This window comes from Bombus impatiens, unplaced genomic scaffold (assembly GCF_000188095.3).
Source record: "Bombus impatiens unplaced genomic scaffold, BIMP_2.2 scf_0102, whole genome shotgun sequence".
Lineage (NCBI taxonomy): Eukaryota > Metazoa > Arthropoda > Insecta > Hymenoptera > Apidae > Bombus > Bombus impatiens.
In genome coordinates this window covers 363,857-638,073 of record NT_176521.1, presented here as the reverse complement: position 1 = coordinate 638,073, position 274,217 = coordinate 363,857, and the positions used below count along the sequence as shown (strand labels likewise).

General features: G+C 32.5%; 24 protein-coding genes, 5 long non-coding RNA genes and 1 other non-coding gene across 63 annotated transcripts; 16 read left to right on the top strand and 14 right to left on the bottom strand.

Moving 5' to 3' along the window:
• Nucleotides 1-54,681: 54,681 nt before the first annotated feature.
• On the bottom strand, nucleotides 54,682-56,445 carry LOC117151173. 2 transcript variants are annotated; one of them, XR_004460906.1, is made up of 5 exons: nucleotides 56,307-56,445; nucleotides 56,064-56,151; nucleotides 55,915-55,986; nucleotides 55,093-55,273; nucleotides 54,682-55,006 (listed from the first exon to the last, which is right to left on the bottom strand). It is a non-coding gene; the product is annotated as an uncharacterized LOC117151173 (long non-coding RNA). The 2 variants fall into 2 exon arrangements; XR_004460905.1 differs by having other exon boundaries at nucleotides 54,682-55,273.
• Nucleotides 56,446-56,776: 331 nt separating this feature from the next.
• Nucleotides 56,777-60,378, top strand: LOC117151175. The gene is made up of 2 exons (XR_004460908.1): nucleotides 56,777-57,147; nucleotides 57,239-60,378. It is a non-coding gene; the product is annotated as an uncharacterized LOC117151175 (long non-coding RNA).
• LOC100741893 (intraflagellar transport protein 74 homolog) lies at nucleotides 60,188-63,813 on the bottom strand. 3 transcript variants are annotated; one of them, XM_012394913.3, is made up of 3 exons: nucleotides 63,696-63,813; nucleotides 62,739-63,035; nucleotides 60,188-62,591 (listed from the first exon to the last, which is right to left on the bottom strand). In XM_012394913.3, the coding sequence occupies exons 2-3, from the start codon at nucleotides 62,825-62,827 to the stop codon at nucleotides 61,067-61,069; spliced, it is 1,614 nt and encodes a 537-aa protein (XP_012250336.1). In that variant the 5' UTR covers nucleotides 62,828-63,035; nucleotides 63,696-63,813; the 3' UTR covers nucleotides 60,188-61,066. The 3 variants fall into 3 exon arrangements, with proteins under 3 accessions (XP_012250336.1, XP_024220418.1, XP_003486328.1); XM_024364650.2 differs by having other exon boundaries at nucleotides 63,631-63,775; XM_003486280.4 differs by lacking the exon at nucleotides 63,696-63,813 and having other exon boundaries at nucleotides 62,739-63,386.
• A 482-nt stretch (nucleotides 63,814-64,295) lies between these two features.
• Nucleotides 64,296-106,837, top strand: LOC100741415 (SLIT-ROBO Rho GTPase-activating protein 1). 9 transcript variants are annotated; one of them, XM_033318536.1, is made up of 14 exons: nucleotides 71,651-71,669; nucleotides 73,387-74,372; nucleotides 96,435-96,618; nucleotides 97,268-97,433; nucleotides 97,998-98,222; nucleotides 98,729-98,857; nucleotides 99,733-99,963; nucleotides 100,302-100,577; nucleotides 100,834-101,429; nucleotides 101,622-101,843; nucleotides 101,931-102,001; nucleotides 102,084-102,264; nucleotides 103,150-103,423; nucleotides 105,398-106,837. In XM_033318536.1, the coding sequence occupies exons 2-14, from the start codon at nucleotides 74,297-74,299 to the stop codon at nucleotides 106,421-106,423; spliced, it is 3,657 nt and encodes a 1,218-aa protein (XP_033174427.1). In that variant the 5' UTR covers nucleotides 71,651-71,669; nucleotides 73,387-74,296; the 3' UTR covers nucleotides 106,424-106,837. The 9 variants fall into 9 exon arrangements, with proteins under 9 accessions (XP_012250329.1, XP_012250326.1, XP_033174427.1 ...); XM_033318537.1 differs by lacking the exon at nucleotides 71,651-71,669 and adding an exon at nucleotides 71,980-72,299; XM_033318539.1 differs by lacking the exon at nucleotides 71,651-71,669 and adding an exon at nucleotides 89,964-90,579 and having other exon boundaries at nucleotides 72,602-74,372.
• A 411-nt stretch (nucleotides 106,838-107,248) lies between these two features.
• Nucleotides 107,249-113,643, top strand: LOC100741092 (E3 ubiquitin-protein ligase RNF123). 3 transcript variants are annotated; one of them, XM_024364649.2, is made up of 12 exons: nucleotides 107,249-108,183; nucleotides 108,524-108,693; nucleotides 109,066-109,205; nucleotides 109,289-109,611; nucleotides 109,680-110,648; nucleotides 110,719-110,846; nucleotides 110,944-111,047; nucleotides 111,115-112,181; nucleotides 112,256-112,584; nucleotides 112,658-112,823; nucleotides 112,901-113,047; nucleotides 113,120-113,643. In XM_024364649.2, exons 3-12 carry the CDS (start codon nucleotides 109,108-109,110, stop codon nucleotides 113,428-113,430), a joined length of 3,642 nt encoding a protein of 1,213 aa, XP_024220417.1. In that variant the 5' UTR covers nucleotides 107,249-108,183; nucleotides 108,524-108,693; nucleotides 109,066-109,107; the 3' UTR covers nucleotides 113,431-113,643. The 3 variants fall into 3 exon arrangements, with proteins under 3 accessions (XP_024220417.1, XP_033174433.1, XP_024220416.1); XM_033318542.1 differs by having other exon boundaries at nucleotides 108,524-108,803; XM_024364648.2 differs by lacking the exons at nucleotides 107,249-108,183; nucleotides 108,524-108,693 and adding exons at nucleotides 108,710-108,803; nucleotides 108,918-108,982.
• LOC117151174 lies at nucleotides 108,826-109,178 on the bottom strand. The gene is made up of 2 exons (XR_004460907.1): nucleotides 109,051-109,178; nucleotides 108,826-108,963 (listed from the first exon to the last, which is right to left on the bottom strand). It is a non-coding gene; the product is annotated as an uncharacterized LOC117151174 (long non-coding RNA).
• Nucleotides 113,644-113,835: 192 nt separating the features above from the next.
• Nucleotides 113,836-116,019, bottom strand: LOC100741293 (putative sodium-coupled neutral amino acid transporter 7). 3 transcript variants are annotated; one of them, XM_003486275.4, is made up of 5 exons: nucleotides 115,838-116,019; nucleotides 115,529-115,706; nucleotides 114,952-115,312; nucleotides 114,629-114,878; nucleotides 113,836-114,556 (listed from the first exon to the last, which is right to left on the bottom strand). In XM_003486275.4, exons 2-5 carry the CDS (start codon nucleotides 115,632-115,634, stop codon nucleotides 113,903-113,905), a joined length of 1,371 nt encoding a protein of 456 aa, XP_003486323.1. In that variant the 5' UTR covers nucleotides 115,635-115,706; nucleotides 115,838-116,019; the 3' UTR covers nucleotides 113,836-113,902. The 3 variants fall into 3 exon arrangements, with proteins under 3 accessions (XP_003486323.1, XP_033174435.1, XP_033174436.1); XM_033318544.1 differs by having other exon boundaries at nucleotides 115,529-115,744; nucleotides 115,838-115,854; XM_033318545.1 differs by lacking the exon at nucleotides 115,838-116,019 and adding an exon at nucleotides 115,794-115,812.
• Nucleotides 116,020-116,191: 172 nt separating this feature from the next.
• On the bottom strand, nucleotides 116,192-119,518 carry LOC100740696 (bolA-like protein 3). Of its 6 annotated transcripts, none has more exons than XM_003486269.3 (5): nucleotides 119,152-119,518; nucleotides 117,334-117,562; nucleotides 116,962-117,088; nucleotides 116,555-116,643; nucleotides 116,192-116,487 (listed from the first exon to the last, which is right to left on the bottom strand). In XM_003486269.3, the coding sequence occupies exons 2-5, from the start codon at nucleotides 117,373-117,375 to the stop codon at nucleotides 116,422-116,424; spliced, it is 324 nt and encodes a 107-aa protein (XP_003486317.1). In that variant the 5' UTR covers nucleotides 117,376-117,562; nucleotides 119,152-119,518; the 3' UTR covers nucleotides 116,192-116,421. The 6 variants fall into 6 exon arrangements, with proteins under 6 accessions (XP_003486317.1, XP_033174437.1, XP_012250449.1 ...); XM_033318546.1 differs by having other exon boundaries at nucleotides 117,334-117,570; nucleotides 119,152-119,240; XM_012395026.3 differs by lacking the exon at nucleotides 119,152-119,518 and adding an exon at nucleotides 118,915-119,049.
• A 35-nt stretch (nucleotides 119,519-119,553) lies between these two features.
• On the top strand, nucleotides 119,554-122,595 carry LOC100740973 (GSK-3-binding protein). The gene has a single exon (XM_012395025.3). The coding sequence runs from the start codon at nucleotides 120,100-120,102 to the stop codon at nucleotides 120,613-120,615; it is 516 nt and encodes a 171-aa protein (XP_012250448.1). The 5' UTR covers nucleotides 119,554-120,099; the 3' UTR covers nucleotides 120,616-122,595.
• Nucleotides 122,596-124,228: 1,633 nt separating this feature from the next.
• On the top strand, nucleotides 124,229-131,628 carry LOC100740575 (xaa-Pro dipeptidase). Its single transcript, XM_003486268.4, has 9 exons — nucleotides 124,229-124,606; nucleotides 126,127-126,325; nucleotides 126,393-126,632; nucleotides 126,985-127,046; nucleotides 127,116-127,160; nucleotides 130,057-130,326; nucleotides 130,399-130,843; nucleotides 130,983-131,134; nucleotides 131,316-131,628. The coding sequence occupies exons 1-9, from the start codon at nucleotides 124,587-124,589 to the stop codon at nucleotides 131,356-131,358; spliced, it is 1,476 nt and encodes a 491-aa protein (XP_003486316.1). The 5' UTR covers nucleotides 124,229-124,586; the 3' UTR covers nucleotides 131,359-131,628.
• On the top strand, nucleotides 127,167-129,945 carry LOC105682187 (FAST kinase domain-containing protein 3, mitochondrial-like). Its single transcript, XM_012395050.3, has one exon. It carries the CDS (start codon nucleotides 127,672-127,674, stop codon nucleotides 129,844-129,846), a length of 2,175 nt encoding a protein of 724 aa, XP_012250473.1. The 5' UTR covers nucleotides 127,167-127,671; the 3' UTR covers nucleotides 129,847-129,945.
• A 306-nt stretch (nucleotides 131,629-131,934) lies between the features above and the next one.
• LOC100740371 (C-Maf-inducing protein-like) lies at nucleotides 131,935-155,500 on the top strand. 4 transcript variants are annotated; one of them, XM_012394987.3, is made up of 10 exons: nucleotides 131,935-132,104; nucleotides 132,620-132,814; nucleotides 138,203-140,269; nucleotides 146,000-146,185; nucleotides 147,013-147,602; nucleotides 149,986-150,075; nucleotides 150,399-150,651; nucleotides 150,833-151,090; nucleotides 151,471-151,771; nucleotides 152,180-155,500. In XM_012394987.3, exons 3-10 carry the CDS (start codon nucleotides 138,989-138,991, stop codon nucleotides 152,302-152,304), a joined length of 3,084 nt encoding a protein of 1,027 aa, XP_012250410.1. In that variant the 5' UTR covers nucleotides 131,935-132,104; nucleotides 132,620-132,814; nucleotides 138,203-138,988; the 3' UTR covers nucleotides 152,305-155,500. The 4 variants fall into 4 exon arrangements, with proteins under 4 accessions (XP_012250410.1, XP_012250412.1, XP_033174440.1 ...); XM_012394989.3 differs by lacking the exon at nucleotides 132,620-132,814; XM_033318549.1 differs by lacking the exons at nucleotides 131,935-132,104; nucleotides 132,620-132,814 and having other exon boundaries at nucleotides 137,744-138,458; nucleotides 138,949-140,269.
• Nucleotides 155,501-158,161: 2,661 nt separating this feature from the next.
• LOC100750023 (cartilage oligomeric matrix protein) lies at nucleotides 158,162-168,914 on the bottom strand. Its single transcript, XM_003486262.4, has 15 exons — nucleotides 168,622-168,914; nucleotides 167,076-167,249; nucleotides 166,761-166,981; nucleotides 165,105-165,690; nucleotides 164,610-164,695; nucleotides 164,469-164,532; nucleotides 163,280-163,493; nucleotides 162,947-163,075; nucleotides 162,496-162,772; nucleotides 162,263-162,370; nucleotides 161,763-162,135; nucleotides 160,555-160,908; nucleotides 160,257-160,484; nucleotides 159,316-159,825; nucleotides 158,162-158,448 (listed from the first exon to the last, which is right to left on the bottom strand). Exons 1-15 carry the CDS (start codon nucleotides 168,698-168,700, stop codon nucleotides 158,372-158,374), a joined length of 3,480 nt encoding a protein of 1,159 aa, XP_003486310.1. The 5' UTR covers nucleotides 168,701-168,914; the 3' UTR covers nucleotides 158,162-158,371.
• A 2,241-nt stretch (nucleotides 168,915-171,155) lies between these two features.
• LOC100745401 (surfeit locus protein 1) lies at nucleotides 171,156-172,759 on the top strand. Its single transcript, XM_003486224.4, has 5 exons — nucleotides 171,156-171,478; nucleotides 171,565-171,686; nucleotides 171,758-171,949; nucleotides 172,020-172,193; nucleotides 172,249-172,759. The coding sequence occupies exons 1-5, from the start codon at nucleotides 171,257-171,259 to the stop codon at nucleotides 172,463-172,465; spliced, it is 927 nt and encodes a 308-aa protein (XP_003486272.1). The 5' UTR covers nucleotides 171,156-171,256; the 3' UTR covers nucleotides 172,466-172,759.
• Nucleotides 172,760-172,847: 88 nt separating this feature from the next.
• On the bottom strand, nucleotides 172,848-193,482 carry LOC100750139 (glutamine synthetase 2 cytoplasmic). Its single transcript, XM_012395005.3, has 3 exons — nucleotides 193,133-193,482; nucleotides 176,636-176,826; nucleotides 172,848-174,947 (listed from the first exon to the last, which is right to left on the bottom strand). Exons 2-3 carry the CDS (start codon nucleotides 176,817-176,819, stop codon nucleotides 174,022-174,024), a joined length of 1,110 nt encoding a protein of 369 aa, XP_012250428.1. The 5' UTR covers nucleotides 176,820-176,826; nucleotides 193,133-193,482; the 3' UTR covers nucleotides 172,848-174,021.
• A 4,616-nt stretch (nucleotides 193,483-198,098) lies between these two features.
• On the bottom strand, nucleotides 198,099-201,007 carry LOC100740161 (putative peptidyl-prolyl cis-trans isomerase dodo). Its single transcript, XM_003486265.4, has 3 exons — nucleotides 200,827-201,007; nucleotides 200,067-200,279; nucleotides 198,099-199,970 (listed from the first exon to the last, which is right to left on the bottom strand). The coding sequence occupies exons 1-3, from the start codon at nucleotides 200,879-200,881 to the stop codon at nucleotides 199,750-199,752; spliced, it is 489 nt and encodes a 162-aa protein (XP_003486313.1). The 5' UTR covers nucleotides 200,882-201,007; the 3' UTR covers nucleotides 198,099-199,749.
• An 80-nt stretch (nucleotides 201,008-201,087) lies between these two features.
• Nucleotides 201,088-205,786, top strand: LOC100749900 (coiled-coil domain-containing protein 39). The gene is made up of 11 exons (XM_012394842.3): nucleotides 201,088-201,903; nucleotides 202,194-202,619; nucleotides 202,713-202,934; nucleotides 203,085-203,276; nucleotides 203,346-203,561; nucleotides 203,624-204,007; nucleotides 204,072-204,326; nucleotides 204,431-204,913; nucleotides 204,995-205,207; nucleotides 205,285-205,573; nucleotides 205,648-205,786. Exons 1-11 carry the CDS (start codon nucleotides 201,799-201,801, stop codon nucleotides 205,743-205,745), a joined length of 2,883 nt encoding a protein of 960 aa, XP_012250265.1. The 5' UTR covers nucleotides 201,088-201,798; the 3' UTR covers nucleotides 205,746-205,786.
• A 204-nt stretch (nucleotides 205,787-205,990) lies between these two features.
• Nucleotides 205,991-208,088, top strand: LOC105680231 (S-formylglutathione hydrolase). Its single transcript, XM_012380675.3, has 5 exons — nucleotides 205,991-206,185; nucleotides 206,471-206,541; nucleotides 206,779-207,156; nucleotides 207,275-207,500; nucleotides 207,564-208,088. Exons 2-5 carry the CDS (start codon nucleotides 206,471-206,473, stop codon nucleotides 207,744-207,746), a joined length of 858 nt encoding a protein of 285 aa, XP_012236098.1. The 5' UTR covers nucleotides 205,991-206,185; the 3' UTR covers nucleotides 207,747-208,088.
• Nucleotides 208,089-208,464: 376 nt separating this feature from the next.
• LOC100745283 (presenilins-associated rhomboid-like protein, mitochondrial) lies at nucleotides 208,465-210,775 on the bottom strand. 3 transcript variants are annotated; one of them, XM_024364576.2, is made up of 10 exons: nucleotides 210,646-210,775; nucleotides 210,317-210,431; nucleotides 210,130-210,217; nucleotides 209,856-210,045; nucleotides 209,651-209,752; nucleotides 209,418-209,583; nucleotides 209,120-209,337; nucleotides 208,944-209,045; nucleotides 208,755-208,852; nucleotides 208,465-208,685 (listed from the first exon to the last, which is right to left on the bottom strand). In XM_024364576.2, the coding sequence occupies exons 3-10, from the start codon at nucleotides 210,186-210,188 to the stop codon at nucleotides 208,589-208,591; spliced, it is 1,032 nt and encodes a 343-aa protein (XP_024220344.1). In that variant the 5' UTR covers nucleotides 210,189-210,217; nucleotides 210,317-210,431; nucleotides 210,646-210,775; the 3' UTR covers nucleotides 208,465-208,588. The 3 variants fall into 3 exon arrangements, with proteins under 3 accessions (XP_024220344.1, XP_033174416.1, XP_033174415.1); XM_033318525.1 differs by having other exon boundaries at nucleotides 210,130-210,431; XM_033318524.1 differs by lacking the exon at nucleotides 210,317-210,431 and having other exon boundaries at nucleotides 210,701-210,770.
• Nucleotides 210,776-210,981: 206 nt separating this feature from the next.
• Nucleotides 210,982-216,380, top strand: LOC100749783 (chromosome-associated kinesin KIF4). The gene is made up of 14 exons (XM_003486260.4): nucleotides 210,982-211,185; nucleotides 211,925-212,150; nucleotides 212,246-212,681; nucleotides 212,769-213,034; nucleotides 213,118-213,558; nucleotides 213,627-214,014; nucleotides 214,131-214,497; nucleotides 214,568-214,856; nucleotides 214,950-215,086; nucleotides 215,211-215,396; nucleotides 215,478-215,645; nucleotides 215,739-215,921; nucleotides 215,995-216,071; nucleotides 216,147-216,380. The coding sequence occupies exons 2-14, from the start codon at nucleotides 211,925-211,927 to the stop codon at nucleotides 216,157-216,159; spliced, it is 3,177 nt and encodes a 1,058-aa protein (XP_003486308.1). The 5' UTR covers nucleotides 210,982-211,185; the 3' UTR covers nucleotides 216,160-216,380.
• Nucleotides 216,381-216,941: 561 nt separating this feature from the next.
• Nucleotides 216,942-217,810, top strand: LOC100749549 (40S ribosomal protein S23). The gene is made up of 3 exons (XM_003486258.4): nucleotides 216,942-217,040; nucleotides 217,223-217,382; nucleotides 217,494-217,810. Exons 1-3 carry the CDS (start codon nucleotides 217,037-217,039, stop codon nucleotides 217,759-217,761), a joined length of 432 nt encoding a protein of 143 aa, XP_003486306.1. The 5' UTR covers nucleotides 216,942-217,036; the 3' UTR covers nucleotides 217,762-217,810.
• On the bottom strand, nucleotides 217,642-219,601 carry LOC100749665. Its single transcript, XM_003486259.4, has 6 exons — nucleotides 219,139-219,601; nucleotides 218,996-219,054; nucleotides 218,803-218,928; nucleotides 218,559-218,732; nucleotides 218,137-218,325; nucleotides 217,642-218,061 (listed from the first exon to the last, which is right to left on the bottom strand). The coding sequence occupies exons 1-6, from the start codon at nucleotides 219,374-219,376 to the stop codon at nucleotides 217,921-217,923; spliced, it is 927 nt and encodes a 308-aa protein (XP_003486307.2). The 5' UTR covers nucleotides 219,377-219,601; the 3' UTR covers nucleotides 217,642-217,920.
• Nucleotides 219,602-220,181: 580 nt separating this feature from the next.
• Nucleotides 220,182-228,389, bottom strand: LOC100749432 (mediator of RNA polymerase II transcription subunit 12). 7 transcript variants are annotated; one of them, XM_033318605.1, is made up of 12 exons: nucleotides 227,639-228,182; nucleotides 226,846-227,561; nucleotides 225,806-226,586; nucleotides 225,405-225,730; nucleotides 224,771-225,302; nucleotides 224,091-224,684; nucleotides 222,289-224,009; nucleotides 221,769-222,194; nucleotides 221,225-221,696; nucleotides 220,851-221,134; nucleotides 220,618-220,779; nucleotides 220,280-220,552 (listed from the first exon to the last, which is right to left on the bottom strand). In XM_033318605.1, exons 1-12 carry the CDS (start codon nucleotides 228,180-228,182, stop codon nucleotides 220,340-220,342), a joined length of 6,771 nt encoding a protein of 2,256 aa, XP_033174496.1. In that variant the 3' UTR covers nucleotides 220,280-220,339. The 7 variants fall into 7 exon arrangements, with proteins under 7 accessions (XP_033174495.1, XP_033174493.1, XP_033174496.1 ...); XM_003486257.3 differs by having other exon boundaries at nucleotides 220,869-221,134; XM_012395010.2 differs by having other exon boundaries at nucleotides 220,340-220,546; nucleotides 220,869-221,134.
• A 586-nt stretch (nucleotides 228,390-228,975) lies between these two features.
• Nucleotides 228,976-232,870, top strand: LOC100745083 (protein PFC0760c). 2 transcript variants are annotated; one of them, XM_012395053.3, is made up of 5 exons: nucleotides 228,976-229,177; nucleotides 229,517-229,821; nucleotides 229,961-231,146; nucleotides 231,227-231,949; nucleotides 232,025-232,870. In XM_012395053.3, the coding sequence occupies exons 2-5, from the start codon at nucleotides 229,759-229,761 to the stop codon at nucleotides 232,678-232,680; spliced, it is 2,628 nt and encodes an 875-aa protein (XP_012250476.1). In that variant the 5' UTR covers nucleotides 228,976-229,177; nucleotides 229,517-229,758; the 3' UTR covers nucleotides 232,681-232,870. The 2 variants fall into 2 exon arrangements, with proteins under 2 accessions (XP_012250476.1, XP_033174497.1); XM_033318606.1 differs by lacking the exon at nucleotides 228,976-229,177 and adding an exon at nucleotides 229,232-229,334.
• Nucleotides 232,796-235,765, bottom strand: LOC100744961 (kynurenine formamidase). Of its 2 annotated transcripts, none has more exons than XM_024364658.2 (8): nucleotides 235,625-235,765; nucleotides 234,294-234,384; nucleotides 234,130-234,231; nucleotides 233,850-233,984; nucleotides 233,672-233,750; nucleotides 233,404-233,595; nucleotides 233,199-233,334; nucleotides 232,796-233,113 (listed from the first exon to the last, which is right to left on the bottom strand). In XM_024364658.2, exons 1-8 carry the CDS (start codon nucleotides 235,628-235,630, stop codon nucleotides 232,976-232,978), a joined length of 879 nt encoding a protein of 292 aa, XP_024220426.1. In that variant the 5' UTR covers nucleotides 235,631-235,765; the 3' UTR covers nucleotides 232,796-232,975. The 2 variants fall into 2 exon arrangements, with proteins under 2 accessions (XP_024220426.1, XP_003486270.1); XM_003486222.4 differs by lacking the exon at nucleotides 235,625-235,765 and adding an exon at nucleotides 234,463-234,839.
• A 1,300-nt stretch (nucleotides 235,766-237,065) lies between these two features.
• TRNAR-ACG lies at nucleotides 237,066-237,138 on the bottom strand. Its single transcript has one exon. It is a non-coding gene; the product is annotated as a tRNA-Arg (tRNA).
• A 1,838-nt stretch (nucleotides 237,139-238,976) lies between these two features.
• Nucleotides 238,977-242,441, top strand: LOC100749111 (innexin inx2). The gene is made up of 2 exons (XM_012395004.3): nucleotides 238,977-239,113; nucleotides 239,221-242,441. The coding sequence occupies exon 2, from the start codon at nucleotides 239,392-239,394 to the stop codon at nucleotides 240,466-240,468; it is 1,077 nt and encodes a 358-aa protein (XP_012250427.1). The 5' UTR covers nucleotides 238,977-239,113; nucleotides 239,221-239,391; the 3' UTR covers nucleotides 240,469-242,441.
• A 6,014-nt stretch (nucleotides 242,442-248,455) lies between these two features.
• Nucleotides 248,456-254,408, top strand: LOC100748990 (innexin inx7). Its single transcript, XM_003486253.3, has 7 exons — nucleotides 248,456-248,978; nucleotides 249,378-249,468; nucleotides 250,122-250,203; nucleotides 250,748-250,925; nucleotides 251,558-251,895; nucleotides 252,676-252,866; nucleotides 253,392-254,408. Exons 1-7 carry the CDS (start codon nucleotides 248,891-248,893, stop codon nucleotides 253,630-253,632), a joined length of 1,209 nt encoding a protein of 402 aa, XP_003486301.1. The 5' UTR covers nucleotides 248,456-248,890; the 3' UTR covers nucleotides 253,633-254,408.
• LOC117151177 lies at nucleotides 252,626-254,621 on the bottom strand. Its single transcript, XR_004460910.1, has 2 exons — nucleotides 254,437-254,621; nucleotides 252,626-253,568 (listed from the first exon to the last, which is right to left on the bottom strand). It is a non-coding gene; the product is annotated as an uncharacterized LOC117151177 (long non-coding RNA).
• A 15,784-nt stretch (nucleotides 254,622-270,405) lies between these two features.
• On the top strand, nucleotides 270,406-272,377 carry LOC112212066. The gene is made up of 2 exons (XR_002945860.2): nucleotides 270,406-271,090; nucleotides 272,086-272,377. It is a non-coding gene; the product is annotated as an uncharacterized LOC112212066 (long non-coding RNA).
• Nucleotides 272,378-274,217: the final 1,840 nt, after the last annotated feature.

The following is a 274,217-nucleotide window of genomic DNA, read 5'->3' as shown; positions in this document are numbered from 1 at the left end:
GAAAAAAAAAAAAAAAAAAAAAAAGAGATGAAAGATAGCGACGAATAGGGATCCTGTATGCGTGTGTGTATAAAGGCTCGTGTACTCGTGGTAACTGCACGGTAGCCACCCTATAAACAAACAATCTTGCATCGTGAATGAACGAACGTAGGAGACACGCTTTTCGTTTCGAGGTTTTGCCGAGCTGTGTTTGATCAGATTGACTGTACCGAGGACGATGTCATTGCGGAACAGGGGGTTCATTGAAAAGGGTCCAAGTCGACTAATTTTATTACGCTCTTTTGGCTCGCCCTTGCGCATTTTTAATTGGCTTGATCTGCCGCGATTTTATCGGTACAGTTAAACGACTCTGAACTGTTTAGAGGTAGTTTAGTTTAGGGAGAAGATTCTGATGGTAGAGGATGGCGGATGAAGGATGCGGTATACGGTTGGATCCAGGGACATGGAATGAACGCAGAGATCCTTTTGCTGATCATACACGTATGGGTGCGTGTAGAAGAAAGTACCGTTCGATTTCAAAGAGCGTGTCACGCTCTGTATAAATCATAGTATATCGGAAGACGTAATTCAGCTAAGCTTCGACATCGTAAAATTCGATCTTGAACTTTGCACGTGATAATCGATCTTGTTATTTCTATACTACAGGACGTCTCTATATTAGTTTTTAATATCTTGACTGCCACGGTGGTCATTGGTGACCGGAGTACTTGAACTTCTTACAATTGTAAAAATTGAATGAAGATTGACAGTTAGGGAATTTTTAATATAACCGATAAATAGAAAATACTTTGAGATAAAAAGTGCCCCATTGAACGATTAAACATTTTTATTAGAACATCGATAAAAAAAATAAGAACAAATCTTGCACCTAATGGTGCACTGTGTTTGCATCTATATCTTTGAGGGGTAATCTACGAATATTATTATAAACACACCTTAGAAAATAATCGTAAATGCTGTTTTATAATCATATAATTGAAGTTAGAAGTGTGAACATACCTTACTATTATACATAGAATGAGCAAATACTGTTTCCTAGTATCTTCTACATGTTTCAACAATATATTCTGCACGTTTTGCTTACGACGAATTAACGAATTCCAATGGTTTGTTGAAATAAACTAAACCTTGTTATAATATGTCGCTATCAAACTGTTACCAAGGCGCCACGGTGGTCACACGTGGCCACCAATAAGATAAACGGTCCATCGGGGAAGTATATTGTCTTACATCATCAATTTATTATTAGTTTGCCATTATATGCTTTGAATAATAAAAATACTCCCGTGGCATCCTCAGCGAAACATGTGATTTCGGCGTGGCAGTCAAAGTGTTAATACGCGTATAAAAGAGTAATGCAATACATTCCAGATTCAGTAAGAAGATATCAGTATCAAGTTCGTGAAAGAGATTCTGCGAATTTAGAAAATCACAAATCGAATTACGTCAAATAAGTTCTACATTTCTGTAAATACCCGATATTTCTTATAAATACTTCAGATACTCCGATAAAGACGAATAGGGCGAACAATACCGAACTAAAATACCGCAGCGAATCATACAGGAAATCTCCATGGCCAATTCTAAATCAATCAAAAGAGAACTGTTTTGCGATGCTCGATGTGGAGGCAAAGTTGTGTGTGCCTATAGACAGAGTATCGCTCCGGCAGTTACTTCGAATAACTTCGTTACTTCGAAGAGAGGAGAGGTCGCGCCGGCTCCGTTTAACCCTATTAACGCGCGTACGCCGCGTTTATTTGCTGGATATTTGCTCGACTGCACCCCCACTAGCTTCCGACTTCCGCCTCCCTTTCTCTTTCTCTCTCTCTCACTCTCTCTTTCACCCTCTATCCGGTCTTTCTCATGCTCAGTGTCCCTGCTAGGATCATGCAACGTCGATTCGAGGTGTACGCGTTAATTGCCGTATTCACGTACAATCCGAAAGGGTTGCCGTTGCACGGTTCACTTCTGAATAGTGAAGCTAATACACTGTCGTAATTCGTTTAAAGGGAAACAGCAAGTGCGCGGACTACCTGGCGAAGAAAAGTCGGCAAAGTTGCGCGACTGTGCTCGTTCCTCTATCTCTACGAATTTTCCCTGGTTAATTTGCCGGGGCCAATGGTGGAATAGAGGACTGACGAGGCGACTCTGCTTCGAAAGAAATCAAATTCTCAGGGCTGCAGCTTCTACCCTTTTTTTTCTAGCACTTTTGATAGAAAATCCAATACGGTTGCAGGCTGTAGTGGATACATATACGTATAGGTGGTGTGGGATAGGAATCTCTCGTTAGAATGTGCCTTCTTTTTTGTTATCTTGTACGTATGTGTACATACATGTATATTATTGTGTGATCACGCGGAACGTTCAATATATCTATGGATATTGTACGAATAGTTGTAATTTAAGACGCGTGCAGTTTTGAGGCAATCAGAAAAGTGTTCGTTGGTCTAAGGAAGAATCGCACGTGTCAACAAAATTTTGCATAATAAATTGCATAAGAAAAATGGGACGAAGAATTTCACACAGCTCGTAGAGATCGTATCGATTTGCTAACAGAATAGATTTCGTGATTTCGTAAATTCCATTTGGAATTATACAATGTCTTTCGACGTATCGAATACCAAAGCACCTGTTAAATCATAAAAGTAATTCGTAATTCTGACGATTCTACTGCATTTTTTGTAGAGTATCGAGATACTGCAACAGAGGTGAAATAAAATTCATCGGAGCAAATATTTCAAATTTAAACTCATCGATCGCAAAGAACATCCTATTGGTTCCGTGTAACGACCAGCTATAGTATCTTTCTTCTTTGCCGATAGAAAGATCGCGCGAGAGAAAACGACCCCATTAGAAGACATTTCGCTAGCAGATTGTAAGTTTGCCATTCAGGATACGAATCGGGGAGGTTTCTTTATTCGAGATTTTTCTTTTAGAGTTTCCATTGACACTGAACCGAGGCTCGGAGGTGGTAACAATGCCACGGTGACGACGCAACCGACTAGGCTCTAATGAGCGCGTGCCACTGACAGAAGTACACGGCCATTATGCGTGCATGCCCCCTCGTTGCTATAAACGATGCACAGAATACGAGTGCACGTGAGCATTTTCGACCAGGCACGTTCTTCTTTTAATACTACGTTCATGACTTGTACATCTGCTACCTTCGACCTTCTTTTTATTTTTCTTGAAGTTTTCCGAATGTTAGATATTCCACGAATACTACTCTTATTGTTAGATACTTCAACAATATTACGTAGCATTCTTTCCCTTTCATCAAACGTCATTGAAGAAATCTATATTTTTCTACGGTGGATAAACCTTCGTTCGATTGAACACGTTTGTCACTATGTGAAAGTGAAATGAAACAGCACGTATATATTATACAAAGGTGGATAATGTTTTGCGCAGCACAGATCATGTTCTGTTTCTTGTACTTTTGCGACTGACTGAGACTTTTTTTAACCAAGCATTCGTTTATTTCGCAGCTTGAAATGAACTCTAAATTGATCTACTCTTGGTAATAGATCTATCGAATCGGCAGCAAAGAAATTCAATTTTCTCGCTATAAGTAAATGTAGACTTCTCGTAATAATATTATTTGATTCTCGCGAATAAGTGGATTTTACTTCGTTGAAAGGAAATTTTGGAGAGTTATATTCCAAGAAGAAGAGTAATAGTATTCTTGGAAGTAGTGTAGTTTCCCAATGGTATATGCTATTATATTCAACTGTTACGGACTTGATTGCAGGGAATGTTGTTTAAAAAATAATGAGATACGTAGAGTGAAATGAAGTGCAACGTAGTAGAATGCCGTACTGTACGTTGAGGTGAAGCGTAGACCAGTGAAACTTCTTTTATTCTCAGACGGAATTTTTTAGAACTCGCAAATTTCATTTTCACCATTTTCAACGTATTACATTCTCGTTTATCTTAATTCATGTTGACATTTCACGTACTGCCAGTTGAATCTTCACTGCCTTTCTAAATATCATATTCTAATACAGTTTTGGCTGAGGATTAATATTAACAAAATTTTGTTATAAATAAAATTGGAGAATAGGACACGATAATTATGCATAATTCTCTCTCGATACATTTTTCATTAATTTAATTTAATTTTTCAAGATATCTCAAAATTGATGATCTTTGAGACTGCTATGCTATGTAATTCAGTAATTCAGTGTAATGCAATTCAATTATTGTTTCACAGCTATGCTATGTACATATTGAATTAGATTCCTTCGCTAGTGAAGAAACGCTATTTTTATTATTAATTTCGTTATTAATTTTATAACATTTCGTTCAATGTCTAATAAGCCAGACGCGTGACACGCATCTCGAAAATTCTAAACATCGTTTCGAATTTCAATCAATGTTTGATCGATCGTTGGCCACCGGTCGGAAATTACGAAAGAACACCTTTACCTGCATGAAAGAAAGGATCGTAACGAGCGCAGGTGCGTTTCTACGAGCGTTACAAATTCAATCGATGGACGCCACGCTCGTCATTAGTATGAATCACCGATCAACCGTCAACTATGTACTTGGAAGGGTTCCTTGCTACTGTTTCCACTGACAACAAAATGCTCAAAGTTTCTATACCCGCAAGCATTTTTAAATCAAAACTCGATTCTTGCCTAGAGAACCGAAATAAGTTTGAAGTTTCAATATTTACAGACTTTAGCATAAACATAAAAATATTTCAAAGATTTTAGATTAATCAACGAGATTAAGATAATTAGATTATCAAAAGGGAAATTTTGTGAAATTATAAAGAAATTATTATAGAAATAGATCAAAGTTATAAAATTCCATTTACCGACATATTTGGATATTTGTATCTCTTTCCTTTTCCTTATTTTTCGAAAATTCGACTCGTCACGTTTCCGAATCCAACAGCTGCCACTTTGTATTAGATGATCGTGCGAAGATATAATGCGTGGGAATATCAAAATTTGTCTTGAACGCGTCATTAGAGCCATTCGACTCTGTGTCCGTTAGTTCGAATTCCAAACGAGTTTCGACCCAACTGGGGATGTTACCGTAATTAACACATCGATGTTCAGTTAGGACCCCCAGCGGACAGGCAGTTACGCTCACGTGGGAACTTCACATTGGAACACATTCCTTGCAGCACTTCCAATGCAGGAAGTTTAGACTTTGTTACCAAAGATCGAACGTTCGTTCAACCGACACTGTATTATTCGTTTTAAGAGAGCAATAACGATGTGTGAGTGCTATGTGACGATTTAGGAAATATCTATAGTTCTTATCTTATGGTTCTAAATGCACCAAATTGATCGGAGTGGAACAACTTTATATTACATGAGCGTGAAAATTTGTATGAAAATTTAAAAAAGAATTCTAATCGTATTTCGACTAGACGTATAATTTTGATAGTTCCGTAATGTCAATTCCGTAACGTCGTCAACAAAATGTACTACTAATATATAACTACTATAAAATGATTAAGGATCTATCAATTTTTAACGAATGATCGTTCTGCTTATGTTATTTTTTGTCCCTTTCCAATTAGCATTTTATCTTTAATGAGCACAAGTGTCAAGAAGAATTTCTTCTATCTACTTGCTACTTTATGAACTTCGTAAGAATAAAAAAGTGACAGCAAGAAACGCAAATATTAATTTGATTTATCTACAAGTTCTAAAGAGCAGCCTACAGATAATTTCCAAATTCGCAGCAGAGAAATTTCAATCCAAAAATTTTAATCAAATTCTACGACACAGAGACCATCGAAGTCAGTTAGGTAAGGTAGCAGAGTTAGATTTTAAATAGATTAAATTTCATTAATTTCTAAATGGAGAAAAAGTCACAGAGAAGAAGATAGATTACGTGGATGATCGAACATGGAATACGTTTTCTATAAATTCATTTGAAAACCTTCGGCAAAACTTATGAAACAGTCCTTAATACTTTCAAACATTTCAACAATTCGTACGAGCAATTACTTTCAACGCAGCTCGGATCCAGAGAGCGAATAAAGGTGGCGGAGTCTGAGATACGGCCTCATCAAGCCCGTTTTCCCTCCCCTCGATGTCCCAGAAACGAAAGGAGTGCTCGAGTGTCTATTATGGCAAATCTATTTTGGTTGACGCCACCCGTGCAGGAATGTGTCCCCTGGCACACAGCGTGTACGCGACCCTGACAAAGACCACTTGATCTCTTCACCGTAAACAAGATTAAGGATCCAATTATAGAATTCTTTTGTGAAATATCGTCTTGCCTGCCTCTTTCAGTATTTTCCTCAAAAAGTCAGTCTTTTCGCAAACAGTTTATGTCAAAGTTCAAATCTTCTCTTAAAATACCCGAAATCGTACTGTGTTTTATTTGAGAAGATCGTAGATATACTTGGCTCGAGTTGGGTTAATTTAAAAGAATTTGGCGCAGGATTTTTCGAAAATTTGATTAATTAATAACACGTAAATTAATTGGAACTGCATAACAAATTATTAGATATTTGACGTGTGAATGTACAATGGTAAAATTTCTATAGGAAAAATTGGACGCTTTATTCAATTTTTCGAGTATTCGATTTGACGATCATCTGGCAGATTTTTAAAGTTAAACAATTAGTAATTCTATTTGCTGTATATTTAAAAAATATAACTTAAAGGAGAATGGAGAAAAATTGCGAGGGACTCGCTTCGAAAATTTCCAATGGCAGTTCAATTCCAAAAGCTTTGTCGAAACATAGTTTCATTTAATTCGTTGATTCTTTCTCTTGAGTAAGAAAGATGTTTCTAAATATTTTTATAGTATTTTCCCAACAAAGTATCTCCGAAAATTCCTCGATGATATAAACTTTTTCTATCACACATTGAAAGAAAAATGGTGATAGATGACGTTGAGCCTTAAATAGTACGGTGTCAATAATTCACATGACCCTGAAGAAGGAAAGGGAGTCAGATGCAGCCAGCGAATCAAGGCTCGCTCGCTTGTGGAACTATTTCAAAGCATCGTGTGTCATTGCGTGCACGCAATATTTAGCCGTACCCCCTACCGTCGGATGTCGGCGGCGAGTGAGTCAGTGCGACGACGTCAACGACATCCACGACGACAACGTCTAGACGCCATCACCCCACCGTCATCGTCACTGATTTGTCCGCTGTCCTGCTGTTCTTGCTACCTCGTAAAATGGGTGAAGTCATTCTCCAATCTGATGCATTGGTGCGTATTTTACACGAAAACGATTGTCTCCTCGTTCTATCTTAGTAAATAGGAAAAGGTGCGAAGAAGAAAAATGAAGAGAACTCGAATGATTTCTACTTCGATGATTTTGTTCCCTGAGTTACTCTGAGCAGACATTTTCGACAGCATTAATTACATACGATTTTCATGATTTATCCTTTTGGTAGAGGATTATACAAGGATGTGAAATATTTATCGCATTGGTGTATATCTTACGTGACAACAATTGTTTCTTCGTCATATTTCATTAATCAGGGAAAAGGCGTGAGAAAAGAATAAAAAGGAGAGTTTCAACAACTTTAACTTCAACAATTCTGTTCTTACTCTGAGTTACTTTGAAAAGAGTCCTTCGTGAACTGAGCAATTATTACATACGCTTTTGACGATCTATCCTTCTAATAGAGGATTATACGGGGATGTTGAATATTTAGGCATCAGGTTGGGGCATATAAGATTGGACAAGCCAAATTGGATTTGGCGCACGATGAATTTATTCCATCGTTAACTAGCAAGAATCAGAGAAGAAGAAATTTTCTGTATTGAATAATCACGAGACTTATAATAGAAACGTCGTTATCAGCCGTCATGAACATTCAGAATCCTCGTGTAATCTTTTTATCTGAAACTAAACTCGGACAAAGTATTATAAAAGATAAGGACATGAATTTAACATTGACCTAATAATAGTAAGAAAGATTGCTTCAATTTGGATACAAAAATGTACAGGGCCATTCGTTTAAATTGAACCTGTATATCAGACTAATTATAAGATCGTTTAACGAGATGTTTAAGCGAGAGTTTAGTTGCAAGGATCAGCTTATTTTGACAAATTGAATACAGTAGAGCGTCGATTGTCCAAACTTCAATTATGCGAATCGGTGCTGCATCGTCGTTATCACCGTCGGTTCTTGGAACCGGAAAGATTATTATTTTAAAAAATCCACTTTCTTCACCTTAACCTACGTAATTATTATATATTATACATATTTACTTTATTTTCTTCGTGTAAATATATAATAGATATCTACATATATATGTAATAAATGTATACTTCAACACTGAATTAATATTTTGCAGAATGTACGCTATATTTCAAATTACAACAGTGATACTCTTTTATTAAATAAATGATTTTAGTAATTTAATTCCTATCAATTGGATAAGTACATGTACAATTAATTTAATTCGATTTTCTAAACCATCTTGGTCAATATCACCACCAATCCGATCGCATAATTGACGCTTTTATCGTAGTTGCAAGTGGAAGAATTAACATTTTCCAAATATGACAAAATAGATACAAGTATAATTGGCTTACGCCACTGCTGCTTCAGATAGTATTCTTCGTCTGCATGCTCGCAGAAGTTTGGTGAAATACATTCTGATGAAAATTGGTATTCAGCAGATATAAAGTCCAGAGTCTGTCTATGATAATGTTATTATACTATAATGTGTTAAACTATAATTCTATGTACATTATATTCTTTTTTATTAACGATCACTAACTCGCCTTCAGTATAAACGACATATTAATCAGCGATACTATGATCGAAGATCATTGATTTATTTCCTTATCTGTATCATCTAATCCAACTGGAAACATCAAATTTCTTTCTGTAAAATTTTCTCCGAGTGCTTTAGTTTAATTATAAACGACGTATTACCATTACAAAAGCTCACAATTCACTACATTGTCTCAATATGACAAAACTTTCTTATAACGACGGGGTACTAAGGGCGAAACAGAAAAGTTCCCATCTCTTTTTTTTTACCGGTTCGTAACTATCAAGTATGTAACTATAGTAACACGATGGCTCAGGTGAATCATAGTTGGTATGGTAAGTTGCGTGTGGCACCCTCCTGGTGAACGCAGCCCCAACCGTGGCCCGGTGCGTAAAGACACGCATCCCCCGGTAATTATTGTAGCGACGCATGCCTCGTCATGCCAGGTATGCGATCAATCCTGATAAACATCGAATTCTCGAAACCCAATAAAGCCGGACGCACGAGTAAAAGTAACGCGATGCGGAGACGCCCATTTATTCGATTCCGAACCTAACTGCTGCCGAATGCGGCATGCAGTTGCAGACAAAGATCAAAATAATCAGTATTCGATCTTGATTCTATTATTCGATGGTATCATAAGTTTCGTGTAAGTAACATAACTGTAAATAATAATTGATTGCAAAAATCGATAGAGGATAAGTAAAAATCGTTTAAGTATCAAAATCTAATCACTTGAAAATTAGCTCATAATACATTAATTTTACTTTCTTGATAATTCTTATCAAATAGCGTTTATCACATCGTAGATATGGAGAATTTGAGCAAAGATAAGTATAATTTTGATTTTCTTAGCGAAACTCACTCGCAATCGCAATTTGAATTATAATTTTAGTAAATTAAAGTTATTCCAAAATTTTACACGAGAGCTCTGTTCTTTGTTAAATGTCAGCAGAATATCTGACGAAACAGAAGGACAAATAATTTCCGCGTGACACTTACGAAAAAATGGGAAGATTGTTGCTGATATCGACGTTGTTTACTTAAACGTCGTCGTGTGTGGTTAAACAAGGAAATGAATATTCAAAGTACTTGAACTGAGTCAGAAAGTAAGGAAAACACTAACGAAGGTTTGATAAAGAGGCTTTTAGTCACGTCGCGTCCCTTAATATCAGGTTTCAGGAAAACTACACATTACATGCATTTTTTGATCTCTGGTCTGAATCCCTAATTCAAATGCCTCGCTATCTGTCGGTGTCTATGGACATTGCACGCTATCAATATGATTTGAAAAAGTGAGGTTAGAATAATTTTAAACTTGCATGGTCTCAGTCTTGCTTCTGTTTGCATTATTTTTAATATAAAGTGGGAACGTCACGTCCTTTGATATCGAGATTCAGGAAAACTGCACATTACATGCATTTGATCTCTGGTCTGAGCCCTTATTCAAATGCCTCGCTATCTGTCGGTGTCTATGGACATTGCACGCTATCAATATGATTTAAAAAAGTGAGTTTAGAATAATTTTAAACTTGCACGGTCTCAGTCTTGCTTCTGTTTGCATTATTTTTAATATAAAGTGGGAACGTCACGTCCTTTGATATCAAATTTCAGGAAAACTGCACATTACATGCATTTGATCTCTGGTCTGAACCCTTATTCAAATGCCTCGCTATCTGTCGGTGTCTATGGACATTGCACGCTATCAATATGATTTAAAAAAGTGAGTTTAGAATAATTTTAAACTTGCACGGTCTCAGTCTTGCTTCTGTTTGCATTATTTTTAATATAAAGTGGGAACGTCACGTCCTTTGATATCGAGATTCAGGAAAACTGCACATTACATGCATTTGATCTCTGGTCTGAACCCTTATTCAAATGCCTCGCTATCTGTCGGTGTCTATGGACATTGCACGCTATCAATATGATTTAAAAAAGTGAGTTTAGAATAATTTTAAACTTGCACGGTCTCAGTCTTGCTTCTGTTTGCATTATTTTTAATATAAAGTGGGAACGTCACGTCCTTTGATATCGAGATTCAGGAAAACTGCACATTACATGCATTTGATCTCTGGTCTGAACCCTTATTCAAATGCCTCGCTATCTGTCGGTGTCTATGGACATTGCACGCTATCAATATGATTTAAAAAAGTGAGGTTAGAATAATTTTAAACTTGCATGGTCTCAGTCTTGTTTCTGTTTGCATTATTTTTAATATAAAGTGGGAACGTCACGTCCTTTGATATCGAGATTCAGGAAAACTGCACATTACATGCATTTGATCTCTGGTCTGAATCCCTATTCATCTGCCTCGCTATCTGTCGGTGTCTATGGACATTCCACGCTATCAATATGATTTAAAAAAGTGAGGTTAGAATAATTTTAAACTTGCATGGTCTCAGTCTTGTTTCTGTTTGCATTATTTTTAATATAAAGTGGATTAAAATCTTTGCTTATTTGTAGAGTCACGTATAGTGGTTAGAAAAAGTATTTGCACGTAGTATCATCTTGCAATAAAATGTTTTTAATCAGGCTCCACGTCTTGTTTTTATAGTATTAAATTTTTCTAGCTGTATGACTAAATGTAAATATTACTAAATGATACAAGATTTAATATACTTTGACCTAATTAATTAATATGCAAATGCTGTAACAAATACAACGATGGTCAATAATAAAATAATACTTTCTTGAAACAATAATTTTACTCATATTTTATTTTTTAATGCTTCTGAGAAAATGTGTCTGCATCCAAGAAAAAGTTCAAAAAGCCTGCTCTGGATAATCATAATTTTTCACGACAGTTGGTTAAATTTGAGGATGGGAATATTTATTTATTTACGCTATTGATTTCCTCTTATGAATATTTTTTCAGACGACTCGTTACGCCAATTGGAGGATCTTTCTTAGTGGCTGTTCGCGTTTTTCTTCAATTTTTAAAGGAACATTTTTCTTTCAAAAAGATATGTCTAACTTTACTACGCGTGATTGCCGCTTGCATTATTTCACTACCTTTAAATTAATTAAAACGACGAGTCGTGTCTAAATCGAGCATCGTATCAGCCAAAGAATTGGAAATTAATAACGAAGAAAGAAAGATCAATTTTCTTTCCGTTCGTCGCATGGAAAGAACGCATCCTTTGTTTTTAAATAAGATCTAATAAATTAAATAAGATCAAATAAGATTCCTCCTTTCTATGAAATTAAAACAATATACACGACATAAAAAATGGCTAGAACGATCAATTCGTTATCTTTTAATAGAAATTTTCTAGATTTAAAATAATGCGCTTAAAATATATGTGTAAAGACTTGTTCTTCTTCTTGTATCATATACTTCATATAACTTTTATTTCTACATTTTACGTATAAATTTGATAAATTAATAATCGTGAACTGTCAATGAAAAATGTCGCTGCGTTATTATTTTCATCGAATATTCTCAAGAACAAATAACAAGAGTAAAAAGAAGAAGAGTATATATAGATATATACCTACAAGCAAGAGAGAAAGTTGACTAAAGTTGTTGGATATTAACATTTATATGAGGATGTTAAAGAGGCATCGGTTTGTAGGAAATGATGCTGCGAAACGGTAGCATGCTGTATTTTAAACGGGCAATTTTACGAGTCCTTGGTCACTGTAGTGATTTCATCCCCTGAATGGCGGAAGGGCGCTAACTACCCTTATATCTACTTGCGACAGGAGGGACGCGTGTTCTCTCCCCCAAGGCCTAAACGCATCTTGAACGCCTCAACAGGTCCATGAATAAGTTACGGCTGAACACGAAGTGTCGAAGACGTAATAGATTTTGAGTCCCCGCACTTTTAAAGAGGCTTTTCTTCGAAATTGAGTAGAACGTACGACCTGATTTCTTTTCAGCTCGAGTACACCCAGAGAAAAAGCGCTATTTGATTTTTCCATCGCGGTACTCTTATTTCTCATCCATCCTTAATGCGATTTAAATAAATGATATACTTTGTTGTAATATTAATTTTAATCAATCTACCCTGCTATTACATGTTTGTAAATATTTTGTATATTGTTTTTTATAATTGTATGAATTATCTACTGAACGAAATTGTTACTTTTTAATAAATAATTTCCTTCCTATTCAAAATAATCGAGTTTCACAGTTGCAATGTAACTTACCATTAAATACCTTAAAAAGAATCAAATGATAAGGAAGTGTAAGAGTATACGTTATAGCATTAGTTTTACAATGCTTTTGTAATAATTGAGAGTATCGAAATCTAGTGACGCATATACTCTGATTATTATTATTATACTCAACGAAACTGTAAATATTGAGAGAATAATACAATTCGAATTTCAATAGAAGAGTAAACCTTAACGAACGATGTTCCCTAAGTTTCTGTAAAATTGCAAAACGCAAAAGAAAGAAGAAGAAGATACTATATCGTTAAACAATCACATTTAATTGTATTAATTATAACGTTCTATAGGAGGTACAAAATTAAAAATTAGATAATATGGAGAATCATTTGTGCCGAATAATAGAGGCCTATTTAAATATAAATCAGGACGTATAAGTATCGAGGTACTGCTGCTACTGCTAGCATGGCGATTTTATGAAAAATAAATTGAACGTTGCGGCAAGATCGAAAGAAGACAGGAGGGATGCGTCGAGAGAGGCTGCAATGAATTTGCATTGAAAGTGGCTCTTAAACGATTTCTCCCACCCAGCCGATCTACCCTTCGCTCAGTCTTCGATACTATGTTAACCTCTAAGCAGATTGCAAGTGAAATTTCTTACAAATTCAGTATTAAACTGTTCGATAGATTCATTTCGCCGTGGGCATCACACAGTAGGATAACACGAAGGAAGAAAATATGAATGAAGGTTCTCTTTTTAGTCGTCGGGTGTTCTGCAACGATTTCATACTAAAAACGATGCACAGACTCAAATATAATGCGACACGGATTTTGTTTCATAAAAACGGAGATCGTTGCCTAGACACAGAAGATCTGAGAATGTTCGTAACTGTTGAAATTTGTATACACTTGGAAAATTCATTGTTATTTCGAGAATTGCAATAGAAAAATTACTAAATCAATTGATTAATATGATACATGGTATTCATGTATAATATATTAACTGATTAATAAGATTAATAAATGTTTTCGAATATTTATTCGTATTGAAGATAATTCAAGAGAGAAACAAATCGACCTAACAATAAGAGTTTCAGTGTTACAGGTTGATTGGTTTAAGAGGATTTGATAAATACAAGAGAAATTTTAGAAAGAGAAGTACTAAAGAAGAAGGAAAGTGCGATAAGAAAGAAGACGTTTCTTTTTCCATTTTGAATTCTAATCATTAAAGTATCATTAACACAAAGTCCAAACGCTTAATTAAACATGTATATGAATACAAATGTATCGATTGTAGTTAATTATTCCTCGCTTCTGCTGATTGTCTGTTGTACTAATAAAATTCCCGTATCTTCGATAATGCCATGTCGAGATCCTCCGATAGTCTGTTACACGTCACGCAGCTCACCAACCTAAAGATCATTTAAAGCCAGAAGATAACTCTCGCGTGTCGTCATATTAGCTTAAAAGACGACATCTGGTCATCTGACGCACAGTGCGTATAATCCTGAACGCATAAGGGGCAGCATGTAAGGTGTATTATCAGATAATTGAGAGATTTCACGTTGAAAATGAACCGATTTCCGATGACGCAATGTAACCGCTAGTTAGAGTCGTCCAACTTTGATGACAATTAAGGTTCGCCATATGTTGCGTAACTTCTTTTATGAAAACAGGGATGGAACGACCGATTTTGACCAATTCATTTTTACGTACACGCATCATTAACGATAATTGCTTTGTGTATATGCGCATGTATGATTTGCGCGACATTAACACCGCAGAGGTCAGTCAGATCATTTTTTGAATCTATTAACCGAATGCTAAAATTTCATGTTTATAGTAATTGATATAATTGTTTTGAGTTTATAGAAAAAAGAGGGTTTTAGTGTGTTATTTAAAATAATAATAATTCTATTGTAAAATAATAATTGTAAATAATAATTGTAATAATAATAATAAATAATAATAATAATAATTGTAATAATAATTGTAAAATAATAATAATAATAATAATTGTTCTTGAGGTGTAAAAGATATATCGAGACGAATATTAAAGAAAAGAAACTCGATATATTCGCATAGCGTTAACGAGCTGTTGAAAAATGTTGAGTTCTTTAAAAGCTTCAATAATTTCAACGTGACTAATGTTGTAATTGTAAACCATATAACGATATTACACGAGCATGAATCGGCATTAAAAAAAATTAATCGAAACGACTATAAACGATCGTAAATGTTAAAATCGTTCAACATCTCCATACTCTTCAATATATCATAAATATCCTAGTACTCACTATAAGAAACTTACACACCGGAGTAATTCTGTGTCAGTACAATTTTCTCTATTAATACTTTTCACGTCGATGTTCTCGCAGTTTGTGATACTTAAACGACTTTTAAACTAAGGAGGACAAGAAACTCCGGTGTAAAACCAACAGAACCTACAACAGTAACATATATCGAGTATTCTATATTTACTGTGACAAGTATATATTAAACGAGGACAGGAATTGCAATAATTACGTTATTGCGGTAATTGCGATAATGTAAATTATCGAAACATTTAAGTAAATTGTATGAAAATTTATACTGTTCTATCCATGTGATTATCACCATAAATGAGCTATAGGATGTAAGTCAAATAAAAAGTGGCATGTGTAATAATGTAGCAGGCGTCCAGCGTAAAATTCATTTTCCGGTTCGTTTTTTCTTTTCTTTTTCCCCTAGATGAAACGCTTTCGTAACAACGTTAATTAATAAAATCTTATGGTTGCGTACCTATGAGGTAGTAGGGTGCGTATAAATCATGGTCCCGGCATAGGTGCACCATATGGTCAATGTTCAAAAGGTCTGGCTCCTGCGTAACACCCGTAGACACCACAAGGGGTGTCCATGACTACCACGTGTCTTGAAAACCAAGGATACCATAACTATTCTGTTCCTCTCCTTTATAAATTTATCGCAATTTATTTAATAGTCGATTGACCATCTTTCATTATTCCAATTAAATATGTAATCTTGCCAGGGTATTTTTGACATCGTTATGTCCTTACTTGTTTAAGTTGCGTTTATAAATATTGTGACCAATATATAAATAGGAAAATGTTCGTGTGAGAAAACTAGTTAATCGTCGAACGTAATTTATTATTAGTCGATGTTCATGCGAATTCATATCTTTATAAAAATAAAACCCAAGCAGAAATTCCCTTCACTCGCTAAATATTACAAAGAATATTATACTTTGATTATTTCGTATAACTTATGATACGTATTTTCTGCCTCTCTTCGTACGTCTTTAAATTTTCTATAAATACACAAACATTCGGATGCTAGTGACAGTCTAGAAAATCGAATCAGTAATAAACGGTTAATCAAAAATTCATTGATCCATTGTACCAAAAAGTAAAATACTAATTGCAAACGGTATCGTCCAGCCGTTTCCTGCCATACGGAACGAGACTAGTCGCGATGTTCCCATTGACATCTCGATAAATAATAAAGTGATTGCAATAATCTTGGTCGTAGCTAATAACAGACCTGTTCGTTCGTTGATTTCTATTCGAGACGGAGGGAAAGTGCCGATTCGTTTCTGCGGTAAAAACGGTAGATAGAATAAAAGACAGATTGGAATAGCAGACGAAACGATGATGAATTATCGAGGATATCCGAGTTGGACACGGACGATACTTTTTTCCTCTAACTAAGTTATAGATTTACTCAAGGGAGACAAACCAGAAACGCGATTATCCGCGGTGACATTTCGTGCATTGCGACGACATATTTTCGGAGCTGATCGGAACCAGTGATATTCCGGTATACAAATAATTGATTTATCAGATGTGTCGCAGAACATTTCTCTTTTTTCTTTTTTTTTAATTCTTTATTCAATCGAATTTAAGAGAAAATAGTGGAACGTACGAGAGTCCTATATCATTTTTCGAAGTTACATTTTTAGAATCTAAAAATGGAAATTAGAATTTCCACGCTCTTAAATATTCTTGAGCTTGTGACAATCCCTAATATGTGCGTTTAGAAGAATTAAATATGTGTCTATGATATAAAAAAAGTAATTTATTCTCATTTCAAATTAAAAAGAAAATTTGTCAAGCTTCGTACTTCGCGTTATAATCTAAAGTGGTCGTACTTAAAAATAAGTATAATTTGTCATTCCATCGGCGAAATCTTCTGCTTTGAATTAAAAATATAATTTTACGTAATCAAACTGTCTCTCGCGAATTCCATCGAAAATTAGAAATTAAATAATTAATACAGCTATTTCGACGTATAATATAGTTATAATAGGAGATTTTCCTGCTACGAGCTCCAGCTTGAAATAACACAGAAAGCTCGATAAATCTTGGATTCAACGTTGGAAAGCTTGATTCGATGCTCGATCGATGGCTGTAAACAAACATCCGATGGGGATTTTTTGTTACAATAACTTTCCCGACATCCCTTCGAAACGAATGGAATCATTATATCGGTAAAGTTTTACTCAACATATTGTTTCAGTTGGCGGAATTTTAAACAAGTTATAGATTGCGTGAGACTACTGGGTACACGTCGCACGACGCGTCCCTTCATTTTATGCCGATTTAAACTCGAATAGAACGAACGTATTTTAGCAAACATAATTTCAAGAGTAAATGAATCCTCCTGCAAAGGACAAATTTTCTTACCATTCTCGTTCAGATTCTAACTTATCACATTGTAGGACACATACATATGTATATGTACCTTATACACAGATTCATGAAAATATTCAAACACTCGTGGAACCTTTTACAATCATATTACGTACACGGCATAAAACATTTTGTGATTTCAAGAGCATTGTTGCGAGACCTAATCATCAGAATTATAGTGACAAAGTTTGAGACAAATTTAAAAACGTATGTAGAAATTAAAAGATATTTGATACAATTACATATAATATATTTTGTACAGACCACAAAAGTATTTAAACAGTCAATTACGTATTGTATTAATAAATTTCAATATTCGTTTATAATTATATATATATTTACAGTAAATAGCTTGTAATTTTTATATATATTTTCAAATTGCTTCCAAATATCAATGCAATCACGATAATTGTGTCTCATTCAGTGAAATTTCAAAAAATTTCATATAAAACCCGCCATACGCGCATCAAATTTTCCTATGCTAACTAAATCCAGGTAATTTCGCGAGCCACAGTATAAATCTCTAAAACCATCATTGATCCCTACTAGAAATGTACGAAGAATAAAAAAAGAACAATCTGCCGGCCGACAAATTTTCTTACCGTCTCCGACAATTTTCTAATCTACCACGTGGAAGATACACGTGCATAAATCTATGAAACTACTATCTGCGATGTCTAATAAAGCGAGACTTGAATGCTTGAAGAAGGGTAAAAGATTCTGACAGTCGAACCGGTTTCGTATAATACACGTGCTGACTGTCAATCGATATAATTGAGAATACGTGTAGTTAGGTACACGTAGTACGCAAAATGCATAGAGTAAATTGATGATAATAGCAAATGACTGGCTAGTCATAAACTACGAACTGTCTGAAATTTTTATCTGTTGTATCAAACGTGCTTCACCCCTTGAGAAGTGACAGTTTTATTAGATTGCTGCATGTAGAACGTCGTCTTTTTTTTTTTTTTAAGTTTGTACCTAGATTGATAATACTGCAAGCTACAGAAACATTGAAAAGTTTGAGTATACTTTTTAGCGGAATTTTTATATCTTCTACAACAAATTTATAGTATTTCGTACCACAACATATAACATTTCAAGTTGGCTTTGGTTGGTAACCTTGGCTTTAAATTGTATTAGATATTCCATTGGTAGAAATCATTTTGTCAATTTTATTATTTTTGTTAATTTCATTAGATTCCTTGATTTTGTTCCTTTCGTCATCTCCGTAAATTTTGTAAAATATCTTAATTATCACTCTATACATCAATGTCTTCAAGTGCATTAATTATTTCTTTTTCATCCGCATTTCGATTTTATTCCTGATAATGAAATCAAATGAACAAATAATATGTTTCGAAATGTTTTTTATTACACCGTAAAGAATTCCGCGATTCTCCAGCACGATATAAATAACGTCGATATAAAACGTTCAACGAAATTACACAGCCAGTATGATAGACATGTTGCAACGTAGATCGATTGGCAAGCTGCAGGGTAATTTTAATGAAAGACGATACTTTCCGACCGCGTAGTTAAATTCACGCTTGTATGCTAATATATCTATGTATAGGGCATACGCGCTTTACCCTCTTCCTTCGTGCCTTCTATCACAGATGACGGCGGTGTACTTACGTGAATTTTGTAATCGAATTCCAATTACCGTAATAGCAATTCTAATACCGAAAGTTCATACGTGAAATGAATTATTTACAACTTACCACTGGTTTTTGGTATCTTCTTTTTTTTTGCTGTACTTAGTACATATGTGTCTCATAATATACAACAATTTCAAGAAATCCTACGTTATCATTTAACTTCGTTTATCTATTTTATCTGCAACATTTAAAGATGAATTTTCATCCATAATATTTTACCATATAATAAATAACATTTTAACGTATAACAATGTTGAGGTTGGCTGAGAGAGAAACGAGTGGATGAATTTGTAATAGAAAAATATATTGAAATAAGTATAGGTATAGTGTATGCTGATCCAGATCCTCGCTGTTTCAGTGTTACAATACAATAAAAAAATGATAGGAAGCACGTTCATATATTTGTCGGGTTAACATTAGGATTTAAGGCGCGTAATGATTCTTCGTTTGAATTAGCCATTGTTTTACAAAACAGAGAATATATTTACGAGAATAAACAAGATTTTACAAAATATTATGAATAATGAGTTTAATAAATGATAAGATTAACAAACGATAAGTTTAACTAATAATTAGATTAAAGAATAATAAGTTTAACGAACAATAAGAGGAACGAATAATATGTCTTACGAATAATGAATTTAACGAATAATGAGATTAACGATTGATAGGTTTTACGAATAATGAATTTAATTAACGCTATTAACAATGTTCCGGGGTTCAAACGAATCCACGGTCAACGGGATAAATCTTTACTATGCGTAGAATAATTTTAAACACAAAAATACGATTGCTGAGACACTCGGTAAATTGCTCGATGTATCACTTTCCAAGGCGATCACACGAATCAATATCTGATGAAAATCTTTTTCGCTATACGACTGCATTTGTTTGTTATATGCTCGCTGGAGACATCGAGAAGGTTCCAATCGTTGTTGCTGGGCAATTTCTGTCAAAAGTTTGTTGTATACTCTTTGGGAACATCGAGAAAGATCCAAACGCCGTTACTAGGCAGTTTCTGTCAGGAAATTGATTCCTAATACAACGTGTGTCCCATTATATCGACATCTCTAAAGTACAATTCTATGTGATTTCTAGGGAGAACAATACAACCGGTCCACACCTTCGTCAGGCAAAACGTTTATCCCGTGACCGTGGCTACGTTCGGCGACCAGTTGTCACCTCGAACCCACTTTCGCTTTCACAAATATCAAACAATTACAAATGACAATTGCTTAATTACAGTTATGATAAAATCTAGGCTAAAGCATTAGAAGGCTTCCTCAAAATTGCAAAGGGAAGGCTCCAGTTTTCCTTTCATCTCCGACATATTTATAGCAACGGACAGTACCAAAAAGTTAACCTTGGTGTGTTAGCTCTAGCTGAAGGCTACAAGAAACAGCAATAGAAATCTACTCATAGCTCTTTTGTTTCTAGACTTTATAACCCAACACAAAATTTATATTCAAGGGCACAATAATATGCACCTTTCCTTATTTTGAACTTTTTTTTTCACTAAATTCTATTCTCTTCGTAACAGCGGTCTCCAGGTCACGGATATACAAAAGAAAAGGTGTAGAGTATTTCTTCAACTAATTACTTCAACAAACGATAAAAATATCGCTGATTCTACTAATTGGCTGGAACATTCTTTATATTTACCTAAAGTTGTTTTTTATGTTTATTTATCTTTTTTTTTTTTAGATATACTTTTCTGGCTTTTCAGAAGTTCCTAAAAAATCTCGCCAAGGATTGTACAATCCCTAGATAAATCAAGTGTTTGAAACTTTCTTGGATCAAATTCTCTCGCATTGTAGTACCTAAGAAATTCGATAATAAAATAAACGAAACTTCACAAGCAAATTTTACAAATTACCAGTATATCTGATTATCCAACATTATATAAAATTATAAAATTATGAAAGAGGTATAATCTACAATTTCTAACTAGTCAATTCACTGCAATTATTAACTAATAACTCACTGTGCAAGATATGCCAGTATTTAGTAAGATCAAGAAATTTACAAAAAATACATCTATCATAACTATCGCGGATTATCATAGAACTATCTGCAAAAACCATTCTACAGCATGGAAACGCTTAATATCACTGTAAGTGAGTGCATTTGGCATATACCCCTGTCCTCACCTGCCTTTCGCGACGCAACCAGCCGGAATCTGTTTGTGCCCCGCCCGTAAACCCCCATAAGGTATAACACGGCAGTCCTATGAGTCTAGTTTTCCCCCTTTTATGAAGCGAAGCCAGGTGATGACTCACCCCATAACTCCACCGAAACGGAACCCCGTTTACTCCTTCTACGTACTTACAACGCTTTCTAGGAGCGTGCGACGATGTTATCCCTTTTCTCCCCCTGTCCTACATACTTCTGTCTCTTTTCATCTGCCGATTCTTCGAACGTGCTTTTCGAACGTAGGCCCGTGTCAATCGTGTCCAGATACCGACTCGTGCGTGAACGCCTGGGGTTGCATTGTGCGGCCATTTACCCACCTACAGGCGAAACAGTCGATTTATAACGCGTGTCACGGCCCACGGAATCGTTGCACATCCGAAATAAATTCTATTCCATACGATGATACGGATGTACGTAAGGATTTTTATCGACGAGCATTATTTCCGTTGTTAGGCTAACGCGTGCAAGAAGCAGGTACTTATTTAGGGTGGAATCAGGGAATGTGAGTGGCTTGGAAATTCTGCGAATGCGAAATATTCAGCTACAAAATCGAAATCGCAGATCCAGTTTTTTATATTCTGATACAAAGTTACGATTTAGGGAAATTGATACAGCCGTGTTCAACGTTGAGAGTATCGAACCAAAAGTAAGATCGACAATCTTTAGAGTAGATTTGTACTTCTTACAACACCAAATTACAATACTAAAACATAAAATTCACTTTCCAAGACGAACATCGTTAAACTTGAACATAGTTTAACATTGACATAATAAGCTTGACATGGACAGATATAAATTCCATTTAAATTATTTTACCTATTGATTTCTATATTATCGTATACTAAGACAAACGGATATCTTATAAAATTTGTATACCTATTAACACTGTGATGATGCTATTTTTATATCTGGCTACCAAATAATAGACAAATTCGTATGCTAACGACAAGAAGTTAAATTATAAATACCTTTAATTATTCAAATAATTACGATCAATACTATGATATTTGCTTTCATTGCTAATATTTAACTTTCTGACGCCGATTAATCGCTACGTAAGATGTTGAGATGGAATCAATCTCACCCTCGGTAACATAGTCAACCGGAAAACAACGTAGAAAGCGTTTGAAATACACAGTCGGATGGCAATGAAAGAATTCTCCTTAGAAGTGCCCAGGTTCCCCTTTGAACCTGATTCACCTTGTAGTTTTATTCAGGACAAAGAAGCAGAAATAATAGGGCAGGATTGCGTTACGAGCTTCTTGGGGCTGGACTTGAAGACAGTGAGACCTGTTTCTTGGTTGTCGCGTGCCCTGTAACACCTTGTAGTTACCAGCGTCTATTTACACGAGAAGCCCTCGATCCTAGACTCGCCCTAAGGCGAAAAGGGTCTTGTAATCTTTCTTCCATTCAAGGGGACACGTCGTTCAGCCCCTTGAAAACCGCTGGTGGAGAGGAATTTTTTCCCGGGCCGGACCCCTACCCGGAAAACACGAGTTTCCCTACGAATTGCAGGGCTGCCAGCGATCATTTACCTGACACCGATCTGAAGAAAGACCGACGCAAGGAAACGAATCGCGTTAACCAAGAAGAAAGGCTGAATCATTGGAAGAATTATCAGTGGACCGGAGATATTTATACAAATTCAAATTGTTGCGACCACAACTGAAAAAGTTAATATCATAATGAGCGCTATACTTTGATTATTTTATACATTTTTACGTATATTTTCTATATTTTACATATTTTCATGTATATATGCATTTTCAAACATCTCATAGTTGCATAAGAATCCGCTAATTATCAGATAAGGTGTGATATTTTTTCAAATACAGCTTTAATCTCATGTACAATAGTTACTTCGAAATAGCACATATCGAATCAAAGTAATTTCCATGTGATTGCATTTTCCTAATGAATAACTATATCCTTGATGTTTAATTATCTCAAATTTATGACAATTATTAGCTATAGAATTCAACAAATTGTAAAGTAGAATTATGATAAACCTTTCCTTTTTTTAAATAATTTATGCATCAAAAAATTGTCTACGTGGAATAAAGGATAATGTAGTAAAGTTTGCTCAAAATGTCTTAATTTGCTTTTCTATCTTCTGTATTTTCTTAATATCTTCTATTTTATAGCTAGTTTTAACGGTATTAAACAATTGTTACTGAACTGAAATATGCTAAATAATATATATCCCTCGAATAGATTCAGTCAGGCTAATGATATTGATCGCTTTACCCCAAAATTGACAAGAGGAATGCGTTTCTTCTTGCACCATTAACTCGATTCTCGTCCCCATGGAAAGCCAGATTCTTGATCTGTAAATGTGTAAATACACTCGATCTTACATATACACACGTCGATACGTACAAACACGTACTGCTGTATATCGTAAAGATGAATGAAACGACGAAAATCGAATGGAAAGAGGAGAAGCTGAAGGCTTTGAAGTTACCTCGCAAGGTATTTCGATGTCCACTAACGTATACACATTGGTGTACTATTGGTACGTGCATTTACGTGGGTCGAGTCATGAATGAAGAAGACGTAATATGACCTATGACAAGAAACCATAGATATGCTTCCCTCTTCCCGCCTCCCGAATAACCAAAACGTGACGGTGAATGAAACCGTAACAATTGCCGACGACACTGGCAGAATTTCTAGTACGACATGAATGAAGAGATTTAATGCAATTGGAAGATGGATGAAAGCGAAAGCTCAGCGTTAAATAGGAGTATCTTTATATTTTCTATTTTCAGTTATTCTTAGATAAAATAATAAAAGATATCAACGTTGAAAAATTAGAAACTAAGGATTTTTTCAATCGGAAACGATGTAAATTCTACGCACAAAAGAAAGATGAAAAATGTTATAAGTGTTGAGGTGGATATTATTAAACGTGTTGGTTGGTTTATTAAAGAGACGAGTGAGGGATTCGTTGTCAACTATATTAAAATCATTTTAAATACAAGATGGATTAAGTACAGAGATGGTGTATACCGATCGTAAACGTCGCTCAATGCTATTGTTCAACTGTACGCTCACTATTCGACTCTATTCGACTATATGACTGTCCTAGAGAGCACGTTCGTCTATTTTTATCGACAAGTGTTATTACAAAAAGTTCAAATGTAACTCTGGTTGACGATTAGAAATGACGGCGATAATATTTTGTCCGAAGTTCGTTTACCTTTGAATCTAACAAAGCAAAACAACGTTGGTATTCCAAGGCACAATAATATGAGTCTCTCCCGATTCAAATCTTCCATTGACTCATGTGCCGCTACAGTGTTTTATATCGCAATATATCATAATCTATTTTGCGATTTAATTTAATTATTGCAATAGACATTGGTCACTACTGTAAGCAGTAGAATTAATAAAAATACATATTTCACTACACTGAAAATTTCCATATCTAACGCTTACGACCTTTGCCATTACGATTTGCGTTTGTCACTTAAAATCTCCTTTCCTCTTTCGATCTCTTGTACTTGCAGACTGCGTAACTTGAAAAATCCACCAATTTCAAAAATCAAATTCATCAAAAAAGATTGGAATAAAAGAAAGAAGGCTAATGGAGGCATGAATAGACTGAACGTAGTGAACGGATTGCTTATTTGCTCAACTAAAACATTCCTGATTCATAATATCGATCGCATCGAACCGCCTGCGGCGGCGGTAGACTCCAACTTTCACATCTGTTCGACGCGTGCTAACGCATCCTCGTGAATGGATTTGTCCAGGTGCTCAAATGGACCGACAGATTCCACCTTTCGATTCATTGCGCCCTTTCCACCGAGTTTTCAGCTCTCTCGTGCGACCATGACGGATTTGCAAATGCAAAATACTTTTATTGGAATGGAAATAAAATTTAGATTTTAGATAGAAAGCATTGTTACTATCGACGATAGTATACGTATAATTGAAATCTTAAAAAGGAAGAACAGAATACCAAGCGGAATTTTGCTAAAATTCTTACAAATGTTATCTCTGTATAAAATGAAAGAGCAATTACGGGAAGGATAATAATTCTGCATAAAAATCTACTACGAAATCGTAAAAATTACATCGAACGAATATCTTAAAAAGATAAAATTAATAAACACATCTATAAAATGTTATTTTAAATATTATATTCGTTTCTATCTATGGATTTTTATATAATATACCATTGTATATATATACATAATACAATGTATTTTACCTTAATATACCGAACACGTTACTTTATTACATATAAATATAATATTTTTTAACTATATTGAACCGCTTCATCTTCTTTAATTTCACCTATATACTCTTGTATGGACTCAAATAACTTCTTCCAGAATGAGCCACTTCCTAACGCAACCTTTCGAAAAAAAAAAACTATTTAAAGAACAAACATAATCCAACATAAAAAGCAACGTCTCCGGTTCGTCGTTCCGGAAACCATCTTCCTATACAGCGATGTATCACCAGCAGAGTCGTCATAATTCGGGATGGAAGAGAAAAAAAGAGGAATTAATGGGCCAAAGGCAAAGCAGCAAAAAGCTCAGCCAGCCTTCGGAAAGATAATACTCGGTAAACGAAATTTCAGCAAGTATTTGCTTTCTCTGCAGATACCGTGGCGGGGATTGGAGGACCTCTCCACCCCTTGGAACCAGCAAAAGAGGGGTGACGAAGGGATCTAGACAGAAGCAAAGGGAGAGGAAGAGGGAGAGGTAGACGGACCGTGCAGCTGCCTGAACTCAATGTCACAGCTTTCCGACTTACAATACGAGCCGCCACAATGCATGATTTTCGCCATTGTTTGCATCCTACCCTGCACGCGGCTAGCACGAACGGATGCATTCCTGCAGCCCCAAGTGGCGTGTGCCGCCACTCCAGAAGAGCTCGACACGAGCCAATTCCTTCCTCTCTCAATTCTCCTGTCCACGTTCTTCTAGAAGCGTGCCAACCCTATTCATCGATTCGTATACATTCACGCGAAATCTGTCAAGTTTGGCGAATTTATCGATATTGGTATATTGGGCTATGGTAACGTTGGATATTACAGATTCGAAGAAAGTTACATGGAATTATACAGAATTTCTGGTAATTGTATACAACGGCTCACGGAATTATTTGGACATTTAGCATAGAAAACTTTTCTGCCATATCGTATGTGTTATTTAAAACATTTTGGAATTTCATTAATAGCGTAGTGAGGCACGACTGTCACGATTATATTGGACAAATTTTAAAGGAATCTAAAAACGTATAACAATTCTGTAATATGTAGAATCTTTCAGTTCTAAATTGTAGAATTCTAGAATATGTAGAATTACGTGTACAAAATAAATTTTGCATAGGATCATCTTTTATATCAGTATTTTTCAATTTTATTTAGAGTCGCGCAATACAATGAACAAATTACCTTTTTTTTATTCAAATTTTCCTTTACAGTAGATAAATAATTTACGCCGCCTTTCCCACGATATAGAAAAACATTTTTAATAAAACGCGACCTACTTTTATCACGTAACATATTATGTCAGCCATTTTAGAGAATAGATGAATATTAGAAAGCTTCAATTAAGAATAACTTCGACGACTTTAATCAACACATCCCGCGCAGAACTGCAAAGAGTTACAGAGCACGAATACGTTTCCAACTGCTTAGCGAGAACTACCAATTCTTTTAATTACACTCGAGAACGCAATCGTAAATTGTCGCAATAAACTTCTGTGCTCTTTAATTAACAGGCGCGTGTTTGGTTTAAAGGGAGTACACGGTATCTACTATTTCGTCACATCGAGTAGCCCATATGGCTTAGTATGTTTACAAACGCGTGTGGCATTACGATGCTTAGCTATTAATTAATTGGATACGTATTTAGTATGCAGATAAATGTATCTTAGGGTGGTCATCAGTGCTGTTTGCGTTCCATATGCGACACGCAGGAGACTCTCTTTCTCTCTCTATCTCTCTCGAGTGTTTCCAATTGCGATGATCGCGGCATCGCTATGGATGACAGAAACACGGAACAGGTGGTTAATTTAGCGAACGAGCAACACCGTCGAGTTTTCATACTCGTAAGATATTGCAAGGATATAACGGAATAATAAGAAAAAAGACAAATCTTCGTTTATTTTATACGAAAGTTTTAATTAGATCCTTAGAATATAATGATTCAATAATAGATATTATGTTTCCGTATGAGTATGTCACACCACTTTAGTAGCGCGACCTGTGTTCCACGACATATCTCTGACAGTTTTCAAGCGTATAATTGGTTGTAATTCACCATTGAAAGACCCTACCCTCGTTCAAGGAGACGACTTTTCCCGACCTCCCCTTGAAAGGCGCAGGTCACCTACTGGTGGTGCTCCTAAGAATACTCTATTCACAACCCTCGATTCTTCAGCATTCTACCACAAACACCATGCGCATTAAAATCGTTCCGAATAAGAAGCTGATTAGGTACCTGCATCTAGAGTCTTATAAGAAGAGAATAAAACTATACGTAAATGTATCGTATATACGACGAACAATTTTTTCTTTTTATTTTATATTCGTTAACGTTCCTTAGTTGCAACCTTGAGAAACGAATCAACCGAAAGAGGTAGAGATACACATAATTTTTGAAAAATAGATTTGAAATTTTTCGTGGTAAAAATTCTTCTTGAAAATCGATGACATGTAAGTAAGTAATACGGTTCGTAGCGTTTGGAAAAAAAGAAAAGCAACGTTGAACTCAGTGGCTGAAATGTATTTAGTTCACGAATAATCTTTCCTCCACAAATATTTGCCCTGACGAGGGGCTCGCTATGATTGAATGCGTTATCAGACGCAAATGTTTGATACCTACTTACAATGATACATCAATTACAGCATATTGATGTAATTAACCGAGATTACTTAACTCTTGGTAAAACGATCATTCCATAGACACCCTTCGTGAAAACTTGATTTCTTCATCATACATGCTTTACTTCGAAATTTCGACCGATTTCTATTATTTTATCGCACATAATTCACACAAGATAAGATTGACACTAAAAATATTCAATATTATATCTTCCATTTAATTATTCATTTACATATAGAGTACATGCCTAATAGAAGTAATTATTTCAACATCGATCAAACGACAATCTCGATAATTACAGAATAATTCGAAAGAAGATCGTCGAATAAAATAATAAAACTTACAAAAGAGATAAAAGAAAATATCTTTAAAAAACGAAGTGCGTATTTACATCGCATAAACATTCCATTCTCCTCTTATCTGGGGGAAAAAACGTCCAAGATAAATCTGCTGTTCAGATCTTAACAGAACAAACATACACCTTGCATACAGCGTATATACATTGTGTTCCCGATACGAGGACTCAGAACGTACCCTTAATCGCCTTTGTGTTTATTTTCTCTTGAGCTAAGGTGAACGTCTTTGTGTCTCTCCAGGAGGCGGCACGCGACCAAAGATATATCTCGATGAATGGACCCCCTCGTCGCAGGCGCACCTCAAGCTGCTCTACAACCACGATTCCAATACAACCTGCTTCCTTGTGACGTTTCCACGATGACGTCACGGTTCTTACGAACACACGCGTCTTCGAAGCTGCCTTGCTCAAGGTGCGCGTGACGTCTTTACGAGTCTCATAGGCGTAAGCTTGACGATGACTCCTGAAGATATGTTCGTGGTTTTTAAGTTAAATAAGTTTAGTTTTGTACGAGGTAATTCTTTATTTCGTGTAATAGCATTTTTTTGATATGTCAGGTAGCTATGTCCAAGAAGGGAAAGAAAAATGAATCATACAAATCGTTAGATTAATTAGCAATAAGCATTTCGGTTAGGAAATCTTGAATTTTTCGATTATCAGTATTTTGAATTTATTCTTTAAAGCTTCTGAATTTATTCTTTAGAGCTTCTCTAAAGATTCTTTAATTTAGAAATTTATCGTTACGTTTCGTAAGTTTGCTGGAAGAGTGCTACAAGTAGGAGGAGCAAATGTTTCAGCTAATATACAGTGAATCTTGAAAGTCGTTGATAAAATATTGTTTATACGACGATTATGGCACTACCGTTCGAACAAATACAATTCATAGCTAATGTTTATAGATACATTTGAATAACTGCTGTTATTTAAATTCACGAATATTAAGCCCAATCTAAAGACAATCGATAGAAGATCCTAGCCAAAGAATAATTGCTTCAATTGAACTTAAAAATGTCTTGCGTCAATTTACCCTACCAAGTCTCATTCAACGAAATGGAAAATCTAAATCGGCGTAAGTTCCTAACTAGAAAACGATCCAATTTACAAAATAAACGTAAGAAGCTCTACTATTAATCCTACGCTATCAAACAGGCTTTACGAAAATTAACAAGTACAAAAGACAAGGCAAAAGATAAGAATTATATACAACATTATATACATAAAAGTAATGATCATATACAAACGCATAGAAATATTAATTAAATACAAACGCATAAAAATAACAATTAAATACAAATATACAATTATACCTACATATCAAATATTTTCACCAGTATTTGCAATCAAAATTCCAAAAGCAGAACCTAGGAGAGAGAAGTGTCTAAGCCAATGCGTTCACCCCTGTCCCTTTCGTAATCGCGGTGCGGAGCACGCCACGAAGCCACGATGGTCTTTCCTCCGGGTTTTTTGTGCCGGTGCATTGTCGGAATCAAGTTGCAGCTGCCTGCAGAAGAACCCCCATACGCGCCCCCATAAGAGAGCCACGTCATACCACCTGGCCCTATCTGCATGTGTGTACACGAGGGGGTCGTGCACCCCCTTGGAACTTTAGGTACACCGGGTTCAGACTCGTCTCTCTCCCTGTATTCGTATCCTGTACGTGTAAGTACACACACGTGACCATTATTCACTATACACTGGAAACGTTTCTTCTCTCTCTCTCTCTCTCTATCTTCCAGGCTGCTCGTGCAATGGCACGTGTGCATTTTCACACACCAGAGCACCCGGTATACACACGTGAACGTAACTAGCACGCGTGCGCGGTTTGGATCGCATCGTACCGTGAATCGTTCCGACCGGATTTGTTTTGGCACACCTAGGCGTGAAAGGGACCAGATTTCTTCGCTCGAGGGAAATCCATGGTATATGGGTCCTTCTATGGGTATTATACGCGTGATGGTAATGACGGCAAAATTCGCTGCCGCAGGAGGATGAAGGGCGAGAAAGAATTTATGGGGTGGATTCTGCGTGGAGATGTTGATTATTTGATGATTATTGAGTCGGTTAGTAGGTTGATATAATTAAGACTTGTGTAATGTACTCCACTTTTGTAGCACAAAACTAGTCTGGTCTTTCGTCCTTTTCTCTTTTGAATAATTCGAGAATTTGTTTGTATACAGGTATCTGTAATCGATTTACGTCTCTTTTAGGACAGATGTATTTTGCCATTTTATACGCAGTGGCTTAAAAAAGGTAATCGTTGTATTTATTATTAAAGTGTATTAAGTTTCGTATCGTTTAGAGGTACTTGCGTACGATTACAAGAATTCGATACTATGACAGTGAAACGTAGAATCTGAGGAAAGAAACGCTTCATTGAAAAATAAGGCTATGTACGAATACGTTCCATAGTCGATATATATAAACATTCACAGTATGTTAATTGCAATTGACGATAGAACAAAACTCTAATGGATAATGGAATTTCGGGAAAACGACATTTTACATGTATTCACTTGGTATGATATACGTTAAAATAGATTATTCTCTGTACGAGTACTGCACTGCATTGTAACTTATGTCTGAACGACTATTCAGACTATTCGTCAAACCCGATACTTTATGACGCTTACATAACATCTTCGATATACATATCTATAAAAGAATTCACATTCCATCATACATTTATCAATTACTATTAACATTAATTTGATATATTCATGGATGTAACATCTAAGAAAACAGCTGCGTGTAACGTGAGAAAGTATTGCAACTACATTTCGATTAGCCGGTCGATTCGTTGAATTGTTCCATGGTAGGGGAGTACGCGTGGCTCGCCACGTGCTACCTGATCTTATCTATGAAAATACATGAAAATAAGCTATGCATAGCTCACCATATCGGCACGAGGTAGAAACCATAAGTGCGTAATAACCAATAGGGTTTACATGCTGGTAGAAAAAAAGAAACGATATCTATTGATGAGGCACGCGCCTGTCAAGTACATCTACTAGGTGTGTTCGCAGGATGTACCTGGTATCACTGGTTAACCCTCCGCTAGGGTTAGAACAGAATTATCTAAAAATATCCCCATAACATTATAACATGGCGAAGTACCAAAGAGTTTTAATGGTTTTCTTTCTTATTGCCTTCATTTTTTTCTCATTTCAGAGTAATAGATTCAATACGATTTTGATGAAAGTTCTTGAGAATTCAATAGTTCACGGTTATCACAATTGTTCAATAGCGCAATAGTTCGAATAGGAGTTCAACTCCTGTTCGAGAATGGAGGCTTAGCTCTTAATTAAAAATGGAACAATGTGTATTATTTCCTTACTAAATTGCTTTAGTACTAATTCTCTGTAAATGCATAAAAATTCACAGTTTAGTAATCGACCAGGATAAAGAAGAAATTTGTCATAATGCGCTATATTTGAATATCGTTATCATCTGTTATAAATAACCAGAAATTTATCTGAAATATCGAATAGTACTATTTGATATCTTAAAACTTTATTCTATTATCTCTTACTCGAAGATATAAAATCACCCCTTTCGATTATACTCCGCCGTTGTTCCAACAACAGAGAAGTTAAAAACGCGCAGGTGGAAATAAACTTATCAATTATGGCACAGAGTATCACGGATCTGTTTCCCATTGCTATATAGACTCGCACCACGTTCTATCTTATCATGTTGTCACACGAAACCCTCTATGCGAAGCATAGGATTCGGTAAACGATCGTGTTTGATGTCGCGATAATTGTATTTGATCGACGTTGATCAGAAAGAACGAAAGTTGCTTGATTACGCGTAACTTTCGGTCTAAACGACCACAAAACTCGATTTTATTTCACGGTGTAGCGCGCGTAGAATTTTGACGCAAGATAGAACCATTTATTTAACGGTGTAACACGATTAATCGTAATTCTGAAGCTTTTCGACGTAGAGACAGTTTGTTAATCATTTTCAAAGCCGTGAGATGCAACATTTTGGAATTTACACAAATCCTGCCTTTTAGATACGCTTGTTTGTTAGTTACATTTCAAAGCTACACTGTTACAAATTTGCTGTTACCAGAGGTCATACTTAAAAATATTAATTTGCCTTCTATAAAAAACAACTTGAAAAGTATTAATTAAATATCACAACTGTTAGAATTTTTTAAACAAACCAATCCCTTCCAAATATTATAAAACTCAAACTACAATTTTAATTAATCCGCTATATTCTATAACACTCTACTACGGTGGTTTAATGAATCAAAGAAAAGGCAAATGCCAAAATCGCAATTCTAATTACATCTATTGGGTTGGCAACTAAGTGATTGCGGATTTTGCCAATACCATCTAATAACAAAATCCGCAATCACTTAGTTGCCAACCCAGTAGATACTGATCGATACAAAAAGATCTTCGATATCAAAGGTCTTCGATCGCAATCAAGTTAAATATTTTTCCCTTACGAAATGTAATTCAATGAAAAATAAATTGCAGAAATATAAACTGTTTTTAAATCTTAAAACGCAGCGAACTTAGAATCTATCCAAAAATAAAAATGGATAGTAACAAATAAAAACTTTCAACTAGAAGTACATCGATCTAGGTAGCAATCTGTTCCAACCGGTTTAACACGGGATTATTGTTACGCATCTGTGCATGAGCTCTTGCCTCTTCGCGTATCGAGCACGGACGATAAATAACAAAAGCACGACATATTTAACGCGTACATGTGCATCTTCGTTGCTGACGGATACGTGGCCTAACGGCGCCAATCGAGTGGAGCGTGCCTATATTCGTAGCGGGTGCACGCTCAACCGTAATGGATGTGCGGTTCTGTACACGAAACTAGTGCGCTTGAGATTTCAGCATAGGGACTCGATTGGGGTGCGATGAAAGAGGAGCGGAAATTGAAATGCGGAGTCAAAAGTCGGCAAATACTGGCCCTGCAGTTTATTACGTTTTTATAAGGATTATTTGAGACCAGTGATTATGGAGGATGTCCAATAGAAATTTAGAACAATATAAGAATAGAATTTTCATAGAACGTAGAGCGACGTAATAAAATTATTCTTATAATACGAAACTCTATCCAAAATTCTTAATAGTAGATATAAACGTACGTGATTATGTGTGTCTCTATTATGCGTCCATTTATTACTATTATTATTCCAAGACGTGAAATCCTAATGTTGTTTTATTAGTACTATTTATCCGTCTTTTGAAATACATACACTCGCGTAAACAAAAACTTGTCAAATATCGATCGTATTTTCAATGAATTCAGAATATTTCTTCTTTTTTATTCTTACTGTATATCACATGTAGGTTCCTGTTTTTTTTTTGATAAACGAATAATTATAGCATTCTATATGAAACGATTGAACGATAATACGATGCATAAATCATTTTATCAAATATACAGATATAACTAAACATTCTTCGCTATAATTCTATACAATATTTCCTCCTCATACATATGTTTACATTCTCAAAAATTAATCGCTGACGCAGGTTATAATTAAATAAACGCGTAATAACTTCTGACGAAAAGATAAATTACATATATATGTATTTTTTAACGGACAGAAAAATTTTAGATTCATTTTTTTCCGGTTAACAAAATCACACGGGTGCGAGTATAATGTGCCGCGAGTGATGGGAGGTCACTAGAAGCTCCCTGTATAGCAGGGAGTATACCCACTTACACATCTGTCCACCAGCATCCCTCGGTAAATACGGCTGCAGAACGTACAGAATACGAACAACGGGAACATTAGAAGTCCCATCATTGACCACATGCCGAGCGTGTCTGGCCACTGGTACCAGTAATGAGCGGGAAAGAGAAGACTACGATATTGTCTGAGATCTTAGTCGGAGATTACATGTCCACAGAAGACAAAGTTGATTAAAACTCACTTGAATTTCATTCCAATATTTTTAACCTGTGACGGAAAGTTTTCTTTACGAAGAAAATTCGACCTTGAAAGAGTTATAGTTTCTTCGAAAAAAAAAGAATACAGTGACTATTTAGACGCGAAAGAAATACTTGCAGTCAAGCGTTCTCTTCTTGCATTTTGACTTGTAATAACTTAATGATTCATATAACAAAAGTTTCTCTCACAGTCCAATAGATTTTTCTCCTGGAGGGCGAAATTATTATAATAAAAAAGCATACTAATTAATCATTCAATCATTTAGGTAGGATCGAAACTGTTGCAATGATACATTCTGTTAATGCATTTTGATTTATAGTAACTTAATGATTCATAAAACATACGGTACCAAAAAAAAAGGTTCGATCCTAAAGGATTAAACTACTTGAGTAAAAAAACATACTGTTTAATTATTTAAATAGAATCGGAATTGATATAGTAACGCATTCTGGAAGACAGAAAAGACGGATCTTGGGTAGTAACCCGCTACCCATCGCGCTGATGTATTAATAATCCGCGATTAAAAGTTCATTTCGTTCGGAATTTTAATTGCAATTAGATCGGCGTACCCGGCACTTACCTAGTTCGAAATTAAACCGGACGATCTTATATTGGAATATAACATAGTATATAGCAGGAGAACGCCACTGATACGAGCTTTTGCGCGAAAACGGTTGATAACGGTTCTTTAACGAAGCACTTGAAGAGTTTTATTGAAAGACGTTGTCGTCCATGGTAACTTGCAATTTTTGGGGAAGGAACGGGAGACAATGATGAGAGGAAAAGCAGAAGAGACGAGACGCGACGAGACGAAACGAGACGAGGCGAGGCGAAAAGAGAGGCTAATTTTTAATACTTCGCCTCTCGAAATAACTTGATGTTAATAACCGGTCATTTCACGACACGATTGCCTCTTTGCCTCGTCGTGAGACAATTATGAGCCTACCCAACATTTTTCACAGTCTTGTCCTCGCAGCTCGAACATTTGTTAACCTAGTACTTACTTGATACGAATATATATAATTAATTTTTTCCCTTTTACGGTTCTTTCGTGTGAATAACGATCAAAACTACCGTCTAACCATTCGCGTGATTGCAACTTTCTATTTATTCGACATCGACGCAACAACGCGTTTACAACATCTTCGAATGTGTTTCAACGCCTTCATTATTTGTTGTTAACAAATAATGAAAATATAATTGATAGAAATATCACGATTAGGAAAAATACATTTTTCAGGAAATCTGTGTGGAATCAGAAATTATTTATTATTCGATTTACCAATTAAATACTTTGTTTTCTGTTACAACTTACGTAATACTAATTCTAATAAAATGTTCACGTTTGGGCTGCCCTCAGGCTATCAATATATTACATTGCCAATATTTCAAGATTCTCAACTAAAAGTATCATCGATACAATATTGTCAATATTTATTGATAAATCACGTTTTCGATGGGAACCTTGAAATAGTTAATATTTTATTATTTATTATTTCAGAGTTAATATTTTATTAATTTCCCATAATGATTTTTTAGATGTTCCGATTTTAAATCTGTCTCTCAAGAGGGAAATATTACTTGTTACAAAATTTCCGATTTAGAAAAGAAAAATTAGTTTCGCAAACACTAGGAGAATAATTCGTTGTTAAGAAATTAAAGAAAAATTTGTTTGTAATAAATTTTGAAAATATTCTGTCGAAATGAAATATAGAACTTAATGTGGATACGTAGAAAATGCATGAGAGTGTAAGTCTGCAGTTACAATTACGTATAAAGGGCGGAATGTGTTGTTCAGCGTTAAAATTCAAGACACATTTATATCCTTATTTATGTCACATTGTAAACTTATATTGCCAATATTGTCAAAGGTGGAAATGAATCGCTGCTGTTTCTTCACGTAACAATTGCCTTTGCACAAAATATTTTATATATTACCATCTCTTTTAGGACGAATGTAATAAATATAATATTTCTACTAAAATATACTACATCTACAGAATACTTAACATTTTTAATATCTTTTAGATTATGTTTCGTACAAAGTGTTCCAGTCTTTCTCTATAAAAATAAGAAAAAAACAGGGACACCCTGTACATCATTGGATATCGTAGGCACCATGGACACATTAGAATATTATAATATCGATATTATAATATTACAATATCGAAGAAAATTAATCTTTATTCGAATTAATCGCGTCTTTCTCTCACCTTGGTCATTTCAAGTTATTCTCATAACTGTTATTTAACTGCCTCTAAATATTAAACGAACTGCCTTTAGAATATTTTACGATAAAACATATTTAATGATACACTTAAGGGGCAGGATCCAAAAATAAATTCCTTGCGCGAGCAGAACCACTCAACACATGCACACCGTGTTCGAACAAATATCCTGCATATTTCGGATAGACTAATCTCAACTTTCGATATTTAAATAAAATTTGTAAGGGTGGTTATACGTTCTTGAAAAATGATGCTGGTAGTCGAACGGTAATAAAGGGATCCGTTGGAATTTGATGAGATGGGATAAAAGCGAAAGAAATAATCTTACAATTGAACCAGGACGTTCTCGAGATATTTCACGTGACAAGCCATATAAATCAGACCCGTATATCTACGTATCTTCGAACCGGGAATATGGGCACTCGAAGATCCCCAAAAAAACCTCGAGTCACCTCGAAAGTATCTCAAAGTTTTCACCCGTATGCGTTTAGGAGCATTCTAAGTGTGGACCAAGAACCAGAACCCTGTCTAACAAAGCCAGCTCGTATGTTAGCTGGATGCATTATCCGAAAGGAATAAAATTAAGATCGAGTTATGTGGATACCCGCTGCGACCGATATTCTGCGGGCTATTTCGAATTACTCTGAAATATCGGCGGTATTTGTTATCCAAGGCAATAAGAAAACGCGTCTTCAAACTTCTGCCGATCGTATCTTTGATAAGGAACAAGTTCGAAGCTACTTACATGCAGAGGGTAACTTTCTATGATGTACTTGGAAATTTTATTCCTCATATGTCTACATTTTCTACGCTATATCTTGTATGATTGCTATAGTTGTGTTCTTAGTTCTTGTATCTCCGTGATATGAAGTATGTTAACTGAGAACAGTTAAATACGAAAAAATGTCTCAGATAAGAATTTTATAAGCCTGCCTGTTTGATCTTCCGACGACTTTGAAATGTCCCGTGAAAGTGGTATTAAAGCATTCAAGTGGAAACCTACATTTTTTCTCACATACTCCCGTAGCTGGCGTTGGGACGTTTTCAAAACACTACAAACTTGCGTCTTTCGCATCAGTTAAACCAGTCACGCTACAGATATATTCTATTGATAACTGTACGAAGGACATCTCGCGAATATCAATGGTTTTGAAGTACATTATCAAATATGTTATACTATTCAGTTACAATTTTTAACGTCTTTTAACTCTGTATCTTAATTTTTTGGTGATATTTTTCAAATTGATATAATTTCCCTTTTTTCGGCTCTAAAGCGATTGCAAACTTGTTATGATTGCCAGGTTTTTGACTAGTGTGAGTAGTATTAAGAAATCAAAAAATAAACTTCAATATACGTCGTGATCATCCTTTGGGTGTATGGCAAAATGTTCGGAAAATTGAAAAAAAAGAAGACTACTATATGATGGAGATTCTCACGGCGTTCGACCTCCAGCAGGGTAGCAACGGATGAGCAAAAGCATAAAGCCAGTAACGGGCGTTACGGAGAAAGGGAGCAAAGAGAAGAGTAAATATAATATTTATCCAGATCCTAATTATGAGCCACGAGGTATTAAATGAAGCCCTTGCTGCCCCCGGTAGTAATGGCACTTGTACGGTGTCCTATAGTGGATTACTTTACCATAGTACCTATATGCCGATATCCAGAGCAGCTGTCCGGAAGAGCGACCCCGACACTTCCTTCCTGGATACCTCCTGCCTATCTACTTTATACGGTGTCCCTGTCCTACGCTCTCGAACCCGCACGAATGCTGCGGACGATATTCGTCATCGATACTCTCCTCTCGCCTACTTTTGTTTTTTTTTTCTCTCTCTTCTGTATACTTATATTTTTCTTTTTTTTTATACTCCTCAAAAAAAGAAGGAAGAGTGAGCAAAAAGATTCAACGACGAATACAATGTCAGTATTCGTTGCTGAAACTATTTTAGCTTCGAAAACGTTACAAACCTTGAGAAAATTTTCCGTTATAAAATTGCGCTACAGTCACCGATAGACTGTGGATATTTATGCGAATTCACACTTTTCTGAACACAAACTGAAAAAATAGGATCTAGTCAGAAACTTGTTTCAGTTAACAAATGTTAATTAACGAAAAGAAATGTAACCTTCACGCTCCGAAAACAAACCTGCCCCCAGGTCACCATCAACAATGCAACAGTTCCTAGCAGGGACTCAGTCCGATACCTGGGCATGACCTTGGACAGGAGACTAACGTGGAAGAAACACATCTCAGATAAAACGAAGCAACTAAAGGACAAACTAAAAAAACTCTATTGGCTCACGGGCCGACGCTCCAAACTAAACATACAGAATAAAGTTACCCTCTACAAGACCGTAATAAAACCTGTCTGGACCTACGGAATCCAACTATGGGGAACAGCAAGTAACTCCAACATCGAAATACTACAACGCTTCCAATCGAAAACGCTAAGATCCTTAATAGACGCACCTTGGTATGTTACCAACGAAACCATCCATCGCGATCTCAAGATACCCACAGTCAAAGAGGAAATAGCAAAATATAGCGACAGATATAGCAAAAGAGTCAACAAACACCGAAACCTCCTAATCACTGGACTACTCGATACGACGGACCAGATTCGCAGGCTGAAGAGGCACTACCCGCTAGAGCTAAACGCTAGATTCATTTAGTTATCCAAATTAAGCATATGCACTAACTTATAATACTTATAAATTATACCTATCTATAATAAGTATTAACTTATTGTAAATAAACAGCCATGTCACTGCGCCACGGCAGAAAAATTACTGAAAATTCTCAACGCGAGAATTGATTGTAATTTCAACAAATAAATAAAAAAAAAAGAAAAAAAAGTTAAAAAATGTTATAACGGATATCGTACCTACTATGGATATCTTATATATTTTTGCAAATTACTTTCATAAATTCATCAAAATCCGTAGTTTAGTCATCGATCTTTCAGAATGTGCGACTCTTTCGTACTTAAACTACATAACTGATTATTCTCTCGTCAGAAATACTATCTCGTCAGAAATGTCTTACTAATTGTAAGAATGAGATCAGTTTCAATGTGTACTCGCGAATCCAAGCCACTCTCGATATAAAACTTTCAGTTCGTGGAATTGGATAGATTTCTTATAAGTAGACAGTGGATTTTTATGCAAATTCATATTTTTTATGAACGTAATTAAAAGAAAATGAAATTTAGATAGAAAGTGGATTTACTTATTAAATATTGCGAGGAATAGCTACTATACGCTTCGGAGATCTTTTATATTTTTACGTATTATGTACATTTTTGTGCATTTTTGTCTCTTGAAATTTCTCATAAATGCATAAAAATCTGCAGTCTACGCATAAAAAGATGATACTTTATTTTCGGTATTTGCAAAGTAAAATCCATTGAGCCATAGATCCTAATAGAGAGAGAAAAATGTGGTAATTTCATCTAGAGAAATTTTCTGTAAAAGATCGTGAAATAGAGAGAATGGAATTCTTAAGCAGAGTTTCGTATTTCCACGGATCAAGTTCTGATTCATCGTAACAAAGATCGTAACAGAGCAAGAGAATATTTAACTTAATATCACAATACGTTCGTTCGAAATAATGAATAATAATTCGCTAATTATATAATCCATAATAGAGAACATTATCTGATATTGTTAAACTTTATTGACTAATTTGAAGATGTTTTTAAATTATCATCCAACATTTCTGTGTATTCGTCAAGTCAAAATTCGTGAAAATAATAAGAATATTAATCAATCTATGAAACAAAATCCTTTGAGAAACAGTTAAAACGAATAATTTGTGTCATAGGAAAACAAGTTCCCATAACTACCGAGTAAAAACCATAAACTCATCCGTCTGTCCCACCTGTACCAGGAAGGTACACCCTCCTTTTAAACCGTGCATTGTATACCATCATCCCCTTTTTTTGTCACGTACCGTGGGAAGAACGCACATTTGCTGATCGACTGTTTTTTCAGACTACCACATAGATCTATTAATCTATCCAAATGAAAATACTTATCATTATTTTCATAAAATGTTTTTTCAAGATCGACGATTGGTAATCCCGAGATAAAAAGCTGAATTGAATTTAACACTAGAACAACCGATAGTTAACACTAAGCAATTTCCACCAAAACCAGTCGAAATGGCTGGTCTTTAAAAAGTACACAATAATAGAATATTTTTATATTTATTGATTTATTACTTTCTTACAGAAGGAATTCCACGTTATGTAGTACATTTTTGATATTATTAATCCATCTGAGACCATGATCCCTAAACAAGGGTTCACACATTTATAAAATTGTAGAACCAGTCACTTTGACTTATGCAAATTTTCCTGATAACTGATATCATCATATTGATCGATACGCAGTACAAATTTTAAAAACGTGTGGGAAGTTGTACAAAACGAGGAAACTGGTTAATTGGGGTTTGATAAACAGATTGCAAGGCCTTTTTACATTTTGACAAGCACCAGTCATTTTGACTGGTATTGGTATAAGTAGCCTTGATATAAAATTATTTTGAGTTTGAATACACAAAAAACAAAATAACATTCATTATATTATTCTTTTAGTTATCGTTGCGAAAGTCATTACATCATTACGGAAAAAATATAACATAAAGTAGGAATTTTAAAATAAAATTGTAAAACCAGTCAATTTGACTGGTGTGGTAGTTCTAATGTTAATTAGAGGTTTCCTCTATCTTTAGTCGAGGTCTTAAATTCTTTCGTAATCCTCAGAAAACCTCGTTTCAAGCGCAATGCAGCTGCATGGATTCCCGGTTGCTTAATGACATAATTGGACATAATTGTTTGTCTGTTAATTAACGTTATATATGGACTGTCTGCTTTGATCAATCTTTCTTAAGAAACTTTTTCACTTTAGAAATTTCCCCGTGAAAATGGATATATAACTGGATTCTTTTACTTAAAATTCTTAATTCCGAATACGATTATGTTGCGTGATACCTTGAGTAATACGTACGACAAAGAGAATACGCTATTTCCATAAGTGAACCTCACGTTCGTGCAAATCTTCAATCAGACATTGGACGAGCTCGTACACGATGATTTTCCTTGATAGCTTAATTGACTTAATTTAAGCGTTCCAAAAGATGAATACCATTTAAACATTTAGAAATGGGAACCGAATGAATTAACAGTTTGGAATGGCAAACAGCATATACCAAATGCCACGAATGAAGATTTTCAATAAAATCAGAAGGACACAATAATTGATACAAAATTTAGGAAAATTAATTAAATTTATTTATTTCTATATTTTAACTTAATTAGCATTTGCGATCATAGTTCTATGTTGCAATGATTTAAGGAAGTAGGATAACTTATTCTATCAATTATAACTTTTCTCAGCCGTCTTTTCCATTACAAAACTGTTTTTCATTTTTTGTTTTTTTTTGTGCCACTCACATCGTTTACCATTCCAACTTCTCGATAAAGTAAATAACAGATTAAGTAATTCGAAAATCGAATAAGGAATAGATATCATAACAAGTATACGAGTCTACACCCTTGGCGAGCGCACAATTCATAAATCTTGACGACACATAACTTCCTCTACAGATCGATAAAGTGAAATTGCGTACTCGGTAAGACACGCCGCATCCTGGCACGTGCCAACAGGGATCCCTTTACGTGTTTCCTTCTTGCCAACCACCATGCTATACGTAACAAGCCGCGTATATTCGATACAGGAGGAACCCAGGTAGATATACATAATTTCGTACCAGATGCATCTTAAAGCTATAATGTTTCCTACAGACCATCGGGTTTCGATACCTTCCGCACGTGCCATCACTCCTAAGACTTGACCAAAACAGGCACCGACTATCTTACACACGACGCCTTACTTAAACTCACTCGCAAAATGTACGAACTACGATTAAACTTTGCAAAATCTACGAATTTCAATTTATCTTTGCAGATTTTACAGAGCTTCCTTCTTCTTCCATTAGCTTTCAATTTCAATCAATCTATCGATCAATGCAGATTGTCGTGTAAATAATTATCTTTACAGTAAAATTACAATTACGAATTTTGTTCATTAAATATAGATAATTTTTATTATGAAGAAATTTCCTCTAAGACGACATTAGATACGCGTAGAATGTGATCAAATATTTCTTTGCGTTACCCGATCTTAAATTTTCACAAAACCTTCAAGAACGATTAAAAGGGTTCCTAGATGAACTCGTTTCGTAGAACATCCTATACACTGTACGTAAACGGTAGGCTTTCTGATAGTTACACTAGTTGAAACATTATCTTCGGTGGCAATCCAGTAGATTAGTCCTTAATGCAGCCCCGTACGACCGAGCAATTAAACAAGTCTCAGATGAAAATTACCGGCGTGACCGCCACTCGATAGAGATCTTATTACGTACACTTGCACGTATACTGTCGTCTAGCACGAAGGCTCTCCACGATGATTGCTTCGTGAGAACTAACACGAACTTATTCTGCATTAATCGAATCTGTAACCTAACATTCTGAATCTCTTGATTCCATATTAATTAAGTTACCAGTTAGCAACAAACATAGGTATAACAAATTTAAGAATAAGATAAATTCCCAATAAATCAAAGTAAGGACAACGATGGTTTATATAAAATTGAAACGTAGAAAGAAATTTCAAATAACTGATGTGGAAGAAGATTACGGGAAACCTTACGAGAAATTTTTCGTGAAACCTGAGAAAGTTTCTGAAGCTAAAGCAACACAAAACTGAACCACAGACACTTGGGAATATTTGATATAGCACTACGTAGAACCGTTATAATGGAAATATAAATAAATTAACGATGATACAAATTTAAATAAAATATTTCTATTTCATCTTCCTTGACTAATATTTTTGTACGATTATACAGGGTGGGCGACGTAAAGAATTACAATCTTTTTTTTTTGGAATTATCATAGATATCGATTTGAAATTTGGGTACAGTAGATGGTTAAAAGGGGCTAATGTTACAAAGTAGAGGAAGTTGTGGGAGTGAATTTCCCAAGAGTGGAAAGGATGCAACTCCTAATTTTTTCTGATACAATTGTATATTAATTTTTCATTATTCTAGCTGTTGTCAAGCCTAACAATTTTTAAACAAGTCCTAAACATTTTTATTCTGCATATTTAAAAGGGGTTTTAAGAGGGGTTTTAATTTTGGCGTGGATCAAAATAAGCATTAGTTGCGATTAAAATTTATGTTATTAAATGTTCAACATACTGTCATTCATTCCTAAGCATTTATTTATTTATTTTATCATATTTTGGCCAAACCGCCTTCATCGAAAAAAGGATAAAGAACGCTTGTGCATCAAGCAATGTTACAATATCTTCAAGAATTTTTTTATCAGTACGAGAAAATATGGTGAAAAGAATAAATAAATGCTTAGAAATGAATATACTATACTAAATGAAACTATAATAATTTCGTTGCTCGTTCTGTATTATTTTTATAAGATTTAACATTCTTGTATATTGGTAAATAAATATTAATCACTTATTGTCTTTTCAGATTCGATCAAACAAACGACTTAACATCTATTCCAGGCATGAAAGTGTGACGGCAGAACGACAGAATGTATTGAACAAGAGAACGTACTCGGTAATTGGAAATACGGTATTAGGGTATCACAGAATCCTTAGCAAACTGTCATTCACGTGTCACCGGACTAAAAGAAGAGGAGGAGAAACGAGTGCCTCTGTTCTTTCACCCTTCGTTTGCGTAACTGTGCGTAACAACGAACACAATGGGGCTTAGAAGTCATTGATCATCTAAAAACTAATGCTTATGCGACGTTATGAAGCTTCTGTTAAGTATTTTAAAGCAATAGACGTTCTTATCAATTTAATCCATTAATGATCGCGTCTTGTATGTAAATTTTTATGGACGTCTCATTGACGGATCCTTAATCATCTAACATAATCATTTCATCGCTATCGAATAGGGATAAAGAAATCTTACAAATGCAAAAGCATGAGACGCCCATACTAATAAATAGTTCACGTGTATAGCTAAATTTTACAAATATCTTGACAAGTTTCTAGCACCGCAAAGATCTGATGTTAACAAAATAAAATAAAATATACGAATACGAATTAAACGTTTATCTTCTATGAGTTTATTATCATATTATAGCAACGTTTATTATCAGGCGACGAAATAAAATATATTTACAAAATATAATATATTACAAAAGGAGATTTCAATTGGATGAAATGGATTAAAGCAGTTTGAAAGTGAGACAATATGTATTGCCAAGTAATGAATTAAATACCGAATAATAGCGTAAAACAGGAAATAGGAAATAAAATTCAAAAAATGCATTTCAGCTAATGCAGTGTAAAAAATAATTGCAAAATTCGAAAATGCATGAACAGTAAAATGTACCATACACAGTACCTGTCGAGTCTCGAAGAAGTAAACGCGACTTTTGAAAAAGCATTCTTGCAAGCATCAGTTTATACATGAACGGACGCGTATCACAGATCACCGTCCTACATACTAGAGACTTTTAATCTAAAATCTGGGCAACATGTACGCATGGCATGCACGAGACACATCGTAAATGTTACACCGTGTCGCAAGTAAATGATTGCCAGAAAATTGCAGTTTCCGATAGGGTCGTTGCAGCGCAGTTCCTCTGGTCGTAACGGATCATTTTCCTTTTTCTTATCGTCCTCTAGAAGCCCACCTTTTCTACCTTCCACGAGATCGATAGATACTTTCAAAGTTTTCTACCCAGTGATTACAAAACTGCTTTACTTGACACGCCATTTCTTTGGACCATAGTCTTGCCGTTATAAAAATATTCAAACTTCACTGTACGATCGTTCTGCGCTTCTTACAAATTTCTTTCCACTATTTTCTGCTAAATCTGTAGACCTATATACGTTTATTTAAATTTTATTAAATCTTGGCTATCAGGATATTTGGAATAATAGCATTCCAAGTAATAATATCAATGAATTGAGTTACAAATTACAGGCGAGTTATAAACCTCCCTTTTGTAAGTCCACAATTTCAAGTTAAAACGAACAATCGAATGACTTGTAATTGATAACATTTGGAAAATTTCATATGCTTCGTCATTGTTGCACGAGAGGATTTATTAACATTAATAACTTGTATCTTGGAAAGTTCATTAATAATATTAGTTCAATTGTGCAACAGAACCTTCCTAACGTTTAGTATTAATTCAATGTTTCACACTGCTTACATTCTAGTTATTTTACAATAAATCTGCTATTTCATGCGCATCATATGTGCCAATTTTTTTTTTTTATTTATTTATTTATTAAAATTGCAATCAATTCTCGCGTTGAGAATTTTCAGTAATTTTTCTGGCGTGACATGGCTGATTATTTATAATAAGTTAACACTTATTATAGATAAGTATAATTTATATGTAAGTATTATAAATAAGTAAGTATTACTTAATTTAGACAACTAATTGAATCTAGCGTTTAGGTCTAGCGGGTAGTGCCTCTTCAACCTGCGAATCTGGTCCATCGTATCAAGTAGTCCAGTGATTAGGGGGTTTCGATGCTTGTTGACTCTTTTGCTATATCTGTCGCTATATTTTGCTATATATGTGCCAATTTGCCATACGATATAAACTACTATCTCGTCTAAAGACACAGCATTTTTCCCTGATGGAATTCGTCACTTGATAGATGGCTTAAACTTACAGAAAGCAACGGTGAATATTTTGATTGAATAACTTACGGTATTTTTCTTTATACAAACGTTGAGCTTCATTGAATAATTTCGATTATTTACTTTTACACCTGAAATAAAATTTCTTACACTTTTCCAATAAATGTAGATAACGAGTTGTTCTGACCCTCATAGCCGACAATGTACGTAAATGTTATTCGATGGAAGAAATAAAAAGCGATTCGGGTTCAGATTCATTTAAAGTTCGTTTAATCGAACCACGGATCTGCTTGTAAAAATTTTGCTCCAACTACGTGGAGGTTTACAGGCGGTTTATGCCTTCGTTGATTGCATGCTTGACTAACCCGACAGCAGCAGTTTTACGGTACTTTATACTTGGCGTGAAGTTATCGTTAATTACTTATAATAATGCAACGCTTTCTTCGTGTTCTATCGATGAAATTCGTATAAACGTGGCACGAGATTTCTAGCTCCATTTTGTTTCTTATTGCAGCACATGGATGAACCGTATAGATTACGACTACTCGCGAAACTGGAATTAATCTCCGCCGTATTTGGTCCTTGAAACGCTCTACGACGTATTAATCTTGGAAAAAATTTACGTAGATGCACTTTTCTTTTTTCAGCTTTTTCGTCTGATTCTAACGATAATTCAGAAAATATTTGGATGTTTTTGAGAAATAACAATAATGATAATATCGAGTGGATAACGATTACGTAATAAAACAAGGGAATCAAATTTTACCGTTAGAATTTACGTCGAAATTCTCACAGTAAGGTTGTACGTTATTGACAAGCGTTTAATTGGTCCCACAGAAAATTATAGGCCTTAAACATAGTATTTTTCCTGCGTTTATATTATTGGAATCGACGTCATATGGTGTGGTTGGACAAGGGTTGCAGGCATTCCCATGCGTGTACAAATAAACTAGCATGCAAGCTCTAGTAGTAATTCAAAATCATTGTATTGCAACATACTACCTTCTACTATAAAATTATGCCACGTTATGACCGTTATATAATATTTTTATTTCATTATTACAAAACTACTTGTACCTACGTATAGGGAAAAAACAGATTGAAAATTTAGTAACATAACATATTCGAACGGTGAAACTTTTCAGCAACAGGATGCATTTACGATTACTTTACAGAAAATGCACGATTAATCAGATTACCATAATCAAAAATACGATAATGATATAATACAAGAATAAATGAAGCAGATAATAAATAAATGACAAATAGCTGCCAATACAAAAGGATTTTTGTTCTAGAATTATCAATCTAATGAAAATATGTATTTAGATCAATAATATTAAGTAGTGTTTGTAAACGGAAAAATTACATCAAAATGAGAAGAAAACTGAGAAAGATAAAGATGAAGAACTGAAGACAATTGTATCGTATTCTAGGATACAGATCTTCTCTCTCAAAACAGTTAAGCCAAAATTACAAAACAGATTGCTACTATACAAAGTTGAGATTATCTTAATAAGGACGTATGGTATCAAACTCTGGGACCGTGTTAAAACAAAGTAATTTCAATACCACACGAGGATTTCGAAACAAAGCCTTAGGAACTGTATTTTCGACTAGACGCGAGGAGACGCGATCGCGAGGAAGCGCGTCAACGGGAGTCGTAAATTCCCGTTACGATTATAATAATCGACACCACGAACAAGTCGGTCCCCTTATTTCTTTTGGGATAATAAGGATGATAAATGTGGTATAACACTGCGATTAACAGGCTATAAATTCTATATTTCCAACAACCTAATACAATAAAGAGTTACGCCGTTACGTGTGATATAAATGTCGTAGACGATTGTTCGACGGATGAAGACCCGATACAGATACGTTGACCGATCTGTAAGTGAGATCGAGTACGAGAAGATATGTCGATGTTGTTCGAATGTAGTAGAAGTAGTCCGAGATATTGACTGATCCGTTGATGACTTGCCAGTTGTCGACTTGATGCCGGACTATTGACTGAACTAATGTGGTAGAAGCAGTTGAGTTGACTCTCCTAGTGTCGTAGAAGAAGTTAAGTTCGTCCTCGTGTTATTACGGAGGAAAGTTATTATGGGTGTGCCTTTCGAAATAAGAATTCGTTGTTCACACTTTTCGTTAAAAAAGTGAGGGTAACGGTCCACGATGCCCATTGGTTATAGCCAACGTTAATAAATGAAGATTAGAGGAGGAAGCCTCCTGCCAACGCGGTTCGTGGCTGACATCGTTTATGAGAAACAGCTGCTTTTCCGTTAGACAAATTTCCGCTTTCTCCGTAATTTGTACGAGCGTGCAATAAACCTAAGGACTGTTCTAAGGACCATCCATAAACAGAAAATACTTGCAGGATTTGCGTTTTAAATTAAGAAGATTCTCGCTAAGATCCCTAATTGATGCACCTTGGTATGTAACCAATGAAACAATACACCGCGACCTCGAGATACCCACAGTCAAAGAGGAAATAGCAAAATATAGCGACAGATATAGCAAAAGAGTCAAGAAACACCGAAACCCCCTAATCACTGGACTACTCGATACGACGGACCAGATTCGCAGGCTGAAGAGGCACTACCCGCTAGACCTAAACGCTAGATTCAATTAGTTATCTAAATTAAGTAATACTTACTTATTTATAATACTTATAAATTATACCTATCTATAATAAGTATTAACTTATTGTAAATAAACAGCTATATCACTGCGCCACGTCAGAAAAATTACTGAAAATTCTCAACGCGAGAATCGATTGTAATTTTAATAAATAAATAAAAAAAAGAAGATTCTGTTTATGGTGATTCCTTAGGTTTATTCAGGGTCTGCATAACGATACGCGGAACCTTCACGGCCAGACAATGAAGAACGTCGCACGGACCATCTTACGCGACGTAACAAGAACAATAACAGTCGCCCTATGGTATATCAGCGTGATGATAAATAATGAAATGGAGTGGTAACACTATCGAGTGTTATCCAAGCGCACACGATACCCAAATTATCAAATTTTCTGGTTGGCGCAATAAAACCACTTGCGAATTTAATATAGATATTTAAAAAAAAGGAATAATTCTAAGTAGTCAAGACAATCAAAAATAAATCAAATTTCTAAATTATAGAATTTAAAAATCATTTATATAATTTCTAAATTATAGAATTTAAAAATCATTTATATAATTTCTAAGTTATATAATTTCTAAATATTTCGCATAAAATTAGTGCAAAAATTAGATGCGATAAAGAATAAAGAAAGAAAGCTGTAGACGAAATGTACGATAGAAAACATCGAGGGAAAGGGTGGTCGTTTCTTTCACAGATAGGGCAAGCACGTTTGTGCACACTGTAGTAGGAATCGTATCACGTTCTCTGGTTTATTATATCGTCTAGCATTCATCGAATTGAATAACGGCTTTCACACGAGACAGGACAGGACGCGCGTCATTATACAAGCGAAGGAGATACGAAAGGGATTGGCGAGCGTTCGAAAGGGCCCACCTGTTGCAACCACCACAATCTCCACCAGCTTAGCACGCTGATCAACGCGCGACCCTGTTCGAGTTCGAGTTCTATCAATTTCCACGAGGGGAAATCTGCTTTGCATCGCAACTGTTAAGCCAGGTCTACACCTGACGAACCAGATGAAAAGATCAAATGAAGAGAGAAAAAAAAGAGGGTGGGTTGGGGGGGGGCAGAAAGAGAGAAAATGAACGTGAAAAAACAAAAGGTACTCGACGTAACTCAAAACTTGGAATTTTTTAATTCTTATGACAGAACATTTCTAACACATCCGCAGTGTAACAGCAAACGATATAAAGTCCCAATTATTGTAAAACGCACATAACTCGTTGTAAATATGAAAAAAGATACTATCTTGGGTTGACAATTGAGTGATTGCGGATTTTGTCCGCAGACAAGATATACTTGCTCACAAAATCTAACTCAAATGTGTAATACTCACAGATCGTAAGGCGCTAGCCTCTTCGTCGATGAGATCGCAAGAAAGAATGACTTTTCGTTCCAATGATGACACAGAGGAAAACTATGATGAGGTGAGTCTAAGGACACGACATCATCGGATTCGTTGAGTATAGCCCTCGTTCAGAAAGTAAGGGAAATTGGCGTCGCTGTCAATTGATCAATTTGGGACGAAGACTGCCTGTCCGTTTGAAGAACCTTAATTAACAAAAACCTAGGTTCTATAGCGGGTCCTCAGGCTATCGGGACTTGTGCTGTGTAAATGCCTCAACATCTGGTATTCATTGCCCGAAGGAACCGTTGGAATGTTTTACTGTCAAGTACCTCTATGGGTATTTCTTTTAATGAGGGTCATATTGTCACTCCACACCTTTGTTAGACGACGCGTCCCTCCCGTTGACCGCGGCTACGGTCGTCTTGAGCCCAAGTTTATTATCACAAATCGCAAATAAGTACAACTGGGTAGAATGACGGCAAATTGTTTAATTACAGCTGTAAACTTTAATTGCAATTTTACGGACTTTCCCGAGGTTCCAGAGGGAAGGTCTCCGGTGTTCTTTCATCTCCGACAGGTATATATTTCAACTACCTACGATCGACAGAAACTTTACTCATAAAATTACGAATATTACTCATACAAATAAAATCTAATGACGAAACTGTAACTGTCCTATCAGCCTATAATAAGCCTATAATATTTATAATACATAGGTATTAGGTTGTTCTAAAAGTTTCTTTCGTTTTATAAGGAAATAACAGATGCATAACATTTTTGCTTTCTATTGTTTTATCGAATTATGTATAATCCATTTTGTTCTATTACTACAAATATGTAGTAAAATAATATAAAACAAAAAATGTTGTGCATCTATTATTTGCTTATAAAACGAAAGGACAATCTAATACTTAGATATAAAACGTAACACGATCACAAAACGAAAATCACACAGGTATAGGAATACGAACAGATAATGTTAGATCGGAGACCGTAGCAATTTACGTTCACCGGTGACGGCACTTGTAGTGAAGCACCTTTGTAATTTCCATGGGTTCCGAAACAACGCTAACAATAGTGTTCGCAATACGGATAGGGCCACTCATCGAACAAAAAGGCCACTTCGGTTCCGAGTGGACGTCTGTGCTTTTTTTTTGTCCAAGAACACCACCTGTTCGTGGGAAATATTATTGGCATCGCCATAAAAATTCTATGTTAACGAATCCATAGAAATTAACCTGGTAACAGCACGGTGAGGTATGACATAGCACAACTGTTTCGAAAGTAGTGCAATTACGTTTTTACAAAATCTTCAGCGTTTTCTTTCTATACTACACAAATATTCTATACTTGAATACTTTTCTATATTAGAGTCGTAAATTCCCGTTACGATTTGATAATCGACGCCACGAGTCAGTCGATTCCTTATTTCCATTAAGATAATAGCATCGGTTAATTAATTATAACACTAAATTAACAGGTTAAAATATGCACTTCATTCCAACAACTTTGTAGATATAAGTAGTTACGCGTTGTGCGAGTAGATGAGTTCTTAGCGAATTGTCAGTAACAAGTTAAACTGACCAATGAACGGAAAATCAGTTAAGACAGTGACTGGTCAACGGATGAAAAACCAGTGAAATTCGGTGACGATGCTGTCGCGGAGGAAAATGTTAATCGCCCCACCAACAGTCGTTTACAGATGGAAATGACTGTTGAACCTGGGAAAAACCTGCTTTTCCCAACTTTTATCTGTTTGAACAATAACTCTTAGAAACGTCTCGATTTGAAAGATATGTTGCAATAATTAAGGGCTTGACGATAAAGTGAAAATCTTTAGTTCTATGACCGTTCCTTAGGATTATTGTTATATTTGCATAGCTAGTGGTCGTCTTGACCGAGGGATGGATTCTGGTTTATGTAGAGATGTAACAGATACTGTACGTTTAAAATAAATAAAGTTTAATGGGAAAGTTACAAATTTGTATTTTCTCAGTATACATATTTGGAGATAGGAATAACTTGGAATTGTTTTGTAGATAAACAATAAGACATAAATAAATGTGGATACAAGAGCAGAGATGTGATATTAGGTTTAAATTTTGTAAACAATTGATTTGCAATAAAACCGCTGAAAGCATGCGTGCAATAACGAAATATTAATCTCCCGTTGCTGTCGAATTACTTCAGCAATGGCCAACAGACACGAAACGATAAAAAATGTTCATGTAATACCTATAACATATTTAATTTTACTGCCAAATTATAATAATTTTTACATTCGACCAATTCTTCAAAATTATATTTTAAACCTATCCATCGTTGTCCCAATTTTGCGGTTTTATCACATTTCTCGGTTGTTAAGTTACTCTAATCTTGATAATCACAGCAACAGCATGCGCATTATCATAAAATCAGTAGCGTGATTCCTGGCAATTGTTTAATTCAGTTATTTCACGTGATACGTTGGAGACGATGACTAAATCTGATATTTGTGTTCAATGTTCCTAGTAAATTGATACAGACTGCATTACACATTTTAAGCGATGTAATAAAACGTAGTGACCTTGTTTCAAGAACTTAAGAATAATATTCAAATAAATATCTATTAGATGAAAATTTCATAAAATATCTGGTCTCGTTTAATTTTTTTTCTTCTTTTAATTTTAAATTAGAATAATCTTTCTACGAATTAATTCTTCTTGTGCCAATTATTTTTCCAAATTTAAGTTTACTCTTTAATTTATTTTTTTTTTTAATTTAAAAATATTTTGTCCAACGACAGTTGGACGAAAATTGAAACATTAGATGGAAGAATCGATCGGTTAGTATCTTCTATCCGTAAGAATCAATTTCATTTACTATTATCGGTCCAGGTCGCCATACGATTTATGGAATTCGAACGCAATTAACTTCCGGTAGCTCGCCCACACAAAGAACGATAGATTTATAGACTTCGATTAAAATAGTAACCGTTGCAGGGTTGGTGGTTGCTGGCAGGCTGGTTCTTTAGCCATTGAGACATAAGAATAGAGAACGAGATGGGAAAACAGATGTTCGAGTGACTTGCAGTGCTCATTTTTTACTTTTATGTGTCCAATAAGGAAAGCACGCGATCGGTCCGCATTGCATGAAACTTTGTAGACTTTAAAAGCAACCGAAAATAATAGATACGTATTCTTTTAGCTGCGGTAATTCTGATCGAAGGGGTGAAATCATCCTGCAAAGTTCGACGCCTAAAAGATAGCTCGCAAACAAATAGAAGTTAAATATAATTACAACCAAGAAGAAAATGTTAACAAAAATTGAGTGCTTTCTAATGCATTAGAAGTAAAAAAAAAAAAAACAAGTCTCATCCGTAATTAGCCTATATATGTATACGCGTTTTTCAAACTCGAATACCCCAAACACGAAACACCCAGTATATCCAGGAAAGGTAAATAACTTTGTCCACTTACGTCCACTTTAATAGTAAAAGGTTACCTACGTCTGGCTACTTATTGAATCGAAAGAGGAAAGAAGGAAAAGGCAGAAACGTCCAGATGCGGTCGTATCGAAAGTAGCCGCATCAATAACGTCTATTCCATTTCCTAGCGTGACTGGAGATTTCGTATGCGACTGGCACCCTTTCGGGACGAGTGTGCTTGCTCGTGGTTTAACGTTGGACAAGGAAATTAAAGAAGAGGGATGGAATTATTGCCTGGTGGGTAGTAAAATGCGGTGTGACGATGCCCTGCCGTGGGCATACTTAGCTAATTAAATCGTATAGGATACTCGTATCGAGATTAGGCTACATCGGGACATGCGAGGCACCGCAGTTGAGAGGAATCCTTCGATGATACACGTGAACAAACGTATGCGTATCAAAGACTATGAAACACTCAATAGGTATAAAGAACATACTCCTGTTTTTCGATGATAGAGATTAATTGATGTAATAAGATGTAAGTAGACTATGATCAGGATGTTTATACACTTATAGGAAATTGAACTTGGTCAGTTTTGCTATTGCTATGTCAGGAACATACTTTTTCTCCAAAAGATAGGGAACAAAGGAAATTGAAGAATGAATGAAATTAAAGATCCTGCCAGTAGTACTACGAGTTAACATAGATATTACTTTAAATTATTAATTTACAACGATTGAATACCAAACTTATATTAATTTGAATGTCGATAGAGCTATAATATCTAATATAAATTAGAGAAACATTCTTTTATATATCTTAATTATTAGAAGTAACGTCACAGCTTTTACTATTTTACTACAAACATCAAAATACACAAGATTTCTGTCTTCTTCGTGTTCAAGTATCAGTGCCAACCAGTACTGTCAACGCTCCCTTTGCGATAATTTATTTTAATTTAATTTAAATGATACGTTTACTTTTCGTTATAAATATCTTACATATTTCAAAGACTAACATCCACGTGTACTCGTGTATAGTAATCTCGATAACTGTATCACAATGCTAGTTACTAGTCGATCGCAATGTTTGCACGACTCGAGTGAAACGAAGCTTGAAGTTATTACGAGGGTTCGTGGATAGACATACCAAGACAAATGACGCGCTGAAAGGGACAGCTAAATTCGATATGGAACGAGGAAATTCTATAACGCGTTGCCCTGTGATACGCGTACGAATCTACGGACTTACCACGCTGCACGTCGAGGATATCAAGTTCCTAAATCGACACGGTAAACAGACTATCCGCGTCGTGGGCCACGCAATGCCTAATCGAATTCATGGCCCGAATACACGATCGAACATCATCGCCGATTTCTCGTAGTAATTTAATCGATTCGATACCACCCTGTTAGTATTCTCGCATTACCCCCTGGGAAAACGAAAATTGCTTGTTACCATTCGCTATTATCCCAATATGTATTTGGAAATGATTTTATTTTACATCATCGTTAAAATTTTAACTAATTTCAAACTTAAATAGCTACTGACGAATAAATATTGGAATTTTTACAAATAATACATTTCATCTTCTTCGTGTCGAAAAGAAAGATAATAATTTCAATATAATAAAGAAAAAGTAAACACTGAATACATATACGTAGGTACTAATTAAATTTAGATTTGAATTTCTACATCTCTAAATGTTTTTCCATTGAAAGTTTGTGAGTTTCTTTTTTATGAGGTTATCTGTACATTATAAGCATGACAATACATTAATTCAACCTAGAATCTTGAACTGCAACACATTCTGACAATGCGGGCACGGCATTGGTATTCACGGTCGAATCATGATTTAGGACCTGTCGTATTACTAAACCCCTATTCTATTCAGGGACACGCATAATAACGATTATCGTAACCTTGGCTATCTTCTTTTCACAAGTTACTTTGAAATCTCTAGAGAGATTCTACTAATACTAATTAATATTTCACATTAATCTCTTCTATTAAAAATATGAAAAGATATCTACATATTATATATATATTATTTGATATAGTAAAATAACTCACTCAAATACTGGGACAAACGAAGTAGATAAGTATTTTTCAAACGCGTGACGCCAATGCCGCCTTATTTCATCTCTGTGAATAATACATTATATTTGTATAAAATGTAAACAAAATCAAAATTTGAATATCTGATAAGAATAATTCTCTACCTGATTATACGAATTATATACTACCACTCTGCTGTTTGAGATGTTTACACCATTCTCATAATGCAATCTTCAATAACATAATTCTAACCTACAATATAGTGAATTTCATTAAATATAATTAGACATAGAAATTTCAAAGTGGAACGATTCAAACGCTAATTTCTAAAATGCTAATCTAAAGTATTCAAAGTAGTATCAAGTAAAAACAACCGAAAATTGTATCCTTTTATACATTATACATACCAAACAGTTACAAGAAAAAACGACCGTAGGATACAGCGACACACGCTAAGCATGGAATATAGAAGCTGCACGTGGTACAAAAGCCGTACATGCGCACAGTAGCGCCCTGCGAGAGTGGATCCCCCTACCTCTCTTTACTATAGTAATGTTAATGGCGCGACACATGCGCACGCGCGCGTGGGGGGCAAATCTTTAAAATTGGCCCTGTGGTGGGGCAGATCGTGCGAATCCCGGAACAGAACGAATCCACGGTCCGTTTCTGTAGGATGTGACAAACGGAGCGGCAAAGAGGGGAAAGCTAGCGGTGGGGAATAAAAAGCGGCATGCTACAGAGCAGAAGTGTGGAAGTGGGGCACGTGCCAACTTGTGCACCTCCGAAAGGAGTGTGGTGGTGGCACGGGGCCGAAAAGTGGGGGAAATATGCATCTTGGAGCGCGACGAACAGAATTTGAGGTAGTCTGCGAGCAGGCGAGTGACTATGCGCTTGCGTGGGCCCTCGGAGAATTTTCTTTTATTTTTAATTTCTCTTTTTCCCCCCTCTTGTATGTTTTTGTTCGTATTTTCCTTTCCTCTCGTTTCTCTTCCCTTCACCTTTTTCTTCAAAACCAAGATCCAATCTCCGAGGGTCTGCAATCTTCTATCCTGCTTCCCCTCTCCCGATTCGACACATTCAATTGAAATCACCGAGAGCAATCGTCGAGCTGAATTTCGAATTGATAACCAACCGAACTACCAAGACTGAACTGGAAACACTGGAAGAAACCGGAGATCCTTGAGTGACACCGAGACGGAATTCGTCGAACCGATAAAACGTCCGAGAGTAATCTGACATCTACACACTGTAAGTACAACATAGAAAACCAATACATTCAAAGACGGTCAAAGTGTTCATTTATATAAAATTATGGAAGAAATATATTTTTTAATGACAGATTCACTACTGATTTGAAATTATATGAGGACATCTACCATCAATGAAATAAAGTGGAATATCGTTGACGATGTTGAAATCGGGGAAGGGAAAGCAAAGATTACCCTCTGTTACAGAGGATTTGTGTAAATATACTTGTACATACGAAAGTATTTTTAATTTGTACAAAGAGAGAGATGTAGAGTTCTGATGTTAAAAGTACAACACTACTCGAATCATATGCTCGGTGGATGAGAATTTCCTTCGAAATTGGCCAGTAGTCGGCGTTGCAGATCGCCTATCTCGATTGATATATCAAGCAAATAATCATGCAATACTACATAACAAATTTTGAATTTGATTATTTAAGTAAAAGTCGAAGATCGAAGAAAACACTGCAAAAGATACGACGACCAGGAACCGTTTGCAAAAAGCTTATCACTGAAGGAAGCATATATCGATTAATCAATAGATCAAAAACATTTGAAGAAAACTTGTCATCACTTATACTGCTTTTATGGAAAAAGACGTTTTGAAGACAGAAAACAACCGTATTGCGATTTTTGACTTTGACACTTTATTGGTAAGGTAACTAATTTATTATTTGATTAAATAATACGAAACTTTGAGAATGTGTCAATTCTGCGATTAAAGATTATTGGCATTGATGTAAATGTATTTCCTTATATTTGTAACGTCGCGTGACCCTCTATATAGACTAGAAACCATTCCTCGGTCATAAAACTAAAGATTTTGACTTTACCATCAATTGCTGTAACATATCTTTCAAATCGAGACATTTCTTAGAGTCATAATTCAAACCAGTAAAATATGGGAAAAGCAGGTTTTTGAACAATAACCCTAAGGAATGTCTTGATTTGAAAGATATGTTGAAGCAATTAAGGGCCTTGACAAAATCTTTAATTTTATGGCCGAGGGATGGTTTGCAATCTATATAGAGGGTCACGTGACGTAACAATACTAGTATAACATTTATTAACAATAATGTAACTAGTCTTATATTTTAATTTAGAGTTTTAAGGTTTATTGTAAGGAATTGACAAAATTTTCGAAGATTTCTAAACACCGAGCTAGTCATTAATTTAAGGTAATGTAATTATTTTATATTTTAAGTTTAAATTTCCTTTCTTTTTTAATTCATATATATCGTACTTACACGAAGGAAGGAAAATATTTAGAGGTTAATATAAAAAGAGACAATACAACGATCTAGTCAGCAAGTGATAAAAATGTAGTATACACTATGAGAATCAAAATATAGAATTTAGTCTAAAAAAGAAAAAAAGTATAATTACGATCTAGTCAAGAAATCGAATTATTAGAAAACCTAATCTAGTCACAAAATAATACAGTCTAGTCATTATTATTTTTAGTCGTTCGCATTGGTGCCACGGATTTTAATCTCGAGATAAATTTTTCTGAAATTTTCTCGTGAATTACTAGAAATTAAGTTGAAATCTTAAATTACAAAAAATATGTATTTAATTTAATTACATGTAGCATCAACGAGACGTGTGTATACCTTTTCGTATAGCTTTTTTATGTTTCTAGTCAACCATACTTTTCTAGTCATCGCGTTCTTTTCACTTAACACATAAGTATCGTAAGTATCATATTCCTCAAAGGATATGCAGGCCACAAGTAAATGCAATTCTGAAACTTTTATTTCAATATATCCTCTACTTGTGTGACATTAATTTTGCATATTTAAATACATACGTACCATACATTTGTCAAATAAATAATATCCGTGGATACGATGCCATACAAAAGTTAAGTCATGAAAATATATCATACTCGCTTTCTATAATCGTAAAAAAGAATCACAAAAAGAATAGTTAAGAAATTGCAGTCTATATTATCTGATCGTGTATACATAATATAATTTATTAACTAAGTCAATATTCTATTCATTTCGGGGAATGTGCCAGTAATCTACATCAATATTATTATTATATAGGTTTATGGCAAAAAAATAATTTCATCAAAAATTAGAATTCCAATAGTTATATAAAGTAAAAAAATTAAACTTATTTCAAAATTAATTACGTAAACGGTTGTCAATAAAACTGAAGGAATATTACCTACGTATGTATATAATTCCGATTTTTTTGCCAAATTCCTATGACTCAGTCGGTACAGTTTAAACAATTAAATTTATTAAATCGTCCTTTACAAGGCAGCTAATTATGTATTCGTTTAGGATTAAATTATCATATACGTATTCTTTGATAATTTTGAACTGGGAAGATTACTAATCACAAGCACAACAATTTAGTACAAAAAGTATTTTGTTAAGTAAAAAGTATTATGTGGCTGTGTTTAATAATTAAGAATAATTTTATATTAATTAACACAAATCTGTACTTCTTTTTAAATTGATAGAGATGTCCATTACTATATCTTAGTAATATCTAATCCGAACATACCGACTGAAGTTAATATATGAAGTGCTCCATTTTTTCTGATCAAACTCTCTTAATTTGTGCAGGAACACCCTGTATCGCATTTAATTTTAAGCTTATTTATTTCGAAATGATAAAATAATTAATTTATACATTGTATACGCATAGTCACTATCACTTTGTAAAAAATTCTAGTCAAATTAATATATAATTAAATTATTATTAGGAGTGGTATCTAGTCAATGAATCCATGGACACTAACTCGAACAGTTTAGTCCAGGTATTAAAAAAAACTGAAGAAACAAATTTGTTTTTGCTTTATATATGTAAAAAACATCGTATCAATTATCGTATAGTTATACCAAATAGATGTTTTGGAATTTTACGTTTTATTGTGCAATTTCTTTTTATATTTCACTGGCGAACTTAGTAGAGTATTTGATCTCAGTTCATGGATAATAAATCTAGTCTACAGTATGCTAAAGCGATTGAGTAAATTGGAGTTACTAAATGTAAAATATATTCAAAGATAAAATAACTTATAATTAGTTTGAAAAATTTTTATTATAGTTTCCGTATCAACCTAATAGTAGGACACGATATATTGTGTATGGTTTACAGTAAAGTATTAAAATAAACATTTATTTATAAGATAGTTTATAACATATAGGTATGTATTAAGGTAAATTTATATTGTAAGGATTTAGAATATAAGATCATCATATATGTATTCTTACTTATTTCGTCATATTTATTTTCTATGGATTGCTGTGTTGTGTGCTGTATTGTGTGCTGTATTGTGTGCTGTGTGTGAGTTTATTTCAAATATTTATTTATTGAATATTTATAATAATAATATAAATCGCGATTTATATATTTTTTGCTACTAGCTTTGCGTGTTCTTAGTATTCAAAAAATTGTATTCCATAGTTTCATTTACATAACTCTACATACCAACTATAAGTATTCAATCATTTTACTAATCACATGTTTGTAACTGCCATAAATAACACTGCTACGAAAAATGAACTTCTCTTTGAAATATTGAAATATCTTAAATAAAATTATAATCGTCAAAAAGTACATTTTACAATTCAGTTATTACCTTACTCATATTCCTATACCTTATTTCTGCGATAAAACAAATGATGTGGCGTTCATGATAATACTTTTATTATTATTTATTTATATATTACTTTAATTATACAATTATTCGCATAATGTGGAAAATTTTTATATTTAGAAGGAATAACCATAGAGGATTGAAATGATAGGCAGAATCTGGAAAAGGTGAGAAACTACATAGAGTTCGGGAAAAGAAAGAAAGAAAGGTAAATCTGATTTAGGTTAACTATACTTAATAAATACTACAAACATTGGTTAATCGTGCACAAAATGAAAATAAATGTTAAAAAAAATTTTAATTAATAAATAGTTTTTAGATTTTCTTTCAACATAGAATTATAAATATTTATTGAATTAAAAGTGTCTTTTCTTATTGGATCATAATTACCACGTTTCTCCTCTTTGACAATAAAATCTTGAATCTTCTTATGTTCTTCCAGCAACTTGTCCATAGTATTCTCTAATACACTAATCTGAGTGTATATATCATTACTTTCTAAACGTTGCTTTATTTCATCATACTCAAATTGAATTGTTTTGATTTCTTCTTCACATTCTAATTGTTGATGTTTCAATTGTTCACATTCTGCTATTAATTGCCCTTGTTTCAATGTCAATTTAGCTTTGAAACTTTCTAGGTCTTCTGGAGTTATTGATTTATTATCTTTGTTACCCATTCTTTCATTAAGATCAACAAATTCTGCTTGAATTTTTTGCTCCAACATTTCCATTTCGCTATAAATTTGCTGCAATTTTAAATTTTCTTTAGTTAATTTTTCAAAACTTTGATCACTCTTACTGTAGTCATAGTCATTGAAGGGTGGTAAATTATTCAGAATGGCTATTTCATCATTTCCTATAAAATCAATATCAACGTTTAACATATTTGAAATATTTTCCAAATATTCTACTATTGTATTTTCTAATCTATCCATTTTTCTTGTCTCATCATCTTTATTCTGCTCAAAAGAACTCATAAATTGCTCTATAACTTCTTCTCGTTTACGAAGTTCTTTAAATTTTGCTTGCTTCTCAGTTTGAGTATCTTCCATGTCTGTTTCCAATTGCTCGAGTTTTTGTTCAGTTTCTTGTACCTGTTTCTTTTTCTCAGTCAATTGAGCTTCAGCAGCTGCAATATCCAGATTGTCTTGCTTAATTTTTTGTAGTAGTTTTCCTCTTTCCTCTTCTGGTGAAATTCTATGCTTCTCTTCTTCTTTCAACTTGTCCCTTTTTTCTTCCATTTCTATAATTTTCAAATGTAATTTAACTGCTTCCTGTTTCAATGGAGATAATGTTATTTCTTCTTCCAAATAAGCTTGTTCTTTATATAATTCATCCAATTCTTGTTGCAATGCATTTGTTTTCTCTTGCAGTTTTGCTTTTTCTTTTGATAATTCATCATATTTTTCTTTCATATTAAAATCCATGCTCTCTATAAGTCTTTCAGTCCTCTTCTTTTCATCCTCTAACTGTTTTTCTATTTTAGTTAACTTCTGCTCTAATTCTTTTCTTTCTTCAAACATATCTTCGATTTTCAATAAATTTTGTTCATTCTTTGTGGCAAGTTCTTCAGTCTCTTGTTCAATGATTTCTTTCCCAACATCAGATGTCATTTTATCTACAATGATGTTGTAGTCAGCCAGCTGTCCTTGCAAAGTTGTTAATTCCATAGCTAAATCTTTGGCTCTTTTGTCATAATGTATATAAGTAGCTCTTTCCTTAGTTTGATCTTCAATATCTTTGAAAATAACAGCAATTTCTTGACTTAATTCTCTGATTTTCAGTTGCATGAGTCCAATGTAATATCTTTTATCTTGAATTTGTCTGAGAATAGAAAATGTAGATTAAAAAACAACAGAAATGTGAGTTTAATAATTCCATTACATCTATCAAAATAATACTGATATTATAATTAATCTTACTCTAATCGTATAGATTTAATATGAAATATAGAAAAATAAATTTTTATACCTGGTCATTGACAATCCTCTAGCTGTTCCAGGTCTCAGACCTGCTACTCCATGTTGGGTGATAGGCCTCTCCGTAACGTTTATATTCATCTGACCAGGCAAAGGAAATGCTGAGTTAAATGCTCCGGAACTAGTTGAACTGATTGTACTCAACCGTGAAGTAGGTGTTGGTACATGGTTAAGTAAAGCCAATGATGATGGTGGTCTTGCCAGTACATTTTGTCCAGGTGTGCCTGGTCGAGTAGTACCCGAGGTGACATAAAACTCTCCAGATTCATTCTTTACACCTCTGTAAAATCTATCATATTTGCTTTGCAATGGAATACTTGTCTGTGGTCTTTGCATTATGATGAATTATTTAAGATATTTTTCACTTTATTGGATACAGGTATCTTATGTATTAATAAACAGTAATTTTTATAGATACACAAATAACTGACATTATCTTGCTAGAGCACTTTATGATCCTTTTGGTTTACATTTGGTTGCCATAGAAACCAATCCATATCAATCCATACACTTGATATGAATAGAAATTAGATATAATAACATTTAATTAACATCCATATCCTTGTATAAAGAGATATATAACTTTTAATAGCGCTATAAGAAAATTATTTTATAAAAAAACTTTCAAAAAATATACTTTTAAATATACATTTAGATATACCTAGATCAAACATTACAAAAATAAAACTAATTAAATACGATCATTTACAATGTCGAAATAGATACTCTCATACTCTTAAAAAGTTCATAAAAACAATATTTAAAAAGAAATTTAAAAATTTGAATTCATCGCTATTTAACCGACAGTAATGTTACCCATAGTAGAAATAAAAACATTTATAATCGATTCCTCTATTTTCCATTACATTTATCGATACACTTACCGAAATAAAAAATTAAATTCTTAGTTCAACCGAGGCATCAACAGATGGCAACAGGATGAGGTTACCTTGGAACAGGCAGTTGCTAAGCAACAAAAGTGACGCGGCGTGGCGACCAAGTGGCAATGCACGACGGTGACGGCGACGGCGACGGTGACGGCGGTAGCGACGCCGGTCCCCCAAACTCGAATTAATATACGGTAGTCCAAGAATATCTTCAGTGTGCCTCGGGATAGTCAGAAACCAATCGGCGTTACCACAGTAACCCGCGTTGTAGATACGTTTACCCGTGGCATCGCGATTCGTCCCGTCGACGTATAAACGATCAACGCTACTCACTCGTTTCATACACGCTTCTTTCACGTTGGCATTTCTTCTCTGACGCTTGCCATTTTTTTTCTTTCTTTTCCTCTCTTCATCCTTCCCTCCTCTTGCCCTTTTGCTCAATAGACCGTAGTAGTCCGTGTGCACACGGTTGGCACATGTACCCGGTGATAGCGCATCTAGTGCAGATCATAGAAAGGTATCAACGCTGCCCGATAAACCGGTTTCACCGCAATCAACCGGTGACCTCCTCGTGCCCGAGAATGCTTTAAACTGTGACAAGTATTTTGTGCTCACTTCATAGAAACTATCCGATCGTGCGTGCGTGAACACGGGACGAGAAAAACCCCGAGTGGGGTTTTTGACGGAAATCGAGACGCCGCGTCGTTGATACGAACATGGACGAAGAAGAAATCGACGGCGTGAAGTCGCCCATCAAGAGGCTTGGCTCCACGCGGAAGCTGCTCGTCTTTAACAGTAAGTTGTAACCAGTAACCATGCACTTGTTATCTGTCTCGTTCTCTCTCTCTCTCTCTCTCTCTCTCTCTCTCTCTCTCTCTCTCTCTCTCTCTCTCTCTCTCTCTCTCTCTCTCTCTCTCTCTCTCTCTCTCTCTCTCTCTCTCTCTCTCTCTCTCTCTCTCTCTCTCTCTCTCTCTCTCTCTCTCTCTCTCTCTCTCTCTCTCTCTCTCTCTCTCTCTCTCTCTCTCTCTCTCTCTCTCTCTCTCTCTCTCTCTCTCTCTCTCTCTCTCTCTCTCTCTCTCTCTCTCTCTCTCTCTCTCTCTCTCTCTCTCTCTCTCTCTCTCTCTCTCTCTCTCTCTCTCTCTCTCTCTCTCTCTCTCTCTCTCTCATTTTTTGTGGTTTGTACTCACTCCATTTTTCTCTCTTTTTACTCACAGAGAAAGTCAACTTTTTCTAACTAATATATTTTAGATGAATCGTAAATAAATTGTTTCCCATAATGCTTAGAATTTGAAATTGGGATTTGTTATAGCAGTATTAGTATTTATTGGAAACAATTTCATCAAAGATTTTTCTTTCAAAATCAGGAAGATTTTATTATATTTTGCATCGATCGTAAGTAAATTATTTTGAGATTGAATTTTGTGACTATAATAATACAGATTGATATTTGTTGGCAATAATTTTATCGAAAATTTTTTGGGAAATCAGGGGAGTTTTGTTATCTTATTTCCCTAAAATTCGATTTGTAAAGTTATTAATTTTATGTCAGGTTTTCTTGTTATGAAAAGATTTAAGATAAGGATATAGATTTGTGTTACTGGTTTGAAATATATTCGCGGCGTGCTCCGAGTCGAAGGGTAATTTATTTCGATAAAACTCGTTCCAACGTCCATTGGGATGCGTGCATCTGCTCGATTGACTGTAAAGAGTGTAAAGGTGCAATTTGTTTCATTCATCCCATCGATAAAACAGCGAGTGCTGACATTTCTTTCGTGTTTTTTCTTTCCTTAATACATGGAGCATTTTTTCAATACGTTTGGCGTGTAGGAATGTATAAAAAGCTTAGCGGCTATATGGTCAACAGATGTTAGAAAATCTCGTTATAATGTGCACTCGACAGTGCGAGTACCGCGACGCTGACTTTCGAAGAATAACGCGACGTGTCGATGTTTTTATGTTCAAAATGCCGTTTATTTGTGCATCTTGGCATGCAATGTATTTCAAACCTGCGATGTTTCTCTGCAAAGAATAACATATTTCATCCATATAAAACATTGCTTAATTCGTGTAATATATTACTCAATGCTAAAAATACTTATATTTAATTATTTCATAAGATGATGCAGTCATATGTAACAAAAGATAGTAAATATTTTTTTATACAATAAAATGAGCTTTAACTTGTGACACCTCTCTAAAAAGAATTATTTCATCCATGTAAAACATTGTTTAGTTCGGTAAAAGTAATCTTAAAATGATTATAAATCTGTTGATAGACGAGAGAAAAATTTATTGAAAAGAACATAATAGATGACGTAAGTACAGGATTTCATGTGTTAAGAATATCGCGACATTGTAAACTGCTATTATCAGCCAGAGCATTGTACAGCATAATCAAGTAGAGACTATTACACCCTTTGTGGAATGCTGGTGCATTCGAAGGTTGCGTTAGACATTCCTAGTTACCGGCGTACTTGAGTTATACGTTTGTATAGGTAATAGGCTTCGGCTTTACGCTTCGAACGTATATCTTAGAAATTATAATGTAATCAACATTACAAGTTTTCTAAAGAAAGATTTATCATAAAATCATCATGACGCCATAAAGAGATGTATCGAATCCTCTTTTTGATATTATTTATTATTATATCTAGATTCTTATCATATTATTTCCAATTGTTAATTAATAATTTTTATGTATAAAATTTCTCGCAAATATTTCGTGCAACGAAAGAAAGCAAAAAACGTAGTTTCACTGGATCAATGAACAATCGTGTAATACCAATCGTCATTCGATGAGGCAAATGAGGTGCTTGCACGTCTCTCAGTTGAAATGTTGGCGCGTCGCATTAGAAATCGCCTCGTCTGCATATTAAAGTCGTGGGAAGCAACAAGGATAGGTTTCACGGCATTCTGAAAAAACTCTCACATGTTTGACACTGTTAAACATCTCTGTTTCTTCATTATCTATTATCATAAATACATACTTATTGTATATGTAATACATACTATAATAGTCTAATAATCCTATTTATACGTCCATATTTCATCAGGAATTAGATGAAATTATACTGGACTGAATAAAAGTATTTTTTAATGATAAAAGAAATATAACCTTAATATCATAAATATATTTATAACTTGATATTACAAAATAAGAGGAATCTTGACATTTTGCAAATTTTGAAAATTTATTTAATTTCCTATCATTTCATCAATGTGGCATAGTGCAACGTGTCGTGCATTCATAATCATAAGTCTGTCCGATCGGAAGTTCCCAGAAGAACGTACATCGGATGCCCATCCCTGTTTCCGTTTACAAACTTTCAAGGTTGTTTTTATTTTACTTTAACGCGCGTACTGCCCCCATCCCTCTCCGTTTTTTTCTCCCACTCCTTATTCTTTAGTGAACACATTCACACCGAACACTTTCAGACGCACTGTGGACGTGCGTCTATGTATTTCTTGATTTCTCGAGGCGCATGCGCATATTCTCATTGTTGGTTGCCACTCGTTCCACACAGTCGTGCCTGACTGCGTCGACCGTTTCCTCTATGCATTCTGATTTTTGTGTTTATACCACGTTGCACGGTTGCAACATTGTCTGCTTTAATATCGATTTTAGTGACCCGCCGCTACGCGGAGCGCGCCACGCCGGTAGACGCGTCGCTTCACAGACGTGTTTCTACATTTTGTTTATTTCCTGAGTAATTTAATCCTGCTATTCTCTTGAGTCTATATGACCCGAAATGAATTTTACAATATAATTTTATTTTATTTTTACTAATTTACTACTTTTATGTACTCCACTCTTTCTATAAATGAATTATTCCAAAAAAAAGAAGGCATCTGAAAAGATACAAACAGCAGATTTAAGTTATGTAAGCGATAGGGTATTGATATAAGATTTATTGAATGACATAATGTTTTGATACATAATAAATACATAATAATAAAGGAGGTAGTGAAAATAATAATTACGTATTGAGAGATTTGGAATAATCTCTAATACTTATCTGAATAAAAAAGCGGTCATAAATTAAACTTATACTGTTTTTTATTGCTATTCACTCTTTCTCATTAAACTGGAAGTAAAATGTAGAATATACGTTTGAAGGTTCTGATCAATGTTTTAATTAAACTAATTAGGGATTCTTTAAGCATTGAAAATAATTCTTTGATAAATTGTCGGCGGAAGAGCTTGTTCACAAGAAAAGTTAAGAATTTTTGTCATTACTTTAACCGTAAATCCGGTGAAGAAATCTGAATAAAGTGAAGAGTAAAAAGGGAACGACATTTCCTGCTTTGTGCGGCAGATGTTTTTACGAACAGACACCATTTTTAGAGTGTCAAAGAGGGTATCTATCCCAGCCAGTAAAAGATATGTATATCTTTCATTCAAGTACTATTGTGATTACATGTTTTATTTAAATGTTTTCCAAAAAAATTATATTTTTTTGAACGTAATGAAAAGATGGAATTTAAATAGAAATTCGTTTTACCGATTAAAGATATAAATATAAAATAGTTATTAAAAACAATTATTTTGCTTTCAATATTTTATATATTATTATGTATTATACGCATTCTGTACATTTTGGTATCTTCAAATTGTAATGCATAAAAATTTGTAATCTAGTTATTCGGTTATTAAAATATTATAATCTGAAGTCCCTACACATATATATATATATATATATCACATTGTAATCCCTTTGAATAACTTCAAGGATATTTTCGATTTGATTTTCCCGATCTATAAATATCACGAACGAAAGTTCGGCCTCCTAAACCGCTGTGTAGAACAGCGAACACACATATACACGGGACAGTATAATTTTTTGATGCACATGTGTAAGTACTAGCAAGGACATTCATTTTATTTTAGTTCATTAGCAACTAAGTCCTACTAGAATAGAGGCGAAGAAATTACAAAGAAATAATATGTCTCCCTAACGTCTATATCATTGTTAGATTAATTAGCTTGTGGCGTGCGTATATTTTCATCTAGATGTACGACGTTAACTATCGGAATGAGTTACTAATTGAGATAAATCGCCCGAAAAGGGGATCGGATAATTCCTTCGTAAGGACAATCGAATGTCGCTGTGTATACTCTATGGGTGCGTTTACATTCCGAAAAACGATTATAAGATAAAGAACGCGGCCTCTCACCGGGTAGATTGTGAACTTGCAGGAGGAAATGTCGCGAGTTGTACAGAAACACCAATAGAGTTCGCTAACGAGATAGCAAGGCGAATAAAGCGCTAGGGTTGTGCTGCTGGCATTTAACACTGACGGTATACATATAAGAAAGTACTCGTTGTACTTTAAATTAATTCCATTTCTCGGTATATGTATCGTGAGGGCTGTCGAAAAAATTAAGCAAGAGACACGGTGTAAATTATCTTATATTGTTACTTGGAAAGAATGCAGTAGAACTATTTTTAAAGTATAGAGTAAGAAAATTAAATCAAAAGTACTAGAATCATTTCATATCTTTAATTAAGAAGAGATAATAAAGAAGAGATATAGGGAATTTCTAAAAATGGGATTAATCAGAAAGTGTGATTAACCAATACAAGAATAGTGTGCATGCATACATACGATATTTATATTTGCGTTAGTCTGGAATGTATGACATAGAAATTGTAAAATTGTACGGAAATTTTGCGTGGAGAATAATTGTTTCAGGTTGACACTAATCTGATGGATCAACAAAGACTTCTGGATAGGTGCACGGTAAGAAGTCTAAGTGGTATTGAATCTGCACGCTTATCTGTACGAAGGTCGGAACCCCGAACGATCTTTAGCTTTAAAATAGCGGTAGCGCTACTACGTAATGATCACATGAATAGAGATTCAGTTTTAGAATAGTACACACTGAATGAACTTTATCTATACTATGAGTAACTAACAATTTTTTAATGTTTGAAATTAAAATTACCATATAAAAGGGTAATAATGACAATCATTATTACTACTATACGATAATTATAAAGATTAGATTGTTTCAACAATTGATTTTAATTTAATGCAATTTGATAAATGTGAAATAGACATTGAAGAAATATAAATTTGTATAGTGTAATTTTCATAGAAATAATTTAGAATTTAAGCTGAAGAAGGAACGACATTGGCCGTTACTTACCATAAGGTTAGCGGCATCAATGAAATGGCGCGGTATCCCATTGAACCACTTGGCTGAGTCAACCAATTGCGAGCGCGCTAGGTTCAGGGTACATTTTTCATAAGTGCTTTTACGACGTTTCAGATTTAATACGTGATTATGTTGGAAACAAGTGCAGTTTCTTCACGAAAAAGAAAATAAATAAAACAAGCAAATCGATATCGATCATTATCAATGAGAATAAATTTTAAAAAAGGATTGATTTATGAAAATTTTTTGAAATACAATATTGCTTTCATTCAAATCAAGTTTATGCAATTAATTGTAGATACTATCCTCTTTTCATGTTTCTATATTTGTAAATTTAATAATAAAAGTATCTTTTGTCGAAATCAGATCCAATTATCATGACTTGGAAATTAAATAACAGATGACGCTAATGGTTCCACAATCCTCGTATTCTGATCTTAGAGCAAGATTAAATGCTCTCTTCTTACGTAGAATTTAGTGTTTTATTCTTATAAAATTCTTGACCGCGATCATAATAATTGACATAACCTCCACAATAATTCTGTAAAATCAAAACAGAAGTGCATTTATATACTACTGTCTTTTATTTCATATTTAGACTCTCAAAATACTAAGAATCAAAAATAAATAAGAAGATGAATAGAAAACAGTTCGACCATATTTCTCTTCACCAGTTGGTGATAAAGTAAATGAAAAAATGCAGAAAAACTAACAGTGGTAGTAACCTGCCGATAAACTAAGCCAATCGTAAGATGATCCCTGAGTGCCTTCGAAGTGGCCGATGAAAAGCAATTTGTTTCAGGGTGCTGAGTACATCGAATGAGCAAACGAGATCCACTTTTATATCAAGTGCAATCTCTCTCTCTCTCTCTCTCGATCTCTTGAATTATCTTTAAGAAACCAGAGAAGTCGTACCAGAAAAAAACATTTTATTAACGAACAGTTACCAATTTTATACATTACAGAAGATAGTTCGTGTTATAACAAATATTATAAAATTTACTAGACTCACGTAAAACAATTTTTAATTGTGTATTTTAACCACACTTTGGAAATCATGAAAAAAAACATAAATATAGGTTAGTTAGGAATCTGGGTGCGTGGCGCTGAAATGGTTACCGAAATGGTTAAGTGTTTGTTGACCAAGCGAAGAATGTCTACAATTAGACGACATGGAACCGTGTGTATGATACGCATGTATCGCGTGAAATAACCGCGTCGAAACGAAGAAAAGTGTTTCCACGTGGTACAAGTTCTACGGGGATGTAGAGAACAGGACCAGCGAGAGCACAAGCAAGCGCGCAGAGCCAGAGAGTAACGTACACACGGTGGACACGTGCACTCCGTTTGATCAGAGTCACAGTCACGGTCACGCTTCGAGGGTTGGACGAGCCTATATAGAACACCACGGTGGGAGACTGGTGTACAGAGAGTATAACCATGCAGCGAGAGAGACGAGGAGAGAAACAAAAGCGGTGGCGCGAGTAACACTCATTGATTCCCCTACCAGCTCAGCGGCCATCTCTTTTGCACTGTTTTGCCTCGCTTTATTGCTATTATTTCATCTCTTTTCGTTACGTCTCTTTCTGGCTACTGTTCCCTCATTAACCCTCTCCCTCTTCGGACAACTGTTATCTCTGTCCTCCGTTTTCTACCTATCTCCCTCGCTCTCGTTACGTATGCACGATATACACTTTCCGCTCGACGCTTCGACAACGGTATTACGCGATTCAGTTGATTTCGAAACGGTGCATCGGGAGCGCGGAATTTCTCTGGTATATAATCGGTTTTCTACAGACTCGTCCCCTTTTCCGTTTGCAAGTGAAACGCTTTCAACGTAGAAAGTTTCCTGGCCGATTCGGCTTAACAACTTCAAGTGTGTTCTCTTTTCTGTTTTTTTTCCTCTTCTACTGTTTCCTTTTAGGCTGCACCGGCCTTATGATCCGTGTATAGTAGAATCGTCGTGTCTACTACTGTGAGAATCAGCCGTTTTGAGGACGTGCCAGTGCCTCACAATGGGGAAAGCAAAGCGCGCCAAGAGATAAAATAACCGTAACCGATTGTCTCATTTTGGCTTTTCTTTGTGCGCGACCAATTTTTCATAAATGGCCTCTTCTCTGTATTATTTTTTGTAACAACGTCGATACAAATTCAGGTATTTTGAATTTTCCTCGGAAGGGATAAAGCCGATTTTATTCTACAAAATCGAATGTTTCAATTCAATATAATTAACTTCATCGTATTCTTTGCTTTCTTTTCTACTTTTTGCTTACAAATTTCCGATAAACTAGATATTGAGCTGAAGATATAACGCGTGCCAATATTGTGCGCAAGCTCTTTATCATGACTGATCGTGCACAAAAATACGATAATCCACAATATCAATAATTAGAAGCACGTAAACTTAGCCTAGTATAAAATCTATCGCGAGATATTAAATCAAAATACACGTCATCTGAGAAGCTTATAAACTTTACTTAACAATAGCTTCTTTACTACGCAGAAAGTAAATATACATTAAAATTAATTTAATCTTTACACTGCCTAATTAATTTCTCCAATTATATATTGTTAGATAGCTCCAGTTTTAGAAGAAAGAAAGATTCTTTAACTTTTTTAAACTTTTTCTGCATTTCTTTCTACCATTTAAGAGATTTCTCGTTTGAAAAACGTGTAACCTCTCATGTTGTATAAAAAAAAACGTTCTAAATTTTAATTTCGATCGAGTATCGTATTTTCAAGGCACGACGGTGAAGATCGGTGCGCGGTCTGCCTAAAGTCATCGGCCAAGGTATATACAAGAGAGAGAATCCTCTACACGTTCCGGAGTATGCAGGGGGTGGCGAGTCAGGAGAGCGAGAGAGAACGAGAGAGAGCATGAGAGTAACCGGTGTGTATGTGGTGTGGTGCGGTGTGTTGCTACTGCTGCGGCTCTTCAGTGGGACCGAGGGAGAGAGTTTAACGCGACGATAGAGGAAGAGAGGGGAAAGGAAGGTGGGGCGAGCGAGGAGGTTAGAGCAAACGCGAGAAGAGCACCGGTACGGAACCGAGTGACAAAGAGAAGTGAACAGAGAGAAAGAGAGAGAGGGAGAGTGAGAGAGAGATGGATAAAGTAAGAACGAGTGCAAAGGGAGGGAGGTGGTGTGCAAGAGAGAGACAGAAAATCCGGTTGCCTGGCGACGAGCCATCTAGTTCGATCCCAGCCAGCCGACCAGCCACCCTCTGGGCGCAGGAGCAACGAGAAAAGGCGACTACCTTCTGCCTTCGTTTCCTTTTTCTTGTCATTCTTAACTTTCTTGAACCGCGCCGCGCCTTTGTTTCCCTGGCCTGTGCGTGTTGGTCAATCTTTTTGCCCACCCCTTTTGGTTCTTTCTCACGTTAACATCACAGAATACATACGTTAGTGTACCGTATGAACGAACGTTGGTGATGGGTTTCGGTTAGACCGGGAAGAGAGAAGTGCACACGTTTCAAGGCCGGAGCGGTCGGTCGGTCGGTCGGTCGAGTGCATTGCATTACGTTGCGTGTAAGAGCGCGTGTGCCGAACGATGGAAAGATCGCTGTGAACTCACAGTGTTTCGTTTTGTTGCGAGGATGAGAGTAATCCTTGGAGTAGCGGGCTGCGGTGAGGGAAGCCAGGCCTGAAGGGAAGAAATCAAGAAACGGAAGAAGAAAGAGTGTGGTGGTCCATTGGTGGGAGACAAAGCGAACGAACGAGTTAGAGAGGGATAAATAAAGAACCGGTGCGTATATGCGTATACCAGTTGTGTGTATGTGTGAATATACACACATGTTCGAAGAAAGAAGAGAGAGTAGTCGAGCGACAAGAAGAACATTTGATAATGATGTGAAGCCGATGATGAATAATACCCGCGGTTTCTCCTATGAAATGGAGGTCGGTCCAATCGTCGATCTTGTCTTTCAACGAACGACAACGAGCGTATAAATCGAAAGTATCTTCTCACGAGATGCAAGAATACACATTCATCGAGCTCCATGCCGATCACTCGAATCGTGAATCGAATCGGTTTTACGATTGACAAAAAGAAACTAGAGCGTTCCGGTAATGGTGGTGCATTGACGGAGAACCATTCTGGAAAGAAGCTTGGAAATCTTACCGGAAAAGAAGTAAGCGTAGAAGATTCGTTTCTGCGTACTTGATCGAGTCGAGTTTCGCTCTAAATACTCGCCGTACGATAATATTAATCGCTAATCAACGAGGAACTCGATCTTGCAGTAATTGGTGCGCTCTAGGGATATTTTTAAAAAGGAACAGAGGGAGAAGGTGGCCCATTGAAAGAACTTGCCAACTATAACGGATCTTGTGTCTTTTTTCACCCTGTTTCCCCGTCTTTCTTTTTCGTCGCTGTATACTCTCCCTCGATCCATCTCGCTCTCTCCCTTCCTCTTCCTTCCATTCCCCCTTTCTTTCTTTCTCTCTCTTGCTCGTTCGTTCGTTACAGCCGATCAACACGAATCGAGACCTACGCATAGTCCAGCAACATGTTCCAGTGCATTATTCAGCAGAGAAACGGATGGATTCATCCTTATAACCCCGATACTAAGGACGTACTTCCAGGTATGGTTCATTAGATGCAAATGCGTTCGCTTTTTCTTGCATCTGAAGTAGCTGGGGATGAAAGAAATCGCGCATTAAACAGAACAGTAAAGTTCCTAGATCTTTCCCCTCGGTGATAGTTCGAAACACCAAATCAGTAGATACTTAACCTAACCTAAAACCCGTAAGTAGTTATTCGTAGTTCTTTTTTATTTCTTTGAGTTGCCTACGTTTGAGTAATCACTACGTAAAACATTAGTAATCATTCTACGACCCCTATTCATTGTATTATAATTCGCATAAGCTCTATACATTATTTGTCGATTTCATTGAATTTAGTTTACAAGCATCGTACATTTTGGTTTCGACATTTTCGCGTGCATTTATACCATAAGTCTTTCATTCGTCCACAGTTTTGCCGTGATACATTCGCACAATGTATGCGTTATACAATATTGGAAATTCTAGATAGACGAGGACATCTAATGCCGCTGGTGTAGAGTAGTGCGAATACTCGTTTAAATGTATAGAATTTCTCTCGTCGTGTTACTTGGAACGCGAGAAAAGCGGCGCGGCGCAATGTCGAGCTCGAAAAAATGGTCTTGGAGGTCGCTGTATCAGCATCACCGAACAAAATATTATCAAAAGAAATTATATTATAAATTCGCAGATTAGAACATAAATGTGTGGTTTGCATTAATTGTAAGTTTATAAAATCTATATTTTTTTAATGTAATAGAAATTTTCTAGTTAGCAATGAAATTTTGTATTTGACTCAGAAAAGAATTACGATATAAATATTCAACACTTAATCGCATAAATAACACTTGCCAAGATGATATATATTATTTAATCCAATGGTTGATAAAGATGACTTCAATTATTTCACTAAATACATGCATATTTACTAAATAAGCATGTTACCTTTAAATGAACAATGGGCGACGCATTTTATTGCATTCGTCAGAATTACAAATTCCAAGTATCCAATTACACAAACTGAACAAAATATCAGATGTAGAAAAAGGTTCTGTGTTTCTATTGTCTATATTACGATCTACAATCTACAGCAGTAAATACTTTGGGTTAAGATATCTTAGCGTTTTTTACTACTGACATCTAATTTTTTGAGTATTATCGTTTATCACCTTGTTTTGAGGTATGCAATAAATAATGATCAACACAATAGCGATTGATAAAGTATACGTTCAATACTGCATTCTCATCGCGTTTTAGCTTAATCAGAACTATTTACAATGAACCTAAGATTTTTTTCCTACTCTTGATATCTATATTGTAGTAGATTAAATTTAAGATATAATATCAGAAATATTGCAGAGGATGTTTTGATTTCAAAAATTAACCACTTACTAGTAACAATATAGTGATGACAGTATTGAATCATTATGTCCAAAAAATGGAGAAAAGTTATTAAAATCGATACATAATATTTAAGAAAATAATTGAAAGTATTACAACTTTTTGTAAATGAAAATACATTTTGCCTAGACAGTGCGTATATAAATAGGGAAAATTCTTATACCAAAAATCTAACTTCAGTTAGTTTGCAATTACTATTAAAAATTGAAAATCATCAGTACATTATAGAAAAAAAATAAAGCGTATCATAATAAAACTACAGATAAGAATTTCCCTACCTGTATGCTTATCATTAAAAAAATAGAATTCTTTCCTACATTTAATAGTATAAAATGAAATTATTAAATATGATGTCATTTAACCTTCCAACTAAAATGCCGATTCTCCGTAACAGTGGAGATTGGCATTCGGATTAATTACGAAAATTAAGTGAAGTCTTTGCAGCATAATTAAATTGTAGGCGCTCAGAAAAGTCGCTCGATGGTGGTAATCACATTTGCAAAGGGTAATTACGTAACGTCTTTCATTTCGAGCTTTGTCTCTTTGAAAGTGATTAGAAGGAATATCGAGAGCAGTCGTTCTCTCTCATGATCCTCAGGCGCGGTACCTATTTCTTTCTTTCATTTATGTCTGCCTCTTTCCTAGAGTCGAATGCACCGCAAATGGCATTCTCGATTCCGTGTACCAGTGTACGTTTTTGCCTGGATTGGATTCTCATATTGAACGAGGTTTCTTTTACATGCTAATTGGAAAATGCCTGTGTAGATTTGCTGTTCTAACAATGTGAAGGGAGTCGTGGTATTGTTGAGTATGTACATGCTACATGTGGTGTAGATGCACGATTTGCATCGAAGGCCAGCCCTTTCCTTTTAGGAGTTTTCCACGATAGATCTGAAAAAAAATCAGTTTCTTTTAGTTTTGTTTCCTTACCACTAGAATTACCAGATTGGTCGATATAACTACTTTGCAATCTTTTATAGAAATCTTTCAGATTTGTAACTATGTATTTTTGAGAATTTGAATAATTTTCTATGATTTTTAATCTTTTTATTTTTAATATATTCTTTATTTTGATTTTTCTAGCACGAATTTTATATTTTAGTTGATAGTTCTAATATTAGAGAACATATGTTAAACTGTCCCATATTAGGTTTTTTGCATAGATTATATATACCAAGAAGTATATGTGCTGTTCGTAGTATTTCATATATAAAATTAAATTGATTTTCGCCCAACTATTTTGAATCGATCTGCGGTCTCTTTGTTTCACGTATGAAAATGACATTTAGAATGACATTCATTGTTTAAGCGATATTACATTATGGTTGAACTGCATAGTCACTACGAACCTATGACCTTTCAGCCACCGAATCATTATTTTATAATTGTATGAGCTTATTCAGAGATGATAATAAATTTTTTATTTTTTTTTTCGATAAGATGCAGCTAGTTCGGAATTTTATATGTTGATTTCAATTTCAGAGATTTTACGTTCTTCCAAATACCATAGTATACAAGTTTTTGGTTATAAATTAGTGGCTATTAAAAAGAAACAAAGAAAATCAAAGGGTTTTGAGTAAATGTAAAGCCGTTTTTCTTTTCTTAAGTACACTGAACGATTAAACAAAAGACACTTCCGTGAGCGATAGCATTGTATCAGAACAGAATTACATGTTATGTATCCGTTCTCTGAACGAATTCGTTCCTACCATATGGCGTACGAACTCTAGCAGCTAGCTTCCGGTCGAGATGGTTATGAAGGTTCCCCATGCCATGCGCCAGAGAAAATCAAAGGGGTTCCATATGGCTTCCTTGTCTGTCGGAACTTCTAATCTGCTTTCAAAACATTTGATTGCAAAATCATGTATTAGGTCGTCCGAAAAGTCTTTTTCATTTTATAAGGAAATAATGGATGCACAACATTTTCCATAATGGATGCACAACATTTTCTCCGAAAAGTCTTTTTCATTTTATAAGGAAATAATGGATGCACAACATTTTCCGTTTTATATTATTGTATCGAATTACGTATGATCCATTTTGTTCTATCAAAATAAAGATCACAACGTTCGACAGATTAGGTTTCATGTTTGTATAAAGATGCATCGTTGTAAAAGACATGTCTGTAAAAGAAAGACACTTTTCGAATGACCTAATACTTATGTTTGGAAATTTTAAAATAAGTGATTTTAGAAAAATATACAGGGTGATTGGTAATTGGTGGCACAAGCGGAAAGGGGGCGATTCTATGCGAAAAAAGAAGTCGAAAATATAGAATAAAAATTTTTTTTTAATTTTTCCATCGAGACAACGATCTACAATGAGATCCGTTATAGCGTACCGAGCGAAAATTCAAAGTCGATTTTCTCGAAAACAAAGCCTCAAACGAAAAATTTTTATTCTATATTTTCGACTTTTTTTCGCGTAGAATCACCCCCTTTCCGCTTGTACCACCAGTTACCAATCATCCTGTATATTATAATATAGATTATAGAGAAGAGAAATGTATTTTTTTAAATAGTAAAATTAAATTATAATGAAACAAAAGTTACTATTTATATTTAAAAATGAAAAGGGAGTACTGATGTACTAGAAAATAATCTAAAGTTATTTGGAATTTGGTTTTCATCTTTAACAGTCCAACTAGTGAGTGAAATAATCTCATAAATTGTAAAAGCTTGTACAAAAAATTTTCATTTCGATTCGAAAAGAGATTCCCCTTTTCTCTTCTCCTGCAATTTCAATTTCCACACGCCAATAAAGAAGCCAACGATAAAACGCGCAGATGTGTTTAGTCCAATTACTCCTTTCGCGTAAAAGTCAACAACGCTGGGAACGTATTCAGAAAAACGACGAAGTAAAAGAAACGCAAACGTTTTAAAAGCTTTTTTGTCCGAAGAATCAACACATTACCAATCGAATGAATTGCGTTTGAATAGATCTTTAAATGATCCTTTATAAGGATTGCAGAAAAGATTAATAAAATATTTGGCGCCAAGGAAGTTAATATATTCCGTGGTATTATATGGTAGAGCAGCGATGTTAAAATTTTCATTTAACTAAGAACCATGCATTTATATTAATTAAATTAACGATCTCAGTAACATAAGTTAAAAAGATGAAAGAAGAACCAAAGAATAAAAGGCAGGAACTGAGTAACTAGAATTTATTATGGTCAACTATTTTCTAATTGCATATCCTTCTTTATTTAATTTCAAAATTTAAAAATATGCTTAATCTTTGACTAGCATTGAAAGTGCTAACTATATTAAATTATAAAATATATTCTTTTTAATAAAATTTCTTACAAAGTAACTTACGAAGATGATCTATCAATTACGATAAACGATACGATAGAAAATATTAGGACAGATCTGATTTATATGTATTCTTATTTCCTTATGCAAAGTTTTTAATGCTTGGTTGTGACGATTCGTTTAGGAGGGCGCGCCGGTCGCAACATAAATCTTGATAATTGACGAGGCGCGTTGTTCGTCGTGAACTACACGGCTAATGGGTAATTCTCGTAGCAAGACTATTGAGAGGCCATCGCACTATCTTTCTGACCTGCTATTACAGTAGATAGTTTCTAGTTTACCATGCACACGTCACGGTACAATTACGGGATACGTACACAAAGGAACTGATATGCATTGGATTTTAGATAACGAAAAGTGAACTGAACGCGCAATAATCATTTTATGTTCCCCTTCAATACGTGCAGGAAGGAAGTTGATAAAGAAACGTTGCGTTGCATATCAATTTGTGCGCGCGAACTCGTGCGTGAAGATTCTTCTCCCTCCATCTTTCCGTAAATTTAATTTAATTGTACCGATTTCTATTTTAGTTTTTCCTCTTCTAAAAGAGTACCGGTTAGGATTTTCAGTATATTGGCATTTAAATATTTTGTTATTAATTGCGTTACAAATTAAAAATATGTAGTTATTTTGTTTTTTGTTCTTTTCGGGCTAGAGTATAGCTTAGGATCTTTAAAATATCAATATTTGAATACTTTGACTGAATACAGCCATTTTGTCTTTTGTTCCGTTTGGGAAAAACTATTGGTTAGGATTTTTAGTACCCTGAAATTTGAATATATTCTTTCATATTAATTGTATTAAGTTTGAAAAGTATATAGACTATTCCATATTATTACTGAATACAGTTTCACATTTTAACCTGCGCGAAATGTAAAGGTTAATATCTATTAAACTTTCTAAAGTTCGTGACCTAACCTTGAAATCTACAACAAATTTTACTTTCACATTCCATTCTCGACAAATGAATAAATATATTTCTTCACCATGTAAAAAATAAAATTATGAATTTAAATGAACGCGGCTCGTAAAGTAACTCGAGAACGATTTAAATTATCCATTTCCTTTTTGCGTTTTATTTTTCGCCCGGTAGCGCAGCTCGGTGCAAGGAAGAGAAAAAAATTAATTCAATAAAGTCGTCAACCTTTTGTACGCATGACGTGTTTGTTCGTATGACGGTATCGCGAACGATAACGTGGTAATTGGCAACTAACTTGTTAATTGTTGTGGTTCACCCCTCCCAAATCTGCTCGAACTGAATCACGTATTTCGCCGCTGCGTCGTTTCAAACACTGTTCAATGGTATCTGAATTCCTGAAATTCAACTTACCGTGCGAACGAAAACTTTTCTTTCCTTAAAATCAATATTAAAAAATATGAAATTATCTTTAAATGCATGAAAAATGCATCAAATATTAAAAATTAAGTTAGGTTTGAATAATAAACATATGAACGCTGCTTTGGTTATTTTATAGGAATAGTAAATCGTTTCTGTGATCAAATTGCATTTCTTGATGACCTGGTTTTCTTGAGATCGCTTGCCTAACCACGAGTATGTTTGTGTTGGTTATCAGAATGTCGGACCAATGTTCACTGTCAAACAGTCGTATATGTGTAAAGTATGATTAACTATGAATATGATGTGTTAAGTATGTATAATTCCTAACTTAGAAATGGTTTACTAATCTTTAATGTATGTATATAAATGTAAATCTAAAAAGAATGTATAAAATTAGCAATTATCGTTCTAATTTAGTATGTTCTAATAAAATAATTTTTTCAGATAAGAGAATGTATAAGATAGTTGTTTGTAAACGTTTGCTTAGATCGATTCGTGAAAACTAGATTAAACGCTATCTGTAATTGTGCGTGGAGTGCGCACGTGATACGAATAGATATATGTTTCTTTGCTTATGCGTTTGAGAATGCAAGATCTTTCACGGTATTAATTTCCGGTCATTAATTTGCAGATGAACATCCAATTATGAATTTACATCGAATATATTGTAACTTATTCCTATTAAATTCGTGCTATTTGATCTGACAACTTTATATCGTATGTTACAAATTATAAATTACTAAATTAATAAATTAGTACAAATTAATTTTATCGAACTATTATGAAAAGTGGGAAATTAAGTATCATATAATCACTTAAAATTCAATAATATAAAAAATTACTATTTAAAATTTAATAAGGTTAAAAATAAAATCTAGAATTTCATAAAAATGTAAAAGTTTTCGAAACTACAGAAATAAAAATGTCTTCAAGAGACCCAATAACATTGAACATACTATTTTCGTTTCCATAAATCTCCTCTGAATCGTCGCATTATTCAATAGCAGTTTGAGATCACCGTATATCGTTTGCTTAATGGCGTTCGCGCAAGTGTAAACGCACACGACCGAGCAAAGTTAAGACGGATGTGTGTACATACATGAACATATAAACGTCGGTAATATACACAGTAGGCGTACAGAGAGGAAGGCGCGTGCGTGTAGGCCTCGCTGGTAATTGTGGTTAATTTAACGACAGTCAAAGCAACGACTGCCTGTCCTTACTGGTCAGTTCACGCGGCCAAGTCCCTCTCGACTGGTCGGCCAATGTGCAATACTCTCGCGGTCATCGAAACCGCACGCCGCCGTTATTTGCTATCGATATTTGTCCGTAATCCCTTGTCTGGATTCGTCAAGAATCGTAAAAACCAGTTAATTTCGTTCCTTTCATCGCACTCGTGAAACCACGCGAATTTTGACGAATACGAATATCTTCAATAATTTCACAACGAACAGAACCACCTCGGACAACTTAATAACATTAGTTTTCCAGACAAAACGATCTCGTTCGTATTACAACTGGTTTGCAGTTTTCTTTCGTGGATTTCTCTCTCGCTCAGTGTGTATATATACCGTTGTGTCGTCTCCCCTCTATAGTAGAAAAAAAAACAACAGTCGACATTGGTTTAGCCGAATAGAGGCAACGTCGGTCAGTGTTCGAAGCACGTGTGTATATTCTGTCGCAGGATATCCGGCAAACTTTTGTGTTTCATGGACGGAGAGAAAGGATACTTAGCCGTGTCGCGTTCTATAGCGATCGAACTCGCGTGTAAAGTTCCTCGAAGTATCCAGCTATTAGACAAGCGTATTCGGTGTGGACACACGTGTACGTAAGTTCGGTAATCAAAACAAGGCCGTTTTACACGTCGAGTGAGTTTGTGATTGGTGTGTTCAGTGGTTCATCGATACGTGTTATTGTGACCGTGTGGAGCTTTAGGAGATCCGAATGATGTTTCGAATTAGAAACGCGTGACATTTACGAGAATCTCGCGTTTCTAATAATACATCATCCGTGGTGAACGGATCGAGAGTGAAAATTAATGTTATTCGCACGGTTGCGATACTTCGTGGCGCTGTAGTTTTAAAACGTTTAGTTTCTTCGAACAGTGGTCGAACGCTCTCAAAAGGAATATAATCAAGCCTGTTTCAATCGTCCTGGAATGAAACGGTAAACAACGTGTGATAGGAATAGAGTTTTTCAGACACCAGCTGTTTGCTGTTGTGTGCTGCTGAACTTTCCACGTCCGTTGCATAAAAGTCTACTGAGTCATCGAAAGATATGTTTATGTTTCGAACGAACAGCATCGTGTTACCGGTCGCGAAACTACTGTTGCGATAGAATCGAACGAGGCACCGTGGTAAAAACTCGACGAGTAATTGCTTGGCTTGCGTAGAACAGCTAATTGAAGGAGAACTAGTATTGGTGGCAGGTTGTTCCCGAGAACACATTTTTCGGAATACTAATTGTCCAACGGGACAAGCAACGATATTAGAGTTTAATACGGAGGTTAGATTTGTCCCGTATATTACGTATATCGAAGTTTTGTAATGTTATTTACTTTCTACTTTAATTGCAGGTTTTCTTAGTATGCGTAATCGAAAAGTTCAAGCGATAAACCGAGTATGTAATTACTCGAAGTAATCATTTAAGTGACAGACTAGGAATTACTTTTAGTATCATTGAATATACGACAAGAACCATTTTGGAAACAGGAATATAATGTTGGATTTTTATTTTTCATGAGACTAATGTTTGTAGATTTTTATGGTAATTTTGTTACTATAAATGTTGCTTTTAGTCTGCTATAGCTTATAAATTAATTGTAATGCATTTTTAATGCATTTATATATTGCGCCAATTGTTTATTATATAATACAAAGAAAATAATAATTATATTTTACAATTGTTTGAATACGTATCAAATATTTTAGGATACATTTAACCAGTACAATAATAGTTAAGTTCGATATAAAAATTTTTATGAATAGAAAAATCCGGGCGAGTATTACATATTCTCTTTGAAATGAACAAACTTTTGAACGAGTAACTTTTTACGTGCTCGATTTACTTACTACGCTACCGGAAATATCTCATGTTTTTGTACGAATGATTGTAGGAAATTGCTGACATATTTATTTCAAAGTACAGTAAAACATTCATTATCCGTTCACCTACTCTTCGAATAGTTGCTATTTGAATAGTTCCTCTATCCCGAACCTTCCATTATCCGAACAGTACATTTCCTTCGTTACTTTGATATGAAATTAAAAACAAAAATTTCCTTTTCCTTACTATCCCTTTTATATTCGATGTTATGTATATATTATATTATACTTTAATAAGTTATTAATCTCTCTGACCTCAAATTCTAGTGCATTATATGTTCTTGACAATCCCACCTGGTAAAATATATTTCTATGATTAATAATTAATTAAAGTATTTGCCAGAATAAAGAGGCAGCTTCAATGTTTAAATTGTATTTATTAGAGAAGTAAAAATTTATTAATTGACTATGAATTTATAGAACTCTACCCTTATTACAACAGCCCTTTCAATTAATAAAAAGCTATTTTTCTCATAAACGAATTTCCCAAAGAAAAAATATCGACTCTAAAAAGATTAAAAAGAAAGAGGAAGATCTAGGTGAATGTGGAATAATTTACATGAAGAACACTATAGTAAATCTCGTAGGTTCAGTCCAGGTGTAACCTATATTCCTCGTATCATTTTATCACTATCCCCTGTCGAAAGAAAAATGGTCTCTCATGCTCGTGCATACTTTCTCATTGGAAACAGGATTTTAAACGAGTTTAGGATGACCCAGATCGATGGGTGGATATCATAGGTCCATGATGTTCATAGGACCGATTCGAGGCGATCCGAACAGTGTCGAACGAAACGGAATAGTCACAAGTACATCTCAATTTAAGGGCAATTGTGTTTAACAGTCCGACGCTCTCAATCGACTGTGGGCGTTTGCTTCGTTGACGAACGAACGAACGAACGAACGAACCCACGGCCGAACCGTGAATTTTATTCTGTATCTTCTATTGTCAGACATATGACTTCCCTTTCCGGTTTTGCTTTACGGTGTCTTATTAAAACTTCATTACTTATGGCCTATTGTAATGTACGACAGATTTTTTAGTTCCCTTTCCCTTTTTTCTTTTTACATACGATATGTTCTACTTTCCTTAACGAGATTTTATATATGTATTTATTCGTGTTTCATTAAGATTCGTAAATTTTTTGAATGGCAAACAATCAGAACTTCCGAATATACTATCGCTTGGAAGGAAAGTTTCCTTATGGTTTTCACGATTCTGCCTTTTTTTGTTCAATTGAGATGAGTGAATCAAAAGAATTCTTAATTAGGATGAGATTGAATGTGACGGGTAGCAGAAGCGAGAAAATATAGACGATTAAAAAAATTGCGGTACTTTGAAGTTTTACTATCGATGTTTTCTCCTTTTTTCATATTTTTCGCGGATTAAAAGAATTAAAAAGAGAAAGGTAGAAGAGATAAATGAAGAAAGGAAAGGAAATCATTGAAAACAATATCTAATTTTGCTATTTCTGATCTCAGAGTTAACATAATCTTGCATAATTATCAAAACATTCTAAATTTTACTTACTAATTAGATCAACTGTATTTATAACTATACCGTAGATTTTTCTGCATCTATGAAAAATTTAAAGGTAAATTTAAACACAAATACATAGAATGCACACAATACACAAAAGTATATAAAATATCCAAAGTGGAGTACTCATCATAATTTTTAGCAGTCGAAATAGATTGCCATGTATGTTTCATTTCTTTAGTTCTCTTCATAAGAATATAAAGTTGCATAACAAATCGCTACTAATAACTGTTGCAACTATTAATCAAACATTTTTCTATGCATACTTAACCAGTGACTTTTACATCCTTTATTAAATGACTATAACTTCGTTGTAATATTTGGAAAATTTGAACATAGATTTTTGTAGATATATTTTTCAAAGAACATTCTTTCAGAAAATATGAAAAAAAAGAATCTCAGTTTGAAAGAGTCATAGTAATTGGTTCTTACGCAGTAATGATCGATACACCTCACGGAAGGATGATTAGTCGAACATCTCGTGAAACCGATTGTTTGTTGCGCAACAAAGGCAATAATGATTGCACGGTGATGATTAAGGCTAGAAACGAGATCGTGGTAATTCCCAATGTAGGATAATGACAAAGTTCTTGTGTTGGCGTAGCACGCTCTTCCGAGGTGAACTTTTATAGAAAGAGAGATTTTAATAGGTTTTGTCACTTTGCATTGAATTGTGCGTACTTTTTATCTGACTTATCGGATAATGATCGTCAGATGCTGATTATTAAGATAGATTTTAATCGTTAATACTGCTTCCATTGTTATCGTCATTAAGGCAATCGTCAATCATTAAAATAAAGTTTTATGAAAACTCGCCTTTGAATATTATTTTCTTTACTCATTTATTGCGATTGTTTATTTGTTCATTTATTAAAATTAAAAAGGAAAATTTCTTATAGGGTAACGTATTAAAATACTATTGATATTATATCGAATATTTCTGTCTTCTTTCTTAAAAAATTGAATCAATCACGTAAAGGTACAATTTTTATGTAAAGATACGTTTAAATTTCATTTGCATAGAATTTGTTCGATTGGTCTTCTTATTCTGTTCATTTATTAAATCTTATGTTTATTTTACTTGATTTTACTGTTTCAAGTAACTCGATCAAACAGTTCTGTTGACAAATTTGAATCGATTGGACGATTGTTCATTCGTCAAATTTATTCACTGCTGACGTGTGTAGAGTGATTGTACAAACTAGGCCGGATTATAGCTGTTTCCTGAAGGAAGATGACGAAAATTGATAGTGGGAACTATTTCACGCCTGAACTGAATTCATCTATGTATCTAATCGTATTTTTCTTCTGAGCGCGTCAGCACATCCGTTCTGCTTTTTTGCTTTTCTTCTTCTTTTCTCCTTTTATATGAAACTGTATGCAGTGATGAGTGTCTAAAAAAAGGGCACTGTTTGAATAGAATTTAGCCTGTTATTGTATCTGTTTAAATAATGATAACATCGTGTCTTTATTATAACATTATTAAAACATATATGTTGGAAAATACCGGAAGTTGAAAATATATTCCAAGGAATAGATGATAAAAGGAGTAAAATCTTTTTTTATGTTTATTTTTATTTACAGAGTTTAAGAATTCATAAAAATTTAAATACATAAAAATTATGTATATAGATGAGATAGTAAATAATGAATATTTTTCTATTTATGTATTTCATATCTTTTTTACCCGTATATATTTATATTCTTTCAAAAAATAAAAATACTATATATATATATATATAAAACAACAAAATGAATAAAAGTATGGAAAATTAAATCATAGACAATATATTGAGCCTACTTTATTGCATGAAAAGCTTCCAGAACTATCAATCTACCAATAAGATTAGCATTAATATTAGCTTAATAACGTTTTTTCTTTCCTCCTAGTTTATTTTCTTTCTAAACGATTCATCTCAAAGCGTTGTTTTATCGATAACTGACCTACTATGCTAACAAATGTAACATGACATGCTGTAAATAGAGAAGAAATAGAAGTGATACCAGTGTCTCGCGAAGAGGATTATCTAGATTTCTAGAAATACCTGTAACAATCCTTATTAATAGCGCATTAAGTAGTACAAAAGTATAAACTCTTAAACTCTTCTAAGTTAAACTCTTCTAAAGACGAGATGAACTTCCATTCAGCTGCCACTTTATTATCAATTTTCAAGTAAAATATACAGAGTTTAACTATTTATTAGTATTCTACTTGATTACTATCTTGCCAAAAATATATGCGAAATAAACGATCAAAACTTTCCAAACATAAAACAAATTCCTATCTATGTCCCATTTTATAATCGTCTAAAGAAATATACATTTGCATAAACATCCTCCGTCTAGCGATAAACGAACGAGCCGATTTGCACAATCTTTCGACTATTTTTATATTCGAAGTTGACCCGTTGAGACCCAGAAAATTCTCAATATTATAATAATAAACTACCCGCATCTATGGCAGCATTCCGTTTCGTCATTGTCGTCTTACAAACGACCTATTAAGGCCATCCTCAGCGGGAATTTTAAAAATAATCCTTTGCGTGGCCATCACGCTATGAAAACGGTGTTGTTGATCGTGTTCTTTGAGGACTCGACGCACGACGTACAATCATTATCTGTTGCAGTCTATCAGGGCCGATAATTGCAAAGCATAAACTTGCAACACAGCAACTTATCGTTCACCAGAGCGAACGAGTGAAAGAGATAGATTCACGGTTGCATTCTATTAACGGAATCCTTTCTGAGGCTATAACGGGAACATATAGGAGCTAGAATTTTTATGCCACTGCGCTTTCAATTTTCTCGCACATGGTGCGAACCAGACCTTTCTACGGTTTGCTGATCCTATAACAATACTTACTTACATCGAAACGATAATACACTATTAGAGAGCATGCAATAGGAATTCGATTTTCTTTCAAAGAATTAAGTACACATTACGTTGGTAAACTCATCTATTGGATGGATACATTAATATACATATACATACACAGTGGCTACAAAAAATATATATTTATTTGTACACAACTTTATTTGTCACTGAAACGTATTTTTTTTATTAGGTTCTATTTTCGTTTTATTTTCATAGTATCAAAGTGATTTTGTATTCATATGAAGTTTATTACAGTTGGATACAATTAACTAGTATGCCTATACATGTATGCAGTAATAAGTACAAAAAATTGGAATATTTTCGGCAATATATAGCAAAAAGTGAGTATTTGAGTTTGAAATATTTCATTCGCCGTGAAATTTCGAATCGGTTTCAGCATCATACGTTTCGATATCTAAAATTCTTCGAAACTTTATCGGAACTAGAAAAACTCGAGACCCAGCAAGATTTTTATGAAATATTACAAGAGTTTAAGCGATTCAAAATGTTTCACGCTCAACACGTATGTATCGTAGGCCATTGATCCCAGAAATACTTAATTTTAAATAAAGTTGCATTACAAATATGATATTTAAGATCAAATTGTGATAAGAAAAATTATTTTTGCAATGTTTATCTAAACATTCGTGTTTTTAATCTCTATTTATATAAACTGGACCACGTGTAATATAACACAGGGACAGTTCTGGAAATATGAATGATGCGATATTATCTAATATTAGAAAATACGAACCACTTCTTCTGTATTTTAAGAATTTTCTTTCATGTTTCGAAATATTTGCATATTATTGTAGTGATAATGGAATTGTCGGAATCGTTTCGTGAAACAATAGAATTGAAAAATTGAGTACACTGTTTTGTTTTCCTTTCTTTCGCAGAACTTTTACGAAATTGTTCTGAAGCGGAAAACTCTTAACTTAACAGATATTCCACGACGAGTTTGCAAAGTAGTGTAGATAAAAGCTGCATAAATAGAGAGTTCATGTCAATGTTGTAAGATATACGTGTTAATTTGTACATTAAAGTAAAAATATCTCTTAAACAAATAACATAGCGAAAGCATCATAAAACACTTTCTTGCAAGTAATGATATAATACACATTCGTTTAAGAGGAATATAATTTTTACTTTTGATTGAACTTTATATTCAACTTATAATTTCGCTACAGAAACAGGTAGAAACGACATACACTACCGATCAAAAATTTGGGACCAGTTGTCTCAAGTTTCGTGTTAATTTTGTTATTAATTGATGATTAATATGATACAGATATCAATGGCGATTTTCTTTATTTCAATATATTCTTGACTAAAAAGATATTCTACGGTAAAGAAATTGTAAGCCGATATCATCTTATCTATTTTTAGATCTTATCAAACACATGATTCCAAATATAAGTCCAGTATTAATATCTCTTGTAAAATGTATTGTTTTAATTTGTTATACTTTCCAATTTCTTAAAATTATTAGTTATTATAATTAATTTTATTAAACTAACAAAATAACTTTGATTTCAATGCGAATATTAATTGTTACTATGAATCGACATTCGAATCATTAGTCTTAAACGGGTTAAAAAACTTCAATTTACAAATTTTCTTCGCATCGACAAACTTTTACTATTACAATTTTACAGTCTAGTTAACTTGAATTGCTTCTCAGCAAATACATAGATAGCAAGTTCATGACTATAATCACGTTTCATACAAAAACAGCATTTCTTTCTTCGTTCCCACACAAGCACGACAACGATGTTTTCGTTAGGCACTTTATCATTCCATTACATAACTATTATTTTCCAACAATATCTTCACGATACGCATCTATCCTCATATCATCGCCACCAGCTGGTACTCGATTAGATTGCCAATCCATCGTTGCAACGAAATGTATTAGCCCACCCACGATTAGATACACGTTGCTCTATAGTCTATCTCGAGCTTTCTTCGCCTAACCTGCCCGCCCTTACTCACTCCTTAACGTCATTATCAGTACGTATATATCATAATTATCGTCTAATATCAATGAAATCTAGATGCGAGCTCGTCATTCGAGGCCGAAGAATGTCAAAGATCACGGCGTCTGGGTCCAATTTGACCAGTGTGTTCCAGAAACTGAACATTCTCAGAAATATCACGTTAGCTCGTTGATGTTCCTGCAGTTTTCGTGATTCGATTAATTCAACGAAATATTCACGTGATCATCAGTGACTTTCCGTGATACGATAGATTTGAGAAAAGCTCGCGAGAACTCGCGTTAATAATAAATTTGAGGAAAGTTCCCAGGAATTCGTGACTTCCGCGATATGATAAATTCGAGAGAAGTTCGCGTGAACTCGTGATAATAATATATTTCAGAAAAGTTCAGGTGAACTCGTGACTTTTTCGCGATATAATATATTGGAGAAAAATTCGCGTGAATTCGTGATTTAGTAAAACACGGATTAATATCGCGTGTGTTCGTGTAACTTACACGTGAGAAAGGAAAAGACAGATTATTGGACGAAATAAAAGAGAGAAGTGATTTGTGGGCACGAGGAATAATCGTCGGAGGACCGGAGAGAGATCAGAGTGTGGTGGACAGTCGAAAAGGATAACGGAGAAAAATGTTCAAGCTCGCTGGACGACAAGAATGGGAGGCTTTGACGAAAGGTAAATGGCACGGCCGTTTACGAACCGTTTTTAAGCAATTATTCCACACGTGTACCCCTAACCCGTTACCGTGAGCCGGGTATCCGATTGTTGAAAGAATGTTTGGAAGTTATAAATAGGGAGACATGTGCTTTTTAGGAAACGAGAAGTCTTGCATGAACTTTAACCCCTCATATGAGAGTCGTGAGAGCTCCCTGGCACAATCTATGATGTTCGTGCACAGATTTGATTAATGTGTTTCTTATAATGTATAACAGAAGAACTGGGAGTTTTAATTTTACAAATTAGATTTGGAAGTGTGGAAAAATTCTAGTAAACTGATTGAAATCGATGTTTTATATAATAGGGATGATTTTAGGAATTATTTATGTTCTTCTGTCTTTTTCTCTTTTATACACTTTGAAGGATCAATTATTATTTATGTTCTTCTGTCTTTTTCTCTTTTATGCACTCTGAGCAATCAAGTATAAGTGTCTTTATAATTTTTCTGGAACAGTAATAAACATCTTTCACAGATTTTAAATTACTTCTCATATAGAGTGTTCACTGAAATTATTTGAATACTTACCACAAAAGGTTTTTTAAAAGAATTCCTTGAAACTTCATTAGCGTTGCAATGAAAGAAGATTGTGGCAATTATTTTGATGAAGTTTGAAACAAATCAGACATTATAATGCAAGCAGAAGTTAAACATGCAATCAGTGCTAGTGAAAGCTTCACTAAGTTGAGGCATATTAATATAATGTATAATTAACTTACTTTCATTACGATGCTTATGAAATTTCAGAATGTTCTATACAACACGTATAATACATTCATAAAAAATTTCTGTAGTAAGAGTTATAATATTTTTATATATCACTGTATAGAATATTATGTTTAATTTTCGATTTATTTTTCGCACGGGCAGTCATCTTTATCTACTTTATTATTTCCGATACCTTTTATGAAATATGAAAATTCCAAGTAATAGGTGGTATGGAGAAAGTCTATAAAATCAACATTTTCCTTTATGTTGCAATAAACATCTTTTTCAGAGTTTCTAAACATATTTCACATACTTGATACGATGGCTAAATTTACGATATCTATATTACTGACTTAATTTTTTGGAAGACGGGTTAATTTAAAAAAAAAATTGCTTAGCAAAAATGTAAGTTAAAAAAATTGGTGACTTGGCTTTACAAAAACTGAATCATATTGAATTCGCAATTGATACACATTGTTCAATTGCTAAACCTATATAATCAGCTACAGCAGTTTCCAATTGATAAATTAATCGATTAATGGGTATTATAGATAATAAAACAAGAAAATACTGTGATCGCAGAAATGATAAAAGTAATGATTAGTTTACTATTGTATCAATTAAACTCTACTTTGTCGAAAGAAGCAAGAATCACATAATGATGCAACAAAGCCAAAGTATTATCAAAAGGTATTGATTAAAACATACAGATATTGATAACTAACTCGATTAAATAAACGTTCCTTTTTAAAAAGTGAATCAAATAAAATTTGCTCAGCTATTTTTGTTATAAGTTCTATTCTTGTTTAAAAAATTGTTATTCTTTCTATGCAAAAGTATCGACTAAAATTTTGATTCAGATTTATATTTTATGCACATCGGATCTGTTCTCTTTGCAATTTTTTAATGTTAGATATATGTAATTCTTCAATTTATATGCATCAGTGCATTCACTGCACCTATCTCCAACAGTTAAAAGGTTAAAAAATAAAGATAGACAAGTATGTAACTTCCATGTCACTTGCAGAGAGTTAATCGGTTATCGTTATAGAACAAGTTAATTTTATATCCGTTACGACGACCTGTTTCATTCTTCGAACATGTTTAAAAAAAGGAAAATATATCGGCGCTAGCGTTATGCATCAAAAAAGAAAAAGAAAAGAGGGAAGAAGAGAAAGAAGCTAAAAGTTGGCCGTGGGTCACCGGTGATCCACGCAGGACGGAGCTCGTTAGAACTGTTAACTCGATACGCATTAATCGAACGGGTAACGCCGTGCGGGTTATTATTATTATTAAGGTCGATTACGTAATATTCGATAACCATGTGGAGCATAAAAGAGTGCGCCGGCTATTATTAACGTAGAAATAATTTATCGTAGAAATATCGATATTTTGACGATGCGTTGGGAAACGGGTGAGCCGACAGTTTCTGAAAGGAAATTGCCACGCGCTCATCGCCATCCTCCGGTTACTCCCCCTTCGAGGTTTCTGATCGATGAGCACCGTGATATACAGGGTGATTTAAAGTTTGGTATATGTCCTCTTTTATTTTTTATAATATTGTCTGGTAATATTCATGTTGGGGAAAATATTCTTTCGTTTCAAGTAAATAGAAACATTATAAATAGATCGTGGACTTTTATGTGTTTATGGAAGATGCAAAAATGTGCAGAATGTATGTAATACGTAAAAATATAGAAAATAGTTAAAGTGATAGTAATCTTTGCAATACATGTCAGATAGAACAATTTTCTACCCAAGTCCCATTTTATACTTATAAACGTGTATTTCAATCTGTATCCCATGTTTTATGCGATGTAAAGAGGAGTGTTTCATGTAGATAGGACGATGTAACTTTAAAATACTTAGAAATGGAGAGAAATGGCGTAGGGCGAAATGAAATGATATAGAATAAATGTCATGTATTAACGAAAAAGATACAATTGCGTTGTTTGAATGTACGAATGGATGAAAATACATGAAATTAACACCAGAATACCCTTTATTCTATGCCATTTCATATTGCCTTATGACATTTCTGTCCGTCTCTATTTTAAAAATACATTAGCCTGCCCTAGTTACGTGAGACATCCTGTTACTTATTTATCGTTTTTACCATAAAGTGCAAATTAAAAGGACATACGCTGAAATTGAAAGACTTCTCTGAAACTAAACGAAGCCCAAACTGTTATGCGAATCAACGATACCAATAGTTACGGATTAAATTAAGTTTGGCTGTGAATTATTAACATCATCATTCCAAAACAATTTTTAGAGTATAGTTATCATTATAAATATGTTCAACGAACGCACATTTATTCGTACATTTTGCATTTATTTGTTTATTCTTTTTTTATAAACGTATTATTGAAATTCTAGCGCTCGGTTGTGTAATTCTAGCAGCCAGGCACTATGATTGAGATCGAGAGAATGTTTTTGCCAGGGTATCGGTTACGAGCGAAGAGTGATTCGGGGAACTCTCGTGAAGATTTGGAATGCACGGTGTCACATGGAGATTTGGCTGCACGTGGCAAGAATGGTGTAACTCGTCGTTCGTGTTGCCAATCTCTTGAACATAATACTTTCTTTATTTAGAATTTCCTTATCTCTTTTTTTCATACGTTCGTTTCATTTCTGTTAAGAATAAATTATATCATATTTAAAAACCTGCCGATTCCACTATATATATTACAGGAATAAAATAAATCACAAAGAGATAGGGAATTTCTAAATAAAGAAAATATTATGTCCAAGAGATTGGCAATCCGAATGACGAGTTGCACCATCTGCACGAACTGAGATTGACGTAACAGAAATGAATTTATTTGTAATCATTTATATTGATTATAGAAGAGTCCGATTAAAAAGTGACCTAGTTAACAGGTGGAAACCTTGTTCAATTGATAAATCAAGTCGTGTGAATTTTTAATGCTTGAAAGGACATTTTATGTCATCGATGAATTCAAGCGTCTAAAATCACATGCTACCTTTACTTTAAATCACCCGATATATTGGCAGCCCGCAACGAAATGCGTTTATTTACCTTCTTAGGGGCGTAGGCAGGTCGATTCATGCGTTTCAGCCCCTGTGCGACGGGGTCGAAAATCTCGTGGCCACTTGGGGAATGAATCACACCGCGGAAGTACGGAAAATCGATACGCCCTACGCTCGAATCGAGTGGAAAAAGTTAAGCAAGTTCATATGGGATGACCTAAGATCAACGATGGACAGCTTCCTTCTTTTTTTACTCCTTTTTCTTGCTTTCTCAGAAATACTCGACACCACATGGTACTTCCCCGATGCCCTCAGCTATCAAGTTTCTTCGTACAAGTTTCTAAAAACGTTAAAAACTTTCTCGAATATCTCCTAGAACTTTTTATCCCTTTTTTTTTTAAATTATTCTTTATATTTTAAAATATCCATACTGAAGGAATTTGAACAGCAAATGATACATTTTATTACTAATTTTCGTTCCAGTTCACCATGGTTTACCATGTTTACAGATAAATGACGAAATAAATTCTTGTATTGCCTGATTTTATTTACTTATACATTGCCCCCTAGTCAACATTAATGGTCATAGTCTAAAAGCTAAAATAAATGATCGTAAAAGCTTTTTCTTATAACTTTTTTACTTTGTCACGCATAGAATTTACATATTTCTTTACTAGAAAAAAATTTTATTTTATAATTCTATCATTTATATCGTTTATTCTTAGAAGTCCTGCACTCTCAACAACTATAGCTTTTACGCGCCCGTTTTTTATTCGACTGTTCGTATCATTCGTTTCTCAGAAAGTCACATAAAGAATCGTTTAATCCTCTGCGAAGGGTGCCTTTTCTTCAATGAACTCGTTACAATGACCCTCATTGATCCATGATTAGATGCAAACCATCCAGGGGTAGTCTAGACTTTAGAGTTTTATTCGCATCAGATACATAGAACGAAACAGGTTGTCAGTTTCAGCTGCTTTTAAATTGCTATTCTTTTTTTTTCTCTTTTCTCCTTCAACTTTGATTTTTTGCTTCGATAAATTGAAGAGACATGACGTTTTTCAATTTGTATAACTTCATCTTTGAAGTATCGTTCATTTGCTTTAGTTGTAGAATAAATAAAAAATAGCCATCCGTAGATTCTTATGTAAATTGGAGTTTAAGGTCAGAATGAATTATTGAATGATCATTGAATGAAAATTAAAAGAGATTGTCTGAGATATCGTTCTACGTAGGAAGTGTTATAAAAACACAGATATTTACAACAATTTACAATTTTAATGTTTAGGGTAATACAATCACAAGTTTAATACCACATGACCTTTAAGAAATTGCAACAAAGCAGACAAATATGAAATTTATTATTTTATGATATTTATTTATATTATTTTTTGAAGGTCACTTCGCATTATACTTGCGATCCTATTAGAACACCAATAAAACCCCCTCAACTATTGCAATTAAGGATAAATAGTAATACTAAAGAATACCATCTATGCACGTGTACATGATATTTCTGTTTTTACTTATTTTTAGTATCTTTTAGCAATCCCACAGTTTTTCTCAATACTCATTCTTAATACAAAACAAAAATAATGGAGAATTAAAATCTTATAACAATACATTTTTCAAGCTCATAACAACCATGCAATATGTATAACATACGATGTAATTCCGAAATCGTGATATAAAAAGAGCGAATGAAAAAACTTCATCTTTTTTTTTAAGAAAGCACATATTGTATAAAAATATGTTGTTCTAGATATCTGGTCTCATTTTACTAAGGAATTACTTTGTATATTTTACATTGAATCCACCAAACCACAAACCAACCCGTTGAATCGATAAAAGTATAAATAACTATAAAACTATATAAAGTTCTGTTATTACTTTTATATGTACTATCTCTGCGACAAATATAAAGTTGAAGAGTCGGCAGCAGGTGTGTGGAAAATAAAAAGTAAAGCAAGATTGGATGTAGACGTTTCAAGGTAGCAAATACGTTCGTAACACGAAATGCGGTTGCGATAAACGGGATTGGTCGATCGATCGATTAACGAAAAACGAACGAACCAGCAGAAAGTCTTTATTCGTGGCGTGTTCCTGTTTTCAGACATACGGTTGCAGCTGAACGAACAGCTGAGATGTCTCGACATCCGGATGGAGGCCCAAGTCGCCATCGTGGCGGAGCTTCAGGATTTTTTTCGAAGGAGAGCCGAGCTCGAGCTCGATTACAGCAAGTCCCTCGACAAGTTAGCCAGAAGCATACAGCTCAGACACAAGGAGCAAAAGCAAAAGTACATATCTTTAGACTTTCTTCTCTTTAGACTTTGTTTTTAACAATCTCAAATTATCATTACATTATCTACATATATACGTAGTACTGGTTTCCTTCTTGCTAAATTAAGAGACTATTTGTTTCTGAATGAACAAAGAATAATAATCTAGTGCTATTGGGTTCTTTCTCCATAACTAATATACTGTTCAAAACAATTAAGTGTGTGTCATTATCGTACATTTTATTTCACGAACCACGCAAACAGAAGTAAAGAAGTCCTACAGGTTTGATAGACAGATAGTTTGTAATAAATAGATTGCGGATTTTTATACACTTATGGGAGATTTGAAGGTGCAAAAATGTACGCAATGCATATGATACACAAAAATATATAAATATTCGAAGTAGAAAATTTATTATAAAATATATAAAACTGTAGAAATGCATAAAAATCTGCAGTCTGATAATAAAAATTGACTTTGCGTGTTATCAGAAAGTCTACGAACAGAACGAGTGGGTACACAGATCAAAGTAACAACACGGGGAACGATCATTTAATTGTTTTGAATAGTATAGTTTATTAAAGTACATAGATAGATGCGTAGATTGGTGATAAAGTAGTAATGGTCGGAAGTAAGCAGATCAAGCTAACAGCAAACAATTCCTAGGCGAGAACATTGGCCCCTATTCTCGAGTTATGCTTGCTGGCAACAACTTATCAACGAGACCAAGTCCTTAAGCAGAGATCATGCGGCTCTTTCAGAAGTGTACAGCACACATCTCGTCGGTCGTCTCAATCAGGTGATGGAAGATGTTCAACGGATATACAAGCGTGTGAGTATAAGCCAGTACCATTGGAATCCTACAAAATACATTTACGATTTGTTGTCTGCAATTATGCAATGTTATAAATAATATTATACGATCGAGGAACGTGGAAAAATACAGTTTGAAGTATTTAGGACTTTTGTACATTAACTTTTATCAATACAGTATTTACTATAGATTAGAAAGCGATAGAGAATAGTTACTATAATGTAATTTTAATACAATATTCCAACTGAAAGCTCTAGATATCAATTTATAAATAATATTTGCAACTTGAAGTCCGAGACATCCCACTTTGGAGCTCCTCCAAACTGATAAAAGTATCTAACAATACGTGCGCCCACTTATGTCCTTTTTATCAGGAATACATTATTTACTATTCGTCGAAGAAACTAGATCAACGTAAAATATTCATATGAAAAATATCACACATACGCATCTACAAATCTTACTACCGCCATGAATATATGTACTCGGCGTTGGTCTGGGGGGATGCTTATATCAACGAACGGATATGCATAATCAGAGGAATCATTAAAAATGACGGTCGTTCAATCCGATTGATTTCAGTGCCGTGAAATAGGCTACGAGACGCACGAGGAGATCCTTCGAGTGTTGGACGAGCTGCATACCACGATGAAAACGTATCAGACATACCAGACGGGGTCACGGCAAGCGGAAACGAAGCTTCGTGTGGCGGAACAACAACGCAGCAAGCTCGAGGTGGCGAATGCCCCGCCCGAGAAGCTCGCGCGTAGCAAGAAATACAAGCTCATGGAAAAGGAAGTGAACAAGGTAGGTTGGCGATGTGAAATCAAGGCCAAGCCGCCGGCTGCTCTCGCTACTCGCCCGTGTTTCTCGATCCTCTCTATTCTCTCTTCAGTTTTCTGTCCCTTTCTCTACCTCTCTTTTCTTACTTTCTACCTTTCTTTCTATTTGCTTTTCTGACCCTGGCGAGGTCGAGTGTACTTCAAGACGCGCGAGTATCAATTTCCGCCACGTTCTTCTTACACGGAGGATACGTGAACCGAGGCCACCAGCTATCTATGTATTCTCTTGATGAATAAAGCACCGTTTCATTCATCTCCCTGTCAAAATTTCACGCCTTACCATTACTAGTTTTAGAGGGGAACTTCGTGCAGGGTAGATTGTGCGATTGCCTAAGTTTGTTGGATCGAAGAGGTGCGGCAAAAGTTGGAGGTTTCGGGGATTTTGATTGTCAGAAATGAATACCACGGATAAAAGGACGGTATTGATTGAAATTGATTGAACTTATCACGTATACTTTTCATTCTGTTCAGAGGAAGGTCAAGTATCAAGAGGCGAAGCTAAAGGCGTTGAAAGCAAGAAACGAGTACATTTTGTGTCTGGAGGCATCCAATACGACAATACACAAGTACTTTGTGGACGACCTATCAGATCTCATCGATGTAAGTTTTAATAATCAAAGAAAAGAGCAAAATCCTTATAACTTCTATAAAAATCACAATATTTTGATGAATGGAAGACAAAGATAATATTTGGAGCTTGCTGCTTTATTTGTTATATCTACTCTTCTAATGATATACTAGTTTTGGAAATAGCTTCTGGTCAATTTACAAAAATTTTCAAATGCAAACCAATAGAAAAATTGTTATTATATCAAAAGTCAATACAATTATATGGATCAGTGATCTAAAACTTTTACCCAATAACATAAAACGTAGAACGTTGCAACAATTATTACAAAATATATTTAGCAACTCGAAGGAAACTTATTGCATGCATCACGCTACTGTACATCTGCGTTCCGCGCTAATTGTTTTAACAGTGCAAAGCTTTAATGTGGAAAATGCTCGAATGCATATTTGACACGCAATCTATGAACTAATTGCAGTAACTTGAACATGACTTAAGAGAGCACTAAACGGGCTTCTCGATACCGTACACGTGACTCAATAATGGGTCAGTGAATCGGTTTAGTCAACTGAAAGGTCTAATCGCCTTTCCTAATTGTTTCTTTGTTAAATGATTGTTGAGTAAGATGTACATAAATAAATCTCCTTGAAAAAATTGCATTCACTTGTTCCAATAAAGATCTAGTCATTGTCCTTCCAGTCTCTCAAGTTCCATTCCAATTTTGTGCAAATTTTTCTAGAAATATTTATTTATTTCATAATAATTTATTTCTTTTATATTTTTATAATAAAAGAAATTCATATATGTGCATGGAAAATGTTCTCGTCCTTTTATTTACTGTAATATACAAATATAGGATAAGAATTATAGATATCCTAAAGACTGAATATTCTCGGTATTTTTTCAGTGTATGGATTTCGGATTTCACAATTGCATTGCAAGAGCGTTGCTGATGCATTGTAGCGCAGAGGAAGGTAGGCAACGTTCGCTGCAATCCGGTGCTGAACAATTGGCAGCATGTGTTGGTGCTCTAGACTCGAGGGCGGATAAACAGAGGTTTTTAGAATCTCATCATTCTGCTTTCATGATACCCAAGAAGTTTGAATTCCAAGGTCAACGAGGGGACGAGGTACTTGAAGTATGAAAATTCTTCTTTTCTTTAATCATCATTTGATCACGTTCGAACGATTTAAATCATGAGAGAATTATAATTGATTAATCTTGATGTAATTATAGTAATAAAATTATTATTATATTCTAAATTTATTCTTATATTCATGTTTTGAAACATTCTACATAACCTTAAAAAAGGTGCGTTTTGTACTTTTTAAAAAATAGGTTTTGTAAAAAATTAAGTTTTGGAGATATATCCTACATTTCATATACATAAAAACTAGTGAAAACGTGTGCAAATGATACTTTCAACTTTCAACATATTTTAATTATTAATCTATCTTTTGCAATTTATTTTCATAGACTCCAGAACCGGAACTGCAAAAATTGTTACACGCTGAGATGGAACAAAGATTGTCCCAATTGCAACAAAGACTGACATCTTTGAGAACAGAATCTGAAGAAGTTTGGAAAACCTTGGAGACAGCAGAAGCTAGTCTATTGGAGATGTTAACCGCGAAAGATTACGACTGTTCCAGATACTTTGGTGAGAATGCTGTTCCCACCTCCAGGCCACCAGAAACTGTGCAAATTAAGCTCAGAGCAGATAGACAGGAAACTGAAGAATTCTACCTCACGGTAAGTTCGACTGATTAAAATAATTACTCAATCAGATAATGAAAAATTAAATGGAATGGGGGGTTAAATATAATAATATATGAATATAATAAATTTGGGAATAAGGAAAATCCTTAGGGTAATAAAGGCCTTTTTTATAGAATGGCTATTAGGGATTAATAGAATAAATAGAGTATATAGAATATTAATTTTTTGTTATTTAACTAGCTATTACCAAACTTATTGTTAGTAATACTAGTTTGAAACATTTTTACAGAAATTCAGGGAATACCTTCTTGGAACATCAAGAATAGCTAGGTTAGACGCAAAACAAGAATACATTCGACAAAGCCTGTTAGATGGCTCGACTGCTAGCCCGAATCCATCGATATCAACAACGAAGCAAAAACAAGCTCGGAGAAAACGAATTGGTAGATTGCAGATGAACGGCCAACCAAAGTTATTCGGTGGCTCATTGGAAGAATATTTGGAAAGCACTAATCAAGAGATACCTTTAATCATGAAAAGTTGCATTAGAGTGATCAATCTATATGGTCTTCATCATCAAGGTATTTTCCGAGTCTCGGGCTCCCAGGTAGAAATTAACAATTTCCGGGAATGGTTCGAAAGGGGAGAAGATCCATTGGCCGACGTCACTGATGCGTCCGACATTAACAGCGTAGCCGGTGTGTTGAAGCTCTATTTGAGGGAACTAAGGGAACCACTGTTTCCTATTATTTACTTCGAACATTTAATGGAATTAGCACAACTTGAATCGAAACAAGAGTTTGTTAACAAGATGAAGGAACTGATTTCCAGTCTTCCAAGACCAGTTGTCATAGTGATGCGATATTTGTTCGCTTTTCTTAATCAGTAAGTACATTATATAAATTACCAGTTAAGTAAAATTTATAGCAAGAATTTTCATGTTATAATTTAAACAAAAAAAAACTGCTTTTTATAGCCTCTAATATTTTTTACGCGTTTGCTTCAAAAAGATTAAAAAGATAATTATTGAGAAATCCCTTTAAATTTTATTCAAAATTTTTCTTTATTTACTAACAGCCTCTCAGAATTTTCGGATGAAAACATGATGGATCCCTACAACTTAGCAATTTGCTTCGGCCCCACCTTGGTACCTGTTCCAGAAGACAAGGATCAAGTACAATACCAGAACCAAGTGAACGAACTCATCAAGAACATTATCACGTTCTGTGAAGAAATATTTCCAGAAGATATTGGAGGTACTCAATACGAAAAGTACATCAGTAGAGAACCTGACGACGTGTAAGTATATAGTAATCTTATCTTATACTGACAGAATATTTTATCCATAATTTACCAATTTATGTTTTTTTATGAAAATAAATGCAGAGACGTGGGAGATTCGCCGACGGACCAGGTCCAGGAAGACATGGACTCCGAAGTGTATCCATCTGAGGATGGTGAGTGAAACCAGATATGTAATAGTTGTGTAGTTGTTCGGAATCCAACAGCGCGATCTACGTTCGTTTTGTGTATTCCCAGAATCGGAAAACCTCGAAGCCACAGCGCAATTCGATTTCAATGCAAGGTCCGAAAGAGAGTTAAGCTTCAAAAAGGGAGATACCTTGACTCTGTACACACAAGTCAGTAATGACTGGTGGCGAGGTGCCTTGGCCGGTAGAGAGGGGCTTATTCCCGATAAATATATTATGATCAAGATAAAGTAAGTGCGACTTAATCACGCAGTGGTGAATTACTTCCTTCGAGAATGTCTTCTGTTGAACCTAGTGGCTGAATTTAGCAATTCCAAAGGGAACGAAATTTGGATGACATATGCTTGCTTTTTAAGATAAAAGGAAAAGCTTCTTTATAGATTTCGCTGTTAGAAATGTTTCCTCAATATAATTTTCTTTTGATGAATGTATCTTCTTTCCTTTTTAGTTCTTTCCATGTGAATATCTGATTTGTCATATGATTATTGTTTATGGAAATATTATTCTTTCAAAATGGGATATATGACTTCTTATGGAAAGAATTAAATATGGAGTAAGAAAGCACGGAAACTTGATTAATTCCACTGCTTTCAAATCCTTTTCGTTTTCGCATGATTATTCAGTATAAAGTCTTATATCCACCGGCCACGTAAATGGTTCACAAACGTTTACGAATTCCTTGAGCGGTAGGTAGAGACGTAAAACTAAATGCTCATTAACATATTTAGTATTCGTTAAATTGACCATACACCATTGGAATAATTTCGCTTGTTTTAACGCAATATCCATATATATTATAACATATGCTTTACAAAACAAATAATATTATTTAGATGCTCAATGATACATTTGATAATTAACATCATTTTTATAACATTAAGCTGTTGGTAATCTCCACGACAGCAATATACATATTGCGGAGGGATTTTTCTAACATTCTTGTTGTAAGATTTAGGTTTTGTTAAATCTACGTTGAAATTTATTATAATTCATTGCATAATTCTTCCAGACTCAAAAAGTTTCTTTATAGATCCAGGAATGCTTGTCATGCAGCTCTGCTTGCCTATTTCCTTATGTAACTTCATTTTATAAAAATACTTGTATCTTTTGTTCAGGGACGAAGAACGTGAAAAGGAACTCCTGAAGTCGTCTAGTGAAGAATCAATGCGAAGAAGGACTTCAAGCTCTGCCGATAGTGTTCTTTCAAGTAACAATTCACCGCTGATGGGACCGTCTGGAAATCCGACTACTTGGCCCTCTAACACTACGTCCGACGTGCAGTCAACCGCAAATATAATCACAACAGACAATAGCAGTAACAGTGGTGTTATTCCAGCAGTCGTGACAAATGCCCCTTGCATCTCAGCACAACCAATCATCAGTCGAGAGGTACTGGAAACTACCGTTTAGTATTAATATATCTTGTTCGATTTTTTTTCTTTTCATACATTCGTCTGCTTGTACATTTTCTGCGACGCACTCGGAAGATTTTTGAACTTTTAAGCACAAGTGCATGGCTATTGTGCTGTAATTCGTCTTTCTTAAGTGCAGTAGCAGCGAAAGATTGGAATGCACATTTTAAAGACGCAGACTTGTTGCCTGTACACCACACACATCTAATAGAAAAGCAGCATCGCTTTATGTCGTGGGACCATAAATCTGTTATAAAGTCTCTTGTTTGTTCAAATGGATATAAGATTATAAATAACCACATTAATTCGGAAATTTTGTGGAAATATAATGGAAATTTTATAAGAACCAGTAACGTTATTGTTTTCTTTTATACTTTAGAAGGGTCGCTGGATTTTTTATGATAGATTTCATTGGGTTCATAATCTGTGATCTTTTAAGATTCGAAGATTTTCTCTCACACTATAGTAAGTTCATAAGATAGGAGACATGAACCTAAGGCTATTGTTAAGTTTAATTTACTTCGAAATAGTACTATTTCAATTAGCTGTAATCATTTGTATGATATATTTGTAAATAAAATAGAAATATATACATGTTTGTTGCTGCATGTGCCTTGGTCTCTTTGTCTTGTGTCGCCTGTATCCTTTTTGTTGTCTTGCGTCATGTACTTTTTTTTTCATTTTTTGTACTGATTACGACTTTCGATGTTAATAGTTGGGATGGTTTTTCCAGATATACGTTTAGTCAGCTTTTAGTTGACAAGAAAAGTTTCACATACATAGGTAGTGGGCGAAACGGACTAAAAACTGTTCGATAAAACTGCTGCCAAGTGTCGTGTGGTTCTGTCATTTGTGTTTTTCGTTTCGTTGAAGGAGTGCCTCTGTTTAACAGTTCAGTTGGTTTGTGAATCCTAGCATTCTGTAAAACAATTTCAGTCTATAGATGAAACCAAAATGGAATGCTACTCGCAGAGCCTACTTCTCCAGCGGATATTCTTTTGGCTTGAGGTGAGTAAATAAGTGTCTCACCCACCCAGATCAGTTAATAATTAACTTCGTCGTTGGCATCTCTAGACAGATAGGTATCAGTGCAAGGCTGTTGTCACGTTTACATGTTTGCCTGCTTGTATTCATCCTACTCATTGCCAGTTTTACGAGCAGTTTTTAATTCTACCTTGGTATGAATATTGTTCTTATGCACTTGTGTTTATTCATTTCCTTCTTCCCGTATTAATGCATGCAGATATCCACTTTAATCATTTATATAAATATTATACCTTCATATTCTTGTACACACGCGTCTAAAACCTGCAAATTACTCCTGATCAATTTATGAGATATTCTAAATTAGAAGATTCAAAAATTTGATTTCAACTTTTAATTGACTTATATTTCTGTAAAAATATAAAATAAACATGTAGGTATTATCTACATTAAAAAATTGTGGAAGTCACTAAAATTAAATTGAACCGTTTTCAAGATTATTTTATAAAATCCGCTAAAAAATAATCATCTAAATTAGAATATATCTCTCATTATTATTTACTGTATTATAATTTTATCTTTTCTCTTCTTTTTATAATATATATCATTTATTTTAGAGAATGAAAAATTTTCTGTGTTATACTTATTATCTATTTGGGATTTAGTTCGATGATTCTTTTTAAACAGATTTTGTTCAATTAAAAAGTAGTAGGTTCTTACCATAGCTATTTATAATATAATAGACATAAATTGTAAAAATAACAATTTGTAACAAAATTCCAGGGCACTACATACGCAATAACAACACAGAAAATAATTTACATTTCATTGCAACAAATGTGGTTGGTAATTTGGAGAGCGTCACTAGTTTCCCATTCACTACGTAACAAAACATTTCACCATAAATGCTTCTTTAAACGTCTATATTACAATCTACAATAGTTTCACATTGTTCAACTATTTTCAGGAATGTGCATCTCGAGTAGCAAAGGTATCGACACCAGAAAAAGAGAAGCATGTCTTCGTTTCTGATCATCGTGCAGACACAACGCCAGTTATTATTAGTAATAATGGTGAGAACGAGAAGATATCAGATTTCAGCGAGTCGTTACAACAACGCAACGAAGATACTAGCGAAGAAGCAGAACGTATTTCCTTGATGAGCCTAGACGGCGGATCAAAGCGTGGAACAAGTAGAAAACAACACTGGAAATCCCAAAGCATGGGTGATACTGTGCAGCAAACTGCGAATTCTCTTCAAACAAGCAATACTATCTCTCAAGATGAAGAACCTCAGGAACAGCCGACGTTTTCTGCGAATCGAGAACTTTGGCAAAGACGAGCGACGTCGCAAACGCAATTGAACCCGCCTGCGCCTCCTAATCATAAAATTTTCCGTGCCTCCCAAGAATTCCGTGAAATGCGTCAGAAACATACACCGGATTTGGTAATGGATCTGCCTTTATCGGCACAGGATGCGAGTAAAAAGTCTGCTTCGTCGAGCAGTCTAAGCAGCTCTGACGAAGAGACGCCAACTCAGCCATCTCGTGCTGAAGCGGCCACATCGCCAACGGGCGGTCCCGAGTCCCCTGACATGAGCACAGCTGCAGAACGATTCGCTAAACAGAACCAATGCACTCTAAAGAAAAATACCAAGTCGAATCCTGACGCGTCAAAGTTAAAACGTATGGAGACCGAACACGATCCCGAACAAGAGTCTGAGGAAATTGTTAGGTCGACAAGTTCCAATCAGATCTCGGATTCGATGCCTTTGAGATCACCTCTTCCACCACGTTCGACGCCGAAGATAGTGGCGAAATTTGCAGATATGCACCTAACAGGCGGCAGCCAGGTGTCCTCGTTCAAGCCGCAGATAAAAGTGAAGCCAACGATTCTCAGAAAACCGGTGTTACCATTCCCACATCCGCACATGAGTCCTGAGCTCGCGAGGAAAATCGAGAAGCAAGCGCAGAGCGCCGAACAAACCAATTAATTGCTAACCCAGGGTATTACAGAGAAGTTTTTAGCAGCGAGGAAATATTTATTTTCAGCAACCCATGCGTGTTTGAGTAAGATTTCCAGACGCGTAGATTTGCCACTGACTTTCCATTGACCAGTTACTCCGCCCAAATCGCAAGGACACGAAGTGTGTTAGTTACAGTACCCAAAAAAAGAAAGGAAAGCCGGACAGCATCGTTCCTTGATATGGAACGGGTCACGTGAGTTTAGTTTCAGCCAGTGAACGTTGCGTATAAAAGGTCTGATGCTGTCCTCGGGCCGAGTTTATTTTTTCTACGACTATTTTCCATTTTCGCATAATTTTTTTACCAAATGACCCGCGAAACGATGTTTCTAGTCATCGAGCGATGATTGAAAAACGATGCGAGAAATGTGTGAGCGAGAAAAATACATCGAAAAAGAAAAAACAAAAAAAAGAATATAATTTCGAGATTAAGTAGTTTTTCGTCGATAGAGCGAGAGAATGAGAGCGAGAAAGCGCGAACGAGAGAGCGAGAGAGAAAAAAGCCAGATGATTTTGTACGTTGGACGATTTGTAATTTATTGCAAAGAATATTTCTTCTCAACGTGTTATCAGTATAATGTTTGCAACAAACGTATTTGATGTTCCTTTAAAAACGCACGCGAGTAAGTATGAGTTTTAAACAAAACAAGAAAAAAAGAACTAGAATCTTTTTTAGGAATTAGTTTCTTAAGAAGAATGAGTGAGATGATTTCGGGATTTAAATCCCGAGCTATTATTATTATTATTATTATTATTATTATTATTATTATTAATATTATTATTAATATTACTATTATTATTATTATTATTATCATTAAACATTAGTAACATGTCTTTAATAAGAATTATAACGACAATGATGTTCGATATATTCGAGAATAGTAAGTGTACAATAATGCACGAGTATTTAAACAATTCGACGTCAGTTCTAGATATGTACCAATAATTCTACTATGACAAAAAAAATTCAACGAAATCAGAAGAAAGCGATGTAACACCTCGATGTATTCATGCCCTTCTTCCCTATAACCAATTTAAAAAAAAAGGAAAAAAAATCGAAAAAAAATCATTGTACTCGTTTATCGAAGTAATATGCATACAGTATACTTGATACTCTGTGCAAGCATTCTACGAATTATACTTTGAGTGGAAAACTAATGGGACGCGTTATAAACAATCGTGATCCATAAAGTAACGAGTGATGCAAATTCAATTAAGATTGATTAACATAATACTCTTTATAGTTACTGATCAAATATTAGTACGAAATATTATCACATTATACCCACCGCAATAAGAAAAATACCAAAGCCAATGGATTATTGCCTTCCCCCTTTCCCCATTTTTCTGATTGTATCATAATATTTGTTGAACGAACACAAAGCTAAAACTTTAGTTTTCTTAACGGTGCGTTCGTTTTTATATACATAGTTCATACATAGTGAGAGTTGCGCTTTTACAATCGTTTTCTTTTGTATAACTACTCTCATGTTGAATTGTTAGCCCCATGAGAATTCAGTGTAATTTAACGTGTAATTTAATGTTGTTACGTATTTATGTCAATTTGCCCCATCGTACAGATACAGGAGCCTAATTTGACTATTTTTCCGTTACGGTTACTGATATTAACTTCAATAAAAAAAACTTGCAGGCTGCATTGTGACCATTTCTGCAACAAAACCTAATCATATTCCCAAATCTAAATTTGTGTAACTTTTATAGGTATTGCGGTGAGTAAATTTCTTAGTGCTTGTTCTTTTGTTTTTATTATTAGGAAAGAGTCCCTGAATTTTAGTTTAATGATAACTTTGAATTATGACTGCAATTTTAAAGAAACTTTATGCATCGCTTTGGAAGAAATTTAACATGTCCATAATTTTTTAATATTATTCGAATTATTTTTCCTGATAAAAAATATTTTTGGTCGTGTTAAAAATTATAATTTTTCCAGTTACTTGTTCCAGTGCAATCAAGAACCATTAGGTGATCATTGAAAGCTAACTTGAAATAAAAGTATAAAACTAATGAAAAATGTGAAAAAACAGGTAATAAATCATTTATTTTTGGCAGGCCTTTTACAAGTATCCTGCACGTTGAATGCAATAACTTAAATGAACATTTACATAAGATTTTCTTTGTTAAATGTAAAAAAAACGTATCAAAACTACTGTTTCCTGTGCATCGATGTTTATAGAGCGCGCGAAATTTAAATGGAGAAATGCAGTATTTACACCTGATGAGTGAGTGACTAATGGTCAATAAGAATACATAATTAAATACATAAGGACGGCTGATAAATCAGCTGATGTCAGCTTTCGTAAATAACTACATACATGTTCTTTGCGAAAAGGTAAAGATGACATTGTATTCCATGCGTATGCATGTTTATTAACGAAAAGCCTGAAAAAATTTCTCAACAAATCAGTATCGAGTATTAACATTCACGTCCTCATACTTTTATCAGATTCAATTGTTTCGTTTTTGATATTATGTGTCCCTCTCGGTTTTCCCTTCGGTAAAAAAGATGTGGTTAGTTTTTGATAATTACAACTTCGAAAAGTTATTGAAAATACAATGTTGATCCTTGTATTTCATACTTGAACTTATTCCAGTTTAATGGTTTCAATGCCGATACACAATAAATATTTTCAAACATGGAAATTGATGAAATAGTGAGAGACATTTTTGGGTCAGATATACTCTTAGAATCTACTGATAGAAAATCTGGCAATGAAAGTGAAAAATCATCAAGGTATTTTTACTACTCGATCGATTTATTTATGTATTAATTTATCATAGTTAATAGTTTTTGAAATATATGTATTAACATTTTAGGGTAGCTCATAGCTTAGATTTAACAAATAGGTACATTGAAAGTGCTCTTTTAAAAGATGCTCCAGAGAAAAATGTAGAAGACAAAAGAATTGGCAGAATTGGACCAAATGTTGTCAGATTTGACATAACATCACGTCTAGGATTATTCTCAATTTCTCCTGATAAGCTCACTCTTAATGGCAGAAGTAATTTTAGCACAATGAGAGCAAATACAGCGGTATATCAAGGAAAATGGATGTACGAAGTTCAACTTGGAACCAAAGGTCTCATGCAAATTGGTTGGAGTACAGTTAATTGTACATTCACTCAAGAATCTGGTGTTGGTATGTTGATATTTCTGATAATACAATTTAAGAATTTAACTCTATCTTATAGAATGTATCTTTATTAGGAGATACCATTAATTCATATGCTTATGATGGAAACCGTGTTAGAAAATGGAATGCAGCTACGTTTACATATGGAGAACCATGGCATACAGGAGACATTATTGGATGTGCATTAGACTTAGATAATGGAAATGTTGATTTTTATAGAAATGGTAGATGTCTTGGACGAGCTTTTGAAAATATATCAATGGGTGCTGGTTTTGCATATTTTCCAACAGTAAGTCTTGCACTAAAAGAAGGTTTAACAGCCAATTTTGGATCCACACCAATGCACTATCCTTTAGAAGGATATGAGCCATTACAAGCAATTCCAAAACAAGAAATACATCAAGCTGTACTTTTATTCAAATGGTTTTTAAAAATAACAGAACAGATAGATACAAGACAAAATATGAACAAAGAGAGTGATATAAGCAAAGAGATTATACACAAAGAAAAGTTACATAATGAAGATATGAATGTACAGACCTATTTAATGTGTCTTTCAAATTGCGTTTTAAAACATATAGGACCTTTAGTTTCAATGCCATATGTTACGGAATATATTGTGGTTCCTTTTATAAGACATCTTTCGAAACCAGAAACTTCTTTATTGTCAACATGTTTAGATTTATTATGGACATTTCTTGAAGAGCATGAACTCAGGATATGTTTAGAAACTATTGTCGTTTTTTTACTGTCTGCATTCAGACATGTATCTTATTTAGTTGAATATTCTGATCAGTGTAAGAACTTGCTTCTTCTAACGAAGCTTTGTCAACATGTATCAACGCGTCAGTATTTATTGCAACATTTACTCTTTGATCAAGTAAGGCTTCCAAATTTCTTGAATGTTAAACCACCAGATAAAAAAGGACTGATTGACATAGTTAGTAATGTATGGTGGGAAACAGATCCTGTAGATTTAACAGTTGAAGCTAATAAAAAAAGTTACTTAGAAGCTTGTCAACAAATTAAAACTACAATCTCTGGTACAGTCAATTTTAAGCGTTTTTGTTGTATAATTTTTAATATTTTTTATTTATAATTTATATTTTACAGAACTAGAAACATTACAAGTACAATTTTTAATAATTCTTCTTGATAATTCTGATGGTAATGAAAAAAGACCAACTTCAAGAACTATATTTTTAAGAAAATTTAAGCGTTTTGTTCCTATAGCAAGTAGTGTAAGTAACGAACTATTAAACTTTCGATAATTAAACTATTTTGTTTAGCATTATGTCTTTGGTCAGTATTTCTACAGATAATAATCAATAACTTCAGAATCCGGCACCGATTACTCTTTGTTGTATTTATCGACTTCTGATTGCATTCAAAATTTTATGGGATGCCGAAGTTGGAACATCACCTGTTTATGTGCCTCCCAGGTAAAATTTTATTCAATATACTTTCAATATTAATAACATCTTTTTTTTCATAAATTGGAATGAACAGGGTATTTTACGATGGATCAATCGACTACTCTAGAATCGAAAGATTGGGTGGATTAGTGTCTCATTTGAACAAGATGCACAGAGGTGAACTAATACAACTGTTAGGATCTGAACACCAAACAATTGTTACAATGGATCAAACTCAAGATACATCTCATTCATATAGGATGGCACTTGTTCGAGTGAACAACATGAATTCACTAGATCAAGGAAGATCAATAATCCTTGATACAACATCATTACCCATGAACACTGCAGATCCAACTACATCTTTGCTTGAATTACTCGATAGTATTATTTTATTTTACCATCTAGTAGCAAAGAAGCCATTGGCAAAAGCGGCTCTTCTTAGGAATAGCATGTTAGAATATATTTCTGCCAATCAAAATATAAAAATACGACTAGAAGAAGTTAAACAGAAAGAGAAGCTTGAATCTGTGTCAATCGAACAAGAATTACTCAGATCCATTAATGTTTTCAATGCTAAGTTAATAGAGCAGGGAAGACATATGGCGTGGATTCGTGCTGCTGTTTATTCAAAGGAGAAACAATCACAACTAGCATGGCTTCTAAAAGTGATCACGTTGACTTTGACAAACGCCAGCTTAGAAGGAAACATGTTTAGTTTTGTCCCGGACTTTTACATAGAAGCATTAGCCGACTTGTGTGTTGGTTTACGAAATCATATGCATCCAACAGCACGTATTGAACAAATTCCAGATTACCAACAAATGTTTTTGAACACAGCTAAATTTCTTTGTGATCATTTTATGGACTCTCGTATAGTAAACGTAGATTCTAAAAGTACGTTACTTTTGACACTAGCTGGATTCGTGTTCAATCCACTTACATTAGAAGCTATGGAAAGTGTACCAGAAGAGAGTCGAATAAAACTTGTCACGAACTTATTGAAATCATACGAAAACAGGGCATGGGCAGAGTCAAATTGGATTTTAGTCAGATTTTGGCAAGGTAATGGCTTTGCCTTTCGATATGAAAGAAGCCCACATCTTTTGAAAAGAGTCGGACCAAAATCTTATCAACAAGAATCAATTTCTCAACCTAGAAGTACGTAATTTTTGTTTTCAGTAAATGCCTTAAAAATTGGACAATCAACGAGCTTACTAGTCTCTGTTCTTTAGAGCCATGTCCGTCCATTGTGTACCAAGGCCACGTAAGGGATGTATTATTGAAAAATCTTCAAGACACGACAGCGTTGTTAAATTCTTTACTAAATTTGCTGAATTGGACTTTCTCCGAGTTTATTGGAATGGTTCAAGAGATTCACAATGTTTCATCCAGGCCCGAAAGAGTCTTCATTGAATCTAGACAGCTAAAAATTTGCGCCACATGTTTCGACTTAACGATTTCGCTATTGAGAGTTTTGGAAATGATCATCACTGTGATTCCGGATATCTTCAATAATTCACCACAGTCTTTCAGTGAAAATCTGTTGTTTAGATTGTGCCAAGTACATGTTTCTATGTTATTAATGTCTTTATACTTTACTTAACATATAATTATCATTACATTATTATTTTTAGTTACTTTGTCAAATTTTAAATAGAATTAGCTCACAAACTAGTTGCTTCCAACATGTTGTGTTATTGGAAATCCCAGATTTAGAGTCGGTGGACCACTACCCAATACTAGCAGCAGTTACAGGTATTTTGTTGGCATTACTGAATGATGATATGATCAACTCTAAATGTAAGTATAATTTTTAATTACAAGTAAAGAAGGTATATAGACAGAATTCAGAGTAAGAAAAATATGAATTTTATTAGCAAAACCCATAGCAGAAGTACCAAGGATTACTCAAACCCTATTGATAGAGCCGAGTTTTCAAATGAGCACTCTTTATTTCTTGCTAGGAGATTTAAAAGTTGAAGATAAGCAAGGAAGAAATATAAAAAGATTTTCTTTTTCAAATTGTAAGTATAAATAAATATATAGTATGATATATAAAAAATTATCGCATAACTTTCTAAATTAAATTTTTGTAGATAAAAATGACGTAACGGAAGAAGAAATTGAAAAAGTGAAAGGTATGATAGAATATTTAGACGAGTGTCGTGCTATTTTACCAAACTCAAAAATTTCAAGCGATAATGGTGATATTTGCACAATATGCTATGCACAACCTATAGCAGTAACTTTTAAACCTTGTAATCACCAAACATGTCGTATTTGTATCGACCGACATCTCTTAAACAGTAGATCATGCTTTTTTTGTAAAGTTACGATCGAGAAAGTCATAGACCTTTCCAGCAACGTGTTACACGATTTTAGTAACGAAATTACGTCCTCGAAATAATCCATGACAACGTGTTGACAGTATAACATAATCGTGAAAGTAATTATAAAAATAAATTTCTTGTAAAAGCTATGATAGATTCTGGAGAAAAGTAAACAAATTGTATAAAATGTTATATAAAATTTTATTTATTTAATATTATTTTCTATCATTCTGTCTTAAAGATTTATGAATGCAGTACAAAAATAAAAAAATTATAAATTTTAGTCTTTATATAGATTTTCTGCCATAATATAACAAACATACCATTATATTTGCGTATGTATCAGTCTTTCCTGTTTCCTATTATAATTAATACAATCTATCAGAGAATATTAAAATATTTAGCTAAATTATAACAGTTATAAATCACAGGACATTATGATAAAATTATTATACGAGCATTTATGACATTTTTTCTTTTGCTTATTAGTAGTTTACACAAATTTTTCTTGTGTAAAATATTTCACAACCTCAAATCATATAAGATATACTAAGTACATAGATTTTCTTTCAACTGTCTAAATCCAGTTACTAATGAACTTTTGTTAGGTTTTATATTCAAATCTTCTGTTGCTTCTGTAAGTATAACACCAGATATAAACGCACCAAGCGCAGTAATGAAAATTGCAAAAAATATTAACAGTCGATCTTTATTTAAATGTAGTTCCGAATCTTTCAAAAGTGTACTCTGAAATAGGCAAATGCCTGGGAAGATAAACATAAAAGCTGCTGACAACGCACCCAGAAAATTAATAACTGGTGAAATATCTGGTACTAGTACCGCAATTACTAAAGACAGTATATACCAGATCAATGTAATAAAAACTCTAAATTTAATAGAGTTACTGTCCATTCCTAAAAGACTTAGAAGCGCATCACGACCACAATACAAGACAATTGGATATGTAGTAAAATTTTTGATTGCTATGAATATAATCCCTAAAGTGAGAATTATACTTTTGTCTGCATAGCCTTGAAGAATATCACTGGGCACTTTTCCAGCTCCAAATGTCGCATATCCAAAAACACCAACCACTGTGTAAGCAGTAAAACAAATAATCATGCTTACTATAGCACATAATGTAAATTTTTTAAGATTGCGTTCTTTCATACAAGCATACATTGGTATTGCTGTCATATGACTCTGCAAATATAAAAATCATTTGTAAGAGTGAAGCAACGAGTTAAAACCACAACATTCTTAAAAATAGGATACCTGGTATGCGAAACAAATTATTGGAATTATTTGAAGTGCCTCATATTCGTTGTCTGGCCATATTTTCATAGAATTAATGGGATACACAGTATTTGTAAAATATTTATAGACTATTAATGCTATTACATATAAAATAGTTATGCAACCAATAGAACTAGCATAGCTTAGAACATCCAATCCTTTAAAAAAGCATAAAGGCAGTATAAATAAACTACACGTCACAGTTGTGACAAATGTTCTGGACATATACCTAAAATATTAAATTAGTTAATAAAAAACAGTAATATTAATACAAAAATATTCCAATATATACTTTCATTTACCATGTATAACAATAATCAAGTCCATAGTATGTTGCCAGAATTCTATCAAACTGGTCACCAATAATTATTAAAAATGTTAAGCAACATCCAAAACTATATATCACAATACAAAGTGCACATAGAAACAATGATCTTTGTCCATAAAAATTAGCAAACATATCTTGCATAGTGCAGGTATTTGTAATGTCACTGCAATTGGCTAAAATGACAAGTGTAGCAGTAATAAAGATGAGCGCAACAAGTTGCACGTTAATAGAACTGACCAATCCTCCAGCTCTATCAAAGGCTTGTGGGAAATTTAAAAGACCAGCTCCTAAGGTGGCATTCACAATTAGAAAAATTGTACTTAATATGCTGGTTCCTGCAAATATTACAAACAATTAATAAAAAATATGCAATACATTTCATTTCCTTAAATGCTTAAATATATAAGCAAAATTTACTATCGTACATTATTTTGACATATACATAGTAGATAAATTAGAATTATTACAAAAAATCAATGACAGATGTGTCTTATTTATGTTTGAAGAAAAATTAGAAACTGTATTATAAAGTAAAATAATAAACATAATACCTGATCGAGCATTTTCAGCATTAGGAATAGACGAAGGACTTGGTGCAGTACATAATAACATATCATTGGTAATAAGTCGTTCCGTATCCCCTATTAAACAATTCATGATGATGTTTGCAATCTGAATGGTTATTCCTGACTAATAAACTATCCAACTTTTATCTGGGATAATGCATTTCTTCGAGTAAACAGAAAATTTATCAGCAATATCTATGACTAGATAATTAGATCAAAGTTCGTTAGAAAATAAAATTATGTTCGTTACTTTAATAACATTGTTGTTTTAAGAAATATTTTACAAGTACATACTTTGTTTCAATTATGATCTATCGGTGAACTTTAAACCTTCCGACTTGGAATTGCCGATTGAATCCGCGTGATGTCGCCGTGTTAACTTTGATTAAACTTACTACTAAATTTGAAAACTTGTTAGATGATAAATTATAGTACTTTAGACATTCTTTCTTATTTAAAGTCAATTGACAGTCTAATATATTTAAAAATAATAAAGTGTGTTATTTTATAATTGTAATAATATAATATGTTATTTTTAATATTTTATATTTTATAAGAAAATGTTTATTTAAGATAACATGATGGGAACAAAATATCAAATTTTATAAAATTGAATGAATGAGTAAAATAATATATAGAAAAATAAAATCTATTTAATTATGTTAGTCATTTATTGTACACATTTCTATTATGCATATAGATGATTCATATTATTAAAATCCTTTAAATAAACATTGAATTTTATATATATGTGAATACAAATAAATATTGCTAGATGTATATATGAATATTTATATGCAAAATTTACAAGACTTTATACAGTTCAGTCATACATTTACATGATATAAGAAATAGTTTCGTAAAAAATTACAAATAATCTAAGCTTCAGGAACGCTTGTATATATTCTTACTCCATGCATATCCTTAATCTCTTCTTTAAGGGCCTGTGGAAATAATTACAATAAAAAAAAGTCAATGGTGCAACAATATCTTTTCAATAATGTTTCTTACATCATTAATTAATCGATGCTGCTTAATAGTGTTCAATCCTTTGAATTCTGGTGCAATAACATTTATTTCAAACATTGCACCACATCCTCCTGCAATAATAAAATATATACATTCCTTCAAGCTTTAAAAAAATTTTAAAGATAAAAAGAATATCTTTAAAATTTTTAGAAGCAAGATATTTTTAAATCAAAAATATTAAATTAAAAATAAATAATATAGAATCTTAAATGAATGAAATTAACGTTTCTTTCATATTTCTATATTAGACAAATCATTCTTAAGTCTTTATTCCTTAATAATGATCAAGATAACTTTTTTCAAAAAGCATCAGTGTTCTATTACATATTCTATTACATTGTCGCAATAAAAATATACCATAATTTACTTTTTTTTCACAATCATTTTACCTGAGACATCATTAACTTCTATAAGTTTAGCTTGAGGAAATTTGTTTCTTAGAATTGATATCATTTTTTGTTCAGCATTTCTACCAGCCAATGCCCTGTTGGGTCCATTCCATACCCTCGATAGAAGCTGCAAAACTTTCATTTTATTCATCTTACGCATTCTTCAAAAGTTTTTTATTTCTCTCTTTTAAAGAGAAAGGAAATATGAAAATATGAATATTAGGAATTTCTTCAAACGTGAATAATAAGTATTTAACGAGCTGATTTTGGCATGTTAAGAGGGAATGGTAGCTATCATAAAGTTTCTTCAATTATAGAACAATTTGCTCGATAGTAAACGTACACTTATATGAGAAGTGTGTTTGTACCTACCGAAATATTACGAAAATTTGACATAAACACACGACCGAACATAGTTATTACGATAGATCGGGTTCGTTTAAACCTCGTTTGTTTTTCTGTTTATGATCCAATGAATGACAGCTTTTCGTTGAAAACAGTCAAATGAAATGGTAGTCAACTGAGAGTACATAAGCATTAATATTTCACTCGATCAGCTGATTCCTAAATATAAAGTTAAGATGGCGCCATCTACTTAATTCTAGAACACTGTAAAAAAAAGAAAAGCGCATTAAACAATATAAAAATACATACATATATTTTTTACTTTTACTCATACATGGAATACGTGAATCGAATATTAAATTGACATCAATTGAAAATTATTATCACAAATTCATTACATTTGGTGTTATTTCATTTAACAAAAATTTTATTAATGATATTATTCAGTAAATTTGTACATAAAAAGCTTCAAATAGTGAAAACTGAATTATGCAACAATAGATCAAAAATATAAAATATAGCCAAAATTGATGAATGATTTTTCGATCGATAAATATTGATTTCATAAAAAGCGAGGTTAATCTATTTATTACCGACTAACCCACCTTTCATAACAAAAATTACAAGCTATTTTTACCGAACGTTATATCACAACCGACATCATCATTTTCATCTACACATCCAAATAAACAATCTTTCATTGGCATTGATACTTGAAGAAACATTGTATCGCCTAATCTCTAAATGAAACTAGCAGATATATTAGAAGAAAATGTCATTCCTTTCAAATTAGCGATAGTTGCGATACATATGTTAAGTAAATAATCATACATGTAACAAGAGCCAATACATATTCGTGATGATGCAATCAACGAATGGGTGTGTATATGAAATCTTTTCTACGATTTCGTCATTTTTTTCAGCCAATTAGAAGAAAATTTGCGAAAGTGGATGCACAACAGGTTACGTTGTTTCGCGGATTAGATCTAATGAATGATTTGCTGGTTGCCGATAAATGCTTACGTAAACACATATATCGCAAGTGGAAATCGAGTACACGCGCGTATGCGCACGCACCATAAACTTGGCAAAGGATGACGTAGATTAACACGGACTCGAGTGTAACCTTGATCCGTACATTGCAGCCTCTCCCTCCCTTTGCCCTGCGACCCCTGATCCTTCTATTTCATCGAAGCTGAAGCGCTCCAGGAGCAACATACAACTTACGTACATACATACATGCAATAAACCATAGACTTGAGAAGTATAGACCGCAAATGCCGTGTTGAGAAAATGGCCCTTGTGGAAAAAGAAATAGAGATAAATAACAAGGTCTCTCTTTCTTTTTCTATGTATTAAAAACGAATATCTATTAAAAAGAGAAAAAGAGACCACGTAATATATCTCTATCTCTTTTTTAACGAGAACCACACTCTTCATAAAGCATGTCAGTCTATATTTCATATGTCTATGCAACGAATCAATGATGTGTGTGTACGTGTTTCTTCCACCGAAATTCATGCTTAGCCCAAATCCGAACGATACGTTGCGAAAAATTTACGAAGTGAAATCATTTCACCTTATAGGCTTATATGTATATACACTTACACACGGTTTCCCGGGGGGTGCAGGGGACACCGTGCAACAAGGAAGTGGTAAAGATATTATCGATTCGCTAGAGCTCACGAGTTAACGGTTTGTTTACACGAGCGTGGGGGAAAGTGCGCATGCGCGTCAGAACCAAAACAATAATAAGAGAGTAGAAGATTTGTGGCTAACGGACGAGCGGTCGCTCGCTTTAGCTCTAGGGAACGTTGCCGTGCCCTTTTTAATCTCTATACTTACGAATTACTCAAAATTGTAAACTTTCGACCTTTTATTATTCGAAAACAGTTATTTGTTGGAGGTATTGCAATCGTCAGTGGATTTCTGGATTCCGAACCGTACACGCTGTGTGAGAGCCGGAGCCAGACTTGCGTCAAAACGTGTATTATTGTGCAACGTGTGCTCGAATCGAAATGTAACACGATCGAGAAAGAGACGATGTTGACGTTGAAATAACTCCAATCGAGTTAAGAAAGAGATAGACAAAGAAGAATATTTTCGTGTATATACGTTCAAACGAATTTAAAACCACCGTGTGTGCGTGTGTGTGGCCGACTACACCAATATATGTGTCCGATGAAGATGTGTTCATTCAATTCTTCGAACTAAAGCACGAGCAAAACTTGATGATTCGTTCAACATTCGAGAAAAGGAAAGGCTTGGAGAGGAGGGGGTAGGATAAATGGTGCGTATTTACACAGTGAATCACGCGTTCCATGCGATTACGAGACGCGACTGCTAGTTTAGGCCATCTATGTTTACACGAACGTTTCTAAATATGTTCGTAAACATCAAGTGCACCTTTAACTGGGAAAGCTAGGCAGGCTTAATCAATTCAGTTACCTATATCATTCAAAGGTTTATTCTACTCTGACAAAGAAATTACAATATATTTAAGAAACAATTAAAATAAAAAAAAAAAACGGAAACAATAAGCTAGGAAAATATTTTTCTTGTGTATTGATGTGTGCAATGTGAAGAACCTTCTGCCTGCTTACGAAAGGAAAGGAAAAAAAGAGAGAAGGAGAAAGGGAAAGAAAGAGAGAGGACAATAACACGTTGGCCGAGAGCGCGGCTTTATTGTAGCCGCTGCTCGCCAGTATCGCAGACGTGGAGGTGTAAACACGGCATTCGTGCCATTGTCCTTTTGTTCTCGTAGCCGGTGAACGGGGGAAAGTAACCTACGCCATGCCGAGCGCCGAGGAAACAACCTACTTGATCGAGGTAGTGCCCAACACGACGCAGGACTTCCTCTCTCGCGACGTCGATCTTCTTGTCTCTCAAATCAAAGAGAACCTTCGACTATCCAGTTTGAAAGCTAAATCTAGCATCAGTCAGAAAAACCGACCATCACCATATCAAATACCTTCGAGGTCTTGGGCAGATCCCAGTAGCTGTGAGATGTGCGGCATGAAAAATACCGGTGGCCACGATCATCGTCATCACTTAGCTCATCATCATCACCATCACAAAAGGCCGACAACGAGAGACGACGACCCGTATGAGCTTTTACAAGAATTGCTCAGAGAAGGTGGTTTGATAAAAGAGGCTGTGAAGAGACTTCAAGCGAATCTCGTCGATCTGGATAATTCCGAGGAGGAGGAAGATGACGAACAATCGTCGACGGTTTATCGAAGAAAACCGTACTTCTACGATTCGGAGGACGAACAGTTACCACCGGTGTACAAACCACTTGAGCTGTGAAAATGAATTATAGTGCGGCCGGTATACGAGACCGGTATATGGAGATTTAAACAGATTTTTGTGGTGTCTAGACTACACAAAAGTGAAAAAAAGTTCGGTGTCCTTTATTAAAACAGTCATTCTTGTTCCTTGGTGTATCTTTCCACGGTTATACATTTGGTATACCTCGTGTGTATATATATATATGTACTCTGTGTGTATATATTGTGTATGTGCATACATGAGAAAAAAAGGGTTATCAGGCGAGAACATATTCGCCCGTTAAGCGAAATATGTGTGTGGCTCGTATCGAAAGAAAGTACAACGAGGTAAACATAATTAGCCAAGAACTTACGGCCTTACATGGCCGTGTTTGTAAATATGGTATGTTGTTATCCGAAGTAGTTTCACACGCACGAATCGTGTAAATTCGGCTAAGCTCGCCTGTATCGACGACTCACGAGGCTTACGTGGAAGACATGGCTGCCTCGATTCGGGCCCTCGGATTCGATTTACATGACAACAAGGTTCACCGATCTTTTTTCAAAACTGCGATTCTTGTCCCTCTTTGAATAAATGAAAAAAGATAAAAGGAAGAGTTCCTGAGTGCTACTTTCGCGTCCAGGGTACTAGAAAGATGATGTTTTGGAAGTAGTGATTGACAATTGAAATTTACCGAAATCGTTTGCAACCTATTTGTTATCTTTTTTATACAAAAACATTTATAATTTTTTGTTTGCTTTGATAGTTTATTACCTTTTTTGTAATTATAGAAAGTAATCTGGTAGTTAATTTGAATTAGGTATTTAAAAATGGAAAGAAGTAGCAACTTAATGTGCGATCTGATGTGAATCGGTTAGCATAATAATTCAGCATTCAATAATTTAATGCTTATTTAAGTTCATGTGTTACCTCCGTTATATATGTATATGTATCTTATGATTATGGATTTTTTTAATCGCGTGAAATACGAGAAAGAGCACGCGTATAGGATATATTAGTTAAAGAATTTTGCTCGATTTGATCGGGTTGTTATGGTCCAGTTACTACTAGAGGAGTTAACTATGTAAATCATCTGAGAAATCAATCAACGAATTATAGAAACGCCTTTTTACGCGCGGAAGCATCGCAACTCGAAGGATAGTGATCTCATTTATTTTTTTCTTTTTTATTTTTTTCTGCACAACGAACGAGAGGTATTTGTTTAAGGTAGAATCAACAATCTAGCGTTCGTTACTTGAGTTATATATATTATGTATATGTATACTTTCAAATTTAAGTTCTGTAATTGTGCGCACACGAATTATCGCCATTTTGTTCGTTTGAAAGTATTTAGCCGACTTGGTTGAAGAGAGATAGTAAACCGACTTTGTTGCAAAAGTATATACGCGAGTACGTGGGTTTCTTACACGCTTGATACATGGTAGGTTTACATTCGCTCTGCATATATTAAGTACATATATAGTTATTTATCACTATCGATCGTTAGCGACGTAACAAACGCTGTACGCGCGTGTAAATTTGTTGTATGCATATTGGATGCACATGCGTATTCGGTTTAACGGTAGAGCATAATTCAGTTTACGATTTCGGAATTGATATGAAGAAAAATCCGGTAAAAGGTGGATTTTGTAATATATCGCCCTATAAGAGCCGGACAAAATGAAAGCACGGTATCGCATATCGTGTCATGTCTACATATTGTACAAATGTTAACTAGTTCACAACTACAAATATTACGTTAGACACAGTTCCGATGAACGCACGTGATCATATGTATGAGCGAATGAATGGGGAATTAGCGCGTTTCTTCCTGATGTGTATTTTGTGCGTGTATGTGCAACGATTTGAGTTCGCATAGGTATGAGTGTGTAGATAATGAGAGATTTGTCTTTAAATTCACCGTTAAAGTGTAAATCAAGGAAGTTATATACCTCGTTGTGATCGCCGGATTTGTCATCCGGCGAACCTTAATTATAAATAAACAAGTAAAAGATTTCATCCTAGTCTTATTTTATATTTTCTTTTACCCAGTGAGTTGTATTTTAGGAAATTATTGTTTTGAGTATTTTTTATTAGCTACTATATAGATTTATGCCATGTATTAATATTACAAATATTGTAATGTAGATTTTAACTCGTGCTGTTGCCATAAAAAAGTATCGGAGAAATTTTGTTACGAAAATTATCCAGTCACCTTGGTACATACATATATGGAAAACATATTTCATGCGTGAAGGTATTACAGGGATATCATAATATCCTCGGTGATTAAACGAGATAATCTTTCAATAAAAAAATAACAGAATCTTTGAGATATTTGAACTTTTTATTTAATTATTTTCTATTCTTAAAGATTCCTAAGTACATATTTTTTCAAATTTGTATAATGTAATATAAAAAGTGATATAGAAATAACTTTAATATACATCAGTAATAAATTTTAATTTTCTATTTTTCCTTAAAAACACTCAAAACTTAATTTATAAATGGTAGCATAGTGGTCAGATAATAATACCGATAAAGTGTTTCAGTTACATTTAAACAAGATTATGGGAATCAACTTATATTTACCGGTGCTTGATATTTACTCTACATACAGATAATGTTACGTAATGGAAATATTGTCGATAGCGAGGAGCAAAAGTAAAAAATTACAAAAGGGAATGATTCTTTACATCTATGTTATTATATTCATTGATAGCATCGTAAAATACGGTTAATAAAGAACATTGAATTGTTTTATCGATATAATAGAATTAAAGGGAAGAACTGTACGATAAATAACTTTTGACGTTTTAAATATTGTACGTGGCTGGATTGAAACATTTGCGTCACCTCTTAGAAATAGATGATAACGGAAATTGGTATACGTAAATAACATATACGCGATTATAAATAGTTATAGTTAAAATTATTCCTTTTGACATATATGAGTAATAATATGTACATACATATACATATGCGTGCTTGTACGTTATCAGTGACGTTTTACGACATCCGTCTTTAATTAGAACTTCGAAATCAAGTAGCAGTTCATGAACAAATTAGATATCAAATCGTAATATTTCATCGATTCTCTTAAATCAGTTATAGATAAAAATTACACAACTAATAAACAAAATTTTAAGCAATGAAGATATATATTTTAAAGTAGCCAGTCAGTTGCAAATATGTATACATAGAATCATGTAATCGTACAATAAAATTATTTATTAAAAATCAAAGTTAATTAGATATATTATTATAAAAGAAAAAATATGTAGATAGGAAATTATATGAAGCATGTTAGAAAAATGGGAAAAATTATTATAGGAAATCTGCAATTTATTGCTATTATAAGTTAGTACAATAATATTTTTCATTTTTCATAGATAAAAGATATATTTTTGTACATTAATTTAACTTATGTAAAACAGTGAGTTTTATACTCATATAAAAATCACCAAGGTTTATTAACAATGATTCGTCTTAATTATTGATTAAAAATATAGGACGCTAAATAATCAAATTTTAAGGTTAAAGACATGTTAAGTCATTTGTTTGATCTAAAATAATATAATATAGAATGATAAATAATTTACATTGATTAAAACATAGTAAATTTGACTGCCCTTTTTATTTGATGTAGATTCATGTTGTTTTATAAAGAATAAATTTAATACATGTATATATAACATACAGGTATGTAATGAGTAATGACTGGCAATGATAACAAAAGGCCAATCATTCCATGTCGTTACGCGGGAAGTTGCAAACATTATTGGTCGGTTGAAATTCATCACGTGATCCTTTAGACTGTTGCAGATAAAAGATAATAAAGTGGGTCGTGAATCGTACATTTGCGTGAAAAGTGATTTTACAAGTATCAATGGAATTTTCGTAATTTGAACATTGAATGAGTCATTGCTTACGTTACAAAGTATATATTCAACTAGTGTCATAAGAAAACTATACTGTTCTGTCAACAAATCGACAAATGAGAAAGTAATATGGCGGATACTGCGCATTTGTATGTATAGACGCAATTTATTGATTATTATTATATCCTCGATATTAATTAGGAATCGATATACTGTTATTGAATATAAATATATAATTGTTATAATGATAGCAACAAATTATTTGTTCTTTGTATTCCAAATACTTTGTTGTTTACTTTTTTTCCCTTGTGCATCATTTCTTGTCCAACTCGTTTCCTTATCGTACCTTATAATACCTTTACATAATGCTATCAATTATATTGCTTATTGCTTTATTAATTATACCATAACGACTATCTTTTATTCCAGCAAATACGATAATGTTTGTAATGTTAAATTCTAATTTTTACAACAATATTTTGCCAAACTTTAAGGTTATATTAAAGGCAATTTCCTTCTGCGCATGCGCGAAGAAGGATGCTAGGTATACCCATATATACAGAATGTTCAAATTCTATATCTAATGAAAACATTAATACTAATATCACATTTAATACATAATTGAAGTTATATAATTATAAATTGTTATTTAACATAACAATTATACTTATATTAATTTTTTAAATATTTGGACATATTCCCCATAAAGTGTTATATATACTATAGAGAATACTGAATACAGTCTATAACAAATATGTTTTAATCTCTAAAAATACAAAAATAAAAAGATAAAAGTGTTAATCAGTGATTACTTACTTATCTTATATTAAATACAATTTCTATTTAATAAAATGTTACTTATCATTGATCTTATTTTACTAATTTTTGATTATGTAAAGTAGATAATTATCGATAATTATGTACCGATTACCGATATTAATATCATTTTAAAACAGATTTTTGTATTAAGTCTTATAAAACTAGAATTTTATTGCTTTGGAGTATTTTTCAAAATTTTAAATGTTTAATAAAAATTGAAAAATGTATACTTTTAAATGTAGCAATTATAACTGGGCGAAGAAATTTGTATACCGGTAAAAAAATTTTGAAGTGACGTAATTATTTTGATTGTAAAAAAATTGTACGTATATTGAATAAATTTAACAGTAAATTATCCTCATTGAATTTTTTAGTTATTTCTTTATCCTAAGAGCATATTTTCACTAATAAGAATAACGCTTATCTTGTTCATATGTAGTACTTTATAACTATATAATCTTATTGTTAGTATTATTTTTTTATGATAAAGATATATCGAACACTCGACCTATTTATTTCTGTGCTATTATTAAATTGTTAATAGAAAATTATACCTACAAGAACTTTCAACGTTGTTACTAATTTTCTTCTTTAATTATTGTTCAGATATTTTACAAGGAACAATATAGCATTATGCTATATTGTATATATGCTATATAATATATATAGCAATATATATTATATTGTAATATACAAGATGTTTTTATTGGATGGAAAGGTTTATATAAATTAGAACTGAAATTATTTGCTATTAAATTGGAAATTAGATTGTTTGTTAATGTAATAATAAATAAAGCTTTTATTTTTTCGTATTTTTTATTACTTGATAAGTATAGAAATATCATTCTAGGAATGGATTAGAATCATGCTTTCAAAGGGGAAATCTTACTTTAAAAGTACCTATGTCCCTTTTTGAAAACAATCGGAAAAGATTAGTCGAACGCATTAACTCAAATACAAAAGTACCAACTACAGGCACTTTTATTATTCTCGAAGGAGGAGTTGAGATTCCGTTTAATGATACTGATATATGCTGGCCATTCAGACAGGTAAATAAATCGTTAATTATATAGTACAGTAATATAACATATCTTTTTTATGTAATTTTTTTGTTAGGAGTCATTTTTTCAATGGTGTTTCGCTGTTGAAGAGCCAGGATGTTATGGTGCCCTTGATTTAGCAACAGGAACGTCCATTTTATTTATGCCACGATTACCGCCTGAATATGCAATTTGGGAAGGAAAATTACATAGTTTGGACGATTTTAAAAAACGATATGCAGTAGACGAAACTTATTATACCGACGAGATAGCTAAAGTTTTGAAATCAAAACAAGCAAATCTTCTTCTCACTTTAGTAATTTAGTATTTAAAATAAATATTTTAAAGGACTACATACACTTAGTTAGGGGCTATTTTATTTAAAAATAAATTTATTATCGCTCGGAAGTGAAATGTAACTAAGTTCTTGCGAAAAGTTACTTGAAATTTAAATAGCAATTTTTCGCCATAAAACAGTCAAGAAGAATATGAAAATTAAATTATTATTTCCGATACTGTTCTTGAAAATATATAGAGAAAAAATCACGAATAGTATAATTTTGAATAAAATTATTATTGATTCTACCTACGCGTATGTTTTCTTTTTAGTGAATAGCTTACTTAATCTAGGTTTGCAAACATATTTATTTCTTTTATTATACTTCTAGAATGGTCAAAATAGTGATAGTGGCTTGCAAGCAAAAGAGGCAACTTTTGATGGCATTAGTCAGTGAGTACTAGTTTTCAATATTTTCTACATTATAAATAATTTATTTATTTACATTTTATCGTGTTATAGGTTCAAAGTTGACAATAAAATTTTATATCCTGAAATATGTGAATGGTAAGTGCTACAAAATTAATATTATGCGGTCTGGTAAAAATACGTTAATTCGACCGAAAGAGTTAATTAAATGGCTCCAAAGAAGAAATTTTTATTTTATTGTAGAATATAGAAGGTAGAACATATAAAACGTAAAAATTAATTACTATATATCAAATTGAAATTGGCGAAATTTCACACGATATATGGAAATTTAAAAAATTGCTATCGAAATTGAGCAATTGTCGATTTATTATATCGATATATATCGTTATAATTATTTTCTGTAAGTTTGTCACAAGTCTTTCACATGAAGCCTTTTAATAATGGCTCTATAAAATCGTTAAATTGAAAGTATCATTGAAAACAGGTTCAAGATATAAATACTGGTCATTATATCTATTTTAATTCAGAACAATTTTATTGCATTCTGCAAGAGATATTTCATACTGCTTCATCTTTTCATTTCATAATTGGAGAAGGTACATTAAATAAGACATGAAGGAATTATTGTTAAACTTAATCTTATTAGATGTTTGTATGCTTTATGCAGATGATACTAGCTGGTCATGTATGGACAAAATTTTTAATGCGTATGAGCATGCAATCCTCTGCTTGGATCACTAAATTTATTATACGAAGCTATGAGTCCAATTCTGGAAAATATGCTGAACAACAAAGTCTAACACAGACTAGCATTCTTGTAGAAGAGGGATTAGAAATACAGGAAGTGCCTTTAATTGTTAGAAAGATCAAAAATATTGAAACCATATGTAACAATAAAGATCAAAATAGCATTTCTATTATTGATAATTGTTACAAGGTTCCTGATATATCTAAGAAGAATGAGCCATTTACATTTAAAGCTAAAAGTAATGCAAGTTCCAAAAGTAACACTAATGTGAAAAACAAAGCATTAAACCAAAGAATAGACATAGAAACAGATGAGGGAACTGCAATATTATTTTATTCAGATCTTGACTGTTTCAAAGATTTGAATGTAGAAGAGGCATTGCAAGGATTACAACTGTTCAATGCAACTAATGGTGCCTATCCTACGTTAGACAACAAGATCTCACAAGAAATCAATTGTAGAGTAGCTTTAGAAGGATTAAGAAAAGTTATAGACTTAGAAAATAATTGGTTTAAACAGAAGTCTAATAAAATGCAAAGAAATAGGCAGTTTGATGTTGATAATACTACTAGAGATATGATAATGAAACAATTGATTAAATTAATTATTAATAGTAATGATGCTGAAATAATAGTTCAGGGGCTGATAACCCTAAAAAAGGATAAAGTTAGTCCATCTAGAAATATATATAGAGATTTCATGTGTGATGAAGCTTTAAGTCGAGCAACAGATGGAGAGTTTTCACCTGCACAATTAGTAAATTTAATAAAGATTTTATCATCTTATAAAGATTCTAAGTACCGTAAATCAATAGATACCTTATGGGTTGGTATTTTGCTTCAAGAGCAAGAGATTAATACATATACATTAGTAGCATTATTTAAAGTATTAAAGTATTTTAATCAAAGTAAAAATATGGTCAAACTTATTTTAGAGAGAAAACTTTCTGACTGTTGGTTAAAATTAACAGGCACGCAAATTGCAGAAATACTAGATTCTTTTCATGATGATGTTTCTGCAATGAAATGTTTAATGAGTGCCAGTAAGTGGGCAAGTATAAGCATGAATGCATGTAGTGAAAAAGATTTAATAAATTTTATACATAGTTTACATGTAAAAGATTACATTGATGATAGAATAGAAAGTACTTTGCAAGGCTATTTGAAATCTAAAGCATCACAAATTGATGATTCAAAATTAATAGCTACAATTATGAATTATTGTAAGGATTTGCAAATCAGAAATGAAAGAATCCTATCAGAATGTGGGGAATATTTTATGAAACATGCTATGAATATATCAACTTCTTCATTGTCTTCTATTCTTACACCATTTGGATTATTATACGTACATCCTCCCAATAGTACTGAATTTTGGAAAACTTTTGATGATGTGTTATCAGTAAAATTTCATGATTTGAAATTAGATGATGCTTTAGATATTCTTCTTTCTTGTACTTATTTGGAAAAATATCCTGTTAAATTTTTTGATAAGATATTTATTTCACAATTACTGCATAAAATTCATTTGAGAAATCATTCTGTATTCTCTAATCGCATAAAAAATAAGTTGAAATTACTAGATGCTACCATGTTTTTAGAGTCTAAGGAATATCCATCTTTACATTTTCCCCTAAGAAGAGTAGAGAAACCTTTAGTTTTAGATGTTCGAATTAGAAGAGCAGTGAACATGATATATCAACCATTAGCATCTTTGGTAGGGGGAGAACAAAAATTGAGTAAAAATGTGATATTGAATAGACTACCACCTATTAATTTCTATATTCTTGATATTCTTATACATCCGCATATGGTATCCACGTCGGTATTTCATTTGAATTTAGATCAGGAGAAAAATGTGAATACTGCAGTTTTTATTTATTTACCAGAGTATTATTGTAGAAATACGCGACATTTAATAGGACCACAAATAATGAAAAAGAGACAGATTAAGAAATTAGGTTTTAAAGTTATGATGTTAGATTATGCAACAATACAAGAACTCTGGAATCAATCTAATAAATTGTTATCTTATTTGTTGAAAAGTTTACATTCTGCAGAAAATTCTGTATAACATATACGTAACAGAAATATAAAATATAAATTTCTCTATTTTTGATAGAAATTGTAAAAGTAGTCTAATGAAATATATTGTATAATGTGTAGAATAAAATTTTTCATAGATGAAAAATGAATAATTTCTTATATAATTATTGACAATTATATTATTATAAAATAAGATGTAAGTTTCATGTGAAGACATATGTATTTCTTTTCTTTATAGTCGTGTCATAAAATCTCCACAAGAAATTAAGGTACTGGAATATGTGATTAAAGTTAGCTCAGATGCTCACAAATCTATTATGCAAATGGTGAAACCAGGATTTGCAGAATTTCAAGCAGAAGCAGCTTTTATGCATTATGTATACTCCATAGGAGGTTGTAGGCATGTGTCTTATACTTGTATTTGTGGATCTGGACATAATGCATCTATATTACATTATGGACATGCTGGTGCTCCCAATAATAAAGTTATAAATAATGGTGATATGTGGTAAGTTTTGATCTCTGACATTTTAATTGAAATTTATTTTATTTACAAAAAATATTATTTTTTGTCTATAAGCCTTTTTGACATGGGTGGAAACTACTGTGGATATGCAGCTGATATTACATGTAGTTTTCCAGTTAATGGAAAATTTACAGAAGACCAAAAAATGATCTATAATGCAGTGTTGGCTGCTCGTGATGCAGTGATGGATGCTGCAAAGCCTAATGTTCTTTGGACAGATATGCATCTTTTAGCAAATAAAACTATGTTAATTTCATTAAAAACCGGTGGTTTGTTAGTAGGCGATGTTGATGAAATGATGAAAGCAGGATTGCACGAAGTTTTTCAGCCTCATGGGCTTGGACACCTTATGGGATTAGATGTTCATGATGTTGGTGGATATCTTCCAGGACATCCTGAACGTTCATCAGCTCCAGGCTTAAGAAAATTGAGAACCAGTCGTGTTTTACTAGCTGGTATGGTTTTGACAATTGAGCCAGGTTGCTATTTTATTGATTGCGTAAGTAAAAAAACTATGATAGATTATAAGAATGTGAAGAAAGTACTGAATATTACAGTTTTTCGAATCTATAGAGATTCAATATTATTAACAAAATTTTACATATCAATCAATATAAAAAAAGATAGTTGATATATAGTTATTAGATGCAGCACTGAAAAATCCAAATCAATCAAAATTCATCGTTGCTGAAGAATTGAAAAGATTCCGTGGTTGGGGTGGAGTTAGAATCGAAGATGATGTTCTTATAACGGAAACAGGCGTAAGAAATTTAACGGATGTGCCACGCACGTAAGTTTCTTGCATATTTTGATATTTACATTACCTGATATTTAAATTATTCGTCTTACAATTATATTCATTATTTACTAATATTTATGCGCACTTTATTTGTTAATATCTGCACGATTTTTGACGTCACTTGCAATTAAAATGTAAGTATAACTTACAATAACACACCGTTTAATTATAGCGTGGAAGAAATAGAAGAATGGATGGCCGCTAGAAAAGAATGAAGTTGATTACATATGAGAAAACAATGAATACATCGTATAAAATATGCGATTGTATAACGAAGAATTTCGTGCGAAGAAACACTATTTACATATTCTGTTCCTTATGATATAAGAACCATTGTGATACGTCATATAACGTCATAAAATATTTTTACACGCGTTTCTTATAGCGCATATAATGCAATATTTAGTATCACACAGGTTTAAGTCATGCCTTTATAAATTGTATATAAAGAGAAACAAATAAAACAATATTCTTTATTATACAGTGCAGTTCATCAATACTTTTATTTTTCCAGACGAAATTTTACTGCATCTTTTCTTTTATTAAACAAAATATATATTGCAAAATATTTACTTAATATAGATTAGAAAATAATCTTTAAACATTAATAGAATATATGGAATTAAAAAAATATTAAATGCATTGAAAATGGAACTGCATGGTTTTCTATCGTGAAAATTTCAATTCGTAATAACCTTTTGTGAGACGAAAGAGGGGGACAGACAGTGTCAAGTGTAACCTTGGATGTGATATCTTACGCATATTGAAAGGGAACTTGAGCGCTGTTATTATCGGGTATGGTGTTACAGTCGTGGTCGTGGTGTGAACGCGCGTGGTTCTTTTCGTGGAGGTTCTGAAAACTGTCAAAGTAGACAGACGAAAGGATACAAGTGTTTTCTTATTGCAGAGTGTCGTTTTATTCTTTTTTGTTCAATGATTCTTTACAAGTTGTGCATTAGTGGTACGTATATTTTATGAATTATTTATTATTTGCGTACGAATATGTATATTAATTGTGTTCGGTTATGTCTTAACCAAAACAAATTTTCTATCCACGATATTAATAAGTTTTTAAATAATTTAAAACTGAATTGATTGATAAGACAGTTTTTTATAGATCTTTAAATGTACGAAGAAAGATAATGATGAAAAAGATTTTGAAATGAGAGTTTTTTTTATATAAGATGTTGATACAGTACTTTTTGCAAAATATCTTATTTTTTATTCTCAGTGAAATTTTTAAGAAATTTATAGATATATTATAATTATTTAAATAATTGAATACTGAGCTATTACGAAAAATAAGGCGGTATCGATAAACAAAATAATAACAATTAAAATCTCCAATTTTTGTATTATAAAAAAATGAAATTTAAGAATGGAATAAAAATAAATTTAAAAAGAAGTATGTTAAAAATTAAAATGGGAAAGGACTAAGACTAATTATGTCACATCTTTTTCTCTTTAATGATGAAGATTCGTTGTATTTGGTTGTCGACGTCAAAAGCGAAAGTGGATTGGATAGTCGCTGATATGACTTGTCTTTTCGAAGAAGACCACAATATAGTGCTGGATCTGATAAATTATAATAAATAATCAACGAAAAGCCAACAATCAGCCATCGAGAATAAAAACTGCATATGCACTCAGAATAAAAGATGATTGATATAGGTATGTTAATCTAATTATTAATAGTTATGACTATATACGAATAAAAATTTTTTAGTTAAATATTATTAATTTATCTATTATGGATATTAGAACGTAAATGGTTCAATTAATATTTAAATCGTTACGATAAATCTTTAATGAAAATTAATGATTTTGAGTTTATCAATTTTGCATTAATTTAAATATTTATTTTCATCGGGTTAAAATAAAGCTTATTTTCATTTTTTGGTATCTTCCAATATAATTACAAAAGTATTCTTACAATTGTAATAATATAATTTAAGGATTGATTAAGTTTGAGAATTAAATAACGAAAGAAAACATTATTTAAAGATTCAATGTGGAATTTGAAGTGTATAAAAGATAGGATGGAGAATGAAAGATTCTTATAACGAATTGTTTTATAATTATTTTCTTACAAAATTATACGATATTTCCCTAAGTAGAATAGTGCAAACTGTAATCTTATATGAGTTTTTAAAATTTTAACGAAAACGAAAAATAAATTATTATTATAAATATCAATGATAGTAAATGATAGTAGATATGAAGATAAATGATAGTAAAAATGAGAAATTAAGATTAATAAATAATTTGTTTTCAATAGTTCAAAACAAAACAATTGATTAATTTATAAAGGATTACAAAAAATTTCATTGATTTCCTTTTTTGTCTTGAAATAACTTTATGTATAAAATGTTAGTTTATATTATAGCGTTTAAGAGAAATGGAAAATACTTTAATCTGAAATGTAATAGTAAAAAATAATTCTAACCAAAGACTTGACGAAGTAAGTACGTCATTTACCAAGAAAAAGTGATAGCGTCGTCAGCTATTTATCATTTCTTCCTCCCTTCGCAAGTTATTATTTTATGCGCACATTTACTAAAGCTAATCAGAATGCTACACAATAGTTAGAAACTGAGCGGGACCAAGTCTATTAACCTATTGAACCATGAATTGTCGAAGAGATTTCATGGGCAGTTCATTTCAGATGAAAAGAAGAAGATTGTCAATTGCAGATTTATAAACGCATTCTTTTACAATCTTGTCAATTGGCCATATTTGATGAGTTACATTCAACAGTATGTACTTCTTAATTTAACTACATTTTCATATTTTCGCAACTGGGTACGTATCTGTATGAACACATTAGCAGCCGATGGCGTAACGTTTTTTTTTTCAACAATCGTATCGTTAATAAACGATTTTTCTGGTACGTATATACAATCGCAAAACTTGAATAACAATTTAGAAAACATATATATCTATGTATACGTCCAATTTTCTAAATTAAGAAAATGCATATAAGTCCAATTTTCTAGATCTGGAAAATGTATGTTATATTGTAAAATGTATTGTAAAATGTATATAATGTATGTTATATATATGTTTAATTTTCTAGATTAGAAATTTTGTTATTCAAGTTTTGCTATATATTGATACTTTTTTCACTCGCTATGCCTGCCGAATATTGTTTAAAACTGACTGTATTTGCTAATTTCGATGAAATTAGAATGTAACATAGAGAATTACATTTTGTATGCTAAAATTAAAAGAAAATAGAAGAATATACGGTATCGACTGCTCTATCATCATAAGATCACGAAATACAAATTAGTCGTCATTTTTTCTTGCTGATGGAAAATCTATTATTTCAATTAATATTTTTCGTGTAATTATCGATTCTTTATTTCAATGTGATCGTTTTCCATAGAAGTCACGAATGTACGTATTTCTCACGTAATACTTAGCAAAGAAACGTAAAAAATACCTAGAAGAAAACAACAGGTCCAAGTTCTCCGTAGCAAAACCTGTTTCCCTCGCAATTTACTTTGGCTATTAGCGATTGAATTCTTCTTCTTCCTTTTTTTTTTTCTTTCATTTTGCATGGTCGCCTCTTCCTGCTTCCGCGAACATACGATACGGATTAGTCTAAGCTCGTGATCAAGGTGAGGGTAATCGATGAGGGCGGAGTGTTTACGTCGATTTCCATTACGTAGAACGAGAGAAACGACGGCTTGACAAACACGAGTCACCTTTGACGCAACGCGAATATATGACAGTCAGCTGCATCATACGACCAGAGACCAGGATATTGTCGGCCGGTCTCGTCACGTGGCTGCTATGTCAATGATTCGAGACGTCAACCAAACGCCTATTGCGTGATCGGTTCCTGATTTATGTTATGACAATACTAATAGTCGCTTGATCTCAGTCATAGGTTCAATAGAGTTACAGCACAACTTCATTTAGTGGAATGAAATTTTAGCCGATGTTTGATATAAATGAGTTTCTAACGATTGAATAGGATTATTCAAAAGTGAGCTTCTACTATATGAATGAAAAATGATAGATAGTGAAGAGAATTAGTGAGTTTTTATTACATGCATTATATTTCGTTGTATTATAGTACGTGTCCATTTATTGAAATGAAATTTGACTCGATGTTCAAGTAAACGTGTTTCTGACCGTCGAATGCGATTATTTGAAGGCGAGCTTCCATTACATGAATGAAAGTCATAGGCGGTGAAAAGGATTAGTGGACCTTTATTATATTACAATAGAACACCATTTATTGGAATGAAAGTCAATATCCAATTAAACGAACTTATTACTTCTACGTTCATTTCATTCACTTGTTTACATGTTTTTGCTATCGATTTAATTTTGAGTCCCAAGTTCAGTTGCGTATTCATTTTTATTAAGTCATTGTTTTGTACGTTTTCATTTATCATATAAGATCGAGTTTTCACAACTAATGATACGTTCTAATCCTTTTGTTATTGTTTCTTCGAAACTGAAGAATCATAAAGATACAGGTGACCCTCTTATGGCACGGACGTCTGTATCGGACAATTTGATAGTCACGGGAACCTTGGTACAAATTAAGATTTTAAAGATTAATGGAATAACAATTTTATTGCTAATTTTGTTCAGAAAGTTTTTTGAGAAAGATATATCGAACGACGATATCGTCATTATAATGAAATAAAATCAACACATTTTTGCATGGTACCAAAAATGGAAGCTAGTAAACAATTTTATAAATTTATTTAAATCTTTAATAGTATCATTAAATGTATAGTTTATAAAAGTAACTGTCTGAGATATATGTAAACATTGAAATATCGCGTTTGGAGCAACGCATTGTTAATTTATTTCATTGTTATTTTTCATTTTAATTATGAAGCGAAGGAATATCAAAAGAACATTCAATGATAAGTTTACTACTCTTGTGTAACTTTTTCTTGTCCTACGATTTTATTGAAACTCGTAACTAAATTGGATGGTCGATTATGTTCAATGAAAATGGCTTTTGGCAAAATTCTCATGTCGTAAATGTCATTCTTTGCATCATCGGAACGCGACTTCTCCGATGATGTCATTGGACGAGGTGAACAGTCGAACCGACTCGATAAACTAAAAATAGCAGTTTCTGTTTATGCTTTTTTAATTTTTTCTCTTTTTATTTTCGTATGCTAATTTCGAACAATCGCCAACGTTGCTGAAAAATTCCTTCGGTGGGAACGAGATACGATCGATCTTAGAGGCACAAATAGTGCGACATAGGAAATAAATCTTATCAGTTGCCCAAGTTCAAGTGAAAATCTGACATACTTTATCAGGAATGATGCATTGAATTATATAATAGGATAAAGTTCGTTGAAAACGAGATCGTCTTTGAAATCGATATTTTTGGTCGGAAGTAAAAGTGTATTTCGCTATTCCGTTGGCTAACAATGAGAATTTACTATTGGTTTATTTAAAAATATTGCGAGTTCGTTATCGGACCGTAAAAAAACAAATGTGAGTTCCATTCTTTTAGCAGTCTTTAAGTCTATGGTTTAGTATTAATGTATTTGGTAATATACTACTATTTCCTTTACATTAATCATCGATGATATGAAATATTAATTATAATGAATTGGAAAGAATAATTTCATACTTTTACAACTGTTTAATATTTCTTATAACGGTTGATTTGCTCTCTGAAATAATATAAAAATGTTATTAGTAAGAATTTAATGGTATATAATGTTCGATTGTGAATTCATAATTTTAGTAGGTTCTTGATGCGAGCAAAATTTGGCGCGAGTTTTGAATTCTCTTTTCTCTTAAGCATCGTGCAATGAATAGCACGTGCGATATTATGACTAATTTTTATGAAATAATTCGAGAGAAATGCAAATTGACAATTTTAAGAACCGTTCGAAAATAAAATATACCTTTCGTTTCTCCTATCCCGTTAAAAAGGATCATAAATCTAAAGCACTCATTTTTACGAAATTTATAGACAAGATATTAAAAATATGATAAACGATACTAAAAAATTACTATAACTTCATTAATATTCCAAACTTCTTTATCAAATATCAGAATGTTAGAAATTATAGCGAGTGTTACATATATATTCTAAATGTCATACACTCTCAGAAAATTAGAAACAAAAGAAATCGATCCTTTCTTACCCGAACCGTGCAAACACTCCTTAAACCGGAATGCCAATGTATCATAACCTCATTAACAACGTCCACGTTCTATTTGTGCACGTTGTGCACATTATTGTGAATCGCATAAAAATAGAAATCCGGCATTCGCCAGGGGAAGAAGAGCGAGGAAAATTCGTCGGGGACTATTTTCGGAAAAACCTTTGAATTATTTTCAAGAGTTTCGGTATATTTACCGTAGACACGAGCCAAATTTTACTTTTCACAATTTTTTTCTTTCCTTAAACCAAGTCCCCAATAAAATAAGAACACAAAACAGCCAACGGAAACGACCAACTGCGGAAGCCAATGACAGAAACGAACATAGGAAATGAAAACGAGAAAGGAAAAAAAGGAACGAGGAAGAGAGATGGAAAGAGCGAGAGTAGCGGGAACGCGATAATTCGAAGCAAACTCGTGACTAGTCATTGATCGACCGCGAGACGTCGAGCGCCGCGACGCCCTCTCTCCTTTTCCTAACCCCAGCGGCGCGGCCCGGCGCGGCGTCCCCACCTGTACTTGTTCACAATCGTGTCAGACATTTAAGCGTCACGTCGGAAACACGCCTCCCTCTTTCTCTCGCTCTCTCCTCTCTTCCCCCTTTGTTTCTCTCTCTCTCTCTCTCCTTCGCTCTTTTCATTCGTCGTTCATCGACTCGTCGTCGCGTCGTCGGCCGCGTCTCGCGGACCAGAAGAAGAAATTCGTCGACGAATCTCGAGTGCTCGTTTCGTGTTTCCTGTCGGTTTCGTCGTTCGAGTAGAGAGAAACGAGACTAGAGATAGAGATAGAGATAGAACGAAAAGGAGAGAGACGGAGAAACTGGCGCACGCAGCACGCGAAACAGAGACACTTCTTTGCTACGTGAAACTCTATTCTTCTCTTTTTCTTTTCTTTGCAGAGGAAGAAACGTGCCGGTGGTCGACGCGCGAGTGTTTCCGTGCGAGCTTCATGATTCGATTGACCCAGTGAATAATCACGAGGAACGGAAGAAAAGAAGAACCGAAAAGGGGGAAACGTTTCTCAAGTGGTTGTGCGTTTTGTTTCGTGGCAAAATGTGCTGTGGCCAGCTGCAATGCGCGGACGAAACGTTCGACACGAGTCTTGGTTGATCGTTCTTCGTGAAGATATCCCCGGTGCGCGGACAGGGAGTATCAGTATGTCCTAATGCTAATGTCGAGGATTCGTCGAATTTCGACGTCGGTTTGCTGGTGCTACCCCGTATCGCCGTGCTCATTGAATCGCTTTGTTTGAATGGGGTGGCGGTGAACGACCGTTTCTAGGTCGGTTGAGATCCACACGGGAGCTTAATTGACGCGCATCGAGGGATTCTAGGAGCGGGTCGTAGGCGAAATTGGGATATCGAACGCGGACCTTTTCGCGCGGTACGCGGGTTCGGGACAAAGCTTTTCTCACGGAGGCTTTCCGCGTCGCATGGAAAACGACGTTTTTCTTACTTCTGCGATCTTCGTCAGTCAGTGTCGATCGTTCCGCATCAAATCCGTAAACGTCTCGCGCGACCAAAATTAGGTCACTGGAAGACATATTACGACCATTAGCATCCAGCAGAATCTTCAACGGAATTGATAAAAAATTTAACAGAGAGTTGATAGGACGAAGTTAACTAGTAAAAACTCGCTGATATAGGAACGAGCGTTTCGCGAAAACTTGGGAATATAAAGTCGATATGTTTTGTTTCCAAACGCCGTTCACACGCGCGTCACGCGTGCTCGTGTCCTCCTTATCTTCCAACAAGACGAAGACCTCCTCGATGAGCATGATTCTTCCAGCGAACAAGACTTCGGGCTCCAAGTGTGACAGGCAAGACTCGGAAGCGACGAGTGAAGGTTCCGGCTCTTCTATCGGCTACATTGACCAGGAACCATCGGTCTCTGATACGAGCAGCACCGACAGCACGCTTCCGGATATCAAAGCGGATTACCTCGATCCTGAGACTTTGTCACCTGGACCTGATTCTCTGATTGTACCAACTTCTATTGTCATCGTGGAGAATGGAATAGACGAGCCAAATAACATACTTGCGGAGGATAACGAACAGAGTCACCATGCGACCCCTTCCTCTTCTCCTGAGAAGCAGTCGTACAGCAACAGACGGTCCAAGAAGTTGCTGCTTCGTCTACGTTCCGATTCTTCGACCAACAAAGAGGACAGCTTGGACACGGTTGATGATTCGATCGAGGCTGTGTCGGTGGCTTCGAATAAAGAAGAAGAACATAGAGACGAGGAGAAAGAATATAAGTCTGGAGAAACTTTGCTGACGAATTCTTCGTCGTCGGTGCTGATCGACTCTGTAGATACCGAAGAAGATATTCTAAGAAACTCTAGAGTAACTGCAGCTTCTGAGAACGATATATCCTCGTTGCAGAACGTGTTCAGCGAATCAGAGAAGGAGAACGTATCCAATCAGGAAACGGAAACCGAGACGGAAGAAGGATCCTCGTTACCTTTGAGTCCCGCTGGCCCGTCAACTGGAGGCTTATCTTCGTCGACAGTACCTTATTATAATTTTCTCTGTGTTAATGGTGGATCTATGCGCCAGGAGATGACCAGCACCAGCTCTCCTCAGTTGTCTTCGGATAGCAATCACAGATCCAGCGCTGAATCTACTGCAGTTGATGCCTGCAGTTCGTTTAACGTTGAGAAGAGCTCGAGGATAGATACGTTGAAGTCAGAAGGCTTGGAAAGCACGTTTTGCCTACCTGCAGCAAGATCTTGCCCTAATTTGGAGAGACAGAGCGCTGGGTGCTCGCCAACTAGCGGATCCTCTTCTTCTAGTCCTAGTCCAGGGCCTGTCGGGCCTAGATTTAAACCTATAGAGGAAGGAGACATTCAAGTGTGTTTTTTGAATTATACCAACCTCGTGAAGAAGATCTTGTCAAGTAAATATCTGAGGAGGTGGGAGACGCATCATCTTTATTTGAACGACACCTGTATCTCGTCGAAAACGGTGAGTCGGGTTTTTGGATATGTTGGATATAAACAATCGAAATTACTAGCATCTCTATTTACTACATTTTATATTTTATTCAAAAACTAATAGAGTTTTCATACTTAATAAAAGTATTTTTTTTTTTACACAAAAGCTTTAACAAATTTTCCTTTTTATTTGGTATTTTACATTGTAGGGCACGTATGGCGAATGAAGCAACAAATTTATTGTAAAATCAGATTTATAGAAAATAAGAATAATGAGTTTGTATTGAATATCATCAGGACCCTCTGACACGATAATTATTAACTAATAATATTAGCAAATTCACAAGTTATAGGTTGTAGATTATAAATATGTAATAAAATAACTTGTAATTTGCTGATTTTGATATATGTATTTCGTTTGTGTTATTATAAAACTTGTTACTATATACATATAATGCAAGAGAATTTGTTAATACTAATAACTTGGAACTTGTGATTTCAAAACTTTCACTATACATGTACAATAACGTTAGCGAAATTGTGTAAGTGGTCTCAGCTGTCCTGACACATATTTACCGGTAGTATATACGGTGAACTGGGATTGAATGGTTTAAAATTAATTATTTCATTATGGTAATCTTAATATTAATATTATAATAATAAAGAACACTACTATTAATAATCATATTAATACAATGTCAATATTAAATGTATTAACTATAGCAATCTCTCTCTTTCTCCCTTTCTTCTTCCTATTTTTGTATATTACGCGTATTCTATGTATACTTGTATCTTTAAATTTTCCACAAATGCATAATAATAACGATTAGCTTTGCCATCAAAATAAGTAAAAGATTATTTTATGAACGTATTATGAAAACTAGAGGGATTAGGCGATTCGGAAGTATTTCGAGTTAAATTTTAACTCCATTGTTCTACAATAGATGGTTTCTATTTTTGCCCTCTATGCAAAACATTTTCGTAGAAGGACGCTGCGAAACATTTTGAGCAGTTTACATAAAGTTATTTCACGAGTATTCTTCATTTTCCGTATCGTTATGTATCGTATCTTGTACATTGTACATAATTGACTTTTATAAGTTTCTTGTCATGTGCGTCATTAATGCCCAAAGGTAAAGTATTTATGAACCAAAGAAACGCGTTTTGCAGTCTATGAACTATGTGTAATGTTAAGTAGATTTAAAAGGAAAGGAGCAAAGAAAGAGAAGAATCATATATTAGGTTGTCCGAAAAGTTTCTTTCGTTTGATAAGGGAACGATAGAAGCACAGCATTTTTTATTATTTTATTGAATTATGTATGATCCATTTTGATAGTAATGGAACAAAATAATAAAAGAAAAAATGTTGTGCATCCATTATTTCCTTATAAAACAAAAGAAACTTTTCGGATAACCTAATACTTGTCTCTCAGTAATTAAATGTCTTAACGTGACTTGACGTGGTTCCAAAGTTTTATTAAAAGCCATAATTTTCGTATGACGCGGGAGATGTTCGCAGATAAAATAGAGCGGCTATATTTCTTTCAGGATTAATTTGTGATTGTAACACGATATTTTTTAGTCTTTTCGGAGGATATTTCATGGATTTCCATAGAAACTTTATCAATAAAAAATAAAATGGGAATACATAAACGCATAATCACAAACGAGGGAAAAAGATAGAAAATATGAGGAATAATGATTCAAGCTTTGGTATATAGTATAATACATACAGCGGATGAATACATACATGACATCTATGTATGTTTTCCATTGGTGGATTTATTTTATCTATACTAGATCTATTTATTATTAGATCGCAGTTTTTCATGCATATATGTATAGGAAATTTAAAGCTGCAGAACTGCGCATATAATATAAAAATATACACATTAAATATCCGAATTATGGCATGGTTCTTGTAATATTTAACGAATGAAACAAATTTTTGCTTAGATTTTGTTTCTTTAATTGCAACCATAACAATTTAGAGCACAAACATTCGCAGTCTACTTATAATTTCGCTGTTAGACTGTTATCGACAGACGAAAGGACTGCGAAACGTGCAAATAAATAATCGTTTCTTTCATATTCTTCTGCATTCGTGGATTTACGTATATTTCTACGAATATCTGTTTCGTTTCGTGTCTGATACGAACTCCTTTTTGACTTTAATTGATCGTTTACAAGTTGCACGAACTACTATAACAATTGATATTATTAATAATATTCTATGAATAATTAATATAATATATGTATATTACTGACGAAATCGGAAGCTGAATTTTATAATCTTCGATACTTCCCTAAAAAGATAAATTATCGATGCCATAATTTAAATTTAATTCACCGTAAATGACACTATTCGCTTGAATCGTGCGAGTTTATCGGCGAAGATTTCTTCGTTAGCTGTCAGTGAATGGTAAATCGTTAGGAATTTAATTAATTTTGTTTTATGGCTATTACGTCATTAAGTTTCTTGCCGATATCGCATCTGCAATTACAAGTCGTACCATGCGTCTTAAACTTTCCAATAATTACTACTTATACATCAACTGGTTATTTATTTCCTGCTAACATAATATTATGATAAAAAGACAAATGCCTCACATGTGTTAACTATTAAAAACATCGCGTGACAATATAATATATCAATGATGCTAACTTTATTAATATGCTGTATATGTAACTTGCTGATAATTACAGGTTAATAATTCAAAACTAATACTTGGTCAATGTGCGCAGAATTGCTAGAATTGACGCAGATATTGTAATTGTGATAAATCATGCCGTTTTACGTTATTTTACGTTAGTCGAGGCTGCGAGTGTTTCGTCAGATTTTAAACTCAAACATCTAACTTACATACAGTTGTGCGAGGATTGGAAGCAAAAGATAAAGAACTGGAATTAGTATGCAAACATTTTTTAGCTTCTGAGAAATGTAGTATTGCGGATGGAACATTAAGAGTTTGCGTTTTAATGCAATTTAATTATTTAAGCAGATTTTTATCTTTCTATGAATATAAAGTTTTCCAGAATTATTATTAGAAAAGATGTTCATCTATAACTATTTTACATAGATATAAAAAGCTATTTACTGTTATATGTAGTCATATATTCATTCAGAGTTAAATTTGTTATAATACACACTGTCATATGAACTTGCGATACTCGTAAGAAAAATTGACTATCATTTCATCATTTTCATCTGAACCGTGTCTACAGAGTTGCTAAATTAAACAAATATATTCATCAATTTAAATTTCCTCTTACATTCGCATTTTTTTAACAGCAGAATCTGTCTACCAGCCCTTCGTTCGAAACTTTTTCCTTTTTTTGTTTTGTTTCCTCTCTCCCCAATATAAAAGAATAAAGCAATTCTTGTTCCCTGTTTGAAACGATTGCCGTTTGCTACATCGGTATCTCGCCTGAATTCGTCGAATGTTAGTATAGATAACGATCTTTTGTCGGGAAACGAGAAATGTATAACCAGATTGGAACTCGTCGTTGCTTGTATCAGGTGATCAGAAAAAGAAAAGGTAAAAAAAAAAAGAAAAAGAAGAAAAAGAAGGAAAAAGAAAAGAGAAAAATGAATCGAGCTGGCTTTTTCGCGGTGCAAGCGTAATCTGAAGCGGTCGCGAGACGCATTCAGGGTCGGCTTTGACGCAAGTGATGCACACGCACACGCACACGTGCACGCACGTGCACCTCCCTTTTGTCTCTTTTCCGTGTACACGTTTACGTGACAAGCGTGCATACGTTTGCGTGAATGTATCGAGAACTGCACGCGACGCAACGTTTGCAATTTTACGTATTTTGAACAAGTATCTGCGTTTTATGCGGGAAAATTAGGGTACGAAGAGTCAGCTAGTCCCAGGGAATAGTCATTTTTCGATGCTTTCTATTTTATCGCGTTTCATCTAAGGTGATCAATTTCTCTCTTATGTTCACATGCACTTATGGAAAATTTGAAGATGCAAAAATCCATAGAACTATAGAATCCATAGAACCATATTCATAAATATATAGTATTCAAATATATATATATATATATGATATTCAAGGTATAATACTCGTTGTAAAATTTAACGAGCAAAACAAATTTCTCCTTAGATTTCATTTTTTTAGGTATTATTTATTGATATTCCATTTGCCCTCTGGGATCTTGAGAGGCTTTGGTTTTTACATCCTTATATCTACTTTTCTCTACTCACTAAGTAGTATAAATCATTTTTTTTTTGTACTTCTGTTCATACAAATAGCAATTTACATAAATTTCCGGAGTTTAGTAATATCATTTTTATTAGGTCGACATTCCTAGGTTGATATTCTTTTTATTAACTATTTGAGACTTGATGCAAGTGTTTACATTAACAAATACATACATGTATGTATACATGAACTGATTTGCTTACTTGTTTGTATCTTTTTAAAACTGCAATCTTTCCTTCCTTCTTTAAAAATTGGGAACACTATGTAGAATAACTTTTGATATATTATAATTAGTTAATTTTTTTATTAAATAATTTCCAATTTTTAAAAGCTTCGAATTTCTGTAGAACTATCTCTTTGTGTTTATATGCTAAGTTTTCAACGATCAAATTTTATGTTAATTTTTAGATTGTGAACTATGGTACATTACTTTTTCTACTATCTGACGTTACAATTAATTTACTATTTAATTTTGTTTCTTTATTATGAAATCTTTTTGATACTATGTTATCAATAACGAATTTTATTAGTTCTTAAGTAATTCAGGTAATTTCTGTGACATATGAACTATTACTTTTCGAAAATGAGTATACGAGAAGTGACGAACTAAGTTTGGTATCGACAATTTTAATTAACTTTGTATAACTTTAAATTATTGCGATACGTAAAAGTTTCAAATCTTAAAGTCTATAATATTTCAGTCTTGTAAATTGAAAGTTTCTATATTTTAAAAGCTCGTATAAATAGGTATATCTTTGTATTTATATCCGAAACGACAGTTTGGCCAAACAGTTATCCGATTTTTAAACTTTTTAATATTGAGATATTATTTCTTTTTTCGTTACAGTATAAAATTTACGAAAGTAAGATTTAAATGCTAATACAAGAAACATAGAGGCATTTAAAGTTTGTAATCTGACTTTGTAATAATACAGCCATTTAAATTCAAGTACGAAATAATTATAGTTCTCATTTAGATATGCAGTCTTTAATATTGAAATGTATCCAAATTACCCGCATTACAACCGTTTAACTAACTATCATTCTAATCATTCTATCAACATATCTGCGTTGATCTGTAAAATTTAAATTTTAAAATAATATCGTCGATTTAAATTATTAAAAATTATGTTAATATGGTTAATAGATTGCAGACATTTATGAACTGAGGTGAAAATTAAGCTTTCTAAAATGTATAGTAAAGCGTTCAGTATCATATTTACGTATTAAAACAAATCCTTATATATGTATTCGGATTCTATTCTCTTAGTTCAGATATTCACGCAATTATGAATAAAGATAATATTTAGAATATTATAAACGCTTAAAACTATAAAAGAATAAGACTAAGTGGGTATTTGCTCGTACGCTTACTTTTCAACGTAGCATTATTTTTTTATTGGACTCTATACATTTTATTTTATATGAAAGCACGCGCTATTAAGTGATATGGAATTTAATACACTTGAATGTTTTCAATCAGTATGTGGATGCCATAATAAATACTTTTCGTAGCCACTGTAAATTATTTAGATATAATTTGTTTTAGAGAACGGGATTTTTTCGACAACCAATACCTTATAATAACATGTCGGATATACGAAAGTATGCTGTTGCTAGATGGGATCCTACTTACAAGAACTGCCTTAGCATAGTTCTGCCAAACAGTTCTCTTCTTCTCCAAGCGAATAATGCTTATACCAGGGACCAATGGTATCATTCGATACTATGGAAGGTAAATTCTTGTATAATTCTTTCTTTCTATTTTTTGCAAATTCTACTTGTCTTTTCCTCTTTTGATCTAAGCACATATGTAATATCTCTAGAAATTCGAGATATTTAAAGACATTTGGAAAGACGAACTAAAAACGAAGAAAGTACACGTATCGGAATTTTTTTTATAAACAGCAATACAATCTTCGATGTGACGACGGAGTAAATAAATTAATTAATAATAAAACAAGCGTGAGAAGAGTTTCGAAATGTTGACGTTTAACTATCGAATAATGAGCCCAAAAGTATGTTGTTATACGATAAGGAAAAAACATTTCTATTAGTGTAATCCTGTATCAAAATTACCAAAAAGAAGAACATATTCACTTGTGCTATTTATTCAAAGTGATGTTTGAAGTGCAGCATCATGATAATTCAAGAATGTATGTAATGAATGGCATTCTAAGCCATTAGAGTATCTAGTCTTTTAGAAAGTAATATATGTGAAAGTGATACAAAAGAGGGGCACCAATAAGCTCATAATTCATTAAAAAAGTGATACATACACCTCCTCTCAGAAATCTTAGAACAGTTGTCATATTTGTTTCAAAATTGGACAAATGTAAGTGATAGTAAATTTCTACAGAACATCGTTTAACTTCATATTTTATGTAACAGAAAAAGTAATGTAAGCTAAAGCGAAGTTAATAATTCTAAATACCTATAGTTTTATTAAAGATAGAAGATGTCCCAAGAGTTTTGAGCGGGAGTGTACATCATCGATTATGTAAACGGATCTTATGTAAGTGAATTTACGCAATCTAATATGTGTGAATTTCGAATTTTCAGAGGAGTATCTTTAAATATCAGCATCTAGTATCTCTAAATACCCGAGAGGAAGTGATCATCAAAGAATTGAAGTCAATGGTTGATTTCGCGTTATGGACGTCGCTCCAGGACGAAAGAGTGTCTGTAGCGCCGTTAGAAGCTGTTGCAAAGCATCTCGAAGATTCGGCCGTCGAAAATCCATCAGAGAAATATTCGGAGAAATCGACAGAAGAAGTGTCCCGATATCGAAACGACCGGAAACATTGGGCTGAAGCTGTTCTCTCCGTGGTATCTCCTCTTTTAGACAAAGTTGCACTTCCAGTCTGTTTAACGAGGGTTCTTGTGAAGTTGGCTCAACAGCATCCACAGTCGTCCTTGGTCACAGCCATAAGTCCAGCGATAACGAGATGCCTCAAGCATACGGTGGATTTTGGCAAATCCCTGGACATGAGGAAACTATTGCAAGTGTTTATAGCTTCTTTGTATGCAACGGATGGAGAGCAAGCGATCAGGGATTATATCGCTTCAGTTCACGGGCCTGGAAGCGACTGTCCTCACCCGAGGATGCTTCCTAATCTGGTGTCCGTTTGCGTCGCTGCGGTTTTCCATAGGTGAGTTTGCTTCTTCTTTCTTTTCGCTTTTTTATGGACAAATTTACAACTCACAATCTGACATTAGATATTACAATAATATTGTACTTATATGTAGGAATGTTTATTATAAATTAACAGAAAAGACAGTATGATAACACAATATTGTAGCACTCTCACAAAATTGAATATAATATCGCACTTCACAAATTCGCTTAACACTATTTCTACGTCACAGCAACACGATGAACTTCTCTCGATCACGATTAATTCAACTCTGGCCACATTGCCACGCTCACTTTTCCTGTGACAAACCTTGGTAACGCTCACAACACTCCTTGACAACATTAACACATCTTAACAACGTTTATAAACAATCAGCCACGTCTTTCGCCAACGTCACACCATCCCACATATATAATAATAAATAATAATTATATTCAAATATAAGGAGAGTCGCGTAGTCTGAATCTCAAATGGTGCATTCGTATTGGAAATTATGGTACTTGGACTAAATGGTGCGTTCGTATTGGAAATTATGGTAATTGGAAGATATTTGAAGTATGAGTTGCAAATTTGTGAAACTTCTGTGTATTGTACAAGATTTCTTTTGTATTCACGTCAAGAAATGAATATAAAGTTCCTTAACATATTTATTATTGAAGCAATTAATATTGATATTATTTTTCCAAATTTAAACTCATACGAAACGATTACGCGAGCGTTCTGATTATTTATGACAGTCAGTATAATAAGGTTCCGATATTCTTACCGTAAACATTTTTAACATTGAATATACGCGACTTATAGGAAAATCTAATTATTTAATACGGTTGATGATTGTCGATAGAATAATATTTAATAGTACATCAAATTCAAACTTCCAAGAAATGTTAAAAATTTACATGTTTTTTAAAATACTTCTAAAAATTATCATGTAAAATTAATACAATATTTTTAAACATTTCATAATAATGTTTGTTATGTGCATGTTCGATTCCGTAGAAAATTTTGGGAAAAGATGTCCAACGTATTCCCTCAAACACTTTTTAGTAGAACTTATTAAAAAAAAAAAAAAAAAAAAAAAAAAGAAAAGACTAATTGCACGTGGCGAGTGCATTGTTGCAAATTGCGTGAGTCACCCTGTATTTTATCCACGCTTCATTAAAGCGTATCAAAGGCATGAAGGCACGTTCTGGAGTGCCTTGTTTGAAAGTGCAGAAACTAACCCTTTAACGAAGAATATGACTTTAGTTAACTGCTTGAGAACAATTCTGCGGAAAATCTCGCTTAATTTCACGTTAGAATCTTTTTAATAATATTTTCGTTTTATTTTTCCTTAAAATTTCATGCAAATATAATCTAATATATTAAAAATATGCTTTATCTTAATATAAAATATAAAATATAATTATATTTTATATAATATTTATTAATTATATTTTATATAATTATATTTTATAATAATATAAAATATAAAATATAATTTCTCAAAGAATGTATTTATAGAAAGAAATATGTACGCATTAAGACACTTTTTATTTAGTATCTCTATATTTTTGTATAATAAAATATTAGTATTTTACCTCGGTATTCTATATCAATATAGCTTTCTGCAACATTTTTTATTTTTATTTACTGTGACTTGAAAAAATATGCTACATACGATCTTTAGATAAAATAGCAAAAAATTTAATGGAAAATGAAAAAGAAATCAATTTACATATGTACAATATACAGAAGAATACATTATGTGCGTCGATTCGTGAATCACATACCTGTGAATCTACATGTAAGATAATTAACTAATTCAAACGAAGAGAAGATGCGGTATCATTTCTTGTGAACGAGGCAACAAATCTCCTTATCTTGTGATATTTTTGCTGATATGAATGATAATTTTTTTTTTTTGTTACGTTGCAATATCTTTTTCCTTTGCGTTCCTTTAATTAATGTATTTTCGCATCAACAGGCGCAATATCTAAATACGTTGTTCGCATAATAAATTCGACAAAAATTTGAATAAAAAAGGTTCCACGTTCTGTAAGAATCTTTTTAATTCTTTTGTTTACATACGTAAAGACCATTTAATAATCTACCAAATACTATCGTATCGTCAGTCAAAGGAACATATATTCGATGCGAAATATTTTATTTCCGATTTGATACAGCTTTTACTTTTATGCTAACTCGTAAATACGTCAGCTTGCTTTTTTACACGCGTCCAGGCGCACTAAAAGAACAGGTAAAATTTAGAAGTCCATTCGTTACAACATGTCAAACGCACAACTGTGCGGAAAAAGCCGCTATGACGCGAAATAAATTATATATAGTAGAGAACATTCTTGCGTACCACAAACGAAATGCGAATTAATGAAACTAATTACGAGCCGTTCAATTGCAGATTCGAAGTGGTTAATCGTTCTTTGCCGGAAAACGAAAAATCGCCGACCTTGCCTCCATTGGATTGTTACCTTCTGGTGCTAAATATCGCGTAAGTTTCATCACTAACGCGCTCATTATTACATATGGAATGCGAACATTTATGCAAATTTATATTTTCATGAGTACAATTAAAAAGAGTTAAACCCTGATGGAAAATTGTTTTACTAAGTAAATAGTAATTGTTCCGCTAAATATTATAACGAGCGTTGTATTTCGGCTATTCTATTGTACATATATTTGTATATTTTTGCATCTTCGAATATTTTATAAATTGCATAAATATCCGCGGTCTAATTACAAGTAAACTATACCCTTTTTTCTCTTTCTTTTAAATTTCAAATCGCAAGAGCTAACTATTATTTTCTTTTCTAGATCAGAATATGCCGATTGGAGGCCAGAACTCGGTGCTTTATTGCAACCCGTACCATTCCCAGAGGAAGCTTTTGCTATGAAAGAGGTCCAACAATCGATATTAATGTGCGTAATTAGCCGTTTAGCGAAAGACACGAGATGCGTTGTGCATCGTGTTCTACTTCCGATTAGGGAACCCAGACCTGGATGGATTCATATTGCCGCACCATCCAGTCCGGATTGTCCTGATCAAGGAGAATTGTTTGGCGAAATGGTAATTTTTCATTTTCTACATTAATCCAAATAAATAATGCCATAGAAATAAAATTGACTTCTTTCTTTATTTATGCGATAGAATAAAAAGGAATTCCTTTTGCCACAAATACAAATTTGTGCTAAAAAGCACGATATCATCTTTGGTATGATAATTGATCCTCTACTGTTTTTTTATCCAGTTAACTACCTTACTGGCGTGCTGCTGTCGAAGAAAGAAGTTCATCAGCTGGCTGATGAAACAAGTACGCGACGATTGTATACTATTAGCAGTAAGAGGCTGCGAGGCTGCCCAAGAAGGTCTTTGTTTAATGCTAGAGTGGCATTTGCTGTCAAGCAAAGAAGCTAAATTGCAAATAGTTAGTGCGTTAGAGTCAACCATTTCAGGCAAGGAACGATACGCAGCTCTTTGCCAGAGACAAAGGAATTTGCAGCAACTTGTGAGTAAAGAGCACTTTCAAATACAAATTTTGGAGCACTGTCAAATACACAATTTTTCGGATAATATGTTGTTATAAACTAAATTAAATTGAATTTCGTATGTTTCCGATTTATATACTTGCTACTGTAAATCTATAAATTTTTCAATTGTAAATCAAACAAGAAATATGACTGATTTCAAATATATGTTCATTGTTTAATGGTGATGTAATATCATTATAGATTTTATTTTACAATAAGAAAAAATAGACGTGACTTGAAATTTCATAAAGAGAAAAGTCCTTTCATGACCGGGAAGCTGAAAAATAGACTATGACTATTATTACTATAAGATATATTTTTTCTATATGGTATAAGTTTTTGTTTTGTATTGAAACAGCTTCGGAAAGGAGGTCCTAGACGACTGACGTTACCAGCCCGGGCGACAGACGCGGACGTTGCCCTTATTCTGAGCGGAAGGGCTCTTGGCAGCTTGGAATACCTTAGTTTGGCCTTTACCTCGGTGACCTCGGCTTGCGCCGAGCAGCTAATCAAATTACCAGCTTTGAGGCATCTGAACTTGTGGGCCACGCAGTTCGGTGACGCTGGCCTACAAATGATTAGCGAACACTTGCAGAAACTGCAGGTCCTGAATCTTTGTGAAACCCCTGTTTCAGATAAAGGAATCTCTAGCTTGGCCTGTAAGGAAATATTGAATGTTAATATCGTTTTGTCCAAAGAGAATGTATCTTGATATGTTTAGTATACATTTTATATGAACTCTTATCTCTATATTTTCATAAGATGAATTTTTATTTTAACATCTACTTTCATATATTTTGTACTTTACAACCTAGATATTCATATACTGCACATACAGTGGCTACAAAAAGAAAAAAAATGTTAGTATACCATTAGATCCAAGCAGCACTTTCATATGGCTAAAAATTTGGTACTATGAAAATGAAGTATAGAATCTGATAAAGAAACGTTTCATTGAAAAATATGTATGTGTCAATACTTTCTGTAGCCGCTGTATGAAGTTAATATAAAATCTCTACTCAATTTCTTAATTAATCTGAACATTTATTCAATCTTTAAATTTTCAGCACTAACGAGTTTAAAGAAGCTGAACCTGAATAGCACGAAACTGTCCGTTCAGACGTTCGAATCCCTGAAGAAGTGTTTGCCAGCTCTGCAAGAGTTCGACGTGAGATACACAGACGCTTGGTAGCCAGAGCTTTCTTCCTATATCCAGTCGAACAATTCCAACAACTCCAGTATCAAAGAGAAAAGACAGAGTTAGACGAGATTCAGACGAACGAAGAGAAAGGTTCGAATGGTGAAAACAATTTGACGAGTCGTTGAAAGATATCGTGGCATCTAGTGTATTGCGTGCTGTTTTATCGACGAAACGAAAAGAGTTATTTTAGATGTAAAAGATGGCTCTGGCATACGGGAGTATACCGGGAGTCTTTTAGAGGTGTAGTTAAGAATATGGATAGTTTGAGTTCCAAACGGGACACTTTCCTCGTTTACGTGAGAACAAAAGATATTTTCAATCGTTGTTAAGATTGACTAAAAAAAAAAAAAAATATATGCACGTGTCTAGGACTACAATAAAAGCCTGAAAGAGTAAGATGATTTTACTCGATGAAGAATCGAAGCGAGAAAACTTTCAAGAAGTATCGTTAACTGCCCAAGAATTGACGTTTCGACATAAAGAAAAAAAGAGAGGTGGACACTCATCGAAGTTAGAATAGAAAGAGAGTGGAAATTCGTAGCGACTCTATAAATAGTTGATTCATGTAGGAATAAGTAAGAGGACATCGAGAGATCGTTTCCGATGGCACAGGGACTTGCTGTTCGGCGACAGGAGTCCGAATTATTATTCGGTCGACCGCAAGTCTCCAAGTGCGTTGCCTTTTTCCTGAATCCTACGCGTTACGTTTTATTCCGATTTTAAGCTGTTAACGTTTTTAATTTGAAGATATAATATAATTTATCGATATAGTAATAACGAATAGAGTGTAGATCGTTTAATTTATTATTTGTATATTTATTGAATTTTGAGTTCGCGATAGGATATTATTAATTTCTTTTCGATATACTTGATTCGCTTTATTTCGTTCCTTGTAAATATTATTTGATAGACGCGTTATTCTTGAAAGACGTTTCTTCGAATGTGATCTACATAGTTAAGTAAACGTAGTTTTATAAAGGGAACAGAAATATGCATTTAATTGAGATTCGATTTGATTGCGCAGATATCAAAAGGATACCGGATAGAACTGACGATGAGTGAAAATAGATTCCTGATGATGTATTTTTATTTCGGTTGGTTTTTAGTTAGACCATCGAATAGAACAGCCAACAACTCGTTCGCTGTGGCTTGTTCTTTTAATGTACATTTTAAAACTCGTTGTTAAGATATTCAACTAACAAGATACTATCTTAAATCTAATGATCTAATCTATAAAGTAAAAATTTGAACTATGTGTATGCTATTAACAAAAATATTATATATCCTCGATGAAGATATTGGGTGTTTGAGAAAGGATAACAAATATTTTAGGATATTCGTAAAAATAAATAAAGATTTTGATACCAAAAATTTAATAATTCCAGAGAGAGTTTATTTAGATAATGTAATTAAATTTTCAAAATTAGTAAATTTTATTGAATAATGATATCTGTTTATATATAAAGGGAAATAGGAATACACAATTATTTATGATTAAAGATATGTTGTAAACTTAATTCTATTTTTAATTATAAGTTCCTTTCTGCTTATTTTGATGAGTATTACGTATGTATTTTTAATGTTTTTCACCCTTTCTTCGACACCCTCTATATTAACAGTTTCTACCAAACATAATTTGACAACGTTGACTTCGTCGAACGAAAGATTTACGTGAATTAGTCATATATACCTTCTATTGAAAATCAACGTGTTCATTAGTCGGTTACTATTCACTTGTATGTACAAGTAAAGTCGGGGAAGAAAATTTGTCAAAAGAGAAGCGAACGTTTTACATGGAAAAGTCGAAAAACAAAGGGACACATAATAAATATTTTAAGACTATAATAAGTGAATAAAATATTTGTCATTTTACCACGTATTCGTTCGAAATTTTTATACGCTTGGTTTATTCCTTGATAGAACATTTGCTATTTGTAAGAATCCGAATATCATATTTCATATAATATTAGAACAATCAGAGTAGTTAAAATGACCAATTTCTAATTTTTTATAGAAATTTTGTTTAATTGGAAAATTATAAGTCCCTTTACTTTACGACTTTTGTTCGTGAATCGAGAGAAAAAGTGTATGTTGTCATCGTGTAAAGTAATATCAGATTTATTTTATTTATATTATAGCTTGTACGCTAGGTGATAAATACGGATGAACTTCTTACCGAACGAGAGTGTGTTCTCGAAGAAGATTCTTTGCCGAGGATTCTTGCTCTTTTTTCCTTTGAATAGCGCTCAACTGCCTTAGCGATCAAGCTCTGAGCGGCCACTGCCATAACGTGTGCGAACCAGAAGAGACTCAACTGTCCGTTGCACTCGTTAGAATCAAGTTTTTCGTTTAAATTTTAACTCTTCGGGTGTTTCGAAAATAATACTCGGCTGCGAAAATGTCGATTGCTTGTCTGGGATTTTCTTAGGACTGTTCGACAGTTCCAAAATATCCGGCTTTTGGGGTTCATATTATAATCAGCTTCGAATATTTCAATTATTCAACTGTCCTCTATTTAAGACATTTTATCATCAAAAGTAATATTTTCTTTTTAAAAAGTTGAGAATATCGTATCGTATAAAAATTGAAAAAGTACAAATAGCGTTTCTATATTACACATAGTAGGATGATTTCATTTCCAAGCGGTGTATCTTTTGCAATTGAATCGTAGCTGGTTAAACTTCACGAAAACAGTGGTTCGTTAGTTTTAAGGAGAATGATACGAAACTGTATGAACGCGAATTTGAATTTTTGTCTTGTTAATCTTTTTACAATTGTAAGAAAGATATCATATTTATGCATTGAATACCAGCGTTGTTAGATATTTTTTCTTAATGAATAACAATTTGAAAGTACTGCCCTATGAAATAAAACTTATCTAAATGTTAAACAGAATAATTAAGATAATATATATATATTATTACTATTGCGTATATCTTTTCCATTTTTGAAGGAAAAGGCTTTCGAAATTACGTTTATATCATTTTTCTCGTATTTTCGTTTTCATATAAAGTACACGCCGAAAATTCGAGCAGCTGTTTTCGAAACACCCTGTACGCGAATCGTGCAAAACGAACTTTACTCTAAGATTCGGAGAAATTTATATTATTAACTTCGTCGATTGTGTGTGACTGTCTTTTCGCCTATGATGAACTAAAATACATATTCTACTCTTCTTCCTCCACCACTTCTCCTTCTTCTTCACTCAAAGAATTTATACACTTTTAAGAAATCGATCAAACACACTTACAATTAGTAATGTTCTATTTCCTTTGCGAAAACTTTAGGGAAATGTACAATTACGAATGTTTAACCCATTAACTGCCAGATTTCTTTCTTCTTCAAATTATCATACGTACATACACGCGTATAATTCTATAGATTTCAATCTCGATTCCAATCAATTTAATATATGCGTTTGAAATATCAAATTCAAATATATTCTTCGAAAAAATAAAAAAGCCCTCATTTGGGTATCATGGAAACCGTGAAATCTACAAATTTCTTATTCCTAATTTTATGGTCCCTAAACGAGGATTATCGCAGATAATGGGTTAATTAATAGAGCAACATTATTATCTTATTTTCATTAAAATCTCTGTATATAATATACATATAGAATATTAAGGAAGAAAAGATTTAATTTAAGATTTTAAAAGTTTATAGGATCTATGAAGAGAACAGTATAGAAAGTGCATGTGCTGATTAACACTAAAGAAAATGGTAAAAACGCTATAAACTCTTAAAGTCGTGAAATCTGACCCTTTTGACGTATGTGTATGTGTACGCCCTATTTTGTAATAGTTGTACAATATTTATTCGGCCTCTCTCCGATGGTTAGTGCATTTAAAATATAACTTCCGATTTATTCAAGAACTTCCACGGAGAAGGAATTGCTGTAGCTTTGAAACAAATGGTATCTATATGTTCCTTAGTGTAAATATAAAGTTAAGTTTTATTTTTAATTACGATCTCTAGACTTCGACTATTTATATGTAACAACAGGATTTTCCGTTCCCGTGCAGAATGTTAACGTAACACATTGACATACATAGGAAGAGTAATAAGCAAAATGGTTATTTAAGCCAGACAGTTTCTTTTTTCAAGTATTTATGTTATTTCAAGAAAAGTATATATATATATATATACTTTTGTACAAGTATATTTACAACTTTTGTAAATGAATAAGAAGCGATAAGAAGTTATCTCTCTCGTCCTTCGATTTACGCGGCTAGACGCTATATTGGTATTATCCTTTTATGGTATTTATTTATGTTAAAAAATCCTTGTTTGTGATCGTACGTATCGTATCATCCTGACCATTCTTTGGTTAATTTTTAATGAAAAAGAAAAGGTTGATTACCTTGGACATCCTGCGCAACATATCTGAAATAAATATTTTTATACGTATACACCAGTTTCTTCTCTTACATACTTTTATTTCTTGCACTAATGAATTACAAAATGTTTACATTAATAGGTTTACGCTTCTCTCAGCCATAATGGAATTATTTGTTGAATAAATTTATTGCGTATATCGAAGGAAGGAGTGTGTAATGAAATTTTATTCGTGATAGAAAAAATAATAAATTATTATGTTTTTTAATTTTTAATGGGCCTAAGTATCGTGTACATTTATGTGTTATTTATTTCGATATTTATCGTATTTCTTTTTGGTACCTCGCAATATACAATACATTATTAATAAACTATATACGCACCTATTCTCTTCATTCAAGCAACGCGTAGAAATATTTCGAAAATTTGTCTCTCTGTCACGTACAAATGTTCTTCCTAAATTTCGCAACGATTAGTTCATCTTGTACCGTAAACATTTTCTTATACGAACGTGTATATATATAGTTTTTTTTAATACCTATCGTAAAGAGCCTCGTTATTCCGTGACATTGTAAGTAGACACTCTTTAGTAAAGAAAAAAAAGAACACACACACACACACACACAGAGACACATACACATACACACAAATATGAAAACGTTTTAAACGCGTATATTATCAAAGCGAGAAATTTTTTCTAGGCACTTTGATCGACTTTGTCAATCACTTAAAAAAGAGGGAACGATTTAGATGTGCGCTTTTTGAACTGTAACGACCAATGTAAATCGATTGTAAAACGTGTGATTTAGCTATGGAAACTTTTGAAATATTAAAACTACTATTCGAAGGGAAGAAAAATTAGTCATATTAAAATAAGAGCACTTATGAGATCCAACTATCTAATCTCTTAAACATCAGAGTTTACATGATTAATTTATTTTATTAGTTACTTTGTATATTAAACCACATCTCGTATATCCTATATCCACAATAATCTGTAATTCTTTATCACCTGTTTCTTCGAGATTAAATGAAATTGATGAGAGCAGTCATTTCGGCATAAGTCATTTCTAAATACGATTCAATTTACAATGAACATTAACTTACGCTGTTCCTCGTATTTAATTTTGAATTCACGATACTCGTAAGGATTATCAAGAGTACAAAGCTTTAATTTGTCCATTTCTCATAAAAGCAACTTCCGTATCCTTGCACACATCGGTATAGTAAAACATAATGTAATAAATTTAATATATTCGATTGAAATCGTTCGGAAAGCGCACAATCATATTTTAATATATCCTTGTTAATTAGAGAATTAAGCGTTCGTTGCACACATTCCGTAAAAATATAATCTATTTTTAAGATTTCCCTCGTCCTTAGCTGCTGGAAGAAGGTTCATTGAAGGTATTTGTCATGCTGTATCTTTAATTACGTATATTCTTAAATGTTACAAAACTTCGAATTTCATAAAAAAAAGAAATAAAAGAGAGAAAAAGAATCACGAAACTTTCCAATGAATTTTGCCCATATTGAATAAAGCTCGTAAATATAGATACATATACATACACTTAAGAATATTTTTTAGTTCTCATCGCGGGAAACGAACCAAATTCATGATATTCGGCTTAAATAGACAAAATTTTCCTAAAATGATGGAATACATTTCAAGAAGTTATTAAAGTGAGTCGTAATAGATAAGTCTGGTAGAAGGTCTGATCTAGTTGTTCATCTCTACATTTACTTCTTTCTTCAAGTTCGCCGGCAACTCGTTCCATACCAATTTCGGGACAGTCTCTGAAAAATATCATAAAAATTCAGAAATTTTACGAAGATTTTGTCTTTTTAAAGGCATTTAAAGTAAGAGTATTTCTGTTAGAGTTTATTGTTCAGTGATAAGGTTGGACTACAGGTTCATATTTTGTATACTTTTTAATTTATAACACAATAAATTATTATATAAGGAATGTTAAATTATAATATAAAAATCATTAATTAGGATTATTGTTAAATTATTAGCAAATTTGAAGGAAAAGATGCAAAAAATGCATATGCTAAAGGAAAAGTTCACGTGTGAATTGGTGTGGATTAAATCAATTATTGTATTATCGCGGATAAATTTGAAGTTTTATTAATATATTGGGTTCAAATTTTAGCTACCGTATTGCTGAAGCGTTAAAGTAGTGAGATTCTGTTTCGAGTTGTTTTACACCTAAATATAGTTTAAGTAAAAGTCTTGTGTTAAACTGTAAATAATTAAAAAATGTATATATTTTATATGTTGTATATGAATTTCTTCATTTATAATTGATGTTTTCGATCTATTATCAGTTTCCTTCATTAATCTGTAACTCTTAATTCTTAAATGTATGACATTTATATTATATAACAATTTTGTTATCTATACTGAACGACATTAATAAATATGCGTATACAGGGCGACACAATACTTGTAAGCGATATTTACATGTCACATACAATGTGACACAATGGGATACAATGAAAGTAGTTCATATATGAAAATATCGCCTGAGAAGCTTATTTTTGATTATAAATGATTTAATTTCTGCCCTAAAAATTGCGTAATATATTTTCAATGTATCCACCAACGCTTGCAACCAAATTCCAAGAGCAAACCTAGCACCTTTACAAATAAAATCTTACCTTTACACGTATATAACAAATTGGACCAAGTAATCTTTTCCTGGGAGAAACAGTAAACACCCAATCTGCCACCTTTCAATGTCGAGTCGTAAACATTTCCTGAGTCAGCTACTAGCTGTTTTCCTTGATAAAGTCGGAACCTAATTAGACCGATTTTAGGTCTATGTAACAGATGCCATCTATACGGTGTCCTTTCTTTCCACCCGATTTTCTTTGGGTCATGCCAAAGAATCTTCACCTGGTTGGGTACATCTTCATTATGCCAAAGGCTGTTTCTAAGAAATTCTCCGGGACCTGTATCTGAATTGACGAGTTTCAAAAAAACTCCGGGTTCTCCTACTGCTCTGAACGGATTCGGCATCCAATATGGTTGATGGCCTTTCTTCCAGCACACGACGTAGAATCTACGGTTGTCCTGGTAAGAAAAAACGAAACCAACGTAGTCGTCGTCTCCGTCGTCGTCGATGAAGAACGTGCCCTCGAAATCTACGCCGCTGAATATATCCGGACCTGTTGCAGATGAAGACTTAAAGTCAAGGAAATAAACAGATTACAAAATTTCAAATTTCTCCTTTAGTATGATTAGTAAATTAGATGATATTAGTCTGCTAAATTCTGTTTCAGAGAAACAAAATTTCATATCCGTCAACCTGATGTTCATTACATAGTGACTACACGAAGTATTTGTAAATACTAAATACATATTTTTATCTTCTAATGAGACGTTTTTTATGAGATTTTATATCTCACTTTTATAGTATCAAATTTTTGTAACCGAAGGTATTAGTAAATGATATGAAATTTAATATACTTGGATCTAATTAATTAATATTATGTAAATGCTGTAGTAAATGTAACTGTGTACAAATACCTTTTGCAGCTACTATAATAAATAAATAAATTGATTAATAGATATAAATTAATACAAATTACTACATTACCAATAGCAAGCCCGGGATCACTATTATAAAGCTGCTGAATTTCAGCCCCTTCGTGGTGTATTACCCAAACAGGATCTACTTGAGCAGTACCAATAGGATCTAAAGCAACCGTAGTATATTTTCTGAAATCTGTTGCCCAAATCAAACTATTGTTAGGACAATTGTCTAATAAGTTCTTCACAGTGTCGTTATCATTGTCGTTCCAGCAAGCATCACCACTATTCTCATCTAAATACGTATAATATTTTTTTTTAATTTTTATATGATAATCTTTACGATTCGATGATTCTTTACTTACGATGCGTGCGACGTTGATCCGGATTGTAAACGTAAGGACAATTGTCAATCGAATTGGGCACACCATCATTATCCATATCATTATCGCATTCATCTCCTATACCATCGTGGTCAATATCATTTTGTCCTGAATTCATGACATCAGGACAATTGTCTCTATCGTCTTGCACACCATCTCTATCTTTATCGTTGTCGTTGTCGCAAGCATCACCTACCCCATCTTCATCCTGGTCCAATTGGTCCTCATTGTATATATCAGGACAATTGTCGCAGGCGTCGCCAATTCCATCCATATCGCGGTCATTTTGATCTGGATTCTTCGTTTTTGGACAATTGTCGTTCTCATTCAAGATAGCTATGAGATTATAAACGTTATTGATCATAAAAGATATTCTATCAAAAATGTTTTAAAAAGTATTTAATATAAAACATTTGTAGATAACCGCCTAGTGCTAGATAACAAATTTGAAGAAAACATTTGCTAACGGCCTAGGTAGCTTAATCGGGAAAGCACCCGTTCGGTAAGCGGAAGATCCGGGTTCGAATCCCGGTCCAGTAAAACCTGATTGGATGAACATTTTTTCTCTCTAAAATCTCAAGAAAAGTATTATAAGCCCTTTGATGCGCAGTAGTGTAAATTAAATAATCAAGTAATGATTATTTATTTCAATTGATCGATATTTATTGTATAGATCAATGTTATATGGTAATTATCGACAGTTAATCATGCATTGTGGGTAATCGAAGATCGTCACAAATTGTCAGGCTGGCGCCGGCTTGTAAGAGATGATGTTGGACGTTATATATACTTTATACTTATGTAAGTATAAGAATTTGAGAGAAAAAGGATTCGCCGATGGACTCTCTGGGTAGCTTAATTGGAAAAGCACCCGTCCGGCAAAACAAATTTGGGTACGAATCCCGCTTCAGTTAAACCCGATTGGCCGAATATTTTTCTCCCTACATATCCAATTCTTTGAAAAAAATGTTGAAAAGAGCTTTAAAAAATGTTTCGTCGATTTTACCACGTAAATATTTTAGAAGACATTCTATTTTATACAAAAACATTCTTAGAAATGAAGAATACTCTTACCAATATCGATTGGGAATTTTGAAATTAATCTATCGATTAATTAAATTTATCTAAATTTATAATTTTGTCTACCATCTATTACTGAACCTAAAATAAATTTCTCTTTAAAATCTCACCATCGTTATCAATGTCGTCGTCACAGGCGTCACCGATGCCATCATCGTCAGTGTCGTCCTGCTTTAGATTTTTTACTAGAGGACAATTATCGCAGGCATCGCCGATAGAATCATGATCACTGTCTTCCTGGCTAGGGTTTGGAACTAAAGGACAGTTGTCCGAAGGATTCAAGATGCCATCGTTATCAGCGTCTGGATCACAGGCATCACCCAAACCATCTCTATCCGCATCCTCTTGTCCAGTATTTGGTATAAATGGACAGTTGTCCATACGACAACGTGAATCATGACAACGGAGGTTCCTATCAGGAATTCCATCGCTGTCTCTGTCCGAACCACACATCAGTCCATCCCCTGCCCATCCAACGCGACACTAGAAATTGTATTTTTTGATGTAAATTGTGAATTTGATGTATAATTTGATTGTTTTGTCTGGAACACACACACAGATATATATATATAGACTTAAAAGAGTAGTTGTGTTGGATTTGTTTTCTTACTCTGCATGTGTATTCATTGGTGTTGGTACAAATACAATCGGCGTTTACATCGCCAAATGTTTGGTTTCCCACGTAACCTGTTCTACAAGTACCACATCTATACGAGCCCTGAAGTGTTAATAAGAATTGTTAAGTTGGAAATATAATTAAAAATATAATAAAGAAGTAACTTCAATATTTAAATTGTATTTATTGAATTTAATCGAATTGTTACGAATTTTTGCAAAAACTACCTCCGTATTAATGCATGTCATATATGGATCGCATCCTCCATTGTTATTTTCGCATTCATTTATGTCTTGGCAAATTTGCTTGCGAACCATTGCGATTTCCAAACCGACTCCTTCGACTATAGGTCCAGCAAATCCTGGTGGACAAGATTCGCATTTGAATCCTGGATGAAGATTGATACATCGTACTCCTGGATGACAAGGTTGAGCTAGCTCGCATTCGTTTATATCAACACACGTAGATCCATTACCCATGAACCCGCTTGGGCAAGAACCGCATCTAAAAATCATTATAGTTCAGTCAAAAACCTTGGAATAGTCCTTCACAATTTCTTTACGCTTTATAATAAATAATTGTAATTTACACTTAACACTTTAAGTTCAATTAAATTACAATTAATTCTATTTAAATTATAGAAATTTATGGATTGACTTGACATTTTCATTTCATTACTTGAAATACGGCGGATGAAGAATTGGATCGCATTTCACATCCGGATAGCAAGAATGAGGCTCGCAACCACCCTTAAATCGTTCGCAGCGTTTACCATCACCTACGTAACCGTTGGGACAATTTCCACACCTGAAAAATTGTTATTCGATTCATTACAACTCATATCCTTTCCGATATCCTATGTACGCTGTCTAAATGTTTCTCACTAAGTAACATAAGGATCAAGGATGGGTACACCTACATATCATACTTCGAAAAGTGAAATTTCTGCATACGGTCGTAATTCAATCGCCGGGAACTGTATTGTAATTAATTCAATGATTCTACTCGTACCTGTATCCATCCGCGCGGTCGTAGCAACGGACCCCGTAAAAGCAAGGGTTGTGCGCGCAACTAATTTTCACGCAACGATATCCATCACCGGTGTATTGTGGCGGGCACGCTCCGCACTGTGGCCCGCGTGGTGTGTTAATGCAGTCAGCGCCCGGGAAGCAGGGCGATTTGTAATCGCAACTAGGAGGAGGAGCCGCCGTGGTCATCGGTGAAACTGTGGAATTACTAGGATCAGGAACTTGTCAGGGTATCGCTATTCCAAGAAGAAACCTCGACCGTATTGCGACTCAACAGATTTCCGCCTGTGCTTGGAATCCACTTTAATGCTACAATTACTAATGGTTAATCTACATTTATCTCTACTAAACTAGTCAGAATCACAGATTTTTGAAAATGTCTATAACCCAAGGCAAAATAGCTCTCTTTGTTCTTTTTTTCCATAGAGGAAAAATATATTATGGAATATTCTTCGTGCATATATCTAATTAACAGCTTTTAGTATTTCGTATATATATTATAAATGCCAGAAATATTTTAGAATATCGTTTCATGTTCTATTTGTAGTTTCGATTCAAGCATCATATTATTATACATTTGAGCAATTCTTTTGAAAAGTTTTTTGAACAATTTTTCATAAATTAGTTATTTTGTTTTTGACAACTTTGATTTAGTTCCTGTATTAGTTTCTGGTGTCTTCGCGACAATTTAATATTTTCCCAGTTCATACAGTATTTTCTATTCCTGCAATTTCCTTTCAGGCTATAATCACGTTGCCAATATCATTTTCCTCGATTTAGATATTAGTCGTTTCGGTTAAGACGTCGCTTTTCGATCTAATCGCGTTGCTTTCCGATCATACGAACTAATCCAGTGATTCGAGGATCTTTATTCCTAATCATTCTCTTAAAAAAGTAAGAATATGAGTCACAACATTATTCCATTTTGCCAGAAATGTACATTTATTGCAATGTAAGGCCGTATTATACATTTATTTAGATGCTCTTTCGTTGTTTATAATATTAACAACTATTTGCACACTTGTGAAAATCGTTACTAAAAAAATTGTCTCGAAAGATGGGAAAAGATTGAGAAAAATTAAGTTAAAAAATATTATCGAAGAACAAATAGAAAATTAAAAGCAGTTAACAATAAAGATATCTTTCGTGTATGTAATTCGTTCAATACCCACCAGGAGGTACACGACATGCTGCGCAATTTTCAATTAGTTGTCGAAGATGTCGCATTTCCAGTTTCTGAAAGGAAAACCATATTAATCAGAGAACTGTTCATTAAATATTCTTGAATAATTATAGGCGACGTTATTACTCACGTTTAATTCTATTTCTCTCCAGACCTTCCTAGTAGCTTCAATCAACTCGTTTAATGTCCTCACGATTTGAAAATCCATTAAACAAACTGCAAAATCACATTTTCTTAAGATTTTGAAATCATCAGAAATAAAAAATAATGCCCGATGTTAGATAACACACTATCTACACATTTTATTTCCTAAACTTCCATCATGATAGTTAATATCTTAAACAATTAGAACAGTTAAGATATTAAAATTTATCAATAAACTGCAGTTTTTTTGTGCAAATTCGTGTTTTCCAGAATACAATTAAGAAAAGAGATCCCAGATAGAAAATTGTTTTAATTACCAGATATTATAGAAAGCACTATACAATGGTTATTTTAAACATTTCTTCGTGTTATCTGCGTGTTATGTACAATTTTGCACGTCCAAATTTCCTACAAGTGCATAAAGATCCGCAGTCTATTTATTAATTCATTTTTCGCATGATTCACTTCAATTACAGCTTACCCTTTTCGTTCAGACTCTGAATCCCTATGTCCCCTCTTCGCGGAAATCTCTTATGATACAAGTTGGACTGACTCAATGGATCCAATTCACCAAAATTATTCCATTCCATGGGATTCTCGTAAAAAGGTCCGTCAAAGTATTCAGATCGTGTTTTCTGACGCGAACGTTTCACATGACTCGAAACATCTTCTTGATTAGTTTCAACCTCGCTTACAGAATGATATTTCTCAGGACGTTCAATAGGACGATGATCGTGTTTCGATTGGGATGATTGTTTAAAATCTGAATCGCCGAAATCTTCAAGCGAACTTGTATCCTCGGGCGTATCTGAAGTTTCAGTTGTGGAGTTTTCATTGTTTCCTAATTTTCTACGAGGTGGATTAATCTCGTGTGAAAATTCGTCGGAATTATTATCAGAATTGTCGTTGGTTGATGTAGGAATTGATTCGTCAGACTCAACAGACTCTTTGTACTCCTCGGATAACGTGCCTAGACCGGCCAGATAGTTGGGACAATTTTCTTGTTTCAGAGCGTCGCTGACGGATAATAAGGGATACGCCTTTACGTGACTCCTCCTTTCTCTAAACTAAAGACACAACTTTTCTAAGTTAAATTCTTTAGATTGAAAGTTCTATAATTGTTAAAAATAATAAATATACAGCAATAAAATTACATTTTTCACAATACAACTAGTTGAGTTTTGGAATTCTTTTTCTATTGATGTAATACTGCATGTATGTATATCATAGATGTTTCACATTTAGATTAAATATATATCTGAATATATCAAATCTTTTAGCTATATATATTGAGGTAGAAAAATTAGCTATCATCATTATATAGGAAAATGACACTCAGTTTAATGCGTTTTTCAGTTATAATACAAAGAGTAACAACGACGTATTACAAGTAGTAAATAGTGCTATTTCCTTTACAAGATTATTTCTAAACAACGTAAAGTCACTTAAAAGAAGAAACACTAAGGCTATTTGTATATTAACGAGCTTTTTCATGAATATTTAAATAACGAAAAGACAAGAGCGAGAAGAAAAGAAGGCTCGTTTTCTCTCTCTTTTTAGCTCATAAATTACCATCATTGTGGTTCTTTTTGTATGCATATCTCGAGTGCAAGAAAGCAGACCGTGAATATTCAATAATGATGAAGTCTAAGCGAATCGAAATCAATTCACTATGCTTAAATGTGTTACGCGAGTTAACAGCTACACGTAATAAATGCGAGCAGCCTTGGACTGGCTTGCCATATTTGGAATAGCATCATCCTACGATATCTAACGTCACCGGTTCTCTGGTAACAACCGTGAAATTCTTCAATGATAGATGAAAGAACGCGTGTTTTGGTTGTTTGTCCTTTGACAAAACAGAAACAAAAAGAAATTGTAAAAAAAAGAAAAAGGAAAGAACAAAATTACTTTGACCCAATTGAATTTGTTCACTCCACACCATTATAGATGTCCGTACGTCACGGGATAATAGAACAATAAAGTAATTATTAAAACATCCGAAGAAGTAATTAACGTGAAGTGTTTAATATTAGTATTTTTTCTAATATTGTTACTAATATTCGTAACTCAAGTATTTAGGCTTAGAAGACTTCAAACACCTATTATTTTTAATTCTTTGATAATAAAAACTCACCACTTCTACAAGAGAATCATCTTCATTTTCTGCTACCTTACGGAAGCTTTCCTTCAAGTGTAGCATGCCTTGATAAATGCAATCAACGTAAATGTCTATTTCGGGGTCAGGTTTATTCTGATGCACGAAGACGATTATTTTCTTCCATGGAGCATTCACGTTCTGAATTTCCAGGCGCTCTGTAGTTCGATGACCATTTCGGTTAGTCTTCTCGTAGATGACTAAAATAGAGTTAAAATGAATTAGTAAGAAATATATAATAATATTTTTTATTTATAAGAATCAAATAATTTGTATTTGGAATATTCTTCTTACTTCGATTAGTTTGTCTGTCGAACTTAAATATCATTTTTGTCTTCGATTTCTCGTATTTTACAGCTAGAAGAATATCAATCGCTGCTTCTGATTGTTTCTTTTTTGATTTGGCGTTCAAAGCAACAATCACAAAATCATTGTAGTCCCATGTTTCTCGAAGATTTGTCGTCAACCCTGTAAGCATTTGTAACAAGGAAAAATATTAATTAATTTCATTTTGAGAAACTCTGACTTATTATCATTTCAGGGATGTCATCGTGCTTTTATCACCTTCAATGCTTAGAGAAAAGGTTTCATGCAGAGCTTCAGAAATTTCCCAGAGCCCACACAGGATCGTATCGAATTTCGATATCGTTTATTAGTAGACTGCGAATTTTTTCAAACTTATTTTAAAGATAAGAAGATATACAACAATGCATATTATATGAAACAAAATATATGAAATGTTCAAAGTACATACTGGTTAGGTATAATATTCAAAGGATGAAATAAATCTTTACCTACTTAATTGTACTTATAAAGATATGAATTTGATAAATATCCGCAGCCTAATTATAAAATATTTCTTTTGTCTATTGTTTATCTCAAAATAGTAGAAAAAATGTCGTTAGTAAATTTGTGTCAAAAAAAGTTGTTTTCCTAAAGATAGATGAATTACTTCCACAATTGGCGAGCATGAAAATAGTTATTTCAAGTTGAACTGTTGTAAAAACCATTTGTCGTTCCTTGCGTGCCGTTACCGGGTTTCTTGTCAAGTTGTATGGGGACTGGTTTGCAACACCGTAAACACCTTATGGGAACGTTCTACCTCTACTGTTTTACTATGACACAGTTTACTTTGCTTCCAAGACTATAGGAGGAAAATAATAGTTTTAAAAAACGCAAGGAAAGATAAAGAAAAATTAATTAGAATTGATAATCAAGAATCTAGGTTGTAGATATATAATTCAAGATCAATATTCTAATTAGTTTTTAACTCGCAGTTTATTTTACTTTTAGCATTATAAGATAGGAAACATTAATCCATATTTGAAATCTTCTAGATTCTATATTATACTTGAAGATATCCAAAGATTTGTTATACTATATTTGTACTAATTAACAAGTTTAATTGTGACCAGAAAATTATTTTTATCCATACTTTTGTCAAGCTTGATATTAAATATTGTATACCTATATTGGAAACATTAGATTTATCTGTCATCCAAAATTCTTAATGCTTAAAAATTACAAAATTTTCCAATCTTCATATATCCTCAAAATGTTATTATATTTACAAAATTAAGCAACTAGAATTAAAAAATTTTGGAACTAAAGTCTTGTATTTTTAATTTATACGCTAAAAGCTATTAAACTATATTGAACTGAAGAATCTGGATCTGTTTTTAATTACGAAAGCCACATTCATAGAGTTGATAGACCTTCTATATCATTGCCATTGATATTCCACTTTTATTCTTAAATTGTTTACTAACATTCACGAATAAAAATAATTACGTGATAAATTTAATAAACGAAAAACATGAAAATAATCGTTCCATCTTACCTTTATCCAATTTCACGTTACAATCAGCGACGTAAACAACGAATAGTATCGCGAAGATCAACGACGCGACAATATGCATTTTAAATCACTGTCTTCGGAATTTAATCGATTATTTTTCCACGAGATCAATTAGCCAATTTTATTTTTTTTTTTTTTGCGTCGTATTTACGGTTTACTCCTACTGCGTGTTGATTAAGGTTAAGACGTACTGATCTAGAATAAATAAATCGTGATGAATAAAATCGCGGGACGTTGGCAGGACGTTCATCGACTGAGACATGGAAAAGCCTACCGACGACTTTATAACTCACCCACGGAAATTTCCGAGTACAGAGTCGTTGTCCGTGGCATATAGAACGAAAGGAATTGATACATCTACGAATAATTACTTTATAAACACCTCTTCTTTCCTTATCCATAACCACGCCCAATATTTAATCTAATGATTCTGATTAAAAGTCATTTAATATCTTCGTTATCCCTAAAACATAAAAAGGACCATTAAATAAAATATTTATAAAACTATGTACACTAAATTAATAATTACTAGAATGATATTTCGAAATTCAAAACTAATAAATTACCATATAATTATTAAATATTGCAATTTAATATTTCATGACGTAAAATGCATTGTATTAAGAGCCTTTACGGTGATTAAAATGTTCCTTGTATTCTCTTTTAATTGAAGCACAATGTGTGACTTAATTTATTCTTATAAGTTGCTCTGAGTTTTTTAAATATAAATTATACCGAAAAATGTTTCACATAAAAGTTGAATAGCTTCAACGGGAGCATATTTTAATGCTAGATTAGTTTCTCTATAGGTAGGTGTATAAAGGTGTTGTGAAGATCACCCTTGTTTTTTTTAATGGAATTATATATTTTTTAATACATTAATCGATGCAACTTGAGATTTTCTATAAAAACTTATTAATCTACCTATGTCGAAAAACTATTAGTTTAGTAGATATTTTTACGTTTATTTTGTAAAACTTATTGTATGAAACAGAAGGAAAATAAATACAAACCTAATGCCTTGCGTCTTTCATTTAATTAAATCAGCTAATTTATTTACGTTGCAAATGCTCAGTAGCTTCTGGTAACTTAAGACTTTTTTTAATTGAAGGAATGTTCATTGAGAATTATGATATCCAGTAGCCTTTTCTCTCGTCCGGAGGCTTGAACAAATATTGATGTATTTATTAGGCTCTGTATTAATCGAAAAGCTTGGAGGTTTTGAGAAAATTCCAACTGGGCAGAATCACGAAGAAAATAATGAAGGCCGATTTTTACAACTTTTTTATCTGAGCCTGTAATGAAAATTTAAACAATACGTTTTGTAGATTTATGTCAGTTATAATATGTACGTGCTGAAAATTTGATCGATGAAATTTTTATGAACCTGTAATGAAAATTTAAACAATACGTTTTGTAGATTTATGCCAGTTATATATGTACGTGTTGGACATTTTGTCCATGCAATTTTTATGAGCCTGTAATGAAAATTTGGACAATGCAAAAATTTCATTGATCAAATTGTCAGCATGTATATATTATAACTGATATAAATCTATAAAACGAATTGTTTAAATTTTCATTAGAAGCTCAGATAAAAAAGTTGTAGAAACCAACCTTCACTATTTTTCTCGCAATTCTGACCAATTGCAATTGTATCAGCAATTTTTTTACACATTATCTAGTTATTAATTTGTCTAGCTTCTCAAACAATGTCAAGTCGTTTGATCCGATTTTAAAAGGGTTATTGTGTTTTAAAGAGTATCCGAATGACGACCACTGTTAACGTATATTAGAGTGTGCACGGTTATTACAGTCTTGCATGTAAAATAACACTGTTCATTTTTATCTTTTTCTCCAAGAAAATGAAAATTTAGTGAAATTAAAAAATAAATTAAGTCAAAAGGAAATTATTGACAGCTTCAGTGCATGATGAAAGATCTAAAAGTGAGCAAGGTTATATCATTCTCTATGAGGGTATGCTGATTACACTTTACAAAACAAGATTTTATCCCATCAAACAGGTGTATATGCAATATATACAATCATAAACAGAATTGGACATAAAATTTATGATTTTTAGAAAGTCATGTCGAAAATTTAACTAAAATTTTTCTTCTAGATAGTTGTATGCATTGTTTAAAAATTTCTCGTTAAAGAATACAGTAATTTTATCAGTTAAGCTTTTAATACAGAGCCTGGTAAGTACTTACATCAACAGCTGCTAAAGCCTTCGAATGGGAGAAAAGAATACTGGATAGACTAGCTCTCAAAGAACATTTTCTCAATTAAAAAAATTTTAGTTATTGAAAGTTATTGAGTATTTGGAAAGTAAATAAGTCAGCTAATTTGGATAAATGAACAAAAAGAACATAGGACCTATTTTCAGTAGTTTGTTATCTTACCATCAGAGGACTAAAATCTAAACTACGCCTCCACTAAGTTTCCCAATACACTCGTTTCATGCTAAATCGATAAAGTTGGGAATGACATTAACACGACAATTGATCTATGTCAAATGATCAAATGATTCTATACTGTGCTCGCGGTTCCGTGTATACAATTACTGTTCATTCTAAAACATAACCTATAAGCATCCAGGTGAATATCGACAAAAATGAATGTATCAACTAGAAGAATTTTTACGAAAGTAGGAAAACCATATAATATTATCATTGTTCGATCTCTGAGCAAAGAAACTTTATCTCAATGGTGGTGTAAGCTTACAAATCAGAAACCAAATCGCAAAACTTTCAGAAGTGATATTTATGGACAGGAACCTTATGAATCCAACTACAAGTCAAGTGAAAAAATTAGTTTCCCTGCATATTGTTTATTGGTAAGTTAGAGACAAAAAGTGTCATATATTACAGAGAATTGATTATTATAAACAGTATCTTTTTGTATCGAAAAATTGAAAAACAGAGTGTACCAATTTGTACATTTTTGCTTGGTACATGGCAAGTTCGAAGGCTTAAATGGAAAACAGATTTAGTAGAAAGACTAAAAAAGCGTACTAGTCATGAACCTTTTGAATTACCAGAAAAGTAAGGAGAATAAAATTTATAACATTTTTACTATTATAGAATTATATGGAACAATGATCAATTTTATTCAGTTTAGAAGATTTGGAGACAAAGGAATATTATCCTATTAGAGTGAGAGGAACATTTTTATATGACAAAGAATTTATGGCAGCAAATAGAAGCCTGATAAAAGATGGTAAACCATCAGATGCCAATTTTTCTTTTGGAAGCAGATCAAAAAGGGGATATCATATTATTACACCCTTTAAGTTGGCAGATAGAGAGTAAGTAGAGATGTACTAAAAGGATGTACATTTATTCTTCTTTTGTTTTAAAGCTTAAAGTATTTTGCAGCTTAACAATTCTGGTAAATCGTGGCTGGATTCCAAAAACATTAAAAAATTCACCACAGAGATACCAATCTGAGGTAGAAGATGAACAAGAAATTGTAGGAATTTTAAGAATGAGTGAAAGAAGACCATCTTTTGTTCCTAAAAATCGTCCACATCATAATATGTGGTATTATAGGTATGTAAAAATATTAGCACTATAATTCCTAAATAAATCTTTGTTTATTTTCCAGAGATGTGTATGAAATGGCTGAAAAGGCAGATACGTCTCCTATATACCTCGAAATGAGCACTGACAACAATTTGAATCAATATCCAATTAGTGGTCAAACAAGAGTGGAATTACGAAATGACCACTTAAATTATCTCCTCACATGGTATTGTCTGTCTGGAGCTACTGCGTACATGTGGTACTGGAAATTCATAAAAAGAATACCATTAACACATTGAAAACAAGCACTGAATATGCATTTAGGTCATAAAGAAAATAGTTATCATGCGCATATATATATAAGAATCATATATTATTAGTCTAATATTTTTTTGTAATTTAATCTTAGTAATTTAATAAATAAAATATATTGTTACAATTATTCTATACCACAAAAAAGTGATTGTACTATGCTAATAAAGGAATATCAATTCTTCATTAAAAAATGTCGCTTTTTATTATTATAACAACAACAGTGATAACCACTACCAACAAAATTGTCAACAATGGTCATGGTATACAATTACATTGAAGAAGTCACCATAGAAAATACAAATATGAAAATATACCATACAAATATGAAAATACACCATGTACATATTACATTGACTTTTCTTTCCATTTTTCTTTTTAATCATTATATGTACGTATTTACTCTAATGTAATAATCACGGCCTTCGCAATCCGCGAGTAACCGTTCAAATGATAACTGCGAAAAGGGGACATATTTATTGAACTTTTCAGTTTGTCGTGCCTTCATGAAATTCCGTGATTGACAGCCATACGTATATCATCGTAACGACATGTAATTGATCATGGCACCCTCCAGCATTTTCAGGTACTGAAAGAGGTATTATATTTGTTTTTTATTACATTTAAAAGATGAACATATATCACGTTTGAACGTAGCATATGAAATACAAAGTTTTACATATATTCTGAAATAACGAGTACCTGTCCAGACCAACAATTTTGTAAACGGTGTATATTATCATCTTACATCATTTTAAACAAATATATATATCTCCTCGAACGTATCAAAAAATGAAAGAAATACATAGTAGTTTTGCAAAAATTACTGCGTTTGTTATCCTAAATCGGTAACGCCTCAAATCCATCAAGTGACACATTGCAGACTGCTCATGAAACTTGTTTCGAGGAATGTAATATGCAGTAGATAATATATCAAGATAATTCAAGAGCTATTAATATAAATATTAATCTCATGCATTTCCTTTTCTATTTCTTTCTAACGAGCACCAGAATTAATGAAAATAAGGATGATCTATGAATCATATTAATTTCAAAACATCTACGCAATTAACCCTGAACAATATAATAAACGAAATTGGCTTTATTGTCGCGCTAGGATTAGGTTGGTAGACGTAAAAAGCATTAACACTATGTGCACGGGAAATAATCTAATAATAAACATTTTCTACGTATGTATTCAGACATATATATATATATAGATACATAATTATAACGATCCTCCTATACCCTTTAAAAATATCAAATACAAATAACAAATCGTTCGATTTGCGAAAATTTTATAAAATATATTATTCGAATGTAAAATAAAATATAATAATTATTCTTATCAAGTATCTTGTTCGCATTTATTCTCTTCCCTTTCTTTTCATACCTATATTTCTAGCAACAATTATCGAGCAGGCTTTTTATACATTTCCATAGAATATGTTCGACGAAAGTATAATCACTATTGCACTACAAGACATTTCGTCCAATTTCTCCTTTCCATGGATGCATCCATTCGAAAATAGCTTGGGGCATTTTACTCGTTTAGGACGCAGGTGCGCACCAAAGCATCACATACTGAGTACGGATCGCAATTGCTGCTGGGTCTCCTATCTTCCAAGTAACCTTTCTTTTCCTCCGCAACACCTCGAGGAATACGAATACTAACGTTACGATTGGCCACGCCAGCACTGAAGTCGTGTATGCTGCTGGTTTCGCATTTTCCGGTTAAACGACGTTCATTGTCCTTCCCTCCGCGTGGGTCGTACGCTTGAATATGCCTGAGGTGTTGTTTGCTCAATTTGTCGATTGCCTTCTCGATCTCGGCGATACCATTCTCGGCACGCATGGCTTTTGTCGAGAAGTTCGTGTGCGCACCGGCACCATTCCACGTACCATCCATGGGTTTCGGGTCTAGGGTGACAATCACACCATACTCCTCAGCTACGCGATGAAGAATAAACCTGGCTACCCACAGATCGTCTCCACCCGATATTCCGCTACATGGTCCAATTTGGAACTCCCATTGAGAGGGCATAACTTCTGCGTTAGTACCGGCAATCTTTACGCCAGCGTAAAGGCAAGCTCGATAATGAGCTTCAACAATTTCGCGGCCAATTACTTTATCAGCACCTACACCGCAATAATAAGGTCCTTGAGGGCTAGGGAAACCATTTTTTGGCCAACCAAGTGGTCTACCATCGAAATCAAGGAAGGTGTACTCTTGCTCGATTCCGAACCATGGATCTTGATCCTTAACAGCTTCCATAGCTTCGTTACATTTGAAACGCTTATTCGACTTAGTCGGGGTCATGTCGCTGTAGTAGGTATCACAAAGTACTAGCTTGTTATTTCCGCGACGGAACGGATCATTGTAGATCGCCACCGGACAAAGATAAATGTCGCTGTTGGCACCATCCGCTTGGTATGTCGAACTTCCGTCGTACGTCCATATTGGTAGTTCTGGAAATCAGAAACCAATACGTATTTGATTAAGAAATGTTCTCTAGTTATTGGCATTTATTTTATTTTACTTTCACTTTTACAATGATTTATAGAACATGAAATAATTTGTATGTTAGTATGTTAATGTTGTTAAAAGGTGATTGTTATAAATAATTTATTAAACTAGACTCGACTTGATCGTAAAAGTTTAGCTAAATATCAAGTAGTAAAGTAATAATAGTCAAATAATAAATCTTTGTTTTTTGTAAGAATTGATAAACATCATTCATATAGTTGCTGATAAGTATACCTACTGAAAATACTAATAAGATTTCACTTAACGTTCATATTGTATTTTATCCTGCTTTTACTGATACAGATTCAATGCTTCATTGTAAAGCGTTTTATTTTCAGATGAATAAAAGAGCTCGTGTATATTCGTAGAAAGCAGCTATTTAGCTATCTCTGTTAGCCTTGGCTATCTTTAGAATGGATTAATCTTGCAATTCTCGTAGTAGATATTAAGGGACTTGATTTATTCAAATTTTCAATTATCTATCCATTAATGAAGAAAAATTTTATTTGTTCAATTGTTCTATGAAACATTACTTTAACATTGTAAAGAGTAGTAAATAACTAAATAAAAAAATAAGTAACTAATAAGTAATAAGTAACCTAGCAAGTAATAAATAACATAAGTTATTGATTAATTATTAATTAATAAAAAAATGAAAATACATCTATTTATTGATACTATCATCCGACGAAGTTCAAAACAAACGCATATTTCGACTTACATAATCAATTCCATGCAAGTACTACTCTTAGATTGCCGACATTCAATCATGGCCCCGTGAATTCTACGCGCCACAGATGTTAATGGTTTTGTAACGCGCGCAGAATCTCATGAAGACGGACGGATATTATTCGTAATGCTGACAAACGTTTGAGATTAATGCATATGTGCCGAGCGATCAACTATTTTGCACATCATACCTTATGTGTTGCATGCCTGAATCGAAAACGAGGAAAAAAATGAAAAACAAATGTTTCGAGATGCGAAATATTAAATATAATCATCTGATGTTCCTTAAACATAGTTTCTATCGTGACATAATATTCAACATGATTAATTAATATTGGCCGGAGAAGATAATTTACTGTTTTTACAACAAACAAACAATTTTGAACATTTATGAAACACTTTGTCAACACGTTTACACGTGTTCTCATGTAAGAAAATGCCTCGATTTTGTGTCCGTCTTTTAATTACGGTAAGTAATTACTTAATTTGGTGTTTGTAATAGATCATTTGTTTCGATTCACTGAACTGGAAATCAACTAGTTCAGTCGCATTTTGATGTAACTACATGGAGTAATGAAATTTTTGATCGGCCTAGTTTAAATTACTCTGTAATTTGAAACTGATATTAGATTAACTCTCTTTAGAAAAGGATCCCCACGATAAAAAATTATTGAAGATATGAAATTATTGATATTTTCATGATTAAGTTTCTATAATTAATATTGGATGAGGTTGAGATGCGTTTTTTTAACGAATAGTATACTAATAATAATATATTAATTCGAATGAATTTAACACGTGATTGATCTTGAAAAAATATTAAATTGTAGTTGCTATTTTCCTTAAAATAAAAAAAAAAATTACTTTTTCATGGTAAATATATCAAGACTAAGACACTAACCTGACGGATGTTTCGGCACAAATTCTACAGTCCTGGTCTTGCTTCGCAAACCTTCGCCAGTACCATCGATCCAGATGTATTTCGCTTGAATTTTATCCTCTGGTTGAGGCAGGTCGAGATACTTATTTAGCAAGGTCTTGTCTAAGGCCGCGTTCGGCGACTCCTTCAGCATAACGCGCGACATAGTGATGCTGCAACACGATAAGAATGGTATTAACGACTATAACTATTATTTTCTGTGTCGAAACATAATGCAATTACATATGTACTATCAAAACGGACTACATTGTATCATAGCACCTATAATAACTAGACTGCGAATATTAATATAAGTTCATATTTTTACGAATATTATTAAAAAAAATGTGATCTAAGTAAAGAATTTTTTACCTATTAAATATTATAACGAGTACTATACTTTGGACATTTTACATATTTTTACGTATTATATGCATTTTAGGCACTTTTGCATCTGCAACTTCTCCATAAACGTGTCTATAATGTTATAGTAATACTAATAATAACTAATAATAACACATCATACAATATTTCGTTCATCCAATCGATTTTATTTCATTATACATGAAAAAATGTTCATGAAACAATAAAGGTAATTCTAAAATTCGATCTCTTGAAAATCTCGAATAAAGATTTTGTTTGACATTCGAATCGTTTGTTTCGATATTTGCCGGAAAGTATCGATTCTGAATTCAGACGGATGATGGCGTCGCGTAGTGGCGAGAACGTGAACTCCCCGTGTGATATTAATGAGGATTCATTCGCACATGTCAGATGCAGCGGCACACGGCATAAAGGATCCTCTCGATTTATTCTCGGTGGGACAGAAAGAGAGGTGCGCCTACGTATCACGCAAGACGCATCAGGCATCACGCAGTACGCACGCGGGAATCGCGTGCTATTCCAGCCCCAAAGAGTACACACGCATGTTGCCAGTCGCCCACGAGCAACGCACTCGAATGATGTTCCTAAAATCTTTAACTGATATCATAACTCTAACCACGCACGTGCAAATATTTCGAACGTTTCGAAGGTCGAATCGGACTATTTTTAAAATTTTTCCCTTTGTTGCTCGGATGATACGTATACCATGAAACCAATATATGTATAGAATGTATCAAGTGTTACGAATGTATACAATATGTAGTAAATATAAACTAACAGCTTTGTGTACTATTTTTATTAATAATTTTAGAAAAGCTTTGCATTACTAACATTTCGAAATGTTTATATATAAGAGTTAAGATAAATGAAAGCAGAATGAGAAGGAAACTAAATGAATCTTTTAGGCACTTCAACATTTTTCAATGGAGTTCATTCCACTTTTGTTTGATCGTTGGAATCGGATGTAATTCGATATCGATATATCGAATAATAGCTTTTTTGTATATAAATTTGTTAAAATTTGATTCTTGTTTATGTAATTATTCATCTCTTATTCTGAATTACTTAGTTGTCATTTAATAAACATTGTTACAAGCGTTATTAAAATTAGTTTAGTATACTAGGTAATTAGGCAACTAAATATGAAATCAAGACTTGTGTAATCGTTTGCATAATAGGTATCTGATTAAATATAAAACGATGGATTAAATATATTTCAAATTAATCGTTTGTAATACCTAATCGCTGCTATGTTTATGGTTGAGAGAGATATAATCTTTCTCCGCAAATACATGACATTATCTAAACCGTGCAAACTATGCAAGTATGTACATAAATCATTTCTTACAATAAAAACTATCTTTAAAGCTAAAAATCAATTGAAAATTTAGAAAATTATCTTTAAATTATAAACACATTTAAAAAGTTAAAATCATAATAGTACTTAAGTTAAGTATTACTTTAATCACGATCTAATCAAAAATATACATACATATATTTTTTGTTTCATTACTATATTAATTATATCAACAATTATTGTTTGGAGAAAGTTAACAAATATCCAAAAAATTCTCCGTAAAAGAAGAAACGAAATTTATTGTCCGAGAAATTGACCGAACTTTGATCAACCAGACACTTATTCCTTTAGCTTCATTTATCATGGAATGGCGTTAAAGACACCATTTCTCCACAGCATCTTGTTCACTCGTAGTATGTACAATGTACATTGTGAAACACACTGTGTAATTTACCGGTTTCCCGAGTACTGCCATTTGTAGAAAGCATGTCGGACCATATATACATATTCCCTTGAATGCAGTGAATGCATTTATAAGCTTCGCAATAATGCAAAGCGTCCCTCGATCGCCAGCGAGAAACATAAAATCTTGTTCGATAAAATTCGATCAGACTTATTCAACAGTTCTCAATACTTCTTTCGATAGTACATAGATACTTTAAGTAACTTCCCAAAAAGTTCGTGAATATTCTAAATATGTACTGTAGGGTACTATCATCTTCCTGCATTTTTATAATCGACCAAAGATGATTTTAATGAACAGTGGCGTCAATCAAGTGAACAAATATTTACATACTCCTCTTTCTGATTTATCGTTTAGGTCCTAATTAGTAAAGTATCACTATTCTACCGGCTAAAAATATTGTATATACTCTAATCTAATTAAAAGAGATTAATAGAAAAGAAATAAAATGAAAATGGAATTTAAACAAATAAATGGTATTAGTACGACAGTAAGGTTGTATGACTAATATAAAAAACTAATATAAAAAATATAATAACAAATAAGAGAGGGAATCTGTATAAAATTCTGTAATCAAGATTCTAGATCCACATAAAAATTTTAATAAAAAGATTTATGAAAATAAATTAATTTTATTGCAACTAAGATATTAGATGATAAGATGTTAAAACTATTAACCTTAAATAAAAAGAGTTAAAATCCATCCGGTGTCTTATCTATTTGTGCTAATATTATAGGCATATTTACGAAAGAAATATGTAATGTGAATTTTTTGTACATACTGTAAATTACATTATTCAACTCGGCGCGTACACTATTGTAGCTGTAAAATATTGTAAACCTTATATTTTTTTCTCTGAAGTACTAAATAATGGAATGTGATATAAAGAGATTAAGAAAATACGTTGATACGTTATCTTAAAAAAGTTAAAAATGAGGATAACGTCAAGAACTACATTTCAAGGTTCTGAACCAGTTATTCACTTTCACAATAATTACCAGCTTTTGTAAAGCCTCTTTTAAATTCGATATGGCTATAAGTTTCATTATATAATTTCATACATTTCATCTAGGATATCTTTTCAATAATCGTGTATAATGTACACTATCAAATAGATGCAATGTAACGTTTGATATTAGGATCAATTAGGATCAAATAGAGTAATCGAATTAGATTCAAAAGCAGTAAATTGGATCGTTCATACCATTTTGATATTTTCCGATTTGTACTACCACTTTTTCCATTTCTGCTTCGAATTTTCTTATATCCTGTTAGTACGAGGTAAAGGTGCTGTCAATCGATCACAATTAAGCATATACTAACCTAAAACATCTGCCGATAGTGATCCATTTCGGTGTTGACCCGACGGCAACATTTTTTAAGAATCCAGTTCCACACAACTTTACGAGCATGTTTGGACCCATTTTTGAATATCGTTGGTCAAACAATCGATTCGCGTTTGTTAACTTTTTGTGTGAATCGAATCTCGTTTGACTTATTCGCACGAAACGAAACGACTCTTAAGAAAGAGGCACTAAGAGTAGTAAAAAGAAAGCAAATAATCGCTTCTCGGTTTTGTTATGCAAATAACACTTTTGAAATCGAAGAAAATTGAAGAAAAAATTTGAAAAGAACTCTGAATAAGGAGAAATCGTGAAAGAACAACGTATTCTTCACTGGCCCACTAACATAAACTGTAGCAGATATTATTTATATATGTAGCTATCCCTTCCATCTTCAATCCCAACAGAAATACCGGTTTCATCGCATTTCGAATAAATTTTAAATTTGTGCCTCTCCCGTGTATTATCAATCTTTTTTTCTACTTTTTAGATTGTTTTATTACGTATATATTATAATGTAGTTCTTGTTTAGTTTCTTTGTTTTCTGTAAGTATGTATATAAGTATGCATATATATAATATGATACAATATATAACTAACAGTATATGTAACTATCGATCAGCGGTAGATGTTGAGATCACCTGAGATGTATCAGTGAAACCCAATACATTGCGTGACCATACAGTAGTCGTACGATGTAAACAATAGCGTATTACTACATATATATGTATATTGTATATATTTCGCTCTTAATTTATCGATCTTAATAATCGAAGCATACAACCGAGATATTTACTTTTTCATAACTTCTCACCTATTAGATAAATTATTTGTAACATTTACATAGTTCATAAATTTTTGTATGTTCTTGAATGATAAATTTACAAAAACATTTTATGTTTCAATTAACTTGTTTGTTATATGTCAGGTGATCAATTATATTTTTATTATCCATTGTTTATTTCTCAAATATAATACTACTATTGTATTCGTGATTGTTTGCAAATTCTTCAGCCTTAAACAAAACAAGAAATTAACAATATGTAAGTAATGTTCATTCTTCTACAACTTTTTCTTTCTCCTGATGTTCTGTAAACTAGAAATCACAAACTGTTATCTAGAGGGACAAATATTCATAACTTTTTACAAAGGTTTCATTAAAGATCTTTTTATCAATGAAGAATTATGTAATGGTATTTGCAACTACTTGTACAAACTTTATGTTTCACATAATGATAAGGTGCTATCAGTGTAATACCTTCCTGTATTAATATTATCCGTAATAAACATTCGTTCATTTGATAAAATAAAAATACACGAAAAATAGATAACTCAGATAGAGTATAAGCTAATATCTATTTGAACGAGTACACAATAAAGATAAAATGACGCGTAATAATATATCAATTACATTAATCGTATCTATCATATTAATGTGATTATTTTACTTTTTACATATCTATAATAGTTATATTCTACAATGAGGAAGAATTTATATTATTTTTTATTAACTGAGTTATTGATTTGCTTTCATATATAAAACACCTAGTGACTGTATTTACTCGATCGAAGTTTGATACGTGCGTGCATACATATGTACGTATCGATGAAACTAGCGCCACACAAGTATAAATATTGTTGCTGTAACAAATATCAAAGTAAACCAGTTACAACATAGAAAGACGGTTATTACAGATTGTTCAAAGATTTTGTCAAGAGGACCGTTGAAACATTGAATTCGTGTCTTGTTGCATGCAACACGTAAGGTTATGAATTATTAGTTTGCGAGATATTATGCTAGAATGCTCCACTAACCTATTTCTGTCAATAAAAGAAGTAATAAGTTGAAAGATGCATAAATATGTATTTATTCATTGCTTTGCTATTGAAACAGAATTCATCGGATATCGTTAATCAGTAATCAAGTATAAAAGAAGTCAAACATATATATATATACAGGGTGGTTGGTAACTGGTGGTACAAGCGGAAAGGGGTGATTCTACGCGAAAAAAGAAGTCGAAAATATAGAATACAAATTTTTCGTTTGAAGCTTTGTTTTCGAGAAAATCGACTTTAAATTTTCGTTCGGTACGCATGCACTTTATCACGTCTCGTTGTAGATTGTTGTCGTTGTAACGGATCTCATTGTAGATTGTTGTCTCGATGGAAAAATTAAAAAAAAAAAATTTTTTATTCTATATTTTCGACTTCTTTTTTCGCGTAGAATCACCCCTTTCCGCTTGTACCACCAGTTACCAACCACCCTGTATATATATATATGTTTGACTTCTTTTATACTTGATTACTGATTAACGATATCCGATGAATTCTGTTTCAATAGCAAAGCAATGAATAAATACATATTTATGCATCTTTCAACTTATTACTTCTTTTAAGTGAAATGAAGTGAACTTTATGTATCATTATTTCCATTTAAAATGGAACACAGGAGGAAATTTTTTCAATCATTTATATTGCATTCATGAACGAAAATTGGGTACAATAACGATGCCATAATAAGAAATTGATACAGCCATAGCCGTTTTATTTTGAACTGTCTCATAATTGAAACAGCAACAACTTCTCGATGGAATAATTTTACATGAATAAGATACAAATATTCTTAAAGCATGAATTAATCTTATAATTAAGTTAATTTTATTTTACATATTTTATTTTTTTTATATACTATATTTTTAATTCACAGTAATTTTAATTATATTATAATTGAAACCTTGTATTTTTAAATATCAGACCTAAATATGTAGGCGTATAAACTGGTCTAAACTAAACTACTATGAAAGAAGTACTAGGAAATAAATAGTACAAACAAGTGCAACAATGTCACAATTTAAATTTATTCTGTAGTGTACACATCAAAAATATCGTTCATTTGACATACCTTTATTTGTCATCTATGCTTCTTTAACTATGTGACTAGGCTACAAATGCGTTATGTTAACGTAATATTCGCGATCGTATATGTGCTAATGCCAAGAAATGTGATTCGAAAGAGATGAAAAATTCCTAATGCATTCGCTTTATGCCAACATTTTGCGATATGTTTTATAAGTACGGAACTCAACGGTGTCTTTCTTAACCTTGGTTCTAAAATTTACAGAATTTCGTAGAACACACGTGGCATAAGCGCTTAACGAAAATTCAGGGATTTTCCTTGTCATCATTTGTAATATTCCCTAGTAACTTTCCGGTCACTTTCAAGAGAATACATTGAAATGAACGGTGTCATGCTGCGCTGCACACCCTTGAAGTTAGATTGAAAGGAAGCCATGAAATCAATTAAGTGTATTAATTATCCCTGTGAAGGGTTGATGATATTCAATGTTATTCGAAAATACTTGGAAAATATTTTTGTTTTTAGATTATATTAGGTTGAATTAGAAAAATTTTAGAAAAATATACATATAGTGCAAACATATTCATTATGTATCACGTACTTTTAACACATAAAACACGTTGCTATAGTCAAATTGTAACGTGTTTTTTTTTTATAAATATACGCGACAGCCAATTAAAACAATTACTAAGCATAATCTGTAACAGAAGAAGTTAATGTAATCAAAATAATATAAAATATATATATATAGTATCATACATATTATATATAAATATATTATATACTTATATAAAATATATATATATATTTTGTCTATTTTACTTCTTTCATAAAAAGATACATATTACAGGAGCCAATTAGATAATTGAATTCATTGAGTGTGCATGCTTGTATGCATCAGCATGCATCAGTGTGCATCACAATCGTTTATGACGTTAGTGCTTGTTAGCTAAATAAAACGTAATCTAAAATTAAATGCACGATACTTTCGATCGCTTAACTGATCGTTTAACATATTTTCGAGGGCTTCGGCGCGTATCTCTTAATTATGAATGATTGGTATATTGATAGTTCAGACACTATACATCAATAAATTGTATTGGAAGTATATTTTAGTTCTATTAAATATTTATTTAATTATCTTACTTTAGCTCTATGTTAAATATAAAAATTAATTCTGTAATCTTGCTCCTTGTTTATGTATATCTTATGCCTAGATGTGTTACGATGTTTACGACAATCTATTGAAATTGAATCATGAATTTTCAAGTAGATAGTATGTGACATACAGCTACCTAGGTATTTCAGGCACATATATACATGTACCTCAAGGATACCTATAAATCATGATTCATTCTCGAGAAGCTGTTTCGTCTCGTGACGACCTTCTAATACCACAATTTTCACTTCCGTTTTTTTGTCGCGGTAACCATCACAATTAACGATAATACCAATATGAACATTTCCTGTAATTTTGTCATTTAAAATAATGACGCTTTCTCTATCATTCGATAATTTACGCAGTTACATATATATATTATATGTACCTATGCATGTACTATTAAAGAAATATTCTGTTTTTAATATTTAATTAACATACGAAACCAAGTGTATTGAACTAGGTCTCAACATAAGCTGAAGAAAGTACGGGAGATAAATAACTGTCCAAGGATGGGTTGACATATTAATCCATCTAACTCTAAGTGCATATATAGAGGATAGTAAATATCAAGCTTGCTAAGTGCAATTAGGATGTATATGAAGCTATCTAATGACTTAATTACACATTTAATTAACGAAGGAACTCAACCATCATTTATTTCGTTGAAATCTCGAGCACATCAAGAACTATCTCAATAATCAAATTAAATGTATCATAATATCTTGTAAAATTATTTTTTATGCTTCTTAAATGGTTTCTCTTATTGAGATCAATTTTCCATTTTTGTATATTTAAGAAGTTATTAGCTTTAAACATATACCCTATAAATTTTCTATCGATATCTTTTAAGGAATAATAAAATACTTCAGTAAAGTAAAATATATGAGACTCTGAGTATACCGAATTGAATGTTATTGGCAATTGTAATTATAAGTTTAATTAATATATTTATATAATTAATATATTTATATTTATATTTATATATTTATATAATTAATATTAATATAAGTCTAATTGTAAGTACTTGTGTTATAGAGGAGAAATTGACCATGACCCAACATTTCATTTCCTTAGCTATTAAAGATATGATGCTATGATAATTCTAGGAGGAGAAGGCAGTACATTACTGAAATTGACAAATAATGTAAGTTAAGCTAACATTCAGTACAATATAAATAAATGTGATGGTAGTGAGATAACGTGCAACTTAATTCGAATAATGTAACGCTTAGAGAATTTATCCGGTGTTGGGATAGATACAAGTGCGATCATAGTGGGCATTGAAGTTTGCCAAATGCAATTGGCAGGTGAACATATTGCATACAGCTCAACTGACGTTCGAAAGCAACGGTTGGTATAGATAACAGTCACCAACGAAAATAGTTTTCGGTCCGAAGTGCACTAGATTGAAAGTGCATTTGGCTTCCGGGTAGAAGAGCGACGCGGAAACATCTCGTCATCCTCAAGATGCTCACTCGATCAGAATGAAAGTTCGTATTCCACGTGGGACATCGCACAGCGATCTTATGCATTCTTGCATGCGCTCATTGCCATGTGATTTTCTACTTTCTATATATAAATATACTCATATAATCGAACGTACACTTATTTTTCTGTTTTTCTTATTGGGTTGTCATTAGAAAAGAAACAATATTTATTCAACGATAAGATTAAAAGTATGTGATTAAGAGGCGTAGATTTCATCTGTTTTGGAACAATTGAATTTGTTGTTCTCTATTCTGTAAACATAATGATAAGTATGTAGGTTTTACAGTTAAGAATCTTACGAGAAGACAATATTTGTTCATTGATAAGATTTAAGCAAGGACAAACGTGATAGCTGTACGCTTGAAGTATGGGAAAATCTTCCAAAGATATCGAATCTATTTTCATATCTTTTGTTCTCGACTAAGATGTTGAATTTTCAAACACTGAATTGTGTGTACAAAAATTTGATTGTTGGTCAAACGTAATCTTTGTTAACTTGCTTTTAACAAATTTTCCATTTCAAAGTTCAATGATAACGACGATATATCTAAAATGATCATTTGATAAGTCAGTTATTTAACAAATATACACTGGTAAGAAAAACAAACTTAGTAATAGATTAGTGTAATAGTATTAATATTCGTAAATTGAATATCGTTGAGTCTTTATCTTATATGTATTAGAGAAATGTATCATAAAGAAATAACATTGCTTTCAGAACAGTCGATACTTTCCTTCTATTTTCGAAGAGTTTAAATGAGAACGTTCTACATCTTTGTACCTACGGACGATCGATTACACTTTACACCATGTTCAACAAAATGTATTACTGCAAACCGTGGCATTCGATATGTTATCATACATACGTATACACTTTCGATTTCGAAACTAAGTTAATGTAATTGAAACAGGAATTGTTTCAGAATGTTTCCAAACTCTTTAATCTCCTACTTTAAAGTTGAGCGGTCCAGTCGAAGATAAATGTATGTCACAATACTTTTATTTTCTTTAGAGAACAAATATTAGGATAAATAATTTTCTTAGAAAATTTGATACGAAATTGTAATTATTTTGATCAATTGCAATTGAAATTTATTCCTTTCTTTGAAATTGGTCCCTTCGTTGAACAGTATTATTTGCGTTTTCTTGACATTTAAAATAGCAGAGATATTTTAGGTGAACAGAGTAGTGACCCACCCTAGATATTACTTGCTTAAGAAGATCAGTGGAACACAGCTAAAATCGCAAAATAAATTTCCTGCAACCATGTCGCCCTTCAGTACTATGTATTACCAAAATTACGAATTATCTTATCTCGTAATATATATTAATAATACACTAACAAAAGTAACGAAAGAATTTCCTTCATGAAAACTTTCATAACTTATTCACTAACGTGTGAATAAAGAAATATTTAAATGGATGTAGCCGACTGAATCTTTTATTTGTATTATATTCCTTTTTTACTGAAATCAATCAAACGATAAAATTGCGATGAACCCATTTTCCATCCAAAAAAATATTTTCATGAGCCAACCTAGAAATTTCTGCACACAATGACCATTATACAGCAAAGGGCGCAAGTTACCACACGAAACACACAATAATCTCTGTAATTCGCTCGTCAAGATGGCAGATAATACAATATTTCTAGAGCGCGTTCGTGTCTGAATAGACGATCGCAGGCCTGTTATGATTACGGAGCGTTTGCAACAGTCTAGCGACACACTTTCTTTAGTTTTCGGAACAAACACGCGTCGTCCGATGATTACACGTGTTACCGCGACCCCCACTGCTATCACTTCCATTCTTGTTAATACGAAAGAACGTTGGATCGATTCACTGTCGACGTTCTATCGTCATGGAAACTTGCGAAAACATATCCACGCGATTCACCAGACCCGATGACCCAATCCTCCATCATTATGTGGATTCGCGGCCTCACATGGGTTCAGTGTGCCGCGTAGAACGGAAAAAAAGAGTCACGTGCGTGCAAATCCTTCACGTCTGTCAGTCGCCTTGGCTCGGTTTTTGCGAATTATTTTTCTTGGTCATACATTAACCCGATATTTAAGTACAGTGACATGTAAATTCATCAGTTAAATGGATTTTTCATTTTATATTTTATTGTAAAGAATTACTGTTAATATCGAATGTAAGGTTATGATGAGCAAATAGTATAATAGATAAACACTATTATATAATATTAGCCAAATTCTTTAAAATATCATTTTCAGAATATAAAATGAAAAGTCTATTTGATTAACGAAGCTTTTGAACGCTACTGTAGGTACAATGGGTGTATGAAATTATCTAATTAGATTAGATAAAAATATATATCTAGTTTGTAGAATGACAGTTTTCATACAAAACAAAGGAATAGATCGATGTTGAATACTTATCGAGTATATGTGGTTGTACACGATTTAAGTAATGCCTTCGATTAATAAGTCTCGCTACAAACTAGTTATACCATAGTTCGTGTTTGTTACATTATATAACGAATTAGAAAGCAATAGTGTATACTATATTCCGTAATAATTAGATACAACAGAGTGTCGTTACTGTGTGATGAACTATTTCAAATTAATTTAAATACTTTTTTAAGCTTGTATTTACCTCAAAATACATGGAATAATTCTCAGGCTTTATGAACAATGAAGATGTTTTATTCAGGAATGGATATCACCTTGAAATATTCACAAACAACCTAGAAGAATTCCACTTCCCAATCACATTTTTTTGTCTAAAACAGTCTTGGCTAATTAACATAATACTCTTGCTATTAACATATGATGCCCTTGTCATTTCATCATTTTATAAAGTAAACACAAATTAACTAAACATATTAAATCAAAGGTATCGTTAACAAATATTATTTAACGTATATTTCCATCTTTTTTTGTTTAAAGTCCGATTAAAATAATTAATGAGTTATTACAAAAACATTAACTTTCATTTCTCTTTTTATTTCATTTAGAATAGAATTTCATTCATAGAAGCTGATTTTTACTAAGAAATATTCAACTATCAACACTTAGTAATACGGGATGAAATTAAACTACAAAAGATAAAGGCTTATCGAAGAGTAGAAAACTGGTTAAGTCAAACTGGTTAAACTGTTTACGGAAGTTGTTGTTCGTTACCAACACCATCAGCTGAGTTACAGGGACGCAGACATATAGACAAATATAAGTATCGAATATGGTTCTCACGACACTTAATACGCGAGAAAACATCGGTGATGTTTTAATGACACCACCACATGGTTTCCAACATAATACCGGACACGCATGTTTGTTATAATCATGAAATTACCAAGAAAAACATTTATGTCTATACACTATTTAACTTGTTAACTAGTTTGTCCTCCAACTAGAAATTTAATGAAAATGACTCAACGGTTAAATTTGTTTTACTCCCTGCAAATGTAAATGCTATATTATAATTCATTACGTACTGTGAAATTGTTACATCCAACAGATCCGTGTGACAAAGTAGTTAAAATAATTAGCGAGGATTATTAGTCCTTTCACAGTTCAATTGGACAAAGACTCTAACTATTTTTTACAAATTCCTATAAATGTAATACATAATTTGTAGAATTTGTATAATTCTAGGTAATTCCTATAAATAATTATAGTGCTATAAATTTCACCGTATATTATACAATTATCAATATTTACTTTTTGTGAAAAGTCGAAAATATGTATGTATGTTTTCGTATCTGATAGTAGAAATGCAGAAAATTTTGAAGATAAAGAGATAATTATTTTCGAAATCGTTCGTTTCGAATTTTTCGTTATTTTATCGCACCGTAATGGGGTTAAGAGTAATCCCAATGAAACAAGGTACTCTTAATTCTGGAAATGGAAAATACATAAAAGTAAGCTAATCGTTAAAGAAGATAGAAGAAGTGATCATACTTCATGAATCGAAATAAATGAGATGGTTTTATCCTTGAGATGGTTTAAATGCATTGCATGCAAGGAATAATCGATTAATGGATAAGATAACTACAAAAAAAATTTTCCACACGAATTATGCAGTAATAAGACGTTAGTCAATTACAGTTAGGAATAAATCGCGATTCTTAGAAACATGTTAAATCGGCGTATTAACGATTAATGTCGCAAAACATTATGTCCTGTATCTGCTTTTCTTTCCCCACATGAAACACGATTCCCGGAATCATAGTAATCACTATCGTGGCTGAGCGCGTATATTCGAATGCGCTAGATGCTATATCATATTTCACGTAGTTCATTGGAGCACGGTTCAATCGGTTGAAATGCAAACCGTCGATATCCTGAATGAAAATTTCATACAATTCGACAACTTCTATTTTAACGATGTAGGTCAGTGTCTTACTTCCACTACTTCAACTGCCGGTTTAATCCTGACCGTCACTGAAAAAATCGATAAAAATGCATTCATTTACGTTTGCCTAATTGAAAAGGAATATTGAAATCGAATATATTACTACAAGTGGTTGTAGCGTATTGAAACAATATAAAAGAAGGAGATTGAAAAGCAAATAAATGTATACTTATATAACAGTGGCTCACAGAAATATTTATCATAGAACATTTTTATGAATATATTCCACATATTATACAAAACTTTTCAAAATTTCATTAACACTGTAATAAGAGACTGATTACATTGACAAAATTTGGAATAACCTGAAAATTTATATGGAAGTTAAAAAATACTGCAAGTATGTATTTAATAAAAAGTTAATATAAGAATAAATAACAGTGTTAAACAGTATAATTAATGCCGACAATCGCACTAAATATTGGCTTCTTAGTAAATGAATAGAATTCACTGTTCAGATACTTTGGTGATATCTATGAAGCGTATGCTTGCGATAAATATATTGTAACTTCTATATTTACATTTCCAGATTCGCTTCAAACTTTACCAATATAACCATGATAGTCGTGTCTCATTACATAGTTAAAGAAGATTTCAAAATGTTTTATATAACACACATAATACATTCATAAAAGGTTTCTGTGAGTAAAATACTTTTATAAATCACTGTATATCTAATGAGAATGAAGAAGCAGTAGAGAGTATAGCAGAAAAATACGAAGAGTATAAAAATATGTACAATAGATTTAGAAAGAGCTATAATCGAGCGTCGTAAAGAAACGAACATGGGGAGAGAGATACTCTAACTGATTGTCGCGTAATTTCGTTTCGTTAGACGTGAGTAGAGATAAGCATTATTTCAACTCGAATGACTGCAAAATGACGCCAATTAAAATATATAAATAGATTCACTCGGTTTATGTAAAAAGAAATAACGGAGCACTGCTCCCATATAGTTGCTGTATAATATTTTTATCTTAAGATTCTAAATTAGTATTGCCACTATTTCACGATGAATGATTATAAAACAATGATTTTATTGTTCTGTTTTACACAACACAATAATACACTACTAATAATGCTTACTATATAAATACTAATTTTTATAGGAATATAATTTTATAGTACCTAACAAATTATTATATTTTAATATAGATTATTTTATAATAATACAGTAATTTGATAGCACTAATTTTATACAAGATCAGATTTTTATTACACAAAATACAAATAATTTCATGTAACAACTCTATTCGATTACAAAAAAAAAAAAAAAATGTACAAAAAGGAAGAATTTATTTGATTAACGTATAGTTTTATGATTTAAATATTCGCAGAAGAGCTCGATGTTATTTCAAATGCAAGCGCATAATTTCAAGGAAATTCCATTTTACCTACCATGCCAATGAAATGTATTTATATACGTATCATGATTTAAGGTATCATAGCTTTCTTCTGTCCAGTGCGAGCGTAAGATGCTCTTTGTTCGTTCTTTGTTCAACTAGCGAGGAGATATGTAATCGTTCTCATTATGAAGCAAAAGTTTAGATATCGCCTGTCAAATGAATATTCCACATAATGCTAAACTGAACTGCTAAAGTAACTACTAATAACTTTATAATTAATTATTATTGTTGAAAACAAAAAGTTACACTATTATTGCAAAAGACGCATTGTAAAGTCTATTGCGAAAAGGTAATTCAAGAAAATTGCATCATTATTATAAAAAAATTTTTTGCAAAAGTTATCGTGAAAAAATTCAAAAAAGTTGCATTATTGTTGGAAAAAAGCTACTTGTCAAATGAATATTCCGAATAATATTAAACTAAAACTCTAAAGAAGCAACTAATATTTTTATAGTTAATCATTGTGAAAAAAATGATTCCGAGAAATTATGTTATCATTATGAAAAATGATTAGGAACTAATTATTTTTATTATTTTAATAGGGTATAGCCATTAGCGCAAAGATAAGGTTACAGTAAATGCGTATTCTGACGAATTGACATTCTAACGAATTCAATACGACAATGTAATTAAATATGTATATAAACTTTTCATGAGCGTGTGCATTGCTATCTTCAGATGTCTCATTCGCCAGAACATCAATTCGCACGAATACCAATCCACAATAACAGTAGCCTCAGGCAGCTATTAGAGCTATGTGGAAATAGAAAAGTTAATTCTTAAAGATAAATATTACAAAACAAACTACGAGAGAAGATTATTCTGTTACTATGATTAGCAAAAAACTCGTTAAGCAATCTTCAAATTTATAGCCTCTATAATCTTACAAGGCTTTTTACTAACAATTTACATTTTAATTTTTGTAAAGTACACATAAACGCACGATAGTGCGCCGTTTAAAATATGCCGTCCGAAAAATGTTCTCATTCAATAAAAGACACAATCACCTACACACTACTATTTGCCTTTGGACTTTTAATTAACACGAATGATAATTCCGCTTTTCCCACTTAAATGGAGGAAAAACACGTTAGATCATTTTTAACTGAAATTTTAATGAAACATTAGTGTTCTCTTTTCATTGAGAACTGTTTCTGTTGTTCATTGTAATTAGCAAAAAATGTAAATCCTGAAAGATTGCCAGTCTCAATTTTATATCACGATACTTCAATGTAAAAAGTGATAAATCAAATATTGTATGGTATAGAATAGATTAAAATATAATTAAAGTATAAATTAAACTGTATCAATGGCGAACTATTGTCAACACTGTCATTTTATAAATAGTACTTCTTTCTTTACTAACGCAAACGATACTTAAAGAAAAAGTTAGACGATAAAGAAATCAATGAGAATAAATTGCTTAGTATTTCAAATAATAATTCCTTTCTTGCTACAAATACGGTTTTCAAATTTCCTTCAATCGTGCATTAATTCACTCAATTCCATAAAATACTATAAAATCCTTTGTCACAACAATCACATAGATTTAACTGTATCATCCTACTCAAATTAATATCTAAAATCTATGCTAAAAAAATTCGAAATATTTTCCCTCTTTTTAAATAAAAAACGTGTCAGTTTGATCGAAAATCGATGCAATATCTATATAAAGAGGAGGATCAGTGTGATACTCACCGGTGTTATCGCTGGTCCAGCGATCGTACAGAGTGCTGGTATTCTGGCTGATCGTTTGATCGATGACTGTGAAACGGAGTTGCGCGTTGCGTCCTGTCGTGTTGTGTTGTTCGAAAGAATTAAAAGGCACTGGTCATGAAGGCAACGAGCGTCTGATAGCACGAACCGTGTTACTACCGTAGGAGCGTGGCTGCGATATTTATGTAGAGAAGCGTTTCAGCGCACGCGTCGCTTACCCCGCGCTCTTCGACTGCTACGATTCCCCACCTCTAGCTTCAAAGTGATTATCCGATGTGATCGTAGGTCCACTTGATCGTTACATGCCGGAAAATTCTTGTCTGTCCGTGTTGCCATGGTACTTGTCGGTCACGAACCATCCACGGAAATTATTTGCGAGCTCTTCATCGATGATGTAACTTGAACTTGTCCAAGGTTAAAATAGATCATCGTTGATCATCGTACGGGAAACTCGAGGAGCAATTTTTCTGATTCCTTAATTTTAGGTAGCTCGTCAAAACAATGCACTGCAATGAATATCGATACGATTACATTACTAGGGGAAAATGCATTTTTCCCTATTAAGTGAAACATGTACCATTAGAGAAGTTTCTCTTTTTTATCGACTTTTTATAGAAACGTAGAGCACCTATTAATAAACATTTTCACACGATTGAGAAATTTATCGTATGACGAATTCAAACAACGCGCGCAAATGCACATGTGGCTTTACTCAGCGATTAAAATTTTTACTTGACATTAACCTTGTTTTATTTTTACTGTTTTTTTTTTTTTATAGGTACTAACACGTTATTTTAGAGTAAGCGGAGTAACTTGTCTCGTGTTTTCTTAAAGATGCTTAAGTATGTGTGTAAATTTTTATGCGATTATATAAGGCTCAATATAAATCTATTTGTTAAGCGTCTGCGACTTCTGCGGCGAAAATCATCCATGCGAGAATATACATACTTTTTTAATATTATATAAGTACTCCTGAATATAAGAATTGTTTGTCATTTATTACTACTGCAACGTATTTTGTCAATATAAGCAAAGCAGAGAAGATAAGGCACGGACTGCGATACAAACGATCAAGTTATGTCATACGTTGACAATACATTCTAGCAAACTATAAACATAATGCAACTGGTAATAGATAGTATATTGCATTTCCTCGATTGTTCACCAGTAAAGATGTATTTGGCTCTTGTCGTCTGTAAAACAAGAAACGAAATTAACGTAAATCAATCATTTTTTATGCGTAAAAAATCCTATGAGAAAAGGGAGATATATTTTTATATTATTTAAACTAATAATAAAAAATGATATGAATGTAAATTTAAAATAAAGTACAAGGATAAAAAATATTGATTGAGAATTATTGAATGATCGATAATTTTATTTCGAACGAGTGTATACATAAAATTAACAAAGATGATATAACCTTACTTCATTCTTTAAATAGAATTCGAAGCAAATTTTTAGATATTTAAGATGATTTTTTGAAATAAGTCGTAAAAATTTCAACCAATCATTTCAATCAAAGTAATCATTCAGATCACTCAGATTGTTCAAGCAACTTAAAAAGGTTTTTTCCATTTAAGGCACTTCGCAACAATGTAAATATGTACATATATAAAATTTATGAAGTTACACCAATTATTTAAATAAATAAAATTTCCCTCGAAGCAATTTTCATATATTCTGAGTTCCCAAAATAAAATATACGTGTTAACAGATAAATCAATAACGAAGATGCCAATTAAAAGCTTCGATATTCAAAGCTCAAAGTAACAAATAGCAATACAGCATTACGCATGAATGTTAATAATTTTAATATAAGTGAATAGAAATTGTTCCAATAAAAGATATTTAAAATGTATAACATTTTTTAAATTTTTAACATAAAGCATAACGCTTCAAGTTCTGAAAATACGTATACAATTTTTGTTACTCGCATGAATCAATACTACATTAAAAAAGCTGAATGTGGAAAAACTTTTATCAAATTCGTCTCAAGGAAGTGTACAAAAATGTTTCATTAACAAATAACATCCTAAATCTAATCCTAATCCTAATCTTAAATCCTAATCTGAATAATGTCTTAAAAGTCCAATTATTATTTTTATATATATAAAAATGAATATATAAAAATGAATATTCATTAAGTGATTAACTTATTACTATATCAGTTGAACAGAACGTGCCTGATATTACACAGCGGGGATTCATTATATAATATGTAATTCATATGCATCGTAATCATATAATAATCTCAATTATTTAAACATCCTTTAAAACGACACCCTGCGTTATAAGTTTAGTATGCTGTGAACGATACACGGATTCCCACGATATTCGATTTGTTACACTATCATGATAAAATATGTGTATTTTGGGTAGATTTTTGTTTGTAGAGACATTTACATTGTATTAAGCAGTTGTAAACAATGTTAAAAATCTGAAATAAAGAATGAGAAGAACTCGAAGAAAATGATAAACTACAAACATTCAATGAAAAAATTACAAATTTCGAACGTCCTTAAATAATTTTATAAAGTATTTTGCCTTTGTATTATATGGTTATTTAAAAATTAACGTTTACTGGAATGTCTTATCTTATTACGTTTGTTATAAACAATTAAAAAATACCTTAGGTAAAGATTACATTAAAAGTAGATAATTATACTTCTCGTTTACTATCAATAAATGAGTTTAATCCTAATTTAACCCTATAATCCATCTTTAGATAATTGCTATATGATTGTTTGTTTATTTTGTAGCAACCATATACAATAACAAACGTGAATCATACTCAATAAAATGTCATCCACATGATTCAAATGACAAATTCAGATAATTGTTGATTACGAAAATAATTTTTTTTTTTCAAATTGATATCGGAATGTGAAGTATGTGAAACAGAAAAGAACCTTATAAATTCTTCGAATTAAGAAACCGTCGTGCACAAAAGTATGCATACAGCTAAGTACTTACACATACTATGTACCAGGTGCGCTGATAATTATGGAACCGATCTTAGTCATAAAATTGACATTTTGAAATATATGTATCATCCTCGTGTTTTTATCTATTAAGAAATATCTTCCTTCAATTTAAATCATTTCTCGAAAACGTTCGTTACTATATCGTAGGCATCATGCCATATCGACAAATTTAAATTCCACGTTTAAAAATAAAATCAATCTTAATAATTTTTTTTTATTTACGAACAGAGAACTTTGTAACTTGGAAATTTCCAAAAGTTATAAGCGCTGATTTCGTTTTTTCAACGTAAATTTTCATTAAAAAAGACTAATTTACTATCTATGTAATTCGTCAAGTTTTACGATAACGCAAATTTTGAAATTAAAACTAAAATCGGAATTTTTCACTTTTCCTTGTTAGACCACTTCATATAATCGTCAAAATTAATATTTGTTGCCGAGAGTTGCCTCAGTGAAGCTAGTTCGTTCAGACGCGAATTATGAAATCATTTACGTCAATTTTCCTTAGACACAACAATAAATAATAGTAAATAATTAATGTGAGAGATATTTAACGATACTTTTGAAGAGGCCATCACAATTAATATGTGTATAGCGATATATTGTAGATATTTTTTTATAAAAAGATATACATTAATTTATATAAGAAAAAGGAAAATTAACATACTTTTTTCATAGAATAAGAATTACAATAAACGCTTATCTATGTAGATAATCATATTATTTCATAAATGGAGAATAAACTGTGAATTAAACGATTATAAAATATAATATGTACATATTATTGCAATTAATCATGATTATTCAATTATTGTATTTAATATATAATATATATCTTCTCTATGTAATTAATGACCTTTTAACACAAAAAGTTTAATTTTGGTTTTCAAAATTGATATTACCTCGAGTTTTTACTGCCCAGTAATAAATATCTCGACATAAACTATACAAAAATAGCCAATTAAGTTGTGCGTGCACTCCAACCGACGCATCAGTGATATCCGCTTTTATTACATTCGTGCGTCAAAAGCGTATCATATTTCAAAATTTCCTCCTTCTTGTTACAATTACTTTATATCTTTTTTATTATCGAAGCAATGGAACATGTATTCACGAGAAGAAAGAATAAGCTGCATGATCTTAATCGCGAGATCGTACAAAACTTGCATGTACAATCGCGATTTTATGAATAACGTGACCAATTTATTTAAATAAATCAACAAACTGTCTAAAAATTAGAGAAAATTGTCATTGAACAATTTTAGCAATCATGAATGATCATTTGTCGTAGAGGCAGTTGATATTATTATCTAACGATAAACACGCAATAAATAAATGGATATGCATGCATAATAACAATAATTAACCAGTCAAAACAACAAAATAAATTCAGAAATAAAATGTTATTAACCTTGACTCCAATTTCTTACAAATATGTATCTTTTTTCTAAGATTCTAATTTTCAATTAACAAAAATTTTCATCTATTGTTTTGCTGAAAGAAAGTGATTTAAAAAGAATATAGTACAAGCTTGTCACCTTTAAGCTGACCTACTGAACCGCGATAATCGTTTATATTTAAAGCGTATACAACATTGTAGATATGCAACGTCCTCTAGAATATTGTGCCAATCATATTCTGTCCCCTTAGTACAAGCGAATATATGCTCATACTTGTGATTATATAATGATTTAAAACAAGCTTCATGTGGGGTTCCCAACTGAGAGGGAAGTGATTGAATAACGGATTTCCTTTGGTTGTAGGACGGTATATACAAATAATAGGTAACGTAATACGTTCACAGCGTGTACATTAACAATTCGGCATTGAATAATTAAACTGAAACTATCAAGATGATGCAGTAACCTTATGATCACAGTCATTTTTTTCATTCATATTAAGAAAAAGCTATAATTTCGATTATTCGGTCATTTCAGGACACAAATAAACAAACTGCATCGTAATGTTTGTTATATATATTTCATTGTTTCTCGTAGTTCTTTTTGAATACATTTTTTTAATAGAATAATGCATTTATCATCACTACTATTGAGAAAATAGCAGTTTATTCATAAGTAACGATTCTATTAAAAACAAAGTGCACAAACGCTCATGTAATAATTATATGTACTAAAAAAGCAATTAGTACCCGTATATGCCTAATTAATTTTAATTTAAACATGCTGTTTCATTGATTTAGATAAATGCATTGTATTGTGTATTTGCATTAATTTTACTTCATAATACATCTTTGAGGAACAAAGTCACACATACATATTGTACATACATATAGATTAAATTAAATGCATTGTAAGCTAAACAATAAGAAATAATTGTAACAATTATAACACATATAACTTAACATAATAAGTAGAATGTATTCCACAAATATTCACAGTTTTTAGAAATACAGCAAATTCTCAGTATGGATGATAGACTAGAAAACTTGAGAATGTCATAATCTCTGAACAAATTTCTTTTATATCACGTTTGAATTAAGAACTTTTTTTCGCAAAACTATTAAAATAAAATAAAAACTGTAATAACATAATGTAACTTATGTTTATTAAAATTTACCATTAATTGATTTTAGATGACCTTATTTTTAATGACACGTTTACAACATCTAACAAAATTTAGGAACATACATATTTCTATATTGTTTAGTGTTTAAAGAAAATTGTTTATAATGAGAACTGAAATAAACATAAATAAAAATGCTTGAACTAAATTGTATATAAATGTCTTCTGAGTAATAAAAAGTAGTATATCTATTTATAAAATAAGTTGCAATAATACTAAAATTATGATATGAATAACTGTCCGTGTTTGAGCAAAAACTTCGTAATTATACATATTTGTATTTTATTTTATTAATGTTAAATTCATCTTATTTGCAGATTAAAACATTTCATTTGAAATTTATTTAGCAATTTAATTTAAGATTAATAAAACATTTTTCACTGTAATACAAGAGAATGTAACAAATCTCGTTTTTCATGGTTCTTATTTGTGTTGTTCACAGATATTCATATTAAGACTTATAGTAATTGATGCACTGGATCAATGTAATGAAAAATGCTTTTTACATTAGAATAAACTAGAAAAGGAAAAGAATCGAAATTTAAATATTTGTTTCTTTTTTTAGAAAATACTTTATATTTTACATGAAATAAAAACCAATAAAACCGTTTGTTAATCTAATCATTGCTTATCTTTTTACCTTTAAGGAATGTAAGGTTAGCAAATTAGATTAAATGTTACTGTTAAAGGTATACATAAAGTTTATCTATTTTATCGTGTGTTATTCATAAAAAATTTTGTTGTTTTCACTGTATGCACACATTATTGAATAAAAATTTTATAATATACTACTTGGGCTAAAATTTCTGGAAGACATAAATATATAATTGGACATTGGATTATGAGGAGAAAATATAATTTACATTATATAATCTTGTCCTTAGATAAACAATTGTTCGTCATGAAAGCAAACATATTCAATTCTGAATACAATTATGAAAATTTCCTACCTTGTGGGCATATTTTATCGGCAAAACTGAGGAAAATTTTATTTAAAGAACTTAATACTTTATTGGAGGTTAGTATATTTTATGCTGTTCGCTGAATGATATGAATACCACTATCTGTGTGAACTGGTGAAGACAATTCACCAACTTTGAGAGCAAATGCTGCTTGTTCAAAAGGCTTTTGCATTGCACCTCGACTAAATGGTCCCAAGTCTCCACCTCGCTTGGCTGAACTACAATCACTATACTTTGAAGCAAGTTCAGCAAATGTTGCTTTTCCAGACACTATTTGTTCTCTGTAAGCTAGGTTTGTAAATAAAATTATAAAAACATATAATAAAGATCACCACTACATTGCTACAGTAAAATAGAACAAAGTAAAAGTTATTGATATCCTACATTTAATAAGTTCAAGAGCTTCTTCCTTTGATCTTGTGATATTTTCTTCTCGCCAGGAAGATGGTCTTCTAGAACCTGAATGTTTTACTAACAAATGAGAACACTGAACTTCTTCTGGACCATCTCCTTTATTATTTCCAGATGGATCAGCTGGTTTATCTGGCCTATCCCATTGACTTTCTTTAGTATAAACATTTAAATAATAATGTTGTCCTATAAAAAAATATATTGATTAATAGTACATCATGGATGTTTTAAGTCAGGGAATATATATCATGGTCTATATTATATTAAATATACTGCTTTATATTATTATACAAAATACTTTACAAAATATCTTAAAGTATAATAAATATTATTATACAAATTATCATGTTGATAACAAATAAAAGCTATCAAATTATTAATATCTTTTTAAATTGACAAGTTATTTAACATTTTTGACGTAATAAAACTATATACTTTTCAAAACATTTAATGCCATGTTAGTTTCGTGAATGATTGTAATATTATCACAATAAAAGAAAGAACGTATACATTCGTTAAATTTTCGTAATTTGTTAACAACTATGCTTGTAATAACAAAATTTTAGCAAGTGTAATATAAGTTTCCCGGAAAAATGCCGGCCGTATGTTCCATATTATAGCCGATACAATGAAATACCGTAACTAATACAAAAAATATGATAATGAAGTAAATAATTAACTTTTGTTAAGTATTTTTTAGATAATTTCTTGAATACTCAATAAATTAACGTACCAGTAGATCTGCTTAAACGTTTTTCCCAACCCGCTGGTAATTCTTCGTCCGCCATTGTTTCCAATATTTTTCTACTCTTGTCTCACGTCAAACACAGCAAACACGTTTTCACTATATCTAGTTACATATCAGCATGTACACCAGTTTAAGCAACTGTATCAATAAAATAACTATCTTTCCCTAAAGAATTTAGAAAACATATACTATACCACGATCATATTAACACAGACTTAAGACTAATCGATATTCATATATCGAAAGCATAGAAGAAACCGTTCGAAAATTGAGTCGTGAGAAATCAACATGGGAAACAAGAAGGTTCTTATTCTGCGCATGCGTGAAATGCTATGAATGTTTCAGATAAAGACAGAAACACTCTACTCATCTATATCTGTCTCGCAAGAACAAAAACTTTATTGTCTTCCATGTTGATTTTTCACAGCTCAATTTTCGAAATGTTTTCCCTAGCAAGTATCAAGAGCTATTTATTTGGCCGCATGCTATATAGTATAAGCTGGTATAAGATATAAATTCTGTACAGGAAATACCTTACGTTGGAGCAGAGAGGAATTTTTTCTCTGGCTGGGCATAATAAAGGCAGATAGATAGTAGCAAAGGGACAACTTCCTCTCTGGTAGTAAATAACTCTTGAAAACGCGATCTTTTGAAAATAAATATGTAATCTAGGAGAAAAAATAAATTCGAACTCGAACTCCATACAAATTTCATATTAGGAAAGATATATGCATTTATTTTAATAATTTGTAAACCAGCATACATATTTTTGCAACAAAATTGAAAAATGGTCATAAAATAAATAAAAAATTTGCTATAATTTACGCACTACCGTTATCGACAAAACATGGTTACCATGACGACAAACTATAAACGCTTTTTCTGTACATTAAATCTTTGAAACGTGCGTCAATTTATCTTTCAGAACATTGTTTAAATGAAGAATCAAAACTAAATATGACAATGAATAATAACATTGATGCAGTTTTGACTGAGTTAGGGTGGAATGATGGATTTCGAATACCGGTAGCAAATGAAGAAAATAAACGATTAGAAGAAGAAGTAATACAATCATTTATGCTATACTAATTTCACTCGCGTTTTGCACATTATGTATAAATTCTTTTGTCTGTTCTGTTGCGCGCTTCAGTTTTAGGCACAGTAAATTTTTGCACAGTAGTATGAATAAATATTTATTATAATAAATAATTAGTTTGGTATTATTATTTATTTATAGAAATATATAATATAAGTAATAGCTTGAAATATTACTTAATCTATTATTTTCTACGTATGTTATATTTACTTTGTTTAATTTTTCATAATATTTATACATAATTTTTTATTAAAAGATTGAAAGGAAAATGAAACTAAAAGAAAATTTAAGTACGAAACTCGAATCAACGGAGGAACGAATTAAGATGATGAAAAAGCATATTAACAATTTAATGACAGAGCAGAATATAAATCAAAAACTTTTAACCGCTCATTCGGCGCAACTTAAAACTGAAGATCATCATTACCGATTGAGTTGTAACACTGAATCGAGCCTTCGCCAAGAAGCGCGACGTTTTCAAAAAGAATGGCAAGAAGTAAATGAAATGGTAACAAACATTGAGAAAGAGTTACAAAAAATGACAAAGAAAATAGAAACGTCGAAAAATACACTAAAATATGATGAAAAAAATCTACGAGAAATGGAGGAGATATTAAATGAAAATGAAAATAATAATGAATTAATAGCACAATATATGAAAGAAGACTTAAAAGAATATAAGGTAAAAGAAAAGTAAACAAATTTAAGAATGAAGCACTAGTGTGATATACATACAAAGATTTCATTGTATTTATTTGATTTTTCTGTTATTTAGGAACTGGAATTAAAAAGACAGAAACTTAGCAAAGAATTGCAAACATATCGTGATTCAATAATTAAAACAACTAATGAAGCGCGGGAAGTGGAGATTATACTTAATCGAACATCTGCATTGTATAATCAAGCATTGATAGAATACCGGCAAATGTTTAATCAATGGAAAGGAAGCGTAATCATGTTACAACAAAGAAATAATGATATCAAGAAAGTCATTCAAGTATAACTAAACATCTCATTATGTTCTTATATTAAACAATAGTTTTAGTAAAATTTAAATATTTTTTGTTATTTATTATACTTATTAGCTTCAATTAAATTTTAAGTGTACTAATTGTAATATAGTAATTATAATAAATTATTTAATAAGGAAACCGAAGCATTGTACGAAATTTCTCAAGATAAAAAAAAAGTACTTCAAGAATCAGAAAAATTCTTGATGGAGCAAATTGAGAATAATAAGCAAGTTCAAGATTCAATTAAAAAATTAGAAAAGGAGCTTACTACAATGAAGGAAGAACAGGGCAACATGAAAGAAATGATTACTTCATACGAAAATCAAGTAAGAATATAAGTCAAAGTACTTCTAAAGTCCTCCTCCTTAAAATCTTTCTCTATTTTAAAATTTTAGCTTGTTATACAAAAAGGTATTGTGAAAGAGTTGACACAACGTGTGCAGCAAGTAAGAGCTGACATAAAACATAAGGAATCACAAATTCAAATTAAAAATACAAAAATAGAGAAAATAGATAAACAAGTAATAGATTTAACTGCAAAATTGCAAGACATTACCAATCAAAAAGTGGACATTGAAGAAAAGGCAAAAGAACTAGAAGAGATGATAGAGGTATTTATTGCTAAATAATTGTTGTTATATAAAATAAAATAATATATTATGAAACAATATAGGAGCAAGAGAAAAAAAAGTCCAAAATGACTAAAGAAATGAATCGATTACAAATGGCAAATTTACGTGTAATGAATCAAATAAAAGATTTACAAAATGAGAATAAAGTTTTAAAGATGGAATATGAAAAGGAATCTAAAAAATGTGAATATTTAGACAAATTACATACCAAAGAAGAACATATTTTAGAGGATAAAAAGGAAGTATCCTACCAAGCAGAATTCGAAGTGCGAAAATATGAGATGAAATTGAACAGATTAAAAGGGCTTGAATATAACAAGTCTGAAGTTGAGAAAAAACAAAAAAAGATTGAAGATCTTCAAAATATTTTAGATGAAAAAATGAAAGTGTCTAAGTTATTGCAAAAACAGATTGCCACTTTAGAAGTAAGTTGTTTCAAAATAAGTTATTTACAAAATAATACACTGAACATATTTGCTTATTGTATAGGATAATATGAGGAAAATTTCAAATAGTATAGCACAAGATAACAATGAATTAGAATATTTACAAAATAAAAAACAAGATCTTGTTCTTCTAATGAATGCAGGAGAAAAACAATTAAAAGCTGCTCAAAATTGTTATGAGGAGAAACAAGTAGAAGAAAGTATGCTACGACTTAGAGTATCTCAAATGGAGAAAATGATGTGTAATATAGGAGAAAATGTTTATGATTTGGAAAGATATAGACTTGAATTAGAAGCAGTACGTTTTTCATAGGATAATACTTTTAACATTAATAAAAATATCAAATAATTAGCAATTTAAAATATTAAAGTAACATATAAAATTTTGATAATATTATTTAGGCAATGCGGGAACGAAAAGCAGAAATTGTTGTACAGAAGGAATCTCTAATAGTACAAAAAAGAATTGTAGATGGTGAATGTTCAGAATTAAGAAGTGCTATTGCTGAGAGAAAAACACGAATAAAGCAATTACAGGCAAGGTATGACAATTACATAGCATTGTTAGGTACTAATCCTGATGGAACTCCAATGAGTACTACTCATATGAAGATTCAAAGTGCACAAGAAAGATATCTTTTACAAGAACAGGGTGATCAATTAGATGAAACAATAAGAAAAACTGAAGATGAAATACAAGCCATGGAAAATACATTACGAGTAATAAATGTTTGTAATGACAAATATAAGGTATCCTTAACAACAGATGATCAAAATAAACCAGAAATAGAAGAACATAAAAAATTGGATGAAGAACTGCAGAATGCAGAACAACATTTGAAGCAAAAAAAGGAAGAATTACAGTGTTTAACTGAAAATATGCAGGTATTCTACAATATACTTAGTTGAACATAATCTTAAGAAATAAGAAGTATATCCAATCATAAAATAAAATGATTTTAATAGAAAATACAAAATGACTATGTGAAAATTCTTGAAAATATAGAGGAAACTCAAGAATGCAAAGAAAATAAAAACCAATATTTAACTGACTTGAAACATCACATTCGTGAACAAAAAGAAAAAATATCAAGAGCTGATAAAAGTTTACAGAATGCCCAGAAAAGTATTCAACGATTGTATGAAAGTACAGGAGACAAAACTGTGCTCATACAACAGGTTTGTAAACTACATAATGTATTTTATAGTAACTATAAAATATATTATATAAACTTATCTTACTTTACATTCAATAGAAAGAGATAGAATTACGTGAACTGCAAGAACAAAATTCCATTGCTTTGCAAGATATTGCAGAATTTACAGTTCATCATATAGAAGTTGAGCCTTACATTAAAAAATTGTTAGCATCACAGAATATACAGTTACCTACAAATTTATTAGGCCAATCGCCAGGATCTAATCATTCTCATAGTAATACAAACTTATCAGAATGTTTACCAAAAAGTACAAATAGAGAAAGTGTTTATGGATCATCTAAGGGAAGTAGTAGAAATGTCATCAATATAGAACCACAATTCGAAAGTATGTCCATAAAAGCATATATAATAATTTAAATTATAAAAATTTATCAGTCATCTAAAATTATTATATTTCAGTTGTTCCAATACAAAGTACATCAAGGAGGAATATAAAGCAGAAACAATTATCTGTAGAAGCTTCCGTGAAAGTACAATCAATGAAAAAAGCTTTTTAATATAATTTTTTAAACATTGTATATTAATTTATTTCTTATTATATATATTTACCAGGAATAGCATGTAAAATAAGAATTTTAAGCAATATTTAAAAGATAATTAAAAATGTTAATGAAAAATGATTTATTGCCAAAAACGGGACTTTTAGAAATATGGTACCCATTTAATATATATTAAAACACCAGCTAATTACTTTTAGGTTACATTACTTTCTTTCATTACAATGAAACATACATAATATAACATACATATTATACTATAGATTCAGCATATACGAGTGTTTCCCAAAACTGTTATCAATTTATTTGATTACGCATGCATCATGTTGATTATGTATAACTGATAGTTTTATTATATTAAGAGTTTTATAACTCATAACTATTCAAAGTCCGTGGCAAATCACAGATATTGTACGTAATTTTTCGCATTATAATAAAAGGTATGATAATCACAATAATACCTACTTTATATTTTAAATATATTACAAAATTAAGGAGGAATAAAAAAAACAGTTAATTTAATAAAATAAACCTTTCTTTTTTCCTTTTTATTTCAAATAACATAAGATTTTAAATGTGCCGAATGATTTCAATTTTTTATTAACCCTACATAACCCTCTAATAATGAATGAAGTGACGATGTTCAAACAAAATTATTGAAATATATTTAAAAGTAGTTAAAATGTAAAAATTTAATTAGTTCTAACATGGAAAAATGTTTCCAGATGCCAGATATTACCGAAGTTTCTAGCAACAAAGTTTTCGGCGGATGGCAGAAAGTCTATTCACACGAAAGGTACTGTGTAATATTATATTTTTCATATCGAAATTATTGAAACGCAAGATTATTTAACGTGTAAAATATTCTAAAAATGCTCAATTTCACATAGTCATAACTTTCGAAATAGTGGATTCCTCGCCTTAAAACTTGTGTTTTCTTATTCTATACATCGAAAACTACAAAATTGCAGGAAAAAAATCAATAATTTTTGATCTCCTGGAGTAGAGTTTAACCAATTTTTTTATAACACAGCTATGAATTAGGATGTAAAATGAATTTTGGAATCTTCCTACCACCGCAAGTGGAAGAAGGACCTGTACCCGTCATTTATTGGTTATCTGGCTTGACATGTACAGAAGCTAATTTTGTTCAGAAAGCAGGTGCACAAAAATATGCTTCTGAACAAGGAGTAATCTTAGTTGCACCTGATACTAGCCCTCGCAATCTTAATATACCTGGAGAAGATGATGATTGGGATTTTGGAACTGGTGCTGGTTTTTATGTTGATGCACTAAAGGAGCCTTGGAAAAAACATTATAGAATGTATAGCTATGTTACTAAGGAACTACCAGCTTTGATTAATGAAAAATTTCCTGTTTTACCGGACAAACAATCCATAATGGGTCATAGGTAAAGAGTGGGACAACCATTGATTATTTAATAATTGGGTTACTTAGTTTCTAAGTTGATTTATTCATTAGTTTTTAATAATAAGAATCTGCATATAATTTTGTTATAAATTCTATAGTATGGGTGGACATGGAGCTTTAATATGTGCTTTAAAAAATCCTGGTTTATACAAAACAGTATCTGCTTTTGCACCTATAAGTAATCCAATTTCATGTCCATGGGGGAAAAAGGCTTTCTCCGGTTATTTGGGTGGGACAGAAACTAACGCTGCATGGAGAGAATGGGATGCTACAGAACTAGCTAAAAAGTACAATGGACCACCTTTGGATATTTTGGTTGACCAGGTATTATACTATGATATTATATTATAAAATAAAGTTTTTTAATAAATGAGTGTATAATTTTAGGGAAAAGAAGATAAGTTCTTGAAAAATGGACAATTGCTACCAGAAAATTTACTATCAGCTGCAAAAGATGCTGGATTATCTTTAGTTCTTAGATTTCAAGAAAGCTATGATCATAGTTACTTTTTTATATCTACATTCATAGAAGATCATATTAAACATCATGTAAAATATCTTAAATCTTAATTTAATATATGTACTTATTTTTTTTTATATTTTTGTCATTGAGAAATAACTCTTAAATAAAAATAAACGTTACAATAATAATAATAATAATAATAATAATAATAATAATAATAATAATAGCTCAAAAGAGATATAATATTTAATTATATAAATTATGCATATGCAAAATATAACAATTACTTATTTTTGTTCTGTGTATGTAGTATGCGGAATCGTTCCGAGACTTGGGAACCCAAGCTTTGGTACGAATCAAAAAAATTCAGGTGAGATCGGGTGATTCCCTATTAAAAAATATATGACCCTATTTAGAAAAATGATGATCTTAAAATCTTCTCACTACTCGACCCGTAAAAAAATAATTTGTACCATATGACGTCCCCTTTCGAACCAAACAAACTTTTGTTAAAACATTTTTTTAATAACTTCAATCCCTTATGAGGTATCCCACTGTTCTCACTTAAACGGAACACCCTGTATGTAAGCATGAACTCAGATGCAATCTGTTCAAGAAACCAAGATTTACTTATTAGGAAAGGATAGTATCGTTCCTGATTAATTATTACCGAATCGATTCGAAATGACTCTCGGAATCTTGAGTAATACACGTATCGAGATCTCACCTGCTCCACCTGAATTTTGCCAGACCATTCCAAGCCCGTGTACCCCAAATTGTGTATCTTCTTCCTTACTATAAAATTTTTAATAATTTTATCATAAATTATAAAGAACAAAATAAATACATTTTCTTTCTTATATAATTCCACTTCTTATAACTTTCAAAATTTTTCATAATATTACAAATATATAATATGTATTAGTATCAATTTTATAACAAGGAGGTATTAATTAGATCTAGGTGGTTCACGGACTTGATGCCAAAATACTAATACTGGTTCACGTTTTTGCCATATATTGGCACTACCCCACATTTGCCAAAATCTATAATAAAAAATATATAAGAATATAAGAAAATATATAAATTTTTATAAATTTTGTACAAGGGCTTACATTCCAAATAATGCTCCACCCAAATGTGCTGCATGATCAAAACGTTGCCAACGCATAAGGCATCCCAAAGTATCCAAACCCATTATAGCTTTCATGGCCTGATCACATAGATATTTTTAGTAAAAGATATATAAACTAATTCACATATAAAACTCAAACTTTATGCAGTTAAAATGAAATTATACATACCATACTCGCTGTAAATGTGAACATTGGAAGAAAAATAATAGATAGGTATGCATTTGGAAACTGAGTACATACAAATCCAAAGACACCCATTATTGCTCCTGACTATGTTGCAATTATTAGTATGAATATTGTTACATTTAAAATCATATTTATATTAAATTTTAATCAATACTCACAGCTCCCAAGGAAGGATCTCTTATTCCAACGACAGCTTTATATAAATAACTTGAAAAACTAGATACTACTCCACTAATTAAATAAAGTGCCAAAAATTGTTCTCTACCCAGTTGAGCCACAGCAATTTTAGAGAAACCATATAATACATACATGTTGACAATTAAATGAAGAAGGGAACAATGCGAAAATGTTACAAACAACATTGGCCAACATCTATCTTGATTAATAGTATAGAATTTAATACTCTTATATATACCCATATTATAATAAATATTTTTAAAGATATGTATTACTCACTAGTGGTAGGAGTGCATGAAAAATATCGATACATTGTCAATCGAAATGCTGGTATATGCCATGACAAAAATACCAATACATTTAAGAAACATATAGGAATAAATATTCTTTCTCCTTCTGATAAGTTTTTCCACCAATTCTCCATCGTATTTCTCCATCCTGTTCGCTAAATAAAGTAATATGTAGCAATAAAATATTTTAATAAATCTATATATGAATCTCAATATACAAACATGTATTCCCCATTGTTTGTAACTTCTGATTATACTATAGGTTTTATTTCTGACACATTCATATTCCCAAATGGCAGCGGCAATAAATGTTGTTGCACTAAACTGAATTAAACACAAGAAAACTTATAATACTAAAACAATGGATTATGTTTAAATTAACTTAGTATAAATTGAAATAAAATTTAATATCTTAACAATCGCTTACAATGATAGTAAAGGTAAATGGTTTCCATAAATTGGGAAAATATCCTGATTGCTTTTTAAGGAACTCTTCTGTTAGTGAATTTGATGATTGTGATAGTTTTGTTTTACCTCTAAACTTATGAAAATTTCTAATTTGTTTATATCCTTCAACTACATATAATTTAGGTTTAAACTTTATTGTAGTAAAAACACTGAAAAAAGAATATATAACTATAAGTAAGTGATATGAAATTATTGATGAATATAAAAATTTGAGATATAAAAAACTATCTTACCATTTATATGTACTATTACCTATATGTAAAAATGACCTAAGAGCCATATTGTAGGCCATCCAAAAACAGTAGAAAAATATCGTCAACCCTACATTGATTTTATAAAAAAAATTTGTCACATAATATTATAGTCAGATATTATTCACTCCTATCATTAATTCTTATAATAATTCACACTTTTATTCACTTTTTATAAAAATCACTTATGTCAAGTTTTCTCATAGGTTTAAAAATAAACAATCAGCAATTTTTGAATGTAGTCGTTTTCCAATTGTATAATTAAGGTCGCGCCCCCCTTTTTACTGTAAATATATAGCTATAAATTATATTAATTTGTACGAGAGTTTATCACAAATCAAATATTATAGTAGTTGACGTATGAGTTTGTAATCTGCCGTAATTTTGTCAAGTAGACACATATGTTAATTATATATCAGGTATATATATATTGTAATATATCTATTGTATATATATGTCATAATTATAGAACGGCATAAAAGTATACTTACAGGTAACTGCAATCGTTTTATTTATTGCTTAACATGTAATGATTATGTTATTAAATACATACGTGAAAATTTTACACTGAAAACTTTAATGCCAGTATCACAAGTATGCATTTCCATGCATGAGAATTAGGTATGCTAAGGATAAGAAAATACGTTTTAACGAAAAAAGAAATTATTTTTGTGTTCTTAATTTATGCTTTTGACACACATTCATTTAACTTTCATCATATTAATAAAAATCTATCCATACTTAATTTTAACAGGGTTTCTAAATTTCGTCGACCAATTAGAAGTATTAAACTATAATCGAAGAAACTTACATGCGAATCGGATACTTTATTCGAAACCGCATAATTTCAAATTCATCGGTAACGGTCAACGGTTGATTCGATTTCAAGCAGTCTGTGTTCAAGTTTAAAATTAACTGATTCAGCATATTTATCACCGATCCACCGTGATTAAAAAATACTTTCTGTTATTATTGCTACTGTATAATAAGGTATAATTTATATAAAGACATCACTGCTTTACGGTGAACGATTCAAAGGTAATTGATTATGATTATCTTTAACAAAGTCTGTTTAAAATTTATGGGGTAAATCAGTTACTCGTTACAAATGAATATGTTCTAAGTGAAATGATATAAGTATTTGTTAGAATATTTTGGTAAAGCTTATATGGTAGTAAAGAATAATAGTTACAAAACGTGGGTTTTAATAGGATTGTGGACTTCCAAAAATTATGAAACATAGGTCTCAACAGGATTACGCATTTTCCAGAGTTAAAATATTCCGAACAGTGAAATTTATTTCTTATCAATGCAATTAGTATATATAGTATTATACAATTAGTATAATTAGTTATCTTATTTAGTTATACTTATTTATTTATGAGTTAATTTATTTATGAGTTAATCTTATTTATTTATACTGGCGTAAATATGCTTTAATGTTTAACGTTAGATCTAGAGAAAAGGATTCTTCAATAACTTTTAGATCAATCTCAGACAAATGTAACTTTGTTTACACTATACTATGAGCATTATCGTGTAGTATTGGTTGAACTGCATATATGTCTTTCCTACTTCCTATACTTACAAAACTAATAACAAAAATAATAAATAAATATATGCATCTAAAACACATATAATACATACACATTACAATAAAATAATTAAAAAAGGTCTTCTCAAAATTCATGAGGACATCATGCATCAATAGAATGACCAAAGTTAATAAATTTTCTAAAACAAACGTATATATTAAAAGATAAACATTTTATTGCAGATGACTGAAGATGCAGTTAAAGTTGCTGTTCGCATTCGTCCATTAATAAAGAGTGAAAATGAAAGAGGATGTCAAACATGCTTAGATGTTGTTCCTGGTGAACCTCAGATTGTTGTATGTAATACAGCCAAAGCTTTTACATTTAATTACGTATTTTCTCCTAATGTTACTCAAGAGGAATTCTATAATACAGCTGTTAAAAATATGGTAGAAAATATTTTTCAAGGTAAAATTATATTAAAACATAATTCTGCAAAATATTGTAGTTGTATTTTATTTTTGCAATTAATGTAGTAGTATATTTATATACCTTCTTTGCAGGCTATAATGTCACTATATTGGCTTATGGTCAAACGGGAAGTGGTAAAACTCATTCAATGGGTACAAATTACATTGAAGAAGAAGACATGGGCATTATACCCAGATCGGTGAATGATATATTTGATATAATTTCATCAAAGGAAGATTGGAGTTTTAAAGTTACAGTTTCGTTTATGGAACTTTATCAAGAACAGTTATATGATTTATTAACTGATAAACAAAGAAATCAGTCTATTGTTGAAATCAGAGATGATGGTAAAAATATAAAGATTGCTGGACTTGTAGCAAAAGAAGTTAAAACTGCAACAGAAGCATTAAACTGCTTGACACAAGGATCTTTAGGACGTGCTACAGGTGCTACTGCAATGAACGCACAAAGTAGCAGAAGCCATGCAATATACACTTTATGTGTATATCAACATAAAAAAAATGACCTGTAAGCAATATATCTAGAAATTACAAAATAAGATTTATTTATAATATATTTAAATATTTTGTTCTTTTCTACTTTAATATAATCTAGCAATACAGCAACAACTGCAAAGTTTCATTTGGTAGATTTAGCTGGATCTGAACGTAGTAAAAAGACACAAGCAACTGGTGAAAGATTTAAAGAAGGAGTTAATATAAATAGAGGTTTGTTGGCATTGGGTAATGTTATATCTCAATTAGGAGAGGGTGGCCCTGCAGCATATGTTGGTTATAGAGACAGTAAACTCACAAGATTATTGCAAGATTCTCTTGGTGGAAATTCCATAACATTAATGATAGCATGCGTTAGTCCTGCAGGTTATTATTGTCATAAAATTTAAGATATTTGTATTTAATACTAATGTTCAAAATAACTTATCTTTTATATAAAATACTTTCAGATTATAACTTGGATGAAACTCTAAGCACATTAAGATATGCAGACAGAGCATGTAAAATAAAAAATAAACCTGTAGTTAATCAAGATCCACAAATTGCAGAAATAAATCGTCTAAATAAACTAGTACAAGAATTAAAACTTGCTTTGGTAGACAATGAAATTAAGGTCTCATGTCCATTGGAACATCAGGAACTCCACACAAAAAACCAATGTTTACAAAAAAAAATAAGGGATTTAACGGAAAAGTTAAATAGTAATTTAGTTGAGGCTGTAGTTATGTATGAAAGGGCAGAACTAGCTGAGCAAGCTAGAGAAAAAATTCAGACTGACATGATAAAGATATTAGAAGAATCTAAAAAACTTTTAGATGATTTTGATAAAGATCCTAATAAACATAATGAACATCGTTCAAGACTGGAAGCTTTGTATTTAAAAATTCTTGGTAAGTAACGTAAGGAAAAGTTATTGATATACAGTTTCTGAAAATATTTCCTTATTTATGATAAATAGATATTCAAAACGATCAGAAGAAAACATCCGAAGAACTCATAAAAATATCCTCTGATAATGCAAACACATTTACAATAAACTCTGAAGACGACCCAGAACAGATGTGTATGGATGAAGTATGTTCCCCAGATAGTTTAGATGATTTTCATGAAAAACAGGAAGAACATACTTTACTCCAAGCTAAAAGGAATGACGAAGTTCAAAATATCAACAAAGAACTTGCTATTAAGGAGAGTCTTATACATCAGCTTTTAAAAAGCTCATCTCTAACAATTGATTATTCCAAAGAAATACAGGAAATGGAGCAAGAGATAAAAACACTTCAGATAGAAAAGGAAGAACTTCTACAAGCTCTACAGAACGTACAAGCAAATAATGCTAAGTCAAAGTAAGAAGTTTAATTAAATACAAAAATTATTATTTTTTTAATTTTCTTCATTTACAGCAATCATTAACTTAGTGTTATTTCTTCAAATTTTTTAACTTATTTTGTTTGTTTTGCAGATTGGCAGAAAATAGACGTAAAAAGGTACAGGAATTAGAGAAAAAAATAACAGAATTAAGGCGAAAGATATCAGAGCAAGATAGGATAGTTAAAACGAAAGAAAAGCAAGATCAACAAATAAGAAATTTATCAAACGAAATGCACGTGTTAAAGCAAACAAGAATAAAATTAATTAGACAAATGCGCAATGAATCTGATAGATTTACAAAATGGAAGGAATCAAAGGAAAAAGAACTGAACCGTTTAAAAAATCAAAATAGAAAGCAAATGAACGAAGTGACACGTTTAAAATTGTGGCATAGTAAACAAGAAACTGTTTTCAAAAGAAAGATGGAAGAAGCTTTTGCTGTTAATAAAAGACTGAAGGTAATGAATTAAGATTTTTATTTGTAATGCTTTAATTGAACAATAATTTTGTCTTTTACTTTATTTTTAGGAAGCTTTAGATTTGCAAAAAAGAGTGAGAAAAGAAAAGATGAATACTAATACTGATAAAATTCAAAATTGGTTAACTCAGGAAATAGAAATATCGGTGAGCACCATTGATGCAGAATATTCTCTCGAAAAATTAATGCAAGATAGAGCATCATTGGCATGCATGTTAGAAAAATTTCAAAACGATGATGATGAAAATGGGACCAAAATTGCTGAACTTACTGAATTTCTAGATTTACGTAATACGCAAATTACTGATCTCCAGCAAAAAATAATTGAATCTGATCAAGGTAAATGTTCCATTCGCTAAATGTACAATATACGTGTTAATGTAGTAAGTTCCCTTGTTCAACTATTAATTGTATACATGTGTATTTATTTAGAAAGTAGAGCACATACAAGATGGCAAAAAGTACATACAATGGAAGGAGCAAAAATTGCTCTTGAACTATTATTTAAACATGTTACAGAGAGTAGAAGAAAGCAATGTGTAAAGGAATACGAATACAATGAGCTTCAGGTTTGTATATTTGAAAATTATAGACTATTTAAAAGTTTACATAAATTAAACAAGACTCTTTTAAGTTCTATATCAACAATCTAATTTAAAATTATTATGTTTCTAATAATAAACGTAATTTTAGGGAAAGTATGAACTGTTGCAAGCACGATTGAATGAATACCGGGTCAAAGAGAAAGAAAGGCGTATGTCAAAACAACTTGCATTAAATGATACACATAATATTAAAGAATACGAAAGTGAGGATAACAGTAAACTAAAAGAAAAATTGGAATTTTACAAACAAAAATGCGAAGAACTAGAACACACAGTTAATATACGCTCTTAATTTTATTATTGATAAAATTAATTCTCCACTAAAATATTATAAATTGTTTTGTAAATTTTTCAGCTCCCACGTAAAATTCAGAACAAGGAAAATGTGAAACCCAAAGCTATTAAAGACGTACAGGTTGAAGATATTCATTCTGAAACAGATGATAGTACCATTGAAGATGATGTTGAAAAAGATCCAGATTGGACACGAACACCACTTTATAATCGTATACGGAGTCTTTTGGTAATTCATTGAAATTAAGAATTTATTACCTTTGATATTTAAAACAATATTCTTTATATTATTAATTCTAAATAATATAATTTTTATTTTCAGGATACAACAAAATCTTCATCACTTGACCGTAATTCATTGAAACGGACATCAGACGGCGATGCAAAATGTAATTGTAAAACGAGTTGTGCTACACGAATTTGTCGTTGTCGTAAAAACAAAACTATATGTGGCAGTAATTGTAAATGTGTGGAAGACCAATGTCAAAATAGAGATAAAAAAAATGTAAGCTTGTTATTCTTTCTAATAATAATAATCATTTAAAATTATTTCATAAATCTATCATTATTATCTTTAGTTGAATCGTACATTATTTATGGATCAGTCAAAAGAAGATGAAAAAGCAGAGGACGATGAATTTCTAAAGAAACCAAGGTATATATAAATTATATTTTTGTAATTTCATCCATACGATTATATATTATTAAATCTCTTCTTTTTTTCAAACAGACTAGTGGAATGAATATCACCATCATCAATAATGCAAAGCTCAATTTTCTGGAAGTGCAATTTGTGTGTACGACATGTTTCATATTAAGAACATTTTACAAAGAGGCAACTGGATTTTATATTCTGACACTCGAGTTTTATTTATTTTCTTATTTATTTATTACTTTTTTTATTGATTGCTTAGTTCAATATGTTACCTTAACTGAATAAAATACCTTATGTTCTAATATTCAATTATATTATATTATCTTATTTAATTAAGTGCACAAATCTTATTTTGTCACATAATTGTAAATATATAATGTAAATAAATTTAGCTGCAAATATGCTTATTAGATATTAAAATAATAAAATCTTTTACTTGATTTTATAATAAAATATAATGTCTTATGCATTTTTCCCAATCTTATTTTGTATGTATGTTCACAAATCCTCCAAAAATGACAAACCCTATTATGATGCAATTAGAAGTGCTCATACTTATAATTTTTATATGCATTTTATTAAATTTCATAATTTCATGTGACAACTGCAATGTACATATATATAAGAGAGAAAATATACATTATTAACTTTAAAAATTAAAAAAGTACTTCAGGCATATATATTTATCGTATATTTTTTTCAGATTACGTGTAAAATGTATTTTTCGTATTATAATAATTAAAAGAAATATTTAGATAAGTCCGCTCGTTCCTAACATACTTATAAGATTTTTATAGAATACTAAAAAATAGTCTTATTTTTTAACATTTATATTTATTGATCTATTGCTACATTTATTGCAACAAACGTATTTTTGATTTAAATGTGACGATAAAATTAAAGTTCATATGCATTTCCGTTAATGGAAGATAGAGCTCTTCCGGTTGTATAGAGCAACGAGCAAGATGGGTAAGCAATCGATGTTAAAATTATATCGTTTTTAAAAATGTAAAGCTTATATTATTAAATATGTGTTGTTCTCATCGATTGTTCAATTTTTTTCGATTATAATTTCGTTAAATATTTAATAGAAAATTCTGAAATAACAAAATGAAAATGAAATGTATTAATGATCTAACGTTTTGATACAGGTAAACCTCGTGGTCTTCGTACCGCACGTAAGCATGTAAACCACAGACGGGATCAACGATGGAATGATAAAGACTACAAGAAAGCTCACTTGGGAACGAGATGGAAGGCCAATCCATTCGGTGGTGCTTCTCATGCTAAGGGTATTGTTTTAGAAAAAGTGTATGTATATTTACATTATTAAATCTCTTACTATATCATATTTATAGTAATCTCTTTGAATTGAAATGAATTTCTGCATCAAATTTTAATTAAGTGTTTGTATGTTTTTAGTGGTGTAGAAGCCAAACAGCCAAACTCTGCTATTCGTAAATGTGTGAGAGTACAACTTATCAAAAACGGCAAGAAAATTACTGCTTTTGTACCTAGGGATGGTTGTTTGAACAATATCGAGGAAAACGACGAAGTTTTGGTCGCAGGATTTGGTCGTAAAGGTCATGCCGTAGGTGACATTCCAGGAGTTCGATTTAAAGTAGTGAAAGTTGCCAATGTTTCGCTACTTGCACTCTACAAAGAAAAGAAAGAACGACCTCGATCGTAAAGTCACTATCATGTATTTCTAATAAACCTATAAAACATTTTTAATTAAATTAGTATCTTTTTAATACCCATAAGTGCTTTTATTTTTATAAGAGTACAAAAATATAAATTTAAAGATTGATATTTTAAAAACCACTTAAAAGAAAATTAATATTACAAATCAATAAGTATCCACATATCCATTCTTAGCTTCTTCAGTATGTATAACAATATTTTCAACAGTTTCATTCAATGGAGTATTTAATTTCCTTATTTCTTTTGGTATATTAGCATTCAATATTTCTTCCTTTGCTTGTAGAAACTAAATATTAAATAGCATTTGTATAAATTGATATTAATTGTATTAAATATAAGAAGGTCTATAAAAGTACAAAACCTGTGTTAAAGAAGAAAATTTTGAATATATGTCATTAATATCAGCGTCCATGGAGTATGATTTATTCTTCATACTTTTTGCGTTAAATGGTGACCATGAATCAATGGATGAATATGCTTCTATAAAATTCTTTTTTTCCTCATTAAATAACGAATCTCGATCATTTTCATTAGTTTTCTTTTTCTCATCCTGTATTTCATATAATTTTATATATTATTTCAAGACAAAATACATAGAGTATTATAAAACATCTACTACACCAACAAAGGAATGATTCTATATGACAAATGAACTGAAAAATTAAGACAGTTTTTTCATGTCTAGCTCACATTCAAAATGATACTTTTTGATGAGGAATCATTCTTTTTGCAGTTGTAGCAATAGTTACAGATCACTTTATATAAATTTTTTAATGAAATTACTTTTGAAACCTGTTCCACTACATGTTCTTCTTTTTTAAATTCAAAAGTTGATGATAATTCTTGATGTTCATTTAGATACTTTTGCAAATTTTCAAAATACTGCATAGATTCAGAATAATTTAGCTTTGGTTCAACATTACATGTAAACGTATTTGAATCTTCATTGATATAGACCTAATATAAAATACATCTGTAAATATACAAATTATATGCATACATGTTTTGGATGTATTTATTTACATACGTTTAATATATCATCAGTGGGTTCTTTTTCATCATATTCAGTATCAAAAGACTTAAGGAATAAACATTTCATAAAGTCCAATAATAATCTTAAAGTTGGAAGTTGTTCTTTTAACAGGCAATTTCCCTGCAAAAAAATAATGTAAATTTTTCTGTTGCCAATAGTACAAAAAGAAATTATGTAAGACACGAACCAGAAATAATTTTTTGTCAGTACAAATTCCAATTTCGGAATAAGATCTTAGTAACTCTTCTGCAAAAAAAAGATAATGCCTTTATATTGAATATATTAAATATTATTTAATTACAAACTTCTAATGTTATTTAGTTATAAAACCTTCTAAAGCAGCGCCTTTTAACTTTTGTAATTTGGAAGCTATCAAGGGAAACTTTTCAGCCAAAAGCCAAGATAATAATGAAAGTCGATTCTCTCCATTAAGAATTGTTACTTCTATATTGTTTGCTAAAGCTGTTGTAATTTTTGGATATCTTATTTGTACTAAAGTGTTATAAATATCAGTCATAAGTTCTTCTGTATTACTCATTGTTATACATTTCTTTTCTATTCTTGTCATATGTATAAATTATATTTTGTTATATATCTATTTTGATTTTTGATGTAATTTCTTTCCCTTCGAGATTAGATAACTAGTTACTAAGGCAAATATAAAATTATAAATAAAATCACACTAAAACACTTATTACATTCAATACGTAACCCACGGTCATGTAAACGATTTAACGTACTTTATATGACGGTGACCTAACCAATTTTGGTAAATGACAAATAAGATTAGTTGTATTTTCGTACATATTTGTAATTTCAAAATACATATAAAAATATACGTTTACAATATTGTTATAAAATGAACAACTTTTATATTTTAGAATTTTTATTTCGTAACAAATATGATAAGAAAATTCATATGTGTATGTGTATAATTTTTATTTGATTTATAGTAACTCAATCATAAGGTAAATTTTTTATTATGAAAGGTTTCTTTTTTTTAGAAATTGTTTTCCTTTTTTATATTTACGATATTATATTTGATATAATAATTTTTTAATATTATCAGCGAGTATTTAAATTTTATTCGATCTATTGTTTATTTGCTGTCTATTGTTTGTCTGTTATCTATACATAAATTATGTATCCCTTAAATATATATATATGTATTTCGTGTAGCTAAGATTACCATTAGTTTTACATAATTTATATCTAATTTATTATTAGCCTTACAAAAAGAAAATTTATATTTTAATTTATTTGGCTTAAGAGTACAGGAATTACACAACATTTTTAAACAATTATAATTGCTTATTTTTCATACATTATACACAATATTAACGTTAAAAAGAAGTAAAAACGAAAGAAATAGCTTTTAAGATTTTTGTAAAATTCTTTCTGTTTATTGCCTCTGCAATGGCACGCTTTATACATTCACACTGCAAATTAAGTTATGTAATTCTTCTGAGCCAGTCTACACAGTTTATGTTAATTATACAACATATTCATTAATTATATACAGATTAAATTACTAATAAGGCGGCGGTTGATGCTGATAGTGTTGCGGTGGTTGACTCAAGTGCCGTTGTAAATGCGTTACTAATTGTGGAGTTGGCTGCTGTCCACCGGCATTACCTTGTTGTTGTTGTTGCTGCTGTGCTTGCTGTTGCTGCTGTGCCTGTTGTTGTTGTTGCTGCATTGCAAGCATTTGTTGTCTCATACGTTGTTGGTTTATCGCCTGTTGCTAATAATGTAAACGATTATACATACAGATATATGGACAACTTTTTACAGCATAGTAAACCTTACCTGTTGGAATTGTTGATTTTGTTGTAAGCCGACGTTAGTAGTGCCTACTCCTGTTACACCAACCGTACCAGGTTTTCCACTGGTTTGCCGATATGGTGGTGCTGGTTGACTTTGAACTCCACCTCCCATTGGACCCATTGTATTCATTGTAACATTTGGAGCCTGAAGAATATCAACAATAATTTTCGATTCTTTATAGTAAATACTTTTTTTATTAGATTCATTTTATCTACTTTTCTTTTAAATGGTACCTGAAGGTACGGTGGCCTCGTAGCTCCAGGTTGCATACGTTGTTGTGGTATATACTCTTGCGCCCTTTGAGGTCCCATCATTTGCTGTTGATTAGAAAACATCATGTTCTGTTGTTGATTCATTAAACCTTGTTGCTGCTGCTGCTGCTGTAACAACTGTTGTTGTTGCTGCGCTTGTTGAGGCGCTTGCTGTTGTTGCTGCTGCTGTTGTTGTTGTTGTGGCATCATTTGTTGACCCCCATATCCTGCATAATTTTGATTCATTCCTGTTAAAAAATATAATTATAATATCTTTATATATTATACTACCAAAGTAATTGTTATACATAAAATAATAAATTGTAATATATAATTACCCTGTTGCATTCCAGTGTAAATTCCTTGTTGTTGCGGTTGTTGTTGCTGCTGTTGCGAAGCAAACATTCCTTGTTGTGGATTGATATTTGGAGCTCCATGTTGAGCTCTCAATTGTTGTCTGATGAATTGTTGTCTCTGCATTCCTTGGAACGCTCCTGGCCCAGCGACAGGTGCGGCATTTGCTTGTTGCTGAGAGCTTATTAATTGATTGGATGGTAACCGTAAACGTAACATGTGAGAAAGCGCCTGTTTTGATTGATTGTTCATGCCTGGTCTGTCATATCTTGGTCCAACTGGAGTTGGTGGTAATTGTTGTCCATATCCATATGGCTGAGCTGGTGCGTGAGTTTGCTGATTGGTGTACCAAGGTTGTTGATGTTGCGGCGGTTGACCAGTAAACATTCCAGGTTGTTGACTAACGGGTACTTGCTGATTTCCAAATGACATTTGTTGTAGTTGATTTGGTGGTTGCTATTTAACACATAAAATATATCAAAAATTGAGAAGCAAATATTTTAAAAAATCAAATGGAAAAAAAAGAACCTGGATTTGTTGTGAAACAGGTGTAGTAGGTGTAGCAGCTCCTCTATTCTTTCTATGCTTTCGTGTCTTCATAGCTTTCCCTTTGCCATTGGTAATAGCATTACCAACTCCACTACTGCCAACACTACCTGTTACTCTTCCAGGAGAATCGATACTCATTGGTGTATCAGCTTTGCCAGGTTCTGATTCCTTTTTATCTGGTTCTAAATCTTCCGGAGGTAATGGTGGTGGCTCCAAGTAATGGCTAGGAGGTCTAATTTGACTATGTGTATGATATCGTAAAAGCTTATGAGCATTTTGGTACGTAAGAGGCTTACGTTCCAATCGAACTGCTCTAAACCAGGCCCAAGAAATTGGTGCTGGATTTTTATGACCTTCTAATACTTCCCATGCAGATACCCTTTGGGAATCACATACTTGTAAACCCTAATTTAATATGCATATATTTTTATATCATTTTCTTTTGCTTGTTATTAGAGTGTAGTATTATATAGTACAAATATAAAGTACTTCAACTTACTTGTTTTTTATCAATACTATCAAAACCAGCTATTTTATTTCCTTTTGTGTCTGTCAAACATCCAACTGGCTCACACGTAATTACTTCCATCGTTACTTTTGGCAGTGGTAACAATTGTCTGACATATCGAATACTGGGAGAATTTCTATCGCCGAGTTCCTTTTTCAACTTTTTCATTAAGTTTTGATAATGTTTTTTATTTTCATCCTTCTCGGACTGCGAATCGGAAACTAGAGTAGAATGTATTAGGGTTGCTAACATATCTATGACAGTAGTAAACAATCCAGAATTATTATTTAAATCTATAACACCATAGCTAACCAGCTGAACCAATAAGATAGCCCAGTCTGTGGTAGCAGTCGTATTTCTTTGTATGGTATCAAAGACTCCACCGACGAGACTAAATCTCAATTGCAATGCATCTTGTAACACCTCTCTCGTCTTAGGATCTTCGGTAACAAAATTTTTCTCCTCTTTGCTAATGTTTAAGAACTGCGATAACTGCGAATGCAGAGACATTAGAAGGCCCTCTCTTTGATCGTCCTGACCTTTGAGGCAAGTGAGTACTAACGAGAGAAACGGTTGATGATTAAACAAAGATGGCGATTTTGATCTACTTCTCTCACGACCTGTCGCTGTTTTTGACCAATTACCGGATTCTAATACCTGGCCCGCTACTTTTAAGACTCGACCTTGCACTGCGCTTGGTAATTTTGAAACAAGCGGTGCAACTAACCATATCGAACCAGACCGTTTGTCTGGCTTACTTGACATAGTATTCAATTGAAATACATCGATTGCAGCTTTGGCAACGGTGTCCAACCACTGTGAAAGATCGCTCGATCCTGGAGGAAATTGTTTGTACATGAGTTGCAGATCAAGCCACGACATTCTTAAACTCCATTGCTCCAGATTTTCCAAAATGTTTGTTATGTGAGTCTTCTGGTCGATAAATGCGTCTGTAGAAGTCTCCGGATAGCAAATCATATGAAGTAACCGTTGAGCTTGACGCGGTGTCAGCATATTATCGAGTAACATATCCGGATGACAAAGTTCTTCTGGGTTTTGTAAACATCTTTCTAAAACCCACTCTTGGCTGCAGATTTGTCTGAGGACATGTTGTGCAAAGTCTGACAATCCTTTCACATTTTCCGTAGTCATTCCAGCGCTGCTGCTAGATGAAGATATTGCTAGATCAAGTCCCAAGTCATCGCCACCTCCTAGAATATCACTGGTACCTAGGATATGACTGATAGACAATTCACTTGGTCCACCTGTAGTTACCCCAACACCAACACCAACACCAACACTAGCTGGTCCTCCTGCTTTATTTGAATGATTTATCGGCACATCTGGTTTCTTTGGAGGTTGTTTACCAGCAGTTGCATCGGCGACAACTAAGATAGCTTTCAGTACAGCTAAAACCGGACCGACCCTGATGTTATTGTGAGCAGCTGCCAGCAAGTGTCTATCACAACTTAATTTTATACTGTAACCCCTGGAATTTCCATTCGGTAGAGGGTGAGGACTTGTGCTTACGGAATAAAGCGCTGGTTGGGGACATTCGACAGTCTTGAAAAGCCGTAGAAGCAAATGGCAGGTTAAACGTGCTCCAGCTTCAGCTTCCATATCTGCGTCTCCGCGACCTTCATTACAAGCTTTAACTAAGGATGGCAATGCTATATGCACGACAAAATCCTCCAATGAGAAGCAGTGTCTTGCTATAAATAGAAAATATTATTTTAGTACTCTACCAACTTTTTAAAATAACATAATGCATTAAAATCATTTAAAAAATTTACCAATTAAAATTGACGTGAATACAGCCAGAGAGTTATGTATACTTAGGTCTTGTACATCAACCTGATTTAACACGTCAATATAAAAAGCGGAGCTATTTGAAGAACAACAAAGTGCCATAAGGACTCCGAGCCATTCGGCGTTAAGTGCATTGCAACAAGCTGTTAATTCCGCGCATGTTATCGCAATGTCATTTAATTTATCATTATCCGTTTCACTGCAAACTGCAACTATTGCGTTACAAACAAAACTGTAACGATTAGCCGGTGTCTCGTTCAACTGTCTAGCCCATTGTGGTTCGATTTTTCCACCGCGTCTTGGACTGGTAAAAACGTCTACCATAAATTGTGAATTATACACATGACTCGATGTTGTTGGTTGTAACGTGCTGTAAAGAGCCGTTCGGATTTTAGGATAAGCATTGCTAAATGCTTCAACTCCATGTGGTTTCGTTTTCAGCAACGAACAAGATGAGTATAAATCGTAAAGATGCGCTAATACACATCGTTCAGCAGAACTACAGTCACTAGGATTGGATACATGCTTTACAACTTTACAAAGTAAATCGAATACCGCTGTTGTTTGTTCCGGAGATACTAAAATAACCAAGATAGATATAATTATCATTCCTATTATTTGAGTACTTTATAAAATAATGAATTTTGTTATGAATAATACTTACATAACAAACAACAATGATATCTTCTTAATACTCCTACAACATATAAACTTAAACTTGTAGTATAGCTTCTAACAAGCTGACTGTTTCTAATTCCCAATTGTGTTTCAACTTCTGGTAATTCCTTTAGTATTTGAATGCAAACATCTATCAGGCCATATATATTTAACGCTAATTCCATTAAATCAAATAGAAATGCTACATGTTCTTGGACTGGCAAATAAGATGAACCAGCCAATGCAAATGTATTCAACATTTCTATAACTTGTGTCGCGCATTGCCACGTCACTACGTGTTGATCGAAATAGCTGAGATTCTGAAACTTTAGCGTAATCGCTTCAAAGTTGAATTCACTTCGGGAATGTTTCTTTACTTTACCACCTTCTGCAACGTCAATGCTAAATTTTTTTCCGAATAATTTACATACTTCTTTCGTCATTTTTTTAACAATATGTCTAGCGTCGTCTCTAACGCGACCTACTCCATACAGTAATACATGTCGTTGATTACAGTCATGTTGACTGCATGTCTCATCCTACAAACATATTATTATAAAATTAATGTCAACAGCACTTTAAAGATGACAGAGTACATGTTAAATTTTGTATAAAATTGTTTCAGTCAAATATTAATTTACTTGTGGTAAAGGGAAATGCGTTGTATATAATAAATGTCTACTGTGACTCGATGGTATTTTTGAATCTAATCCTTCTTGAGTTCCATGCCCAGCTAATGCATCTTCTTTAGGACTGTCAGGTGCATCCATGCTATTTTGTTGATCCTCTTTGATGTGTTGTAATAATTTATCTAAATCATCGTCAATTTTACTATCATCATAATCCATCGTTCGTCCGTGATCTGGTACTTCTAATTTTGTTGGTTTTAAATCTATCCCAGTAAACAAGCTGTCTTCGTCTATTTGTTCTCGATTACTCGGAGTTCCAGGTTTGCTAGCCACAGGGCCTAAATAAAATAAAATAGTAAAATATGTATCTACGGTAATAGATGATGGAAAAATTTGTAAAAAGCTTATCCTACCTTGTATGAGATCTCCTCTTGAGATGAGTGTACACATGTATGCGTCGTGTGAAAATACATCATGTCTAATTAATTCTGAAAATAAGTGAACCAAATTCGTGAACTGAACTTTTGACTGAGTTGTTGTATTATCTAGTACCGGGGCATCCATGTCCAAGAATTTCATAAGTAATGATTGAAAAATTGGGAGCACGGGTGGATTTCCATTACTACAAATACTGTCTTTATCATCGTTATCGTTCGTTTCTCCAGTAACTTCACTTTGCCGTTTTTCCAGCAGCTTCGCAACTGCCATTGCTCTATGCTCTCCCCACCTTTCAGCGCTCACTGCCCATTCGCATAGAATTTCAACTACAGCAGAATCTTGTTGCGGATTATATTCCGTTTTTGTATCTCGTTCATTGGTATTATCTTTTGGAGGTGATGTAAATATTTTAGCATACAAAGTATCTAACGAATTAGTAGAATCCATTCTATCAAAACTATGCCGATCTAAAGCATCTAAGGCTGCCAGTACTTTAGTTGTTGTTATTCCAGCACTGCTTTGCTGCCACTTATCACATGACCATTTTCCTTCAGCAGCTTGAGATCTTGCTCGAATATTTTTTTGAGCAATTTTCAGTTGTTTTATTGTAGGATTAGTTGCACTCACAGGTGGACATGGTAAAGCTGTAGGGGGACATGGTAAATAATCTAAAGGAGAACCATTTAATACAGATGGAGCTTTTCCTTCGCCAACGCTATTCCACACTAATGCAGTAGGGCATTCTAGTGTTATAACCTGATAGAAAAATAAGTTTATATTCTTTTATATTATTTTATCATATAAATTTATAATATATTTTTTATATTATTTTTTAATTATTTTTAGATCAGCATGTTCCATGTTAGGTGAACATTTGATAGAACAAAACCACTCTTTGTTATATTCTTCAAGTAAGAAACACCAACATCCTATTAGCGATTTAGAATAATATTATTTTTTTTAGTTCACTATTGGCCATGGAACATGTTAAATAATACATAACATGCTATCTTACCTGTATTATTGTTGACAAACTATAAACCACATCCCTGTGATGTGGACAAGACAAATAGTCATTAAAGGCAGCAGTTAATGGATTTTGAACTTGATTAGCAATGGCAGTGTCTTTCCCACTGTTAACATCACTTTTATTTATGGACGGACTTTGTGGATTGCCATTGGTTTCTACGTTACTACACATATGTGCCAATTTGCGGCAACACAAATATGCCAGACGTCTGGCTAATAATTCAGATTGCACGAATTCCTCTAAATACTGCAATGCCAATGGCAACAGAAGTTTCAAAATACCATTTTCTGAAGGGGAAGATTTAATTTTATCTAATAATTCTAAAATCCATTGTAATAATTCTTGCCTATCTAATAAACCTTCTTCAAACATATACTTTGCCAATTGTATGCAATAATGCCATTGTTTTAATGCTAATTTATGTTCCTCGTTCATAGTATTTCCAGTTGCTACTTGGTTACTTGAATTTGGTGTAGCTGGCTGATTATTAGATACTCCATTATTATTATTATTAACATTATTACTGACATTATTGTTATTGTTGTTATTATTATTGTTATTTCCAGTATTGTTTCCACTACAAGAATTATTTGCAATACCATTACTACTAGTACTACTTGTTGTATTATTATTTATATAATAATATTCCTGTAGTTTTGAAAGCTGATCCTTCAAGAATTTAATAAGTGTTCCTGTCCATTCTAAATGGAGAAACAAAGGATAAATATTTTAATTAAATATTTTGATTTCACTAATATTGAAGAAGGTCTTTATTTACCTGTAGTTGGGTCAGGCAACTGCCTCTTTTTTATTTTGGCTTCTGAAACTGCTACTGTATAAGCAGAGCTAAGTTTAATGAACCAAGCTGCTCTAAGCATTGGTACTTGATACTCACAAAGCATCATGAATATTTCTTCTTTCTTATTGAAGTTAGGAGCTTTCTTAGCAAGAGCTATCAGTGGTTTACACCCAGACAAATCTTTGAACCAGGCCTCAATGCCATTTTTTGTTCTAGCAGTTACTGGCCAAAAATTATCTTTTGGATTGATTTGTTGTCGTTTCCTTGCAGTGTCTGGCATCGTAGAGAGCTCTTCTTTCTTAGCCAAAATTGCATTGAAATATGCTCCAACTTTGGCAGCAGTGACATTACAATGTCTTGCTGTCCCAAATTCCTCTGACATCTGGGGCATTGTGGCAAAGCCCAGTTTGACATTTGTGGACGTAAGTTCATCTTCTTTCTGTTTAGGTTCTTGAGGATAGACGTCAGGCGGCCCTAATTTAGGCCGTTTTAGTGGCCTTTTCTCATACAATATTCCCATCATGGTATAAGGAAATAATCAGAATCGACAGACGACTATCGACATTGTTTAATTATACAATAGGATAAAACAGTTTCAAAGTTATGTAGTGTTATCTGAGGCTACGTATGACATATAACCTCCGTTAATGACATATTTACAATTACTTAACACCACTGTCGTTCAACCAACATTTGCAATGATAGAATTACTGTGCATACAAACATTTCTAGATGGCGTGTCGTTATTAAAATCATGGACTACACGAATGTATAGTTGCGCTTTGAATTATCGTCAGAGATGGATAATCATCTCTCATTTTTACATTGCATATTATTTACTGATATGTAAATTCTAGTCTATGATTTTAATATACATATCAGTGCTTTTATCGTATTTAGATATTTTTATGAATTAATATGTCAAGTTATGAGATAGGTTAGGTTGTGCAAAATTTTATACTAACATTTCTAAAAGAGAAATAAATAATTAATTAAGTTATGAGATATCTTAATGTCAAATATATGATAACGTTGGTTATTATTATATATTTTGATAACAGAGAGAAAACTGATAATTAGTTGGTGATTCTAAGTATTAAGGACTAAGAGGCAAGAAGTTAAAGAAATAATCAAGAAATTAACATAAATAAAATGTATAAGAAAACTTCGATTCTAAATTTTCATCAATATAATGTATCGTATTCAAAGATGCAAGTACAATATTTCGATATTTATTGTGCGAATAAGTTTTTCTAATTATTATTTTAAAGTTTCTACTCGTACCAACTTAATAATGCTATGAGAAAATCGTTTAGGTTTGACCCTAAAATTAGTGTTAGATTAACCTTAAATAGTAATAAAAACACTAACGTAAAACATTGTATCGTTATAGAAATATTGGAAATTTATATTTTATTCTGATAGCCTAACGTCAATAAAAATTATTCTAATATTCTATTTTATTTTTTTCTAAAGTTTTATGTAGTCGCTTTCTTGGATAAAATTTATCTAAAACAGGTATTATCATCTTCTACTGGTTTATTTTTTCCTTTATGACAATAGTTTACAAAATTGCGGAAGAACGGTGTTATTCCATTTTTTCTTAAGTTTTCTTTCCTATAGACTGTTTTGACAAAATTTTTCCAATAAAACTTAAAGTTGCGTGATTAAGGTGGTACGTAACGTGAGGAAGTAAAGTCCCTAAAGGCTAATAATTAATTGTAACGTTGTAAATATAGTATATAAGAATTATTTATTTTTAAGAATACAATTTCGAATTTTTCTTCAACTGTTAACCTTTAAAGATAAAGATTTCAATGAAAACATCTAAATCAATATTGAATTGCATACTTTTAGTTTTACTTGATCAAATTTATCTATACTGTTAAAGTGGAAACAAAAATAAGGTGATGTTATAGCAGGCTAAATAGAAACGTGTATATACTTTTAAACAAACGCTAGTATGTATACACAATGAAAGGCTTTTGACGCAATTGTAATAGAATTAATCGTTATATTATCGTTTTTTGTCAGCAAGATAAGTGATGGATGTCATGTATTGTAATATTATAATCTAACTTTTTCATAAAATAATAAATATGGTTAGTAAGGAGAATGACATTATTTGTATCTCATCAGATGATGATGAAGATGCAAGACAGGTTCGTATATCTTGTTACATTAAAATATATATAATTATGTCAACTGTAAATTCTTAGCAATTATAATGTGATGTATCTATGCTTAATAAGTTATGAACATGTTGAAAGACATTTAGAGTTCAAAATGTTATTGTTTCAGAATAAAACTAATGAAACACAAAGGTCAGTTATCAAATTAGTAAAAGATAGTCATAACTCCCATTCTAACTTCTTAATAACTACTATAAGAGTAGAAGCTTCCTTGTGTGACAATGAAGCAGTAAAAAGACGTAAAAGAAAAGCATCTGAAATAGAAAATGTTGATAGTTCTTGTATTGACAAAAATTCTCAAGTTAATTCTCAAGAAGCTAATGTTAAAGCATGTAATGTGAAGGTGGAGGAAGAAACAGAAAAAGGAAGAGAAGAAAATAAAATATTATTGAAACCACAGTTGGTTGTAAAGGAGAAGAAAACTATTTCTTCTATGGAACAGGATATATTCTCTATGTTTATTAGTTTATGTTTACAGAAAGATCGTTCTGATGATATGAAAAAGATTGTTAATAAATTAAAAAGACGTTATGAACAGTTGGATCCTGTATATGCTCATTCTGAAGCTTTCAATAATTTTTTAAATCGAAAGAGAAATGACATAATGGAGAGTAATTGTAAACTTTACATATATATAGCTGAAGTAATGAATGAAATGAAAAATTGCTGTAAAGGAAAGTCGACATTATTATCAAATAGAGATTATTTTTCTGATGTAAACAAAACAAATAGAGATTGTAAACTAAATAATTCCAATGCATCTACTGGAATGTGTCCAAATATGACACAAACTAGTAATAGTATAATTAATGATAACGAAATGTTGTTGACTAGCGCAGATAATGAAGAAGAACAAAAAAAAGAACTTGCTACAGAAAAGAAAATTAGAAAAATTTTAAATGCAATGAAAAAATGTGAAAAGTATATAAAACATTTTGAAGAATTAGAAGTAGATTTTGATGATGAAGAAAATAGTAATTATATAAAATTAGAAAAATATAAACATCGAATGGTGGAACTGTATAATAAGTACTGTGAATATACTGGAGGAAATATTGATGCAGAACGGCAATATCTAAGACCAAAAGACTTCAGTACAACTAGTATTGTTGTTGTAAATAATGCTATTACAAGTTTCATTAATTCTAAAATATCAAAAAGAAACAAATTGAAGAAAATTGGTGATTTTACAAAAGCACTAATTTTCCCAGATTACAATGATATTTTACAATGCGTGACAAGATGTAATGATACAAATAATTTAGGTTTGAATAATAAAAAACTGCGTGAGATTGGTAAGTTATTATAATTTCACTAGTAATTACTATAATTTAAATAATTAAATTTAATCTTTATGTATTGTTAATTTTTATAGCAAAAAAGGCGTTCATCGATTTAGGAGAACATTTGCAAAGGTGTAGACGCAATGATTATTGGGATACATTTTCATTATTTCTTGAAAATAAAGAAGATGATCCTGCATTAAAGGATATGGAATTAGCTGAAAAATTAATGCAGAACAAGAGAATTGGTGAGAAGAAACTATCAGATACATTTGAGGAATATGTAAAGAAACAAGAAGAAATGAAAGATCAGATTACTCATCCTAAAAGATCAGAGAATGAAGAAGATGATGATGATAGCATAGAAAATAATGATGATGAAGAAGAAGATGATGATAATGATGAGGCTGACGATAATGGCATTAGTGACATTGATGTAAATCTGGATACAGATAACGATAAAAGTAGTTCATCGGAAGATGAGAATAGTACTGATAGAAGTGAAACATCTAAAAATAAAACAAATACAGAAGCCAAATCTAATACAGGAGAAGCTAACTCCGATATAGAAATGGGAGAAATATACCAACAAGAAATCAATGATAGATTAAAAGATCATAAGGGTGACAATTTAAAATCAAGTAAAGTTAACGATTTTGTGAATACATCTAATTATAAAAATGATTTTAAATCGGAGTCGATAATACAAAATGACACAATATCAGCGCCTAATGTGACAAAGCATTTAAATATTACAACTAATATAGCATTCTCAACCACAACAGATAATAAAATTCTTATTGACAGAACAAAAGGTTAGTGATGAAAAAAAGTTAATCATTGAAGAATGAACAAAAACATGTAGATTTTATTACATATATGTGTTGTAGAGGATGATCCTAATATAATAAGTGAAAATCCAATGGATGACAAGTCACTAGAGGATAAGGCAGAAGAAGCAGAAGAAGCAGAAGAAGCAGAAGAAAAGCCATTGTTACGAGTACGCTCTTTTGCTAAACCTCCGATTACATGGAAAGATGGACAAGAGAAAGTAGGTGAATCTAATGAAAGTGAAGATACATTAAAGACATTAACTGCTAAAAATGTAATAGATCTTACACAAGATACTACACAAGAAAATTCGGTTCGTACCATTCAGGTAATTCCTATTGTAAAAGGTAACTGCAAGACATTTGTAATACCAACAGGTAAAAGCATAATTAATGTAAAAAATATTACAAATAATTATGTAAGATTGAATACTAAAAATATGGATTCGCGTAATGTAACTAAATTAGGAAGCGGTCAGATCATATCTTCGCCGCAAGCAATAGATAAAAATACAAAATTTACAAGTATAAATAATATATCATCAAATTTAGTTAATCAGGAAACAAATATTAATCAAATACAGAATTCACAAATGAAACAAAAAAGCACAAGTTCTGTGCTTCGGTCTAATCAAATGATAGTGCTACCCATGAAACAAAAGGAAAATACTTTGCAACGTCCAAAGACATTTTCATCAACGTCACAATCTAAATGACTCATAGAAAAGTTAAAAGCAGTTCGTCGTGATCATTGTTATGCAAAATTAACAAATGACAGATGACCAATAGACAGTCTAGAGTAAATAAACGTAATAACTTTTTTACAAACAATTTGTAATTTAGCAACAATGTATTAGTATACTGATATATTGCATTAAATAAATTTTTTACGAATATCAAAATATATATATATACAAATTTTATATGTTAAATATTATAAATTTATCTGATTGCATTAAAATTATATATTTCTATATTCTTTCTGATTTTATGTTATTAAATTATTCTTTTTCATTCATGAAAGATGTTATTTAGTATCACTTTTGTCAAAATAAATTCTTCATTCGTGAGTTCTTCCATGATATTAAAATGGTCAATATTTCCCCGAAGAAATATATAATGAACATCGTCTACTATTGTAATAAGTTGCTAGAATGAAAAGAATATAAGATTACAAATTTTTATTTAGAGCAGGAAAAAATTGTCACTTATTTATTTAGAATAACACGAGTACCTGAGTACACTCGCGTGATTCATTAATAAGTCCTGGTGAATCACATTCCCCAATAGTTACAATAACTTTCAACCCTTGGATGAGTGTGTTATTTTTGGTATCAAGAGTGGTAAAGCTATATGTGTTGATTTCATCTCTAAAACATATATGTTACATATTATTATGAACTAAAGTAAATAGTCTATATAAGTATTCAGATATTTACTTTGTAAGTTTCAAAGGCGTAACAATATTTGTATCGAGCAGGGGATTCAAATTATAAACACCTCCTATTAACACGATACCTTTTAGTAGATTTAAGTATCCGTTTTTCGTCATTTCATCTAACCATAATTTATCATACAAAATGCTGGACGCTAAATGTGCGCCAGCGCTATGACCAGAGAGCCAAACATTCCTATAAGAATTCACCCAATTTTATCATTATATTATAAATTAACAAAATTATCATGTAAGTATTATGTGCATCTTACCGACATTCGAGATTCGATGCACAGTTTAATATATGTTTAATCGCTATTTTTATCTGAGATATTATATCCCCAAATTTAACTAAAATATAATATAAATATTAATTAAAATATTTTTTAAATATTTTTTTAAAATTTTGTATCTAGAGAAAGATAGAAATGTGAAAAAAATACAGTTTACCATTAGGACATAAATCATAGCCAATGGTTATTACTTTAATTCCTTTATTAACAAAGACAGGAACTGTAAATGCAGCAAAATCTTTGCTACCTTCTTGCCAATAACCACCGTGAATGAATATAAATATGGGGGAATCTGGAAGAAACATGTATTGTTCAAAATACCATAATGGAAGTAAGCTAAAGTGAAATATTTAAAATTATTTACACTGCAAAAAACTGAAACAAACTGAAAATTTAAAACCTTTAATATGCGTACATGCGTAACATGAATAACATACCTTTGGGCAAGTCAGCTCCATAGATATCATATTTAGTTCGTTCTGTTGTTCCATACGGAATATTTAATTCGCATTTACAATTTTTACGAGCATCATCGGTAACTATAATAATATAAATAAACTATTGTTTACTTTAATTCGATTTCATGTTAATTTCAACTTACTCTTTTTAGCAAATTTATAATAATTTGATAATATTTGCATTTGATCGAACCTCTTACTCCATTTGCTAGGAGTATAGAGTATCTCCTGTTCCTAAAACCAAACAAATGCAATTCTGAATAAATAGTAATGAGAATTCATTAACACCATAAGGAATCGATTAGTAGTTACCGAAATAGACATCTTTAATCCATATATTCATGTATACGTCCCAACTTCAAACAAGAAAAATTTAATTGTAACGATAACTATGTTCTTATTGGAGACACTCTCTAACATCACATCGTCGAATTTTTGATAAAATTCACGATATCGTTAAACAGATAATGAGTTTTAACCAAAAGAATGCGATTTATCAGTTTATTTCAACAGTTGCGATATAATTCACTGAATGTTCCGTCATGTAATAAAAATTACTTGTACATTCTTTGAAACTCTAGTATTAAATATCGTGACTGTCCCTTGATTGTAGATTGCGCTACTGTTACATGCGCATGACTATGAAACTTACAACAGATTGCAATACATAATTATGTACTTTCACTTCTAGGAATTGGATGATACGATTTGCACAATGAAAGCAAAATTTAAGTCGATTATTCATTAAAACTTATAGAATTTTAATTTAATTTAATTTAATTTAATAGAATTTTAAGATAATAATTTTACAATTAAGCCTTCTGTCAATGATTGAAGGATTCTGGTCATTTACATAATTTTATTGCAACATAGAGTAAGCATTCGGAATGTTACATATTTAAGTGACTGATTATCCTATTTACGCTCAAGTTTATCTCAATTTATACCATAGTTTGATTTACATGAACACATTTTAATTTTATTATAAGTTTACAATATGATCATAGATAAATAAATAAATAAAAATATTTTTAATTAATTAATTAAACATATTGGAAAGATTTGACTTTTTATGTAATATTTCCTGGTATAAATATTTCTAAAAAGGAATCTCACTAATTGTATTTCAAGTAAAACAATCATTAAATATACGTAAGTATATATGTACATTTGAATTTTTAGTGGAACGATATTAATTCATTAAGTAAGGAAACATAAACAATGTGATCAATATCAGACGCTATATGTCCCCTTCGTTATAGCTCAATCGTATACAGCATGAGTTGAGACGATTTTTTTCTCTCGGGTGCTAGAAAATTTTAGAATAACTCGACAATCCTGTATCTCAGTTAAAGCAAAAGTGAATAAGTTGAAAAATTATGTTTGGCAAAGGAGGGCGTAAAATGGGAATGAAATATAGTACATATGTATACTATATATATACATACGTTCAAAATACATATTTTACACATACATACATATCCTATAGCACGATCGTGACGAAAGTAACAAGAATAGAGTATGAGGGTCGAAGATATTGAAAACCAGAAAAACCGGTCCCTTCATTTTGGCCCCACTCTTCTGTAACGCGCGCCATTCTCCACGGAGAAGTCACAGGTAGGTCTGCAGCAGCTGATGTATCGAGTATCGTGCCACGTCAACGCCTACCCACAGACCACAGGTAAGAGAAACCTTTTTCAGTCAAAAATCCGTCGGTTCAACGGATATTTCGTTCGAGAGAGCTGAGTAATGCACAATAAAATGCAAGCAGCGGTATAATCCAGGCCAGTGACGAACGATCATCGAACCTTCATGCATTCTTAAATCATTATTCGATCCATCTATCTTCACGATTCCTATTCGCAATGAAATCATTTCCTCGAACAAAAGATGTTACCTATAAAGTTATGTTTAATTTAAAACTATTTGAAGAAGTAATATTTGGTATATTTTTACTGAATCATTAATAATAAGGGAAAAGATTAGATTAGTAATTCGATACTTGAACGACATAAAAGCAGAATTATTCTGTCAATTTAAAGATTCCTTGTGAAGGAACGTCTTCGTACTTGCCTTGATAGTCCTCGGTTTACACTGTCTTGCAACCGGTTTTCGTGTGCATACTGGGTTAATTTATTTGACCCACCGACTACGCTCGCTTCCAATTAGTTTCCAGGGCATTAAGTAGATATCCTTCTATACCGTGTTACCTTCGTTGGAATTCAGGATCGGCCCGTGGCTATTAATAGCAGCGATTCCGGCATTTGTTCGCGAACTAGATATCATAATATATTCCTTCAAGTCATTCCGAATTGAGTAGGTATGACATGTATTGCTGAAGATCGTACTGACTATAGACGTTTCCACGCGTATCTGCATTCTATCGCCGATCCTTCTCTTAAGCTTTTCGAATAACTAAGGTTTACCTGCTTAACAGTTAATCAGTAAGAGAAAGTACAGTCAAACTGCGATTTGTATTGTTAGAAGAGACTGAAAATGAATGATTAAGGTTAAGACAGGGAAATGAACTTTCTCGATAAAAATGTTTTGACTCGCAATTTGAATATCCAAAGCATTTCTTAATACAATTCATGATCAACTATGAAACAAAATACTTGTTCTATTTTATCCGACTGCTTTCAGCTTAAGATGGCATGAATAATCCAGTAAAGATAGATATATGACAAATGTATTTCTTGTAAGATGTAAGTGCTTTAATTTTGAAAAAAAAAAATAAATAAATAAAAAAGAAGAAAAAAAAGAAAAAAAATATATTTGAGACATTGTTTGTGAGATAAAAAGAAAAAGAAATGCAGTATCGGATTATAAAAATAATTAATTGTTTACAGTTGACCTAAAATTATATTGATTCTATCATTTAAGGGATGAAATATGTTTTAGGAAAAAAGAAATTCCGATCCTGCCAGGATTCGAACCTGGAATCTTCTGATCCGTAGTCAGACGCGTTATCCGTTGCGCCACAGGACCGACCTTGGTTTTATTTTTTATATACTTGTACAAAGTGTATAATAGTATTTATATTATATATTAAAATTGTATTTGTTTGTATAATTTTGCTTAAATAAAATAAATCCCATAATACTTTGACAGTAAAGAGTGTAATTGTGATTGTAATGCTTGTCTAGTAGTATCTGCAAGACAGTATAACTAACCTAATATAACAATATATAACAATATATAATAATCTGTTTGCCATTAAGAGACGTAAGTATTTATTAATATTTATTAATATTTATTAATGTTCAGATTTTAAAGCTATTCTTCCAAGAATGCCAATGACGATTCAGATCCGTGACAATCAAATAGAGATACAGTTACGTTACCGGAGACTTACCGTCAGCTGCAGATAAGGATATGATATAGCAAAATCAATTTATAGAAAGAGTTCACTGGAATGCAATGTCAGAGAATCTTTTTATCGATAAAGCATAACTGAAATAGATAATGACATTTAAGCATAATACTAACATTACAAATATTCGTGATAAAAAGAATATAAGGTTGTGATTGACTACCTCTATTAATGTGTATGAACAGATCATGTGTACTCGTAATACATAATTTACTATAAAGGCGATTTAATTTGTCTAATTATCAGCGTCTGCTGATTTCAGATTAAATAGTAATTAATCTACATATCGATTTGAGATTAAAGTAGCTTTTACCTATTTATTTAATTTAAGTAATCCGTGGAGTAATAGAAGTCAATAAAAATTATTTGTTAGGGATAATTACTATTCATTACAGAGTATCATTCTAGAACGGTGCAAAACTTCAGATAGAAAGTGGTATGTTAAGTCTGGTATTTGTAATACGAAACATATAATACATATAGTGCAAGTTATTCCGATTACCTCTTTCGAGCTTTTTTTAATAATCCTGTTGAATTAAATCCCTTGTATATTTTGCTTTAATAAAATTCAAGCATATGATTTTATTACAAAATATTTTCATGCCAAATATTTCCGTTGTATTCTAAAATATTCGATTCGATAAAAATTAAGCTATATAAAAACGGTAGTACTCAAATAACTAAAGAGAATGGAGTTAACGATATGAGATGGAAAACAAGGTAAATGACGCTATTACCAATAAAGAAGTAATTTACAATTATCAATTTTCGACTGGTTATTCTATTTAAGCAGCGTATATTCTTTCAAAACTTTCTTCACAAGCCTTCAATTGAAGAGACAGCATTTAAACTTTTGATTAAATAATCGAAATTTACTAAACGAAAGAAACTACGTTTATTGTAATGTAAATGTTTATAGTAACGCTCTAAACAAATATTTCATGGCTATTATTCTTAAATTTAAATAAGATCGTACACGAGAGTGGCGTGGGTTGCTTTTTCGATTACGCATGCGTATATGCGTCTGGAGGTTTCGCTGGAACGTTGGAACCGATGTTAGCCGAGCACAATCGAACCTATACGAACGATGGGCCTAAGTTTCTTGTGATCCGGGCCGACGCGGCGGTTAAAAGAGACGAAAAGTGGGGTTAGGTTATAGTAAAGGGACAAGAGTGTGAAAGAGAACCTAAGACAGACAGAGACAGAAAGAGAGACGAGTTTTCTCGTGTCCGTAAGTGGGGATAGAATCTTGGTGTGCAGCAGAAGTAAACGTATAGTATAGCGTCCCCAACCAGGCTGTATATAATCTGCAAGCGAGACAGAGATAAGACGTTATACGGTATACATACGCAAGAGAGAAGAAGCGAATCGACGAAGAAGAAGATAGACAGAGAGAAGAGCAAAAGGAAGCAGCTTACGGAACGGCATGTCCTCGTGTGCTCGTGTCGTAGAGCGTTTCTGAACGCAGCCATTACGACACAACCGCTCTCGGTGACGCTTTGCTGCGGTAGAGCCGTGCTCACGCGCGCAGTGGTCACGGAACGATCGGAACGGAACACACGTGTTTTCGGAAATTCGAACGAGATTTCGGTAAACGAAATTTATTCAGTGATAGATAAATCGGTAACGAATAGAAATACAACGATTATCGCGATAAACGAATTTTTTGAACGCTGTTTGTTTTTGTGCGTGTGCAGGGAGGCCCAGGGACGCTTCTTGACGCCTCTTGACGCGCGGCGTCACGTCGCGCGGGTCATCAACAACCCGAGTGTCCGGTTTGATTGGTAAATAGTAAAGTAAAACTTGCGATTGGGATAAATCGCTCGATTTCTCTCCTGTAGTACCTGTTCGAAGGAAAATAGCCAACCATGTTTGACGTATTCGGTTCAGTAAAGGGACTGCTCAAGCTAGACAACGTTTGCATCGACAATAATGTCTTCCGGCTGCACTACAAAGCTACGGTGATCATATTAATTGCTTTTTCGTTATTGGTCACGTCCAGGCAATATATCGGAGACCCTATAGACTGTATCGTGGACGAAATACCGCTTCACGTGATGGACACTTACTGTTGGATCTACTCGACGTTCACGATCCCTGATCGAACTGGCGTAGTCGGCAAAGACATAGTGCAACCAGGTGTTGCGTCCCACGTCGATGGCGAGGACGAAATCAAGTACCACAAATATTATCAGTGGGTGTGCTTCACGCTGTTCTTCCAGGCGATATTATTTTACGTGCCACGTTACCTGTGGAAGACTTGGGAAGGTGGTAGAATCAAGATGCTAGTTCTAGACCTAAATTGCCCAGTAATGAGCGACGAATGCAAATCGGAAAGAAGGAAATTACTAGTCGAGTATTTCGCTTCGAATTGGCACACTCAGAATTTTTACGCATTCCGTTTCTTCCTCTGCGAAGTGCTAAATTTCGTTAACGTAGTCGGCCAGATCTACTTCATGGACTTCTTCTTGGATGGCGAGTTCACCACCTATGGCTCGGACGTGGTGAAATTTACAGAAATGGAACCTGAGGAGAGGATCGACCCGATGTCACGGGTATTCCCGAAAGTGACCAAATGTACCTTCCACAAATATGGTGCGTCCGGTACGGTGCAGAAATTCGATGGTCTCTGCGTGTTACCGTTAAACATCGTCAACGAGAAGATATACGTGTTCCTCTGGTTCTGGTTCATCATCCTGTCGGTGTTGAGCGGTTTGACCCTGGCGTACCGTGCCGCGGTAGTAGCCGGGCCGAAACTTCGCTTAGTGCTCTTGCGTGCCCGATCGCGCCTCTCCAAGCCGGAGCATATCGGAACCATCGCTGAGAAGTGCCAGATCGGTGACTGGTTCGTTCTTTATCAGCTCGGCAAGAACATAGATCCTGTGGTGTACCAGCAGCTCGTCGTCGATCTTGCCACGAAACTACAGGGCAAAGAATCCGTCTAGTTTCTTACATACATTCTTAGAATTCCTCTTTTTTCTTTTCTTTTCCCCCGCTTCTTCGTTTTTACTATTCGATTCATCAACAGATCCGATTAGTCGAGTCGAATCAAGTTGTAGTTTACCGTATTTTCATTAATGTAGTTATTTGAAGATCAAAGCCATTTTGAATTACGTTTATTTTTCGTATCTGTAACATATATATGGGACGTATACGCGCATTCCAACAATTTTGGACAAATTTTTCGTAGTTCATTTGGCATACGTGTAAAGTGAGTTGCCTTACCGATCGTTACATGATAATTCTCGATCGGAAGTGCAAGTTCTGTTTAACATAACATATCAAGCGAAGCAAATGAAGAAATTAATCATTTTTCTTTTTTGTCTCTCTCTCTCTCTCCTCTTTCTCTATCTCTCTCTCTCTTTTTTTTTTTTTTTAGTTAAACAGTTAAACAATACATTCATTTCCATCTGCACTACAGTATACACGAGACTATCAATAGTTTCTGTCGATAGCTAGCGACCATAGATACATGTTCGATCCTACTCATAGCCTCGTCACGTAATTTCCTTGAATCCTTTGACTTCGATATCATCCATAGATCATTGTTTTTTCCTTTTAGTATCTTTTTTAATACTACACATTTTTGTAACTAAATCTAATTTACGATCCAATGTACACAATGTCAAAAATTGCGCCATGCTGTTCCGTGATATCGTTATCGATATTAAGAAACAATAAGACGAATACCTTATATTTGCTTTCATTTTTCTAACGTCATCGTTTTTATTCGCGAAAATAATGTTTCCCATCTGCTCGGTCGATATCGCTCGATAAATCTACAAGCATTGGTAGCACAAATATAACGAGGATGTATATGTGTGTGTATATATATTATACATATCGTACATACACACACGCGCATATATAGCTATATACCTATACACATGCGAGATAGAGGGAGAAAGAGCTTACAAGTATTAAATTGCTCCTAGACATGGAGGCTTTGTAGAGAGAAACTTCGATTGTGTGATATAAAATGGGAGACGACACGACATTTTCATTTCTCTTGCCATTCTCCTTTTCTCGGCATTTTTTTTTCATTTCATCTCTTTTTGTCTTCTTTTTTTTCTTTCAGAACAAGCGCCTTTGCTTTTTTTTTATTTGCTTCGAATGGATGCGTCCTTCCATTATTCTTTGCTGTTTTCTTTTTTTCTCTTATTGTTGGATGAAACAATGCACGAGAGAAGGAGAAATCGAAAAGTCGGGTTGTGCAGGTTTGTCGCGAAGATTAAATGGTCCCTCATCGACCCCACTCTTCGTTCGAGAATCGAACGACGCGTCGCTTCGTCTTCCTAGAAATGTAATTTTTCTGCTTACCATATTATTATTTTCTCATATCGTAGGCGTACATCTTGTACATTGTAGAATATCTTATAAAATAGAGAATATATATAAATTTATATTATATATATATATAGAAAGAGGGAGTTCGAAATAAATGAGAAGAGGAGAAAAAGAGGGAAAGAGCACGCACGAGAGAGAGAAGAGTGAATGAGATCGAGTGAGAGGGAGAAGGGCAGCCATGCAGACGGGTAGTTTAGAAAGAAAAAATGCTGTAACGAAAAATTTCCTTTGAACGTTTATTTTCGCTTGCTTTTTCTCTATTAATACTTTTAACACATTGCGATAATTAGAATGTTATATACATTTATATATATATATATATTTTACTATACATGGAGGGACCAAAAGAAAAAAAAGAAGAAGCGTCAAAAAAAGTCTACAGACTTTCATCGATGAACATACGTAGATTTCTTTTTCTCCATCCTTTCTTAGTGTTACTTTTGCTCGTCCATCATTTCCGTTTCTCCTATTTGAAACGTTTGAAACTACTACCTTAAAATTGTCGTTAGTGTCGGAATTATTGTAATACCGTCCTTTATATGCGACCTAAGTGAAATTCTAAAGAAAAAAAGGAATAGACGCGAGAAAAAGACTATTTTAAGAAGAAATAAAAGACAATAAAGATAACGTACGTTTAGCTGGTAAGAATTTAAAAGGGAAGAAATGGAAAACGTGCGCGCGAGCTTGAGAGCTCAGATAATCGTTTTTCGCATACCAATTCTCATTGTCAAATGTAGTAATATGTAATTCTTCTTGAGGGATCCATGCTCAAAGTAAGACTGCCAAGTAATCGAAACACTCCACATCATCGTGATTTTTGTATTTTGTATCTATCATATTTAGGATTGTACACGTGAATAGAATTTAGAACTTTCTCTCATTACACTTATTACATATATATATATATATACACATATATATACATATATGTATATATATTATACATATAAATATGTTATATATATACTTCCTTCTCTCTTGCTTTTCATGCCAGTGTTCCCTTTTCGATTTTGATTAATTTCGTTCGCATAATATCTCCCCAGAGGTGTTTGTTCCTTTTCTTTATAAACCGTCAGTTTACTCCCGTTTACTTTTTTTTATATTGATAATTTTAATAATCATAGTCGTTATCTTCTCACGCACACATATACACAGACATATATTTAATTTTCTGATTCAGAGAACTTGAGAGTAAGAAAAAAGTTCTGCAATTTACTTCTTTTCTTGTCGAAATACATCAAATCCTTTTTGATAACTCACTGGAATTTGAAGAATCAAAAGACGCTGAGAAGCTATGTTTTAGTTCCAGTGCCTTTGGACGCCGAGTATTCAATCAAACTTCCTCGAGGAACCAAGAGTACTCCAAAGGCTGTAACTAATTAACATGTTCCTTTCTACATAGCTTATTAGTCATCGATGATAATTAATAAATTAATAAAAGCTATTAAACGCACAACAAAATTGCTTAATAAGAACGTACAAACTATTAATATGTATTAGCGTATCAGTAAAATCTCTATTTTCCTCTAATGGATATTACTCTAACGCACGATAGATGCTTGCCCTTCAATTTTCATGTGGAAAAACAACTTTGCCTTTTAAGCTTACGTGGCACGGAACGTGTTAAATACGATAAGTCTACGAGAGTAGTAGAGATTAGCGTTGAAATTGTTATTATAAAATAATCGGGAGGAAGAAAGAAAAGTGCCTATTTCATACGCATATGGTGTAATGAGTGATGGAATCGCATTCGTAGATAGTAATAGTGTCGGTGCATTGTTCTATTCTAATGAATGTCCATGCTGCTTAGTGCAGGAACGTAATATGTATATCTACTATAATCATACATGTACGTTGTATGCACGTGCTTCCTCGTGCCTGTAGAAGCGATAAGATATGAGAAACAATTATTATATATGAAGAAAAATATATATTATATATATATATATAGAATTATAAAGATCCCAGCTAGTTGACTTGCTGGAAGAACGAGTGATAATTGATTAGTAATGACAATTGATATGTTATTTTTTTCCCTATTATTAATATCCTGTTCTTTACTCGTTGATAATGATAGTTACTACTTACTATAGTAAGACGAAAAATGTATGTTCCCGCTGTTGCGACAAAAAAATGCGTTTTTATAAAATTTTCTATTACAGGAACAGCGCACACTTTGTGAATTAACTTTCTTTTGACATATATATGCGTTCTCATCATGTTTCTTCGAGGATCGACAATGTACTGCCAGAATAATCCTATATTTTCGTAAAAATGTTCTATGGGATTAAACAAATAAAACGTCAGCGAGTAATCAATGCTTTCCATGATTCCTGAATTTCAGGATCGCGCCTCCTTCCGTCGAGATTACCCACGTATAATGCTTTAATTAATTTTACGCTATAGGTTATGATGGGTAAGTAAAGTCGTTCACGGGGAAAAGGAACTCGTGTGTTAAAGATAGCGGTAATTTTAATTAATTGTTCGGTTTATAAGACTTATATCTCACAATTAGCTTGTCGTTTACTATTAATTTTTTCAATAAAGATAATTAATAACCGCCATAGCGCAATTTCTGTATAACATACGAATATGTTTTTGAGAAACGTGGAATAATTGAATAAACAACGTTAAGTAATTAAACAATAATTCGACTAATTTAACGTGTCCAAAGTTGTCCAACGCGTCCGTTGGTTATCTTACTATTATATGAAAGGATCGATGGAGTTTGTATTATCTTGCTATGTACTGATAAACGTAGATCAGTTAAATGCTATATATTATATAGGGTTTAAGTACAGCTTTGTATTTTCGTAGTTTTATAACTAGTTTTATTTACTATACGTAAAGAGGAATAATTTGAAAAATTGTAACTAATACGGAGTGAATAAGAGAAATATTTACACTTTATGAATTACTAATCCTAGGATAATTCTGCGAAATATCTAATTTTCTAATTATATTTTAATAATAGCTTAAATTGATTGCAAACTTAAATAAAGTGGAAAAATTGAATCGTAAAAATTAATCTCTTGGGATGATATAAAATTTCGATTTAATAATAGAAATTTCAAACTAGAAATGTATCATGGTATTTCGTTAATAGAAATATCGTTCCACTACGACCTTCGATTAAGCTTTCATGACCCTGCATGATCCCTATCGATGGAATTTATTAAAACTATGCGATCTCCAGAGGGTTCGTTGCACATGCATGTACACTGCTTCGGGATTGACGATCATGGAAACGGACCTCGACGCTCGAGGTCCAACTAATTTCGGTTCCCTCTGTTCGCGTTATTGTATCAGGGGACACGAAGATTATTCTCATTTTGCCGATTAGTAATTTAAATCTCATCCTTAACGTAAAATTGAGCCATTATCTTGCGTCCGCGGGTCATCCTAGATTTATCCTCCGGTTATTTTCTTAATCACTTTTTACAGCAAATTTTATAAGTAAATTTAATGGTAAATTAATTCCGAAGAATTTGATTCAATATCAAAAGACCAGACATTACGAAAATATTTTCCAATATGACTTTGTTTCTTAAAATGTCTGTAATATTGAGCAGTACAAAAATGTGTAAAATGGTGGTATCATATGGTCACGTATTCATAATAAATAAGAATGCAGCAAAACGTGAAACAATGTCTTTGTTCAGCTGCCAGAAGAAAAACGATATGATCCAGGTATTACGAAAAGATGATTATAAAAAAAGGGAATCCATGTTCGCTATCTTCAGGTAGGACACACAATTAGTGTGACGGTAAACTTTCGAGGTGTAATCATTAAATATTCGAAATAAAAATAGTGTTGATAACATTGAATGGAAATACTAAGATAAAGAAAATCATTGTTTATGACGTTACAGAAATAATTAGCGAGAAGCTTTGAGAAACAATTCTTTATTAATTTTCTATCATTATTAAATCACGTCTCTATTAGGACATAAAGAATCAACCAGTGTAAGAATTGTATTTTCATTAAATTCCTTCTCTATGTATTCAACGATCTAAATACATATTTAAAGAAAAACAGGATTAAAAGGTTACAAAAAGCAAGGCAACATTTATTATCGCTCGTTATGAATCAATCTTTGCATGAAAAAAATGAAACTGAATTATGTAAGCAGTAATTAGAAATTACATTGTAACTGATTTATGGTTTTTGTATGCTACAAATGAACAGCCAAGCAGACAGTAACAAACAGGCCAAGAACGATGGAACTGAATGTATAATGCGTGTAAATAAGTAACATGTACGAATGGAGAAGTCAGAGGACAGAATTTTCTTTGCAGGATCCGTTGAGTTTGCTGGCTGGAGGCGACTGCATCAGGGGCAACGGCCGGTCAAAGTCCTACCTTCGACATTCTATCCCTCCCACCTCTTTGTTCGTGTCTTTCTTGTTCGCCGTTTCTCTTTCCCCTGCAACTTTACTCTTCTTCCACCTCAAACTTGTTGCCTCTCATCTCCTTATCTTATTTGGTCTTTCCCTTTTTTTCCCCTCCCTTCCATTTACCTTTCCTATCTCCTCTGGCGTATCTTCCTAATTTTGGACGTTTTTTCATCCGTTCCCCTGTCAGCTTTACACGTTGCATTCGAATTTTCTTCTCTAAATATTGATATCTTTTGTCGTTCCTACGTTTTCTCAGATTATGTTCCGAGTTGTTTCAGTGATATTTTTTAGGATCCTTTGTGGATTTTGGACTTAGAATATTACGAAGGAAGCATACTTTGGACTGGATTTTCAACGAAACCTACGATTTCAATTACAATAGAACAACGTTTATCTAATAACAAATTACCAAATAACATTTATTTAATTACCAAATAACGATTATTAAAATTTATCGAAGAATTAACTATTTGCATTCCTGCGAATATAGTGGCGTTTCGTGGAAAAGTTTCGCACAAAAGTTGAATTGAAATCACTGAATCGTACCTACGTTAGATCCTCTAGTACACGATGATAAGCTTTTGTATCTCACGGTCGTGTTTCTGAATAGAGTAAAACTCGCGATAAAATACAATTAATCATCGCGATTGTATTCGACGCAATTCCAACGTGATTACCGTGAAATCGCCGGTTTGATATAGATTAAGGAAGATTTGTTCCGTAATTTTTATCGATAAATAACGCGACAGTCATCTAGATCAACGATTATTAAGGGTTCTATACGGTCGTACTATCGTATTTGTAGCAGCTGTTTAAATGTTGTGATTATTGTCGCGACATTATTCTTACATAAAAGTATGCAGATGTCTCATTAAATAGTGCAAAATGTGTACATTATTTACAATAATAGTCTAGGGAACATTGTGTAATTTTAATCACTTTACATCTACATTTACGTTTGTCGAAATAAAGTCTCAATATAAGTTCCGTTTTTCTGTCCTATCGTAAAAGTAATTTTAAGAGGTAGATTAATCAGCAAATTTAAAATATCGATAATTCAAGCGGTTATTCTCTAACGCGATAAAGTTCAATATCATATAATAAACTACACAACAATTTTTTCAAGCGAAGAAACTTATATTTCATATGTAATACAATAAAAAGTTAATAAATAATTTACTAACGGCAAAGTACTGTCAGAAGATCAATAAATGTTATCATTTCTCATATTTCAAACTGGAGGACTTCCTAAATAATAAAATTCTTGCATTCTGTTCGTTATATCTGTTTAAATAAACCTTGGCAAATGTTCACGGTTTGGAAACATTTTATCGTTTCATCCTATCTAAATACTACCACGTTTCTTTGAGTAATTCTATCATAAACTGTTTCTCTTTTCAGACACAATTTTCATTGTAAATTTTGATAAATTTCATGATAATCCCGGTGACGTTATCGTTATATAAATCTGGAGAAATCCATCAGATGTTTCACCGTAATAAGGAGACTTATCGAGGATCCGCTAGGATGGTGTACAGAGAAATCTTTGACTACTCTACATTCTTCTCGGTGACACCCAACAAAGGACATAACCTAACAGACACGATGATAGTACCCCGCTGGAGGTAGCCACATGTTATATTAGTATACCGCTATAATATTTTACCAAATGTCCTACTGGACAAATTGTAAAATACAAATGAATAAATAAAAAAAAAAAAAATTCTTCTCGGTTGCACGAAATTCTTCATCATTGGAAACGGCGAAGTAAAGGTCAAAAGGTATATGAAAATTTCCTCGAATCAAAGCCAGAGAAATGATCTACTTTCAATAGTTTCTTAAATGATGCATTGAGAGCATAAGTCAGCTAACTCGAATACTCAACAGACTGAAAAATTCGTCGTCAGTGACGTTTGATTTAGTTACGTTATCTGGATTTCATTTGGAAATAACGAATTCGCTCACTTTCGTACGATCGATACTGCTTGTTGGAACAGACATTTAGGAAAAATGTGGCTTGGTTCATTTTTGCCTCCAATACTTCAAGTCAAGAACAAGCATCAAGTATTTATTTCATTAAAAGGATCAACCGGGTTGATCGATCGATCAATCAGGGACGACATGAAATGATTCTCCATGAAATGATTATGATTGTGCTGCGTTGAATCGCTGATTCCAGCTCGATGTTATCTAACCTTATCTAAGCGAACAAGTGGTTCAGCAACAATAATAACTCGCACCTTCTTGAAAGTATGGTTACGAGTTTACAAGTTTCCTGAAACCTTGTCATGATTCCACTGCGCAATCGTAGCTGATAAGAGAAAATAAGATTTGCCAGCATTGAAAGTTCAGTCTGAATTCGATCAACATTTCATTGGTATTGTGGAAAGTCTTTTGCACGATCTTAAGTTCTTCTTCCGGTTCTTTTCTGCTATTTTTCGTATATGTTTCGTATATCGTACTGTTCTCGGTGAACAGAGAGGGAAATTTGAAATAGAAGTAGATGCCGTAAGTCCGGAAGTAGCTAAGGCTACTAAAGGGCTGAATAGCCAATCAACAAAGAATTTTCGGCGAAAACGAATGAAAGATTGCGATTCAAAGTGATTGAGGATTTCCTGTACAGATGGCAACCGTTTTAGCTACGTTTTCGGTCCTCAAGGACCATGTCAAGTTGAAGATTTCACAGGACACAGTGGCCATTGATAATATGGGTAATAAGAATCGTGACACAGAGATATTTCATAGCTTCGCGAAAAGAAAGTTGAAACATATCTGATTTAATATGTAATTTTGAATGATTCCTTGACTGATAGACTGGAGTTATTTATTAAAATTTGTAATTTTATGAATGATACCGGAGAACTCTAACCTGCTCTTACTTTTACTCTATTTTCAATATTTTACATATTTTTACATATTATGTACGTCCTACGTGTATTCGCTTTATATTCTCCGTAAATGCATAAAAATCTATTCGTTTGTTTTAGTTTGTTATTATCGCTCGTCCTCGTCCTTGTCTTATTTAATTTATATAAAGTCACCTTGAATGTTTTCCTTATTCTTCGTTTCTTCCTTTTTTGATGAAATTATTAATTGTTGAATATGATTAGTTTTCAAGCTACACTACAGAGTCACGTTTTTGATACTCTTGGCCAGTACGTTGATGGTGACAGCTAAACAATTTATCGGAGAACATATCAGGTAATGTTGTAATATTGTTAATAAAATGTGAAAATATCTTACGATATTTCAGTATATTTCTAGTTATTGGATTCCCATTCATTCGTCTTCCCTGTTAGTGTTATCAACTAGTACATACTAAAATTGAGATATTGGTTCTGTTCTCCGTTTAAGAAGGTCTCGATAATATTCGATTAAATTGCGAAACTAATAAACTGCCTGTCTCTATTAGTTACAGACAGAAGCGTTATATATTTGTGTGTAGAATTTTGTTGCCTTTTATATATTTTCAGAAGGACTAAAATAGAAAATATTTATCGAATGAAGACGAGTCGATAGTTGAACCATTCATCGCTCACTGAAAATTGTACGTTTTCCATTTATTGAGAAAGAATTTTTTACACGAGAGAAGATTATTTGAATTAGTGCATTAATATTATCTTTATGATAAAACATAAAACAAATAATTATTTTTCTTGATAAGAAATATATTCTTAATAAAATTTGTTAGATTTGCATTTTTTCACAGACTTTTGTTTAATTATTCATTGCATAAAACTTTACCCGCAAATTTAAAGTCATAGAACTCCGTGACCCACAGATTAAACATTAAGGTCAATTAGAGACGCTAATGAAATAAATAACCATATTTGATGTTATGTTTTATCGATAAGGTGTATCGGTGGACATGGAATGAGCGATGATGTACTGAAAGTAATCAACACCTACTGCTTTTTTACGTCTACTTACACTGTGGTAAATATTAATACTAATACAGTAGATTCCATTTATTCACTTATCGTCTTCTTTAAACTATTTTTTTAATACGATCAGATTAACCCTAATTAATTTCTAATACTTGGATCTTCGTCAAATTTTCGAATTTTGTTTAACATATAATTTGTAACAAGAATATTAAAATATTAAAGTACATTAGAATTTATATTCCCTTGTAATAGCTTATACTATATAAAATATCTATCAGAAAAATGCAAAAATTACTTAAATAGTTACTTAAAGTAAAAAATTATTTAAAGTATTATTATGTAATTAAACAATGAATGTAATCATCTTCGATAAAACTCTTTCAAATTTTAGTGCATTGTATCATCTTTACAAAAAGCCTAGAAGAGGTGTATTTCTATTATTAATAATTGATGAATAAAAATAATTTTCCACAGCTCAAGGCCAAGTAATATTTTCAAATTTGCATTATATTGTTATACGTGTCCTTCTCTTTTCTTTTTGACTTTGATAAATTGGAGATCTTATAAATAATACAATAGTACGAATTTTACAGTCGAAACACTTGAACGCAACACCGGTGTTGTTAGGCGAAATCCCGCATCCTGGCGTGGGACCAGCGACCAAAGAAGACTCCCTGGTGCACCATGCTTACTACCAGTGGGTGCCCTTCGTTCTGTTTTTTCAGGCGATCTTCTTTTACGCGCCTCACTACCTGTGGCGGAATGTTGAAGGTCAGTCCCGCTATAATACCTACCAACCCATCCTGCATACCTTCGCACGCATAGTACATAACCTTCAGTCATCTGACTTTCTCTTATATAGTTAAAGTTATATATATATATATAATATATATAACTTTTTACATACATACATATTACATATTTAAATTACACAATTACATATTTAAACGATGAAGATCTTTACTGTAATTATTTTCTAATTTCAATTTATTTTAATAAATGACACGTGTAAATTAGTTTGTTCTATATATTGTATATAATAGAATATAAAAGTAGAATATTTCTACAATAATCTTGGGATATAATATACGTATAATATAATATATATAAAAAACAAAATGGAATACCTATATAAATATAAATGTTCCAAATACGTATATAATTACTTTTATCATATACAATACTTTACGGGGTACTTTATGCGCTTTACTTGTTAAGGAAAATTAAAATTATATGCATGCGATGTATACGCTGATTGAATGTGAATATTTAAAAAATATTTATAATGACACGATTATCCTATCTTTTTACGGTAGCTCATTGTTACGGAATTAAACGAATAAAAGAAAGGAATACAAAAAATGAAAGAGATATTAATTAAACGAATAAATTGATTGGTCCAGGAGGTCGGTTAAAAGTGTTGGTATCTGGGCTACACATGGCGTCGTTGGCTTTGCGTGAGACGCCTTTGACAACTGAGAACGGTATAACCGTTCCGTCAATACATGACCGTGACGAGAAAATACGTCAGATTCGACATGCTTTTCTGAACCGTATCCATTTGAATCGACCGTGGGCATACTACATGGGCCTCTGCGAGGTTCTCAACTTCATCAACGTCCTCATGCAAATTTATTTAACCGATTGGTTTCTCGGCGGTGCTTTCCTCGGTCTTGGCCAAGCTGTAGCGCGCAATGGCTTGGATGGGGAAGTCGACGCGCTCGACATCGTCTTTCCTAAAGTATGTTTCCCAGTACAATGCAATATTAAGAACTCTATTTCCATTCTACATTTATATTTTTTCTTTTTTTTTTGTTATTTAGTTTACATTCACAATTTATCCGATTTGGACATTTGGTAGAATTTACATTTATGTGAACAGTGATTGACGAAAGTATTTGAACGGCTTAGTTTGGAGAACTTTTACGAATACGTTACATATGTTACACAGTATTTTTTAAAACTTTGTTATCAGGATTGTAATGAGATACAAACCGTGTCTCGTTATGATGCTAATGAAATTTCACATTGTTTTGTATAATACATATAGTACGAGACATTGAGAGTAGAAGTGAGCTAAGTCGCGATAAAAGGAATTCATACGTAACACAATGAAATCAATTGCTGCACCGAATTATCGTATCTATTTTAGACGGCGAATTACTCAGTTGGTTGAATATTGGCGTTAGTTCACTTAGTTAACAACGTTAGTCCAAAGTGACTGTAGACGATTCGTTTAAGATTAACGAAAGTTCACTCGTATAGTAGATTATCACACATAGCTACTCGTATGGTAAATTATCTAAACAATGGAGAAGACTTTAAATAGTTGGAATTATTACGAAATTTTTATCTATTTCGTAAATATATTATGTATAAAAAGAACAAAGTTTTTTAAGGATCATTACAACGATTAATTCAAACGTAGTTAATATCAAAGAATTAGAACTAAAACTTCGGACTTTTTAGTAGAAAATCTGTTGTTGTTTAAATAAAAATTCCTTCCGAATAAATGTTTCAGGTGACGAAATGTACTTTCCACAAATTTGGTCCATCGGGTACTATACAAAATCACGATGCGCTATGTGTCATGGCGTTGAACATCGTTAACGAGAAGATCTATATCTTCCTTTGGTATTGGTATATCATTCTGTCGGTGATAACCGGTTTAGGACTGCTTTGGAGGTTACTGACTATGGTCTTGCACGCCAGGTTACTACTATTTATTGCCTATACCTATTCTACGGTTTATCGACCGTTGCCTTTCTTAGAATCTCGATTCTTCGAACTCGTACCATTGACTTCAGTTCTGTTAAATTGGCAACAATAATGTAATGTGAAAACTTTAGCTAGACTATGATATGCAATTATTATTTTATCTTCTGTAATTGATAATACAATTAGAGTAATGACGACGACTAATTAGAAAATAGACAGCAAGTTTTCGTTGTATCTTTAATTTCGAAGGAAAGCAAGTTATTTACGATTGAATATATATTACATAATTTAAGAAAAATGTGAAATAATTCAATATTTTTGGTTTTTCTAAATTTCAGTGTATAGCTTTGATATGCTTCCGAAAATAGACGATGGAATATTTTCTGTTCCTTTTCTTGTTTTCTTAAAATATTAGAATTATTTCGAATATTATTTAACGCTTTTTAACATTTTTATTAGTTTTATTAGCACAAGTTTAATTTATTTAATGCTATCTAACAAATTTTCTCATGTGATCAGGAGCGTAACATTCAACAAGTTGGTCTTCTCCATGGCTTGTCCCGGCAGATATAATCCGTGGAACGTGTTGGCAGTTACCAACGAATGCCACTACGGAGACTGGGTGTTTCTTTATTATATAGCGAAGAACCTAGATAACTACGTGTTCAAGGAATTGTTGCAGAAACTTGCCGAGGACTTGCAAGAAAGACGTCAGATTCAACCTCATCTCTTTAGCGAAGAGAAACCGTTAACTAGCTGAGTTTCAGTCTTATCTTACTGATATCATCTTATGAGTAATATGATAATTCCAAATGATTCACAAGAAAACTGACTCAGACAAACTGGAGGAAAATTAAAGAAGTCAAATTACCAAAAAAAGCTATTGTTATATCAATGCAATAGAACTCTCATATTACTTATGGAATGATTCGATTATGTAGAAGCGTAGAGGAGCTTGCATTTTAATGACAGTATATTGAATTTAGGATTAATTTTTAAATTTTCCATGTCTTTAACCTGGTGCCTTATATTATAATATAAAGATATACTTGTATTACGAGTTGATGGTACAAACGTGATACATGCGAATTAGATTTAATGATAGTTATCGTTATACAATATATATCATATTTATATATTTTGCTATGACAAGAGGAAATACTGTTTATTTGTAATATTGTTCAATGCAAACTAAGTACAAGAGTATTCGAGTTGTGAATCTTTTAGCTGTTGCAGATTTAGTAAAAGTAACATTATAAATAAATACAAAATTAGTACACGTTAAACGAACGCCGGATAATTTAATTTATTTTAATTCGATGTTAATATGTAAATTTCCATTGTAAATATCATGTATCGTTTCTTGTTACTATGTCACTTTATTTTGAGAGTTACGTCATTCTAACCAACTGCGGTTCTCGAATCAGTTCGTTTCGCTATGTTACATCACTTCAGGGAATGCCAGATTGCGTATATGAAATTCGTTGTTCACCATTGTTCTTTCCGTGCGAATAAAGCTACATTTTCAAGTACGAACATTTATCTTAGAGAAAAGACAATCTACTCACCTTTACACCTGCTTTCTAACCAGTTCCTTTCAGTAGTTAGTAATCTTGTAAATGCAAGTTTTACTTTGCTGCACCGGAATTTAACACTAAACTTGCTAGGTTACCTAATTAAATAACCTAACCTTAATTTAAAATTGTACATTCATCGTTATTTCTTTTTTTTTTTATCATCTAACTTTATGTAAATTCTCATATTACTTGATTAATCAATTTCTCAATTCTTTTTTTGCTTCTTTTTTTTACTAAGAAAAATTCATCGCCTGATTCGTTTATCGCGATCGACCATTTTACCAATTGACAAATTTACATCTTTTTCTAAAGTTCTCTGCCTGGGACCTTAGCTCTGAACTCAAGTAAGATCTAACCAGTTGCATACATCTGAATGCGGTATGTATTTGACTTCGTCGTAAGCACTTGAACATACTGATAGAGTCCATGTCAGGTAACACTCAAACACAACAGAATCTTATCGGATGCTCTCAAGAAATACTTCTCAAGAATATACTCTCTTCATAATGAGTTCTCTATAGCAGCGGTTTTCAACCTGGGAGGCGCGAACCAGGGAATGCGCCAAAAGCTTTTAATAAAATATTAATTTTCGTACCATAACATCTACAAACAAATAATTTAATATAAAAATAAATATACATGTTATGGCAAAACCTTACTATTATTCTGCTAATTGTAGTTTTCAGTTTCTTTTTTGTAATAAAGTTTTTATTATTTAAAACGCGTCTATATTATTACATCTATTAAAAAATAAATGGTATGGAGACGCGAAAAAAATTTTTTTTTCGGCGAGGCGTAGTAGCATAATGGTTGGAAACCGCTGCTCTATGCTAAATGAAATCTAAATACGGTATCATTTTGAGAGTTACAAAGTACAGACCGAAGCATACGAGAAATGAAATACGATAAGGAGCGAACAAATCTCATAATATTCAGTACATTGGTTTTGTATTTTGTTTTACCCCTGAATATGTCCACAAGTTCAATGAGGAAGTTACTGAAAAACATACAAAATACGTTTAGATGGACGAAATTCTAATCAAATGACCGGTTACGGTAAGAATAGTTATATGTAAAGCGCCGATACGGTTAGTGTTAACGAATCTACTTTTATTTTATTCTTATTGTCTCGTCTTGTCTTGTTATCTCTGTATTTTGGTTCGATATATGTACTTAATAAATAATCTACGCCCGTACTCTAGATCCATCTGAAGTGTACCGCGAGTAGGAACTTATACCGCTTTAACCAATTTTATACCACTTACAAGATGGTTTCGAGAATGGTAAAACTATGGCGCCACTTTTAACGTATCAATCGACGCTTGGGGGCGCCGGAAGCCACGCAAAATTCATATCGACCGTAAGAAACTTTTCTCTTAGGGAACGAGATAAAACACTGGCTCCTCCAAAACTGGGGACCTCAATATGCATTTGACAATTATAATTGAGTTATTACATTTATCATAATACAATTATAAATAATTGTGTCAGGATGGCAAAAGTTTAGATCACTTAATAACTCGCGAGTATCTTTCAAATAGCTCATACTCATCGTTGTGTCTCAAGAATACTTACATATTTGTATGCACCGATACTTGTATGCAGGTACTCAGACTATATTAATCTGACCCCTTTAGCTGGTCGACAACAGTCGAGATTATTAAACTGTAGTTGAAGAGGTTTATTGACTTTGTAACACGGTATTCCTGTCGAATCAGAGCATTTACGTTTACATATTTAATAACGTCACCTTCGAGATAGTCCATACATAGAACGTATCATAGATAAATATGTAAATACATTGAACTTTGCAATGAACTTAGAAATAAGTCTTACCTTATCTTCTCTTCTTTTTACATTCTCACCTTATTTACAATTATTGCAATGTACATAAAATGTTAAGGAAGGAGGATCGATCATAGACAATGAAACAAAGAGGAAAGTTGGCGTGCAAAAATATCGGTTGAAGTATCGTTTTCAAGCTATAAAAAGAGATCGAAGTTTGCAATAAAAACGCCTGTATATATAAAGCTGAATCCAAGCAGACATTTGTTTCACGTAATATTAAATTGAATAACGGATGCTATACTTTTGCATATCATATACGTTTTTGCATGTATAAATTTTTCATAAATGCATAAACACCTACGCTTTACTTATTCATGAGAGTATTTTATTCTGCATCTTCTTTCGTTTAAAATAAATTCATAATACATTTTATTATTGTAATATCATGTGTTAATACTAAATAAATTTGTCTGTTACAGAGTCAATGTCGATCAGACTTTCACTAGTACTGTGTAATTTGAATTCCTATTCATGTCAAGGTACTAATTTTCTACAATTTTCTATTACTCGATAAAAAGTAGCTTGCAAATTATTATCGTTCTATTGGTTAACTGGTAACGACTTCGTTCCGATTTGTCTTGGAAATCATAAATCTTGTTTTCTTAGGAACAGCCAATGTAGAAGATTAATGAATCATTTCAAAGTAAATACAGGAAACAGAATTTCATGGAAACTGCAAACACAGTAGATATTGCGTCATTTATTGTACCAATTGTTTTCAATTTTTCACTTACGTTTAAGAGATTGAAATTTAAATATCCTAACAGTAAAGCTAAAAAAAATTATCATATGTCGTAACGTAGATATCGATGGACGACTGTATCATCAACATTTCAATTGAAGAAACTGATTACTCGACAACTGTTAACTCGTTATCGAGACCTAACGTTTAGGAAATATTTGAACGTTTATCAGCAAGAAATATGGCAATTGAATCAGCTATTAACGAACCATGTAAACTAACAATAATATCTCGACATTTTACAGATTACAGGAAAGAGTAAAATATGACAAAAGTGTAATATTTAATTTGCCACAATCTCTTCTTAAATGTCATTTCGTTATTAAATTAATTAATAAATATTAATGATGTTACAACATGCCATATAAAATCATTCTGGAATAATTCAAATATTTTAATGTAAAATATATTTAATATCTCTATTTATATATTTAGTTAATTGTTTATTTATTTATCTTTTGTTACGAGTAATACTAAGTAAATGTTAAAAAATTATATTATACCTAATAATTAAATAAGAAAGATATACCTATATATAAATAATAATTTCATTTATTATATAGCGACAAATAAAAAGAAGGCAGGTTTTAAGAAAATAAATTCCTATAAATCAACGTAGGTACCAATAATCCTTTAGAACAGCCTTAAACATGCAAATAAAATAAAAAGAACGAAGCAGTGTCACTCATGGTGTGATTATACATAATAAACATTATGCAAACTAAACATAAAGGAGTTAAATACGACCAAACGATTGTGTGTATTGGATCAAGAGATATAAGCTGGAAAATCAGATTGCGAGATCTTTGTTCGTTCCTTTTGCGTGGGAGGAAGAGTCATCACGACCGGAACACGGTCCATTATGTTCTCTCTCACAACCAGGAAATGACGACTGCACACCGTAGAAAAGAGGAGCATACCAGGAAGGTTCTTTGATGATCGTGACACGCGTGCACTTGATGCAATGTATTCTGTTAACTACTTTTACATGTATATTCTCTACTGCATGTTCTACGTATTGTAATTACTAGACTGCGGATTTGTATGCAAATTCATACTTGCATAGATAAAATTAAAAGAATAGGACCTAGCCAAAAATTTGTCTTATCTATTAAATGTCACAAAGAGTACTATGATATAAGAGCACTTTGGGTATTTTATACGGTTTCTTACCTTCAACTTCCTCTAAATTCCATAAAAATCCGCAATCTAGTAATTACGTATTGTAAATTTTATATTCTATCAACACGAGTGTCAATAATAAATGATTTCGCTTACTTTATTTACTTACTTTATGTACGTAGTATTACAACAATGAAAATGTTTGAAATGTTTTATTCTGTACGAACTTTCAAAATTTTTTTATATTTTCTTCCATTTAAACCATTTGTATATTGTGCCTCGCGTTGGTATTTGATTATTTCCAGGAACTACAGATACTTTTACATTTAACGTTTTGTTCCTTTACTTCTTCGACTTACTTCTTCTTTACTTCTTCTCTTAAAGTAACGAAACATGATAATGACAATTTTACAAAATCCTTTTTAAATAATTTATACTTTACTTATACTTTATACTTATATACTTAATATAATATATAATATAATATAATATATACTTTATAATATATACTTTATAATTTATACTTATACTGCATGATGTGATATTACAATTATTTTTAAATTCTAATCTCTTTCTCTTTTATACAACATTCTGTAACATACGTCGATAGCGACGATAACGATAATAAACGCGTCATGAAATAAGAAGAAATAAGATTCTGAAGAAAGAATGTACATATTAATTGTCTTATGTAATATGTCTATGATTCAGGTGCATGTAAATAATTATTAGCGTATATCTATTAATACATTAAATATGGTCTGTAATTTTTCATTTAGAGGTTAACAATTTTAAGATTATAAAAATATTTCAAAGAATCGTATAAGGCACACTGAACAGTGAAATAGGAGTAGAAAGTATAAAAACTCCGATATACTGGAATAACGAGTTTATTTGGCATTTTAAGCAACGTTTCTACGAGAATCCTGCACGAGAAGCATAAAATTATTTTAATGTATTATTTTCAAGATAAAATTACGTTCCATAATATATCTGCACTTTTCATATTCTCTCAGTTATTTTTCTCTATCTTTTATTGTTGTGTTTTTTATTATATTTAGCTAAAAATACACGCATCATGTTCTTCTCATGTTCTTTGATTCTCTGATGAAACCAATAATATCAAAGCATTCTCTACATTACAACTTACCATTGCCACTTTTATAGAGATGTGATGAAATACCGCAACAAATGATCTGCCATGAGCTGTAAGATATCGCTGATTCCCTTCTACTACAATGTGGGTACTGGGTACACGTTCATGGACTTTCAAAACGTGTCAGATACTGACTCACGAGGCGGCAGATTTATTATATACTCATACAAGCTTGTCACTATCGTTAGTCAGTTCAAAGGAATTCTTGGCTGTGCGATAGGAGTTTTATTGTGGAACAAAAGGAAAGGAGAGAGTTCGAATTTTGTGACAGGGAATGGCCACGAAACTCTTACAAAATAGCCTCTGTTTTCTGGCCTACTATTTTCGAAATACATACAATGTTATCTGGTCTCTTGAACTTATTTACACTTTAGAGAATGATTAAGCGTAAGATTCTTCTAACCAAGAAAGAAATGGAAAAGTAGATCAACTAAGGGGAGATTTTATGACTCTTCAAATAAATCACTATACATCTCATTTTTCGCAATTTATAAAGATAGAATAGAACGTTACTCTATTTGAAGGAACCTAATTTCTTTTGATCTAATTATAAAATAAAAATCTCGAAAATTTATTTTATGATTTATAATTAAAGAGATTGCAAACATTGTCAATATTTCAAGGTTTTTAACATCATTACGGTTTGTCAATAAATATTTACAATATATATCGTTAATACTTATTGACGAACCAGATTTTTTTAATATGTTCAATATTTATTGAAAACACATCCGGTATCGAGATAGTGTTTGTTTAACGATATCGAGTGAGAAAAATCTCTTATACAGTCACTATTTTAACATTATCAATGAAGAAACCAGGGGGAGAAAAAGTATAGGTTAGGAAGTGACTTTTAAGATATTTTCATATTTAAATTTTATTCATTAGTATGAGTAGCACGTGTTTCGAAAAACTTGTTGAAATAGTGCCAATTTTAGGTTATGTTATATTATGAAATATTAGAAATATATGAAACATTATCAATATTATATTGGCAATGTGTATCGATCGTCTGAGGCTCCTTTTATACGTCCAATGATGTTGAGAACCTTGAAATATTGACAATATATATTGAACGTCTGAGGGCTCCCTTAATCTAACACGAGAGACAACAGAACTTAAGAAAAATGCTTTTTTCAGTAAGATTGAAAAATGATCAAATTATTAATATCTATAATAAAATAAAATAATATTCTGTTTGTACAAGGTGGAATAAAATGTTGAATTTAAATAAAGTAGTAAATCAGTAAAACACGAATTTTAAATAAAATAGCACATGAATGTTATACATACGTATATGGTACACATTAACATGTATGTATATGCATATATCAAATTTGAGCTAAATTAATAAACGGAAATATCATGAACTTCCCTCGTTAGCTTAGTTACATACTATCATAGATAAATAATGGGACTGCATTTGCATACTTCTGTAGTGGAATTTCTTTCCGTCAAATTTTCTCCTAATTTCTTATTGCGTTTAAAACTCAACGATAAGATCTGTATCGTGTATTTATTACATTTAAATTATCAATTCCTTAATGCGCAATTATAAAAGTATGCAGAAACGAGGTATCTTATGATGTAGTTTTAATGTTCAATTTACTCATTTCGAGATATTTCCCAAGTTATTCATAACGTTTCTAAAGTTATCTTTTTCTTTGTTACAATCTCGATTCCACGTATATAAGAAAAGTAAGTGTATTTTAGTTTTAATATAATTAGTATTATCTTTTTTTCTATTTTCAATCGAAGAAAGTAAATAAAGTTGTGAATATAGGCAGCTATACATATTGATACATCACGAGACGTAAGTTAGAACAAAAATAATTAATATTACAATTTTCCATAATGCACATTATCTGCGAACACATAAGTCTTCCTTCATTGGTGGCAGCAGGTAAAATATTCTAGAAGCGTTCCAGAGGCAAGAGGCAAAAGAGGCAGAAGAAATACGAATGCATTTCGTATTTCGTCCAATACCTACTACTTACATTGTTCCGTTCGTGACGAAACTTTGAATGACCAACCGATATATCTCAGTCAAAAATATACACGTTTTGTACGAAAAAATATCCAGACAGCAGGTGACGCCTTGTCTAAGAATATTCGCAGAATTTTAACTTAGAACCTTTGTGGAATTCCTAATTATTCGCATATAAAATTTATATATATATATATAGACTTTATTAAAGTCGCATCATTCTTTAGATAATTATTTGAATTAAATGAGATTTATAGAAAGTACATACTCTGTAATTAGGGTTGCAAAATCAAGAATGAAGTGGTTTTAATATGAACGTAAAATCGAATCAAAAATGTGAAGTGAAAATTATTAATATGCTTCGAGAATTACACTTCCAAGAGATTTATTAATATTTTTCTAGCGTCTTTATTCTTTGTTAGATATTGGAATAGTCCATGAAACTGTACCTGTATTTATCTGTAAAAGTATATGTATTTTGTACTTTATATTTTAATATTTAATTTGTATTTAATTTCGTGCCATGGCAATAAGTTACTTCATTTACACTTACGTCATTTTTACACTAACACATAAAAGTAACATTCATTTGTAAATATCAATCTCAGTAAACCTTGGGAACAAACGGTACGTATAACACTATGCTGTACTCGTTCAGTTATTCGAAACGACGTTAACAGTCATGAATAAACAACGGTGCTGTTGTATCGAGACTTAAACTTTATTCTATGTATGTCTTTCGTATTGGCGTGGTCAGAGAATAAACCATGGAATTCAGAGACCACGTGTGCATGGCTAATGAGGTTAACGTACAACCATCGAGTAAGGTATTTACACATTGCATTGGCTGGTTGAGACTAACGTGACCAAGTCTGCCCTTATAAGTCTCAGCCTTTCCTCCTTTCTATCTAGGTACGTATATAGATAACTATCCGCTGTATCCTTGGTTACCAATCATTTTCACTTGCCTTGCGTTATTTAGAACGACAATTTTCTACGTACACTTTCCAAAGAATAAAACTATTCTAAATAAACTAGATATTCTAACTTTAATTGGTCAATATGAGGAAAGGTGCGAAGTGGTATTCTTGTGTTTACATTGTCTTCGTTTTTCACACGTTAAATTTGACAAATTAAAGTTAAAATACCTGCTAAACTAATAATTTTTCAACATAAATGGGTTAATACCTTTGCATAGAGAACGCCGAGTTGGATCGATTAATATATTAAAAAATATATAGTTCCGTTTAAAAAAATGAAATTGATCTTAAAATCTTCCCCACTACTTGACCTACAAAAAAATAATCTACACCATATGATGCCTTCCTTCGAATCGAACAATTTTTGTTAAAACATTTTTTTGATAATTTTAATCCCTCGTGAGATCTTCTACCGTTTCCAGTTAAATGAAACAGCCTGTATATTTTGATAAATTAATAGCAGTAAAGTTTAACTCAAAAATAATAGAGAAAACAACACACTAAAATTCTTTTCTTTGCATTACACTAATGAAACAATATAAGACATGCTGGTCTTGTAAAAAACTGCCATAAAAAGAAGCAATTGACAAAATAAGAAGGCAAAGCTCCTGCGTATATTATAAATTAACATACTGAACATACATATGTATATATCTAATCATTACAATGCTTTTGGCCTTAGAAATTAGTAACTATCAATTTTCTTGTCATAAAATAAATAAAAAATGATATCTGTAAAATGATATAAAAATTAAAGTTTTAAAATATACGTTTTTTTAAAATGCATTTACCTCTTGTGGTAGTCATAAAAAACAATTTTTATATAACGAATTCTCTATTCACGAAAGAATAATTTTTTAATGACAACGAATCCTCTAACATTAAAAGAATAATTCTCTGACAATTTATAATAATTTAACTAAATGTTCAGCTGGACAAATTGTAAAGTACAAATTAAATAATAAAAAGAAAAAAAAATTTATAATGATGCTCTGAATGCCAAATTGAACTAAAATATCGAGATATTCTCTAAGTGTTAGAAGAACGAATAAGTACACGAAACAAAACACTTAATAGGCGCAGAATTTTCATTAGTATTTTATCCACGTTGTCGCACACATGTTACACGTACAATGTGGATTATACAGTTTAGGTCTGAGAAATTACAAGGACCAGACGCGAGCAGAGTCGACATACATTCGTCACAATTGACACGATTGACCTACAGCGGTTCTCAACCGGACACCAGACGTGAAAACCGGTTTGACAAGGTTTAAGAGTACAGTTCCTGTGATCGGCCCCTGCTCTTTTCTTCTCGTGAAAGTACTTACTTATGTAAAGTGTATACTAGAAGACGCTACGAGCTGAGTTTCAAGGATTTTCGTCAGAAAGGTTCAATTTACACTGATCGTACAAAGAAAATACTCAATGTTCTAATAGAAAACATAGATCAAACTTAAAGTTTTATTTACTTTCTAGAGTCTAGAATACAGATACAATTTCCAATAAAAATATTTTGAATTAATATATATACCTATTGTCGATATTATATAAAATTCATTTTATTCTATTAGAATAATGATATTTAACTTTCGGAAAGTTTTAATAAGAATTTAATAAGTTTAGTAAATTCAAAATAGGAATTTAACAATTTCTAACAATATTTTCAATTCATAACTAATATTTTTTGAGCAAGAATTTTTTATTAATATGGTTGCTCTGACTATACAATACAGAATAATTTAGAGGATGGTTATTATACACTGCTCAAAACAATTAGGGGACCGCTGCTATGAACGGTTTTATTGCATCAACCAAACAAACAGAAAGGAGGGCTATAAACTTGATAAATTGACATGTTATTCATGTGATATCGTAATAAAAATTGTGTAAGACGATTATCAAAATGAAATTATTATCTTAAACAATGTATAAGATTCATAGATCTTTTATTACAAAAATTGAATAAAATATTTACGTGTGTTCTACAAAATTCAGACAATTTTTCTAGAAAAATTTAAATAATACTTATTGTAACGAATGTCATTATAGTCATTATAGTTTAAATTCATGGATCAAGTAATTAAAATTATGTTTATCATATAAAACAGAGAAAGATATAAAATTAAAATACGTTTATCACGTAGAGTTTATGGTTTCATGAATATTTGAATTCACTTATCTGAATACACCACGGTCGGTTTGGTCGTACGACTTTACGTAACTTTTTACAAGAGGACGACAGTGAGAACAACAATAATTTGATTTCTGAAAGATGCTGGAGGTAACGCTGTTTAGCAGTGGTAACACATCCTGGTCAGATGATCGTTTACGGTTAGAAAGCAATAGGATATTAGGAATTGTGCAACATTGAAAGTTTTACCACTTTAAATAGGCCAGGTATATTGCTCAGTACTGCAGAAGATGGATAATATTAGAGACGTATAATTATGTATGGTCTACGATGTTTGATTGGAAAATACTGAAAGGTGTGTTAATACATAGAATTAAAAGGTAAACGACGAATTATTGGACCAGATAATAATTTTGTTAATGATAGATTTCGAAAGTGAAACTTCATTTAACTTTCATTAACGAGTTATTATACTATATTAAAAATAAATGATGAAAAAGTAATAATTCCCGTATCTTTATAATTAGACCTTTCTTTTAAATAAATTTAAACAAATCTAAAAAAAAAAAATTTAACTAGAACAATACCAAAAAAGAAGTTATATATTGAGCCTTTCTCAAAGAAATAAAATATAAATCAGGACTTATAATAGCTCAAACTTTATTGATAACACATAAGAGAAAATAGGAATTAACCCTCTCAAAATAGGAAGAAAAATATCTTGCAGTTAGACTATGAATTTTAATATAAATTCATATTTCTGTGAATTAATATAAATAAATATATAAATTCTAAATTCTAATTTGTTTCGCGAATTAAATATTATAACAAGTACTTTATTTCGAATATTTCATATATTTTTGTATATTACATACATTCCGTTTTAATTTAATATGAAATCGTTTTAATACAAAATTTGGTTTTAAAGCATCAATTTATCAATTTATTTTCAGATAATATTCAAAGAGCAGAGTTCAATTCCTCAAAAAAGTATCAATTTTGAATTGATGAGAAAATCTTGTTTGCATCAGAAGTTTGTCTCAAAAGAGTGAACAAAATGGTTATAAGGTTTAAAAGAGACTAACCTCGATTTTGTTCGGAAAGGTGGCCCTCGTGCAGCGCAGAACGCGATCGAGTTCAAGTGACGGTCACGGTTTGTTGAGCAGGCCACAGGTGACGAGAAGCTCGCCAAGATTTATTATGGACGATGCTCGTAAAGCGGTTCAGTCAGAAAGCAAAGAGGAAAGAGCAATTTTTCACCGACAAAACGAGTGATTGTCGTCGCCCATAAACGAACTCTAATTAAGATAATTGCGACTAAGGACGCGTATAAAGCACGCAGCGCGGCGTGGCGGTAGGGAACGAGCACTAAAATCTAACGTACTATATATTTGGATCCTGTGAAAATACCATGGAGATTCGATAACTCTATATATACGACAAAAAAGATAAATTTATTTTGTTGCTATTTCTCTAAAAATGAAAATTGTTGTATACTATCTATTACAGTTTTCTACATTACTTTTATAGTTTATTCCTCTTTCTTTATTATAATCTTGTACAATCCTATATGTTGCTTCTAATAATTATTTCCGGTGTGTACGATATGTACAAGTATTTATTGTTAGTTTCATTGTAGTAACCCTGTTATACCAATTCAGATGTGGGACGCAAATTAACAATCACGAAACTAACATTTTTAGTAATCTTTTAATTCCATCTTCTTTTTCGATTTTTATCTTTTATCTTATTTTTATCTTATCTTGTTTGACTGTATATATTTTTCTTCTCGAATACTTTCAGTATACATATATCTATTGTTAGTTTAGCTATAGTAAAGATTAGATGCCAATTGAAATGTAGAGTGAAAACTAAAAATCACGAAATTTTAGAGACTTCTATCTACAATTCACGAATGAAATACACATGTACAGTTTCATAATCTAAAAACATGTTCTGTACGAAAATTATTTATTTGCAGATTACAAAATAAATAACAAAGATTCAATTAGCAATGATTGTCAGCTTCAAATGCTACATGGAAAAATACAACGTTTACACATTTTTCTCGATCTTAAAATCGTTATAATAAATAAATGACCATCTCCCTAGAAACGTCGACTATTCGCATGAGGTATTCGATACTATTCCTAAATATTGTTTCTAATGCCTTGACCGAGTTTAGCGCAGCTACATAATGTAGGGTGATATTACTGATATTATTCAATGGACAGTCTGCAGAGGTCACTTTTCGCTCGTGCGATAAGATAACAAATCTCCAATTAAGAATATAAGTTTATTCAAATGAATTTCAATCAACTTGCAGTAATTACAGATTTGATCTAGATATTTAATTTCATTTTCGTTCCATTCTTTTTTGTCTTTTCTATTCCCTTTTCATTTTTATCTAGTTAAATGAGCACACGTGCGACTTCGTTGTATGAACGGTTAGGTCACGAGCATCGAAATGTTAAAACACTGCCTCCTGCCATATCGTGTTGCGATGTGTCTGCACAGAAGCTCGGATTACATCACGTTGCACATTTGGACCAGCGACCAGTTGCAACGAAAACGAGACCGTAACGCGATGACCACAACGTGAACAAACGTAATTTGCGGGAACACGAGCGTCTAAAAAAAAACGATCACTTCGAAATTGTTCCTGATCTAATTTTCTTTGAAGTGTCGATTATCTTTACTGAAAGAAAGAAATATGTATATATATACATATAGCATAATATAATATATACATATAATTTTTATACAAACAAATACAACATTTTCTTTATAGAAGAGTAGTAAGTGAATGTGAAATAAAAGAGTTTCATTTGAAGCTTAAAATTATAACTTTTAACAAGTTAGCCCTGTGTAACATATATAAATGACTAGAGATAGAAAACTGAGCAAGTGTTTATGTTAGAATATCGTTAGTGAATAACAATAAAGAACGAGTCGGAGAATGCGCGTGACGATTTAGCATGCATAGTATCATATTATGGTGATTTTGCTGCACGTGGCAAAAATGTGTATTATACATGCGAAGTCTTTGAAAGTGCAATGTAATTACAAATGTAAAACATGTAAAATTCAAACTCCAGTCATATTGATCGAGAATTATTTTAGAATTGAATTATTATTTAAAAAATTAAATTAAATTATTATTGTTTTTTATTTCTAAATTTTATTTTTAAATACAGTGTTATTATTTTATTTCTAAATTTTGTTTTTCAAATCTTTTTCATTTTTTTTAGCATTTATTAAACTTACAACTCAACATTTCTACAGTAGTTTTGTAGAGTGGTCATTTGTTACGTTGTTAGAAATCAAGCCAAGTATAGCCTGCGGATAATATTTCATATCTAATTGTCAATCTCTGTGCTATATCGTTTTCTAAACAATTCGAAGAAACAGAATGTGAGACGTCCTGCGAATCGTTGAACGATTTTGACCTGGGTCTCATTAGAGACCTCCACCATTCCGGCTATGGGTACTCTGGCAACTGAAAAGTTAGCAATATGGTCGTGCAGGTCAACGGAGAGATAAAACCCGAAGGGAAACATCCTTCGAACACATAAACCGTTGGTGGGCCATTTTAAACACCAAACTTTCATGGCTATTGAGGATGCAGGCACCAGGTTTCAGCAGCTTCTGTGTTATGTGAGTGCATATTTTCTACATTCAATTACTGAAAATTCTCAATGCGAGAATTGATTGTAAATATTAACAAATAAAAAAAAAAAATATTTTCTACATCCAGAAGGACGTTTATGGGCTCTATATTTGGCTCTAAAGCAGAATTGGGCATTGGGCATTATTGAAGTTTTTTTTTTTATTTATTTATTTACATTTTACAATTTGTCCAGTAGGACATTTGGTAAAATATTATAGCTTAGCGATATAGTATTATAACATGTGGATGGCTACCCCCAGTGGGATACCATCTTCGAATTTGATTGATTTATTTCTTTAATCATCTCAGATAATACGTGTTTGTTAGGTTATGTCTTTTGTGAGGTCCTTGAAGTAGTCTTTTTTTCTTGTAGAATCATTAACGAAAACGAAAGTTTAAAGAATAACAAAACTTTAATTTTACTTCAATAAATTTTATTAAACTCTACCCTTACAAAACTATTCTAAAGATTCTCCCTTTATAGATTTTGTATAGAAGTAATAATTACACTTTTCCTAACAAATAGGTATATTAAGACAAGTAAATAAATAAATAAAGATAGATCAATTCTCTGTACATTTTTCTAATTTCTAGATGGTTTTCTTTTCATTCGTCTAATACTCTTTCAATATTTCGTTTAAGTAATTTTTTCATTTAATAGAATACTCGCATTAAAATAACCCTACTGCAATTTAATCATATAGAGAGAAACTAAACGAATCAAACAATGAGGTCGAATATGTGAAACAACGTAAACGTACGATAACTAAGGAAATTCTCATAGATAAAGTATGTATTCGTTATCAGTTAGGAAAATTTTACGCCTATCTTTTGTTAAAAATAAACTCGTTTTGTAATTGTGAGAGCAAGCAACGTGTTTAATTTATATATATGCTGTTGAATTACGTTTCTAATAATTCATAACTTGGTCCATCACGAGTTTGTGGTTAGTATTTGCGTTCGATGTGCAGAAAATAAACAAGTTAGAATCAAGAATGTAGCAAGAATAAAAAAGTTAAGGATATGAAGGAAAAGAGTAATCCGTTCCCCAAGAGTAATCTGAGTCTTCGAATTTTTTATTGAATATATGCAGATTCACAGATCAGTGGCGTCAAAAAATATCGTTCTAATTAGAAGTTCTTCAAACATTTTTAAATATTAAGTTTAAATATTAGACTTTTTTAAATTAAAAATAATATGTTTGGGATACTTGGAAATATTTCTGAGAATAAAACAACGCTTAAATCAGCTTCTCATTTTAGATTTTAAATTTCCACAATAATTAAGATGACATATTTGTGACTCTTCGGGTTTCATTTAGTATTTCACTAATAGAGATTCAACACAGGTAGTATTATTAGTACATTGTACTTTGTTCCGATATTTTATGAGCATTCTGAAACAAGTGGTGTTCAACCCACTCATTACAGAACAACTGGAATCCAGAATCGTCACTAAACGTAATAAGATTGAAACTTAAAAAATCACAAATATGTCAACTTCCAATTTGTTATGGCTACGGATAAAATAAATGACTATTGTTTGTCACAGAAGCAATGTTCTTGATCGAAAAAGTAACAGAATAAAACCTCTTCCTCAAAAGAAAAGGAAAAGGTGTATTATTTACGCCATAAATAATTTATATTAAAAACTAAAATAAAACCTCTGCCTCACCAAAGCAACCATACTGTTCTATCTCTAGTTTCGTAGATACACGATCAGGTTCACTCTAAGAATTATCGACTGTTATCTCTCTTCCGTTCTCTCGGTTTTTTCGAAACACACACATACATACCTGTGAATTCTTGTGTCTCGTCGAGTGATGTTTTCAAACAAGTATAGTTCATCGAAGATTTTGCGCTGATAGTCCATCAGTTTCGAATAAATAACCTTAACAAATAAGTAGTATAAATAATATGTATCCATGGGATATTCTATTTGAAGTGAACTACGCAATTATCTCCTAAACTATTTGTTATAGAAAAAAGTGTTTTAAGTAAAACTTACTTTGCTTCAAGAAGAACATCTTATGATAACTATCAGATTTGTCAAGGTGGAGACGTTTTCGAGATCTCAAGGTGACCTTTGCTTTTTTAAATGGAACTATATGTTTTCATTTAGTCAGTTTTGTAGTTCTGTTCGAAAGGAATTTATTGATCTAAATATGCTAGTGTTTCAAGGTCATTCAAGATCATATACTGTCGTTCAAAATTTACCTTTGTTGAACATCCCCACACATTGCTCTTCACAATATTTCGTTGATACGGTTGTAAACATGATTCGAAGTTACACTAACAATTTGGATTATAGATACTTTTGTTTACAAGTAGAAGTTTCACAAGTTAGAAAAATTTATCAAATGCTCTTTTCTGCAACAAATAGTTTAGGAGATAACTGCGTGGTTCGCTTCAAATGGCACACCCTCTTTCTCTTTTTTATAATTTTATTATAAATATTTTCTTTTTTGTACATTACATAAAAACACAGTAATAGCATACGTATACACCGTACAAAATGATACTTTCAGCCGATAGTGGATTATTTTTTATTTAAATTTTTGAAAAGTTAGAAATTACATGCGAATTTTCGATTACATGTAAGGTTAATCCCAAAGTAGAAATCTTAAATTCCCGCGTTGTTCTGAAGAATCTGTAGTATATCTTTAAAAAAAATTCCATTATCAACTCACTACAAGCCAAGTGATTTATCAAGATTTAATTAATAAACTCCACCGATAAATGACGGCGTATGTATGAAAATATTTACACAATATCTGATTACCATTTGCTACTGATACCTTTGTTTTTATGACATCGAATGGAACACCGTTGATACGTGCTTACAATCAGTGTTCGGTCTGCTCGTGCTGAATATCAGTATCTCATTTACGTTCGTTCTTTCTCCTTTTGTCATTTGAATTTGAATTCTTTTCTTATTCGAACATCTTGATAAGTATTCAGATAATGTCGAATTGCAAAATGTTTTGTGAGCAGTATTTTTCCGTAAGTAAAACTTTCGTCGAACAGTTTCAAGTTCTAAGTTTATTTTTTCTCTTGGAGTTACAAAAACTTTGTCGTCGTTTTTCAGAGTTACCTACTCTTACTTTGCCCAACGTAAAATATTCCTTACCATGGAACAGTTTTAGTCTAAGGTTTGAGATGCAGCGGTAGGTTTATGGTAACCGGAACTCCTGTAGTTCGTCTCAGGGAGACTTTCAAAATTCCATGAACATATGTGTAACATGTGTCACCGTTTTTTTTTTATATAAGTGAATGTGTGTACCAGTTCAATGTAACATACGTCAAATAGAAAGTCACAAAAGTGTACTTACAATACATCAGTTATATTTCAAATATTTTATCAGGATATACTTCAACAAAATTTTAATTTAAAACAATTTTAATTCTATGGAAATAAAATAAAGATTCATTGATTTTTTGTATTAGATAATCAATATTTGATAGCTGTTTAATTTTTATCAAATGGTAATGGGTTTTTACTTCTTACTAATACAAAAATAGAATGTAGGTTTAGCATGAATTAAGGGAGGAAATTATTTTTAGTAATCGTTCAAGTTCATGATCAGTGTTTGCTCATAGAGTTATACATTACATTATACGTATATATTACACGTATAAAAATATGCTGTATTCTGTTTAATAAGATAAATAGAATAAAATGAAATAAATTTATTTGTCCTCAATTTTTTTTCAGATTTAAATTATAAAAAAACATAAACAATTATGTATTTATTTTCAAATTAATAGTCTTGTAATATAAAATATCAAGTACAAATTTATATAAATAGTATAAAAATCCATATTATCAGAAGAAAAATAAAATATAAAATAAGAATGATGGAAGAAATTTTTACGCTTACGCGCTCGTAAAACCGGTCGTCCTTTTTACGGCTAATATTTCAGCGTTCAGCATCCTAAATAAATGACAACGCAGCATACAGGAGGCATGCTGGTATGTACATATTTCCGTTTCTTAGGGTAAAATGCAGTCTTTTCAGCGACCGTGCATCTGGTCACGTACACATTTGCAGCGAACACCCTTCGCAAAACGACAGAATAAAAGAGTGAAACAAGGAAAAGAAAAGAACCTAGCGAACAGCACAAAATTGCTGATATTGATTGCATTATTTGTACAGCGTTGTTCGCGTCCTGTGGAGTTTCACACGCGAATTTATCCTTATAATTGAGTCTGAACAAACGTGAAACATACGGAACGTATAGTGTAATTTATAAAGCATGTTGAGAAAGGAATTAAATTATTATTACTTATCACTGCATTATATTATTAACATCTCATAACATGATGTGTTGAATTATAATATTTTTCTCTTATAAGTAAATACAATTTAGATTATAAAGTTAAATAATATATCTTTTTCTAATTTGTAGCTTTTAGATTATTATTTCTATATTTTGAACTTTTTCAATTAATATTTATACTAATTGATTTTTATGCAATAGTTATTAATGTAAATATTATTAACATAATAAAGAAATCAATCTTTACTCTATTAAATGTAACAATCAAATCTCATTCATCTTTTCTTATTTATTTTAATGTTATAATGTTTATATAGATTTTGCTGTTTTACTTTTAATTTAGAAAGCGACAGAATCTACCATCAGTTATAATTTGTAAATATTTTCTAATGCCACTAATAATAGTAACATAAAAATTACATAATTAGTATTACTTTCGAATATTTTACTATCAAATAAATATTACTTTGAAGTACTGAACGAGTATATTTATTTATTTGATAAACTTTATTACTTTAAAGTATTGAACGAATATATTTAAAGTTTTCTTTTTTGCTGTGTTTACAAATATTATACGTATCATACAATAAATGTGGTTCACCTTGGCCCACTTATACCTTAAAGCAAGGATGCATATATGTAATGAAAAGGATACAAAAAGAAAATATCTACGGACGTAAAATTCTCTTCGACTTTCTCCTCCCAAGTATTCATTAATTTTTCATATATCATAGTCTTAAGAACGACGTTATTGCCATTCAGAGCGCAAACACCGCTTATGCAAATCCTACGTACGATTCTCTTGTCAACCTCAGTGTTCAATTGAATTTAACGATCGAGTTAAACCGATTTACTTTCATTATGATATTCGAAGCGAACGAAAGACTGACCAGAAGAGAAAAGAAGGAGAACCGAGCAAGCGAATAACGGTATGTAGTGGGTAATGGTAGCCCCAAGAAGCTTTAAATTATCGCAATTCAACTTCTTAGTTTGAATACTGAGAGGAAGGAACTGGAAATTTGTCTGACTTTGAATGGAATATAAAAACTTTATTTTTTCTTATTTTCGAAAACTAGAGATACAAAAATTTGTGAAACAATTTTTACTGTTGAGATATTTAAATTTGTTTTTCTTATTTTAAATTTTTTGGAAAGTATACTTTCTTGTGTAAGTATTATACAGAATTGACTTGTTAAAAATTGCAGGTTATTATTTCGTCTGAAGGTCAAAATAAAAGTATTTCTAACTATAAATTTCAATCACTTTCCTTTAGATTATATGTTTAACTTTTGGTACAAATATCTCATAAATATAAATATAAAACACATATATAAAAATTAAAAACACTACTACATCTCCAATTCTTAATCTGAAAATTTCGTAAAAGTTTACAAAAGTTACTTTAGAAAGTGATAAATTTAATCAAATCTAATCGTATTAAATATATTCATTATATCTAGCTAATTCTATAAAGATTAAAATAATACCCCTTATTTATGAAATAATAAGTGCGCCTTTCTGTATATTCAAAATTTTGCCCCCTCGCGCGCTTGTAAACAATCGAATCAATAAAGAAAAAACAAAATGAAATCAACGTAACAATCGTTGTACTGAAACCATTCTACAACTCACATTTCTCGATTGAAGTATACATTCAAGGTAAAGTTTTTCATAGAAAAAAAGTTGTTTAAAAAAACAGTGCAAAGAATCGACTGTACAACGGTAGCCATGAACGCAGGAGCATGCACTATGGAATCAGGGTATATAGTGTATCATGGTATAAAGGGGGGAGTTTGAAGCAGCCGTCGGTCCCCCACCGTTTCGATCCCCACCTCCTGGGCCCTCTCCT

Coding starts and splice junctions, on each gene's coding strand:
- LOC100750139 (XM_012395005.3), bottom strand. CDS start 176,819: ATGTCGCGCGTTATGCTGAAGGAGTCGCCGAACGCGGCCTTAGACAAG. Junction 174,948..176,635: donor TGTGCCGAAACATCCGTCAG/GTTAGTGTCTTA, acceptor TCTGATTTCCAG/AACTACCAATATGGACGTAC.
- LOC100750023 (XM_003486262.4), bottom strand. CDS start 168,700: ATGCATATTGTCGCGTCGTTGATCTTCGCGATACTATTCGTTGTTTAC. Junction 164,533..164,609: donor GGAGAGAAATAGAATTAAAC/GTGAGTAATAAC, acceptor TTTTCCTTTCAG/AAACTGGAAATGCGACATCT. Junction 159,826..160,256: donor TGATCCCGGGCTTGCTATTG/GTAATGTAGTAA, acceptor CATCTGCAACAG/GTCCGGATATATTCAGCGGC.
- LOC100745083 (XM_012395053.3), top strand. CDS start 229,759: ATGGTTAGTAAGGAGAATGACATTATTTGTATCTCATCAGATGATGAT. Junction 229,822..229,960: donor ATGATGAAGATGCAAGACAG/GTTCGTATATCT, acceptor TTATTGTTTCAG/AATAAAACTAATGAAACACA. Junction 231,147..231,226: donor TAAAAAACTGCGTGAGATTG/GTAAGTTATTAT, acceptor TAATTTTTATAG/CAAAAAAGGCGTTCATCGAT.
- LOC100741092 (XM_024364649.2), top strand. CDS start 109,108: ATGGAAATTGATGAAATAGTGAGAGACATTTTTGGGTCAGATATACTC. Junction 112,585..112,657: donor TGTTGTTTAGATTGTGCCAA/GTACATGTTTCT, acceptor TATTATTTTTAG/TTACTTTGTCAAATTTTAAA. Junction 113,048..113,119: donor AAGATTTTCTTTTTCAAATT/GTAAGTATAAAT, acceptor AAATTTTTGTAG/ATAAAAATGACGTAACGGAA.
- LOC100741415 (XM_012394903.3), top strand. CDS start 64,350: ATGGACGAAGAAGAAATCGACGGCGTGAAGTCGCCCATCAAGAGGCTT. Junction 96,619..97,267: donor CACAAGGAGCAAAAGCAAAA/GTACATATCTTT, acceptor AACAATTCCTAG/GCGAGAACATTGGCCCCTAT. Junction 101,430..101,621: donor TTGTTCGCTTTTCTTAATCA/GTAAGTACATTA, acceptor ATTTACTAACAG/CCTCTCAGAATTTTCGGATG.
- LOC100749900 (XM_012394842.3), top strand. CDS start 201,799: ATGACAATGAATAATAACATTGATGCAGTTTTGACTGAGTTAGGGTGG. Junction 202,620..202,712: donor AAGACTTAAAAGAATATAAG/GTAAAAGAAAAG, acceptor TCTGTTATTTAG/GAACTGGAATTAAAAAGACA. Junction 203,277..203,345: donor TTACTTCATACGAAAATCAA/GTAAGAATATAA, acceptor TTAAAATTTTAG/CTTGTTATACAAAAAGGTAT.
- LOC100749665 (XM_003486259.4), bottom strand. CDS start 219,376: ATGACAAGAATAGAAAAGAAATGTATAACAATGAGTAATACAGAAGAA. Junction 219,055..219,138: donor AAAAGGCGCTGCTTTAGAAG/GTTTTATAACTA, acceptor TTTTTTTTGCAG/AAGAGTTACTAAGATCTTAT. Junction 218,929..218,995: donor CTGACAAAAAATTATTTCTG/GTTCGTGTCTTA, acceptor ATTTTTTTGCAG/GGAAATTGCCTGTTAAAAGA.
- LOC100740696 (XM_003486269.3), bottom strand. CDS start 117,375: ATGTTCGGTCGTGTGTTTATGTCAAATTTTCGTAATATTTCG. Junction 117,089..117,333: donor CAAATTTTCGTAATATTTCG/GTAGGTACAAAC, acceptor AAAGTTTTGCAG/CTTCTATCGAGGGTATGGAA. Junction 116,644..116,961: donor AGAAGTTAATGATGTCTCAG/GTAAAATGATTG, acceptor TTATTATTGCAG/GAGGATGTGGTGCAATGTTT.
- LOC105680231 (XM_012380675.3), top strand. CDS start 206,471: ATGCCAGATATTACCGAAGTTTCTAGCAACAAAGTTTTCGGCGGATGG. Junction 206,542..206,778: donor AAAGTCTATTCACACGAAAG/GTACTGTGTAAT, acceptor TTTATAACACAG/CTATGAATTAGGATGTAAAA. Junction 207,501..207,563: donor TGGATATTTTGGTTGACCAG/GTATTATACTAT, acceptor GTATAATTTTAG/GGAAAAGAAGATAAGTTCTT.
- LOC100749432 (XM_033318602.1), bottom strand. CDS start 228,182: ATGATGGGAATATTGTATGAGAAAAGGCCACTAAAACGGCCTAAATTA. Junction 224,010..224,090: donor ATTCACGTCAATTTTAATTG/GTAAATTTTTTA, acceptor TTCTATTTATAG/CAAGACACTGCTTCTCATTG. Junction 221,135..221,224: donor TTACACTGGAATGCAACAGG/GTAATTATATAT, acceptor ATTTTTTAACAG/GAATGAATCAAAATTATGCA.
- LOC100740371 (XM_012394989.3), top strand. CDS start 138,989: ATGTTTTGTTTCCAAACGCCGTTCACACGCGCGTCACGCGTGCTCGTG. Junction 146,186..147,012: donor ATCATTCGATACTATGGAAG/GTAAATTCTTGT, acceptor TCGAATTTTCAG/AGGAGTATCTTTAAATATCA. Junction 150,076..150,398: donor CTTCTGGTGCTAAATATCGC/GTAAGTTTCATC, acceptor TTTCTTTTCTAG/ATCAGAATATGCCGATTGGA.
- LOC100745283 (XM_033318524.1), bottom strand. CDS start 210,755: ATGGAAATGCATACTTGTGATACTGGCATTAAAGTTTTCAGTGTAAAA. Junction 209,338..209,417: donor TTCATGCACTCCTACCACTA/GTGAGTAATACA, acceptor CTATTAATCAAG/ATAGATGTTGGCCAATGTTG. Junction 209,046..209,119: donor GAGATCCTTCCTTGGGAGCT/GTGAGTATTGAT, acceptor ATTGCAACATAG/TCAGGAGCAATAATGGGTGT.
- LOC100740161 (XM_003486265.4), bottom strand. CDS start 200,881: ATGGCGGACGAAGAATTACCAGCGGGTTGGGAAAAACGTTTAAGCAGA. Junction 200,280..200,826: donor ACGTTTAAGCAGATCTACTG/GTACGTTAATTT, acceptor ATTTTTTTATAG/GACAACATTATTATTTAAAT. Junction 199,971..200,066: donor AGCTCTTGAACTTATTAAAT/GTAGGATATCAA, acceptor TTACAAACCTAG/CTTACAGAGAACAAATAGTG.
- LOC100748990 (XM_003486253.3), top strand. CDS start 248,891: ATGGCAACCGTTTTAGCTACGTTTTCGGTCCTCAAGGACCATGTCAAG. Junction 249,469..250,121: donor TTTATCGGAGAACATATCAG/GTAATGTTGTAA, acceptor TTTATCGATAAG/GTGTATCGGTGGACATGGAA. Junction 250,926..251,557: donor CCTGTGGCGGAATGTTGAAG/GTCAGTCCCGCT, acceptor TGATTGGTCCAG/GAGGTCGGTTAAAAGTGTTG.
- LOC100745401 (XM_003486224.4), top strand. CDS start 171,257: ATGAATGTATCAACTAGAAGAATTTTTACGAAAGTAGGAAAACCATAT. Junction 171,950..172,019: donor TTTAAGTTGGCAGATAGAGA/GTAAGTAGAGAT, acceptor AGTATTTTGCAG/CTTAACAATTCTGGTAAATC. Junction 172,194..172,248: donor CATAATATGTGGTATTATAG/GTATGTAAAAAT, acceptor TTTATTTTCCAG/AGATGTGTATGAAATGGCTG.
- LOC100749111 (XM_012395004.3), top strand. CDS start 239,392: ATGTTTGACGTATTCGGTTCAGTAAAGGGACTGCTCAAGCTAGACAAC.
- LOC100741893 (XM_003486280.4), bottom strand. CDS start 63,082: ATGCAAAGACCACAGACAAGTATTCCATTGCAAAGCAAATATGATAGA. Junction 62,592..62,738: donor AGAGGATTGTCAATGACCAG/GTATAAAAATTT, acceptor TTCTATTCTCAG/ACAAATTCAAGATAAAAGAT.
- LOC100740575 (XM_003486268.4), top strand. CDS start 124,587: ATGGCGGATACTGCGCATTT. Junction 126,633..126,984: donor CAAATCTTCTTCTCACTTTA/GTAATTTAGTAT, acceptor TTATACTTCTAG/AATGGTCAAAATAGTGATAG. Junction 127,161..130,056: donor TATCCTGAAATATGTGAATG/GTAAGTGCTACA, acceptor TTTTCTTTATAG/TCGTGTCATAAAATCTCCAC.
- LOC100740973 (XM_012395025.3), top strand. CDS start 120,100: ATGCCGAGCGCCGAGGAAACAACCTACTTGATCGAGGTAGTGCCCAAC.
- LOC100749783 (XM_003486260.4), top strand. CDS start 211,925: ATGACTGAAGATGCAGTTAAAGTTGCTGTTCGCATTCGTCCATTAATA. Junction 212,151..212,245: donor GGTAGAAAATATTTTTCAAG/GTAAAATTATAT, acceptor CCTTCTTTGCAG/GCTATAATGTCACTATATTG. Junction 215,646..215,738: donor ATCGTATACGGAGTCTTTTG/GTAATTCATTGA, acceptor TTTTATTTTCAG/GATACAACAAAATCTTCATC.
- LOC105682187 (XM_012395050.3), top strand. CDS start 127,672: ATGTTTGTATGCTTTATGCAGATGATACTAGCTGGTCATGTATGGACA.
- LOC100741293 (XM_003486275.4), bottom strand. CDS start 115,634: ATGAATTGTTTAATAGGGGATACGGAACGACTTATTACCAATGATATG. Junction 114,879..114,951: donor CTTGATTATTGTTATACATG/GTAAATGAAAGT, acceptor TTAATATTTTAG/GTATATGTCCAGAACATTTG. Junction 114,557..114,628: donor TAATTTGTTTCGCATACCAG/GTATCCTATTTT, acceptor TTATATTTGCAG/AGTCATATGACAGCAATACC.
- LOC100744961 (XM_003486222.4), bottom strand. Junction 234,232..234,293: donor TTATAAATTTGCTAAAAAGA/GTAAGTTGAAAT, acceptor ATATTATTATAG/TTACCGATGATGCTCGTAAA. Junction 233,751..233,849: donor CTATGATTTATGTCCTAATG/GTAAACTGTATT, acceptor ATTATATTTTAG/TTAAATTTGGGGATATAATA.
- LOC100749549 (XM_003486258.4), top strand. Junction 217,383..217,493: donor GGTATTGTTTTAGAAAAAGT/GTATGTATATTT, acceptor GTATGTTTTTAG/TGGTGTAGAAGCCAAACAGC.